This window comes from Peromyscus eremicus, chromosome 7 (genome assembly GCF_949786415.1).
Source record: "Peromyscus eremicus chromosome 7, PerEre_H2_v1, whole genome shotgun sequence".
Lineage (NCBI taxonomy): Eukaryota > Metazoa > Chordata > Mammalia > Rodentia > Cricetidae > Peromyscus > Peromyscus eremicus.
In genome coordinates, this window is record NC_081422.1 from 109,449,095 (window position 1) to 109,690,161 (window position 241,067).

Consider the following 241,067-nt stretch of genomic DNA (forward strand, 5'->3'; position numbering starts at 1 on the left):
TATGTCAGTCTGTTAACTTAGGCCATCAGCAACTGAGCTCAATAAAGTTTTGCAGATGTTGGATGAGTTCTTAGACATGTTTTATGAGATTCACTCTGTCCCCATGGTTGTGTTTTTTATAAGGAGCACATAGCAAGATTTCACTTGTTTATGCAGTCCAAAAATCCAAACAATTATCCAGAATATTTAGCCTACTTACATTTAATGTAGTTATTGATAACTTGGAATCCAAATCTACCTTCTTTAGTTATTATTTACTCTGTTCCAGCATTTTCTGTTCTTTCTTTCCCTTTCTTATATTAAAGAAGAAATTAAATTATTTGGTAGTTTGTTGCTTGTTGTGAGATTAATTGATTAAATTGATCCACTGAGGATTTCAAGTATCCACTAGGAAATATGGTGTTAGTCTTTAGCATTGATGAATCTCAATAAAAACAGTAGATTTTATTGCTGTGTCACTGAACTTAACCTTAAAAGTGTTTTCTCACACTTTTTTTTAATAAGCATGTTTGTGTGTGTCCACCAAAATGCATGCATGGAAGTTGGAAGACAATTTGTAGAAATAAGTTCTCTCTTTCTACCACGTGGGTCCTGTGGATCGAACCCAGATCATAAGGCATGGCAGCGAGCACCTTTATCCTCTGAGCCATCGGGCTGGCCCTGAATGCTTTCTTGTGTTAGCTACATTCAGAGGAGTTAGGAGACTCAACACGGGTTTGAAGGAGCAGCTCAGGGCTCAACATTGTTTGTTACGGCTTTAGGGTGAGTTGTCACATGTTAAGCAGAGTGTTCTCATCTATTCACAGCCTCGTTGAGACTTTAATCAAGATACAAACATTGTAATTTTAGGTTTTTGAATTGGATTCATCTTTGTTTTGTGGCGACTGTTGGGGTGGATTGTGAAGTAAATCAGTTCCATCACATTTGGGGATTTGCTCAGGGCATGAATGCCAGTCAGGGTTCATCCAGAAAACAGAATCTATTCAGAGTAATTTAATAGAAATTGAGGAGGCACACCTGATAAAGTACCCAAAGAACTGGAGAAACAGCCGGAGGGGGAGCCAACAATGTCAGCCTTTGGAGAGGTGGGAGGAGAGAGGAGGCGGTGTGGAGGAGCCAGGGAGCCTGATCGGGAGCAGAACCATGATTGGATCTGGTGAACAAAGGCTGAACCGCTCAGCTATCATGGAGATATGACCTAAGGCAGGCAGAGAGGTGGCAAATGCTTTGCCTTTCACCCACACTGCTCTGCTGCCAGGGCCTCCCACCAAGCGAACCTGGGCAAGGAGAACAATGTGAAAGACCCCAGGGAGTGCAGTTTGCAGGAGTCATTCTTCTGTGGTTCAAAACAAAACAGGAGATGATGGACAAGGAGTCTGGGAGTAAACAGGAGGATGACATATGGTTCAAGTCATCCTAACACATGTGATGGATCACTGTCAGGCTGGGAGATGATGTTTGCATAGCTTCAGTTGTCCTGTGGGTAACCTGTGATTTCTGTCTCTGATAATACTTTATTTTTGTTTTTTTATTAGCATATATAATTTTTATAAAATCATAGGTTTCATTCTGATATTCTCACAGCATGTATATAATACATTTTGATAATTTGATCACATTCATTCCCTATTTCCCTTTACTGTTTTCCCACTTCTGTTGATTCCCTTCCTTTCTCAAGCAATCTGTGTTCCACTTTTATGTGTTTTTCATTTGTGTGTGTGTGTGTGTGTGTGTGTGTGTGTGTGTGTGTGTTGACCCAAGGAATTTAATTAGGGATTGCTTACATGAACTTGAGTGAGGGGCACCTGACAGAAACATGGATAACTTATTAATGGCTATAACCACTAAAGAAAATCTCCCTTTCTCTCCTCATTCAATCATTAACTGCTAATAGCTACTCAAGATAGGTTGGGCCTTTGTGATCCCCTCCCTCATCCATGACAGAATGTTGGCAGAGCCAATCTTAGAAGACCTTGTGCAGGTAATCACTGCTGGTATAAACTCATAAGTGCAATGGCCGTGCCACCCTGTTTCCCAATGCTCCTTCTTTTCCCAACTCTTAGATTCTTTCGACACCCTCTTCCTGGCTGGTCCCTGAGCCTGGAGAGAGTCATACAGATGTCTCATTTAGGGCTGAGCATTCATTAGTTGATTATTCTCAGCAGTTTAACCAGTTATGAGTCTTTGTAGTAGTCACCTTACAGTGCAAAAAGAACCACCCATGAAAACCTTGCAGGTAGAGATGGATTTCTGTTGTGTGATATTTTGTTTGTGTTCTAACAATAAAGCTGAATGATCAGAGAAGCAAAGGAGCAACCATAGTCACTTCTTACCTCTCTGAATCCTCAGACCAAAAGGGGGCTGAGATCCTGTCTCCATCCCCCTTATATTCCTGTTTCCATCTCCCAAGCATGCTGGATTAAAAACATGAACCTCTCAATTGTTAGAATCAAAGGTGTGAGCCTCCCAAGTGCTGGAATCAAAGGTGTGAGCCTCCCAAGAGCTGGGATTGAAGGTGTGAGCCACCACCACTTGGCCTCTATGGTTAACTAGTGGCTAGCTCCGCCCTCTGATCTCCAGGCAAGCTTTATTTGTCAGAACACAAACAAAGTATCGTACAACAGATTTTGAAGAGACCAAAACATCTTTTCTTATATGACTCTGGTTCCAGACAATAATGTAAATTCCTCACGAACTACTGCCTGAGAACAGACAGGCTCTCTATGGAATTCCCCTGATGTGGAAGGTTTAACTCGGCTTAGCCTCCCTTCATATATGTCCTTACCCTTAACACCAGCCTCTGACTGTTTTTCCCCTTCTTGCTGCTTATGACAGTCAGCCATCTTGGGTGGAGTTTGGGAATGACAGCTTAACATTACTCAGGAGCTGAACTAGGAAGACGCTATGGGTTTGTCTGCCTGTGACTCATTTTGCTCCCACTATCACATCACTTACTAACTTAGCTACATATTCATTGCTTCCTTGCTAGAACGTAAGCTTTGTGAGATCACTAGGTGTCTCATTTACTCCTCTGTCCTCAGCACCTAATATAATTGCATGGTATGTATTAGATAATAGATCAATGATTGTTAAATAACAACCTAAGATAGAGACTATGGTAGAATCAAACATGTAGGGAGAGAATACGAGAATGTGCTATCTTTCAGAGTAAAGGAAGTGACTTTTAGTAAGTGGATAATAATCAGCACTGTTATAGGCACTGATAGATAAGGTCAGAGCCTGGACACCGGCAGGCCTCACAAGCCTGGCTTCTCATCCTCAAGACTAATCAGACAAAAGTAACAGTGAAAAGAAAGAGTGATTTATTCATCCAGTCACATGCAGAAGAGGAACAAAGAGGTCCAGTGACAACTCCCATCACGAGTCCATCCTCAGCATCCAGACGTGAAGTTTAGGTGTAAATGGAGGGGAAGAGCACATGAGCAACCCTGGTTTGCCGAGATTTGGCCCCAGCCACCATCATCACCTGCACCCCAGTCTCTGGCAAGGTGATCTGATAAGTTGAACTCTTCCCAAAAGATGAGCTCCCACTCTGGCCAGCACTGATACCATTGTATCAGGAAGCTGGTAGCCAACTGGAGGGAAGCAGTGTCTCTTTAGAATCCCTTCACTGCTGCCAGGTTGGTTACATGTACACTTTCAAATATCATTGAAAGATGAAGTAGGTTAAATACTTAAGAGTAGCCCTTGGGTTTGAAGACACTTCGTGTCTTGTTGCTGCCAGGTCTTGTGAGTAGGAGTGAGCAGACAGACACCAGCATGGACCTGGGCTGTGAGAAACTTAGAGCCTTAAGGGGAGCCAGGCTATGGTGGTATTTTATTTGCACTGAAATGTGATTTTAATTGTATGTTAAATAAAGTTGCCCGGGGGTCAGAGCTATTAGAGCCATAGCAAGAGTGTGGTGGTGGTGGTGGCGCACACCTTTAATCCCAGCACTTGGTAGACAGAGCTAGGTAGATCTCTGTGTGTTGAAGGATACAGCCAGCATTGGAGACACACGCCTTTAATCTCAATCCCAACCATAGAAGACCTGGAAGTCTCTACAGACAGGCAGTGACGAGGCAGTCATGTGTTTGGGTTTACAACCAATGAGAAGGCAGAACAGAAAGACTATATAAAGACTTTAACACAGGAAGTAGCTCTCTTTTGGAGAGGTAGGACCACCGCAGGAGGAAGGGTAAGGTTTTAGCTCTTAGCTTTGACCTCTTGGCTTTCTTCTCTGAATCGGCTCTGTATTTCTTATTTAATAAGACGATTGGTTACATCTACACCAGGCCTCATCCAATAACACTATCCATGAAAACACACCAGCATTGCCATTGAAAACCCACCACTGGATCTTCTTGCTTCTGTGACTCTTCCCTAGAAAGGCTTGGTAGCCCCTGAGAAGCACAGTGTCAAGTATAAGGCTAATGCAAAAGACACCGCTGGGAACCTGGGCTGGGAGGAAAATGTTTCTCAGAGATCATGAGAGAATCCTCCTGGCATCAGTGTTCACAAGGCTGGAGCCACATCTGGACAGTCACTGTTACTCAAGACTGGGAGGTGAGACGTGTCTTACCCACTAGGTGATGATCCAGGTTGCTGTCTTTCCCATGTGCCCTAGAGAACCTGCCCTCATCTCCTCATTTATAATGATTGTAGAGACAGCTTGTTACCCCATAACGATCTGATTCTAGGAATCCAATTTACATTTATAAAGTTCTCCTAGATACCATCAAAAATTCACATGGAATACCAAACCAGCTAAGAGCTAAAGCCAGCTAGCTTTCCACAACTATGAAGATTCTGCAGGTGCTTCTTCTCCAGACTCTCAGCCTTTCTTTGATAAGAAATAAAGTATGTGTGAGTGTGGAGGAGGCTAGCGATCATCAGTCAGAGGTCAGCATCCACATTTGTGCCCTTATTATTATTATATGTGCCTGTGGGACTTTGTCACTCTGTCTTCCGTGACCTCAGCCTCCCCTTCACTGGATGGGATGAACTTTCTGCTCTGTTGACCATACCTACTAGCCTACTAATGATTTAATTTTATCTATTTGTTTCTTTGTTCTTTTTTTTTCCTTATAAGTGTTTTGCCTGTGTGTGTGTCTGTGCACCATATGTGTGCCTGTCACCTGAGGCAGCCAGAGGGTGTCAGATCTCCTGGAGCTGGAGCTCTAGATGGTAGTAAGGCTCCATGTAGGTGCAGGGAACTGATTGCAGGCCTCTAGGAGAGCAGCCAGGCCTCTTAACCATCGGGTCACATCTCCAGCCCCCACCCATTAACTTTTAGACCCATGTATGAAGCCCACCCCTTGATTGTTTGCTGAGTTCTGAGTTTCTGGGTCCCTTCCATATGTCTCTGTAATTAAGAATGTAGACTAAGTGTTGACTCAACTACTGAGTATTTCTCAGCCTTAATTTTCAGGAAATTCGTCACCCTCCTTTAGGTTTCTCTACTCTTGATATATTAACTTCCTTAGCTCATTGTTCTCACCTGCCTTTGGTTTGTTCACTTCATACAGCAGCAATTCTTGTCCTTAAAAAAGTTTTCGTGTGTGTGTGTGTGTGTGTGTGTGTGTGTGTGTGTGTGTGTGTGTACAAGGACTTGCTTGCAGATGTTGGGAAAAGAAGGAAGAGTAACTATCATAGTTCTTAGAGAAAAATGCTGTCATAAAAAAGAAAATGATGTCAGCTGTTGTATTGGTTTCCTGAAGTCTTTTATACACTGCAGTGCCACACTGCACCTGCTGTCACTCAAGGTCTGCATTCTAGTTGAGAAAACTGCACAAATACTCCTCTTCTCTGATGTCCTCACTGTGTGTGTATTCCCTGTGGGAAGCGAAAAGCAGGTAGCCATCTGTCAGAGAGCTTGTCCATCCTGGCCAGATGTGTTTCCCAACCTTGGCCTTCCATGAGAGCAAAGCAGACAGGACAGAAGTAGTCGGTGCCTCTAGAGAAGAGCTCAGTGGAGCACAAAATGCCATGGCCAAACCACTTCTGCTTGCAGATGCCACCTAGATGCAGTATTCCTTGCCCACTTAGGAGAAAGCAAGGCTTTATTTAGGACAACCCGAGGACAACCTACAGAGCTTGATCCATTCAAAACCACCATAGAAAAATATCTTACACTGGTCAATTTACATTCAATAAAAATGGATTATCCCTATTGAAAGGATTGGGAAATCCAAGACCAACATTCCGGAAGACTTGGTGTCTGAGAGAACTTGCTCTCTGCTGTAGACGTGATACTGTTTTGTTGTACCCTCACGTGGAGGAGGGAAAAGGCTCTGCCAGTCCTCTTCCACAGGAGCTTCTCATTCACAGAGGATTGTGTCTGTGACTCAGTCACCTCCCTATGGCACCACCTTTTAATATCACCTTGAGACTTGGGTTTCAGTGTAGAAGCTTTAAGAGGACTCATATGCGCTGGCCATAGCAAAGTCTCATGACAGGATCTCAGTCTCCCCTATGTACCCATGACACAGATAGTTGTCACTTTGAGTATGTGTATTCCATCTGTCTACCTTTCATTTTTGTACTGTTTTAGGGCAAATTTCATAGACTATTCATAACACAGTTACTCTTTATTGTCCACTTGATTGGCTTTGGAATCACCATGGAAACATATCTCTGGGTGTGTCTTTGAGGGTGGTTGCAGAGAGTTTTAGCTGAGAATGGAAGACCCATCTTGAATGCAGATGGAGCAATCTCATGGATGGGGTGCTGGAACTAAAATGAAAAGAAAGGAAGACTCCACTGAGCACAAGCATCCATCTCTCTGCATCCTACAGCAGATGGACTGTGAGCAGCTGCTTCACAATCCTGCTACCTTGCCATGGTTTCTCTCAGTGGTGATGGATTTTACCCTCAAACCATTAGCCAAAATTAATCCTTGCTTCCTTAACATGCTTTCTGCCAGGTATTGGTCACAACAATAAGTAACAATTCATGTATTACAAAATGTAAAAACCATTTTAAAAAGTAACTTAAAAAAAAAGCCAAGCATAGTGGCACATGCCTTTAATCCCAGCACTGTAGAGGCAGAGGCAGAGGCAGAGGCAGAGGCAGAGGCAGAGGCAGAGGCAGAGGCAGAGCCAAGTGGATCTCTGTAAGTTTCAGGCCCCTGGGGCTATATAGTGAGACTGTCTCAAAATGAGTAAGATGTTATTATACATAAATAATTGATGTTTTATTAATGTTATCTAATGCTCTGTCTATATTCAATTTTCTGAAAACATCTCAAATATTTCTTTTCCAGCTATTTTTTAAAACCAGGATCCAAAGAAGATTCTTTTAAGTAATACGTTATACCCTTTAACCAAATACAGACTGTTAGCATATCTTAACTTATTATTTAGTGTAACTAAGTTCCTTTGAGCCTACTTTCCATTGTCCAGAGCAGTAGCTACTGTCCACAATGACTTAAATATAAAAACATATATACTTATCCAGGTTATTCATTGAAGAAAAAACAGGAAGGAAGCTAAATATGGATGCCTGAAAGTTCTGTCTACGCAATCCAGGGTAGTTATGAATGTGGCCCAACATAAAACTGGAAGCTTATTTGAAATATAGTATTTCTTTTCTTTTTTTTAAATTCAGCATGAATTTTGTAGCTAACAATGTCATGTCTCAATATCTAAAAGTTGGACTCTATATTAAAGACTGTGCCAGTTAGCCCATCTATCATCAAGCCATCCAATCCAAGTTAATTCATCAGCCGATTGATAGACTCATAGCGAGACTTGAACAGGCCAGAAGAAACAGTCAGCTGATCCAACCTGAAATGCCAACTTACAGAACTATGAAACATTCATTTATTATTTGAAGGCCTCCCCAGCCCCCTGGTTTGGTCCCTTCCTTTCCTTCTCCACCACACCCCCTAGTTTGGTTCCTTCCTTCACCTCACCTGTGCCTTCTCTTTTGAGACAGGGTCCTTTGTAGCTCAAGATGAACTCCAATTCATCATGTAGTCTAATGATCTTGAATTTCCAATCCTTCTGCTTCCACTTCCATAGTGCTGAGATGATAGGCATGGACCACTGCATCCTGTTTATGGGGTGCTGGAGAGAGAACCCAGTGCTTCGTTTATCCCAATGAGCACTCTACCAACTGAGCTAGATCCCTAGTCAAAAATAACTAATATATGTATGCATTTCTTTAAAAACTTTAAACACTGCCTTCAGATTTCAGGCACCTCAACTCTGTCCAAAGCTGCTAAACTTTGCCTCTGTACAGTAGTAGCAAACATACTTACCTTTCCCCCAAGGTTCCATTCCCAAGGGGACACTTCTAATTGCTTAGAACTTCTAGATCTGAAAAGTACTACATTCTGATTTTCTCTTAAAGTTTGGGAAGGAAACCACAGCATTTATTTATAACAAATTAAAGAATAATAACACCACCACTCCCACATACACTTGGGTTACATTTAATTATAAGTCATGGCATGACTTCTCGAAAATCTAGATTCATCAAGAATTTGACACAAACATAAATCATCTGTAATTTAATTAGAGGAAAAAAATCATTATGAAACAAGGTCCCCACCTCCTTCAAGGTCCTTATGGCACAAAGATGCTGCACTAGTATCTTTTTGGCTTGAGTCTACATCTGAAATCTGGTAGAAACATCACTTAGATAACCTAGCATGTCTTTGCTTGCAAACAGGTTGTCCAAGGCCATGAAGAATTTTCATTGTCATCAAAAGACACAAAATATCAGTGTTTTTAGAGTGGACTATGGAATCAGGAAGACTAGGGTTTGGAATCTACATGTGTCTAACCATCTATGGATCTTGAGCATGGTTTTAAGTTTTACTAAGTTTTATTTGTCTTGGTGACATCACAAATAAAGGAAAAGCTACAATCTTACTTTGTGGCATTGTTTATGGAATAGATGAACCAGAAAACACGGTGTTTAGAACTCCAAGTAGGATTTAAAAATGTTTCACGAATGATGATTTGTCAGTGGTTGCTGGGTATTGTAGGCAGAACTTTCTCTCCTATCTGCGTGTTCCCAAATACCCAGCAGCTGCTTTCCAGATAATTGACCTGGAGACAATATTATTTATAAATGCTCACTAGTAGCTCAGGCTTATTACTAACTAGCTCTTACATTTAAATTAACACAATTCTTATCTATGTTTAGCTATGTGACTTGGTAACTTTTCTTAGTGTGGCATTCTCATTTTGCTTCCTCTGCATCTGGCTGGCAACTCCTGACTCTGTCCTTCCTCTTCCCAGAATTCTCCTAGTCTGGTTGCCCTACCTATACTTCCTGCCTGGCTACTGGCAAATCAACATTTTATTAAACCAATTTGAGTGTCAAATCTTTACAGTGTACAAGAGCATTATCCTACAGCATCTCCCCCCCTTTTTTTTGTCTAATTAAAAAGGAAGGTTTTAACCTTAATATAGTAAAACAAAAAGTTATTAAGTAAGAATTATAGTAACAATATCCAATCCATTTGCATTTGACAAAATTAGAGAAAATACTTAATTATCTATCTTATCTTGGTGAGTGTAAAGTTTTATATTTAATTCACTTTCTATAATAACTAAAGAAAACTAGAATTATAACTATTTAGTCTTCAGCTCCAACAAAGACCCCGGAAGGATGTAATGTTACCTAATGACAGGGACATCAGGCTTCCTGGACAGTCACCCCAAGTTCCTCTGCAATGTTGGGGCATCCATCCTACAGGCCTAGCATATCTGACAGACTTAGTGTGAAGCAGGATGTTTGAAGGATTGTACCACTTTGTCTTGGCAAAATTCTGCAGTCACTTTCTTTTGTGTCCTGCTTGTCTAATTTGTATAGCATACTGTCAGCAGCTGAGGCAAGGACACTTTTTTTGTCCACATGGCTAGCTTTTGCCATAAAGAAAACAAACTCCATATTGAGTTTCTTCATTGCCCATCATCCTCTTTTGAAGTAACTGGTGCTGCCAGGAGCAGACATGTTTCACTGTTGAGAAAAGTCTAAGTTTTTAAAACATTTTCAGTGTCATATTCTGTAGGTCTTTGAAGTGTTTGAAGATTGCTTATCTACCTGAAATACATATTTGTATGACTTTGAAAACATACCTAACATGACTGTAAGTTTGATATTATAGATGACTATTAATCCATATTTCTTAATTATATACTACATTTTTAAATGAGCTGCATAAACCTGATACCCTAAACAGGAGTAGAAATATACATACAGTATAACAAAATTAACTTTAAATTTGTATCAATAATATAAAATCCATACTGATGTAAAATATGTAAGATTAACAGTTGTTTTTTAGATTAAAGAAGATTTAATAATCTACCTTTATTTCCCCCATCATTTCTATATCATATCCCCTTTTCTTCTTTTAGAAAGAGATTGACTATGACCAATAAAAATTTGGTTTTTTTTTGGTTTTTCGAGACAGAGTTTCTCTGTGTAGTTTTGCACCTTTACTGGAACTCACTTTGGAGACCAGACTGGCCTCGAACTCACAGAGATGTGTGCCACCACCGCCTGGCTCAATAAAAATTTGTAACCAGACTTCCTAAACAAAGACAAACATCCATAATCCATTTTTTGAGGGAATATGGGCACAGCTTTCTAGGCTACTTCTTGTTGACTGGGGATGCTGTTAATCTTATGGGGATCCTAAGAAAATTTAGGATAATGGTTAAGTCTTGACTAGAGTAGTGTGTGAGGCTGGATCATCTCAGTCAGCAGCCTTAAAGCCTTTCTAGATGCAGAACTCAGAAGAAACTGCAACAGAGGTGCTCTGAAACATTGGATCATCTGGATCATTTGTTCCTTTTGAAGATTTTTTCAGGGGCTCTTCCTTGATCAAATCTGATTTTTCTTAACACAGAATGAATCCACAGCCTCTCATTTCCTGTGGAAATAAAAGCATAACCTCTTCTCCAAAGTAACATATCTTTTGACTTAAATTTTGAAGTCAAGGCATTTTCAAAATAAATAGGTTGGATGAATCCAGCAACATTTATAATCAAATGTCTCTTAGCAGCTGTTGCTCCTTCCTCAACTGTCAAATAATTCAAAGACAACACAATAACATACAGTTGTCCCGGCCAGCAGGATCTTCAGCAGAGACCCTAGAAGGGGGAATGGCGAATGAAGGGACAAGAGACACAAAGAATTGACAGCAAGACAGTATTCTGATCAAGCTGCAAACTTTTATTTTTCTCAGGTGGGTTTTATAGAAGCAGACCAGGAAACTTTCTTTGGGAAAAGATCAGGGGACTGTTGAGTTGCCAAGCAACCCAACCAAGCAACCTAACCACAAAACATTGTTACTAGTGGTCACTGTAGCAGAAAGATAAGGAAATGTTAAGTTATTTTCTAATAACTCAGGACTTGTCCAGGCATGTCAAAAGTTTCTGGTTAGTGGCTCAATACTGGACAACAGAAACTTAACTCAGGCAGGCAATACAGCATGGCTCTTGAAATTGTCCTCGGCAAGTATCCAGGCTCTCTGTGTATTTTCCATCTTTACATGGCTTTTTAAAAATATTACTTTACTCCCTTTTTAAGGACTTTGCTATTATTTTAAAACTATATATTTCTTTTTTATGACTGTCTATATATTCTCTTTACTCTCCCAAGCCCATGTATATTTTTAAACACATTATAACCCGCTTAGAGGTTTTGTTTTGTTTTTTTTTTTATCTGTCTTTACTGCATCTCTCTATCTTTTTCTGATCACATGAGCATTTAAGCTGCTAAGCAGGTGTGGCTAGAACTAAAGCTGTGGCTTTGGCAGCTGGCTCTGCCCCAATCTTTGGTTCCTTGAGAAGCTAGTCTCATGTTAGAGGCACGTTTACTACCAGCTCTGAAAAACATGTTTATCACTCCAACTCTGAGAAGTTTTTGGGTCCATGCTGCCACCGAGCAGTGTGCCAGCTGCTGTTCATAAACTCCATTTGAGTGTTGGTAGCAGGGCCTCTTAAAAGAGCCATGTGGTTTTTGCCACTAATGCTGAGTCAGGAAGCCATCTCTTAAAGGAGTTGAGCCTCTGCTTGCTGCCAGCAAACAGAGCCTCTCTCAGCACACATTCTCATCTTTCTTCCTCTGCATCTGGCTGGCGACTCTTGACTCTGCCTTCCTCCTCCCAGAATTCTCCTGGTCTGGTTGCCCCACCTATACTTCCTGCCTGGCTGCTGGCCAATCAGTGTTTTATTAAACCAATTCTGCTACAAGCCACAAAGATATACAAAGTAGGATTTCAGTTGATTATGACAAAGCTAATACCTGGAAGAAGCCAAGGGCCTTCCAGAGGTCAAGCTGAGGCTCAAGGAGCCTTGTTGATATTTGGCTTTTGATTATCACCCATTTTCTGCTATGAGTTTCTTGTGTGCTATTGTAGATTTTCCATCATTTATTGGGCACCATATCCCCTCTACTAAAGGAATATTTACATAACCTGCACTGACAGCTATGCACAGCCAGAACCCCAGTTCAAACCTTCCTGTAATTATCGTCATTGGCAGCATCTGGCCAGGACCATCCCCAGATGGAGGAAAGTACCTTATCAGAGATACCTTTGTACTCTCTAAGAGTAGACTTAAACATCCAGACTACCCATTTGAGAATGCTTGGTGGATGTGCCAATTAAGTGTAACTATCTCCTTTCCCAAATCTTACCTCTAGTTCCAGATCTCCCTTTAACTATCACCAGAGGCATCTAGCTGTACACAGGTTGCTTAGTGACCAAACACATCTTCCCCCACCCTGCAGAAAAAAACAGCAGATAGCTTGAACAGATAGGAGCCACAGGAAAATAGAAGGCAGTTTTATTTTCTCCCATTGACCTGGCAACTTATAGATTCTTAACATTTTTTACCAATCACGTTTAAGATTATAGTTGAACACATAAGATCCCTCTTCTTGGATATTACCCAAATTTAGCCTTTAGTTAGTTCATTTCCCCATTAGTCACTTCCCTTTTGGGTTGCAAATGATAATTAACAATTACTGCCCCTCTATGTGATTCTTATCACCCCTCCATTTGACCCTGGAAGCCTGGCTTTGCACTGCCAAGGGATTACTGCTTGTAAGTGTATAGATACCGGAACTCCCAGGGCATGGGGGGATGGAGAAGAGAAAAGAGAATGGAAGAACTAGATGGGTAAGAACTGGAGAGGAACAAACTGAGATGGGGAAGAACTAGATTGAAGGGCTAGAAGAGAGTACTAGAGGAACAAGATGGTAGATGAGGAAGAGCCAGATTTTGATAAATAATGTAGTGAGACAGTGAGATAGTATCACCAAAACATTAAGGCTTTTTTATATGTGTCCCCATGTCATAAGAAAGCAAAGCTACAGGATCCTTGGACATCAGCAAAAAGACTTCTTGTATGGCATTGAATCTTCTAATTTATCACTCATGGTTTCTTTTCTATAATTCTCCTGGATCCAGTTGCTGCTCAGAGTTTCTGCAGGTGTCTCTAAAAATCCCATTGACAGTTTTTTTAAATTTATTTAACTTTATTTTATGTGCATTGGTGTGAGAGTGTCAGATTCCCTAGAACTGGAGCTACAGACAGTTGTGAGCTGCCGGGTGAGTGCTGGGAATTGAACCCAGGTCCTCTGGAAGAGCAGCCAGTGCTCTTAACTACTGAGCCATTTCTCCAGCTCCACCATTGACAGTTTTGAATGCAATCTATTTTGTCCCTTTGTTGACTGCATCCCTCACTTCCAAAGGGAGTAGATTCTTATTGTTTAATTTCCCCACAGGAGTAATATGTCCCAGTATCATCTTGGGTTTCTCAATTTCATGTTACGATAAGAGCTAATATTTTTATAAACTCAAAACATCTAAAATGCCAATTAGTTATTGCTTCTTACCTAGGGAAAATTCTAGACTCACTTGTATATATGAAATTATATATATATATATATATATATATATATATATATATATATATATACACATACATATATATATTTCCTTTTTCTTTTCTCTTCTTCCTACCTTCCTTTTGTTCATTCTTTCTCTTTCATTCTTTATTTCTGTTTCCTTTTTTTTTGAGGCAGGTCTCACTATGTAGCCCAGGCTAGCTTCAGACTCATGGCACTACCTTTCAGCCTTGGCTTCCCCACTAGTGGGATTACAGGCATAAACCACTATATTCAGCTAATGTATGTAGTTCTTTTGTTTTGATTTGCTTTACAGACAGGGTCTCATGTAGCCCTGGCTGGCCTTGAACTCACTATGAAACTGAGAATGAAGCTGAATTTCTGATCCTCTTCTACCTCCAGACCAACCAAACATCAGCAGCAAAAGTAGGAAATCCTTCACCAGATTTCCTCTCATTTTTATCAGAGTTTCTAAGTTCTAGGGCAACCTAGTGATTGCCCATAAATATTGAGATTACAAGGATGGTTTAGAGCAATTGGAATTAGCCACTTGTACTGGTTCCTCCCCGTGTGGGATGGTGGTGATCCTTTTGCAATCTTCTCCTTTGAGAACCAGAAAGCAAACAGACAGAGCATTTAAATGAGGACAATTTAAGGATTTACAAAGGGACTCATTATAGAAATATAGTCAGGGGACCTAAGCAGCCACAAGAGATAGTCACAAAAGTATAGGCTGCCAATGTTCCTGGACCAATGGCATCAGGTGAAGGACAGACTACAAGGTCAAAAGATCACAGGAGAGTCTCCCATGTTTTTAGGAGCCTCCACTTCTTGTCATGGAGCCAAGAAAGTTCATGGTGACCCCAAGGAGAACCTCTGGAGACCATCGATTCTCCATCCCAGACAGACCCTCACTCAAATGTTAACAGAGATAAACTGAGAACTGGAGACAGCATCCACATTCAGTAGTGTCTGGAGCATTGAGCAAAATAGAGAAAGATGGAGAAGGGCTCTTAGGGAGCAAGCAGAGTAGATGAGGCATGCCTCTGACATAAAATCCTGTTTCCAGAGAGGAAGATGACATGTACGCATGACAAGAAGTCTAGCTTCTCATTCAAAAAGCCTAGAGGGCACAGCACAGTCTTTTATAATTTACTATTGATTTTCAAAAAAATACCAGTCACATTGCACTTAATCCAGTATGTTAAAAAAGCCTATTACTTCAACAAGTGTATTTAAAACATTAGTGAGATATTTTGCATATTCTCATAGTACCTTGCTGGCACCTAGTATTGCAGGCACATCTCAAGTGTGTAGTGGTTACATGAAGCTGAGCAGTGGATGAATAGCTTCACTGCCTTACTGGCCAGTTAAGACTATCTCACCCATCTCCATCATTTAGATAGACACTTCCTTCACTTTTAACGTACAGAAACTGCTCTTTTGATGGAACACCAAATATGTGAGCTCCAAGATTGGGGTGAAGAGGAGGACACAGGGTGCTTTCCTATCTGCCATAGTGTAGGGGGCCTTGCTTTCCTATTACCTCAAGGTATGACTTCAAGGTAATGTCAAATAAAAGTTCTTATCAATTAATAATATTACTTTTCAGATTTTCACCACTCAGCAACATTACATGTCTTGATGAGTACATCACTCAATCTGCCAGTTACAACTGACTAGGCTTTGCTTAGCACACAACTATAAGATGAAATCACCAATAAAGATATGGCTGGGAGAGCTTTGATGGGCCTATTCTTAAGTACATATATGGTTATGGAGGCTATAAAATTGACAAGCTGACCACTCAGGGTCCTGACAGGAAGGCCACTTGTGTGAGCATGTGTGAGCATTGTGTGTGTGTGTGTGTGTGTGTAGACTAGAGATTGATGTTGGAGAACTCCTTCAATCACTTGTTCCCTTATTTCCTGAGAAAGGGTGTTCCACGTGGCCTGAAGCTCACTGACTCATCTAACTGGGCTGGTCAGCAAGCTCCAGCGGGCATTTGTCTCTACCTTCACAGCCTTATATTCCAAGTGTGTGCTGTCACACCTGGCTTTTGACCAGGGTGACAGGAATTCAAACTCATTCCTCATGACCACATAGCAAGCACTTTACTAATTGAGTCATCTCTTCAGTCCAAGATTAAAAATTTCATTTTAGCCCTTAAATTGAGTTTTATGGCCTGCCTTCTATCATTTCCCTGACATTTCTCAATAATGAACTCTAACCTCTAAGCTGAAATAAACCCTTTTCTCCCCTTAATTGATTCTGGTCATGGGGTTGGCACCATAATGCTTTGGAAACATAATGAAACAAAAATACAAATACAATTGGATGCCAATGCTCATTGCAAGTTAATAAAAAATTGCACAGAAAAATCACAGATCAGTACATGAGACTCATATATGTGATACCCAATACAGATGCTTAGGACTGTCTAATTTTACCAATTAATTTTTAACCATCCTCTGTGCTATGTGCTGCAAGTGAAACTGTAAAACCACTGCACCATTGGAAGAAAATATTTAGTCTGCTGACCCCATCTAAGGTTTTATTTCTTTCATTTAAAAACTATACTTAAAAATTTGTGTGTGTGTGTGTGTGTGTGTGTGTGTGTGTGTGTGTGTGTGTGTGTTTGGGTTTGTGTGTGTGAGTATAGGTATTCATGGAGGCAAGAGATGGGTTCCCTGGAGCTGGAGCTGCAGATGGTTTGAGGTACCCGATGTGGGCGCTGGGAACTTTGGAAGAGCAATATGCACTCCTAACTGCTGAGCCATTTTCACAGCCCTGTTTTCAGTTTTCGTAATGTTAGTTTTGAAGCTAATAAAGGAAGTACCAGCAATGCCATAAATATACCCCAGATGATGGAGCAGTGTCTCAAAAGTTATCTCTCACCAATATACCATGGAGGCATATACTTTCTTCTCCATTTTTTTTTTTCAGAAAAAAACTGGGGCAGAAAGACAGTGAATGGATTTCCTAAGCATTTTGTGCCCTAGCCACCTTGTTAGTGGCAGATATGGAAGGTAAGCCCAGGGCATTTGGCCCAGAAGTCAGTTTTTTTTTTTCATGTTACCTCACATCTCTGTCACATGGTAGCCCCAGAGTGCTGGATTACAATGCTTCTCAAAGATTCTGGCTTGACTGGTTTTAGGGAGGCTTCTGGATTCCGCTGGGAAATAATGAGTATGGGGATGCATGCATCTTGCTCGGAATGACCAATCCAGAGAAATACAAGACTTCTCTGAGCTATCCTTTAAAGCTAATATCCCTCTCATAGCTCCAACGAGATTGAACTACTTTACTTGGGCAGGACACAGAGAATTCTCTCTTCTGAATTTTCAACCTCTCTTTTCAGTAGGCTCTTCCTTTTTCTTACATATGTGCTTAAGATGCTTTGAGTTCCAAAGTTGTGATGAAAATGAAACACTCTAGTTCCCTTACATAAGGTCCTCACCTGACTCTTGCCTTAACTCTTGCAGCCAGTTCTGAATGGACAGACCACCCTTGCCACCTCCACTTTCCCAGTTGCTAAGTTCCCTTCGTATCCCCCATATTCTGCCTTCTAGCTAGCACCATCGCTGTGTGTGCCATTTCTATTAGTCTATATTTTGCCACAAGGTCATGGCATTACTGGTCTGCTAGCATCTTGTTTCTTGGGCACCTGGATAGTATCTGCCATGACTTCTCCCTCTTCTCCCTGTATCTCTCTTGGATTTCTTGCCTGGCTCTTATCCTGCCTTACCATAGGTCAAAACAGCTTCTTTATTAACCAATAGCAGCAACACATATTGACAGCATACAGAAAGACCATCCCACAGCACTTCCCCTATTCTGTCTAATAAAAAAGGAAGGTTTTAACTCTAACAGTAAAATTACATATAACAAAACAGTTATCAAGAAAGAATTATAGTTATAATATCTATTCTATTTGTATTTGGCAAAATTAAAGAAAATACATTTATCATTTATCCTATTTTTGTGAATCTAAAGTTTTATATCTAATTTACCTTTTATTATAACTAAGGAAACCCATAATTATAACCATCTAGACTTCAACTCCATCAAAGACCCCAGAAGGATATAATTACCTAAGTAAACAAGAAGTGTATTGTAAGCAACTTCCAAAATTCTAGAAATGACAGAGACATCTGGCTGCCTGGACAGTCTTCCAAAATTCTTTTGTAACAGTGGAGCATCCGTCTTCAACCTACAGGCCTAGAGTATCTGGCAGACTTTTCAGTGAAGCAGGAAATTTTAAGGACTCTTGTAACATGAATTGCTAAATGGTCTTATTAATAAAAAAAAAAAAACCCGGAGCCAGATATTGGGGTAAAAACCTGAGAGATCAGAGGAATAGGAAGAAACACAGCCAACTTCACCTCACAGATGCCTCATTCTCCAAATAGACCTACTTCCTGTATACTCATACCTATATACCTTTCCGTTCTGCCATCTCATTTCCTCTCTCCTCCCAGTTACATCAGTCCCTCTTCCTGCACAGCCCTGTCATTTCCTGTCTGTCTGTGCAGACCTCCAGAGCTTTATGGATGGTTAACTAGTGTTGGAATTAAAGGCATGTGTCACCATGCCTGGCTCTGTTCCCCAGTGTGGCCTTGAAATCACAGAGATCTGAATGGATCTCTGCCTCCGAAATGCTCAGGGTTAGGTTTAGGGTAGGATTAAAGACGTGTGCTACCATTGCCTGACTTCTATGTTTAATTTAGTGGCTGGCTTTTTCCTTTGATCCTCAGATAAGCTATATTGGGGTACACAGATAAAATATCACCACAGACTGTTCTGTCTATTTTGGCAAAATTCATCAGTGCTTTTCTGTGTCTTGTAGAGTGTCTGGCAGTTAATAGCAACATATATTCACAGCATACAGAAAGACTTTCCCACAGCAGGGTTGCCCATCTAGAGGGTTGTGGTTGTCAACAAGGCTACTTCTGACTCCTAATGGGTAGAAGGCAGTGGTACTGTTTAGATTCTGTGGTGTGCAGGGTATCCCTAGCAATAGTTAGGACTAAGGCCTCAATAGCGTTAAGGTACTCCCAGCACGGTTCTAAAATGATGTTTCCAATCTTTTCAGTTAGCTTTACTGGATTACTTGTGATCACAGAACTATTCTGTAAACCACATTCTGAAAATCAAGATATGAAACTCTGCCACTGTAGCCCTAGGAGGTAGACACTATTTTCTCTGTCCATGGAGGCTTCACTAAATTTGATAATTTTCCAATAAGTTTCAAAGACAGCATTTATTTCCAGGATAAACCATGGCTTGACTTTCACTGAACCTTCTTGTGATTGTTAATCTTCATCAACTGGATTTCAACCATGTAGGAGACATGCTTCTGGATGGGTCTATGAGGCTTTCCAGAGAGATTTAACTAGTTAGAGAAGGACCACTCTGAATTTCAGCAACATCATCTCATGGGCTGGAGTCATGGACTGAGTGACAAGGATGAGTGAGCTGAGCACCCACATTCATCTCTGTCTGCTTCCTGCCTGCAGATGCAATGTGACTTCCTCCTCACACTCTTACTACCATGTCTTCCTCACTGTTACAGGCTGTGCCACCTCAAACTGTGAGCCAAATAAACTCCTTCTTCTTAAAAGTGCTCTGTGTTGGGTATTTTGTCTCAGCAGGCAGAACTATAATGAACATACTCTTCTCATGTCTTCCTTCAGAGTTTTCCCATTCTTTCCTCTCCCAAATGGCCTGGAGGGTAGACTAAATTCTTATTCACAAACATGTACATTCAGGCCGGGTGGTGGTGGTGCACGCCTTTAATCCCAGCACTCGGGAGGCAGAGCCAGGTGGATCTCTGTGAGTTCAAGGCCAGCCTGGACTACCAAGTGAGTTCCAGGAAAGGCGCAAAGCTACACAGAGAAACCCTGTCTCAAAAAAACCAAAAAAAAAAAAAAAAAAACAACAACAACAAACAAACAAAAAAACCCATGTACATTCAGGGTAGGTTGTCTCTCTGGAAACTCCTTCAGAAAACTCTAAGAGATGTGTTTCCTAGGTGATTATAAAATCTTCTCTAAGGGAAAAATATCATTATCTTCCTATTGTGCCTGTCATGTTTGACTGCATGTCCTGCTTTACTCAGTAAACTAGAAACAGACATATCTGAACTTGTCCAGGACAGTGTGTGGCCACAGCCTGGTCTGGTGGGATATTTTCCCTCTCTTTAGTGATCACTTTTTGTTTCAGAGAGCCTCTTGGCTGAGCAATGGCATTATTAGATGTGGATAATGATACTTAGCAAAGAACTCTTGGTTAGTTTGAGAGTTTATTCCTAAATCATTCTGATGACTGGCACCTGCCAGCTCAGTCAGTCTGACTTTACTGAACTGCACATGATTCTACCATAGTATCTAAGATGCCATCTTGTCATTTAACTCATGGACTTCCCTGCTGAAAGATCCACTCTTACAGGTCATGGCCAATGGTGGTACTGTGTTGTTATTTGCTCTAAATTGAAACATTCTGTTAAGGCTCATGGAATAAGCTGACTTACAAAGACTCAGGAAGATCCTGAAACTTACACAGTTCACAAGGCCCCCTCCTCAAGCTTAAAGAGGCAGTACATCTGCTGGGGAGTGGAGACCCTCCCATGACACCTGTGCTACCTGCAAGTCTGCAGGAAGTCCCAGGGATGCAGCTTTTGTGAGTTATCTGTGCTGGGGTGAAATTTTCAGTGATTTTTTTTGAACCCCCCAGCCTCCTGAAAGTAACCCCACATTCATATTCCTGTAAAACACAATAAATTAATTGGTTACTAATCTAAACTTGTTGGGAATCATTTCTTTACCTGTCGCCAGTGACATTCCTGGGGTGAATGAACATTTGCTCACATCCCAGGAAGAGACACTCAACGGGTAGGGATGAGAGGTCTTATTCTGGAGCTCCATACATATCATAATAAAAGTGGATTTTGTTTTGTTTTTAGGGACTGGAAACATGGCTCGGGGGTTAAAAGCATGCACTTCTCTTCAAGAGAAGCTCAGGTATAGTCTCAGCACCCTTGTCAAGTGGTTTACAACTACCTGTAACTCCATCTCCGAAAGATCTGACACCCCATCCTCCACAGGCACCTAAACTCACATGCTCATAACCCCTCCCACACATGCACACACATAATTAAGAAAAATAAATATTAAACAGTTTTTACATATTTTTATTTTGTTGTTTTTTTAAGCAAATGAATACCTAAACATCATTTGAATAAATAATTGTCTGTATTGCCTGCTGGTTCCAAGAATCATGTTTAGTGCCAATCCTTTTTAATATATCAATATCTTCTCTCAAATGCCCTGACTAATGAGTGGCATTTGTTTTTTCCATGTGATGTCAGATGCAGACAGGGTCTCATGTTGTCCAGACTGGTCCCCAACTCTCTGTATAATCTAGGACAACCTTGAACTTCTGATTCACCTGCCTCTCATCCCCAAGTTTAAGCTATGTTGGCTGCTGGATCACACCCAAGGTTTCTTGCACATTAGCTAATAACCTAGCAACTGAGTAGTAGTTTTTTCCAATGGAGTTACCAAGTTTAACTCCAGAAATTCTTACGTATACTTCTATTAGCAAACTGAGTCCTTTCTTTATAGTGAAACTCATTACAACCATAGAGGGGCGACCATCCGAGAAACACACAGGATCTCCCTAAAACCTTACTTTAACATTGCTCATAGCAAGTGGACTTGGTGTATTAGATGCAGTCAGCCTTTCTGGGTGTACAAGATTGCACTCCACTACAATCAGAGTAGCAGCACTTGCTGGAGGATGGAGGATGTGACATTTCATAGGGAACGACACTGGGCTCCCCGTCGAAGCAGGCTTTTTGTCTTTGCCCGTTTGAGACTGAATTACCAGTGTAGCTCCACATGTAGCTGTCACAGCAGGCCTTGAAGTGACATTAGCTGATGCTTCCTATCACACCCACAGTCTGAGTTAAAAAGCTTCAAGGAGAATTCAACTTTAAACAAAACGCTTGTTGGAGGAATGACAAAGAAATGAAAATAAAAGTAACCACTGATTAAAATTAAATCCACAGATGGAACAAGGCAAGGATGAAACCCCAAGAGCTTGGAGGCAGACACTGTAGAGCAAAATTTCATCTAAAGACCAGGTGAATATTACATCTTTCTAATCTGTCTAGTGGTTTGAAAGAAAATGGCCCCCAAAGGGAGTGGCACTATTAGGAGGTGTGGCCTTGTGGGAGGAAGTGTGTCACTGTGGGGTGGGCTTTGAGGTCTCCTATGTGCTCAAGCCACACCAGTGTGACAGTCCACTTCTTGTTGCTTGTGAGTCAAGATGTAAGAACTCTCAGCTCCTTCTCTAGTACCATGTCTGCCTGCATGCTGCCTTGCTTCCCGCCATGATGATAATGGACTAAACCTCTGAACTATAAGCCACCCCAATTAAATGTTTTCCTTTATCAGAGTTGCTGTGGTCACGGTCTCTTCACAGCAATAGGAACCCTAAGGAAGACACTGTCACTTTGTCCCTTCACTTCTGTGATGGCTCATCTCCATGTCTGCCTGACTAGATGTAGTATCAACTAGGAGACATATTTCCAGGTGTGTCTGAGGGTGTTTCCAGAGATGTTTAACCCAGGAGGAAAGACCCACCCTGAATGTGGGCAGTGCCATCCCGGGCGCTGTGGTCTTGGAATGAATAAAAAGGAGAAAGCTAGTTGAGCAGTAGCCTTCGTTCCTTTTCACTTCCTGACTCTGCACACAGTGTGACCAGCTGCCTCACGCTCCTGCTGTCCTCTCCCTCCCCCTCCAGGATAGACCTGTACCCTCCTGGAACTGTGAGCCTAAGTAAACCCTGCCTCCCCTCTGTTGCTTCTGTCAGTATGTTGTCCCAGCAAGGAGACAGACAGCTAAGACAGTCCCCATCTGGAACACACTGCTGGCCACTTTGCCTGTCCCAAACTCGGGACATTGTAGCAGCAAAAGGTTGAAGTCAGGGAAGAAAAAACGGTTCACTTGTACAACTCTTAAATGTCAGGACAGTCCCGAATGAATGGGCTCTGCAGCTGTCTTAAAATAGGTTCCCAGAATGCACCAGGAACAAGCAGTATCATATTTACCTTGGGACTTGTGTCTGATTTACCAGATCAGACGCTGCAAGGCAGTTACACCAGAGAGCTGTTGCTATTATACTCCTGTCAGTGGGAGGCTGCGGCAGGAGGATTGCTGAGAGTTTAGGGCCCTCCTGAGCTGCATAGTTCCAGGGCCAGGCATAGTTAGACTCTGAATCAAAGCAAGCAAGCAAACAAATGAACAAACAAAAACAGGGGAATGGGGTGGGAGGAAGGAAAAGAAGAGGGGGTGGACATTGGGAGGGCCACCAGGACCTGGCCCACTGCCTTGCTGCCCCTACCTTCCCCTGAGGCTGATGGGCTTCTCTCCCTGTCCCAGTGACAGGTCCCTGGCACCTAGTCCCCACCTTCCAGAAAGGGTGGAGGGATGCTGGCCCTGGCTCAAGCTATGTCTTCTTAGAGAGCCTCAGGCTGCCCCAGGAGGCGGGCACTGCAGCCTGGGTGGCCCGGGAAGAGCAGTGGCAGGCTTGTCCTGGTCCCTAGCTGTCTCTGTCTCCACCTGCGCGATCCAGAGCAAGTCCCCACTGCAGCCCCAGCAGAAAAGCCAGGGGCAGCGATGAGCCATGCCTGCGACTGCCAGGGCGCCAGCCAAGGTAACTACGGCATCTCTCTGGGCTTCAGGGTCCCCGCTGCTGCTGGCTGGTTGACCCAGGGCGATTTCCTCCTCCTTAAGCAGCCTGTGTTAGAAGTCCAGACCTTCGTCGATTTTTGTTTTTGTTTTTGTTTTTTTGCGTTTTTCTAGATCTTTCCTGTTGATTCCGGAGTTAACTTTTTAAAGTTCAGGAAACTCCACGGGACACTTTCGGGGGTGGGGGGATGGAATACTGAGCTGTTACTGAAGGCATCTGCTGGGCACTCACTAAGCTGCATGAGCTCCGACAGGGTGCCAGCACTTTCCCAGAAAGTCTGACAGTGCGGCTTCTGCTTTGGGACAAGGACTGCACAGCCCCAGTGTGCTACCTCCATCCTCCAGTCTAAAAACAGACCATCAGCCCACACACAACCCCATGTGCTTGGGACCGTAAAACTGGAATCTTAGTTGTTTAATGATGAGGCGGCAGAGAAGTCTGTAACTCAGTATCACCTGGTTCTATAACTTTACAATAGTATTTCCTAACTTTTTCCAGGGGAGGATCTGGGACTACTTAGCACATGTGATAAAATGTCCCTAGCTTGTCAACACTGACCTACAGAGATATAAGCATGTTCTAATTCACGAAAGACTTCAGGCTAGACCCCCTAATGTTGTGCCTCCCCCGGCATGTGTCTCCCCTTTGAAAGGTCAATGTTGTTCAGATTCTCACTCACTGGTTAGTTGTTGACCTTTCTGGAGTCCTCCTGCAGGAGTAACTCCTCTTTGTATGAGACCCTTTGGGAAGGCACTGAGCAGGGCTTAATGAGGCCTCTTTGGAGTTGAAAAACTCCCCTTGGGCTTCTGTTCTTCGGGTAGTCAGGTAACCGTGCCAGGGGACTCGGAGGATGAGCCACTTTCAGAGTTGGGTATTTTGTTCAGTGGCTAGCCAGGCAAGGACTCTTATGCAGAGAGAAACCTTGTTTAATTCATCCATCCGCTGCCATTTGCTGCTCCAAGGTAAGTGCCTAACCCAACTACCTCCATATACTTTACAAATGATTTGGTGTGTGTGTGTGTGTGTGTGTGTGTGTGTGTGTGTATGCATGTGCACATGTGCAATCTCTTGAGTACTCAAACATATTAACAGGTGTGTGCACATGCAGGCGCACTTATATCCAGATGTACATATACATGAGTGTGGATGGGGAGGCCAGAAATTGGTCTTGAGGGTGTTGTTTGTTCCTATGGAGCTATCCACGTTGTTTTTTGAGACAACCTCTCTTACATTATCTTAGAATACTCCAAATAGACTCAGCTGGCCAGCAAGCCCAAGAGACTCTCTAGTCTCCAGCTCTCCAGCTCTGGGATCACAGCATGTGCCATCACACCCATGTATATAGTGTTTTAGATATGTCTATCTATATACTATATTTTATATAGGTTCTGGGGAGTGAACGCGGGTCCTCATTCTTGCAAGGCAAGCATTTTGCCAACTAAGAGGTAACTCTCCATCTTCATCTTTTGGGTAGTTCAGGCTGACCACAAATTCTTAGGTAGCTAAGGATGACCTTGAAATTCTTATTCTCCATCTTCTACCTCCTGAATCCTCGGATTATGAATCTGCAGCACCACCATAGTTTTATGTGATGTCGGGGATCAAACTCGGGGCTTTGTGCATGCTAGGCAAGCACTCTACCACCACATCCTTAGCCCCTTTAATTTTAAATCTGAATTCCTGAGAGACCAGCAGGCTTAACTCTCAGTCTGTCTGACTGTCCCAGAGCAGCTGATAAAATGATAAAACGTGGTTAATGGCCCCGAGTTGCACAATAAGCTTGTTATGGCATCTTTAACAGGTATAGGATCTGCCTGTCAGACTTCTCACATCCTTAAGTATTTATGAGGCAAGAGTGCACACTGACATTTGATAAATACACTGAATGGTGTTTTTGTCTTCAACTCTCTTGTTCACGGTATGTTACAGATCTGTCCGTCATGGCAAAAGGCCGTAAGGAATCCTAGTGCAGATAAAGATTTCTTACCTCTTCTTCACATTTTGATAGATATTATGGTCTAGATGTCTCACATCCAGGAAAAGTTGGGGTATTAATTATATTCAACTCCATTGCATTTTTATTAGCAATAAAAGATGGTTTTTACTCAAATTATAGTTCTCACTATTGAAATAGTAACACCATCACCCATAGAGTGCTGTGTAATTACATTTGATTATTGTTGAAAATACGTTTACAATGGAAATCTGACTCCTGTCTGAAAGTGATGGGTGGCAATGTTTTCTATTTTGCAAAATGTCACTTGCCTGTGCTGGGCTAAGACCTGTAGACAGAGATATTGGAATGAAATTGAAACCTTGATAACAAGACTTCAGTATAGTTTTCTCTCCCCCCCCCCCCCGCCGTGTGTGTGTGTGTGTGTGTGTGTGTGTGTGTGTGTGTGTGTGTGTGTGAGAGAGAGAGAGAGAGAGAGAGAGAGAGAGAGAGAGAGAGAGAGAGAGAGAGATTCCTTCACTTTTTGTGTCTTCCCCTTTAAATTTTAGTTTAATTGCTGTGTTTGAGTGTTTTGCTTACATGTATGCCTGGTGCCTCCAGAGGCCAGAAGAGAGTCAGATCCCTTGGCTTGAGATTGCAGGTGGTTGGTTTTAAAGCGCCATGTGGGTCCTGGGAATCATCCCATGTTTCTGGAGGAGCAGCCAGTGCTCTTAATTCCTGAACCACCTCTCCAGCTTTGATTCAGGAGTAGTCCACATTTTGGTGATGCTGGGCCACATTCATAGCAACGTTGCTGGGAGCACTGTTAAGTCCAGTTTCTAATTTTTGCCAAAAGCACTATCAATATTTTAAGTAAATTTGCAATCCATTTTGTTTTGGGGTGCATTCATAGCTATCCTGGTGTGCATGTGTCCTGTGGGGTGTGGGTTAGACCTCCTTTGAATGAAACCCAACCTGGGCAAAAGCCACCGTGTGGCAAATGATTCTGCCCTTGCTCTGCCAAGCTGCCAGGATCATCTTCTCTAAGTCCGTTAGCAAGTTGGTAGGAAGGAAGCCATTATGAGTGCACATGGTTACTCTGGGTGTCCACCCCAGGGTTCTAGTTCAACATTCATATCCTAGCAGCTAACTTCTGGCTCTGCAGGGCACTAAAGTGAGCAGATCACCTGGAGAGGCATCCCTTGCCTGCCTCTCAAGGACCACAGGAAGGGTACCAGCGAGGACCCTGGGATGAGACTCTCATTTCATGGGAGTGGCAGTTTTGGAGCGAGAGACAATGTGTGGAGACAGGGTAGGCAGTGGGTGTTGCTCCTGTGGGAGAAACTTCTGGCTGCTGAGCAAGGTAGACAAGGGGTGCTGAGGGGCAGGACGTGCTCTGGAATAGTCCTCTCAGGGTGGTTCACAGGTGTTACTTCTCTTGATCATGGTAGATGAGTTCAAGTTTAGGGAAGTGCTCTGGGAGCAGGCAGGCTCCGGAGGGCCATAACTCTTCTCCTGGGTAACTGAAGGAATAGAGGGAAGAGAAGAAGACATGGAGAATTCTCTGGCCCACAGTCTGTTCTGATTCCATGTCTCTGGATATATGGCTTAAGACCTGTGAGCCTCTGTTTCTCTGTGCATGTGTGTGCCTGTGTGGATGCAGGCATGTGGAGGTCAGAGGTCTACTCTGGATGCCTTTCCTCTTTACTGCTCTCTACCTTATTTTGACACAGAGTTGGTTATTGGCCTGGAACTCGCCAATTGGCTAGACTGGCCAGAATGTCCCAGGGATTTTCCTGCCTCCACCTCCCATTTCTATATTGTTTTATGTAGGTTCTGGGGATCCAATTCCCACTTGCACTGCAAGCACCTTACTGACTCAGCATCTCCTAGCTTACACTCAATTTCATAATTGGCAAAGAGGAATAAAATTAGCTACTCCTGAAGATTATTGTAACAATCGGGAAAAACACGGAGAGGATGTGGCAGTAGTAGGCTTTGCACATGTAGATATCTAATGTTCAGAAGTTGCAGGTGAAGTCAAGGAAGTAACTGTTGAGAGTTAGGAAAACCAACTCATGTTGCTAATTGCTCAGTCAACCCCCCACCCAGCCCTGCTCCAGGGCACTCTGTAGTGCTTCCCCATGTTTCTGGACACTCTGTAGTGCTCCCCCTGTGCTCCTGGGCACTCTGTAGTGCTTCCCCATGTTTCTGGACACTCTGTAGTGCTCCCCCATGCTCCTGGGCACTCTGTAGTGCTTCCCCATGCTCCTGGACACTCTGCAGTGCTCCCCCATGCTCCCGGGCACTCTGCAGTGCCCCCTATGCTCTTGGACACTCTGTAGTGTCCCCCTGTGCTCCTGGGCACTCTTCAGTGCTCCCTCATGCTCCTGGGCACTCTGCAGTGCTCCCCCGTGCTCCTGGACACTCTGGTGAGTGCTGTCAATGTCAGTACACACTTGGAAACCACTAGTGGTCTTTGTTGTCTGGGTTTTCAGTGGGGCTGAGAAGTTTCTTCATACATTGGAGTACAGCAGAAGAATGAACTCAAAGACAGACTGTCAGGAAGGTGATTTTCCAGGAACAACTTGATCTGTGTAACTCCAGCATAGGGGAGTTACTGCTGAAGCTAGCTTCCAGAGTTTTACCACTGCTCTGAGTGGATATGAGTAATTAAGTAAGTGCTGCATCACCCTGGTCATATATAGATCTCTTCAAAGTGTTTGTAACTGTTTCTCCCCATTTCTTTCCTCTGTGATCCTTCCTGAAGCCCGAGGATATGGATCAGTTATATGGATTGCATTCCCAGCACCTAGCAAAATGCAGGTGCATAGAAGGAATGTACATTCAAAGAACACTGGCTTGGTGAAATGAATGAGTAGGATAGCGATGGGGTCTGTGGCTGCAGCTCAGCTGGTAGAGCACTTTCCCCGCACATGTGAAGTCCTGGGTTTGATCCCTAGCACCACATAAAACAAGGTGTGGTGGCTCATAACTCTAATTCTAGCTAGAGTGGGGAGGATCAGAAGTTCAAGCTTATCTTAAGCTGCAGTGTGAGTTTAAGGCTGGCCTGAGTTATGTGAGACCCTGTTTCATGAGGAAAAGGAGAGGCAGCACTAGATGGCTTCAGGTAATATGCATAGTTCCTTGGGCATTATTTATCCCTATTTGTTGTTGCATTTAAAATTTGAACATGTATTTCCTTTTTTTCTGCTGGAAGTTATTCACAATAGGAAAAACGTCTAAGTCTTTACACATCAAACAATAGACGTGATTTTGAAAACCCAAGTTCACATACAGTTCAGTGACTTAACCAAGCTATGGTAGAGTATAAACTATTGGAATGCATTCTAATTTGGGGGGAATGATTACAAATCATGAAGACTTAGGAAGATCTGTGGCAAAGGACCAAGAGAGTTAATCTTCTGGTGGGAATGCCTCAAGATCCTTTGTCTTGCTGAGTCTTAGGAGCTGGCTGTGCTCTTGTAAGGAAGCAGCTGGGTGCAATATGCACACACTGTGACGAGTGAGTCACAGCACCAGCCGCTGAGCACTCAGGCCATCCTCTCAGCTGACTTTGCTGAACTTGACCCTCTAATTATTTTTGAACATTTCATTTCCGACTTCCCAGTGATACAAAATAGCACAGCAGGCTGGTGTGTTGGCTCCAGCCCGTAATCCCAGCACATAAGAGATAGAAGCAAGAGAATCCAGAATTCAAGGTCATTTTCAGCCATATAAGGAGTTCAAGGCCAACATGGGCTATATAAGACCCTGTGTCAAACAAACACAAAGTTAAAAGAAAAAAACACACAAAACAAACAAACATACAAACTAGGATACCTGATTTTAAGAGATGAGTAATTGAAAAAGAAGTAAATAAGACAAACAGTCAAAGCCAGTGACTAAGAACATTAATTTTCCAACCTCTTGTTGTCTTGAACACATGGCTTTGCTGGCATCACAGTTAAGGGGGCCTTTGTCCTCCTACTGCCCTACACATTCCCTCCTTTGTGATGTGGACATTTCATGACAGTTCAGGAATGCATGGATTTGTAACTGTTTCCTGTCTGTTTGGGGCATGCGCCTGAGAGTTTCAAGGCAGCCACAGCTGAGGACCAGTTCTCCTTGGGCAGAGCAGCTAGACCCTGGGGTCCAGCATGCTGGATTGTAACGGAGTCTGGCCTCAGATTTCTGGGGAAGATTAAGAGAAATATAGACACCTACTAGTGGCCTGTTCTCCGCACACACTCACTCTCTCTAACTGCTTTTGCTATGATTCTCATTATTAGATGCAGAGGCTTGGTGGGCTCTGTTTATCATGGGAGCTGCAATGGACCATAGCAATGCTACCATTCATGATAACCGGTACCTGACTTCTACTGCCTGCTGGGAGCTCTTGGCTTTGACCTTGGATCAGAAATACTACAGAAATCTATCACTCTCCCCCTTATTCCCTTGAGATAGGGTTTCTTACTAAATCTAGAGCTAGATCCACAGCCACTAATCTGCAGTGACCCTGTCTCTACCCATCCACACCTCTTCACCCTGTCCCTAATGCTTGGTGAAATGCTGGGCAGCATTTCATATGATGCTGGAGATTTGAATTCCTGTCTTTATGCTTGCACAGTGAGCATGTTTCCCCACTGAACCATCTCCCCAGCTTCTTTCCCCTCATCTCTTCTCTATAGAGCATAGCTACAAGGGCGGGGGGCTCCAGGGTGGTTGCTTCTTGAATTATAGCAAGTAGGCAGTTCTCATGGCAGAAGTCTGCAGCAGGCTACATCAGCAACTTCAGCTGGCTCTCTGAACAGCTGCATCTGGGGGCTTCAGTGTTCTGTCTCTGTCTGTCTGTCTCCCTCTCCCTTTCCCCTCACCTCTCTGAGAAGCCCTTCTTAGACGTTGTTATCCTAACGCTATCTTTTCCAGGCCCTGCCTCCATTCTATCATAGAATTTTAACTCCTGTACCCCTTGTAGCTGTTCATGGGAGATGTCCTTTCTGCCTTCTGCAGACCCCTGGATCCTGAGATTCACAGTAAGAAAACATCAGCCATCAGCTCACCTTTCCGCATATAGAAATGTGTTCACTGCCCTGATTCCTCTGCACGTGGATCCTCTTCCCCTTTCCCTGACCTTCCTGCCCCCTGTAATACACTCCTAAAACTTATCCTGAAGTTCTAGAAACTGGCACAAAAATCATCCCCTCCATCAGGCTTATTATGAGACAATCAAGCATCTTATTAAATGTCTCATATTCAGCTCCTCATTTCTTCCATTAATTTCATTAAGCTTTAGAACAAGATAGTTAAAATGCATGCTTCCATTTGCTGATTATTTTAAATAGTACTAATGGGATATATTATGGGGTAATTTTGCAGAGTTTTGATATTTTAGGCTTTTGTGCATCTTGCTCAAAAGTTCTCAAATATTTCTTGTAGTTTGTTTTTGAACTTTTTCATTAAAATTTAAAGTGATTATCTTTTTCTCCCACTCAATAGTAATAGTAAAATGTTGGCAGGCATTAAATATTTAGCACTAGGGACTCTGTTGAAAAATGCAAATGTTGAGATATTTAAATTATAGTAGATTGCAAAATAGTAGGTTTGATAAGTGCAGTCTGTTGAGAAGGAATAACCCACTTACAGATGTGCAACTGCAGCTGAAAAGGAGGTCTGCCTAGAGACTCAGAATCATGGCTAAGATTAGGTGGAACATGGGTGTCTCAGTTTCTTCTACTAATTTGTATTTCCCGAAGTGAGTTCCTACCATTGGTGCCAAAAAAAAAAATTAAAAATGTTTGGAGGGGAAGGGTTGGGGCTGAGGGTTTTATTCTATGTGGGATGTTTTTCTCATTCATTTTAAGCCAGCCTCACCAGCTGTATTCATCTGCCCTGGTTAGGCCTTCTCTCATAGGCATGAATGTCATTTCTATTGTTCAAAACAATGGCCTTCCATTGGATTCTGAAATGTGTTCTAATTAATTCTCAGGACTAAACATTGATGCCCTTTCAGCATCCTTTATCATAAACAAGACAGAGGGAAACAACTGGGTGAAAATTAATTAAAAACTTAGACAGCAATCTGGGAAAGGAGCCCTGCCATTCTGGAGAAAGATTAACAATGTTTTAAGTTATAAGATAGAGTTGAAAGGCTGCCTAGAGTGACCAATTCCTAGAAATCCAGTGACTGCAAGTATTTAGCTTTTTGACAAGTGGTCACCTTGGCCACTTTTCATTCTTTCTTTCCACACATTTATTTATTTATTTGTTGTGTGTATGCATGCATCCATAAGCATGTGAGTATGTGCACATAAAATGTGGGGGCACAGATGGAGGTCAGAGAATGACTTTTAGGGGTCAATTCTCTCCTTCCACCATGTGCATCCTGGATATAAAAATCAGACCATCAGACTTGGTTGCAAGTGCCATTATCTGCTGAACCATCTCACTGACTGGCCCCTGGTCACTTTTCACTGGTCGTATTGCTATTGGGAAAACAGTAAGGGGCTGTTAGGGCAATACTGGTGCTATGAGCAGAGAATGAGGTGAGGTTTCTGGCTGAACTTCACCAGTACAGTGGGAGGCTCCAGGGACAACATGCCTACCTCATGGATGTGGAGGGTGGATAAGGAAACCATATAGAGAATGGTCTTTTCCACACAGTGTAGCTCCAGGGAGCTGAGAGGCTGTAGATTGAATGAATGCATGAAGGTTTCTCCATGGTCACAGTGTCTTTTCACAGCAACAGTAAACCCTAACTAAGACAGAAGTTGACTCCAGGGACTAAGGTATTGCTGTGATAGGATTGACCATGTTTTTGTTTGGAGGAATATGGACTTTGGTACTTTGGGTTAAGAAAGCAGTAGAATGCTTTAAGCACTGTTTAATGGGGCATACTAGTAGGAGCATGGAAGACAACAGTGCTAATAATGTTTTGAAATGTCAGGAGCTGGCTTAAGAGGTTTTAGAGAAGAATTTTAGTATGTTGCCTAGAAATCATTCCTGTGATATTTTTTGATAAAGAAAGTGGCTGCCTTTTGCCCTTGTCCAAAGAATCTGCCTGAGGCTAAAGTGAAGAGTTTTGGATTAATTCCATTGGCATAAGAAATTTCAAAAAAGCCTAGTATAGACTCTGTCATGTGGATATTAGTGGTAACTCTAATGAAGATTTATCATGAAGAGGAGCAAGCTGAGCAGGGTAAATTACAAAATGTAAATTTTGAGGAGAATAAGAGGATGAGGTAGTGAAATGGAACTAAATTTTGTGTTCAAGCAGATAAAAAGATTAAGAAATGGAATAGAGTGGTGGCCTCAGGAAAAGATCCCACCCAGCTAAGTTTCCAACTTGTGAAAGGGAACTAAAGAAAAGCTTAGAGCTGTGTGTGGTGGGGCACATCTTTAATCCCAGCACTGGGAAAGCAGAGGCTGGCAGATCTCTGAGTTTGAGGCCAGCCTGGTCTAAAGAGCAAGTTTCAGGAAAACTAAGTTTAGTCAGTGAAAGAAAGAAAATTGGTGGAGGTGTAACTGAATAAGGGGACCATGTTCCAGCCTCAGCAAGCAGCAGAACTTGACAGCCTTGGCCATGTGGTTCTGGCTTTAGAGTTAAGGACAGAAGAAAGGGGTTATAGAACCTTCCTCCATGACTAAGCATGGCTGCTGAGGCCAGGCATATGTCAGGGTGTCCCTTAATGGAGGCCTAGAGAGGTCATTTTTTTAAATCTTTGAAGCTGAAGCCTGAATTGCTTTGGAGAATCCAAAATATTGGAGACGCTAGAGTTGTGGGATACCTGCCAAGGAGAGATGCAAACAGTGATTAGAACCAGCCCAAGAGAAAGAAGTGTGTTGCAGTCGACAAAAATGAAAGTAGTTGGAGATTTGAAGAGTGTTTTGATATCAGACATGCAGGTGCAGAGTTTAGAGTTTGCCTGGCTGGTTTTTGGTCTTGTTTTGGTCTAGTATTTCTTTACTATGCTCATTTCCCTGAGTTTAGGAATGGTAATGTATATCCTATGCCATAATATTTTGGAAGTATGTAATCTGCTTTTTGATTTTGATTTTTACAAGTGGTTACAGTTCAGAGATTGCCATGCATCTCAGAAGAGTCTTGGGATTTTGAAATAAGTTTGAGACTGTAATAAACTACGGGGACTTTTGAAGTTGGACTGAATGTATTTTTGCATTATGATATGGCTATAAGCCTTTGGGGCCAGGGAATAGAAGGTGATGGTTTAAAAGAAAATGGCCCCCAAAGGGAGTGACACTATTAGGAGGAGTGGCCTTGTTAGAGGAAGTATGACACTGTGGGGTCGGGCTTTGAAGACTCTTTTGCTCAAGCTTTCCTCAGTGTGATGTCATTCAACTTCCTGTTGCCTCTGAGTCAAGATGTAGTACTCTCAGCTCCAGCACCACATCTTCCTTCACATCACCATGCTCTCCACCATGATGATAATAGACTGAACCTTTGAAACTGTAAGTGGGCCCCCTCAATTAAATGTTTTCATTAATAAGAATTGCCATGGTCATGGTGTCTCTTCACAGCAATAAAAACCTAACTAAGACACTTAGAAACTCTTGGAGCAGCTGTGTCTACGTCTTTGGGGCTTACTCCAAAATTCCTAGCTACCCATGCCCAAGTCTTCACCACCTCAGACAAGTGCTTCCTCCCCTGTTCATTGTGCAAATGTTTACGGTATTGAGTTGGATGAATAAATAAGTATGCATCTCTTTGGGGAGCAGGTTTTAAACATGGCTTCATTTGACTAAATCCTCTCAATCAAGTGAATAACAGATGCACTCTATGACGTAGGAGACTTTTGAGTTTTGTCATTCTTTTTTTTTTCCCCCTGAGGCAGGGTTTCTCTACTGTAGCAGCCCTGGCTGTCCTGGAACTTTCTCTGTTGACCAGGCTGGCCTCGAACTCACAGAGATCCGCTTGCCTCTACCTCCCAAGTGGAGTACTGGGATTAAGGGCATGTGCCTTACCTTGACAGACAAAAGGGGCTAACTTGAAGGATTCTTCCTGCTCAGAACTGAGGCCATACCCAGAAAGAACACAGCAGAAAAACAAACAAACAAACAAACAAACAAACAAAAACCAAGGAGAATTTTTTTTCTGACAGTTAGGATGGCGGAGGTGGCACCTCTCCAGGAGTAGCTGGGACAGTCTTTTACCTCTGGTGGCTTGAAGGAACCCAGGATCATCCTGCCTCCGATGCCCCCTGTTTTCAGGCCACGCCTCCCACAGTTGTTAAAGCAGATTTCCCTGGGAAAGGAATCAAGGAGCCCTCTCCTAGGAGTTCAGCATGATGCTCTTTTTTATGACAAGATGACACTACTTGGCACACTTCTTGGCTGTGTGTTTTTCAAATGTGAATTACCACCTCTTGTTCTGGTGGTTCAGCCCCCGGAAGGCTGGGATTGGACACAGCACCAGGCTGTTGCTCACAAGTCGAACTGAGGCAGAATTAATGGTGATACACATCTGCTGCGCTGACATCGCTCTGCCATTTTCTTGTGTCCTTCTCCATTCTGTTCTATATTCTAGATAGTTGATTTATTTTTTATCAGATAAGAGAGGTCCATAGAAAGCACATTAAAATGAAGCAACATTTTATGTAAATGCTTGCATATATAATTACAGCTCTTGATTTGAAGTAACTGATAACATTTTATGACCAGGTTGAGGGGAAATGCCAGCATTCTGCCTGTAACATGGCACTGGACATGCACCCAATTTCTGCCTTGGGGGAAGGATGGTACCAATATTTTCTATCATGCAGCCTTCTCACTTTTAAGGATTTGTTTTTATGTATGTATGTGTCTGTGTGTAGGTGTGTGCACATGAGTGTAGGTGTCCATATTTGTCTGTGTGTAGGTGTGTACACAGGAGTGCATGTGTCCATATGTGTCTGTGTGTAGATGTGTGCACATGAGTGTAGGTGTCCATATGTGTCTGTGTGGAGGTGTGTGCACATGAGTGTAGGTGTCCATATTTGTCTGTGTGTAGGTGTGTGCACAGGAGTGCATGTGTCCATATGTGTCTGTGTGTAGGTGTGTGCACATGAGTTTAGGTGTCCATATTTGTCTGTCTGTAGGTGTGTGCACAGGAGTGCATGTATCCATATGTGTCTGTGTGTAGGTGTGTGCACATGAGTGTAGGTGTCCATATTTGTCTGTGTGGAGGTGTGTGCACAGGAGTGCATGTGTCCATATGTGTCTGTGTGTAGGTGTGTGCACATGAGTGTAGAGGTCTAGTCCTCTGAAGCTGAGATAACAGGCAGTTGTGAGCAGCCCTATGAGGTTTTAGGAGCCAGACTGGGGTCTTCTAGAACAGTAAGTGTTCTCAACCTCTGAGCCATCTCTCCAGCCTCTCCTTGGGAGTCTTCACTTTCCCTCTATCCATCAGCAGTACCACCGAGAGGCAGGAACGGGGTGGCTCACTATGATGCATATCCTTTGCCCACTATGAGTGAGTTGAAAGGCTCTATGGAGACACAGCTTACACCTATGAACTTCACTTACTGGAGACTATAATTCAGTTCTTAGTTTATTTGCAGAGTGGTTGAATCTCACTATGATCCAATTTGATAGAATTTCCATGCATAGGACACGTTCAGACTTATGACATGCTTCTTCTGCACCCTCTCTGGGCCCCTGCAGCTCTCTGCATGCAACTCACCTCTCTGCCTCTGAGAGATTATGATCTTTTGTAGGTAGAAAACAAAGAGAAAGGGGAGTACTGTAGACTGCAGCAGTCAAAATGGGCCCTTTCAAGCAAGATGATAGCTTCATAAGGCAGGCGGCTGCCTTGAGGCAGAGCTTTCTAAATAATTCTATTTTCTCTTCACCACAACACACTAGGCCTAAAGGGCAAAACCACAATTGGTCGAGAGTGCAAAGAGTCTACTGTGTCTTGAAAGGTTATCTGTGAGGCCAAGGACAAGACGGGGGAAAGTGTCAATAAGTCAACAGAACATCTTCACTTGTAGAATAAAGTGACAAAGTGGGAAAAGAGGGGGGGGAGAGAGAGAGAGAGAGAGAGAGAGAGAGAGAGAGAGAGAGAGAGAAAGAGAGAGAAATCCTCCGTTCTATATCCCATTACCTGAGATCAAGTCACGCTCGGGACAGCATTTGGTTTCTATGGTGTCCTATGGACACACAGCATTCAGCGTCACTGTCAAATTGATGAGATTTAGAATCAGCATGGAAATCTGGGTGTATTTGTGAAGAAGTTTCTAGACTGGGTTAATTGAGTTGGGAAGACCCACCTTGGATGTAGTGGCACCATTCCCTGGGCTATACAGTTTGGGACTGTACAAGAAGAAGAAAAAGCTGAGCATTGTCATTCATTTCTGTTTTTTGCCTGGATGCAGTGTGACCAGCTGCTCCACACTTCTGATGCCATGCCTTCTCCACCATGGGGGATGACCTCAAACTGTGTGCCCAAATATGCCCTTCTTTCCTCCCTCCCTCCCTCCCTCCCTCCCTCCCTTCCTTCCTTCCTTCCTTCCTTCCTTCCTTCCTTCCTTCCTTCCTTCCTTCAAGTTGCTGTGGTTAGCTTTTTTGTCACAGTAATAAGAAAAGTAGCTAATACAGAGTTGTGGACCACTTCCTCATGGAGGAGGTCACCTGATAGCCCTGTCAATGCTGAGGTGATGGCCTCTGAGGCTGGATGGAGAGGGAGGGTCACCTTGAAGTTCTCAAAATGACTCAGATGAGTCATGTACCCTTGAACCTTCCAAGGTTCGTCTCTGAGGAGGATGGAGGCAAGGATAAATGGTGGTCCACTCTACTGGGGAGTCAGGGGGTTGTCACATAAGCCCACCAAGGTTTTTAAAGATCAGGCCGGTGGACCTTCCCCCATTGAAGATGGGAGGGTAAATTGTCATTAGAGAGAAACCTGAGATTCTTGCTACTTCACCTCTCCTTCTCTTCCCCCTCAGCTCTGTGCAGTTTTGTCCAAGCTACATGTGGTGTCATCAGAATGACAGTCCCAAGAGGTGACAGAGAATCAGAAAATTAAAACTGAAGGGGAGAGCTCTACCTATGCAGCTGTGGGGAAGTCATCATCTATGCCTGATGGGCTTTTTCAGTGACACAGCACTTTGGGGTTCATTAATGTTCTTATCAGTGACCCCTCATTCACATTCCTAGAAGCAACCCCTCACTTTTGTTTTACATATAAATTAAGCCAGGAAGCCCACTGAATCAATAGACTTGAACGGGATGGTTGTGCTGGTCTGTTATTGATGTTTGCCCAGGTGTCCCAGGAAGGTTAACCCAACACAGGGCATCTTTCAGCATTTGTAGAGTTGTCCCCATCAGCGCTCTGGTTAAGGTGGGAACAGCTGTTATGCTCTGAGGGCTCACACAAGCTGACACAGTAGAACCCCCTCTGGTTAACCTTCCACCGTCTAAACACTCTGGCACCTCTGACCTTGCATCTAGGGCAGAGTTACATCTGACTGAATTTCATCTGAGGTTCCAATGACCCTCCCTGGCCCCACCTTCTATGAGGGAAGGCCAACGGACTCAACTTTGTTGAAGGTCTCTTCTTAGTGGTCACAGTTGCTATGATTGAGATGGCAATGAACGTGTAGCTTGGATGACGGTGTTCTTCACAGCCACATGTGGTGGCTCACACCTGTAAACCCGGCACTCAGGAGGCTGGGGCAGAAAGACTGTCCTGAGTATGTAACCAGTGTGGTCTACATTGTAAGACTCCATCTTTGTTATTTGTCTTTTTTTTTTTTTTTCTAGAGCTGAGGACTGAATCCAGGGCCTTGTGCTTGCTAGGCAAGCGCTCTACCACTGAGCTAAATCCCCAACCCCAAGACCCCATCTTAAAACACAAAACCCTAACATGCTATAATTTTGTTACACAACTAAAATTTTACTTGAGCTTTACCCATAAGGCCATTGTTTGACCAGTGATATATAACGCAGAGAAGTGTTTAGTTAGAAATACCTTTACCAGGGAAATTCAAGCATTCTCAACACCCTCATCCCAGAATATTCTTTATGTGCATATTGTTAGGACACGTGATTAAACAAACATAAGAAACATGCCTAAAAATGCTGATAAGATCACATGTATTTTCTTTCTTCTTTCTTTCATGTGCACATGCCGTGGCACATGTGTAGAGGGCCAAAAGACAAGTTAGGAGAGTCAGTTCTCTGCTGCCATTCTCTGGGTCCTCGGGATGGAGCTCAGTCTTCAGCGTTGGCAGCAAGCACCTGTGCATGCTGGGTTATCTTGCTGGCTCCAAACCTTTATATTTGCATCCGTTGGTGCTTCACATTTCTAGGGGCAAGGCTAAGCAGTTCAGCATTTGGAAGCTTCTCAATGCTAAGTATGGCAACTCTCTAAGTCACCTGGTGTTAGCAAAGCCATTGTTAGATATTAAAATGCATTCTGTGGACTGGGATGTAGCTCAGTTAGTGGGATGCTTACCTAGCACTAGACTCAATCCCAGCACCCCCAGAAATCATGCTTGTGGTCCCAAGCACTCAGGAAGTAGAGGCAGAACCATCAGAAGAGTTCAAAGGTCAACCTCAGTTTCAGCCTGAGCTACATGAGACCCTGTCTCCAAAAGAAAACTAGAACATATTGGTGACTTAACCATAGTATTGGGAAATCTTGGATTTCCACATTGTTATTTTTGCCTGTGAACTGTAACTTGAAGGACTCTGTTCATAGTTCTCAACAAGCGAGGTCTTTCCAGCTCAGCACTGCGGGTGTTGTGCTTTGTTATCACCGCATATTGTGTATTGACTTTTAGAATCAGCTCAGACTTAATTGGTTTTTTATGCTATAGCTGTTCTTTCAGATGTGACTTGAACCAAAACCAAAAAAAAAAAAACCCATGCAGGCAGCATACCTCCTTTGTGTGCATTTTCACCATGGAACGTTCTATTCCACCATTACCCAGTTTTATTTCAGTGCCTAATTTGTATGAAGTAGTGATAGAGGAGAAAGAAAATCTATGAAAAATTGAGTTTTGTAATGCTAGCTGGTGTCCTTATTTTTCAAGTTGATGGCACAACAAAAGAGAATTTCAGAAAGTAATTGTCCAATGGAAAGATGGTGACAGCTTTGCCCAGAAGTGTTCGATACAGCACGTCAGTTCACATCTAATTGTTCTTCTGTTGTTCTGTGGGTGAGTCTCCCCTCCCTGTGGGGAGAGGCCACTGGGCTTAGTGGGAAGGGAAGCTGCATTGCAATGAGTCATAGTCTGAACAGTGGTTCTGAATCGGTTAGCTGAGCTATGCGCTCTCTAGGCAGGTTAATCAACCTCTCTGATCCTCGTTTCTGGATTTGCAGAATTGATATGATACCCAGCTTCCTAAGGTGTCCAAAACTGTGTAACAGTGTCTGTGTGGTTCATGGTGTGACGATGAGTTTTAACTGTCCACTTTCATAATCTAGAATAACCTGGGAAGAAAGTCAAAGTGAGAAATCACCTACAGCAGACTGGCCTGTGATACTGTTGGTGGGGAATTGTCTTTTTATCTATCTATCTATCTATCTATCTATCTATCTATCTATCTATCTATCTATCTATCTTACATCCTGACTGCAGTTTTTCTCCCTCCTCTCCTCCCAGTCCCTCTCCCATCTTTCCTCTGCCTCCTCATCCCCATCCACTCCTCCTCTGTTTCTATTCACAAAAGGGCAGGCTTCCCATGGACACCCAAGCATATCATGTTATAGTAAGACTAAGCACCTCCCTTGTATTAAGGCTGGCAAGGCAACCCAGTATGAGGAGTAGGGTCCCAGAAGCTGGCAAAAGAATTGGAGATAGCCCCTGCTCCCACTGTTAGGAACCCCACAAATAGACTAAGCTACACAACTGTCCAATACGCAGAGGGCCTAGGTCAGTCCCATGCAGGCTCCCTGGTTGTTGTCTCAGTCTCTGTGAGCTCCTATGAGCCCAGAATAGTTGATTCTGTGGGTTTTCTTGTGATGACATTGACCTCTCTGGCTCCTACAATCCTTCCTCCCTCTCTTCAGCAGGATTCCCCGAGCTCAGCCTAATGTTTGCCTGTGGGTCTCTGCATCTGTTTCCATCAGTTTCTGGATGAAGCCTCTCCTATGACTATTGGGCTAGGTACCAATCAAAGAATATAGTAGAATATAGTTGGGCATCATTACATTGACTTTTTTCCCCCTCCAATGGTGTTTGGCTCTATCCTAGGTCTCTGGCCCTCTAGGCCTTGGTTCTCCAGGCAGTGTCAGGGGTGAGCTCACTCTTGTGACATGAGACTCAGGGTATCGTCTTAACTGCCTTCATTGATGTGGGAAAACCAGGCTTGAAAATAGGCCTTATCCTTCCCTGCTTAGGGCTGGACTGTATAAGAGCAGAGAAAGCTGGGTACCAGGTATGCGTGCATCCATTTCTCTCTGCTCTCCACGGTGCCTGCCTTGACTTCCCCACAACCAAAGGCCACCACCTGAAATTGTGAACTTAAACCAACTCTCTCTTCCCTACCCAGTAACAGAAATCAAACTAAAACAATTGGCATTCAAAACACAGGAACTCTTGGCCAGAAGTGGCTTTTCCGGAAGCAAGCCGTGCAGCAAGGGTGTAAGTGTGAATGAGTGCACAGCAAACACACTGTGAAGCTGGGTTTTGTTGTGAACACAGGGAACTAAATCCCGCTAACCCAGCCCTTTTGGTATCAGCCCGAATTAGCCTATCTGGAGCTGGCATTAGTTACTCTTCCCATTGCCATGGTCAAACTTCTGAAAAGAAGCGCTTTCAGGAATGAAGGGCTTATTTTGTATCACAATTTTTGGGGTGGGGGGCAAGTTTGCCTCACTCATCAAGGGAAGTCTGGGGGTCACAGCCAACCATCTATACAGAAGGGAGAGAGGCCAGGGCCACTTGCTGGTTTTCCTGTGCCTACCCATCTCTGCATCTGGGCTCTAAGGTGCTGAGAGAAGCCAGGGTACTGCCTTGATTTCTGCCAGAGCACTGGAGAGCAATGGGCCAGGAAACCACCTAGGATAGGCAAGTGAGATTGTACTCAATGTGAGTAACACACACACAAGCCCTGCTAGATCTCAGAACTGCCATAGGCCTTCAATTGTCCTGGGCCTCCTGTTTTTACCTGCGAGCGGGTCCTATGTCTTTCTGTCTCAGATCACTAATGAATGCTGCCTATAGCATCTGACAGTTTATGTTTTTAGTCTATGGGAACTTGGGCCAAGATCAGCCTCGATGGAGTAGGCTTATCTACCTGCAGACCAGATTTAGGTCACAAAGTTCTTGACTTCAGGCCTGAATGTGGCATGGACTAGGATTTGGGAGATGCTGATGTGGGAATGAGCAGGTAGGTATGAGAATGTTGATAGACTGCAAACGTGACTTTCTCCCTTCCTTGAATACATACCACCTTGAGATATAACATTGCTCTCTGTGGAGAGGTGAGCTTTTCCCTCCAATCTGGTTGAGCTTGTGGCTTGTTCTCAGAGCAGAATAGAACAAAGTGATACTGTGTGACATCTAATCTGAAGCTGTGAGTGGCTGGGTGGCTTTTCCCTTTTCTGTCTTTAACCCTGACATCAATCTGTGAGCAAGCCTGGTCAACCTCTTGAATAATGATAAGAGCCATAGCAAGCTCAGTCACCTCTGCTGAACTTGGCTCTGAGACAGTGTGTCGGTTGGATATGGTGTGCCAGTGAGCTCAGAAGATGCCATCTGAGCCTGCTAAACCTCAAGGAAAAACACTCTTGTTGATTTAAGCTACTGCAATTGGGATCATTATTCATGAAACTATAGGTGACTAAGGTATACTGTATAGGTATAATATATATATTATATATATATATAATATACAATATATATGTAATTAAGGCTGTTCTCTACTTAGCTTGCCCAACATGAATTTTGTTTGTTTTTCATAGTATTGTGCTGTGGAAATGGATGGCTTTATACAGGATGTGCCACAGTCCTGACATAGCTCTACCTGAGTGATGCAATATATTCAGTGCGATACATACAATGATGTGATACATTCAAAATAGTTAGGATATCCCAGTTGTGGTGGCTCATGCTTACCATCCCAGCACCAGGGAGGCTAAGGTGGGTATGCTGCTGTGAGTTTGAGACTAGCCTGAGCTAAACAGTGTATTTTAGAACAGCCTGGGCTACAGAGTAAGATTCTGTGTTTAAGGGAAAGATACTTAGGAAAAGTGGAGCATGGATAGTCTTCAATGGATTCATTTAACAATCTGTGCTGTTAAACTTTTAGTATCAAATAAAAAATGGGGACATTCACTTAATGATTGACTAGTGCCTGTAAATTTCAAAGGTCCCAGGTTCCCACACATAACCAAAGAAATCGTTGAGGTATATTCTAGAAGGATTCAAACTTATGTAGAAGTGGGTCTGTATTGATGGATATAACCCAGGACAGTGTCATGGTGACCTGCTATGGAGTATTTTAGGAATACTTAACTTCTCAACACCAGGGAACTCAAAGGCATGTGGGTACCATATGCCACACAGGAGTACCATCATTAGCATAATCTACACCAGTGTGGTGACACCTAAACATTTTTTCAGTGCTTGAAATTTGTGCAGAGGTGAGGCAGACCTTGAGCAAACTCTCCTCAGTTCTCAGCAATTCATCTTCAGTCTCACATCAGAATCTCTTGTTCAGGAATGTCTTAGCAGAGTCCCCCTCGGTAAAAGGCAGTTTTGATGATGTAGGCTGTTAAAGGAGAGGTCACATCGCCATTCCAAACAGCTTTTCGATGTGTTTTTTAAAAAGCCATACTCAAGAATGCCATAAAAGCGTTTTAGTAAGTCCCACTTCCCACATGAGAGGGTGGCCACGTGTGACTACTCCAACATGTGTACTGAGGTGTGGAAAAGCTAAGAGTAAATCTCACCTCCAAGATGACACATCAGAGCCGTCAACAGGAAGCATAGTCCTGGGCACAGATGATATCACATCAGAGTTAATCAACAGATCATGCAAATGAGGCACCCATTTATAGCATTTATTTAAATTTTCATTTAAATTGCTGGTTAAATGGAATACATTTTAAATCCTGAAGTCAACACTTGAGCAAATTGGTTTCAAAACTAGATATTAAATTGCAGCATGTTGCAATTTAATACATACTTCCAAGGTAATTGCTTATGGCTTTAAGAGTACAAAATACGTGTCCAAATAGTTTAGTGTGGTTGATGAGACACAGGAAGCAGTATCTTTTTGAGTACCTTTTGTGAGCAGGGCAGTAGAATGTGGTCCTTCTAAATGCGTTTATTTAGTTTGTATGTGTGCACGCCTGTGTGTAAGGCCATGTAATGTACACAGCCAACATGTGACAGTTAGAGGACAGCTTTCAGGAGTCCCTTCTTTCCTTCTACATTGCTGAGGCTGGATCTCTCTCCTTTCTGCTCCAGCACGGCTTAGCTTGCTGGCTCACGAACCTCCAGCTAATTCCTGTTTCCTTCTCCCATCTCACTGTAGGAGTGCTGCTGTTACAGATGCCCACCATTGCATCTGGATTTTTATATGGTTCTGGGAATGAACTCAGCTCATCAGGTCTGGGTAGCAAGGGCTTTTACCTGGTGAGCCATCCTCGCAGTCCCCAGAATCAAGGTACATGGTCTTAGGCTGCCTGACTTGCCATTCTGGCCTCACCACTTACTAGCTACGTGATTTGGTCAGTTCCTTTCATTTCTCTGGCTGCAGTTTTCTTGTCTGGGAAATGGAGGTAACAAGGAGTCCCCATAATAAAGATTCAATGCCAGCCATGTGAACATTGCTTCATATCCAGCTTATTGTAAGTAATCACTCAGTATTAACTGCTTTTGTTTTTAAATGCAGGAACATTTTATCTGTTTTATGTGTAACTAGAACTATCAAACATACTCAATAGATAAAGTTACCTAGATGGCTTGAGACCATGGCTTGCATTACATTTCTGTCTGGCCATGTTTTTCTGGGCTTTTTACTATGATTTTACGGTTCTCACTGATATCCAGTATATGGAATTGTATGTAAGTGGGATGTTAAAAAAAGAAACAAGCAAACCCAAACTGATCCAAACAAAACAAAGAACAACAACAAAAACAAATCAAAATCGTAGTGCAGAGACTTTCTGGCAGTAGCTGGGCGGCCTCTCATTTCAGGGAACAATAAAAATAGAGAGAAATGCTGATTATCCCAAGAGTCCACTGGGTAGGGTATAACGATTTGACTTTAACTTTCCTTAGTTGGAACTGGCCGAAGATCCCGTTTCTCAGGATATTAGTCACAGCTCTCTATTTCCACAGAACACGAACTTGGCTCTTGCTTGCTCAAAGAGGGAGTTGTGGAGACTAGACTCAGGAAAGCTCACAGACATGGAGAGATGTAAATAATGTGGTTATAGAGGAGCCAAGGGGAGCATGACTGTTGGGACTTAGATTTCCCAGTCGGAGGAGCCTTGGTTTATCAGATTGCTGCCAAAGCCAGGTGAGGCAGAAGTTCTGGGCGGCCAAGACGGCTTCAGGAGTAACCTGGTGACCTGAGCTGGAGCCTAGGAATCCATGGGAAGGTGGAAGGAAAGACCCAACTCTACAAAGTCGTCCTGTGATCTCCACATACACACCATGGCTCATGCACACGTATCATACGTGCCCACCCCACAGTTATAAATAGAACCTTTCTAAAATGCTGCCAAGAAATGTGGTGGTTTGAATGAGAATGGCTCCACAGGCTCGTATATGTGAATGCTCGGTCTCTAGTTGATGGAACTGTTCGGGAAAGATTATGAGGTGTGTCCTTGTTGGAGGAGGTGTGCCACCGGGGGCTTTTTGGTTTCAAAAGCCCATGCTATTCCCAATTCTCTCTCTCTCTCTCTCTCTCTCTCTCTCTCTCTCTCTCTCTCTCTCTCTCTCTCTCTCCCTTGTGAGCTCTCAATAATGGTCCAGCATCATGTCTGCCTTTCTGGGACCATGCTCCACAGCCCCATAATGGTCATGGACTCTGAAACTGTAATTTCCAAATAAACTCTTTCCTCTATAAGTTTCCTTGGTCATGGTGTCTTATCACAGTGATAGAAAAAGTAAGTCAGAAACCAAATAAGCACTTATCCTAGTGTCTTAGTGTCTTAGTTGAGGTTTCTATTTCTGCAATGAAACACCATGACACAAGAGCAGTCTTGGGAGAAAAGGGTTTATTAGGCTTACGCTTCAGCATTGCTGTTCATCGCTGAAGGAAGTCAGGACAGGAACTCAAAAAAGGGTAGGATCCCAGAGGCAGAAGCTGATGCAGAGGCCATGGAGGGGAGCTACTTACTGGCTTGCTTCCCCTGGCTTGCTCAGCCCACCTTCTTATAGAACCCAGGACCAGCAGCCCAGGGATGGCACAACCAACCATGGATTGGTCCCTCCCCCATGGATCACTAAGTGAGAAAACGCCTTGCAATTGGATTTCAAGGAAGCAGTTCCTCAGCTGAGGGTCCTTCCTCTGATGACTCTAGCTTGTTCAAGTTGTCACATAAAACCACCCAGTACTAGGTGGCTAGTTGCAGGTCTACTTGACACAAGCTAGAATTTTCTAAAAGGAGGAAACCTCAATTGAGAGAACACCTCTATAATGTCCAGCTATAGGGTTTGTTCTTAATTAGTGATTAATGGGGGAGGGCCCAGCCCATTGTGGGTGGAGCCATCCCCAGGCAGGTGATCCTGGGTTCTATAAGAAACCAGGCTGAACAAGCCATGGGAACAAACCAGTAAGCAGCACTCTTCCATGGCCTCTGCACCAACTCCTGCCTCCAGGATTCTGCTCTCACTGCTGTTGATGAACAGTTACATGGAACGGTGAGTGAAATAAACCCTTCCCTCCCCAAGTAGGTTCTGGTCATAGTGTTTTATCACAGCAACCATAACTCTAACTAAAATAGCATTCATTCCACTCAGGCTTAAATCTCAGAAAATTATATGGAAAAAGGAAATATAGAGGCCCACAAATATATGTGGATGGGAAGGCAAAGAGTCAGAGCATTATACAGCCAAGGGAAGAGGGAAGGACAGAGCCAGAAAGCTCTGCACTGCTGGGGAGACAGTGCTAATGAACATCAGAGGAAAGTCAGAGTGAGCTCCCAGAAATGTACCAAGTTAGAGCACGGAACCATCCTGATAGATGAGGAAGAGGTGGATGTAATGGGATGTGGAGACTAGTCTTCTTGTGGAGCTCACTATATAATAGCAAGTTTGGGAGCAGCCTTAGGCACACAAGGCCTGTGTTAAAAAAAAAAGAAAAAAAGAAAAAAAGAAACATGTGATGGAAAGCATGCATCCTTGACCATTGGCAAGGGACTGCTAGCTATTTTCATGGCTCTCTTACATAGAGTTTGTCCTCTTGAAGCTGGGGCCTAGCTTAGTTGTTGAAGGAGATGACTTGATATTTGAGTGTTATTTGAGTCTGAGTCATTGAACTTGTATCTCGGATGCTAACAATGGGATTCCATTAAATAAAACCGTGGGTGATGGGAGCATGTCACCACCCAGATATATTTTCTAGCGACCAGTCCTCTGCTATAAGGCGAAGCACTCATGTGTGCATGGATCTTTGTTCTGACTTACTCTGTCAGCATTTCACCTAAAGTTCACTGTAAGAGCTTATGTTCAGTTGGAGATAGGAAAACAGTCCTCTCTAAGAACCCGTGGGGCTCATTCCACTAACATGACTGCAGGGAAAAGTGCACGTGAGCACAGACTGGCCAGCCAGTCTGCTCTTTGGTTGTGATCCCATCTTCCTGGCTGGGATCAGCGCTAGCTTGGATCCTTACATTAGGCCTTTATTCCCTTATCTGAACCCTCCCTCGCACCCACATCTTTCTATAGCACTCCTCTGAACCTGCCGGAAGTTCTAAGTGGCTTCCTGCTTGACTTTAGAACACAAGGCAGCCTCTCTACTCTGACTCCAGGCTGCCTAGCCAAGTCTCACTTTCTTCCCTCTTCTGCTGGTCGTTACACTGGGGCCCTGACCCTCTCTTTCTGTTTCTTACAGAGGCCAATATGTCGATGGTTTGTGTTTTTTCTCTTTCTGTGGCCTTTCATGTCTGGAGCCTTTTTCTCTTTCTTATCTTAATTCAGGTAACTCTTCAGGAATGTCTTTCCCTAACTGTATCTAAAATACCTCCTCATCCTTGTTTTGACAAGTCCAGGAATTTCCTCTAACACATCTCTAAGAGTCAGTGATGGTTTTAATTGTTTCTCTGTTGGCTTTTTTGTCACCTCAAGGAAATGCAAATTTGTCAGTCTTTTTTTTAATGTGTGTGTGTGTGTGTGTGTGTGTGTGTGTGTGTGTTCATGCATGTGTATGTGTACAATTCATTAGGTACCATCCATCTTGTGTTTTTTTTTTTTTTTTTTTTTTTTTTTTTTTTTTTTTTTATTTATTTATTATATATACAGTATTCTGCCTACATGTGTCCCTGCAGGCCAGAAGAGGGCACCAGATCTCATTATAGGTGGTTGTGAGCCACCATGTGGTTGCTGGGAATTGAACTCAGGACCTTTGGAAAAGCAGTCAGTGCTCTTAACCTCTGAGCCATCTCTCCAGCCCCCATCTTGTGTTTTTGAGATCTGGTCTTTCACTGGCCTAGAGCTCACCTAGTAGGTTAGGGAGTCTGGCCAGCTAATTCCAGGGCTCCACTTGTCTCCACCCACTCCACACCCCAACCCCCATTGCTGGGATTACAAACATGCAGTGTGCTCCTGGCATTTTCATTCTGTGAGTCCTGGGCACTGAACTCAGGTCTTCACCTGTTGATCCACCCACATTGCCTCCTCTGTCCTCTTGTTCATCACACAGCTTTGACTATGACATACGGTGCTGAATACCTAACATTCATGACGAGTCCTTGGGACACATGAGATCCTGTCTTAACCAAAAGATGGGGCAGTGTACCTCCCTGACCATTATCAATCAACAGCTGGCTATTTCCATGGCTGACCCAGGCCTTGTCCTCCTGACGTCGGGTGGTCTTGATGAAGCTGGCTTGTTCATGAAGGAGGCAACTAGATATCTGAATAGTCCCCAACCACCTTACCTAGAACCTTCTACTTTTCAAAGGTGGTCACAGTGCTCTTTTCTAGATTGACTGACCTCAGACACCACACTAGTTTTTCTGGGTGAGATTTCAAGTATTCATAAACACACCTTCCCTGGGTTTTCAGATCTCTGCCAGTGTGTCTCACTGATACCCAAGCTTCCCATGCTGCCTGCCCCAAGATAGTGCATGTCATAGAAGGTCGGGGAACATTCCATAACCACTTTATCATATTTGAAAAGTATCTATTCATTATGGATTTCAGCTAAGGGAAATTTAACCATACCTATAACTATCACTGTAATTAACCAATCAGTGCAATTTGACTCAAGTTGTCTTGGTTTTTTCTTCTCCCTTGCTCGGCCCATTTCGGGCTGATTAAAGTGGGGCACATAGTTTTGTCATTTATGAATCTATTTGTATTGGCAATGACACTGTAAACGCATTCCCCCTCCACTCCAGCCCTCTCCAGACATTGCACCTGACACGGGTCCGCAAGGCTCAAAGGTTATGGGGCAGCAGCCTCGTTGTACAGTTATCTTTCAGGCTTCTTCCTACAGGCTGTCCACAGTCACCCTCTCATTGACAGCAGAAATAGTGAAAACAGGCATGGAATTTAAAAGGTGTGCAAACAGCAACAAGAACATTGGTGAAATTAGGCATCCAGTCATGATTAGCAGAGGTTCCTGATAGAAAACATTCTAGAAGTACATGTTCATTTTTTTTATCTCAATTTTCCTTTGCCTTGCTACCCAAATGTTCTCTTTTGAGGCTTAGCAGTACTGAGGAGAGAGACCATGTATGGCTTGCTTCTATGTCCCTAGGCACTGGGTTGAGTTCTTGGTGCACAGTAGGCTCTCCTTAATTTATTAATTATTACTACCTCAACTCCTACCTTGGTCCTCAGCCTTCTTTGGATGGGCTTATTATAGTCTGGAGACCCTGACCCCTCTGGATCTTCTCAGTCCCCAGTGTCTTTGCATGAGTTTTCTAGAGAGCGTTTTAGTCCTGAACCAAGGGACATGAATTCACTTCATCCATTGTTCCTCTGTCTTTCTGATCTTTGGATGTAAACAGTAACTTAACAAATAAGATGCTTAGATGGGAGACTTTCCCATTGACAGCTTTTACACACACACACACACACACAGAGCCAAAAACAAAAAAACAACCGATGGCTGATAATAACAACCTCCATCTGAGCCAATGGTGAATGCAGAGAGATGGGGGTGGGGTGGGGGGAGGGAGACAAAGACAAAGAGACACATACTGAAGAGACAGAGAATCTAGACTTTGCTATGTTGGCGCTTACTGTTTACTGAGCTCCTTACTGTTTCCTGACTCTCCCTCAACACCTTGCCTGCATTCCTGTCCTTTAGATACTCCAGGCGCTTGGCCAGCTGCCTCCCCCATTTCCCAGTAAGAAATATGAGTCCCCTGGAGGTTAGATATGCCCAGGAACAGCATTAGAACTTGGGCTAGGGTCTACCTACATTCAAAGCTCTAGCTTTGGCACACATTGGATATGAATGGAAACCTTTTTAACAAGTTCATGCAGCAAAGGATGAAAATGGGCATCCACTGATTGGCAGTGGGGGCACCACCACACTTCAAGTGTTGCACCATGGCTTATTGTACAAAGTCAAACCAAACTGGTCCCATCTAAGATAATAGGCTGTCAGGAACTAGAGGGAAAGTGAGTGTTTTAACTGGCACAATAAGAACTCTCCTTGAGAACTGACAGATTAATATCCAGTGGAAGGGGATTCAGACCTGCTTCATCTAGGTATTTGCTGTACAGTCCTACAGAAACAACACAAGCCTGCATCTGAAGCTACTTTTAAATGCCTCTGTTACTGTAATTGTCTTCAGAGTCAATAACTTAAGATGTACTGAGGCTTTAAAAGTATTATTTATTACTGCAGGTATTTAAAAACAAGACAAATATTCTCATTTAAAATTCTTCCCACATACAACAACCTCTGTAACTCTGACCCTGACTCCCAAATGTCTATGCTGTTTCCATGCAGAATATTGTATTGGAATCTTTCTCTTGGCATGTGGCACTGGGCACTGTCTACAGTAATCGTTCAGCCCTCAGAGGCTCTCAATAACTGGGAACTCTGGGGACAAGTCTTAAGTCTAATCCCTCTTGTTGTCTTTCTTAACTCCTTCACACTGCCTTGCAGACTGAGGGCAGAACAGAATCATACTGCTCTTTAATTGAACTCCAGGGTAGCATTTATCTCAGTTTCCCTGTTACAAGTTCTATGACATTGAGTAAATCAATTAAGCCCTGTGAAACCTTCTGTGTCTTAGTTCCCTCATCTGTAACTGATCCGAGTTTCTGACTAAGTAACTGACCAGAGTTTCTATTGTGGTTATGTCTGTATAACCTATGAGACCCTCAGATGAAGACCCAGCATGTAAGATTCACTATACCCATTGCATATTAGAGTTTTTCTGCACTCCCCTCCCTGCTGAGACATCGGAGTGTTTAAGAGGAAGGTCCAGCTGATGCCTTTGTAGACTAACCTGGCAAGTGTCATGGACAGAAGACTGATATTGATACACATCTGCTGGAATAGTGCATAACCGCGAAAAGATGATAGAAACTGGACAACCAAGGATTTGAAAGGAGTTCAAGGTCACCCAGAATTGTGTTTTCCAAAGCAATGTGTATATTCTTAAAATTAGATACAAGTTTGGAGTGCTTGCTAAAAGCCCCAATTTTCTGTGCTTCCCCCCCACACAGGCAGGAATTCAGGTACCCAAGTGAGCCTTCACCAATGTTTCCAGATGGTTTCTATTGGCAGTGCTATCCCTTTTATCAGAGGCTTCCCCATTTTATAAATGGGGAAACTGAGGCACAGAGAGGTTGTATTATAATTGTACCAGGATCAGAGAGCTTGGAATGACTGGGTGAAATGGGGACTCAGCTCTCTCACTATCTAGACTATTGGGTTGTGGAGGGGATTTGGGGCTTGTCTGAAATAGATAAGATGGCCTCCAAGAGAATGTAGTCAGCCCAAGCTGATGATTCAGTTCAACAGTTATCTCGAAGATAATTTAGTCCCTGAGCATTGTTGGAAGCCAGTGTCTGAACTCTGTTCCTGGAATACTCAGAAGAATCACACATGGCTCTTTCCCCGTGGGAGTTTGTGATCTAGAACAGGAAGTAAAGCCTCTCCACTGACAACCACATGAAGTGACAAGATGACGCTCTTGCACAGATGTCTACCCTAAGTGGGTGGAAAAACTCCTCTGCCATCTTGGATCCTGAGCCTTGTGCAGAAATTCTGCCTCCTTCACATGGGCATCCTCTGCCTTTGGGCACCTCACCAACCACTTTCTTACCCTTTGAGAGAACCTTCCTGCCCCTGTCACAACCTAATAACACAGGCAAATTTCTCTTGTGTGTTTGTACATTTAAATACCCACTGTGACATCCTTCTTTGGGCTCATATTTATTGTGACAGCTGGTATCCACCAATGTTTGTAGAGTGCCCGATGTGTACCTGTGGCTGTTTTAAGGCTTTGGATGTGTTGGTGCATTTGATCCTCTGTGAAAGGACAGGCCATCTCTATCTGAAGCAGGACTTAAGTTGGATTTATCATTTTTTTTTGAGCAAGGAGAGCTCTGACCAAAGTAAATGCTGAGCTTTTGTGGGGCACTGGAAGACACGCAGTTGAGGGGTTGGTAGACATGCAGATGTGAGAGGGATGTGGATGTCAGTCCTTGATTGAGAATGGTTTGGAGTAGTTCAAGCACTGAAGGGGAAAGAGCTCGAAGAGAAGAGTGCCACTCAATAGCCTTGATACCCAGCTTTGGTAAGTAACACAGCCATCACTACTTTTGAGTCAAGGAAGAAAAGGGCAGCCAGGGACAGGTGGTTGCTATGGCATCTGGGGTCAAGGAACACCTCCCTGAGAAACTGACATTCAAGGGAAGACACTAAGGACACTGAAGGGTTGGATAATGGAACAGTGTGAGCTTGGAATAGTGAGATGTGAAGTCTGAAGCCAATGAGGTAACAGGGACAAGGGTCATGTGGGGCCAGGACATACTGAGCAGTCTCGCTGGCTTTGGTCCAGTGAGGAGTCATGAACCACTTAGGTCATGGTGTCACCTGTCTCCTCACAGGGATGCTGGTGCTGCAGTGTGGTGAACAGCCATAGAACTGGGCAAGGCTGGGGGGCACCTGCGTTGATCCAAGCCCTTGATGATAGTCAGGACTCAGGTGGAAGGACTGGGGTGCTGAGCACCCTCTGTTCCTGGGTGTGCTCTTTGTGAGTTATCTCTCTGACTTGAAGTTCTTTATTAATCTGATTAACCATGACAGAGAGGAAGAAGGTCCCGAATGGACATTTGCTGCAGATCCAGCTTAGCCTATCAGAGATGCCAGGGGTGTTTCTGTCCCGGACCCACGCAGGAGAAGCACGTTGTCCCAACCATCAGCAGAGTAAGATGCAGTCACACAGCATCCATGTTCTCCAGCCTGTTCTTGATAAGGTTCCTAATCAATTCTGTGAAGGACAAGGATTTCTGAACAGATCGGTGTGAAGGCAGCCATGATTTGAACTGTACTGTTATTCTGCTTGTGAGTGGGTGTTTGACATTTTTTTTATGAGAGAGAGAGAGAGAGAGAGAGAGAGAGAGAGAACCTAGGAGAGCCGAAGAACTACTCTTTATCCCTGGGCAATAAAGGCCAGAAATCCCACTAATGAGGCTGACAAAAGCTCACTTTTCTATGTGTTTAATAATAGCACTACCTCTGACACAGCCACAGTTCCCGGAATAATTGCCCTCTTTCCCACTTTATTTTTAAAACCTAGAAAACTTTTTTTTTCCCCTGAGGGGAAAGTTCCTTCCCTTGAAAGGCATTTCCATGTAAAACATTTCCCCACTGGGGTTTCCTCAGTGTTCCCTCACCAGTATTCACCACACACTTTCAAGTGGAGGGTAAATGGAGGGCTTGGAAGGATCAGGCACCAGCCACTTCCGTGGGTAATGGAGGTGGAGTCGGCAACTGCAGACCACCTCCTCCCCACACTCCAGATATCTGCCCAAGACCAAGTCATCTGTTCTCTCTGTCAATAATGACAGAGGTTTATCTGGCCACAGAATTTTACCAGGACATTGAATTTTTGGGAGAAAATTGTCTGAGGCAAACTAAATAAATAAATGAGGATATTGTTTGAGCATCCAGGAAGGAAGCATAGAAAATATTCAAAAACACATACATTCTAGGGAATTTTGAAAATAGACCGTGTTAGCATATTTAGGTGGATTTAGAGTGTGAGCTACTCAGAGAGGCCCAGGGCTGAAATTGCCTTTTAGAAATTGTTTCTGTAAATTTCCACAGCTAACTGAACCCAGGGATTATCAACAGGAGAGAGGGTGTATGTCTAGGGAAAGAGAATGCGATCAAATCCAAGCTTGTGGTAAATATGCTTTGATATCTGGGTTGGGTGCACAGAGTGATTTCTCTGGAAGGCTATATTGGGTAAGCAGCCAGCCCCCCGAGATACGGATTTCCAGGCTGACTGAAGCACCAGTTACGAGTCCAGCTATATGGTCTGAGGCAGTTCAGGTCCTGCCTTCAGGCTGGGCTTGACCAGCACTTGTGAAAGGTTGAAGGCGCAGTAGACAGGGTGGTGCAAGCCTTTCCGCCGGGCACTTTATCAACATCTTTCCTGGGAGGTGGGCTGTAAGGGTAGAAAGGGGCTCTTGGGGACAGCACGATGCTTCTGATATAAAGTTGTTTAAATTAAGTCTTCAGATGTAAAATGAAGATGAATGAAGACATGTTTGTGTTATTCTTTCTTCCTTAAGAATGATGGGGGCTGGAGGCTGGAGAGATGGCTCTGTGCTTCAGAGCAATTGTTGCTCTTGCAGAGGACCTGGGTTTACTTAGTACCACAAGGTGACTCACACCCGTTTGTAACTCCAGTTCTAGGGGACCTGACACCCTCTTCTGGCTTCTTGGACACTGCATGCACAGGCACACATGCAAATAAGATACCCATATGCATAAAATAAAAACAAATAAATCTTAAGTGGCAGTGCACATCTTTAATCTTTAATCCCAGCACTTGGGAGGCAGAGGTAGGCAGACCTCTGTGACAAGGCCAGCCTGGTCTAAAGAGTGAGTTCTAGGACAGCCAGGGCTACACAGAGAAACCCTGTCTTAAACAAACAAACAAACAAAACAAAACAGAAGAATAATTGGCAGGGGAAATATGGTTACATTTAACAAACTGTATGATGAGGAGTACTCATGCAATGGACCATAAAGCACTCTCTCTCTCTCTCTCTCTCTCTCTCTCTCTCTCTCTCTCTCTCTCACACACACACACACACACACCTTCTTTTCTCTTTTTCTCCTCTGTTCTTTCCTTCTATGGTGGCTAGTTTTATGTAAACTTGACACAGGCTAGAGTCATTGAAGAGGAGGGAACCTAATTGAGAAAATGCCTCCATAAGATCAGGCTGTAGGCAAGCCTGTAAGGCATTTTCTTAATTAGTGATCGATGGGGGAGGGCCCAGTCCATTGTGGGTGGTGCCATACCTGGGTTAGTGGTCCTGGGTTCTGTAAGAAAGCAGGCTGAGTAGGCCTTGAGGAGCAAGCCAGTAAGCAGCTCCCCTCCATGGCCTCTGCACTAGCTCCTGCCTCCAGGTTCCTGTCCTGACTTCCTTCAGTGATGAACAGTAATGTGGAAGAGTAAGCCAAATAAACCCTTTCCTCCCCGAGTTACTTTTGTTATGGTGTTTCATCATGGCAATGGTAACCCTAAAACTCCTTCCTTTCTTCCTTCCCTTCTTCTCCTTTTACACATAGTCTCATTCTGTAGCCCTGGCTGGTTGGGAACTCATGAATTAGCCTAGGCTGGCTTCAAATTCCTGGAAATCCCTTTGTCTCAGTTTCCCAAGTGCATGAACCACCATGCCTGGCTTACACGGGCCTTTTTGCATATATGTTTGATAATGTGTTTTGGGTCGGGGTGGGGAGGGGGGGTGAGTCAGATAAGTAACAGGACATTCCCCAGGCCCCATGGCACTCTGGTGAAACACTCTTGGAAAGCAAAGGAAGTTTCTTCCCCAAAGACTTTGAAATTCAGCTCCTGGGAAAACAGCCCAGGAACCGCATGCCCTGGAAAGATGCAGGCACTTCCATTTAGAGAGGTGTGCTGATGGAGCCTGCCTTGATGGAGGTGGTGGCTAGCTCAGCCAGCCTGGTTGGCTCTCTGCCTTTGAAGATTTCAGTGTTTACTTTCTTGAAGATGCCTGGATGACCCTTCAGGCCTCTTCTCTTGTTCAGAGACATCAAATATGAGATGGGCTTTTATAAAATTCTATTTGGTATTCCAATTTCACAGTACATTTTTGCTTTCTTGGGAAAACAATGCATGTGGCTTAGTGCCTTTTTCTGTAAAGCCCCTGCATGGCATTGCTGCCCAGGGCCAAGGGGTGCTGAGCTCACATGAGGAAGGGAGGCGGAGGCTTGTGCCGTTACATGGTTCCCTGCTTGGTGAAGCAGATTCTGACAGGTTGAACAAATACATGCTTTACATGTTAAGGGATGGGGGCTGGGTACACAGCTCAGTTGGCTGAGTGGTTGTCATAGCATGCACAGAGCCCTGGGTTCCAGCTCCCACCAGCATCAACCAGTTGTGGTGGTGTGCAACTCCACTCTCAGTCCTGGAAGGTGGAGGCAGGAAGATCAACAGTTCCCTTCAGCTACATAGCAAGTTTGAGGCCAACCTGGACTACATGAGATCTGTCTCAAGACAAGCAAGCAAGCAAAACAAAACAAAACAAAACAAAATGAAGATGCTTATAGCACAGAGTTAATTATAGGTGAGGTCTGAAGTACCGTTTCCCCTTCTCCAAATACCCAACTCCTTTTCTTTCTTATTCTGCTGTGGTGGGAGCAGGGGCGTGTCTAAGGAAAGGATCTTGTGCCAATCATTTGTACCCCACGGGGATGTTACTAAGTGTCTCACTGTCTTTGAGAGGTAGTGTTCTGTGAGATGTCCATCTGCTACAAACAGCCTTGTATTTGAACTTATTCGTTCAGCATAGGCACTGTACACAGTGACAACCTTTTGGAGCCAGACTTGACATAGTACTGATGGACCAGCTCTCGACTCCATGGACCAACACAGCCCAATATGAAGGAGCACACACTGTAAGATGGCTCCACCTATCCTGTAAATCATGAACTTTGGGTAACTTCCTTGTGTGAGCAACTGTGAGCATCAATACCCCATATGGTACCCTCATCTGTGAAAAGAAGACATACCGTGACAAGGAAGACTGACAGGAGTGGCAAGGGGCAAGCGAGGAAGGGCAGGGGTCTGAGGGGAAATAAGCTCCACATATACAACATAGGCATATGGGAGAACTTAAACACACACACACAAACACACAAATGAAAGTATGCCATTTGTGGAGTCTGTTTCCTGTGTTTCTTTGTCTGTGTTTTGTGGTGTGAGCTCTCAAGCCCATTCTGTTTATGCCCTCCTAGGAGACACTGTCCAGAAGGAGATGACCCCTAGTAAGAAGAGCCCTGTCCTTGTGGATGGGGTTGTACTTAATGGACCTCAAACTGATGTGAAAGCCGGAGAAAAATTTGTTGAAGAAGCCTGTAGGCTGGTAATGGAAGAGGTGGTTTTGAAAGCTACGGACGTCAATGAAAAGGTAAAAAGAAAACACACAGGAAGTCCCAGGAACAGGGCCTGGGAGATGGCTCAGTAGGGAAGGAGTTGGCTGTGCAGAGGTGAGGAGCTGAGTTCGGAAGCCCAGAGCCCATGTGAAGCTGGGCACTGTGCATACATCTGAAGTCCTAGTGTTCCTAAGGAAGGTGAGGTAGAGACAAGATACATGGAAGCCACAGGCCATCTAGCCTGGGGTATGCTGAGATGCCCCCATCTTAAGCAAGGAGGAAGATGAGGGCAGACATTTGAAGTTCTTCTTTGACCTCCCCATATGACATACACATGTCCTCATTCACACACACACACACACACACACACACACACACACACACGGGGGGGGGGTGTGTTAATATCCCAGGTATGTTTCCCATATCTGTATGACTGAATATAAGGGGGTGTCCACACTTTCATCTCTCTAAAGGGGCAGCCAGATGCCACAGATGTCACCACTTCCCTCCCTGGTCTCCATGTCCCATCAGCTTGTGGACAGATTGTCTCTCCTTGTGGAGTCTTGTCGGGAAGCTGTCCCAGGGCTTGCCTAGCGAGGTCAGGAAACACAGGGAGGAAGTCCCGCCCTGTTAGATTGCCTGGATTATATGGACTCTGCCCTCACAGAATGTGCTTCCTCTATCTTGTATGTCGTCTTTGTTTCACTGGTGGAAATCAACCGGGATGCCAAACACTACCTAACAATAGTATTTACCTAACAATCTCTTAGACGCTTTCCCAAGCTGTCTCACACTAGAAATCATGGCTTGTTAAATCCAACTGCTGGGGGTGCCCGTTGTGGTCTAGGATTAAAACACAGGCTCAGGTTCAGTCTCAAGTAAAGCTTAGACTTGCCACCAGTGTCACCCAGGCCACGTGCTCTAGGGAGTGGGTGCTGTGTGCTAAGTCTCACCCTCAGGCCCAGGCCATGTGCTCTAGGGAGTTGGTGCTATGTGCTAAGTCTCACGCTCAGGCCCAGGCCATGTGGACAGCATGTTTGATCCCTTCATGATAGGATTGGGAGTTAACTCATTTCACAAAGCTCTTCCCATGTATCAGGATCTGAATTTGATCCACATACAAAAGCTGGGTGTGGTGCATGATCTTGAACTATCAGCCAGTGGGGGCTGACACAGTTAAATCCCTGGGACTCACTGGCCAGCCACCCAAGCTTACTTGGGAAAGCTCTAGGCCAATGATAAACTGTCTCAAAAAATAAATGACAAAAAAATTAAAAATGCATGAGGTCTTCTAGGGAATGACAGAACATTGTCCTCTGACCTTCACTCACACAAGCAAACATGTGAATGCAGCTACACACATATGTTGTCACAAGAAACACACATAGACACATAGACATACATAGATATATAGACATACACAGACACATAGACACACAGACACACACAGACATATACACACACAGATATACACAGACACGCAAATGTACACACACACACACAAATGCACACACAGATATGGCTCAGACCCACACAGACACAGAGACACACAGACATATACAGACACACAAATGCACACACACAGACATACACAGACACGTAGACACACACAGAGAGACACACAGACAGACATACACAGGCACACAGAGACACACAGACACAGACACACACACAGACATACATAGACACACAGACACAAACAAACATAGTTACATAGACACACACACACACAATCATGACATGAGCTCTCAGCAGCAGACATGTTATTGTTCCTAGTTTGGAAAGGAGGGAGAAAGAGAGGCCCATGGGGTCATGTATCTCAACTACATCACATGCTAGTACATGTCAGCTGGGGTTAAATCCAAGTGTATGGCTTCACTGTCCATGTTCCTAACTTCTCCACACGCCCCAGGAACCTCTAACAACTGCTAAATTGCCATTTATCATCCCAATCACTTCTCCTGTTGGAACTGAATTACCAACAAGTGAACACATAGGCGAGACTTCCCCAATTATATTAGTAGCAAACAAATGCCACTTATAACTGAGTTTGGAGGTGATGGTATTTATTCTGAAATGTTGGTCACTAATTAGAAAGCTAATAGACTACATTGTCATGATCTCTGAACATGGTCAGAATAGTCATGCTCAGGACAAATTTGATTGTGGCAGCTTTTATCTATTCATGTATTTATAGTTTAACATCAGACTTCTCTGCATTTCTCTGAAACACTTTGAATCTTGTTTGCTTAGGAACATACTTCTCTGCCAGAAAGTTTGGATTTATATTATTCTTTGTGAATTTCATACATGTATACAATGTTTTTTAAAAATTTAATCTTTTTTTAGTGTATGTGCATGTGTGTAAGTGTTTGCCTACATATACAAATGTGTACCATGCTCATGTAATACCTACAGAGGCCAGAAGAGTGTGTTAGACCCCCTGGAACTGAAGTTACAGACTGCTGTGAACTGCCGTGTGGGTGCTAGAAATCAAATCCAGGTCCTCTGGAAGAGTAGCTAGTGCTCCTAAGCATGAGTCATTTATCCAGACCCTCAGCAACATATTCTGATCATATCCACTCTCAGGGTTCCCTCCAGTTCCTCCCAGATTGCCCCACCAAACCGCCTCTCAATATCATGTCATTATCATCCTCCTCTTCCTCCCTCTTCATTTCTTTTCAGAACCTAATTACTCTAATTTTTGCTCCCCCTGTGTTTCTGTGTGTGGAGCTGGCCATGCTCTGGAGCACAGGCAGCCTAGCAGGATCCACACCCCTGAAGAGAACTGGCCGTCCCTCATATCTATCAGCTGCCAATATTTCCTCAGCTAGGTGAGAGTCTCATGAGCCTCTCCCCAACCCATACTGGAATGCTGACTGATTTGATTTGTTTTTTGAGATAAGATCTATGTAGCCCAGGCTGGCCTCAATTTGATCTCCTTTCCCTCAGCCTCTTGAGTGCTGGAATCATAGGTGTGAGGCACCAACCATGTCTGGCTAAGTTTATATTTTTTTAAAGCTAGGCTTTTTTCAGTAATTAAATATTAACTGAATGCTAGCTACTTGAAAGGCATTAAATTGAGCCCTTGAGGAAATAAAGAAACAGAAGATAAAGGCCCAGTTTCAAACTGAATTTATAATCCAACTAGACGGGTACATTTTCATTTGTAAAGAGAATAGGGGTTCCCGGTGAGGGGGCAGTGAGTGCTGGGAGTTTGGGGCAGACCTTTCCAGAGTTCACAGAGGAGCTGACACACTGGGGCAGGGGTAATGGTTAAATTAGTTTCAGGAAGGCAGAGAGAAGTTACAGGGATGTTCTCATTGCTAAGGACAGTAAAGAAAGCTGGAAAACACACCACAGAAGGACAAGATGTGCTCAGAGCAAGGGGACTCCTCTTGTGGAAGAGATTGGAAAGGAGCGCTGACAGAAGAGACCCATGGGGGATTAGATGAGAAAGGAACATAGGACCCCCAATGAAGGGACTCTGGGGTCCAGCTAAAGAGTCCCAAGGTGACCGATGTTGTACATAATGAAAGCTGTTTGTCCATTTGGAGTGAGGGCGCAAACCAACTGGAGTTGGAGCCAGCACGTGAAGCTTTTCTGACACTAACTTGTCTATACTCCCTGAGAACCATCAGAACACCATTCTAAGATGACTTGCAGTGGCATGCCACACTCTTGGTGACCTCACAGGTAGATGTTCATCCTCAGCCACTTTTTATAAGTGGGTATCGAAGCTTATATTCAATAAGGCTTACTCCTTTGGCTTTGCTTCCACGGAGTCTGGTGTCCATCATGACAATACAGAATAGATCATCTCAGTACTTGGGAGCTGGAGCATCAGGGGTTCAAGGTCATCCTCATCCATATAGCAAGTTCAAGGACAGACTGAACTATAAGAGATTCTATCTCTAACAGGTGACAAGGTGGCAGGGAGAGGGTTGGCGAGGAGATCCCAGGAGACAGTGATGTCAGTAAAGTACTTGCTGTGGAAGCATGAGGAACTGGAGTTCCATCCCAGGATCCATAATTTAAGATACGACATGGAGGTGCATGCTGTAATCACAGCGCTGGGGAGGCCGAGATGAGAAGCTTTCTGGAGCGCTTTCCTAGACAATCTAGCCTAACCAGTAAGCTCCTAAGGAACGGCCCAAGGTTGTCCTCTATACTCTCCCCAACACACCACACACACACACACACACACACACACACACACACACAAAGGTCCAGCTCAATCCCACACTCCCCCAGATTCCCTTGTGTTTCCTATAGTCCGCCCAGCCCAGCCCCTCTATCCCCTGCCATCTACAGCTCTTGCTGACTCTCTAGCTCCTGGGCCCAGGAGATCATGCAGATGGATTCCTGTCCTAAGCAGCCTCTGAGACAGTTTTCCCTCATCAAAGTTCCCTTGAGATTCATGTGTGTAGCTGTGTATGCCCATGGCCATTCCTGTGGGTGGTCTCTGGCATGCTGGACTCACCTCTGTCTGTCAGGGAGCCACCATGGGAGTTGAATTTCACACCTCTCACACAACTTGTTAGTTCCTCCTGCTTCCTCTGCTTTCCCACCTCCATGGCTTCCCACCCACTTCTATTCCCTGGTCTCTCACCTCAGCCTCTCCTCCCCTCTACCACCAAGCTTTTAAAAGATGTCTTCAGTCCGTCCCTCTGCTTCTTCACCTCCTACCTCTCCACTCCTCCAGGATCTCTCCTCCAGCCCACCTCTCTAGTCACATCTCTAGTGCCAAGAGCACCTCTGTGGTGATGAATTCCATGGGGGCTGGTTGGTCGTTAATTTGGCTTCTCAGCATCATTTGGCACCAGACCCGTCTTTTAATGTATGGCCCCACTACACCATCCTAGAAGGAAGGTCTGCATTCTTCTCTTATCAGCATTCTCCCTGTCAGAGGTCATCCGTGTGGTTCCTTAAGTGCCAGTGTTCTCTATGGATCCCTGTAGCTTCTTTCTGAGCTGGGAACACCTGTCCCCCAGGTATATCATCACAGGAAGCCTAGGATTTTGTCTCTGATTCTTCCCAGAGTTTTATAAAGCCCACCTTGATTTAGCTCTCTCTCTCCATTTACTTATTCAGTTGCTCCACACATCTCCATTGAGTACCTTAAAGTAAATCCCCATCTTCTCCCGAACACCCCTGTAACCCCAGCACCATCATTAACCTTGCATTCTGATCCACCTTTACTGAGGAGCTGTGAAACTGTGTTGAATAAGCTTCATGGATGAACAATCCAACAGCTCCACCCCTGTGGAGATTATGTAGGACATAACAGATGAGGGAATATATTAGTGATACCTGCTGTGGAAAATGGAAGAAGTTGGAGAGAGTGATTGTGACTGGGTCATGGGCAGATGGGAACATTAAGATACAAAATTATCACTGAGAAATAATTGAAACATTTCAGCAATGACATACAAAAACTGAGGGAGTTCACCATGAAAAGAAGGAGGTGAGAGAGACCCATCCTAGGCAGAGGAGGAAGCATGTGAAGACCCCAGCAGTGTGTGCACACTTGGAATGTCCAAGGAAGAAGGAGGCGAGAAAACCAGGAGATAGGAGTACCAGAGAAGAAATGCAGGCTGAGAAGCTGCCCAAGCAGGGTGGTTTTGAGTCTTCATAATTACTTCTACTAAGAGGGGGCAGAGCTCATTGGTAGAACATAGACTGCATAATTACTTCTGCTTTGACCTTGTGAAAATGGTAAGTAGTGAGGGTATTTGCACAGGAATATATGGTAATGGCTTGAGGGAGAGGGGCCCACGCTGGCAGCTGGGCTGACAGACTGTGGAAAGGAAGAGAGTCATCTCAGGGAACAGTCAGTGTCTAGCTTAACGCATGGCTGCCTTTCCTCTTCCTTCTGATCTATGCTGCAGTCAAACATGCTTCCATGACATCTTAGAGACACTGTAGGCTGCCTGACCTTCCATCCCGTGTCATTTCCACCTAGAGCACTCTGGGACTCATCCCTAACCTCAGCTGACTCACGCTGTTCTTACATATGTCACCAGTCTGATGTCGGTTCTCCTAGGAGATCTGAATGGACTTGTCTGGTCCCAGCTGGATCCATACTGTTCTCACAGCTCCTGCAGCTTCAGCAGGTTGAAATCCCCATGTCTTCTGCTCCTTTGGAGCTACCTGGGGCCAGAGTTCTGGCTCATCCAATACCCCCATCCTGGGCTCTTCTGGGAACTTAGTTAACCATGAGCTGTCACTCAATCTCCAGGTGTGTGAGTGGCAGCCCCCTGAGCAGCTGAGGCAACTCCTTGATCTAGAGATGAGGGACACAGGAGAGCCACAGGACAAGCTGCTGAAACTCTGCCAAGATGTCATCCACTTCAGCGTCAAAACCAGTAAGTCCTTGTCATGTCCTTGACTTATCCCTGATGTTCGCCTCGTAGTGAAAATAATGAAGCCAGTGTCTAAGGAACAAGAAACCTGGGTCAGACCAATCAGGGCTCTGATGTAGACTACTGCGTGGGTCCCTTTAATCTCTAATGCAGATTTGCTTTCAAGGCCAAAGAATTGATGGGGATCTGTTAATGTCAGAGACCTGTAAACACGGACTCTTCCTTGTCAATCTCCATCCACCATTTGTAACCAAGTTATGTACAGAAATTTCTATGAATTAGTTAGTAAACTGGCAAGTTATTGTGATGATATGACTATGTTATGGACCTTAAATTTTTTTTCTGTGGCCCAGAGTGTGCAAAATGGAAGAGGAGAAGGAAGAGGAGAAAAGAAAGAAAGAAAAGGAAAAGTTCAAAACTAGGTTTATTTAGATGCTGGTACTCTTGGCAACTGCTAATTACCAACTCATTAGATCAAATCTGGCAGAATGAAAATAAAAATAAAGACCTTTAGGTAAATATAAGAGAAATACGACGGTTGTGAGTATAGCTCCTAGCACAGTGCTTACCCAGCATGCAGGCATGCACAAAGCCTTGGATTCTTCCCAGTGTTGCATGAATCAGGCATGGTTGTGCACATCTGTAATCCTAGCACTCAGATCAAGACAGGACCAAGGCCATCCTCAGCTACATAGTGAGTTCAAGGCTAGCCTGGGCTACTCGAGACTCAGTCTTAAAAACTAAAAACAGTAATAGTAAAAGAGAACCCAGTAAATGTTAGGTTTGATTGTGACTTTCACATGAATGCCATCACTCTTGTGGCTTTCAGTAAGCAGCGGCACTGTGTCACTGGCTTGATTGTTACCATGAGACAAATAACCGATGAAGACGTGTCAAAGCTGCTGCTGGTGGTGGTGGGGTGTGTGTGTGTGTGTGTGTCTGATTTTCTAAAATATGCACATCTTCCTGTGCTGAGAAGGTAATCCGGAGTCTTAATCTACACAGCCATTATGCTCTGTGAATTCTGACACTGGACTAAATTTAGTGGAAAGAACGCCATAAAATCCTGGCTAAAAATAATTGGATTAAGTTCCCTTGGGAAAGCCTGGTGCATATAGCTAAAACTCAGTTAGAATTTCCTAATAGGGATGCCTACTTCATTATTATCATGCCTGTCAGAAGTCTGGAGTGACATTTAATGCAGTAGATTGTTTTCAGTTTACTGTGTATTTTCCATAATGTTACCATGGAAATCAATCATAAATTAACACAGAACTTTAAAAAATCCTATTAAAATTACTTGTAGCGATGGCTGGTTGTCTCTGCCAGATCAGAGGGAGTTTTCCATGCTTTAATTGAAAAGGCATTTGCTTCGATTTGGGTTTTCTTTATTGAACCCATGGTTGAAAGAGAGAGGGGAAAAAACCCATATTTAATTCTCCATCCAAACCAGTTTCCCACACATTCCGAATCAGAAAGGCCTCTGTCTTTGTGCTCTTTGTCACACTGTCTTTCTTATGCCTAAGAATGTCAAGCCAGTTAGCCTGGTGTTCGGTGTGAATATTCACACTTGGAAGGCTGGGGACTTTTATGAGACTTTAAAAAAAAAAAAAAAAAAAAAGAGACCTTTTAAATGAGGAGAAAGTTGGGGAGAGAGGGAGGGAGGGAGGGAGAGAAAGACCAGACAGGAAGTTCATACTCCATGACAGAGTTATATAGGAGATGGCGATGGCGTTTGAAGTAGGTTGAATCCCGAAGTGTCTGAACTGAGTGATGAGTCACAGCTGGTGCCCATCTGCTTCATGCCAGACAAGCTGTGCAGCAGGAGGAACAGAAAGGCCACTCCTGGACTGTCACTGCACGCAGACACTTGGGGGCTGTGACACTTGCAGGGATGTTGCTAAGACCCGTTTCTCAAGGGCTTGGGTGGAGGTAGACGGCAGAAGAGACCAGAAATTAAAGCGAAGCTTTCAGTCTCTCCAGTTTTACTGAGAAAGCTTGTCGTGGAGAAAAGTTATGCCAAAGCACTTCACAGGTGGGGATACGGTGCCTCTAATAACCTGCTCGCTGCGGAAGCATAGGGACGAGAGTTCAGCCCTCCTGGATGCCATGTTAAAAAGACAGATGAGGCTTCACACACCGGCAATCCGAGCTCTGGGGAGACAGACGGGTGGATCGCATGGCCCCACTGGCCAGCCAGTCTAGCTGAGTAGGCAAGCTTGAGGCTGAATGAGAGACTCCCTCTTAAGACTAAGGTGGAGAAAAACTAAGAAAGACAGATGCTGCCAACCTCTGACCTATGCGAACACACACATACATATATGCACACACACATGCATGAATATATGTACAAATGCACACACAGAAAAGGAGCTTCAACACTTTTCCTTGTATATATGCTGAGGATTTTTAAAATACTTGAAATGTAATTATGTATAATAAGGTACACAAATATGACTCTCTCAGCTTATGGATCAGAAGAGGCTCAAACCATTTCTAGAACCCAGAGGCCCCTTGTGCCCTTGCCCAGCTGAATAGTTTCTTGATGCAGCAAATCCTTCCCTCTATTCTACAGGTGTCTATGCTGATTCTGAAGGTCCTGTAAGTGGAATCACACTGTGCTGACCTTTGTGGCCAGCTGCTCTCCTAATCTGAAAGAGCCATTGGTGCTCCATTGCTGTGTAAGTGAGTACTTTGTTTTCCATTTACAGACCATCCGAGATTTTTCAACCAGTTGTATGCTGGCCTTGATTACTACTCCTTGGCAGCCCGGATTATAACAGAGGCACTTAATCCAAGCATGTAAGTACCATGTGACTGGAGATTAGAGATGGATGTTAACTCTGTGAAGGTTTGTTTTGTGAATTTCACTGTAATGATTTGTTTTGCAAAATCTAACCATTAGAAATGTTATAGTCCTAAGACTCCAAGCCATATTGGAGGAGGTGCTTTTGACAGGTAGAGCTGTGAGATAATGCCAGGCATACAAATCAATCAGAGGAGAAAACTAGTTAAGCAATTCTCCACTAACTCCTGCACAAGAAGCCATGTCTATGCTACATATTAGAGGCAGAATGCAAACAAGCCTTGGGCCAAGGAGATGGCTCAATTGGGAGAGTGCTTGCCTGGCAAGCATGAAGACCTCAGAACCCAAGTCTGATGCTATACACTCTTGTAATCCTAGCTCTGGGAGGCAGGCACAGGAGGATCCCTGAGGCTCACAGCTAGCCAGACTAGCCTTCTTGGTGAACTCTAGGCCAGTGAGAGATCCTGCCTGGAACAACAAGTGGATGGCTCCTAAGGAACCATGCCCAAGGTTGTCCTTTGATCTATGCACACACACACACACACACACACACACACACACACACACACACACCCCTACCTTAGAAAGGATAAAGTCTGGTAAAAGAAAGACATGTACTAAATGGCTTTAATGTGAATGAATATAAAATCCAAATTCATACTTGAGAGACAGGTGTGTTATACTATAAACATGAATGGAGGAATGTTTCCCAGTTAGTCCCAGGGAAGTCTCTGGGAAAAGGTGACAGCTACAAGAAAGATGGGTACGAGTTAAGCTTGTGAAATTGAGAGGGACACATTCCAAGTGGTGGGAGCAGCATGCATGAAGGCCCTGTGGTAAGAGGCAGCATGCCACAGCGAGAACAGCATATACAAAGGTCCTGTGGTGGGAGGCAGCGGCATACCACTCTATGTTGAAAGGTCAGTGTGGGTGTAGCTGACAGAGTGACAGGGATTATAGTGGAAAACAAGACCAAAGAGACTGAGAGAAGAACCATGTTGAGCCTATGAAACATGCTTTTAAATCATTCCACATACATTGGAAAGAAGTCCTTGAAAGTCAATGTTATTTGGTGACATTTGTTGTCAAAAAATTTTTGCTGAAGGGAGAGGGCTCAGTGGATAAGCTTGACTACCTGAGTTCAGAATCTATGAACTCACATAAAAGCAGATGCAGTAACACAAATGTCTAGAACCCAGCACATACATGGGAAATGGAAGGCAGACAAGAAAATCCCCAGAAACTCCTGGGCCAATGAGCCTGGCTTAAGCTGCATTGTCTCAAAGTGGAAGGAGGGGATGAATACGGAAAGATTATCCTCTGATCTCCATGTGCCCATTATAGTACACACACACACACACACACACACACACACACACACACACACGAACACACTGAAATATCGGAGTAGACTAGATGGGATAAATGTAGAGTATATTTCCTTTGCCAAATGAGAGATGGTAGCAGTTTGGATTCTGAATGAAGAGGAAGTGGAAAGACTAGGGAAAAAAGCATGTTTAGAAGACAAAGCGTGGAAGCCGGGCTCCATCATTATAGTGCTTCGTAGACAAGCATGAGGACCTGAGTTGAGCCTCAGTACCCACTTGTAATCCCAGCAATGAGAAGGTGGAGGGAGCTGAATCCCTGGCACTTGGTGAGCAGGCAGTATAGTCATATTCCAAGCCCAGGTCCTGTGAGAGACCCTGTCCCCCAAAGCACCTTTGGCCTCCCTGAGCATGTGCACATGTGTGTATGTGTATCTCTGCACACACAGCAACATTCATATACATCTGTACACACACTTAGAAGCTAATGTGCAAAGGGGTGGTTAAGTGTTGGATCTTGGAAGTGAGGCTCAGACAGAGATTTCTTAGCTGCTGCCTAAGCTTCCCTCCTTTGTGGCTGGGTTCACGGCTGTCCTGTAGGGCAGTACAGAACACTGGAAGAGAACACCAGCTTTCAACTGTAGTAGATGAGGCAATGTCAAAATCTCCACTTCAGTTGTGGGCCTTAAAAGTTGCAATGACTTCGAGACAGTCAACCACACTGAGAGATCTCTGGGCCTGGAATTCTGATATGAATTTAAAAATGTGTAAATGTGAAAGAGAGTAGGGGAAGAATGGTTAAATAGTGGAAATGGATGAGCTTCCCCAAGCTAGTGATTCCCACTTGAAATTAACCCGAGGACCCCTGGGGTTCAAGCACACTAATGGCATGCACATGCTGTGCAGGCTTAATAGCTTCAGTGAGCAGCCAGTGTGGAAAACCACATCTTAAGGACAAAAGACAGAGTGAAGAGAGAACAGGACTCAGGACCTTGGGAGCAAGACTTGAAGATACCTAACCTTTAATTGTTAGGAGGGTGAGAATCAGCCAAGATGGAGGGAGGGAGGAGGGGATAGTCAAGAGTATAGGTATGGAAGCCATGGAAGAGGATGTGTCCAGGACAGTGCATTATTGAGTAGATAACCAAGGTGAAGACTGGCAGTTCCTGGATTACTGATATAGATGTCAGGGTGAAGTCATGGACATGACAGTGCCTCCACGCAGGGCAGACACAGGAACTGGATTCTGGGGGGTGGAAGAATCAGTAGTAGATCGTCAGAAAGGACAGCCAAGTTTCACTCTTCAGATCTCTCCTCGCAGAGTTTTACAACTCCTTACTTGAGTTATTTAACTTGGCACATTTAGAGGTCTATGATGTGTTAAATTGCTGCCCTACTGGACCATCCACTCATACTGTGCCTACCCCTTGTGCATTCTATACCTCCCTCCTCCATCTGCACGGCCATTACCAGTGTAGAGTTGATCTAACTTTTAGTAATAGGTTTACAACAAATTGAGTGATTATTTTATCTTTATTTCAGCTCCCCATAAACATACAGCCTTTAACATTTTCTGTGTGTGTAAACTGGTTTCACACCATGGTTGGAAATTTAGCCTGTCTTATGTTTAAGAGAATCCAACACCTGTAGAGTGCTTGGCACACAGGTAGACACTACATAGTGGGTGTTTGGTTCTTTTGCCTTTATTGCAAAGCTGTCCCTTCCAGATGTTAAAATCCTCATATCAAAAAAAAAAAAAAATTCCACAACTAGAAATTTAAACACATCTGCTTAGCCTACATATTGGAGTACACATTTATTCAGATCCTATTTATTGTAATCACCTAATTATAAAGGAGGTTGGGGGCCACTCAGTTATCTAGAGAGAGAAGATACTTACATGTTACATAACCAGGCATTATAGCTGATGGAGTTTGAGGTACTGGAATTGGGATCAACATGAGGGACTGGAGAGTGAGGGAAAAGCATGCAGGGAGGGGCAAGACTTCAAGTCAGACTGTCATACAGGCTCAGTGACAATCTTCAGTGACCCCAGAGAAATCTCTACAAGGACCAGATATAAAGAGTAGATACCACAGGAAGTGTGGCTATAAGGTAGTGCCTTCAGCTAAGATCGCCATAGCAAGGCTCTCTGATGATGGCACCGCAACTTAGAGCAGGAAATCAGGACAGTAAAACCATCACACAATGAGAGATACTCATAGAACACTTCCTACATGTGCAGATATAGCTAATGTGGCGCAAGAAGCCATGTTCAAGACACAGAGCCCCCATGTAGAGAAAGTGTGCTTGTGGTAATGACCTAGAAAAACACGGCTACCAAGACAATAGCTTCTCTTTAGTTAGTATCAGCAGCCAACTTACTAAGCATCCAAGCAAAGAAATGGCCAATTCCCACGGCTGACACACAGATGATAATCTTCCCTCTTCTGCCCTCATGGAATTGAAGGTTCCTGAAGGTTCCTTGGCAACCATTGGGTTTCATGGAACTCTCTCTGTGCATTTCTCTCGGGACCTCAAAGGGATGTTTTGACTCTAGTCATAGAAGTGAAGTGTTTTTTATATCTGTCTAGTTATACGTATGAGGTGTCCCCAGTGTTTCTGTTAGTGGAAGAGGCGGTTCTGAAGAAAATGATTGAATTTGTTGGCTGGAAAGAAGGGGATGGAATATTTAACCCAGGTGAGTACCACTGGTGACCTCCATCACCCTTCCACTTGGAGCACCTAAACATCTGTTCAGTTGAGGAACCTCTCCTTGCAGACATGCACATGACCCAAAAGTTGGCTTCCCATGGAGCCAACACTTTTTCATAATGTGATTGAAATTTGCATAAATGCTAGGTCATGATATGCATACTTAACAAATGAGATGTCTACAATTTAGGATTTGCATATCTACACTTAAGATTTTTAACTAGCACAAAGGAATTCCTCAGCTGCCGGGAGCTTGCAAAGATACTTCTAAGTCCTCTATGTTTTTCAGGCAATGTTTCTTCAGAAGATTTCCAAACCATCTTGGCTTATTCTACACTGTTTTTCTAGGACTGGAGATGAGCATGCATTTCCATTTCAGTTTCACAAAGAGGTGACAGACAGGGTGACAGACAGGGTGTTATAAACAACACAACTTTGGATGCTCCTCCTAAATTCAGGCTCAAAGGCTGAAAGTTTTAGTTTGAAAAAAAAAAAAAAGTCCTAAGCCAAAAGGATAGGCCTAAATTTCCTTATTTTCTGAGAAAAAAAGTTTAGAAATTGTAGACATCCAGGAGAGTATAAATGGGACATTTGGGGTGTTTGGGTGACTCTCACAGTGAGCTTTTGTTAGACAGGGTAGTCCTAACTGTCCAATGCTTCCCAGTTTATTTGTTTCTTTGGGTGTTAAAACTTCATGCTGTAAGTTTGACATTTAAATTTTGTCTTTGCAGGTGGCTCAGTGTCCAATATGTGTGCAATGAATTTAGCTAGATATAGATATTACCCTGATGTTAAGGAGAAGGGCCTGTCTGGTTTGCCCCGATTAATCCTTTTCACATCGGCAGAGGTAAAGCATCATTTTTAATGTTAGATACATTTTTCCTCTTGAGAATGTATTAGTTAAGAGGGTTCATTTGCCTAAGGATTCCTGTTGTGATTTTTATCCTATCTATGTGTGATCGATATACTTACATATGATGTATCATTTTATTTCAAAGGGAAGTCAGATTTTATTCTGGTTTTATGACCCCTGGCCACTCAGTTTTGGTATAGCAACTTCATTTAACTTTGTAGTCTGACCACAGGGTGCCATATCCAATGAATGCACTTCTACCTACCATAACCCTTATACCTGAGGCTCAGGGAGCATCACGGAAGAGGGGTGGAAAGACTGCAACAGCCAGAGGATCAGGATGTCTGCCATAGATCGTTATCTCCTACACATAATAGGGAGCTGCACCCTTGAAATCTTAACAAGATCTTCACCATGACAACATCATGACATGTCAATATGGATGGGAGAAATCTGCCAACACCCCACCCCTGGATGAAGAGCTGTAGGTAGTTAATAGCTTCTGAGAGAGGAGGAATCAGTCCTCTTTAGGGACAAAGCCCCTAATGGGTTAGCTGGTTCTCAGTGGTCATCACTAAACATACGTACATATGCACAACAATATATGAACTCAGCAAGGGGTGTGTGTGTGTGTGTGTGTGTGTGTGTGTGTGCAGTAGATTTCATTTCAAGTGCTAGCTCTCTCTGTGAATCTTTCCTTATGTCTTGCTTTATCAGAACTCAGATCAGAACTGGTATCAGATGTATTCTCTATACCCAATTCCTTGCAAAATTAGTAGTGTAAGGGATTTTTATCTTTCTTTAAAAGATATAGAGGAAGGCAGGGGGATTCAGTAGCCACTGATGTCACACACACACACACACACACACACACACACACACACACACACACACCACACACAGAGGCAAACATAAAGTGATACACACACATATAACCCAGTGACACCCAAGTTCTTGCATCTTATTTCTCTGTCCCCTGAAGTATAAGGTGAGGGTGAGGATGAGTGCATGGACATTGAACTAGGCCAGATTTGAGTCCAGTTTTCAGCACATATTATCCGAGTGACCTTAGCAAAGGTGATCACCACCTCTGTGCTTTGCTTTCCTAGTTTGTAAAATAGTCTATCAGTTGGCATTTGTCTCAAATTACCCCCAAAATCCAGCAGCCTAGACCTACAGCTGTGTCACCAATTTTAAGCCTCCCAGCACTTGGAAAGTTGTGACATTCATGGCTGGGCTCTTTCCCATGGCCGGTACAGGAGTGGCCTAGCTGAGTGGTCCTAGGGACCTCTTTCCACCCTGTGTGTCCTGTGCACAGTGCACTCCAACAGGCAGTGCGAGCACTCCCTGAGAAAACTGGGGACATACCACCCACTGAGTTCTAGAGTCAGACTGGTACACTGTCATTCCAGGCTCATTTTTGTAGAAAAGCAAGACAACGCTCAGACCCAGATCCAAATGTCAAGAAAGTGGAATCTGAGCTGAGTGAACTTATGCAAGGTCTCCTTACAAAGGGTCTGGAGTCAAGGATTCCTGAGCAAATGGACCCACAAAAGCAATCCAACAGCCACACAGTGCTCACCAAAGAGTAGATGATTGCAAAGACTGAATGGGTTATTGCCTGTAAAGTGGAATCTGGCCCATATTAGAAAAGGAAGTAGCCATTGTCAATGGGAAGAGAAAGAGCCAGCCCCAGTGAGATAGGTATAAATTAAGAGCAGTCTTATCAGAAAGAGTCCTACACACTGTGTTCTACTTTTGTGTATTTCCAGTGGAAACCTCTGTTCATTCCCAGGTCAGGAGCTCTAGCTATCCCATCAAAAACTTGCAGTGGCCTCCTATCCAAGTACTAACCAGGCCTGGTTTTATTTAGTTTCCAAGGTCAGACAAGACAGGGCACACACACATGTGACTTGAAAGTGGAAAGTGTATCACTAGGCCTGGAAAGGTAAGCGTGGGATGGAGGTTATACGTGTGAGGAGGAGCTGGGTTGAGGAATAAGACCTGCCAAAAGAGAGCATGTATGAAAATGTCAAGAGGAGACTTGTTACTTTTTATCCTACTTAAAATAGAAAAACAAACAAACAAACAAACAAAAACAAAAACAAGACAAAACCACCACCACCAACAACAACAACAAAAATGAAGTAAAATTTGAACATTGTCTGTGACTTCCACTTGGGCTTTCCATTCATTTTTTTTTTCTAAGAGAAAAACGTTAGTTTATTTTAGCAAGAGTTTGTGCCTTGAGGGGTCCTCTGCAGAAAGGACCCTAGCCAAGTGCTGTGTTTTCCTCCTGCCTTTGGCTCTGGCTAGCTCTGCATTGACAGGAGAGCAGGAGGGAGGGTGGCAGGCCCCTTTGAAGACTCTCACCTGAGGGGTACCTCGCTGTCAGCATCTTACCTCTTCATAAGCTGTGTCTTCTGTAGGCAGAGAAGGATGTCTGGAACTGTGAAAATACTTACTCATAGGATTATTATGGGATACAGTTCCCCTCTCTCTGAGGCAGCTCCAACTATTTCAGACTTAGGGACTCAAGTCTTTGGAGTTACGGTCCTGCTTCATCCCCTGGGCAGGCTGATGAAATCCTGTTTCTGTCTTCTATCCCATGTCTTTTTGCACTTTCCATCTTCACTTGGTTTAATACTTCTTTACTAGAGTCTTTTTCTGGAAGAGATGCCCCAGAAAAGGGAAGAAGTTCGATGGAGGTTGAGAAGGAAGATAGTGATGGGGTTGACCAGTAGTCCAGGTGAAGGGGGTGAGAAGACACTGGATTCTCATGTTATTATGAAGCCAGAACTAAGTGATCTTTCCAGTCTCCCAGGAGCATGGATGGCTGACATGCCAGCAGAAATTGGGTCCAGAAAACCGAACAAGTGTGAATCCCATCTCTGCAAGCTCACTTTGGCTTGAGAATACATTCATAGAGTCAACCTTTTCATCCCCATGCTACCCACAGTTTCTTCCTTTTCCTGCTGGAGTCAGAGCATATGCATTTCTTTCATTTCTATTTTAATGACCACCCCTTCATTGCTTATTATAACAAATCGACCCACTATTTAGTTAGAAAAAAGAATTACTCAATGTTGTGTTTAGTGAAGTTCTCAAGGCCTAGGGTAGTCGTTAGTTGTACATCATTGTTTGCTTTTAGGAGTTTAGTTAGTAGGTATTCAGCAGCCCACATCCTTCCATGGCTCCATCAGTCTCTTTTCTGTTTTCACCTTGTCCCACCTCCCTGCATCCCTGTCTTGCACCTTGGGTTACAGAATGCATATGTCTAGCACAGAAGGTATTTTTGCATACTCTCCTCTTTGTCTGTAATTTGCCTCTTGCTATCTACCAGCAAGATCATCACAGTAGACTCCTGAGCTGTCACTAAATCCACAGTATCCTTTCCAGTACTGAAAGGAGATCAAAGAAAAGGAGACATTTGGAGAGAAGTAGTAAAGTTTTATTTTTGAGACTGGATGAGTACTTTGCTATGAGTGTCTTCAGTACATAGTGATCATGGGTTGTTGAGGTTTATGAGCAGAGCAGATTATTTTTAGAACCAACACAAAACAGAGATCATTGTCTGGCACTACAAGACGAGGAGGGTAAAAAAGAAACTGTTACCTTCCAGGCAGTGACCCAACTAGTTCCTCCTAAGCATGGCTGGCACTGGGGAAGAAAGTGAGAGATGTAGGATGCTTGACTCAGAGCTGGTCCTCCTTCAGCCCTGTGCCTTAGTGCTTCCCCAGTGAGCTACTGCCCCTGAGGAACAGTGACCAAACATCTACCCACCCCAGATAGGGCATGTATGACACAGCAAAGAAACAACGCCACATAGTCTCTCCAGTGAACCAGTGAACTTACTGGGGTTACTTAAAGGAGTGTGGGTGATGGATAGGGTGTTGCATCCAGGAGCATGGGTACCCCAAAGTCAACAGCATTTGAAAAGCCAGTCCAGCATGGGACTCATGGTGGGACTCATGAAAGCAGAAACCCTGGGGTTGACTGTCAAGTGATTCAGCTGCCTGAAGAATTTCTTCTCCTGGCAACAGTTGATGAAGAGGGGCCTCACGAGTCTCCTAAGTTTCAGGAGCTCCCTGAGTCTTGTTGGTCTTCCTTACTTCCTGAGCCTTCCAGGAATGTTTTCATTCAGAGGAAATAGCTGCTGAGCAGGCCCTGACCTGGAACGGGATGGATCCCAGGCCTTCCCAACAGGAAAACAAGTGCCCTTTAAGATGTAGTATAGATCATGAAGGTGAAGGCCGTCCATCATGGTGGACCCATCATTAGGAATGGGACTAATTTTATGATCTTGGAGAAATCACCAGAGTGCTTCTGCTCTCCCTCCCTGAAAGGATAATACTGATAAATTCTGCTCTCCCTACTTGAAAATTTGAGCATCAAATTAGTTAGCCCTAGACCCACTGTATTCTGGACACAACAAACACCAAGGTGAAATCAGCAATTCGTCCTGAGAGCCAAGATCACAGGGAAAATATCCCAGGTCACAGAAAAGCATCCTCACAAGATCCAGAAAGTGAAACTTCAGCTCGGGGCTGACTTTCATGTTGGAGCTTGTTTATTGTTTCATCTTCGTGGAAACTGGTACCCACTGGGGTGGGTATGCCGTCTGTAGATTTACAAAGCCTATGGGGAGTCTGGGTTTTAGAATGTCCAATTTATCTTTGGTCAGTCATGGAAACAACCGCCGTTTACTTCAGAATGCAGTTATTACTTCTCAGGTCAAGCCATCTAGGTTTTCTCTTCCCATTAACTAGTCAATTTATGTGAAGTGTCACTGTTCTCTTTCCACTTCCAGGGCCCTTCTCCAAAACTCTTAGATTTCTGGCTTTTAGTTGGCAGACATTAAAAAAAAATTGTTGCTCTGCATTTGAGGGTGATACCGGGTTGTTTCTGGCCCTGACGTCCTGGACGCTAACTCCATGACCTTTCTTCTGATTCTGAGTCTAGATTTTTGCCAGCAGAGCATTGGTTGGAGGAGTGTGCTGTTGCTTGTGGGGAAAGGGCTGTGCTTTTCCTTACAGTCAGACGTCACTGGAGGCAGGCTAGCATTTATCATTAGGAAATCAATAGCTGTTCGGCTGGCAGAGCCCACATCTCTGGTGAGAAATAATTCACCTTGGCTATGTCACCTTCGTTGTGGCAGGCATGCTACCTCCAGCCAGCACAGGCAGCTGCAGCCAGTAGACATTAATTACATTTTTTGTGTACAATTATTGCCGTCCGATATGCATATGTTCTGTGACACCCTGAAATAAATGCATCCTGTGGGCACATGGGATGTGTCCTGCTTGATATTTGGAAATTAATTATTTAGGATGGTCTCATTTTTCCTGATGGTATGACTCCTTCTGCATTTTATTTTTATAGAGTTTTAGAAAAAGAACTTCCCATTTGACAAAAGGAGAAAAAAAATGACCACATTTGAGGGAATATATCAAGTTAAGTGTGAAGGCACAACTATTCTTCTAATGCATTCATCCCTACAAATTAAAGCTATTTTTTTTACAATAATGTTCCTTATCACCTTTGTTTTTCTGGCATGAAAAAGAAATGAATTGGCCACCTGTCCCCCTTCACACAAAGAACAGCATCTTCAATGTCTGAATGTAATTATGTTGTAGGCTTTGAGTGGTAAGGGTGGAAGCTCACTGTCTCCATCTTGCCAGTGTTTGTCAACAAGAGATAGGCTACATCTGCAGAACCAACTATTGACCTCATTCACATCGTGCTGGAGTACAGTTATTACCTAGGGGGTCACTTTGGTTCATGGGATGTTAGCCATATTCCCACAGGTCTAATTTCAGCCTTGTTCTCCATGTCATAAAATTGGTCAATAGTCTGACCAATGTTAAAATCCATCATTTTTCCCCAGGAAATAATTAAACCTTCTCTTATCACTTTTGAGGTAGCATCTTGTCTCTCCTCAGAGGGTTTCTAGTTGGAGTAGACTAGATTTTAAGCTTCCATGAGCTCCCCCATAATAGCAGTGTCAATAGCAACTTTTTAAATTCTTACAGATGCCAAGAGCCTCCAGTAACCACGTTTGTGCCATGAATTAAGCTGGGTTCACATGTTAACCCATGTCTTTCTCCGACCCTAAAGTCAACGGTCTCTGCCACTCATTAAACAGCTCAGTTCAATTATGATTTTCTTTTTCTTCTATGCAATCATGTTCCAAAGATTGTGCTGCACTATAAAGACACACTGTGGTTTAGATAATAAATAATACATGTTCCATACTCTGTATTCATCTCTGTCTCCCCCTCACCCTCTAATTCAGTGTCATTACTCCATGAAGAAAGCGGCCTCCTTCCTTGGGATTGGCACCCAGAATGTGTACTTTGTGGAAACAGATGGAAGGTAACGGGACAGGGGCAGGGGCAGGGGCAGAAGCCTCATGGGTAGAGGTCGCGGGTGGAAGGAAGAAACTTGGCCATCTAAAAGCACTTCTGTTGCCTGTTAAAGACCGGGCATAACTCAATGTCTTAACTCTATCCCTCAGAGGTAAAATGATACCTGAGGAGCTGGAGAAACGAATCTGGCAAGCGAGAAAAGAGGTGAGAATGAGAGAGAGATGAGAAGGGGGTGGGGAGGGCATCTGCCTACCAGGCAGAGTAGTGGAGAGAATGCAGACCACCAGCAGCACTCTATGAGGAGGTGAGAGAAGAGTGTGCTGTGGTTAAAATAGGAAACCTCGGTAGCTGTTTCACATCCGTCCTACTTCCTGGTGCCTGGCTCTCCACATTCTCAGTCATTCTCATTCCTGGGTGGCTGGAGTCTGTCAACACTGGTGTCATGATATTTGGGATTCTTGGCTCGATTGTCCCTAAAGTTTTATCGAGTCTTCCTGAAGAATTCCAGTATCCAGTTTCCTATATAGCTCTTCCTCCTGGACGCTCAAACACACATATCTGCAAAGCTTTTAGGGTGGGTCTCCATCTCTCCCTGTCCTCGTTTGGGGGATTGCTTGCAGTAACGCTTCTGTGCCAGAATGTTTTGCCTTTCTGAGCTGCTTGAATAGAGGAAGTCTGACCATGCTTTTCTGCTGTGACCCAGCAAGGCTGGCCTTGACACAGGATTCTGAAAGTGCTCCTGGCTGCTCTGTTCACTGATTACTTCTTGGGCCCAAACGCTTTGTTGCACCTATGCTGTCTTTCCACTGTTTCCTCCCATTCTACCCTCCCCCTCCTCAACTGCTATGGAGCTACAGCTATGCTTTAAACAGGTAGTTTAGGCAAATGGTCTATTCTCACAGGCGTTTGCACTTGAAGATGGATGCGTTCATTACTTTAAGCCTTAATATTGTATTTCTGCTGTTATATTCATCTTTTCAGATTTCATAACATTACTTCACCTTGGGATATTCTAAATTACTGTAGTTGGTCCACAGTCTATGCTAAACTTTTTAAATATTACATTTTATTTATTTGGAGGGGAGGGGGTGCATGTCATGGCTCACACAGGGAGGTTAGAGGACAGCTTTTGAGAGCTGGATCTCTCCTTCCACCATGTGGGTTCTGAGGAATGAACTTAGATTTTTCAGGCTTGGAAGCAGGTGTCTTTGTTCTCTGAGCCATCTTGCTGGCTTTAGAGTCTATACTTAAAGTCTGTGATTATTGTAGGTGCATTGCCTTCAGATGTGCGCCCTCAAACCTACATGTATCTTTTTAATTAACATCTTAATACTGTGTAGACATGATCATTGTCTGTGGGGTTCACATGTCACACTCTCACTTTAGGTAAAATTCTCCAAAATACTGTCAGGTGTTTTGTTTAGTTTTGTCTTTTTTTTACAGTGAACCTCAGATGCTTCCTTCTAGGTTTACTTTCATCTTTTCCTGCCCAATTTCCTGTTGAAAAGAACTTGTATGATGCTAGGCATGCTCAATGGTTGTGGATGCCGAGTATCCTGCTTGCATGGGTCATGTTCTTTCTTCCTTCCCTCCATTTCTCAAGCCACCCAGTGCTCTTCCCTTCCCTTTCCTTCCCCTGCCATCCCTTCCATTCCCTCTTCCTTTCTTCTCCCTCTCTTTCTGTCTGTCTGTCATCTATCTGTCTATCTATCTGTCTGTCTATCATCTATGTATGTATGTATGTATGTATGTATGTATCATCTATCTATGTATCTATCTATGTATGTATCTATGTATCTATGTATCTATGTATCTATGTATCTATCTATCTATCTATCTATCTATCTATCTATCTATCTATCTACCATATATCTATCCATCCATCGGTTTATCTCTCTTCTTTTACATTTTTCATTGTAAATGGCCTCGGACATTTACAGAGCAGATGTAGCACGCCTCTTAGTACTCATCGTGCACACTCAGCACTCACTGAGACTGCTTTCTCTTCCACCTTCACCCCAGCCCCTTCTGCCACTCCAAGATCTGTCTGACACAAACCCCTGGCATCATTCCATTGATCCATAAATATCTGTGTATATCTGTAAAGTAGATGCAATCTTATTTACTAGTATTATGATTATATTTAAAGGCAATCACTTAATATAATCAAATATTCAGTCTATCTTAAAAATGTCCCTTTACTTTTAAAAAAAACAACAGCTGGCTTACTTAAGGAAGACTCCACATAAGGTTGCTATGTTATGTATGGTTGGTAGGTCAGATAGATTTTTGCTAATCCACAGCTTCTTTCCCCTCTACGTTGATGCCCTGAGTTGATGTGGAGAAGCATGCACGTCCCTGGGTTTATAGCTCACACTGAGGCTGAGAGACTCTGATGTCTCCTCCACACTGTCTGTCCTCGAGTCTCCTGTACTGTGGTGCTTACCTTCGTGGGATTCAAGCAAGATTTCTTTCCACGTTTTACATTTTGTCCTTCCTTGTGGAGACACCCCTGCCTCCCTCTGTGATGACATTGGTCAATGGGATCCACCCACCCACTGTCAAGCCCTGCTTACCCCCACCTCTCAGATCTGGCTACCCTAGTGATCATTGGCTGGAGCATTCCTTCTTTAGGTGACTTTGAACTCCCTCTCCTCTCCTCCCTCACTCATTGGCAGGCTTTCCACTACACACAAAACTGCTTCCTCATCACTACTTAATTTCCCCAAGGAGATGATTTCCCCAGGCTAGAAGGATACACACTTCCTTGTTTTGCCTGATTTACCAATTCTCAATGTTCTGAGATCATTTTCTACCCTCCCTTAAACACAGCCTCCTGTGTTGGTGTCATTAACAATTCATATTTCTAACATAGTTGCTTTGATTCTACTGTACTCATTACTTCTCTTCTTCAATTGGTGGTTTGTCTTGACACCCCAGGTATAGGAAACTGACATAATTCTCAAGTTGAGAACCTGAGAACAGAAGTTCGTGAAAAGTGAAAATTGCTTCAGGCACATTGAAAAGGAGGGCAGCAGGGACACACTGGTGTTTCTGCCCAGTTTCCTTTGAAGTCAGTGCCTACGTTGCATGGATTCACCAGCAACCAGCCTCACATCCATTTGGAGACAATGCCCCATGGTGGGAGGTTTTGTGGACCTCAGTGGTTCAGACCTGCTTGTCTGTGTTTTAGTGTTTCCTTCTTATTACTTCAGACACAGGGAGCTGAGCATCAGCATCGGTTTTTGTGCTGGGGATGAACTCTCTGAGCCACGACAACCCATTAAAACATCTTTTAGGGGTGACCTTTGCTTGATACCATTATGAAGACGGTGCAAACTGCAGGGCACCAACAAAGTAGTTATTGACCAGCCCAGCGAGCAGGACCACTGAATATTTCCAGGTAGTTTTGAGCACGAGTGTTTGAAGTGACAAATTTTCTTATGGAATACAGCTCTCAGGTAGTGTGCGATCAATACTGTTTCCTGAACTTTGTAGTTCATGGCAAGAAGTGAGGAAAGAAAAACACAGGGAAGGTTAAATCCACACATAAACATGTGATTTCTGAGCCTATTAAAAGCACGTGATTTGATAGGTAAACATAACCCATTAGACTCTTCTGCTGGCTTCTACAGGCATTTTTGCAAATTTGTCAGAGCATCATACAGTTTATGAGGAAGAGCCCACCATTCAAGCTGCTGAAAACAGTCTTTAGCAAATAACATTTGTATGTTGCCTTGCATGATTGATGTGACTCTGTTCTCATTCTATTTAGGTCACTGACATGATAAAGACTTAATCAATTGTGGTTGAGTACAGGGAAGAATTCCCCAAGCTCATGGTTCCCCAGTGGAGGCTCTGTCACCTCCTGGCCTGGCTCTGAAAGGGTTGGGGTAGACCCAGCCCTGTGTGTCACAGCTGTCTCCCCAGATGGCAACTGGATTCATTCTGTGCTGTCACTCTGACTCCTGGGAATCTCAGTTGGGGGATGTGGGACCCAGTGGCCTTGCTCTGCCCCACTTTCCATTGAGAAATAACATCTTTCTGTCAAAAGGTCAGTTAAATTGTAATAAGTTTGGTTCAAACACAAGTGCCTACAGCATGCGAGGAGATAAGATTCTATTGTGATAACAATGAACTTCACCATAAAACTGAGGGAAATCAGCTCTAAGCTAAATGAGAGTAAAACAATTTTCAGAGGAAATAAAATGTTAGGAGTGTCTTATTCCTCAAATGTTTTGAAACCCTAGAGTCATAGCTACCCACAATCCCACAGTTGTCTGTAAGCTGTCTCTGTCACAGTAAGTAATACACCTCTGCCACCATGCTGGCATTAATAAGTTTGGAAACATCCCTTTCTCCCTTTCCTTACCTGATTGGCATGAAGCCTGCTGGTGTGTTCACCGGCTAACTTGCTTGTAATTGTTTTTCATCTCTGTGTTACACCTATGATCTCCTTTTCTTGCCCATGGTCCACTGAGATCTGCTCAGTTTACAAGATGCAGGCATCAGCTGTATGAGGAGAGTACAGAGACAAGGATGAGGCAGGTCCTCTCCCCATCACATGCCGTGAATTTATCCAGGGCTGTCCCCATATGGACAACCCTCCCCTGTGACATTGCCTCCTTCTCTCTGTTCTCAGCTTGTTCTGTGTCTACACTTGATTTTTTTTCTTTGGCTGCCAGCTGTATTTACTTAGATAAGCAGACAGGCCTGTGTGGTTCACCCCTGGGGCCAGAATTTTGCCCACCAGTCCTGCCTCTATTTATTTAGGTGAGAGGGGGCAATACAGGCTTGATAGAAGCCCAAGCTCTTTGCTCAAGAGCAAGCAGGAAGCCCCCAGATTGACATTTTGTCATTACCGGTGGGGTTATCAACTTTGGACCTGGGCCATCACCAGACAGAATGCAACCGACAGAAACTGACAGCAATAATCTTGACTCTAACCATTGATCTGGATCAATGGAGGACCACATTATAGCATTTTCTCACTGTGCTCAACCTCTTTATAATGACCCAAGGCCACATAGTATGAAAGTATCCAAACACTCACTGAATCAACCATTACCTCCAAAGAGGCCCTTTTTGGCTCCAGATCCATAACCCCTGTGTTCACCAGCTTCCAACAGGGTGGATTTCACAAAGATGGTGAAGATTCTCTCTGTGATTGGCTTCTTTCTGCAGGGGGCAGTGCCATTTCTTGTCTGTGCCACATCTGGCACCACCGTGCTGGGTGCCTTCGACCCCCTGGATGAGATTGCTGAGGTCTGTGAGAGGCATGCCCTCTGGCTCCACGTGGATGTAAGTTCATCTGTGTGTCCATATCTGTCTAACTTCCAAGTCCTTCTCCTGCCTTCCCAGCTTCTCCTGCCTTCCCAGCTTCTCCTGCCTTCTCAGCTTCTCCTGGCTTCCCAGCTTCTCCTACATTCCCAGCTTCTCCTCCTTCTCAGCTTCTCCTACATTCCCAGCTTCTCCTGCCTTCCCAGCTTCTCCTACCTTCTCAGCTGCTCCTGCCTTCCCAGCTTCTCCTACTCTCAGGATCTAGAAGCTTCCTACTTTCAGTTGTGCTTCTCACTTGGGAAATGAGTATGTCATTCCTTTAAGGCTTCCCAAAGATCCTAAGACCTCAGATCTGTTTTGTTTTGATTTTGTTCTGCGGATTCCATGGGACTTTCCCATGAGCCGTCTTTTTGGTCCCTGAATCAACAAGGCAATGCAGTGTTTAGGAACAGTGACAGTGGAAGCAGGAGGTCGTGAGTTGAGTTCTAATCCGCATCATCTTCCTGTGCTCAGCTCTGTGTCCGCAGTTGCTTTGGTTGCAGGGAGTGGGGGGGGGGGGGAAGAAGGCTGATAAAATCTGGAGAAAGTATCTTCCAGCTATAAAATCATATGATTCCAATCAGTAAGAAAATGCAAAAAAAGCCTATCCTGCATTATATAATTGCATGTCTTAATTAAAGCAGGTTTTAGCTGGATCCATAATAGATAATTGTTTGAGGGAAATTGATATAATTTATATTCTTCATAATTTTCCAACTTCAAGGGTTGGATTTTTTTCTAATTCATTTCATAAGTCCTGGGGTTGTTCAGAACACATTTTCCTCTAAGCTAAAGGTAATTTTTATTAAAGGTCTACTTATTCAGGGTTAAAAAGTTGAATCCAGCCAGCTAAGTGTGCTTAACATGGCTTTTCCATTCCCTCCCTTCCCTCCCATTCCTTGTGTCTCTCCCTCCTTTTCCTTTCTTCTCCCTCTCCCCATTCCCCTTTCTTCCATCTCCCTTCTCTTTCTGCTCCTTCATTCCCTGTCCACCCTCCCCTCATCCTTCCCTTCTTCTCTCCCCTTGTTTTCCTCTTCCTCCCCTCCCTTCCCTTCTCTTCTTTTTTCTTGTACTCTCCTCCCCCTCCCCTTCTTCTTCCTTCCTTTTATTCCTTCTCTCTCTTCTCTCCCTTCTTTTTATCTCCCTGCCTCCCCTCCCCCTTCTCCCTCTTCTCTTCTTTCATTTTATATGAAGTCAGACATTCAAGGATTTGGATGTAGCCTAGAAAAGGGATGGTTGAACATGCTCATGAGGCTTCAGTGCATCTTCCCGGGCAGGAGAGTAGTCAAGATGCTCCAGATCAGAAGAAATATGTAATAATTTGCTGAGCAGAAGATGACCAATCATTAAGGAGACATCCCTGCATATAATTTTATAGTTCACAGCATTTTATTCTTTGGAAGTCAATTGAGTATAGAATGATCAAGAGAGAGCACTTGAGTCCTTAAGGTTTTCACTAAGTTGATGGTAATGTTGGGTGAACCAGACACAGGAGTCACAGGCATGATTAACACACCAATGGCTATGCTTCAGGTGAATTATTTTTTTTACTTCGCTTAATGGAGCTTGAGTATTCATAGCTGTTCATTTTTTAACTTATATTTTATTGATTTTTATCACCGTAGAGATGTGGTAATATTTAATGTCCTAAAAAATAGTGTGAAGTGAGCACTTTTGTTAACCATGTGAATAAGGAGAAACAATTGAATACATCAACATTCTCCTTAAATACTTCACTCTCTTAAGAGAAACGTCAATGAGGTTATAAGTTTATGCAGAACATAGCAGCTATGGTAGTTTTGAAATTAGAAATGACCTAGAGAGATTTATGTGGCTTAGTCAGAATTTCAATTTATAAATATGAACAAAAAGATCTATTTTTTAATTAAGGGTTAAATTTTGAAGACAATAATTAAGAATACATTTAAGGTGCAGCAGCTTATTCTGTTTGCACATGGTAGACATCTAGCAGTGCATGTCACATTAGGTTAAACTTGACCACAGCTTCTCTGAGTAGATGAAAGATATCTGAATAAAGGAAACAAACGCATCCTAACATCAAGACAGTGTTTATTCATCTTTTATGTGGCAGGTGTCTAATCCGTTGGACAGTTTGATTACAATAGAAAGTAACTTATCTTCAGGGAACTTCATACACATACACAGTCCATTAATGCTAAAAGTTACAATCGTTGTTTTGACTTCTTATGCCTTTTTAAGGGAATTTAATTCATTCCAGTTCTGTTGATGTCTCTTTTCGTTTTTCCTCTGTAAGAATGAATGTGAGACTCCTTAAGGCTTGGTCACTTCTGAAGTAGGGGCTGGTGACATCCGCTAGCCCACAGGTTCCCGGCAGAGTTTCCCATTCCCTCCCACCAGTTGCCACAATTCACACGGAGCATATGAGCATTCTATCTTTCTCTATTTCTTGAATAAGGTCTCATGAACTTGCTAGATAGGCAAAGATGACTTTAAGAATCCTTCGTCCTCCTGTCCCCATCCGCCAGCTGCTGGGATCACAGGCAGATGCTATACTCCCTATTTGTATAGTGCAGAGGATTGTACTCAGAGCCCTGTGAACGACAGACAAGCATTCTACCAACTAAGCTATGTCTCCAGCCCATATTGTCTTTAAATTCATGGGCTTTGGAGGCTGTGAAATCTTGGTTCTACTCCTGCCTCCACCCGTATTTCAAGGTTAGCTTTATTTATTTATCAGCCAGTCAATAAGAAAGAAATATCTTGTGATGCTTAGTATGTACTAAGCACTCAGTAACAGTCTTTACTAGGGTAGAAAGTCAAGGTCCTTCACCGTAAAAGTGGTTTGATGTTGCAGATACTAGAGTTAAGAGCTGAGAAAGGGAACGAAGGAGAAGTAGAGCCCTGCCATCAGCAGTGGATTCTTCTTTTTCTCCTTTTAAATCTATTGAGAAATAAAATTGTTCATGGAGGCTCCCTATCCTGCCCAGTGACTTTGTGAACCAATAGAAGACTTCTCAATTCTCATTATTGTAAATGTAAATGTGGCTCCGTAGGGTTGGGAGGTATGTATTTGGGGGTGAAGAAGAGTCAGGGATTGTATGAGGGGCAGGGTATGAGGCTGGTTAACTGCGTGGGACCAGAAAGGGCTGTGACCAACATGTCCTGCTTGCTTCCAGCCTTAGTCAAATCTGGTCTTTGTGGAGCCTGTGGGATGTGGCAGCATGGAGAAGGTGGTAGGAAGGACACTAAGTGACAACCCCAGTTTATTAACCCTTTACCTGGGAATTGGGCATTCACAAAAATTCAGGAAACACAAGAGATTATGGAGTCTTTGGGGATTTCTTTGAATCAGGAGTCCACTGGGTCCAGGGTCTGAACCTTGGTGATACATTCACTCTTAGCAGAAGCCTGATGCTGGAGTAAGTTCATCCTCAAGCTTATACTGCATCACCCAATAGCCTCAGCCTTGCCTCTCCCTGAATGGAAGAGTTATGCTTGCAGGAATTTAAGGCCATGGGGTAGCTGGTGCTGTACTATCTTGGCTACCAACGGGCAGCGTTAGCAATACTCTGAGAGCTGTAGAGTGTCTCATTTACTTCTTCTATCTCCAGGTTGCACACATCCTGCTGCTTTTTAACCATGGTATCTGTCCTCCTTTAAACTTATTATTGAAAGAAAATGGTGTTTGCCTGCTAGGCAGCTCTTGAGCTCAACTGTTGCCTGAAGCATTCTCATTCCCCTCAACCTCCCATGATATATTCTCTAATTTGGCCAAATGATCACTTCAACTAAACCATGATGCTATTAGGTAAAGAGAACAGGTTTGGGATCCTCAATCTGATTTTGATTGCCCATGATACCCCAGACAATCTACCTAGCACATCTGAAAGTTAGTTTTCCTGCAGAAATAGGGATGGTCATATCTCCATCCTTCACAGGATGCTGTGGGATTTTATGGGGGAATCTCAGAGCATTCAGCAGGGCTCAGGGTCCAGTGCTCCCAGAGTCTCCCGTGCAGCCACCCATCATTTTTCTGAACAATTTTCAAGATCCAGATGAACTCTTGAGTGCCCCTATTTGGATTCCTCCTCCCTTCCTTCCTGACCCCTTCCCACAAGCCTTCCCATTCCTGTTCTTTTTCTCTGCCCCATCCTCTGGTGCTCAGGAAGTCATCTTTCCAATAAGCAACTTCCTTAAGGTCTGAGCCCCCTCTCTCTTATCCTCCTACTATATTACATTGGCAAATATTTCTGAGAACCAGTAGGCCAAAAAGATCTCATCTTCCTTAGAGAATATCTCCTCCTACCTTACCCCTGTTGACCTTCTAGCTACCTTGCCAACAATGTTCTCATTCATCAGATGGAATTCTAGCCTTTTGTTCATGACTCACAGTACAGTATGTGTAGTGACACTGTGAAGATGTCATCTGTTCTAGATCCAAGGCATCAATAGGGCATGGGCTGTAGCTTTTTAACCTTTTTTGGTCTACACAAAGCTCAATTGGCTATTAATATACCCATTTCTTTTGTGTGGCTTCACATCTGAGTCATTGGGGACCCATCTACTACACTGGGGTTCTGATTGCCTAGTTAGAATGCCTGATTAAACTCCCCAGAGTGCAAGTCAGTGAACATGATATCAAACGAAGTACCAAATGACACACACATGTGTAGGGTTGCCATGGACGTTCACGGGTAGGCAAATGACAATGAAGTAACTTTGGGTATCTAAATATCTCAACAGGCCTCCTGGGGTGGCTCAGCTTTGGTGTCAAGAAAGCACCGTCAACTCCTTCATGGAATCCACAGGTAAATTGAGCTTCCTGTTTTGCAGTGGACTTTTATTTAGGAAAAATAAACAATTGTTGGCACGTCTCCATCTGAGTGGCCTTTAGAAAACAGACCATGAGGGCTGGAGAGATAACTCAGTGATGCACTTACAAAAGGACCAAGTTCATCCCCCGGGACCCACAGGAAAAATTGCCATGTGTGGTAGCATACACATATACTCCCAGTGCTGGAGAAGCAGGCATAGGCCAGCCCAAGGACTCCCTGCTGTGCATCCTAGGCTAATCAGCAAGCTCCACCCCAATAAGACTGTTTCAAAAATCCAAAAGGCTGGCTGGCATCCTGAGGAATGATGCCCAAGTTCAACCTCTAGCCTCTCTCTCTCTTTCTCTAAACACACACACACACACACACACACACACACACACACACACACTACAAAAATTACTTTTCTGAAACAAAACAGCACCCAAATTGTTCCCATCCCTCAAATGAGGAACCGGTGGATTGGTAACTCGTACATGAGGCCTCATTAGTATCTTCCTTCTCCCTACAGTAGCTAGCCAAGCCCCTCTCCAAGTTCTCTCTCTCTCTCTCTCTCTCTCTCTCTCTCTCTCTCTCTCTCTCTCTCTCTCTCTCTCTATTTGACATGACAGGGCTGACTCCGTGGCCTGGAACCCGCACAAGATGCTGATGGCTGGAATCCAGTGCTCTGCTCTACTCATCAAGGACAAATCTGTAAGTTTTTCTCTGTGTTCTCCAGCAATCCAGTGCATTCAAACCCAAGATTTTGGAAGCTACATTGTTGCTCATTCCTTGCTGTCTTGGGCTAAGATGACCCCCAGGAAATGGCCGTGACCTTGAAATGAAAAATAGAGTCAGATAAAGAGCTTGTATTTCTTCCCTAGTAGCTTCGTGGATTTGAATGAGGCAGTATACAATCTTATTAGTCAGAGCAAAATGGTCTCTTACACCCTCATTTGGATTATATTTTAAAGCTTAGTTTTAAATGTTGCTTTCCCCCACTCTCTCATTGATTGAGTCTGGGATTTAAGTCATCTCAAAGTTTCTGCTCACTGGGAAAGTGGAACAGATGTGTGTCACACATTAACTCAAATGCTTAATATGCTCAGCTGGGGCTTAGCAGACCGTTTCTATGGGAGGATATTAGTTAAGGACTGATCGCAAACACTGGCTTATTGGAAATGGCTTGCTCAAGCTCTTTTTGGAGCATGAGGGAAGAGTTGGATGCTAGTCAGGATGACTGTTAGGCAAGTGGGACAGGGGCTGCTGAGCTCCTCTTGGCCAGAGGCATAAGTGACATGCTTTTTGTGGGTTAAATAAGGATCCTGTGGGAAGTGGCCCAGGCTGAGAAGTGCTACTTCATTCTTAGAAATGCCTCTTCAAGATCTGTGTTCAGCATGTGGGTGATCTTTCTCAGCCATCTGTTTACATCAAAGGGGACTCCCTTTGCCAATCTGAAAATCATTTCTGTTTTTTTAAAGGAGTTTTATTGCAAATGAAAACATATTTAAAACTCGAAGTTTTCCCCTTGCCTGTGGAGATATTTAAATGGTTTAAAAAAAAAAAACAAATAAATGTGATATTTGTATGCTAGCACCCTGTGTGTTTCGACATGGCCAAGCAGAATGTCCATCCAAAACTAAGAAAAGATTTTGTATCTACAGGAGTAGCTACTTTCAGAGATCTGATCTGTCTCCAAATGTTTTGTTAGGTTGGTTGTAGCTGACTATTCATAGGTTGACTGTTGATTGTATTCACAGGTTGATTGTAGTTGACTGTATTCACAGGTTGGTTATGGTTGGCTGTCTTCATAGGTTGATTGTGGTTGATTATATTCACAGGTTGGTTATAGTTGACTGTATTCACAAGTTGGTTAGAGGTGACTGTATTCAATACTACTCAACCTTTGGTTTAAAACTGCGCATTGACTGTATTTATAACTGGAGGTAGTTTAAGACTATTGTGCCATTTTGAGTCAAAGAACACTCAAGTTACTCACAGATGCATATTTAGGACATGATAGAAATAGGTGTAAACTCAACTTCCTCTTGGACTCGATTCAGGGACAGAACAGCCCAGATGCACACTGTGTGCCAGACATTTGGCATTTTCTTTCTCCCTCCTCATCCGACCTGAATGACAAACTATCTGTTGGAGTGACGCGCTCAGCAATGGAAAATTTAGACAGAAAGTTCCGAGTACTCTTTATATAACTTCCTAGCTATTCTCTCCTGTCTTTTTTCTCCAATCATATTTGAATGACCTCCCAAAGAACTGGCTCACATTTATGTAAGTAGACAATACACTTCTGAATCATGCACCTCATTAACAAGGGTTGCATCTTTATGTTTTTAAAAATGAATTCTTTCCTAAATTTCAATAACAACAACATGCCTGCTCACCCAGAGTGACTGAGAGTTAATATAGTTACATGTACCATGCAAGGAATTGAGCACTCAAAGCAACTGTCCAAGTTTTCTTGAGGAAAAACTCATTTTTCATTCACATGAAATAGAAAGCTCAGCCTGGAAATGAGAGAAATGGTGATCACTCCCAGGAGTTTTGTTTCTAAGGGTTTCTGTCACATTTATACCCGCTTTCTCTTCATTCTGCTTCATATTCGTTCAGTCAGTCTCTCAGCCAGTTGACTTGACTGACCTAGATAGGCTCTTCACTGTGCTTGTTCTAGGAGTTGAGCAGTGAAACATTTCCCACAGCCAGAGAGTTTATAAATGTACAGACAAGACAACCACAGAATAGATATATTTACCTCTGCGTGTGATGTGTGCTCATGTACACACATGTGTGCATGTGTACTCACCATGCAATAGCAAGAATAGGACAGAGACTGGCAATGGGATGTCCTCTTTAATTGCTTCTACACTTCATTGTTTGAGATAGTGTCTGTCATTGAACCCGGAGTTCACTGTTTCTGCTACACTAGCTGGCCAGTGAGCCTCTGAGCTCCACCAGCCCCCTGTCCCCACCCTTCACCCCCTGTAATGCTGGAATTATGGGTATTCACCACTGTACCTGGATTTTATGTGAATGCTGGAGATTTGAACTTAGGTCCTCATACTTATGTGGCGAGCGCTTTAACCACTGAGCCATCTTTCCAGCCTTACCTATTTGACTCTGTGATTACTGTTATACTGAGTACACAGAAGAACATCAAGATGCTTTGGTTATAAGAGCAGGAGCTATTACATTCTTATTCTATTCCTATCATCCCTAGTACCCACCACATAGCTTCCTTTTTAGTCTCTATGTCAGATATCTGGCCAATTCTATGTAGGGCAATTCAATGAAGGCTTTGAGTCTCTGATAAAGATGATAAACATGAGATGAAATTTCTCCCTTCCTTTCTCATTTGAGTGCAGTGCTAATAGAACCAGAGACACAGATCTCTGGCAGCCACCTTGTGAACATAAGGCAATGACCTTAGATTGAAACACCAACATGTCCGTAGTGTCAAAAAAGAAAGGAGAAAGTCTTGCGCTTGGGTAATAACTTTGAAATGTTGTGACAATTCTGAAAATACCCGTTTTCAGACTCTGTGACAGGATGCAAGTGACATGAAGTGTCCTTGGAACCATCTCTGTTGGGCAAGCTGTGTGCACAGCCGAATGCACTTCCATCTGATGCAGAAAAGGATGTAAGACTTTGAGAATTCACAGCAGAGACACACACGCTTCTCCCAGGTGCAAAGAACAATATGTGCAGATTTTCTAAGAAAAGAAAGTCCTTGTTCAATTTCGAAAGCTGAAAGGAGTTCACTGAGGCTGACTGAGCAGGATGAAAACGTGAAGATGAACAGGAAATGAGATGAAAAGTTGAAGCTGTGGGCAGACCACACCATGACTTAGAGATCATTCTAATGGTTTCAGAATTGATCTTTAGAAAGGGAGAGAACTTTAAAATTAGACAGTATTGGGACTGAGAGACGTCTCAGTGGTTAAGAGCACTTCTGCAAAGGACCTGGGTATAGTTTCCCGCAACCACATGGTGGCTCCTAACTGTAACTCCAGTTCCAGGGGATCCTACATCCTTTTCTCGCCTCTCTGGGTACCAGGCATGCATGTGGTGCACATACATATATGCAAGCAAAACACTTATAAAAAATCTTTAAAAAAATTGAAAACATTCTGAATAATTTTTATTTAGGGCAATGAATTAAAAGGGAGCAAGAATGGATGTAAGAAGGAAGGAAGGAATGCCACATCTAAGCACAAGTTGACGGCAAATGCACCAGTTACTTGTTTCATACTGTGAAAAATACCCTGGCGAAACCAACATTAAGGGAGGAAAGATTTCCTGGACTCACAATTGAGTCTACAGTCCGTCATGGTAGAGGAGTCATGGTGGCGGGCATACGCAGCAGCTGGTCTAATTGTGTTCATAGCGGAGAAGTCAAGGGCAATGGAGGCTGTTACTCAGCTCACTTTCCCCTTTATGTTCAGTCAAGAAGCCCAGCCCATGATATGGTGTCCCTCACAGTCAAGGTGGGGCTTGCTATTTCAGTTAACCTAATCTAGGTAGTCCCTCAGAGCATGCCCAGAATCTGCTTGTCCTCCGGATGATTCTAGATCCTGTCAAGTTGACAACCAATGTCAACCACCACAGTAAGGAAGCTAGATAAAATGTTATGATATCCTGATCTATATTACGTCAACTCTACAGAGCTGAAGGATCACTTGCCTATGAGAGGTGAAGGAGAAGCCAGTGTCATGGTTGACTCTCTTAGTGTTGACATGGCAATTGAGTGACTTATGCTCCTTATTGAGGTGAAGTAAGGGAAAATTTGAGCATGAAATCTCTTTAGTGTTGGATATAAGTATATAAATATGTAATATATAACATATTAATAATATATGTAATATAACAATATGTAACAAAATATATAAATATATGAATCTCATAGTGTTGGCTATCTAAAATGTGAGAATACCATCCATTTAAGTAAGGCAGCTGATATATAAGAGGTTTTGGCTAGAAAAGTCAACATAGATGACACCTGCTGTCTTAGGGGTGATTGAAAGCCTTCAGGGGACCTTTGGAATTAGAAAAAAGAGACTTAAACCTTTGTCTTTGTTTTAGGTAGGATCACTATTGATGTGATGAAACACCGTGACCAAAAACAGCTTGAGGAGGAAAAGATTTATTTGGCTTATATATCCTGAATCAACAGTCCACTGAGGAAAGCCAGAGCTGGAATTCAAACAGAGCAGGAACCTGGAGGCAGGAGATGGCACAGAGGTCATGGAAGGGAGTTGCTTACTGGCTTGCTCCCCATGGGTTCGCTTACCTTGCTTTCTTATAGAACCCAGGACCACCAATCCAGGGTGGTACTACCCACAATGGGCTAGGCCCTCCCACCTCAGTCACTAATTAAGAAAATGTGCTATTGGTTTGCCTATACAATATTTTATGAAGCCATTTTTCTCAGTTGAGGCTCCCTCCTATTTGATGACTCTAGCCTGTGAAGTTGACATAAAACTTCCTTCACAATTTTTAAGAATGTTGGGGATTGAATAGAAGAGTCAGAACTCCCAGTGAAGGCTGCGTCAGAATGGCCAGGAAGATAGTTAGAACAGGGGTGATGTAATGAACTTGAAGAATGAACATGTATGGAAATACATATATATATGTATATGTATCTATCTATCTATCTATCTATCTATCTATCTATCTATCTAATCTATCTATCTATATTTGTTTTTGTCATTGAAGTCTCTACAGCAGTGGTTCTCAATCTGTGGGTCACAACCCCTGGAGGAGTCAAATGACCCTTTCACAGGGGTTGCATATCAGACATCCCACATATCAGATATTTACATTACTATTCATGACAGCAGCAAAATTAGTTATGAAGTAACAACCACAGCATGAGGAACTGTATTAAAGGGTCGTAACATTAGGAAGATTGAGAACCACAGCTCTATAGCAAAAGACAGACTAACAAGAAACGAGCCAACCAAATCTATTTAGGTAAAGTTGTATGTGACACAGGAGCCCTTCAAAATGAGGAATTTGGGGCTGAGGAATATCCCACAGTGGTAGAGGGCTTACCTAACATTGCGAATTCTTGAGTTCAACTTGGCATTGGGATAAAAGACTTGGTCTTAGTTAGGGTTTCAATTGTGAAGAGACACCATGACCACAGCAACTCTTATAAAGGAAAACATTTAACTGGGGCTGACTTACAGTTCAGAGGTTTAGTCCATTATCATCATGGTGGATGTTATGCAGGCGGACATGGTGCTGGAGAAGGAGCTGAGAGTTCTACATCTTGATCCACAGGCAGCAGGAAGTGAACTTTGTACCACTTTGGGCATGTGAGACCTCCAAGCCCACCCCCACATTGACACACTTCTTCCAACAAGGCAACTTCTACTCCAACAAGGCCATACCTCCTAATAGTGCCACTCCCGATGGGCCAAGCATTCAAACCCATGAGTCTATGGTGGCCATTCCTATTCAAACCATCACAGACTTCAGGATGAAAGGAAAACAGGATATTTCTGTGGCTGGCCATACAGAAGTATGACCAGAGGATAAAGGTAATAGATGAAGGTGACTCAGCATGGCCTATTTGCTCAGCTTCCTCTTGGTACCGGGTAGAACCCCTGGGAAAGGAAGATCTGCCATATGGGAAGAAAGTCAAGGAGTTCTTTTATGACTGCTTGAGGGAGAAGAGTGTCTGAGAGACCTTGAAGCTGTCCCACCATGGGATCTTATTCTTAGGATGGTGAGTGACTTTCATCTATCATCGCTGTATCAGTTCCTGCCTTTGACACTGTGGCAAAACCCCAGACAGAAGCAACTGAAGGGAGAAGAGCTCATTTTCATTCCTGATTTCAGTCCATCCTAGCGGAGAAGGGATGGAGGCATGCATGGCTGTGGAAGGGCGTAGCTCCACTTGTCCACAACTTAGCATGCTAGGAAGAAGAAAGAATGTCACAAAAAGCAGTGAGAGAAAGGACACCCAAAAGGACCTGTATCTGTGACCTAATTCCTCCTGCTTGGTCCCCACTCCTAAAGTTTCCACAACCTACCCAAATAGTGCTACAAGCTAGGGACAAAATACTCGAACACGTAAGCCTATGGGCCACTTTACAGACTCAAACCACATTCCCAAAGGTTCATGGTATTCTCATGATGTAAAATGCATTAAGTTCAATTTGAAGAGGCTCAGATTCTAAACACTTCCAACATTGCTTAAAAGTCTGAATTCAAATCTCTTCTGAGATTCAGAGCCTACTCTCAGCTATAAGTTGCTGCAAAATTAGCAATTAAGTTACATACTTCCATTCTACAATGGTACAGAGTAAGCACCCTCACTTGAAAGGCAAGGAATGGTAGACTAGGAAGCCAAGACTGGACCACAGCAGTATGGAAACTCAGCAGGGTTCACACCAAACCCTGCAGCTCAGCTCAGTCCGTGTCTTATCTCTAGGATATCCAGAGGCATCATCTGAGCACCAATGAGCTTGGACAACCTTGATTCTATGTCCCTGCCATTTGCAACATCCATGGCCCCTCTCTTGGGGAAGCTTCATTTGGTACCTTCACCTGTCTTGGGCCTTCCATCATCCCAAGGTCTCCATTACAACTTGGGCTCCACCCTCACAGCCTCACACAGTGGGGAGGCTCCTCAGTGGGGAGAACCAGGCATCTCAGTTTCTTCCACCCTAAATTCTCCTTTTGGGAATTTGGAAATACAAACATTCACATTACATAGATACTGAGCGTATTGCTAAGCCCTACTCAGGCCTGAGTGTACCTCAAGCGGTGCCCCATGAATAGCAATTTAATTCAGACTCCCTTCTGCAGCTGGTGTTAGGGATAGCTCTAGTTGAAAGACAGCAAATTGGTGAATATAGCGGTAAGAAAATGAGCTCCCTAATTTTATACTCCATAGAGTGTTCATGGGGCTGTTCTTAGGGGTTCATTGTGGGCACACTGACTAATTTCCTGCATTGGTCAGGGGCCTCTGCAGGAACAAAGCACTTTGCCACTCTTAAAACAGTACTCTCAGGAACCCCCTTTGTTCCACAAGGATGAAAAGAAGGTGACCTGTCCCCAGAGACCTGTGATTATAAATAGGTTGACTGCAAATGTAAAAGGTGTATGCCCGTGTGGCTGCTGAGGAACAAAGAGCATGTTCTCGCCCTTTGATGGCAAATAAAAGGCATGAATTCTATGGGTGGCAAAGACGAGGGAAATCTCAACATCCACTTTCTAATTTCTGAGTGTTTATTGGAAGGACTTTAGTTTGTTAAAGACTCACAAGTGAATGCTAACAGGAAATGGCTTATCAGAAGTCCTTTGCAGCACTAACTCCTTTTCATTTCTGCCCACTTCATCATCTGACTTCGCCCGCAAAGCCCTTTGTTAGACTCAGCAACCACAGGGAATTCAGGTCATGGCTTCCTTTCTTTTTATTTTTGAAGATAATGCTGGCACTATGGGTTGCTCTTTTGCTGTTGTTGTTCTGTGTGTAGTGTATGTGAGCATGTGTATTGGTAAATTTATGTGCAAATGTGTGTAGGGGGGCATAAGTTGATGTTGGGTGTGAATGTCTTCCTTGATCACTGTTCATATTAAACCCTGAGGTAGGGTCTCTCATGTGAAGCTAGAAATTGCTGATTTGGCTAATCTAGACAGCCACATTGCTCAATGAGTCTCTGTCTCCAACTCCTGAGCATTGGGACTCTAGGAGAGCTCCTACATTTGTGGTGGCTCTGGGCATTCAAATTCTGGCCCTTCTATTTACCCAGCGAGGTGTTTTACTCAAGCTAGCCCTTCAGCCATAAACACAGTGGATTTTAAAAACTCATGCCCATCTTAATATTTCTATTTCCAAAGTGCTAAAGGAAGGAAAGATGAAGAAAAGAACATTGCTTACCTGAAGATGCCCTTTGCCTGTTTCCTACAGCACCCACACCTTTAAGAGGATGCATACTCCCCTAATTGTCAATCCATAAAATATGCAGCACATTTTGTTTTTGGCAAACACCCTTCAAATGCAATTATGAATGTTGTTCTGTACCTTTCTGTGAATTTTTGAATAGTTGAAAAGCATCCTATCATTTGATAATTCTGTAATTTGCATGAGCAACCCCTTAAGACTGACTTATTGGATGATTTTAATTTTTAATCTTCTACTTTAAAAAATTATATGCACATGTATATGTCTGCATGTGAGTGCAGGTGCTAAGGAGGCCAGGGGCATTGGAAACCACTGGAGCTAGAGCTACAGGAGGTTGTGAGCTGTCTGTGGGTGCTGGGAACTATGGTGATATTTTATTTGTACTGAAATGTGATTTTATTTGTATGTTAATAAATAAAATTGCCTGGGGGTCAGAGCTAATAGCAAGCCATAGCAGAGCTTAGCATTAATGGTGCACGCCTTTAATCCCAGCACTTGGTAGGCAGAGCTAGGTAGATCTCTGTGTGGTCAAGGATATAGCCAGCATTGGAGACACATGCCTTTAATCTCAATACCAACCATAGAAGACCTGGAGGTCTGTACAGACAGGCAGTGATGAGGCGGTCATGTGGTTGGGTTTACAACCAATGAGAAGGCAGAACAGAAAGTCTATATAAAGACAAACACACAGGAAGTAGGTTTCTTGGCTGAAGAGGATCGCTGAAGCAGGAAGGGTAAGGCTCTTAGCTCTGACCTCTTGGGCTTTTATCTTTACATTGGCTCTGTGTTTCTTCTTCTTTTTTTTTTTTTTTTTTTTTGAGACAGGGTGTAGCTTTGCGCCTTTCCTGGAACTCACTTGGTAGCCCAGGCTGGCCTCGAACTCATAGAGATCCGCCTGCCTCTGCCTCCCGAGTGCTTGGATTAAAGGCGTGCACCCCCACCGCCCGGCGTGTTTCTTATTTAATAAGACGGTTACTTCTACAGGGAACTGCACTCAGGCCCTCTGCAAAAGAGGTACACACTCTTAACAACTGAGCCATTTCTCCTGTGTTAACTTTTTGTAATCACAAATTTAGTTGCCATCTTCAAGACTCACTCTGTATAAAATCCCTAGAAAGCTGAATAATCATGATCAGTGTTCATGACAATTTTCTGTACTTGTTTTGTTACAGTCTTACTAGGAGAATATGAGAATATATGTGTGTAACCTTTGACATCAAGGGGTATTTAGGGATGACACTGTGCTAGGCAAGATGTCTGTTCACTTATAGACATGGATGCAAACATCTTCCTTCAAATTTTATCTAGTGACATTTTATACTGACTTCTTAGGCATCATCCTTGGTTCAAGACATCCACACACAATCCTCAGCTCCCAAGGTTTCAAATGTGTGGCCTGAGAGACCAGGGATCAATTCCATTCCATTTGTATTCCTTCTGGAGGAGGCTCAGCTGTAGATCTAGTTTTCTTTAAGGGAAGATGTGGAGGAAGAAGGAAGGAAATTTACCCAACACATATCCATTGAGGATGTGCTGTGAGTCATGCAGGGCAACGCTAAAAAGAAAAAAAGAAGGGTGGGGGAGGAAAGACAGGGGAAGGGAGAGGAACAGGAAAGAAAGAGAGAGAGAAGGAGGGAACAAAAAAAGAAAGGGAAGGAGGAAGAAAAGGAGGAAGGAGAAGAGGGGAGGGGAGGGGAGGTGACTGGTCATATTCTTTTCATATAACTGTCAACTGATGTGTATACATGCATCACAGTAAAAAGTACAAGGCTGTCAGTCAGCAATAAGTGACCACCATGTTTTACTTTTATTTAAGAAAAGGGTTGTATAACATCGGTCTTGCTTCAAAATCCACTATAGTCATCTCCAACCACCAAACCAGTATAATTGGGGTTTGGTACTACTTAGTTGTTGGTATTGCTTCTGTCATCAATTTTATTTTATTTATTTATTTATTTATTTATTTATTTATTTATTTATTTATTTATTTATTTATTTATTTTTTGGTTTTTCGAGACAGGGTTTCTCTGTGTAGCTTTGCGCCTTTCCTGGAACTCACTTGGTAGCCCAGGCTGGCCTCGAACTCACAGAGATCCGCCTGGCTCTGCCTCCCAAGTGCTGGGATTAAAGGCGTGCGCCACCACCGCCCGGCTATGTATCAATTTTAATAAGGGAGTCTGTAATTACTTTCAGATCCAGGATCATTGAGGGTGGCACATTAACTCTGTTGCTCAGTGTCTCTAGGGTATGTTATTATACACCCAAGATCACAAACTCCAATATCAACCACTACTTACTATATAGGTGTCTTTGTTAGGATTTCTATTGCTATGAAGAGACTCCATTGCCACACAACTCTTATAAAGGAAAGTATTTAATTGGGGCTGGTTCAGAGGTTTAGTCCATTAGCATCATGGTGAGACATGGTGGCATGCAGGCAGACATGGTGCTGGAGAAAAAGCTGAGGATACTACATCTTGATCCATAGGCAATAGGAAGAGAACTGTGTTCCATACTGGGAGTAGTTTGAGCAGAGCCCTCAAAGCCCACCTCCACAGTGACACACTTCCTCCAACAAAGCCACACCTCCTAATAGTGCTACTCCCTGTGGGGGCCATTTTGTTTCAAACCACCACATTTCACACCCAGGCCTCCACAGGCTTGTAGCCATACTACAGTGCAAAAATGCATTCAGTCCAACTTCAAAAGTTCCCATAATCTATTACAGTCTCAAACTTATTTAAAAGTCTTAAGTTCAAAGTCTTATCTGAGATTCATGCAATCTCTTAACTATAACCCCCTGCAAAATCAAAATAAAAAAGCAGATCACATACTTCCAATATATAATGGCAAAGGACATACATTACCATTCCAAAATGTAGGGAAGGGAGCATAGTGGGGAAATACTGGACCAAAACAGACCAACACCCAGCTAGACAAACTCCAAACTTTGCATCTCTATGTCTGATGTCAAAACACTCTTCAGCTCTCCAATGCCTCTCAGCTTTGTTGACTGCAGCACACTTCTTTCTCCTGGTTTTGTTCCACTCCCTGTTAGCAGCTCTCTATGGCAGATATCCCATGACTCTGGCATCTCCAACATCTTGGTGTCCAAGGCAATCCAGGCTTCTCCTTCACAGCTTCACTAAATGGCCTCTCTAGGCCTCCATTCAGGGACACCCCTGACATGAACTTACATCAGTGGCTTTTCTTAGTTGTGGAGGAAAATTCCATAACCCCTTTCTTGTATCCCTGACTCTAAAGCCAGAATCACATGACAGAAACTGCCAAGTTCTGTTGCTTACTGGGACTGGAAAATCCACCCCCCCTCTTCGTTCAATTATGTCTTATCCAGCGTTCTGTTTTTGATGTTTCCTTCACTGCCTAAACTTGGTTGTTCTGGATCTTGATCTGTAGACAGACTGCCCTCAAACTCAGAGATCCACCAGCCTTTGACTCTGAAGTGCAGGGATTAAAGGTGTGTTCTACCACACCTGGCTCTAAGCTTTTCTTTAATTCCTTTTCACAAATTGGAAACTTAGCTGGGTGGGATCTTGTCCTGAGGTCATTACTCCCTTTATTCTATTTCTTAATCTGTTTATCTCCTTGAACACAGAACTTAGCTCCATTCTACTTCCTGATGCTCCTCTTCTCCTCAAATTGTACATTTTGTAATTTCTCAATTTGCTCTTTTTTTATTATAATTCTTCATTAGACTTAACACTAATAACCATACAACAGAGTCAATAGTAAGTTGTTTTGGGATTTTCTTTGCCAGTGGAATTAATCCAAATCTCTCCACTTTAGCCTCAGGCAGACTTTTTGGACAAGGACACAAATTAGTCACATTCTTCACCAAAATATCACAAGAATGATTTCTAGGCAATATAGTAAAATTCTTCTCTTCTGAAACCTCTTGAGTGAGTCCCTACAGTTCAAATAACCCTAAGCACCACTGTGCTTTATGTTTCTAATAGTATGGCCCATTAAGCAGTTCTTAAAGCATTCCACTGCTTTCCTAACCCAACTCCCAAAGTTTATATTCCTACAAACAAATGCATGGTCAAAAGCAAGGTCAGGTCTATCCCAGGAATACCCCAGTCCCTGGTACTAACTTCTGTCTTAGTTAGGGTTTCTATTGCTGTGAATAGATACCATGACCACAGCAACTCTTATAAAGGAAAACATTTAATTCAGGATAGCTTACAGTTTCAGAGGTTTAGTGCATTATCATCATGGCAGGACATGGTGCCATGCTGGCAGACATGATGTTGGAAATGGAACTGAAGGTTTTACATCTTGATCCACAGGCAACAGGAAGTAAACTGTGTTCCACACTGGGTGTAGCTTAAGCATAGGAGACCTCAAAGCCCACTCCCACAGTGACACATTTCTTCCAACAGAGCTACACCTACTTCAACAAAGCTACATCTCCTAATAGTGTCACTTCCTATGGGGGCCATTTTCTTTCAAACCATCATGCTAGACATAGATGAACTCAGGTCCTAATGCAAACCATGAATGAGCCACTATCAGAGCCTGTCAGTGATCCCTGGAGTCAGGTCATGTAGACTGTAACATGTGCTCATTATGAACAGAATTGGTCTTATTCACCTTGTAGTCCCTCTCCATTGTACAACCATTGTCACTCAATTAAAATTCAGTAAAGATACTTCTTAGGCTGAGGAGATGGCTCAGTTGGATAAATACATGCTTTGCAGGCATGAGGACATGGATTCAACCCCATAACTTTAGCTGAGTCAGTGAGTTCCAGGACTCAGTAAACAAGGCAGCCAGAATGCTGGGGAATGACAGATGAGGCTATCCTCTAACCTCCATGTACCCACAGGCTCATGAACACACATACATATGCATGCAAAATGCATGAAGGAATTAATTAACTAATAGAACAAGCTTCCAGAAGTGTCTGAATTTGAATATCTCTCCAACATTACCTACTACTAACGCATGCCAGGCTTGTTACCCTCAGTGTAAACCACTGACTTTTCTCAGGCAGCCTGATACTTTATAGCTTATGAACAGCTTCTTCTTTTGAGGGCAAGATGAGGAATATCAAAAACATTTTAACATAGGATCTAAGCACAGGAGTTAAGAGAAAAAGAGGTGACTTGAGAGAAAACAAGGCATACCCCAAAATATGCATGTGGGCTCCTCAAAGATGACTTGCAACAGCCATCCCTTCTCCTGATGGTGTATGCTAACTGATGTCTGTCTCATCTACATGGTGGTATCTACAGCACTTCCCCACATCCCAGCTCAGGTTAGCACTTACAGTCTTGGCTCTATCCCAGCACCGGGCGTTTGATTCAGATGCTCCATAGCCCAATAATAAACCCATGATTCATGCTCTCCCTCCCAGACACCAGAGTGTGTTTCCCCCAGGAAGTTATTTTTGCTTTAGAGTCTAATGAGGCTGGACAGGCAGAAGAGAGGCTTGCTCTTCTAAAGTTTGCTTGATCCCTTTTGACCCCTTCAAATGAGCAGAGTGACATCCACCATCTGCCCATTTGCTGGCTGTGGCTGTTAGGAATGTTGCATCTAGCATCTTGGCCTAGAGCTTCCTAATTTCACCCTTGAATTCCCATGAGCTCTTGGGTGAGTGCCACCTGGTCCTAGGGATTAGAGTTACATGTATTTCATGAGCTTGGCATAGATGAGCTGGGGCATTCAGTGTCCTTTATTGAATTCTAGCTCTTCTGCCTGTCTATTTCTGGAGAGCCTCAAGGGTGTGGGAATCTCTCTGATGCCCTTCCAGGTGAAGAATTCACTCAACTTGGAAGCCAGTTCCAGTCAGTATGAAACTCTAACCTTCATTTCAATGATAATCATCACAAGTGACTTTCTTTTTACTAAGAAGTAACCACGAAATAAATCACCTTTGTGCCCTTTTTGTATTGCTGATCTGACAAAAAACAGCAGATGAAAACTGTCCCAGAAAGAAAGAGGGTGACGATCCTGTAACAGGGAAGATTATGTAAGTTAAAATCCAAGCAAAAGAGAAACATAAGGGGGGCACGAGAGAAAGGCTGGGATGTAGGTAACGAAAAGATGCAGTCCATAATTAGCATGGCACACCTGTCTCCGTGGGTAGGCTAAAACTCAGTTTTAGCATGTTTCAAGGATGCCAAATGCCTGCCTGTAGCTGGCTCTTAGGTCCCTGTTGCCACATGACAACAAAGTCTTAATCTTATTTTCACCCTCTGGCACGACTCCTTGGAATAAATCACTCCACTTGTTTCTCCTTTGTGTGCGTCTAGTTGTCAGGTTTGTTACTTTCCAAAGCAGATATCTGAAAAAGTACCAGAAGCTGGAATGGGGTCTTTATAGCTTTGTGATGCCAAAGATTGACTAGTTCAAGAAGTCAATCAATTATTTTCTGTATATTTTATTCTATGGTTACTCAAAGTGTTACTCACATGATCTTCAAATAGGAAGTTGGTGAATGTCTCTATGACCATCAGTATAGTGTCCTTATAAAGACATTTAGTAATTGTACTTAAGCTGTGGTTTATATAGAAAATGCTAATGGCATATAACAAAGATGAATTCATAACTCATTTGTGACCTGTGTAGAAAGACAGAAACTGTAAGACAGACTCTTATCTTTTATGGAGGGATCCTAATACCAACAGAAGGAATGCCCACAGATGTGGTACCCTGGTCATGAAGCTCCTGCTTCCAAGCTGTGAGGATGCAAATGGCCCATGTATTCAAAACCACAAGTACTACACACAGCAAGCATGCCTGCCTGTGAGGCAGTTGATAGAGTGAGTGTTGATGGAAACTGGGTGTGGTGGTGCACACCCTTAACACTGACACCTGCAAGTCAGGAGGATTGTTGTGAATTTGAAGTCATTCTGGGCTACATAGTGAGTTCATGGATAGCCTAGGGTGCAGTGTGAAGTTCTGTCTTGAAAAGTGAGAGACACAGAATAAAATCACAATTTAGGGAGACTTGCAAAGTGTGAAAGGAGCTCACTGTGTTGTTTGGTAGTTCATTCAAATAGAAAGCTGTTGCTTGAGAATTTCTCTCCAGCTCCCGCCACCAAGTCCCGCCAGTCCCAGAGCCCATTTATAAAATAAACATACAGACTCTTATATTATTTAAACTGCTTGGCCATTAGCTCAGGCCTGTTATTGTCTAGCTCTTACTCTTATATTTAGCCCATTTCTATTAATCTTTATTTTGCCACATGGCTCATGGCTTACTGGTACCTTACATCTTCCTTGTCCTGATGGCGGCTGGCAGTGTCTCTCTCCCCCAGCTTCCTGTTCTCTCAATTCTCCTTTCTGTTAGTCCCGCCTATACTTCCTGCCTGGCCACTGACCAATCAGTGATTTATTTATTGACCAATCAACAACATATTTGACATACAGACCATCCCACAGCAGAAAGCTGTTTGGAGGATCAGAAGAGGATAGTGTGTGTGTGTGTGTGTGTGTGTGTGTGTGTGTGTGTGTGTGTGTAAGTACCACGGTGCACCTGTGAAAGTCAAAAGACAACTTGTAAGCATCAGTTCTCTCCTCCCACTGTGTGGGTTGTAGGATGGAACTCAGATCATCAGGCCTGGCTGCTAGAATATTTATTGGCTGATCTCTGGTTTGAGTGTTTGCCATAAGGATCACCCATTTTATATATGGATCTTAAGGATCTGCAGATTTGAGTATGGAGTGTTCTTAGAACAACTGTCCATGAAGAGTGAGAGACAATGGGATGCCTCAAATGTAAATGTACAACATTGTAAAGTGAGTACATACACTAAAGCGAAGAGCATGGTCAGAAACCCAGACACCCTCCCGCCTTCCTTCCCTCCACTGACTGATTCTCTTTTCAGTTTCCCTCTGTAGTTAGATGTCCCTGAAGAGCATCATTTCCTTTCGATCCTTTGGTTTTTCTTTAAGTAGAAGTTGTAACATGTATTTCTTGAGTTTCAGTTTTTGTTTTCAGTCCAATTTATTCCAGCCATTTGTTTATGCGTTCAGAACTAAGTCCAAATCTTACTACCTTGCCCAGGCTGGCTTCAAACTGGTAAACTTCAAATGATTCTTTTCTGCCACAGCCTCTGGAGCTGTTGAGAATTTGAGCACAAGTTATCATTCCAGCGATGTCCTTAAAAGGCCCCATATCATGGAATAACCTGCTGCATATTTTCACTTGAGAGCATACAAACACACACTCAATTTGTTTGTCCATTCTATTGTTTGTGAGCATTTGGGTTATTCCAATTTGGGGTTTTTACATAAATTTGCTGTCAACATTTTTGTGTACATATCTTTATTGCTCACTGAATCTTGGAAAATCCATCTGGAATCATTTTCCTTCTTGAAGACTGTACTTAGGAACGTCTTATTGGCTCACTTGATAGCATATTGTGACTTTTAAAAAATATTTATTTTCCCCACATCCAGAACTCCAGTGAGTGATTTCCTTTCAGTACTTTGATGATGCATCGCCTTCCACAGACTTTCCCCCCAGCTTTTTGGTATATGTTTAAATGTTACCAATTTAAGTGTCATTTTTTCATGATGAAATGACTTTTCCCTTTGGTTTCTGTTAACATTTTCAAGCTTTTTAAAAAAAATGTCTGCTACTTAACTACAGTGTTCTAAATATGAGTTTTGTTGAATGTACCATAACTTGGCCTTTTGAGTTTATGGAGTGATATTTTGTATAAGTTCAGAAAGCATGTGCTTAGCTATGTATGGCCTCTGTCTCCTTGTCTCTTTCTCTGGCACCCCAATTAAATGCCTATTGGATTCTTCATGTATTGTTTTCTCCTATGATCTACTGTCTATGTTTAATAATTTTGTCCTTTTTATATTTATGTCTTTACTTAGCATGTGAGTTGGTACGCATGTGCCACAGTGCATATGTAGAAGTCAGAGGACGATTTGCAGGCATCAATTCTCTCCTTCTAGCACGTGGGTTCTAAATCGAGCTGGTGTCTTCAGGCAAGTGATGACAAGTGCCTTTATCAGACAAGCTGCCCAGCCAGCCCCAAGTGTGACTTTTAAAAAGATTTTTGTGTATCCATATATATACATATTTGTGTGGGGAGTGTGTGTGTGTGTGTGTGTGTGTGTGTGTGTGTGTGTGTGTGCATGTGTGTGTGGGTACACATGCAAATGTGGGATCATGGATGTGGGGGTCAGAGGACAACCTCAAATATATCCGCTCAGATGTTGTCCACATTGTTTATTGAGACACAGTTTCTCACTGCCTTGGAACTCACCTGTTAGGTTAGGCTCATTGTCCAGGAGATCACGGGATCTGCCAGTCTCCACCTACCCAGAGCTGGTACAAAATGTACCACCATGTCCAACATTTTTTGTCTGGGGGAGCGCTTTGCTGACTGAGTGATTTCCACAGCTTGATTTTGTCCTTCCATGCTTCGCTGTGGGGGCATTTCTTCTAACCTCTCTTGAAGTTCACCCATATGCTCTTCTAGCCAATTAATTCTGTCAAAGTTTTCTTGGCATCCTTATTTTATGTCCCTCATGTTTTTGGATTTCTTATTGATACTTTTTACCTATATGATGTCTCTAGGTCCTTGTTGACATTTTAAAGGTGAGCTTTGACCTCCCTGAACACTGTAGACTATTGGTTCTCAACCTGTGGGTCACAACCCCGTTGAGGGTTGAATGGCCCTTTCACAGGGGTCATGTAGGACTATTGGAAAACACAGATATTAACATTACAATTCATAGCATGGCAAAATTACAGTTATGAAGTTGCAATGAAATAATTTTATGGTTGGAGTCACTACAATAAAAGGAAGTGTATTAAAGGGTCTCAGCATTAGGAGGGTTGAAGACCACTGCTATAGCCAGACTTCTAGCCTGCCTTTGCTAAATTCAATCTCTGGGCTCTTTCCGTTGCTTCTTCTCTGTGTGTGTCTCTGTGTGTGCCCTGGTTACCACATCACTTGAAGAGTACCTCATTCTTCACAGTGGTCACAGGATATTGTATTTGAAATTTTACCTTATGGAATAATTTGAGACCTGAGATAAAACAATTTACATCATGGAGGATTTTATTTTCTTTCTTCTTGGCCTCAGGGGAAATCAGCACTCAAAGGTAGGAGCTCAAAGACTTTCTAGGACATGGCCTGTTCCTCCATCTTAGGGTAGGGACCTTGGGAAACTGCTTAAGAAAGGGAACTTCCAAGCCGGGCGGTGGTGGCGCACGCCTTTAATCCCAGCACTCGGGAGGCAGAGCCAGGCGGATCTCTGTGAGTTCGAGGCCAGCCTGGGCTACCAAGTGAGTTCCAGGAAAGGCGCAAAGCTACACAGAGAAACCCTGTCTCGAAAAACCAAAAAAAAAAAAAAAAAGAAAGAAAGGGAACTTCCTTTCTGGCCATGGTGACCTTGAACCCCCTGAACTATTTCCTTCAGCCTACTAGCATCTACTAGTGAGAAGTGATAGTCATAACAGGCTGTCCTCATAGTGGCCACGGAGTTCCTCATCCCCTGACTCTCTCCTTAGAAAACCTCTCCTAGTCTGACCAGGTCTAAGGAGAGAAATATCCCAAGACCTCCGCCTCACACTCCACCTCTTCTTTTTACCTTCCATCCACGGATCCCTGCTCCAGACAGGTCTGAGATGCCTCTCAGGAGATGCAGATTTCATGCTTTGCTCTAACTTTCCTGCTTGTGTTCTGTGGGAGGACCTCTGATGAACTGGTTGATGTACAGCAAACTTTGATTTGTGATATTCAGCCTTGGCTCAATATGGCCATTGGAGGTGATCAAGTGCAGTGCTCCAATCACCTTTTGTTCAACCTGCGTAACTATGGTGCCTACTATGTGTTCAAATGAGGCTGGATCTAGTCCCTAAGTAAACTCAAATGCTAACAGGAGAGACTTTAAGTGAACAGCTGAGCTATGATTGCTTTTAGTAATGTAATGGGGGTAGGTGCTAGGGAAGTGTGGATCAGGAAAGCAAGTGTCACTAGGGGTTGATCAGAAAACTTAGTTGCATCAAAGATGGTCTCTGTGTGTGTGTGTGTGTGTGTGTGTGTGTGTGTGTGTGTGTGTGCATGTGAGTGTATAGACAGATATAACCATGTGGAGTCCAGAGCAGGGAACTGAGTGTTTGTCTTCTATAATTCTCCACCTTAATGCTTTGTAACAGAGTATCTCATGAACCAAAAGCTTGCCATTTGGACTAGACTGGCCAGCCTCCGGGCTCTCTGGATCCATCTCTCTCTGTACCCCAGGGTTGGAGTTGCAGGCATGTATAGCTATGGGAGACTTTTGACATGGGCACTGAACATTCAAACTCCGGACCCCAAGCTTGCAGAGAGCAGGTGCTCTTACCCACTGATCCATTCCTCCCACCAAAAACTGACCTTGAGATGGCCAATTCTTGATATTTTCTTTCTGTAGGTCAAAAGCATCACACAGTCATGATAGTACAGAGAGCCAAGCACAACGAAGACCATAAAATTCACGTGTGGCCACTGGCCAATGTTAAATCAGCCAAGTCTGAGAGTCCAGGTTTGCCGTCCTAGCTCTCTGGAGCCAGAGAGTTAGGGTTAGGAGTTCAAGGCCAGTTTGTGTTATATGAGCTTTTACCTCAAAAAGCAAAACATAGTTTTCCTAATGGATGTGTGTTACTGTATTAGTATACATGTGTTAGTGCACATGTTAGTCCATGTGTGTTAGTACATGCTTGCTGGTACACATGTTGTATATATGAGTTAGTACACATATCTTAGTACATGCATGTTATTTATTTATCTTAGTACATATGTGTTAGTACATGTCTATTGGTACACACATGATAGTGCATGCATATTAGTACACATATTAAATATATACATGTTAGTATAGTACACATGTGTGGATTGCTGTACTTTTCTTCTATAACCAGTGTCTTGTTTTCTACACTACTTAAACAGAGTCTAACTACACTTATGAAAATTTCCTTTTTAAAACAGATGTGTGTGTGTGTGTGTGTGTGTGTGTGTGTGTGTGTGTGTTGTGTGTGTACTGTGCTCCTGTAGAAGCCAGAGGTTAACTGAAGGTACTTTCCTCTATTACTCTGCCTCATTTTCTGAGTTATTTCTCATTGTACCTGAAGCTCACCATTTCAACTAGACTTGCTGGCCTGTGATCCCCTGAGATCCACCCATCTCCACCTCCAGCCAGCCCTGGGTTACAGATACACCCCACCATGGGTGCTGGGGATCTGAACTCGGGTTCTCACATTTGCACGGGAAGCACTTTACCCAGAGCCGTCTCTCCAGCTCCAGAATATCTCCCCCCACTCTCCCCAGTTTGCATCACTATCATAGAAGCAGCTAGTTCAACAAGTCCCAGAATGCACCTCTGTAACTATGTCCTGTATGGAAATCCACATATGTTTTCAGAAGTCTGTGTACAGTTGTAAGGTGACCACATCCCCCTTCTGTTTCCATCTTCATCCATGCACTTCTCAAGCTATGACTGCTAGAGCTACCAGTGGCTACATTGGAAAGAACAGAGAGCTAAGTCTGCTGACAGTGGGTAAAGTCTTTGGAAAATCTCATCCCATCTTCCTGTCTTATTATTTATTACTGTGTGTTTTTGACACCTTTCCTGGCATCTGAACTTTACATCAGTAGAGGAAATTTTCAAGTGTAACCAGGCTTATATAGTACAAGCTTCCCCTTAGAGATGCCAGCTGAGAGCTGGTATAGTGTACCACCCTCATCCCAGCTCAAGGATCTGAGACCCAGCCCACAATGAAAACTGACTTTTGCTCACATCAAGAACTTCAGAATGTAACCATGCATAAATCAGAGGATAAAAGTAGAAAAATATTGATTAAGGGTCTGGGAACAAAAGCCAGGGTGAGACAAGGACCTAACCTGATACACTGAGTCCAGTGGTCTTTCCAAGGGATTAAATGCTATTGATTATTTCCCAAAGTCCATGTTGCTGTGACTAGTATGGCCCCAGAATTTATTCTGGTAAATATTGGTGCCATTTACTACTAAGTTATTGTCCCCATCTGTTGTCTGTATATGTTTCTGATTAGTTTTGCAGAAATATTTAAGTTCACAAACTTTGTATTAAAAGTTTTAAATGTACATGTTTGTGCGTGTGTGTGTGTGTGTGTGTGTGTGTGTGTGTGTGTTTGCGTGCATGGGAAAAAGCAAGAGAGAGAGTGTGCTCATGAGGTGGAGAAGACATGCATGTGCCATAGCATGTGCAGACATCAGAGGACAACTTTTTGGGAGTTGGTTCTCACCTTCCACCTTGTTGGGGCACAGTCTTACTGTTGATTCTGCTACATTGCATATTCTAGGCTAGATGGTCTGGGAGCTTCCAGAAGATTCTCTTGTCTCCATCTCCCATTTCTCTATCCCCTTGTAGGTGTCCTGACATTGAAGATGTTCACTCCATGGTGAGCATCTATAATCACTACAGCTTTCTACACGAGTTCTGGGATAGAATACCAGTCTTGAATGACAAGTGGCTTTTTTTTTCTTTAACCACTATGAAAATTTACCTGAATTTATGGAAATTTTCAAGTATAAACAAAATAGAAATGAAGTCCCTGGAGCCTATCACATCCCTTCAATGAGTAATAAGTGTGTCCAACCCACTAATATCTGCCCCTTCCTCCACATTTTTGTATTATTAAAATAAGATGAAGATCAGGCTGGAGAAATGGCTCAGCAGCTAAGAGTGCTTCCTGCTCTTGTAGAAGACCAGAATTCTGTTTCCAGCACCTACATGTGATGCCGGTTTCAGGGTATCTGGCACCCTCTTCTGGCCTCAATGGGAAACTGAATTCACATACTCATACCCCGACAGACACGTATAATTAAAGATCAAAGTAAAAAAGAAATTTAAAAGTAAAGTGGTTATAGATGCTATATGATTTTATTCATAAGCATTTCAATGCTGAGGAGTTTCCATATTTTCTTTTCTGGAAATTGTAATGCATCTGCTAAGCTGACTTATAGATTGCTGAATTGGTATAGCATCTTGGTGTTTTGTTAAACCTTCTGATTGTGGTGCTGATATACAAGAAACTTCTGATGGATTTGTTTGTGTTTAAATACTTGACCAGATCTCTTAATAGTTCCTGGAGGTATAAAGTCAATGCCCTGTCCTTCCTGAGAAGTAAGTCACATCAGTGTAACTTACAATTTTGTTCTGATTCTAACCTCCAAAGATGGCATCGGTTACAGCCATAAGGCACTACAGGAGACCGTTTTCAGCCATCCTAAGTGGAAAGCATGCTCTTCTGTATAACTTGAGTTGCCCTGGGATATATATTTTTCATCAACCCTCTTGAGAAACAATCTGGGCATAAATATTGGATTTTACCACATTCCTTTTTATGATAGCTTATAAGCAGATTCCATCATTTTATTTCTTAAGCAGTTAAACACGTGCTCATAGATTTTCCTTGTTACAGATTAACCCCATTTTGTTGCAATGAGCTATTATTTTAGCATTTGTGCTGCCGAAGCGAGCAGAAGCTATTATTTTAATGTATCAATGGATTTATGTATTTAGAACTTTGCCTCTGTCTATTTTGATTGATCCCTTCCACCCCAGTGTGTGTGTGTGTTTCCTTAGTTGGATTATGTTTTTCATTAATTTTTTGAGAATTTCATACAGTGTATGTTGATCATATTTACTTCCCTCAGTTCTTCCTGATCCATCTTTCTTCTCTATCCACCCAACTTTGTATCCTCATTTTTTAAGTCTAGTTTATGTTGTCCATATCCTCTAGGTACATGGGCTTCTACTGGGGCATGGTTGACCTATGGGAGGCCACACCCTTAGAGAAAATTGATTCTCCTTTTCCCAGCAGCTTTGAATTGCCAATAACTCATCAGTTTGGGTGGGACTTCATGTTTATCTCTCTGCTCCATGCTGGAATTCTGTCTAGTTCAAACTTGCATAGGTCCTTTGTGCACTGTCACAATCTGTCTTCGTTTGGGATTCTACTGCTGTGAAGAGACACCAGGACCATGACAACTCTTATAAGGAAAACACTTAATTGGGGTGGCTCGCTTACAGTTTCAGAGGTTCAGCCCATTATCATCACGATGGGGAGCATGGCAGCATGTGGGCAGCCATGGTGCTGGAGAAGTAGCTGAGAGTCCTACATCTTGTAGGCAACAGGAAAATGGTCTGTGACACTGAGTGAAGTTTAAGCAAAAGAGACCTCAAAGCCCAAGCCCCACAGTGACACATTTCCTCCAACAAGGCCACACCTACTCCAACAAAGCCACATCTCCTAATAGTGCTGCTCCTTATGAGCTTATGGGGGCCAGTGATGTTCAAACTACCTCACAACCACTGTGAGTTCAGTATGTGCAACTGCTCTGTTGTGTCCAGAAGACACTGCCACCTGGAGTGCCACCTCTGGCTCTTAGTCTTTCTCCCTTCTCTTCACAGGGATCCCTGAGCCTTGGGGGAACGGGTTGTAGTGCAGATACCCCAGTCTGAGCTGAGCATTCTGCAATCTCTTGTTCTTTCCATTTTGACCATTTGTGGCTCTCTGTGGGAGTTTCTGCCCACTGCAACGAGAAGTGTCTCTGAGGAGAGTTGACAGACAGGCTAATCTGGGTGTCCAGCCCATGTGGGTTGGATGGAAAAGTCCATGGTGGGGAGTGGAATGGGATCTGTTGAGTCCCAAGGGAAGCTGGATTGTGTTTTGATTTTCAGTCTTAAAATACTTACTTATTCTGAGGTAATCACTATGGTAAAGGAATGACCACCCTTTAGAAATGCCCAGAAAAATGAATCCTGAAACTCTCTTGTTGAGAAATTTTCAGAGAGAAATGTGTTTATCACCTGCATTTGAACTGACATATTGACAACTTCTGACTCACATGAAGTCCTAGAGTGGAGGAGGATGGAGTCATGAAGTCCTACCTCTAGCTGCTGGGGGAGGGAGAGTCAGCCATCTTTAAGGGTGTGGCCCCTAGAAGATCAGCCACACTCTAGTGGAAGGCCTCACACCCAGGAAAACGTAAACAGCACAAATTGGACTTAATGGTTTTAAAAAATATCAGTAAGAAGATATGAAGTTTGGGGGTGTGGGGTTGGGGGTACATCCGGAAGGAGATTAGGGGAAGAGCATGAGAGTGAATATGATCAAAACACATCATATGACATTCTCAGAGAATTAGTTTTTCAAAAACATTCAATGAAGAATTTCTGGTTCTACCTAAGTCACTTTCAGTAATATCTTCTAAAATATTTAATCTACTTTGTTAATATCTTTGAGCATGTAGGCAAAATAATTGTTTTCGTATGTTTTCTGTCATTCTTGTGTTCTCACCTTGCAGCTTAATTTTAAAAATATTTTTACATTTCCTTCCTGAAGTAATTGGCTTATCTTACCATCTTCTAGTGGCTAATTCCCTACATCTTCTTTTTTACAGATATCCTTATTAAACTTACTCAATTATCATCACTTCCTTACATGCTTTTGTTCTGTAAGAATGCTAATTCACCATTTTCCCTCCTCATACTGTTGTTCTGTAAGAATGCTAATTCATATTTGAGGGTATTTGGGGTTCTCTTAGGTTTTGGTGTGAAGTGTTTCATGTCAATTCTTTTCCAATTAATCTATAATAACAGTGTTGGCTTGGTCTTCTACCCAAGACTGATTTATACAAGTGACTTTCTCAAGAGCTTACAAGCCATGCCATGAGATGCTACCTTGTGTTGCTATGGTAAAACTATGAGCAGCATGAAACTAGAGATTGAGGGACAGATCTCTTTTTTTCAACTCCACAGTCGCTCCTGGAAAAGATCTCATCATGGAGAACACACTTGTATCTCTTCCCTCTTTCCCAAGTAGATGCCTGGACCTGAGGCGTGGGAGCGGGGTGGGCAGAGGAAACAGCTGTCGAACTGAACTGTGTCAGCTCAGAGGCAGGGATGGAGGTAGCGCCTTCCAGTGTGTGTCAGTACACAGTAAATCCAGTTCGCTGTGACGTTCAGAGCGGAGGGGAGTCTCTGTTTCCATTTGTCATGTCCGTCTGCATGTGGCAGTGATGGCAGCCAGACGTTGGTGCACAAGAGTGCCTGGGGTAGCCTGCTTTTCCAGCAGACTCCAGAGTACTGGGAGGTGGGCCACGCAAAGTGCCTGGGGACTAAGAGGCCCACACAAAGGAGTCTGGAAATAGAGGTGGGGATCAACAACTGGGGATCTGACGGGCAGAGGCAGGAGAAGCAGAAAGAGCAAATTGGCTGGAGCTGTGGATGGAGCAGGTGTCAGCCCAGGGCACCCGTGACCACAGTGCAGAAGTCAGTTTCATGCCTCACTGTAGCTCTGCAGCATATAACAAGTAAAAATAAAAATGTAATATGCTCAGTTAAGTTTGAATTCAAGGGGCTTAGGAGATGGCTCAGTGATTAAGAGAACCAGCTGCTCTTGCAGAGGACCCATGTTCGGTTCCCAGCACACATAAGGCAGCTCAAAACCACCTGTAACTCCAGTTCCAGGGTGTCTAATGCCCTCTTTTGGCCTCAGAGGATACTGCACTCATGGGCTCATATACCCCAAAATATACGTATAAACTTTTTATTTAAAACTTTGAATTCAACTAAATAATATGTAAAATTTTACTCTAAGTGGATCCCAAATATTACATAAGTGCAATTATATAACTATGTACATTTATATGAACTTTAAATTTAGTGAAAATATTGTATTTAACTGGTGCTTCTCAGTGGCATTTATAAAATTCTCAGCAGTACTAAATAGACAAAAGAAAGAAAGAAAGAAAGAAAGAAAGAAAGAAAGAAAGAAAGAAAGAAAGAAAGAAAAACACTAAAGAAAAGTCTTTGTCAACCATGTATTTTAGCCTGGGGAATCACTAATTTGAATTTTTCTGGAAATGATAGGAATGGATATTATGAGTCAGAAGTCTTGTGGCTTCATCATGCTGATAGTTCACTTAAAGAAAAAGAAAATCTCATTTTGTGCATTTCCACCATGACATAACTGAAATCTGTGACAAAGATATTTGCTATTAAGCTATACGTTAGATACGGTGTGAACACACAGTGAGTTACATCTCCTTAAACCTTTCCCACCGCGGGCCCCTTACCACCTGAGGAGTTGCACTCGGCCCCTGCACACAGGTACACAGATGGTAGAAAAACCAAATATTTTCAGCTGATGAGGTGGCCCAGCAGGTGACAGCACCTGCTGCCAAGTCTGATGACCTAACAAGTTCAACCTTTCCGCGTGGTGGAAGGGGAGAGTACTGACTCCCACAAGTAATGACCTCCACACGAATGCTGTGGCTTGTGTGCACATGTGCGCATGCACACACATACACACACACACACACACACACACACACACACACACGGGGGGGCAGTGGTGGAGGGGGGAGACGGGAGGGAGAGTGAACGAGAAAACCCAAGGTTGAAGTAATGTCCTGAGATACAGCATGGATGAGCACCACCTGTTTACCTTGAATCCATAATGCATTTGATTTTTAGCTAATTTTTGGTCATTGGATATTCAGAGATCTCTCACAGCTTCCCATTTTCCAGCTGGGCTTGAGAACTGCACTTTAAGAAGCTATGATCTATGACCTGAAGCTAAATTAGAGAGTCTCAGGGTTAGTTCCAAATTCCCAATCTCTCTGGCCTCTTGAGCCAGGGGAGAAGCTCACTTGTCTGTTTCTATGGATGAGAAGGGACATGATGGGTCAATGGGGCCTGGAAAGAGAGCCTTGGTTGTAGAAACGTCGCGACGGCTCCCTGATGGATTGGGGTTTTAAACCTGGCCCAGAAGCAGGACAGAAAGGAGGAAGATGGGATGTGCCTTCCCCACTGCTCTTTCCACAGCAGTTGTCAGCTCAGGGCATCTCTCTGCAGGCTGCTACTTCCCAGAACATTTCATTACACCACATCGGAGGCAGCACATGTCACTGTCCTGTGTGGATGGTATCTTGACATGTTATTTCTCTGCTTTATTACCAGTTTTGGACAGCTCCATGTGCATATTGTGTGTCAACATCCTGTTACAGCAATTCGGATGCTTTCATTTAAAATGCTGTCAGCACCTCCATGTCACTGTAGCCAGCTTCCCAGATGTGCTGTAAGATCCCATGAAGTCAGTTGCTGCCTTCAGAGCCAGGGGAAACAGGAATCTATGTGTAATAAGGAAAAGACTGCTTCTGTCAGTAAGATAGCAGCTTCTAGGGGGTTAAAGCTCTAATGGGCTTGGTTTCCAAATTATGGAATCCACGGGGCTCCCCTCACTTAAGGGTTCAATTGAAATCCAAGATGAAAACCTCAGGGGTGGGATTCTTTAAATGTCTCTTTTGGGTAAAAATGATGGCGCTTGAGGGAATGAGACAGCTGTGGTTTGTGGTGAGATTGAGTTCACAGAGTATCTTAGCAGCATACTCATTTGGTGTTGGCTGCGCACTACAGTACTGAATTCGTGTAAAGTCCCGGAAGTTGAGTTTTCATATATGGGCATGCTTCTTTATCTCAGTACTGCCATAGGTTTAGGTACTCAGCAGAAACATTTTCACTTAATTTTTCAAAACATTTGTCATAATTATTTAGAGTGAAAATTGCCAGAAATGGGTGACAGGGCCCATGAGGTCATAAGACATGTTCTCCATCAGCAAGCTAACAAGCTGGCGGGGGGAGTTGTCTCTGATTCATTTGGGGTCCCTGAGTCTGGTTACTGTGTTATCTGTCAGTTCACAGTGTCTTCCCAGAGGAGGTTTGGGACATCAACAGATTTGAGAACTGTGTTGTATCAGAAATGAGATGGGGCGGGAATGTACTAGGTGTCACCCTGTGGTGCTACGAGATAGTTATTCCTTGATTTCAGAGTGTAAGACTCAGAAATTGACAGCATTTTTGGAGAGTCTTGGAGAGTGGCGCCATCAGTGACTCAGGCCCAGGGTCTAGCACTAGGGAGTGAGTCTGCTCTGCTGGAAGATGGGGCTGACAGTCAGCTCAGTGTGGGTCTCATGTGGAGGGCTCTGAACACACTGTTCAAAGTTCACTTCCTTTCTCATGGGCAAGTTGAAAACAGATGGTCTCCTTTGCCTGAGTCTTATGTTTTCTCTCACAAAGGGCAGCTTGAGAGAACAATGAAATTGGGATTCCAAACCTGTCAAGTGAGGCTGAGAGGTAATTCAGTTGGTAGAATGTTTGCCTAACAGAGATGAAGCCCTGGGTTTGATCCCCCAAACCCCATAAACTGGGTATGATTGTGCCCCCTGTGATCCCAGGACTCAGGAGGCTGGGGCAGAAGGATCAGATGTTTAGAGTCATCCTTGATTCTGTAGAGTTCAAAGGCAATTGGGGCTACACAGACCCTGTCTAAGACAAGCAAGCAATTGTGTAAGCAAAGCAGAATACTCAGGCTCCCACCTCAGCCCACCATCGAGGCCCCAAGGCTTATGTGTTCCGAAATCGACATGGCGGACAGATACCAAGTAATAGATTAACCTCATTTCTCCTGAGACTGTGGATTTGAGAGCAACAGTGTGCAGAAATAGAGAATGTTGGTTTACAAGATGGAGCCTGCTCCGTCTCCTCAGTGAAATCGTAGTGCTAATAGCTTTACTAATTCTGCCATTTCCAGTCTCGCAGCCTGTACAAGGTCACTTTCAGGCTCCTCTGAATGCAGCCAGCTCCTCAGGCCTTTGCCTGTAGGCTTATCTCTGTAGTCTTATCCTAGCCCAAGCTGTGCAGGAAGTCTATAGGCAGCCACTGTCTCCCAGGACTGGTGTTATGGTTGTTCTAGACCCACTCTGTCCCTGTCCCCTTTAGGATATTTGCAGTTTGTATTATTTGGTTAGAAACTGTGAATCTGATAACTAGAGACCAATTGGGCCAGAGGGTGCTGGAAGGCACGTGGTCCCCTCATGGCATCCAGGAGAAGCCTTCTGTGTACCTCTCCCTTTTCTTCTTTCTCCTGCTTCTTCTCCCCTCTCTCTCCTTCCTCCCCATCTCCCCCCACCCCTGCTGTTGGCCAGTAATGAGCTTCCAGTCTCAGATTCATAGTCCTTCCAACCACACTCTTTCTTCACAGAACCATTACAAATGGCACAATACAACTTCAGCATAAAGCAGAAAGCGAACCCAGACTCAGCCAGTTTCACTACAGAATAATTGTGTTTCTTCTCAGAGTGCAGACAGGTCAACAGAAATTAGAAAAGATAGTCCCGTGTGGTTCTACATCATCAAATTCATTCCCTAAGGAAATTCCATGGTATTCCTCAAACCAAAGAAGAAGCCAAACCATGGCAATTTTTATCTTCCAAATTCAAGTACCTTTCTTAGAAGCCATGTAGTTACTGTATGAAAAAGATCAAAAACTTGCCTTAATGAAAATGAAGGACAATTTCTTTTAAAAACATTCTTATTACATTTATTTGCATGGGGGTGGTGTGTGTGTGTGTGTGTGTGTGTATGTGTGTGTGTGTGTATCTGTGTCTGTGTGTCTGTGTGCGCACACATGAGCATGCATGTGTTTGTAGAGGTCAAAGAACAGCTTCAAGAAGTCGATTCTCTCCTTCTACCATGAGAGTTCCAAGGATTGAACTCAGGTTATCAGGCTTGGAGGGAAGGGACTTAAACCACTGAGTCACCTGTCTGAGTCCTCCCCTCCCCTCCCCTCCCCTCCCCTCCCTCTCCTTTCCCCTTCCTCTCCCCTCCCCTTCCCTTCCCCCATCTCCTTTTTTACAGTACTGCACTGCAATCCAGGGCTTCAAACAGGCTCATCCAGTGCTCTACAAGTGAGCCACAGCCCTACCTTCTTTTTATTAATTAAAGACAGTGACTCTCATTCCATGTAAGTGTTTAGCTTTTTTGAACAGAGCTCTAAAAATTGTGGCCATTAAGTTAAATTTGGCCTTCGGGTAGCCGTGAACACTCATCTGAAATGGTACATGGTGGCCTGCCTCATGCAGTTGCAGACTGTAGTCTTTGTGACAGAAGCCAGAGGCCTTTGAGTGTCTGTGCTGAGAGCATATGTTCGTCCCACTCTTTGGAGGAGAAAGCTTTGCCTGCTCACTTGGATTTCAGTTTGAACCAGGAAGTTCTGGGCTGAAAAAAATCTCAGTGTGTCAGTGAGCCTGGAAGCCCAGAAAAGTCTCTGTTCAAATTCTGCCTCTGCTTGGGACAGCCCTGTCCTGCAAAACCTGAACAAGTCATTGTAGATTTCTGAACCAACCACAGGATGTTTCCACTGTGAATGGAGACACTGTTTTGAAAAGCAACTCTCTTATCAAATGAGATAATAACTGAGTATGCCGCACATTGCTGGGTATGTAGGGAGTGTGAATGCCATTTGCTCTATGCAGACTTGGGAGTAAGTCATACATGAACACATGGATTTTTCTGTCTGAACAAATGTCTCCTCATAGGGTAGAAAATTCTTGGTCACTTCAGTAAACGACTGCATTTTATCCTAAGTCTATGGGAAAGAAACACTTTTATTTTCAACTTGATGGTTTTGGTTCTAGCCAAAGGTTTTACCATGAACTGTCTGGTTCATTTTATTTGTTTGTTTGATTATTTATTTATTTATTTACTTACTTACTTACTTATTTTGAGACAGGGTCTGGTATAGCCCAGGCTGGCCTGGAATGTCTCACACTGTTGACGAAGATCCTGAACTTGAGATCTTCCTGCTCCCACCTCACAAGTGCTGGATTTATAGGCGAGCACCACTATGCCTGGTGGTTAATGTGGTCCAGGGGGGTTCAAACCCACATCTCCAGCCTCCGTCATTCATTTTCAACTGATCTCCCAGGCTAGTTTTAAGTAAGAATTCTCATGGCTATACTAACATCAACAATTTCCAATGAAGAACAAGAAAATCACATTCCAGAAATTGCCTTCCTGCCTTGCATTTTTTCACTTCTATAAAAATCAATCTCCTGCCTCTACTCTGGGCCTCAGAGGCCAGACCTCCAGAGGATGCTTGGCCTCCAAGAAATATAGGCCAGAGGCCTTGCTGGGGAAGATGTAAAATTCTCTGTGAGAAAGAGCCATGCCCTTGTTAGCGGCATTCGAGTAAGCTGGAGACACGGACTGATTTCATTTCATACTGTGCTCTCCGTGTGGAATCTTCTAGCATCAATGCCAAGTAGCATACTTGTTTCCTGTCAGTTGTGTCCAATTTGAATGAAAGTATTTCCCCACACGCCTGTCCACCTATTTCAGGCAGACGCAATTAATCCATCCGGACTGAAGAAAGATGTCTGGTATTAATAAATTTTTGTTTCCAGGCATTCATTTAAACATGCCACAAATAATCAAAATATTCCCAGGAGGTGGGCTGCAGTTTGGTGTCATTATCCTCAATTACAGATGAGTAGAAATGTGATATGATGAAGCAAAAGGATATAGTTGACAGTTACGCCATAAATACTCAAGGTCCAAAGCACCAGATGAGTGCTGGGCGCGTTTGCTGTGCCTGGGTAGCTGGGGTTACCACATGCAGGAAGAAACTGTCACGTCATCTCCACTTTCAGCCCCATGCTAAGTGCCTGTCACATGCAGCCACCAATCCGAGCTCTGCCACGCTTTCCCATCTCGTTTTTCCATCTCCTCTTTGCCTTCCTCCTCCTTCAGCTCACCCGCCATCTTGCCTTCCTCCCCCTTTTCCTTCTTTGCCCTCCTAATTCTACCATGTTGAAAGCTGGCTGCTTTGTGTCTTTTGTAATAAAGTAGGGCGAACTATAATGGTTAAACATCATTCTCAACTTGACTGAATTTGGAACCTCCAAGGAGATAAACCTCTACCTGCATCTGTGAGGACATTTCCCGAGAGGTTTAACTGAGGAGGAAGGCCCCTCCCAGCCCATGCTGTAATTTGAGTGACACCACGGGTTCAGTCCCAGACTATATAAAAATGGAAAAAAAAAAAAAAGGCAGAAGCTAGCTGAGCCCAATAGTTCTCTCTCTCTTCTTCCTGGCAATGGTGCAATGTCCTTCCCAATGCTCCCACTGTCAGGCTTTCCCAGTTAGGATGGACTGGATCTCTTGAAATCAAGAGTCTGAATACCTCTTCCTTCCTTCAGCTGCCTGTGTTGGGTTATTTGGTTACAGCAGTGAGATAAGTAACTAATACAGTAAGCCAGCATGGGCCAGGAGGAATCACAGAAAGTCAGGGTTAGAAGCCATGCATGACCAAGATCACAGTTCCCGACTGCAGAGTTGAGTGTGCAAAACCACTCCCATCTGTGCTGATGTGCTTCTAGCTGCTCAACACAAGTGATTGTCATGCATATCACAAGCACAGCAAATCTGAATGCTGAATGAGTGTGTGTTGCTGGATTTGTCTGTGTGTCATCTCTGAACTACAGCCTTCCAACCTGCATTTTTCATAGCACGGAGCTTATCTTCCTTCTGAGGAAGATAGCAGAGAGATCCATCTTCTGTTGTCTGAGTACAGGGAAGAGTGTCGAGCACACACAAAAAAACCAAAGTGTAGGCACTGATAGCACAGAAATGATCCATGCAATAACCCCAGTTTCATGTTCTTGTGAAAACTCGGCATGCCAGCTGAGTCTAGACCCAGCACAAACCTGACATCATGCTGATTGAAAGTTTTAGGACGAAACTTTTCATTTTCTTTTTCCATTTTTTCCACATGCGTGTGTGTGTGTGTGTGTGTGTGTGTGTGTGTGTGTTTGTGTGTGTGTGCACATTTGTATGGGTTCACAAGCATGCATATGCACATAGAAACCCAAGAATCGTATTAGGAATCCTCCTCAACCACTCTCACACCTTATTCATTGAGGCAGGTTCTCAGAATCAAACCCAGAGCTCACTGATAAGGTTGGTTTCACTAGTCACCTTGATCTAGGGATCCCTTCCTGAGGTCAGAATTACAGAGAGGTTACTGTGTCCACCTGGTGTTTATGCAGGTTCTGGGGATTTGAACTCTGGTCCTCACACTTGCAGAGCAAGAGCTCTAGCCACTGAGCTATCTCCTTTCTAGATCAGGACTTTTCACTGTAAAGCTAAGATCCATCAGAAGAGTGACTTGTCCTCAGCACTATCTGGAAGCTGTAATAATAATAATAGCAACAGCAATAATAATAATAATAATAATAATAATTATAATTATAATTATCACAATCACATTACCCTTAATACATATGGAAAATTTGAAAATTTTTGGTATGGAATAAGATCTTTGTATTAGTATTTGTAAAAACAGATGAGTAACTTAAATGTGACTTGAGGTTAAGTCCCATTGTCCCAATTGGTCTTGAGTTATAGAGTCAATTATCAGAGGCACCAGCTTGTCTGATTTTTTCTTTCATGAATGGAACAAAACCAAATGGAACAGAAAATCCCAGGGTGTATTCACTGCAGTGGTAAAGTGCACCATTCCGTGAAACTGTGTCTCAGCTTGTGTCTATGAGGGCGGGCACTGTGTCTGTCTGTAATAATTTCTTATGGTGGGTTGTCATCAGAATTTGAAAGCCACCATTTTAGATTCCATTAGCAGAGAAGGTGTGCTGATAGACACCCAGGGGAAATGGAAAGGCCCCTCTGCTCTGAGAGAAGCACAACTGGGCTATTTTTAAGTGCCAGTAGGGCAGAAGCAGGGTTGCCAAGTGATCCTGCCCTGTCAAGTGTCTCCCTATTTATAGAAGCGCTTACAGCCTCCAAGAAACAGAGCCTAACTTCCCTGTCTCCTGTAGGCAGTGTCATGGTTTCCAATTATTAAATTACGTTTCTTAAAAATATCTTTTTAGTTCAGCCTCTTCATTCTCAAGTCTGCTCATGCCAACCCTCAGATAGAGGGGTTTAAGGGAGAATTGTGGACACTTCAGGAGAAAATGTGTTCCAGCCTGTGTTCTAGCAACTCTCTGAAAATCCCTGTGGAATCAAAGGCTGAAAACGTAGCAGCCTTCTGTAAGGAGAAGGGGTGGGGTGGGCTTCCTATGACAATAAGACCCCACGGTCTGTGATGCTTGACAGTTCCCACAGACATCAGACTGACTCAGCACCTGTGATGTTCACTCGTTGCTGGCAGCACATAAATGCCTATCATGAAAGCCAGGAAGCTGTGTCTTCCCTTCAACCCCATGGCCTTTCTTCACTCTCTCTTCTCCTCCCCAACCCTCACAGTTCCTCCTCCCCTCTCTCCTCTCTCTTCCTCTTCCCTCCCTCCCTCACTCTCTGCTTTCCCTCATTTCTTCCTCACTTTTTCCTCCCCTTCTCACTTTCCTCTCTCTCTCTTCTCCATTCTCCTCCTCTCCCCCTTTCTTAGCTAAAAAACCCCTGTCCTAAGGGCTGGTGTTTCTGGAGGCCCTCTGTGAACTGCTGGAGAGAGCCGAGAGGAAAGGATCCAGGGAATCAAAGAGGGAAGAGTCAGCCCATGGAGGCTCCATCCAGCAGAGAACTGGACCCAGCCAGGGGACCATCAGAAGGACCTGCAGAGCTGTGCCCACCACCTTCACAAAACATACAGTCACCTTCCTTGTGCTGAGTTTTCCAAATCATGTTCAGAGCATCCTGGAAAAGAGAAACAAACCAGATTGAGTTGCAAAAAGCAGCTCCAGTTCTCAAGAGGTTAGCAAGGGGCTGAAAGTGGAAGACAAAGCGAGTGGGTTAAATCTTCCTTCCATAGCATCATGAGTTAAACTCCCATACAGCATTCCTTCTCTGACCACTGTGGAATTAATGGCATTTTAACTGACGTGGGAGGAAGTCCTACACTGCCGGTCACCACACACATGGACACTGGCAGATGTTGAGCCAGGCCACGGGAGGCTGACAGGCCATGGAGGGCTGACAGGTCACGGAAGGCTGACAGCACAGGTACATCTTGAGTGGCTGTGGCTGACTGGAAGATATGAAATGAGAGGTTGGAAAGGCAAGGTGGCAAGTTCACCCACTTGTGCAGGGGAGTGGCACACTGTTCACCAGCTCCTCCAAAATATGTGTACAAGCTCCCTAGACATCACCAATCTTCTTCACCTAGCCTGGTGTCTGTCTGCCCATATCCATCTGACCTGACGCCTCCAAGCGACCTGTGATTTAGCACTGAAACTGTGCCTCGATTCCCACGTCATTCCTTTTTCTCCCACTTTTTTCCTTTCTCTCTCATGTCTTTGCTCCCTTCTCCCCCCCCCCTTCCTTCTTTCTCTGGTCCACTGTCATTTCACAAGATGCCTTCCTTGACTTTTCTTCAAATCATGCTGAGGCTTCTTTCTTTTTTTTTTTTTTTTTCCTCGGTTTTTCGAGGCAGGGTTTCTCTGTGTAGTTTTGCGCCTTTCCTGGAACTCACTTGGTAGCCCAGGCTGGCCTCGAACTCACAGAGATCCGCCTGGCTCTGCCTCCCGAGTGCTGGGATTAAAGACGTGCGCCACCACCGCCCGTGAGGCTTCTTTCTTAACAGCAACAATAATGATGATAATTATAAGCCTTTTGTTTTGAGACTTTCAGACATGAGTATTGTATTTAGGTCTTTTTCTCCTTCCCTCTACCCTCTTCAGTTCCTTCAGTGTTTCTTAACTCCCTTTCAAATTTGAGACCTCTTTTTCAATTATTATTGCACACACACATACACAGATACAACCTTCTGAGGGTCCACTTAGTGTCGCTTGTATCTGTATATATTTAGGATTGACTGCTTGAAACTAGATAACCTGTTAGGGGGTTCATCCCCAGAGAAGGCTGAATTTGCCTCTGTCTGAGCTGAGACATTTAAAGGGCTGTGTGTTAAAGGCAGGTATAGATAGTAGTCAGGTTCAGCTACCTTTGTTGGCGAAGATCATGGGTGACTCCATCTACTGGGCTTAGATCCCCTGTAAGACCTTTGTTATATTCTGTCAGCTCCCTCTGCTGTTTTGTGTTATGTTGACTCGACCGTGGGCAAATACGCCACTCCACAGGAGAGGTGAGTGTGGACTGTAGTGTTCATTGGATAAACAGTGAGAGGCAGAGTGCCCACAGCCTTCTCTGTGGCTTTCTTCATGAACAAGAGAGCCCGAGAGAGAGCGAGTGGTCACTCCTGGGAGGAGTCAAGTGTAGAGGCATGCACCAGACTGAAGTGGGACAGGGCTTGGCTCAGAGAGTGAGGGGTGTTCCTAGTGGGCATCAGATCACACAGCTGATGTGTTCCCTCTGAAGAGCCCTGTGTGACATCTCTAAGTGATGGACCTTGCTACCGAACTCTGTACCCCTTGTTCTTCTTCCTGGAGAGTACCTGTTGTGTGGTTTGTGTATCTGTCTCCTGTTCCCACCAGAAACTTCTTAATGACAGTGACTTTCTGATTCACCAAGTCATCACCAGAGCCTGGCATGGCTTTCTGTGTATAATATTAATTACTTTTATTCTTTACAATTTTATACATGTATACAATGGAACATGATCATGTCTACGCCACTCAAATTTTCCCTTCCAACTCCTCCAAAATCCTTCATCATGGCCCCTCCCAACTTCATCTCTTTTTAATTTTTTATTTGTCTGTGTGTGTGTGTGTGTGTGTGTGTGTGTGTGTGTGTATAGCACATATATGCAGGTGCCCACAGAGGCCAGAAGAGGGTGTTGGATTTCCTCAAGGTGAAATTATGTACAGTTGTGAACTACATAACATGTGTGCTGGCAACTGAACCTGGGTCCTCTGAAAGAGCAGGAAGTGCTCTTAACCACTGAGCCATCTCTCCACTATGCCCCACTTTTTCTGGTAACCCACTAAGTCCAACTAGTGCTGCTCTGATGTGTATGAGGATGAGACTGTCCACTGGGGAATGTGGAGAAACTTACCAATGGCTACAGAGGAAGAAGAATTATTATTGTCACTACACCAATACTTTTTAGTGGCCAGCAACTCAGCATGTGACAGCTTGGAGAACTCCTCCATCCATGCCAGAATTTTGGTTGGATTGATCTTGTGGAGGTAACTACAGCTGGAGTGAGTTCATGGTGTGATGCCCATGTCAAGTCCAGAGGTTTCACACTCTTCTCCACATCTGGCTTTTACTGGATAATGTTCTAGGTTAAAGCCAAGCCCTTATTTTACTGCAGGCTTAATTTTGTTTCATATATTAGATGATCAAATATTGGCTTAAGTACCTAGTACCACCCTGGGGGTTGTATGCCCAGGATCTTAGCATCATAGTATAATTTCTATAAAAAGATACACAATTTTGGAGTGAATTAATTACTATAAAGATGATTAATATGCCCATTTGCTAAATAAAGAAAAAATTTTGCACGTCAATAAGGATGGCCTGGGACAGAATATGGAAATATTAGGAAATATAGGAAAGAATTGTTGGTAGCTTTTGTTTGGTAAGCTGAAAATGATGATTGCTGAAGAAGTAGGAAGGTGTGTGTGTGCAATGCAGAATGTTGACTCACAGTAGTCTGTATGGTCGCTGACTGCTGGAATAGAGACAGCTAAGTTGGATGTGTCCCCTGGAAGTCAAAGGCGGCTTGCGTGATCTGCACAAGAAGATGCAATCTGCTGGCTGAGCTGTGCTTTGGATGACATCCTAAAATCTCACCAGATCCAAGCACTCTTTCCACATTTGTGTAAGCATCCATTGCTTAAGCAGCAGAAGGTAATAAACTAAGAGGTCAAGCCCCCAAACTAAGCAGCCTTGGTTTGAACTCCAACTTCACCATCTCAGAGACAGACACATGGTCTAGGGTATTTAAATTTAAATGCCATCATCATAGAGTGTCTGGATAGAGTCTGACTTCGGGAAGTGTCATCTCTGGTCATGGTTTTCAAATGTGCTAGTTAGGCGTTGTGACACAGAGTGAAAATGAAAGTTGAACTCCATTCTCCTGCTTATCTTTGCTGGGTAATATATTCTGAGCCTTTGGCAGACAAAAGGGCTGGATCCTTCCACCCAGTGTTTACCAGGCATCCTTGCAGATTGGCTTTTGGCTAGATTTGGTCAGCAGAAGGTTCAGATGAGAAGCTGGAGGTGAGAGGCCATGTCCTTCTCTCTGTGTGGTATCAAAGAGAACAGAAGCCAGGCAACAGGATATTAAAAACAAAACGCACTAACTGGGGAGATGGCTCACTGGGTAAAAGCACTTGCTGTACGAACATAAGGACGTGAGTTCAGATCCTTACCAACCCAGGAGAGTACAGACAGCAGGACTGCCTTAGTTTAGCAGTCCCCAGCATAGCTCTAGGTTCAGCGAGAGATCCGGTACCAAGAGAACAAGGTGGAGAGTGATAGGGAAGGACATTCAGCCTTGTCATGTAGGCTCTATATACATGTGCATAGACACACACTGTCTTATTTAAGGTTTTTGTTGCTGTGATGAAACACCATGACCAAAAGCAACTTGTGGATGACAGTGTTCATTTTGCTTACACTTCCAATAACAGTTTATCATCAAAAGCAGGAGCTGATGCAGAGGCCATGGAGAGGTGCTGCTTACTGGCTTGCTCCTCATGGCTTGCTCAGCTTACTTTTTTATAGAACCCTGGACCACCTGCATAGGGGAGGCCCTGCCAACAATGGACTGGGCCCTCTCACATCAATCGCTAATTAAGAAAATGCCTTACATTATTATTAGGCATTTTCTCAATTGAGGCTACCTTCCCTCAGGTGACTCCAGCTTATAACAAGTTTTCATAAAAACTAGACCCCACACACATAAATAAATAATAAATAAAGTAGAAACAGAATGCTTTCAGGAACCAGTTCCATAGGGAAAGAAGATCTCATTAGAGAAATGGGATTAACTCAAACACAGAATTACTCAGTGAGGGATTTGTGGTTACACAGCACGGGAAAGGGGTAGGAAAGAAAGCATTAGTAACCAAAGACAAACAAGTTAAATTGACTTAACAGGGTTCTTGGAGAAAGCTAGAGCCAAGAGAAAGGGGTGAAGAATGTGTTTGATAATGTCGGTGGTCAGAGATCAGGGGCAGGACCTCCTGTCTAGGCTGACTCAGGCCGGGTTCTTATGGCAATAGACAATACAGCCCCAGCAAGATGGAGGCTGATGGGGGCTCTGGGGCCTGGAAAAGCTGACTGTGTGGTTGAGGTGAGGAGCTCTGTCAGCAGTGCCAGGAGCAGACAGGTCTCTCCTGCAGCCTATTCTCTGCCAACAGCTTCTTCTCAGGATCACAGGTCTCCCTCAGCCATCCCAATCCTGAGGCTGGCGGCTGACCTTCTTGTTAAAAATGGAACCAACACAGACAATAGGAGAGTAAGGGACACAGTCCTGAGGATCGGTACCATTCCATCCTGATCCAGTTGGGCTTGAAGATATAGATGTCATAATCAAATCTATACAAATTCCTGTTTAGTTGGGCTTTTTTTTTTTTTTTTGCTTGCTACAGTGTAGGTTCTAATACCTTGTCTGGTAATCCCTAAGGACCATTTGAGTTAATATCCCATTATATAGCACCTGACATTCTCTCTGGATTCTTGCAGCTAGATTCATATTACCAGTATATACCACCTTGCTAGGACCGAGAGTGTGAATGTGAACATTCAAACATAGCTCTTCTGACCATTAGCACAATAGGAAGCAAGGGGATTTTTTTAAATATTGAATTTTACTATATATATTACAAAATGTCATTTCCCCTGGATCTGTGAGTCAAATCTCCTCTTCTAGTTGATGTGTGTCTTGAAACTAATAGAGATCACATTCACTTATTAGTGAAATAAATTATTTCATTTATTTTTGATAACTAAATCTTAAGCCTTCAGTGTTTTTTTTTTTTTTTAATGAAACCTTCCCAGGCCAGAGGATTTCTCTGAGCAGTGACATTAACTGCACCCCTGCTGAAGAACCATCACATTTTGTACTCTGTTTCCTCATCTTCTTTTGGTTCATTTACCTGTGACCCTGGGGTTTGTCTTAGTCACTCATAAGAGCCCCCAAAGTTTGCATGAGACATGGCTAATAGTCATCATTTTTTTGCTTTGTTTTGTGTGCATGTGTATGTGTGTATTGTGTATAGAAATGTGTTCTTGTGTGCAGGAATTTGTGCATGTGTGCACATACATGAGAGAGAAAGAGACAGAGATACAGAGATAGAGGGAGATGACAGAGAGATGAGAGAGGGACAGAGACAGAGAGATAGAGACAGACAGAGACAGAAAAATCAAGCACACATGCTGTGGAAGCCATGGGTTAATCTTGAGTACCATGCCTTAGGCACTGTTCACCTTAATTGTTTCCAAAGGATATTTCATTTTTATTTGGAACTCAGTGATTAGGCAAGATTGGCTGGCCGGTCACCCAAGAATTTATTGTCTTTACCTCCCTGGTGCTAATATTACATACACATGCCTGTTTGTTTTTAAAGGTTTATTTCTTTACTTACTTTGCTTATGTGTGTAATGTGCATGCCTATGAGGGTTTATGTGTAACATGTACATGAAAGAACCAATGGATGGGCTGGAGAGATGGCTCAGCAATTAAGAGCACTGGCTGCTTTTCTAGAGGTCCTGAGTTCAGTTCCCAGCACCCACATGGTGGCTCACAAGCATCTGTAATGAGATCTGGTTCCCTTTTCTGGTGTGCAGGCAGAACACTGTATACATAAAAAAATAAACAAATCTTTAAAAAAAAAAAAAAAAGACCCAGTGGAGGCCAGAAGAAAGCACTGGGTCCCCTGGCACTGGAGTTAGAGTCGGTTATGCATCACCATGTGGGTGCTGGGAACTAAACACAGGTCCTCTGCAAGGTCACTAAATACTGAGAATCCCAGCCCCAGCCCCAACTTTGCTGCTTTTGATGTGGGTTCTAGAAACTGAACTCAGATCCTTGTGACAATGTGACAAGCACTTTATTTTAACTGAGTATTTCCCCAGCAGCCGAAGCTCACTGGTTTTGAGATGCTTTTCCAATCTTTCATGGCTGATAAAAGTGACCTCACAGTTACTATGGGAGGAGAAATATGTGTCCCTGTGTTGTGGAGGCTCCTGCATACTTTGTCATGAAAACATACGCAGTGGCCTTTTGATGTCACACCACCAGACTACAGGTGCTGTGGAAACTATAACTGTATTCTCTGACCATCGCAGTGAGGAGACTCTGTGGCCATCGCTGTGAGGAGACTAGAGATTGTGGGGAAAACCCAAGTAGCCTTAAGTTAGGAACTTTTGCTACCTTGATGTTCAGGCTAAAGTAACCTATTCTGTGCAGTGACCACCAAGAATGGCCATCCGCGCCAGGATGAAGGCTGCCCAGTGTGCCTTCAATTGTTGTTTTATAGAGATTTGAGATTTCCTCCTCACATTTCTTATATAATGTTTTACATTGTATAAAGCCATGTTTTTATAATAAAACATGTTTAGACCCATATTAATATTCACAGAAGACAATACTGCTATTAAAATTGGAAACTCATTTTTTTTCCTTTTTTTCATTTTTATTAGTTCTTTGAGAATTTTGTATGATGTGTTTTGATCTTATTTACTCTCCTCTCCCAACTCCTTCTTCTTTTTGTTTTTAAACTCATCAGTCCAGTTTGGGCTACCCAAATACTTGGGTGAGTGGCTGTCACTGAAACGTGATCAAATTGCCAGGAAGGACACCCTTAAAGAAAACTGATTCTTCACTATTAGTTGTCAATAGCTTCTCAACTAGAAATAGGACCACATGCCCACCTTCCCCTATCTATGCTGGGATTTGTCTGGCTCAAACTTGCACAGGGCTAGTATGTGCTGCTATAACCCCTGTGAATTCACAAGCATATCCACTGGGTCTGAAAAGCAGTTTCCTTGTGGTCATCCAGGGCTTCATACAAGCATTCTGACTCTACTTCCAAAATGGTTTGTGAGCCTTGGGAGGAGGGTGTGACATAGACATATTATTTGCTGTTTAACCATTGTGAGTCTGTGTCAATCATCATCTACTGAAGAAGGAAGCTTCTCTGGTGAGCATTAAGAGATGCACTGATCTCTAGGTATAGCAGTAAAGGAGCCTATCTCCATGCCATGTGGGCAGGTAGGTGAGTTCCTGGTGGGACAACCTCATCTTCATTTGGAAGGTGTTACCATCAAGTGGTGTGTGCTTCTGGCACCAGTAGCAGAATGTCAAGCAGGGTTTGTTTCTGTGTGTAGTTGACATGGAGCTTACTCTAAAGTTAAGGGGCTCAGACTCTCCTTTACTTTCTTTTTCAAAGGATCTTCTTAAGAAGTGCTACTCTGCCAAAGCGACCTACCTATTCCAGCAGGATAAATTCTATGACATCAGCTACGACACAGGAGACAAATCCATCCAGTGTAGCAGGAGACCTGATGCATTCAAGTTCTGGATGACCTGGAAGGCCCTGGGCACATTAGGATTGGAGGAAAGGGTTAATCGTGCCTTTGCTCTATCTAGGTATGTGCGTGCGTGCATGCATGCATGTGTGCATGCGTGCGTGTGTGTGTGTGTGTGTGTGTGTGTGTGTGTGTTAGAAAGACCAAACGAAAATAACATTGCTAGATTCTATACATACTCTTTACTTCTGAGTTTCTTTTTGCACACAGTAAGCATTTCTTTAGTACCTACTATGTCTTAGAAGTGTGTGCAGAGAAGTCCACTACCCTCCCTTCAAGCCACTGAGGGACACATTCAGGTGAGAGAGCAGGATACATGAAACATAATAAAAATTCTTGAAAAGCCTGAATGGTGGCATATACCTGTAACCATAGCATTCAGAAGACTGAGTCAGCAGATTTCTGGGAGTTCAAAACCAGCCATGCCTGTATAGAAATATTCTGTCTCAAAAATGATTAAATAAATTTAATTATATACTTTCAAAATTGGCCTTCCTGAATCTGGATTTTTTTTTTCTCAAAGAAATAAAAACTTCTTCACCCTATGTTTTATCAGCCTTGGGAACCTAATGATGCTGAGTGTTTGGAGAACCACGGTTCCCACCTCCTCCTGCTATGCTTTAAAATCTGGCCTATCGCTAAGCACAGAAGGACAAACCAATTCAATTTTAATACTTCATTTTTATTCGAAACATGGTTTCACTATGTAGCTCTGGCTGTCCTGGAACTCAATAAGTAGACCAGGCTGGCCTTGAACTTAGAGATCTACCTGCCTTGGCCTCCTGAGTGCTGGGATTAAGGGCTTGTACCACCATGTCAGGTGGGACAAACCAATTCAAAACTAGTGGTACAGGGCTTGTACCACCATGTCAGGTGGGACAAACCAATTCAAAACTAGTGGTACGATTTACCCTGTGTAGCTTGGAAAAGTGTGTGGACTCCCTGCACCTCAGTTCTAATCCAGCAAAGTAAAAATAATGAAAATTATTTCAAATAATTTTTTAAAGATTTTATTTATTTTCATTTTATGTGTATGAGTGTTTGCCTACATTATGCATACACACCATGTGAGCTCAGTGCCCACAGAGTCTACCTCAATGGGGCAGGAAGTACCCTAACAGGATAGGTAAAGAGTTGGCCTTGGCACTTGGAGAAGACAGGAGTCAGTAATTCAGGCTATTGTTCTTTAAGAAGGATTTTAGGGGGCTGGAGAGGTGCCTCAGTGGTTAAGAGCACTGACTGTTCTTCTGAAGGACCCACGTCTATTACCAGAACCCTCATGGCAGCTCACAAGGTCAGCACCTCCAGTTCTAGGGATCTGAAACCTTCTGGCCTTTGAAGGAATCAGACACTGATGTGATAAACAGACATACATGCAGGCAAAACACCATGCACATTAAGTAATCAAAGAACAAAATGAATTAGTTTAGTGCCTGTAAATATTATAGTGGATTACTATGGATGTGTTCAATGCAAAACACAATTCTTAGCACAAAAAGAATAAGAAGCAGTTGATTTTGAGCTGAACAGTAGTGGCCATCACTCTGGAGCACAGATTCAGCTTGCCCCTCAGACTTACTCGTCATAGAAGCAGTCCACAAGACCTTTAGTTACAGAACAAGTGCAATCAAACAGAAAACCATGAGCCAAGACATTTACCAAAAGCATGGGTGGGAATCACAGGGAGGCAGATGATAGCAGCGCAGTGAGAACCTCCTCCTAGGTTTCAGAGGCCATGTGGTGAGAGTCGAGCTTTGGGATTGGTGAAAATTAAAGTCTGCTAAAAATAGATTTTAAAGACTTTATCTAATAGCCAAAGTGGTGTTAGGTCAGAGGTGAACAATTATCATGGCCAGCACAGCTGTGGTCAACATGGGGACCTGGAAAGGAGGGTAGTGGTAAACAGAGACACAGGACTCTGGGTTCATTTCAGGAATGAACAATTTTTATGTTGCTATTTATACATAGTTTAACTAGCTACTAAATGTAGCTCTGCAAGCAGAATTCGAGCAAATTGTCTCTTGAACCCCTTTGTCTGAATTCCTTCTTCCATACTTCCCTGCCCTTTGGTCTTGTTTGCTGGTGAGGACATTCCTCATCAGAAGTTAGCACATGCCTACAGCTTTCTGCAGTCATATGGCCACATCTCTGCAGGATTTGTGTCTCAGAAAGGAACTGCCGGCCATTTGCACACCACGGGCAATAAAGGCTATTAAGATTAGAGATAGCCCAAGGAGACTGAAGAAACAGCTCAGTGGGTAAGCAGTTCGTGTGCAAGCATGAAGACTCGGGGTTTGGGTACCCCCAAACCTAAGTAAAACCAAGGGTGGTGGTTAGTGAACATCTATAGTCCCAGTGCTCCTCAGGAGAGACGGGGCAGAGACAGGAGAGTTATTGACGTGCAGCCCTGGCACATATAGTAGAGAACAATAAAGACGCCCTGCCTCAAACTATGTGGAAGGCAAGGACTGACACCTACGTGGTCCTCTGACCTTGACATGCGAGTGGCTGCATTCATACATGTACGCACACACACATACACACATGCACATACATGTGTGCATGCACACATACAGGCACACACATAGAGGGGGAGAGACAGAGAGAATGAGAGGAGAGAGAGAGAGAGAGAGAGAGAGAGAGAGAGAGAGAGAGAGAGAGAGAGAGAGAGAGAGTTTTTTTTTTAAAACCTAGCCCAAGATCGTTTGATTCTAGATCTGCAGCATTTGAATCCTCCACTGTCACCAAGTTCCATGGATCATTTAACCTCATAGAATCTTTGACTTAGGTCTGCCTCCAAACCCCGGAACTGAAATAGACAGTTGTAAATAACAGAAACTCCATGCTATGATAAATGAAGAAAAGTAATATACTGCACATCACTTATAAAGCTGACTGGTGACTCCTGATACAGCTTGACCAAAAGCTCCCGGAATGTCCCCAGTTACTAGGTTCACGACCAAGTTCAATACAACAGTCTCAAAGACAGTTTAGTTATTCTTGAGTGAGGGAAATGACTATCTGTTGCTGTTCCCAGGCCAACATGTAACATGGTATGGTCATACTGAGACATGTGTCCTTGACTCGAATAGAGTGTCAGCTATCTAGTTTTATAAGAAGTGGCCTAAAGAAGTGCTCAGTGGTTAAGAATGCTTACTGCTTTTGCAAAGGACCCAACTTCTGTTCCCAGCACCTACACAGTAGCTCACAACCATCTATAATTCTAGTTCCAGGGGCTCTGATACCTTCTTCTGACCTCTGTGAGTTCCTGCACATATATGGTGCACATACATACACTCAGGCACACACACACACACACACACACACACACACATAAAATTAATAAATAAAAATGCTTTTAAAAAATTGATTGGGTCTTGGAGGAATGTGCCTTAACTAGAGATGGGGTTAATGTGCCCCTGCTAGATGTACACAGACAATCACCCAGCAATGAGAATGGGGGACTGTTTACAATAAATATTCATACCTGCCCATTAAATTAAAATAAAAGTCAGGAAGCTGTGCCCCTGGTTCCTATTTTCTTGTACTATTTAAATGTGGCAGGATGCAGTGTTATTTTGCCAAAGCCTCCCAGTGACTCAATGACAGGTATCTTGAAATAAGGCAAGATATAAATATTTGATGATGGTATTTATTCTGAAGTTAATATTCATCTCAGGGTGGATTGGAGTTTAGAGTCGAAGGATACTTTCTAATTCTTTCAGACGCAGTATCACAGGAGGATAAATGTTAACATTTCAATTCAATTCAACAAATCCTTATTGTTTGTAAATGTTTGTCAAGTTGAATTGAGTGGAATTAACATTTCAGTGAATAGCGCTGCAGGCTTTGTGACCTATATTTAAATATTTGAGAAAAACATCCCCCTGCTTTCATGCTGTTATTCAGAATGGGTTTTTGTACCTCTCATCTTTCCATGCTCCTGATGACAATATATTCCTGGGGTCAGCAAAAGTCATATTATCCTCCTGTGCCCAATGCCAAGAGAAGGGACAGAGTCCTTTTCCCACCTTCCTCCAAATGACTGTGAAGTGACAAGCTTGGAGACTCTTTGAGATTAAAAATCTTAGAATCCTGGTCTAATTTCTTTCTGAACTTGCTGATTGGATTGTAGCCCTGCTTTGTTTCATTTTCCTTTTTTTTTTTTTAAGTCAACTATTATCTCAATTCCGGTGTGTGCTCTTTTGGTGTGAACCATGAGGTTAAAGGCAGATAGACTGGCTATCGGGAGAAACACCCCAATTAACACTATCTGCCTTTGTCCTAGGTTTACTATTGCTGTGAAGAGACACCATGACCAAGGCAGCGTGTAACAGAAAGCATTTAATTGGGGCTTGCTTACTGTTTCTGAGAGTTAGTTCATGATTGTCATGACTAGGAACACAGCGACAGACAGGCAGGCAGGCATGGTGCTCAAGCAGTAGCTGAAAACACAAATCTGATCCAAAAGTTGGAGGCAGAGAGAGCACATGACGAGGCCTAGCATGGGCTTTTGAAACCTCTAAGCCCGCCCCCAGTGACGTACCTTCTACAACAAGGCCACACCTCCTAATCCTTCTGAAATAGTTCCACCAACTGGAAACCAGACATTCAATTACATGAGTCTATGTGGGCCATAGTTCTTACTCAAACCACCACAGCCTTTTAAAGTGGTGTAAATATCGTTACTGTGGGAACTGAACACTACCATGAGTCGGGGTTGCAGAATCCCTTACACTCAGCAGTGGGTTCTCATCAGCCTCCCCAAACTGGTCCCAGAAATCATTGATGTCAAGAGTCAGATTATCTGCTTTAATCACATGACTAAAATTCTGATATTGTTTGTCTGTAAGCCCATGGGAATTCAATCCAGAGTTTACCTGATACCATGCATGATCAGAAAGCTCCATTTCTCACTGTTTCTACGCTGAGTAAAGTTAGCTATTTTACCACCAAGAGGAATTAACTTCCCCCAGTAGATTACAGCAAGGTGGGCCTGAGGAAGGGACCAAACTGAGGATGCACATACATGTGGTGATATTTTATTAGTGCTCTAACAAATAAAGCTTGCCTGGGGATCAGAGGAAAAAGCCAGACACTGTAGTAAACATAAAGGTCAGGCAGCAGCAGTAGCACACACCTTTAATCCTAGCATTCAGGAGACAGAGATTCATCTGCATCTCTGAGAGTTCAAGGCCACACTGGGAACAGAGCCAGGCATGGTGGCACATGCCTTTAATCCCAGCACTAGTTAACCATAGAGGTCTGGAGGTCTGTACAGACAGACAGGAAGTAATAGAGCTGAGCAGAAAGAGGAAGTGATGTATCTGGGTGGAGAGGAAATAAGATGGCAGGGCACAGAAAGGTATATAAGACGTGAGTATACAGGAAGTAGGTCTCTCTTGGGCTAAGAATTTCCTAGTGGTAAGGACTTGTGGCTGGCTTGTTCTATTCTTCTGATCATTCAGCTTTCACCCCAATATCTGGCTCCAAGTTTTTATTAATAAGACCATTTAGCAATTTGTGTTACACATACATCATTAACATTCTGGTGTAGCTAAGATATTATTCCTCAGGCCATCGATCAGGTGTCTTAGATACTGAAGACCTGTACAGTATTTTACTTGCCCAGCCCAGCCAGAATCACCCTTCCACATTCCTGAATCTAAACAGGGCCTCATTCTGAAATTGGTATGTTTGCCTTAAGATGAAAGGACAAGATTTGGATAGACCAGTGTCCAAATAATTACCTCTCCTTCCCTGGCAAAGCAAGGATGATATATTTTAAAACAAGATTTTTATTTATCTTTGATAATTTCATACATATGTACAATGTAGTATTTGTTTCTATTCATCTCATACTCCCTCCCTCCAACTCCTCTTGCATCTCTGCCATATCCCCCTCCCCACTTCATAACCTCCTGTTTTGTTTCATTTTCTTTTTCTAATAACCCACTGAGTCTAATTAGTGCTGCCCATATAGGCACAGGTATAGAACTATTCACTGGAGTGTGGTCTACCAACCAGGGGCCACACCCCTAAGGAAAACTGACTACCCTCCCCTAGCAGCCCTCACCTCTCAGGAGCTCCTCAGTTAGGAGTGGTCATGAAGCCTTCCCTTGTCCATGCTGGAATGGTGACTGGCTTGATTTGTGCAGGCAGCCACAGCTGCTGCCAGTTCATGGGGGCAAGGGTCATGTAGTGCTTAGAAACACACTGTTTCATCCCAGTCCTCTCCAACACTTGAAGAGCGAATATGTTTAAAAGGTGAAGGACTCTGGTCACGTGGGCTGTCAGAAATCTAGAAAGAAGGGAAGAGGACCACTGCTAGGGATTCTTCTCCTCTCCATGTGACCCTCCCCTTCCAACTGGGAACATGACATTTCTCTCCAGAAATAGCAGTGATTCCAAATTCCTTCTCTTTGGGTTGTTGAGGAATCAGTGGCCTTATGAGCCCAAAGCCAGGTGTGAGCATTACTGAAACCCTGAGTGGGGGTGGGTGGGTGGGGGTGGGGCTTAACATCACCTCTTCTAGGGCTGGGAGATGGCTAAGTAGGAAAAGGGTTGTCTACAAAAGCATGAGGACCCACTACCCACATCAAATGTCAACATAAGGCTGGAGAACTGGGTCAATATTAAGAGTGCTTGCTGATCCTGCAGAGGACCAGAAGTCTGTTCCTAACACTCTTGTGGGGCAGTTCACAACTGCCTATAACTCCAGCTCTGGGGGATCTGGTGCCCTCTTATGGCCTTCAGGCACATGCACACAAACAAACACATGCACATATCACAAATGCACACATAGACGTGCACATATCACCCCCCTCACACACACACACAATATTTTTTTAAAGAACAGAAAAAGAAGCCAGGTGCACTGTTTATACTGTAATCAGGGCTAAGGACTCTGGGACAGGAGGGTCCTATAATTGCTGCTGGCCGGGTAGTCTAGGTGAATCAATGACTCCAGGTTCAGTAAGATGCTGTGGGATGTTCTGTATGGCAAATGTGTTGCTAATTAGTCAATAAATAAAACACTGATTGGCCATTGGCTAGGCAGGAAGTGTAGGCGGGACAAGGAGGAGAATAAAGCTGGGAAGTGGAAGGCTGAGTCAGAGAGACACTGCCAGCCACCACGATGAGAAACAGCATGTGAAGATGCCGGTAAGCCACAAGCCATGTGGCAAGATATAGATTAATGGAAATGGATTAATTTAAGCTATAAGAACAGTTAGCAAGAAGCCTGCCACAGCCATACAGTTTGTAACCAATATAAGTCTCTGTGTTTACTTGGTCGGGTTTGAGCGGCTGTGGGACTGGCAGGTGAGAGAGATTTGTCCTGACTGTGGGCCAGGCAGGAAAACTCTAGCTACACTAAGAGATCCTGTCTCAAAAAAAAAGGTCGAGTATTGGTGAAATTATTAAGGCCACTCCATGTAGTTAAAAGGAGATTTACTTAATGGTGTAACTTACAAATTAAGGGATAGGTAGGTCGCGGGGTCTGGGGAAGGTGTATCGCAGTCCAGCGGTGTTCTCTGGAGCTCTGCTTGGCCCAACTCCACCATCCAGGGTCCCGGAACAGAGCGAGCACCCCCGATCCAGATCTCGGGTCCCCAGGCACCTCCCTTGGCCCTGCCTTGTAGGCGTGACAGTTGCCGAAGTATCAATGGGGGTTGGAACTTCCAGATCAAAGCTGGAATGGCTACCCACTACATCTCCCCCTTTTTGTCTAAATAAAAAAGTTCTAACCTAATACAAGACTATATACAAAGGAATGGTTATCAAATATTGTCCAGGAATAATGAGGGATAATGACCTAGATAAAATGGAACTACAACCAATGTGAACAATATCAAGCATACTAAAATCCAGAGAAGTCTAGAGCAAAGGTAAATGGCATGTTACAAAGATCACTCCAAAAGGTGTCCTATCCTAAAGAACCTGAATCTAATACTTAATATGTTCTATCTAAGATTATATATATATATATATATATATATATATATATATATATATACTAAGTTGTAACTATAACTGCTAGTCTTCAATCCCATCAAAGACCTGAGAAGGAATATAATGGTACCTGAGAAATGGTAGATGGATGCAAGCAACTTTCAGGAATCTTGCAAGAGTAGACCGAGACAGCTGGCAGCCTGGACAGTCACCTAATGTTTCTCAGCATTGTTGGTGCATTCAAATTGGCTACAGGCCTAAAGTATCTGACAGACCATTTTCAGAAGCAAGAATTCTGAAAGACCATCTTACCCTGTCTTGGCAGAGTACAGTGGTCACTTTCCTTGTGTTCTGCTTGTCCAGAAAGGACAGCATTGCATTTGTACTGTCAGCCATTGAAGCAAGGGCAATTCTTTGCCCAGTAGGCTATTTTGTGCCAAGAAGACAAACTTCCAAATGGAAATGTCTTAGAAGCCCAACATTCTCTCGGGATCAAATTGGTGCAGCCAGGAGCAATTGTGTCTCACATCAACAGAATTCTAAGTTATTTAAATGCCATATTCTCTAGGTCTATGAAGTGTTTGAAGATTACCTGTCCATCTGACCTATGTATCCATAAATCTGGATAACCTAACTAACATAACTATAGAGATGACAAGCATAGGTGACTATAAATCTATAAGTCTTATCTACCAAAATAACCTAAGGACTAAGGCTTCACATAAACAAGGTAAACAGTCTATAAGCAAATGTATGGTAAAGAACAATGACTTCAAAATTGTGACAATACACAAGATATTTATAATAGAGGTAGGAATATATAGTGCGATATGCAATATGACAATAATCTTAAATATATATCAATATACCGAATATCCTAAACAGAAGTAGAACATACATAAAGTACGACAGATATAAATTTACATTTGTATCAATATACAAATATTTCAAATAAGAGTAGAAATATATGTATATTATTAACAAATATAGTTCTGTATTTGTATCAATATACAAATTATCTTAAACAGGAATATAAAAATAGTTTACATTTGTATCAACATATAAGAATCCATAACAGTGCAAATTACAGTGCAAATTATCTAAGGCTGCTATTTTACTAAATTTGTATACTAGTATATACAATAATCTACCATAATATCTTATACCTATCCATTCCATTTCTTCTTTTCCCTTCTCTCTCTCTCTCTCTCTCTCTCTCTCTTAGAATACTGAGTCTAATATTTTCTTCCATCCCCAACCCTATAACCATCATCCATAACCCTGAGAATTATGAAACCTAAGGGAGAAGGGGCGTCGTTTTCTTAGAATTGCTTCCTCCTGTTTAGGGGGTGATGTTATCTCTGTTGGGTACTGTGAGAAAGCTCAGATAGTTAAATCTCAGTTAGACTAACTGTAGTTTCTGCAGCAAGTCTTAGAGTAATGGGTAAGATTGTCTGAAATTCTGGCAAGAAGTGTAGTATGATGATGATTACCATGGCATCATTCTGGATTGTGTAGAGTTGCTGTTGTTGGGGCCCCCCATCTTCCTTCTGGAGACTTCCGAGATTGCTATTGGAAAAACTTATTTGTTATCAAAATGGAAGGTCTGGATTTAAAGAGGACATAGCATTTAAGAAAGGATTCTGAGAAACCAAGAGTAAGCATGGAGAGAATTAGAATCTAGAAGACAATGGTCCCTTTTTATTGGTTTCCTTCTGTCCCACACCAGAGGGCTCTTCTGATATGGGACTGAAGAATCTCTCAAACTTTTCTTTTAGTAATATGCTTGGGTTTAGAGAAGGAGTGAGCCAATTCCATCTCCAAAGCCAGCTTGGCTTATAATTGAATTGGAACCACAACTTTTCTAGATTGATAGAGAGACAGATGCTAGACAGTGAGATTTTACCGTGTGTAGATTGGTACCAGTAGATTCTTTCTTTCTGCTGTAAACATCTGGATATCCAAGGCCTTATGATTTTTGGAAGATGGGTATTTCCATTATCCTGGAAAGACAAAAACAGAACCCTACCCCAACCTTTGATTGTTAAATTTTTCTTACAACTTGTAGAGATGTCACATTGGTGTATGAGCTTTTACTTCTCCTCATCAAGGGATTTTTCCTGTTCAAATCGAATTTTTATTAATTTTGTTGGTATCCATAGCTTTTCTCCTCCTGCAGAAACAAAGGCAAAACCCCTTCCCCAACGTAGAACATATCCAGGTTTCCATTCTGAGGTCAGCACATCCTTGAAATAAACCAGTTGGTTTAGCTCAGGAGTTTTGTCTGTCATCCAATGTCTCTCTGCAGCTGTTGTTCCTTTCTCATCAGCATTGAGAAAATTCAAGGTTAATAAAGCACTATGCAATCTATTTCTAGGAGTCATTGTTACCTGTTGCTGTTTATTTAGCATATCCTTTAAAGTTCAATTGGATCTTTCTATGACTGCTTGGCCTGTGGGATTGTGTGGTATACCTGTAACATGCTTTATATTGTAATAAGCAAAGAATTATCTCATTTTATTGGAGACATATGCTGGGGCATTGTCTGTCTTAATTTGTACAGGTATTCCCATGATGGCCATAACTTCTAATAGGTGTGTAATCACAGAATCAGCCTTTTCAGAACTCATAGGTATTACCCATTGAAATCCGGAATAGGTGTTAATGGTATGATGTACATACTTTAATCTTCCAAATTCTGCAAAATGAAACACATCCATCTGCCAAATTTCATTTCTTTGTATATCTTTTGGATTGCTCTCTGCAGGAAATGGAATTTGGTTATAGATGGAACAAGTGGGACATTTTTTCACAATATCCTTAGCCTGTTGCCAAGTGATGGAGAAATCCTTCTTCAAACCTTTGCTATTTACATGGTATTTCTTATGAAATTCTGAGGCTTCTAGCACATTACCTATTAGTAACTGATCAATCTCATCATTACCTTGTGCTAGAAGTCCTGGCAAACCTGTATGGGATCTGATATGTGATATATATATATATATATATATATATATATATATATATATATATATATATGATGTTCCCTTTTTCTGATGATTTCCTGCAATTGTATGAATAATGAAGTTAATTCTGTATTATCAGGAATAAATTCAGCAGTTTCAATATGTAAAACAACTCTCTCTGCATATTGAGAGTCAGTGACTATATTGAGGGGTTCTGTGAAGTCCATCAGTACCATAAGAATGGCATACAGTTCTGCCTTTTGTACAGAGCTGTATGGACTTTGTACCACTTTACTTAAGTCTCCTGATTTATATCCTGCTTTCCCTTATTTATTTGCATCAGTATAGAATGTGAGTACTCTAGAAATTGGCTTTTGTCATACAATGTGAGGAAGGACCCATTCAGTCTTCTTTATCAATTATATTCTCTTGCTTTTGGGATAGTGGTTGTTAACCTCTCCCAAAAAGTTACTGCAGGCTCTCTGCCAATATTCATTATCTTTCCATAGTGATGAAATTTCCTCATTAGTTAAAGGTACTACAATTTCTGCTGGGTCCATTCCTGTCAACTGGCGAAGTCTTAGTTTACCTTTTTGAATCAAATCAGAGATCTTTTCTATATAAGTCTTTAATTTCTTATTTGGTTTACGTAGTAGGAATATCCATTCCAATATAATATCTTCCCTCTGCATCAAAATACCTGTTGGGGAATGTCTGGAGGGAAATATGACAAGAATGCATTTAAGTTCTGGATCCACACGATCCACATGTGCTTCTCGAATTGTCTTTTCTACTAGAGCCAATTCCTTCTCAGCTTCGGCTGATAATTCACTTGGACTATTTAATTGTTTGTCCCCTTCTAGAGTATTAGCCAAATTTTGTAGTCCATCTTTGGGTATTCCCATGATACCCAGTAAGTTGGAAATGCTTCCTAATAACTTTTGAAAATCATTAAGAATCTTCAATCGATCTCTCCTTAGTTGTACCTTTTGGGGTCTAATTTTTTGTAGCTCTATCTTATATCCTAAGTAGTTAATAGAATCTCCTCTTTGTATTTTTTCAGGAGCAATTTGAAATCCCCAGCAAGGCAAAACTTTTTTTACTTCTTCAAACATGCTTTCTAATGTATCTAACTTTGGATCAGCTAATAGGATATCATCCATATAGTGATAAATTATGGAGTGTGGAAACTTTACACGAATTATCTCCAATGGTTCTGCACAAAGTATTGGCACAAAGTAGGGCTGTTTAACATTCCCTGTGGGAGGACCTTCCATTGATATCTCTTGACTGGCTGAGTATTGTTATAATTAGGTACTGTGAAGGCAAATTTTTCTCTGTCATTTTCTTGTAAGGGTATGGTAAAGAAACAGTCTTTTATGTCAATAACTATTATAGGCCATTCTTTAGGTAGCAGAGAGGGCAAGGGCATCCCAGTCTGTAGGGAGCCCATTGGCTGAATTACTTTATTAATAGCTCTCAGATCTGTCAGCATTCTCCAATTACCAGACTTTTTTTAAATAATAAATACAGGAGAATTCCAAGGGCTGGTAGATTCTTCAATGTGTTGAGCATTTAACTGCTCTTGAACCAGCTGTTCTAAAGCTTGAAGCTTCTCTTTTGTCAAAGGCCATTGTCCAACCCAGACAGGTTTATTAGTTAGCCATTTTAAAGGTCAGGCAGTTGGTACTTCTGAGAATTCAACAGCAGTTGTGCTCTGTTTGTGAACAGCCTTAATGGTTGGTGCCTGATTTTTATAGCATGTGATGATATTATTCCTAGAAACATGCATTGGTCTGTATTCTTTTTCTGAAAGTGTAGGAATTTTAATCTGGGTATTCCACTGTTGTAACAGATCTCGGCCCCAAAGATTTACTGCTACATTTGCTACATATGGCTTCTGCCTTTCTCTCTGTCCTTCTGGCCCTATGCATTCAACCCATCTCGAACTCTGTTTTATCTGAGATAGGGTGCCAATCCCTAAAAGTTGGACATTGACCTCTTGAAGAGACCAATTCGGATGCCATGATTTTGGTGTAATTATAGTCACATCTGCACCTGTGTCTACCAGGCCCTCCATAACCAGGCCATTAATTCGAATTCTAAGCTTTGGTCTTTGATCATTTATGGAAGTCTGCCAAAATATTTGTTTTATAGTGTTCTTTGTAAACTGTGATCCACCCATCAGAGCTGTTTTATCATCCATTGCAGTATCGGTTTTTACATTAGGCATTGTGTCCTGGAGAGGAATTTCTTCCACAGTGGCTGGGAATGTTTGTACTACATTTAATTTTGGGGGCCTGCAAGAGGCCCCCTGAGGCGTTTCCCGCCAGTAAAGGGTTGCCTCATATATCTATTTTTGATCTGCACTCACTGGTCCAATGTCGGCCTCTGCCACACCTTCTACATAATCCGGGAGGTGGTTGGGGTCTCCTGTTTAGGCTATTCCTAAAAGGAGTATTACTTCTAGGAGTACCCCATGTACAGTTTTTACTTATATGACCTGGTGTACCACATTTAAAACATTTGGTAGCATGGGGCCTTCTTTCACCTCTGGGGATTTGTCTCTCCTATCCAAGCCTCATTACTGTAGTTACGAGACTCAACACCATTAGTATACTGAATCCATTCTTCCAAAGGAGCTGATCTGATCTTTAATGGTTTAAGTATTCTTCTGCATTCTGCATTAGCATTGTTGAACGCCAAGGACTCAATTAATATTTTTCTTAATTCTTTATCTGATACAGCTCTTGTTATAGCTGTGTTCAGTCTTTGTAAAAAATTAGTGAAGAGTTTGTGCGGTCCCTGAAATATCTTTGTGTATACCTCAGTTGGTTTTCCAGGTTCTGGAAGTTTTTCCCAAGCATTTAGAGCTGCTGTACGGCATAGGGATATTGTATGCTCATCATAAATGGCTTGTACATTCCTGTCAGCGAAACATCCCTCACCAAGTATATCCCTCACCAAGTATTTGATCTTGGGAGATCACAAAACCTCTGAGTTTACCTTGTTGTTCTAAATTTTTTGCCTCTTCTCTCAACCAGCTTTTCCAACTGTAGCTGCTGACTATATTCTAGAACAGCTGAAATTAACTGATGCCTCATCTGGGATGATTCTATGTGAGGTAGACCACGAATTTAACAATTGTTTTACGTATGTGGAGTGTATCCCATACATAACTACTGCTTCCTTTATACTTTTAAAGTCCCTTGTTGAAATTGGTTGTAATGTATATGTATTATATGGCTTGGGGTGTGTGTCATCTGCTGGCTTCTCATGGATGATAACAGGATAAGCCATTGTGTGAGAGCCATTTGGAGATGTTACAACCTCTATGGTCTTGCCTTTCTGCTTATTAGGTCCCTTGTCATGTTTACTGAGAGTTTCTTCTAAGGCCTGCAAACGAGCACCTAGGGTCTGTTCTATGGAGTGAACCTCCTCTCTGGCAAGGGACTCCAGATTTCTCATGGAATCATAGAAGTTTTTAAGTTCCTCAGAAACACATGATTCCATGGACCTTATCTTATCAATTAATGATAATCTTTCTTCCTTATATAGTGTCTGGAGAGTTAGTGTTCTGTCCATTAAATATTCACATTTATTATCAATAAGATCAATTTTTGGTACAAGCCTGTTTTGTAAATCCTGATCAGCAGATTCCAGAGAAAGAATCTTTTTCTGTAAGGTCTCATTGCTATCCTTTAAAGCAGATTCCAGAGATAGAATCTTTTTCTGTAAGCTTTCATTGTTATTTTTGAAAGCCTATAAATCCTGGTTAGCAGATTCCAGAGAGAGAATCTTTTTCTGTAAGCCTTCATTGCTCTCGCTTAAAGCCTGTACCAGTTCAAATAATGACTCATCTTTGTTCTTGTTATTAAACCAGTGTTTGAACACTGTGTGGATTATTACAATGAATGCCAAAATGGTACAGGCCAGATATGCCTTAGTAAGGTCGTATATTTCCAGGAGGATGTCATTCATCATACAGGCAAAAAGGTTTTCAAATTCTTTTGAGGTAATGTTGTCAGTCATATTGCAAGAATTACTCAAAATTTGTTAGTCAATTTTAAGGTGTAAAATTATCAAGTACTTTTACTTACCTTTTGTAGTTTTTGGGAGGGTGTAGTATCACTTTTCAGCCAGCAGGTGGCGTTGGTACAGCTCCAAAGCAGGGCCTGCTGGTGATCTTGGCTGACTGCAGCTTGCTGGAGTCAAGATGGCAGGAGCTGGAGCCGGCACCGGCACTCAGGAAGCAGGGGAGTGCCTCTTTTGCTGGTCTGGGGCTAAGCTAGGGAACTGAGACCGAACTAGCTGCTCCCTTTTTCGGGAATGGAACCGTGTAGGCGTTCCCTGGTTATATGGAACTTTGCAGGCGGGTTTAGGTACCCGCTAGCCGGGGAGGAGGCTGAGGGCAGGAGCCACCCAGGCCTTTGGAATTTGCCCCATGTGAGCGCCAGATATTGGTGAAATTATTAAGGTCACTCTACGTAGTTAAAAGGAGATTTATTTAATGGCGTAACTTACAAATTAAGGGATAGGTAGGTTTCGGGGTCTGGGGAAGGTGTATCGCAGACCAGCGGTGTTCTCTGGAGCTCTGCTTGGCCCACCTCCACCATCCAGGGTCCCAGAACGGAGCGAACACCCCCCCCCCATCCAGATCTCGGGTCCCCAGGCGCCTCCCTTGGCCCCACCTTGTAGGCGTGACAGTTGCCGAAGTCTCAATGGGGGTTGGAACTTCCAAATCAAAGCTGGAATGGCTACCCACTACAGTGGAGAACAACTGAAGAAAACATACAATGTTAACCTATTACCTCCACATGCACACAATGCACCCACACACTTACATACACATGCATACACATGCATACACACATGCACACACACATACACTCATGTGGAGGGAGGTAGAGGTAGAGAGTGTGAGGAGTGGATGACTTTGTATTTCTGATGCCTGCCTAGAGAAGCCAGCCCTCCTTTACACCCAGGGCTACCTGTTGCTTGGAGCTCCTCCTAGGCCTTTGCTGTGGCATTCTGGTTAAATGGATGTTCACTGGGGGGCAATTTTTAAGGCATGCTAGAAGAAGCATTTATGTGAGTCTCAACAACAACAACAAGCATCAGAGGCTTCCATTCTGCTGCTTTATGGGGTCTCCAGTGTGCTGTTCATTAATCCCCTTGACACACAATCTGTAGTCTCTCAGGCACAATCCATTTCATAGACTTGTGTGGATGCTGGGGGATTAACCATTTCCTGTCTGGAGAAAGCTAGCAGTGCTACCTAGTGCTTTGGGGCTCTTATCAGAAGGAAGGGCAGAACTGGAGGGGCCAACATTTTCATATTTATTTTTCTAAACTGATCATTTAAGGGGCTGGAGCGACGGCTCAGTGGCTGAGAGCACTTGCTCTTTCAGAGGACCTGAGTTCTAATCTTTTTTTTTTTGTTTTGTTTTTTTTTTTTTTCGAGACAGGGTTTCTCTGTGTAGCTTTGCACCTTTCCTGGGACTCACTTGGTAGTCCAGGCTGGCCTCAAACTCACAGAGATCCGCCTGGCTCTACCTCCCAAGTGCTGGGATTAAAGGCGTGCGCCACCACCGCCCGGCCTGAGTTCTAATCTTATCACTCATTTTAGATGGCTCATTCTAGCACTGGTACTCTGACATTCTTTTCTTGCCTCTGTAGGAACCCACATGTATGTGGCATACACACACACACACACACACACACACACACGAGTGTGGATGTGCACACAAACAGATACACATACAAATAAAAAATCTTGATAATTTGGAAGAAAACACAGCAGCAATACAATCAAGCATGAGGCTGCTATGCCCCACAGAAGCCTGTGTATACATTCTGTTCGAGCCAGAGCATACAGAGAACAGATGGAGAAATCCCCAGAGCTCTGGGAACCTCCATGTATCCATCAGAAGAAATTCTGAGGAGACACCCAGAGATAAACTCAGCCTGGAGTGTTTCAGGGAAACTCTTAAGTGGCTGGTGAATTGAGAACAAGGCTGGAATTGTTTCCAGGAAAAAAAATGGCTTGCCAGAAGGACAAATGAAATCCTATCATGTAAAATTTATTCCTTCTTACATTATATGTCTCAGTGTTTTGCCTACATGTACATATGTGCATTGTTTCTATGCCTGATATCTACAGAGGCCAGAGGAAGGTGTTGGGTCCCTTGGAACTGGAGTTATGGATAGTTATGAATCCTCAGAGGCCAGAAGAGGTTGGTAGATTCCCTGGAGCTTCAGTTACAGGTAGCTGTGAGGTACTGTGTGGGTACTGGGAACTGAACCTGGGTCCTCTGAAGAACAGTGAGTGTTCTAAACTGCTGAGCTATCTCTACAGCCCCTAAAGCCAAACATTTCAATGTAACAGCTTGGAGAGTGGAAGGTCTGTAGCATTAGGAAGGCATGCCTCCATACAATGAGCAATATTTTGAATATGATGCTGGTTATTGTACATTGCAGCATCCAGCCAGAGTACCACAGTAAGCTTTGCCCCATAATGTTGATGTAGACATCTTTTCTCCTCTGTCTTCTATGACAAACTTACTGTAAGGCACAAGAAGGAAGTTAGTGAAATTGGGTTCCTTCTGAAGTAGGGTTGCTTGTATGGTCCTGGTAGAAAGGCATCTGCCCCAAGCTGAATGTGTATCTCTTATCTGGCTTCTTCCATATAATAATAGGCTTTCTAAAAAATAAAAACATGTTTTAATTTTTAGGTTGATTTCATATATTTAAGAATTATAAATAACAAATCACCTTCGTAGATGCAGACAGACATGACCCAGAACTTACTGGGATTCCCTTCTGACACCCCATTTCATGTATGAAGAAGATCCAGGTTCCTCATAGAAGTGCTTCTAAATCAGTGTCTCTGAGACATGCTCCGTGAGATAGTTGGCATCTAGGAGCTATGATTGGTTGATTTGTCAGAAGAAAATGTCATCAACACAGTCTAACTTGCTTGGGCAATATGTACTTCTCTACTCTTCCCCTGGAGAGTCATATGCCTATGAGGATGTGGAAGGCTCTAGAATGTCTGTAACTAAAGACCTTCCTCACTCAGCTTCCACCAGTCAGGGACACTGATGACAGGAGCTTGATGTCATTGAGGGAGCAATGTTCTGGCTGAGAACATTATTTTGCTAACAATTAGTGCAGAGCTGGGTCTGTGACTCAGCCAATAAGACACAGGAAGACTTCCATAAGGCCTTGAGGGAAGGTAGTCTTGCTACACAGAGAGGGGTCGGCGCATGAAGAGAATGTCTGCTCTAGTCCTGGTTGTCCCTTTTGGGGGACATAGATGTGTAAGCATGGGACGCATGGTGCCACAGTGGCTGCCCTGTGAGCACAGGAGGACTCATTTCTTACACGTTGAGTACGACCAGTGAACGTTAGCCAGTGCCGGGTTTTCAGTTAACATTCTGCAGCCATCCCGCCTCCTCAATAACTGAAGTAACAGAGTAAGTTAACGCTGGTAAAGGCCTTCTCGCTATGGACCAATGCATCAGCATGTTACCCCCAGCAGTGCTCGAAGCAGTCTGACAATGGAAGCCTTTCTTATGGAAACCTCGTTAGCCAGGTATACCAGGATTCATATGAGAGTACTGCTGTTAGACTTCTGTTGGCTCAATGGTACCTTAGTCCCCAGGCTCTGCTAAACCATGACACTCTACAGGCTCTGACAGGGACTCGGGGTGATCATAGTCCAGCATTCTGAGTGTAGCAGGTTGCCTATGCATTTATGTTTGGGAGATTGAGATAAGGAATGATTCTCAAATCTTCTGTGGTATAGGTAGAGGTTGTAGCTGTTCTCTGGTGTGCTTACAGCTTTCTTTCAAGTTCCCTTTCAGAAGTAGGCATTAAACTACACTCATGAAACTTTTCCCAAAGACATAAAATGAACAGAATAACTCCCAAACCTACTGTGTCCTTTCTCCCACATTCAAGTATACAATCTTGAACAGCATACAATACCTCCCTTATTTTACTCCATGCTCATATCATACAGACCATGTGGATAGAGCTTGCTTTTATCTTACTTTTAAAAGATTTGTTTATTTATTTATAAGTGTATATATGTAGTGTGTGAGCACATGCGCTGGGGGAGTGTACATTCCTGAGTGCTCAGGTATATCAGAAGCACCCATTGACCCTCCTCTACCACCTTCCACTCAAAACTTTGAGCTAAAGTTTTCCCTGAACACTGAGCTCTCAGTTTCTCAGCTAGCAGGCCACAGTAGTCCTCCTGACTCAGGCTTTGTTGGAGATGGGGTGGCAGGCATGTGCAGGATGATACCTGCCTTTTTACATGGGTGCTGTGATCTGAATTCTGGTCTTCATGATTACTCAGCCAATGCTCCTAACTGCTGAGCCATCTCTCCAGCCCTTATTTAGGCTTGCTTTCTTATAAAACAGTGATGAGAATGGAATCAAGCCATCTATGTTTCTCAGCGCTTTGCTTCTTACGCTTCACATGTATGTTATTTACAGCACAGGGGCTGACTGACAAAGCTAGAGCCCCCTTATTGGAACAGGTACATCATACAAATCCGGGTCATTCAGAGCACTCTAATCCTTTAGCCTCTGATTTCTTTACTATAACTTTGTTTGTAATAATTGTGTAGAGAAGACACACAGAGAGCTGTAGTTATAACATGTGTGCACATATACATCTGTACATATATATTTCCAAATGTAATATGTATCTCTGTGTGTGTGTCCATAGGATTAACTTTTTCCTAGCTGACTCACAAATGTGGTTTCTTCAGTCAGAAAGTGTGGCCATCTGGCAGCTTCCACCATTCTGCCATGTGCTCACTACTCCTGAGGCCACTGTTCTTGTGTCCAGCACCATGTGGGAAACCCAGTTCAGTGTCGGATGTTTTCATTAGCATTTCTTTGATGGCCACTGATCTCAAGCACTTTTTCTGGTATTTAGTGATGACTGGAATTGCTTTTTGCTGTGTGTTAAAGGTTCCAAGACTTTACGGCTACTTTACACCATGTCCTGAAAACAATATTCAGGGATAGGAATATGCATGTAGAATGTCAATCCTACTGTGACTCTCTCTGTGTGTACATGCAGCACAATTGTCCAAAATAAGAGATTTATATGACTAGTTAATAATGGAATTTTGTAAGATTTTATACATTTAAAAATAATATCTATGTGCAAAGATCAATATTTTATCTTCAGTAAAAAATCTATGTAAATAAAATTGAGAGGAACTAAAAGACCAAACTTTATAAACTAATACTTAGTATCCACATTCTAGAATACTCTATAGCAAGTAATGTAATGATAAAAAAAACAAACACATACACACACAAACAAACAAATAAGACTCCACCTCTTCACATGGATTCTAGGCTTTTCTGACTTGATGTGACAATTCCATACTAGAAAAAAAAATTGCATTTGTTTGTGAAGTGATCAAATGAGACTTGAGTGTAAAATTCTTGTGGGGAAGAGGTTCCCAAGAGTTAATTAAATATATATAATTTAATATTGTGCTCAGGTTGCCATGGCTACATGGTGAGTTCATAAGTTGTGAAGTCAGTTCTTGCTGATGTGTGTGTTACTTCCTTCTCTCTTTCTATCTTTCTTTTTCCCCCCTCATTTTTTGTTTAGAGTAGAGTACAATAATTCTCTGGCAAACACTATTCTTTCCAAAGTTTTGTATATTTTCTTAAATGCATTTGAACCCTAAATTTGAAATGCTGGGTCAAACATAGTGAGATTTTTAAGTATATGACCAAATCAGTTGTTTCCAGGATCAAATATTTTAAGATTTTATATTTATAATTTTTATTCTTTCAGAGAGTTTCATACATGAGTATGGTATTTGTATTATTTCTACCCCCAACTCCTCTTGTGTCTCCCCTCTCAAACATGACCTCCCTTTCTTCAGTTAATATTATACACAAATGTGTGTGCGCGCGCGCGCGCACACACACACACACACACACACACACACACACACACCCTACCAAATCCATTTAGTGTTGCTTATATATACATGTGTTTAGGGCTGACCACTTGGACTTAGATAGCATATCAGGGGATTCTCCCTGTAGAAAACAGCTTTTCCCTCTCTGAGTAGACATTTTTTTTTGCCTATAGCTCTTTACCTAGGAGTGAACCTTATGAAATGTCCCTGTTTAAATGTAGATAAAAACCAAGCCACAGGAGAAGAGTCGGGCATTAGTATTCTTTTTGATCAGTATCATTGTACTACTGCTCTGATCATATCCCAAGTCTTTGCTTATCATAAAATGATGTTCTCTATATTCAATGGGCCATCACAGACAACGCAGCTCTATCCACACCTCCTTGCTTGTGACTCAATGCTGATCACTGCACTTCTTGCCCTCTGTTCTAGCCATAGAAATAATCAGTTTAGAGTCTTTGACCTTAAATTTAAAGTCCAAGCAAATGTGACACACCAGAACTGCTCCCTGTGATCTAGCAAAGTTGTTCAGATATCTATGTTGAATCCCATCAAGGAGATGGCTATAATTAAGGCTAGTGATGACTCAGTGGCTAAGAGCACTTGCAGACAACCCAGGTTCAGTTCTCAACACCCACATGGCTGCTCACAACCATTCATAACTTCAGTTCTATGAGGTCTGATACCCTCTTCAGGACTCCACAGGAACTGCATGGTACACATACATGCATGTGGGCAAAGCACTCATACACGTAAAATAAAATAAATACACCCAATAAATTTTTTTTAAAGAAATGAGATATGATGTAGCTCACTCTGTTTGACTTTCATGCCAGAGTTAAAGCTCATGTTAGAATGTGAGATTGACCACATCTCTGTAGCTGGAGCCTGCCATGGCCATACAGTTTGTAAGCAATATAAGAGTTGGTGTGTTTATTTTATAAGTGGGCTCCAGGACTGGTGGGGCTTGGAGGGAGCTGGAGAGAAACTCTCCAGCTACACATCTCCTTAACAAGATGTGTCCTCCCAGGGAGACCCGGAGTGTGGTTCTACAGATGTCCTCAGAGAGAACTGTCTGAGCCTTCTGGACCCAAGCCCTAGTTCTGTAGCAGAAACCATGCTTCAGATTATGGAAGTCAATTCACGTTATTTGGGGATTTCTGAGTATCAATATTGCTATTTTAAAATAACATTGTTTTAATTTTAGGTACCTGGTAGATGAAATAAAGAAAAGAGAAGGATTCAAGTTACTGATGGAAGTAAGTGCTTGTGGGATTGTGCTCCTGGCCCTGTCAGTCAGCAGTGATGAAGGCAGTCATTGTCTAATTTGTTGTATTGTGTTGGTTTTGTGTTGCAGGCTAAGAAACAAGACATTAGCTTAATTCATACAGTCCATTATGTTAATTTACTGTATTAGTGAACATTTTTTTCCTTGGTTGGATTCACAGAGAATGCACTTGCCTTTAAGTGTTGAAAATTAAAATGCTCAATAATAATTAGCAGGGATAATACTGAATAAATTATGACCTCTTTCTTGATACAGAAATGGTGCAGTAATTGTGTTGCAAATACTGTGCTTGTGTATGCAAGACCAACTGAGGGAGTATAAAGCATGCACACATGCTCTCTTTTGATGAAATAATGAGCATGCATGAGCTTCAGAGCAATGGGAAATGGGATGTTCCATTGTAGATGTTGGATCTCTTGCTGTGTATAAGAAGTCAGGTAATTCTGAAGATGAATGTTTTTGCTAAAATATCAAGTAAGGAAATATAAAAACGACTGTGTGTGTGTGTGTGTGTGTGTGTGTGAGAGAGAGAGAGAGAGAGAGAGAGAGAGAGAGAGAGAGAGAGAGAGAGAGAAAGGAAGGAAGGAGGAAAGAAAGAAAGAAAGAAAGAAAGAAAGAAAGAAAGAAAGAAAGAAAGAAAGAAAGAAAGAAAGAAAGAAAGAGGGGGGATTCATACACATGAGTGTGTACACATGCATGTAGAAGGCCAGAGCAAGACATTAGGTGTCCTCTTCTGTATCGTGCCACCTTATTGCAGTAGGGTCTCTCACTGGACAAGTAGCTTGTCTTTTCAACCAGAATGACTGTTCTTAGATCTCATGGAATCTGCCTGTTCCTGTCACCCAATGCTGAGATACAGGATTGTTCAGCCATGCCTGACTTTTTACCTGAGTGATGGAATCCTAACTCATATCTTCATATTTCCTGAGCAAGTACTTTTACCCATTGACACATCTCCCCAGCCCAAGAACCCTGTTTTATTTGGACTGTATTTTTTTAAACTATGTGTATGTTTGTGACTTCATTCTTATTCAACTCATGACCATCTACCTAGGGTTTGGACTGCTCACAGTGAAATGGGCCCTCCTACATCAATCATCAATAAAACAGTGCCCCACAGACATGCCAATAGGCATGTGGGAAGGTTTGTGAACATAAGTGCAGTTAGTTGCCTCTGGAGGCCAGAAGATGGTATCCCCATGGAGCTGGAGTTACAGGCTGTCAAGTGGACAATAAAATACAAAGCACCTCATTTGCCTAACATACTGATCTCTAGTCCCACCCATTCTTCTCTGCAAATATCATTTTATTCATTACAGGTGAACAGATACATCCTGTCTTCCTTAGCTATTCTCATGTTGGTGGATCTCTTGGCTGGCTCTATATCTTATGAATATCCACACACACACAGAGGAGAACCAGTGGTCACATTGTTGGTTTAAGTTAGAGTCACATTTTATATTTTTCCTGACTTTGAGTTTCCCCTTTATTTTCCCAAATTTGGGTTAATTTATTTCCACAGTACTCAGGAAAAACACTGTGCACTTTGGAATTGCATGGTGGGTTTTTGTTTGTCTGTTTTTGTTGAGAGTAAAAGTGCTGAGGGAAAAAGATGACATGTTCAATGCCACAGATAACATCTTCCTAAAGGTCCTGGAAAGGGAGGGGGGCACTTAGCACCATCTTTGGAGAATTAAATTCATATTGTTGTAAGGTGAGCTTTAATTGTTAGGTAGGCTTTGGCTCTGGGTGTTTTTTTAATATTTACTATTTTTTATTTTTAATTATGTCTGTGTGTGTGTGTGTGTGTGTGTGTGTGTGTGTGTGTGTGTGTGTCCGTCTATGTGTGGGTATGTGCACATGAGTGTAGTATCTACAGAGGCCAGGAAAGGGTGTTAGACCCCATGGAGCTGGTGTTATAGGTGTTTGTGAGCTGCCCAAAAAAGACTCTGGAACTCAGACACTCCACAAGAGCAGTACATGCTCTTAACAGCTGAGCCATCTCTTTAAACCCATGACTATTACTTTCTCTGTAGAAACTAGCTGGCTCCTATAGGATAGGAAGCTTCCTGTATGACCCTTCTAGAATTTCTGCTACAGGGTTTCAGGTTTTCTTCCTTACTGGATCTGAGCATTGAAACTGAGTCCACAGGCATAGCACATGCCTGACCACTGGGTTGCAGCCAAGCCCTACTGTAAGGACTTTTGCATTTGATTTTCATTTGTCTCCCTTGAATTTTATTTCAAGAAATCAAGTAGAATTAGGCCTTGTGTGGTGGTATTGTGTTCCCCAAAATATTGTGTACCCTAATAAATTTATCTGGGGTCAGAGAACAGACAGCCACTAGATACAGAGGCTAGAAAATGGTGGCACTCACGCCTTTAATCCTAGCATTCCAGAGATAGAAATCCCTCTGGATCTCTGTGAGTTCAAGGCCACATTGGAAACGGCCAGGCATGGTGACACACGCCTTTAATCCCAGAAAGCGAGCCTTTAATCCCAGTGGTGGTAGAAAGCAGAAAGGAATATAAGGCGTGAGGACCAGAAACTAGAAACATTTGGCTAGTTAAGCATTTGACCTGGTTAAGCATTCAGGCTTTTGAGCAGCAATTCAGCTGAGACCCATTCTGAATGAGGACTCAGAGGCCTCCAGTCTGAGGAAACAAGACCAGCAGAGGAATTAGCGAGGTGAGATAGCTGTGGCTTGTTCTGTCTCTCTGATCTACCAGCATTGACCCCAATAACTGGCCTCAGGTTTGAATTTATTAATAAGAACTGTTAAGATTCCTGCTACAGGCTTGAATTTCACATGTAATTTTAAATGGAGAGGAAGTTAATTTTAAAATGGAGAGGAAGAGAGAGATGTAGAGGAGGAAAGAGGAGAGGGAGAAAGACAGAGACAGAGACAGAGAGCGAGAAAGACACTAAGTACATTAGAAATTGTAAATGAGCATAGGAAAATAGAGCATCCAGCACTTAAATGTCTTTTCCTGAAAAGAGCTAAAGTAATGTCTATCTTCTTGAAGATGATTGAAAGTTATCATTTCAAATGAATTCTGCATTATTCATAGTCCCCTGAAAACCATAACTCTGTCTTTTTTTCTGTGTTGGATCTAAGATCTGATAGTTATTTTCCTGGAGATATACTCCTTCTTAGACTCCTGTTCACATTTTCATTTCAATCTCATGAGGGAGTCTGTATTATTCACCTTTTTGTTTTTGTCTTCTTGAATTCTACATTAGGAAGTCTTATTGGGATTCATAGACTTTTAGAGGCATGAAGGACATCTTGTCAACCTCCTGTGCATGACAGGAAGTCTCATCCTAGAGCCTTTATGACAGGCATCAAACTGTGCTCGAACAGCTTCCTACTATGGAGAGCTCACTGGTTCTTCCTCTTTCAGATAGCTCTGAATGCTCATGTTCTAGCTATGGATGCTTACCACCCCCATGTGTACCCAGCGCCTTGTGAATTACCTCAGATCACTTATCTCACACAGCTTGATGTGATCATGGTGACCTCTTTACTTGCTGAAGTCTAACACATCTCATTTAGACTTCTTGGACTTCTGCTATATTTTACACGGTTTCCCACTCCATCCTGATGTTCTCAACTGCCATGGTTTCTTTGACCTTCCCCTATGACTTTCTCTTCTCAGCCTTGGTGTGAGGTCCTCTTTGTCCAATACCATTTGAATATCCTCTCCTACTCTTTTGTCCTTCATCCTTTATTCTATCAGCAGAGTCTCATGAAAGATTCTGTCCTCTGTGTTTGGCATCCATTATCATTGTATTTGGCTCCACCCTTGACTTTTGTATATGCTTATCTTGTAGTTTTCCCTAGAGTCCACAGAAACTTCACCTCCAACTCACCTTTCCGGAAGCTGGTGTGTAACCATTTTTCTTACCAAACGCTCACATTTTCTTTGGGTTATTAGAAGCATGATCTGCCCAGGCAAAAATCTCAACAGCACCTTTCAACACACCCCTTTTCTTCTGCTTATCTACTTGGTCTTCTCCTCTCTGTCTTGCTTCAGAGCCAATCACTTCTCAGGTGGGCAGTGTCTTCCCCTTTCACCTAGCCCATCTCCAGACACCACAGCTTGAATGCTTTTCCAAAATGTAAGTTATAGCTAGACTGCCACTCTATTGTGACTCCACACTGCCTCTAGAATCAAGCTGAGCACCCCCAAGCATGGCATATGGAGAAGCCCATTGCAAAGCAAATCTTGTCTCTATTTCTAGCTTAATTTCTTGCCATTAAACTCTGCCCTCTGTTCACTCTTACTATTTTTCAGTCCTCTGAAGACTCTGGTGTTCACTGATGCACTATCCATTTCTTACAATGTGAGAAATCTCTTTTGATAACACTAATTCATTGCAGATTAGCCATTCTACCCCACTTCCTTAGGAGTCTCTGAGTTTCTGGGCACAGACATATGACAGAAGTCATCTTCTCATTCTAATTTCTCCTCCAGTTTCTACAACATAGAAATCCTGCTTCCAATGCTGAGCAATTTGGTTAGCCTTCTTTAGATACTCTATACATCTTAGGATTTCCTTTCAAATATGGTGTTCAGAAATGTTCATAGTGATTTGTCTCAGCTAGTGCAGATTTTAATGAGGCTGTACATCCACTTGAAAAGGACATCTCCTTCTACTGGGATGGCCCTAAGGAATAGTCATTAACCTTACATAGTGCCTGCTGTGTGGCAGATATGCTACCAACCACTGGAAATAAATTCTCTTTCTGCTCATCCAGCTGAGCCCATGGTGCAGACAGTGTTACCCCCACATTACAGTGCAGGAAGCAGAGGCCCAGAACATGTGGTGTTTGTCTAAGACAAGACCTGGTTAGGGACTGGGGAAATGGCTGTCAGTAACATGCTTACTGTGTAAGCCAAAGGACCCAAGTCTGATTTCCAGTACCCATGTAAAATGTTTGATGTGTGGTGCATGCTGGTAATGTCAGCACTAGGGAGGTATAGGCAGATGGATCTCTGGAGCTTATTGACCAGACAGCCTGGCCTACTTGGAAAATTCCAAACCAGCGAGAGACCCTGTCTCAAATAAGAAGTGGAAGGTACCTATGAAATGATGCTTAAGTCTACACACACATACACACACACACACACACACACACACACACACACACACACACACACACGAGAATGTGACCTGGTGAGTTTGGAATTCCAATCTTGTGACTCTGAAACCTGGGCTTTATCCCTGGTGCCATCTTTAAAACAGTTTTCAGTACTACAATCTTGTTTTTAAAGCAGGAATATGAAGTCTTTTGAAATCTGCTTGTCAGCTTCTCCTTCATTCTATATTTGCGTAATTGATTATTTTAATCTGGGTGCTAGAGTCTGCATTTATACTTAACAAAATACATCATGTTACTGTTATTCTGATTGAAAGATAGTGTAGATATAACTTTGTTTTACAGAAATTGAATTTAATAACTATTGGTGACCATTAATTCATCAATAACCCTTCCTAGTATTGATAACAAAACCCATATTTGTTTTTCTCTTTGAAAACTAGACTATAATGGAAGTGGCCCTTAAGAGATTTTGATAATGTCCTTGTTGCTACCATTTGTTATGATTTATTATGCGGGCCCCCTCCCCCCGGGGGTATCCCATGTGTGCAGGGAAACATGCTGGGCAGATGCGCGCCATGTGAGACCATTTTTTCTACAGTTGTGGTAATATATTGTGTACCCTAATAAACTTGCATGAGGATCAGAGGACAGACCCAGTCACTAGATTAGACATAGAGGTCAAGCAGTGGTGACACACACCCTTAATCGTATCACTGGGGAGGCAGAGATCCATGTGGATCTCTATGAGCTCAAGGCCACACTGCAAAAAGAGCCAGGCAGTAGTGGCACACACCTTTAATCCAAGTACTGGGAAGCACACATATCTTTCATCTCAGGAAGTGACGGCAGGATGGAGAAAGGCATATAAGGCATGAGGAGACAGGAACTAAAGTAGTTCAGTTGAGATCCATTTGGGTAAGGACTCAGAGGCTTTCAGTCTGAGGAAACAGGATCAGCTGAGGAATTGGCGAGGTGAGGTTGGCTGTGGCTTGTTCTGCTTCTCTGATCTTTTGGCTTTCAACTCAATATCTAGCTCCAGATTATTATTATTATTATTATTATTATTATTATTATTATTATTATAAGACCATCTAAGATTCAGACAACACACTCTTCACCTTTACGTGCCTTCAAAATGTTGTGGTTTATAGACATTCTAGACTGAGGGTGCTCCTGTGGTATCAGAGGTCAGAGGTCATGCTTTCATATATGAAGGAAATGAAAAGAAAGTGGCATCTGTATGATTCTGCTCTGAAAACAGCCATTAGTGCTTTGACACCCTTGCAGGAAGTCACTGCATGTGACAGAAGCTGCAGAAGGGACAAACAGGAGAAAACTCAAGGTTGTTCTTTGTGAACATGCAAAGACTTTTTTCCTACTCACTCATTTTGGAAATGACTAAAGTGAGTTTATGCCACCAAACAGAGGACCAAATGTCCTCCAGTGAAGTGTCAGAGGGCTTGACACTTTGTCAATGGTCACTTGAGGGAGCCATGCCATTCAAAGAGAATGTTGAGCAGAGGGGGCCACAGGAAATGTGACTATCACAATAGCTGAAAGAAAGTTGCACAAGGAAATGGACTTGAACAGCCTAGGGCCTGACTGGAGACATAGATAGTATGCCACACAGATAAGCTGCTGTGGCATGTTTTATAGTGTTTTCACATAAATAACAATGAATAAAAATTGATGGCATAGTAGGGTCCATTCAAAAGGAAAAACCATTGCCAGCATTCTATTGTGGGGGTATCTTTGTGGATTTCTGTGGTCCTCTCTAGCACTTTGCTTCTTCCTATTCTCATGTGGTCTTCATTTACCATGGTCTCCTATTCTTTGTTCTCCCTCTCTGTTCTTGATCCAGCTGGGATCTCCCACTCCCCCAAGCTCTTTCCCTCAACCCTCGCCCTTCATTACCCCCACTCATGTCCAGGCTGTTCATGTAGATCTCATCCATTTCTCCGTCATTGGGCGATCCCCATGTCTTTCTTGGGGTCCTGTTTTCCAGGTAGCCTCCCTGGTGATGTGAGTAGCAGTACAGTCATCCTTGTTCCACATCTGGTATCCTCCTATGAGTGAGTACATACCATGTTTGTCTTTCTGAGTCTGGGCTACCTCACTCAGAATGATTTTTTCTAGATCCATCCATTTGCCTGCAAACCTCATGATGTCATTGTTTTTCTCTGCTGAGTAGTATTCCATTGTGTATATGTACCACATTTTATTTATCCATTCTTCAGTTGAAGGGCATCTAGGTTGTTTCCAGGTTCTGGCTAATGGTCAAGAGACAGCCCGAACTGACCTACTCTGGTGATTGGATGGCCAAACACCCTAATTGTCATGCTAGAAACCCCATCTAACGACTGAGGGAAATGGATGCAGAGATCCACGGCTAGGCCCCGAGTGGAGCTCCGGGAGTCCAATTAGCAATAAAGAGGAGGGTTTATATGAGCGAGAATTGTTGAGACTAAGGTTGGATAAAGCACAGGGACAAATAGCCAAATGAATGGAAACACATGAACTATGAACAAATGGCTGAGGGGCCCCCAACTGGATCAGGCCCTCTGAATAGGTGAGACAGTTGATTGGCTTGATCTGTTTGGGAGGCACCCAGGCAGTGGGACCAGGCAGGTCCTGTGCTCATTGCATGAGGTGGCTGTTTGAAACCTGGGGCCTATGCAATACCGCTTGGCTCGGCCTGGGAGGAGGGGACTGGACCTGCCTGGACTGAGTCTACCAGGTTGATCTCAATCCTTGGGGAGGCTTTGCCCTGGAGGAAGTGGGAAAGGGGGTGGGTTGGGGGAAAGGGGAGGGGGGTGGGAGGGAGGAGAACAAAGAAATCCATGGCTGATATGTAGAACTAAATTATATTGTAAAATAAAATTAAATTAAATTAAAAAAAAAAGGAAAAACCAAAGTGGCCCAGTAACTCGAAGTGAGAAGAATACAGGTTGATAAATGTATGAACAGATGGGATGGTAGATAACTAGATGATGGGTAGACAGATATGATACATAGATATAGCAGTGCATACACACCTATACATACACACATACATTTATATTTGTACACACATGGGGCATACATACATACATACACACATACATACAATGATTAGCAGTGACCTGGGGCATGAGAGGTGATCTTGTAGGAATGAAATAGTTCCCTAAAACTGTACAGATAAAGCTGACCTCAGCCCTTCTGGAACTGAGATGGAACAAGGAAAAAAGAGGCCACTCCCTCACAGGGCTGAGAAGCAGATTGAGTGTGGCTAAGTTCCCTGAAATGTTGCCTTGGCAAGACTCACCAGAAATCTATGTTATGCTTTCGGAAGGAAGCCATCTTCCTGCAGGGGTGATAGCTTAGAAGTAGCTGCAGACTACTCATGAGATGCATCATTCAAGTCACTGGGGCAAAGTGTCTGGCTGGTGACAACTCCCACCCTCCAAACGTGCCTGGGCAGTATGCCAGGAAGCAGAACTGCCATTTTGCTGTGATGTCTCTAAAGCAATAACTACTTGCTTCTGGACTCTCAGGGCTGCTGAAATCAATCCAGATTCTTCATGGGACTCATGAAGTATACATAGTGAACTGAGAAGAGCCACCTCTTCCTTTAGCATTCCTCCAGCACCCACTGATGACAACATATAATATTAGATCTGGCAACATTTACAATACTTACAGGGCCCACCACCATTACTGTAGAGTACCAAAATGGGTGGGCTTGGAGGTGAAGGCTAATACATTTCTAATAGACGCCAGTGGTACTGGGGTTGGGTGCCTGCGATTTATACATTAATTCCTAGAAGCAAATGACAGCAAACTACTATTTTCTTCCTCTTTCTAATTAGTGTTTGAAAAAAATGTATTCTTTTTAAATGATGAAAGAATTTAGAAGCTCAGCACAGTCTATCTAGAGGAACTAAATCTATTATAAATCAGGTGCCCAAATGTAAATTTTGCAGATTTGTGATAAAGGGGCGTGGAAATTGAGCTGAACTGCACAGCAGTTCTTTTGTAAAAACTACTCTATAGTTCAGAGATTTGTAACTCTTTCTTTTTGTCAAATCCAATGAGAATGTTAGAAATTTCAAAGATGAAAGGGTGAGCGGATCAAGAAGTTATCGTGGTGAGCTGGAAACATCCCTCGGTTCTCAGTGATGATTTAAAAAATCCACCGACAGCAGAACTCCATGTGGTACTAGTCTTGATCTTAAGATAGAAGAAGCTGGCTGTTTATTCTTTCTGAAGTACCGCAGACTTCATAGTGGAGTGCTGACAACCCAGGAACTATTAAGAACTGCGAGCATTGGTTACTGGCTACAAACTACATTTGTAGTGAGAAAGTATCAAAGATGTCTCAATAACTGTTAGTGCTGAGTGTCCAGGGAAGAAAGTGGCTATCATCTGCAGTGACTTCTGAGTAAAAGGAGTTGTGTCTCACTTGAGAATCCACCCCATAATATACTCAGTGCTGGTCGAGTACATGTCTTTTGATGGTCTTTGGCATGCTTTGTCTTACACTGTGCTCCAATGAAGATAGAGACAATGGCTATGTTACAGTGTGTGTGTATGTGTGAGTGTGTGTGCGTGTGTGTGTGTGTGTGTGTGTGTGTGTGTGTGTGTGTGCATATGTGCGTGCTGGGTTTTGAGCCCACCCTTATGTAGAGGAAAGAGAACCTTCTAGATCCAAACTCTGGTAAAGTATTGTCAGAAGTCATGAAGAGCTACTATGCAAGAGCTTGGCTGTCTTGTAAGTTATACACACTTGATGATTCTTAAGAGACTAGCATAGAGTTTATAAGTCTTTGTTTAATTGCATTTTAAGATGAATCTTAAGGTAACAAAACAGCATTCTTCTCATTCTACTTTTTTATAATCAGCCTGAATACACCAATGTTTGCTTTTGGTACATTCCACCGAGTCTCAGAGAGATGGAAGAGGGACCAGAGTTCTGGAAAAAGCTTAGCTTGGTAAGTAATGAGTGGGTTGTGTTTTTCCTTTTGAGGAGATGGATTCGGTACACATGCCTATTGGTCTGTGGATAACTATGTATGTGACTGCCTCTTGAAGACCCAGAGAAGTACCTCAATTTCTGACACTTCTCTCAGGAGAACCGAATGATGTGCCAACAGTTGTAAACTGTGTTTTACATCCAGCACATTGACTCACCTGATCCATACACACACATGCAGAAACAGCTATGCTGTGCACAATGTACCTGTGGACTCTCATAGAAGCCCTGCCTCCCTATGAGCTTCAGAAACTGTGAGCTGGTTGCAGTGTTCATCCACAGCTGTGTGATAAATGGCTGATGCCATTACCAGCTCAGTATTCTATCACCTCACTTGAAAACATGCAAAAACCTAAATCAGGTACTGTTACTTTGGGGAGGGTGTCTCTGGCTTCTTGTGATTTTGAAAGAAAGAACTTGAGGAGGAGAGGAGAATATGAGAAGAAATTTATTTAGCTAAGCAAACACTCCAAAGAGAAATTAGACTGGGCTACCCCAAAGTAGTCAGGGGGAGTCCAGTCGATTCTGTGTTGCATATTCTAAAGACATTTTTAATGAATATTTATGAGATTGGTGGTATATTCATGGGATGAGGGAACTCTTTGCCCTCCCTCATTGTGATGGACTGGATATCCCCTGTAGACTATCTAGAAAAGTCTACAAAATCAGGTCATATCAGAACCACAAAGCACATTATGATGTGTGGGAGAACGCCAGGGGCCTTAGGTTCTGATGAAGAGTGGACAAGCTAACTGCAGTTTCAAGGGTTTTTAACCACAAAGGAGCGTGCTGACCATCCAGAGACACCATTGCTAATATCTAACTGCTGTGTTCCTTTGTTACTTCAGATCTCATTCTTCACCTACCCTGGCTCAATACCCAGTGAGCAATATTCTGTTCTCCTTACCAGAAAAACCTATACCACATACCCAAGGGACTTTCAGGAAAAAAAAAAAAAAAAAAAAAAAAAAAAAAAAAAAAAAAAAAAAAAAGGATTCTGAGTCAGGTTTTTCAACTGAATAAAACATGCTTGAATGTGTCTTCATGGGACTTGGGGGATAGCTCAGCGGTAAAGCATGTGCCTATTATTTCCTCATGGGTTCAAAGCCCTGAGTCACAGACTTAGCACTGGAAAAAAATAGATGCCTCCTGTAGCTGCAGAGAGCTGCTGATGTAGAGAAGCCTCTAGCCCCAGGGGCTGCTTCTATTTCATCCATGTTTCTCTTCACCTGGCCCTGCACATAAAATCCTGCCTCTTATCCTGCTTTCCAAGGACCATGAAGTCTCATTAGCTAACATCCTCATCCCTACTCGCAGCTGCATATTGAAAATTAACTTGGGTGTTTCGAACATATGGCAGGCATGTGAGAATTCATGATGTATTGGTACCTTTAAAACTAGGCCATCCCTTCTTCCCTCTGTATCTTTCCTCCCAAGGCAATTGGAGAAGACTCCATCCCAAGTTCATAAAAGCTCTGGCTTGCAATCCCTTTCCTCCTCTCACTAAAGGAGATACTAATTATTTAAACAGCTCTTGACAGTTGATAGCCCTTCAACTTGCCCTTTGAAAGAAAGGAAAAAGACTTGCCAAGCAGGCAGCAGTAAACATTTACTGAGGGCTGGATGTATTAAGCACTAGGGAGACAAATATCAAAAGAACTTGGTCTATGCCCTTGACAAGTTCATGTTCAGGGAGATAGCGAGGAAAGAGACAGACGGGAGTGATGAGGATAAGCTCTGCTTGCAGCAAAAGCAGAGGGACACACCTCTGCTTCAGTGTGTGACACTGGAGTGCAGTCTTGAACAGCAGAGAGATGCCCGGGAGGAGACATCTAGAAAGAAATAGATCTTAAGAAAGTTCAGAGTGTGAAGATCCTAAGAGTCAAGAGAAGGGGGCGTGTCCCAGGTTAGGAAGGGGCAGTGATGGATGTGAGGATGGGGAGCAGAGCTGGAGCTTAATTTTCCATAAGCAAATTAAGAGGAAGAAAGCACTTCATTGCCTATGAACTATGACCCTCTGTGGCCTTACCTGATGGCATGACCTCTCAGCTCAGATCATTTCTCTTATTTAGTACACATTGATGCCTCATGTCCTGTGGCACACTGGTTAGCCAATATATACATACGGTATCTCCTGTCAAGCCTGAGCTCAGGAAGAGTGGTGATTAGTTTTAATTTTTAACTTGAATGGAGTGATGGTTAATTTTATTTTTTAACTCAATGAATTAAAGGACACCTCGGCACTGGCAAGGTACACCTTTGGATATCTGTAAGGGCATTTCCAGAAAGATCTACCTGAGCAGGGAAGACCCATTCTAAATATGAACAGCACCGTTCCCTGGGCAAGGGGTCCAGACTGAAGGAAAGGTGAGCTGAGCCCCAGCATTCATCTCTCTCCAACTCCTGACTGTGGGTACAATGTGAGCAGCTGCCTCAAGAGCCCGCTGCCATGACTTCCTCACCACGGTAGACTGTCCCCTCAAACCGGGAGCCAACAGAAACCCTCCCTTTCTTAAGTTGCTGATTGTCCTTGATTTAGTCACAAGAAGAGTGATTCAGGAGTGCAGATGGATAGAAGTCAGGGCGGCACCCATGTCCTGGCTTCGCCACACTCTCGCCTCTCATTTCAGTAAGTTACCCGGGCCTTGAGGTCTGTCTATATTCTGTCACAGAGCGTAAATAGAAAAGTGCTGTGACAACACATTGCAGATGTAAAGAAGCTGAAGGGAAATAGGACCATACAGGGTGGAATCTGAGTGAGGATTAGAAGGGGATTTTTACTTGGATGGATGGAGACTGAGCTTGTTGGGCACAGCCTGAAGAGAAAATGCTTCAAGTTGAGAAAGATGGTCACAGAACTGAAGATCACTTTTTAGTTGCTAAGAGAATTTACATGGAATGTGACATTTGTGTCTCTGACTTGGTGCCACAGCACAGACAGAGATGAAGATAGCCAGATGGTTTCCTGGAATGTAGCATTGGTTTTTGCCATGCTTCCCCTTTGCTTCTACTCTGAGAAAACCCAAAATCAATCATGGATCTTGTCCTGATTACTGTTTGTTGCTATGAAAAAATACCATGCAGGGAGCCCCACAGAGGATGAGAGAGACACATGCACCATGCACATGCATGGCGCTCACCTGGAGGATTTTATTGGGAGAAGGGAAGAAGGGACACCGAGTGTGCCTCTGGAGACAAGGGAGAAGAGAGGGGAAAGGGAGGAGGAGGAGAGGATGAAGACGCAGCCTTGTGGGAAGAGAGGGGGGTTGCTTTTATAGAGTGTATAGAGACTATGCAGCCAGGCAGTGGATGTGCATAGATTTTGTAGTGACTTACAGCCTTAGGACCCTGGGCTGTTTAGGCATCTGCCGGATACTGAGAACACATGTGTGGCCGTAGGACCCTGGGCTGACTAGTATAGATGCCTGAATGCTAACATTATGACCAACTGCATCTTACAGACAAAAGTCCATCAAGGTGAAGAGGTGCAGTAACAAGGTACCAGAGCAGGAAGCCGACAGATCACATCTCCATCCACACACAGGAAGCAGAGAGATCACGTCTCCGTCCACACACAGGAAGATGAGAGATCACATCTCCATCCACACACAGGAAGCTGACAGATCACATCTCCATCCACACACAGGAAGCAGAGAGATCACGTCTCCGTCCACACACAGGAAGATGAGAGATCACATCTCCATCCACACACTGGAGGCTGAAAGATCACATCTCCATCCACACACTGGAGGCTGAAAGATCACATCTCCATCCACACACTGGAGACTGAGAGATCACATGTCCATCCACACACAGGAAGCAGAGAGAGAGAGAGAGAGAGAGAGAGAGAGAGAGAGAGAGAGAGAGAGAGAGAGAGAGACAGAGAGACAGAGAGAGAGAGAGAGAGACAGAGAGAGAGAGAGAGACCATGTCTCCATCCACACAGAGAAAGCTGAGAGAGCAGACTAGACGTGGAGTAAGGGTATAGAGTCTCAAAGCCCCGCCCCTAGCAGGCTTCCTCCAGCAAGGCTCTACCTCCTGAAAGTTCAGTAACTTCTCCAACTAGGGGCCAGGTGTTCAAATGCACAAACCTAAAAGGGATATTTCTCATTTCAAACTTCACAGATACATAAGTTAAAATCAGAGATTCATATAGTCTGTGCTTCTCACCTTCACAGGAAATCAAACACACATTAAGACATTCTCTTTTATCCCCAACAGTGGCCAACATTTGTTCTGGGGTAGTTAATATCCATGACTGCCTGTCCTCTGCTGCTGGAGCTGGACAGATGGCTCAGTGGATAAGAGCACTGGCTTTTCTTCCACAGGACCTGAGTTCATCTCTATCAGGCAACTCACAACTGTAACTCCAGCTCCAGTTCTTATGTCGTCATCTAGTCTCTGCAAGGATTCACATACACATGGCATATACTGACAGAAACACACACACACACACACACACACACACACACACACACACACACACACACAAATAGAAATAGAAATGAATTTTTACCAAAGAACAAATGCTTTTTTGCCTTTGAAGTCACCCTTGCCTCTGCCTGGTTTAATATCATGCCTTTTGTCGTGATTGTTTCTGGCTAGTGAAGCATATGCTGCAGGCAGTTGTCATAGGGCCTTGGGTTCTTAGCTATCCTGTTCTCTCTCTGCATGGGTGTTTGCAGATAAATTTGGAAAGGGAGAGGTGAGGCATATGTATCTGTTGTTGATCCCTCTGATTTTGTGCTTACTGTAGTGTGAGAGTGTAAGTGCGTGATTTATAATCTGGAGCTCACTTAGAGCACACTTGAATTTATTTCCTCATTTATCTTGGATGGAGAACCACAAACAAACAAATAAGGCCAAAGGAGCTTTTGTTTTTGTTTTTGCTCCTCTGGTCACACTAGCTGGGTGAGCCGCCAAGTCACAGAACTACCGGTGTGATGGGCTCATTCGGCAGCTGGAGGGAGAGGGGCGATTGAGAAATGAATCTGGTTCATGGATAGGCAGGACTAACATAGTAAAAATGGCAATCTTACCAAAAGCAATCTACAGATTCAATGCAATCCCCATCAAAATGGAGAAATGAATCTGGCATATCACAGGGTGTGAGTGTGTGTGTGTGTGTGTGTGTGTGTGTGTGTGTGTGTGTATGTGTGTGTGTGTGTGTGTGTGTGTGTGTGTGTGTGTGAGAGAGAGAGAGAGAGAGAGAGAGAGAGAGAGAGAGAGAGAGAGACATGGGGTGGGGGGAAAAGGGAGGGAGAGAGACAGATACAGAGGAGGGAGAGAGAAGGAGGAGGAGGGAGGGGGAGAGAGAGATACAGACACAGAGAGAGGTGGGGAGAGAGGGAGGGAGGGAGGCTATTTCTGAGAACACAGGGCTATGACAGCCATTCAGTGTCACTATGTTCAGTCAGCAGGCTAGTGTGACTTCCGTTCTCAAACGTCCTCTACAGATGTGTCTCCTTCTGACCCCTTCAGGCAGGACTGTATCTCAGGTCTTCACTACTTTCCTGCCTAGACTGCATCTATCTTTTTGCCTTCTGGCATCTCTCTCTCTCTCTCTCTCTCTCTCTCTCTCTCTCTCTCTCTCTGTCTGTCTCTATCTCTGTCTCTCTTTGTTTTTTGTTTTTTTTTTCAAGACAGGGTTTCTCAGTGTAGTTTTGGTGCCTGCCCTGGATCTTGCTCTGTAGACCAGGCTGGATTTGAACTCACAGAGATCCGCCTGGCTCTGCCTCCTGAGTGCCAGGATTAAAGGTGTGAGCCACCGCCACCGCCCGGGCACCTTTCTCCTTTTTCTGTTCCTCCCAGCACATTCTCAACTCTCGTCCTGCTGCATTAGCGCTGGCCTACTGCAAGACGGGGAGCTACTCCCCATCCTCTGCAGCAGCGGCCGTCCCCTCCATCAGATCCAATGACCACTGTCCACAACAAGTACTGTTAGTATTCCCTTTGCTTTCCCAAGTGGTACACCAATGCACGTGATTCTGTAAGGGCTAAACAGAGTCTTATATGCCATGAAAAGAACAAAATTGTTAATAATTAGATAGAAGTTTCATTATATCACACCAGTACTTGTGCATGGCAGCTTCTGAAGACACCTGGACTCGATAAAATTCCTGTCTATGCTCTGAGAAGTACAGTGAGTGTGATCCATACACAAAGGCAGAACACTACAAATAGGTAATATCTGTCTTGAAAATAATAAGGATGATATAGTATTAGTGGCAACATTCTCAAAAAACAGCACACAAGTTTGTTTAGAAGAAAATACTTCTCTTGATTTACACCAAGTCAAAAATGCCATCTATTAAAAATGGATGCAGGAATTGGTGAGATGGCACAGTGGGTGAGGGTTATTGGCCAAAACCGATGACATCTGTTCTGTCCGTGGAACCCACAGGGTAGAAAAGTAGAACTGATGCCTGCAAGTTGTCCTATGACCTCCACACATACACATAGCACACACACACACACACACACACACACACACACACAAATGAATGTAATACAAAATTTTTAATGGTCATGGAGGGGCTAAGGAGAAAGCTCAGTCAGTAAACTGATTGTGTGCAAGCATGAGCACCTGAACTGGACTTCCCAAATTCATGTTAGAAGAAAGCCAAAGGTGGTGGCATGCATGTGGCATCCCAGCACTGGAGGAGCAAAGACAGGGGAATCCCTGGGGCTTACAAGCCAGGCAGTCTAGTGAGTTCCAGGAGAGCAGGAGACCTTGCCAATGACCTTTTCCTTTTTTAAAGAAAATAAAATAAAAAGGTGGGAATTGACACCTGGGGTTGCCCTCTGCCCTCCACACATATTCTGACATACATCTGCACACATATGTGATACAAAAATTATTATATAGAAATGATAGGATAAAAAAGTAGATTATTGAATCTACTCTAAAAATACAGAAATTATAGGATGCAAGGATAGATTATTGAATATACTCTGAAAAGAAAATAAGAGGCTATAGATATGATAAGATAAAAGATAGATTATTGAATCCACTCTGAAAAGAAGATATAAAAATGATAAGATAAAGGGTAGATTATTGAATCTGAAAAGGTAAAAAGGAGGACTTGGATATGATAAGATAAAAAGATAGATTACTGAATCTACTTTTAGAAAGCAACTGTTAATTTTAAGTATTTTACATTGGATTGGATTTTTGTATATTGCATATAAATTTTGTATATTGATACAAATTTGAGATTTTTTTTGAACACACTGTACATACATTTCTAATCTTGTTCAAGGTATTATACCTATACAACTCATTTAACAATGTAATGCAAATTGCTAGTCCTTGAAAGTTATTATTACCAACTAATTAGTATATAAAGAAATGAAAATTAGTAATTAGTATTCATAATCAAACTTGTAGTCATATTAGGTATATTTTCAAGGTCAAACAGATATATCTTAGATACTGACAGGTTATCTTTAAACACTTCAGAGATCCATAGAATATGGCATTTAAGATGTTTTAATAACAGATTCTTTTTTTTTTTAATGACAATGAGACACATCTGCTCCTGGTGGCACCAATTTACTTCAGAGAAAATGATGGGCATAGAAGAAACTCTATATAGAGTTTACTTTCTTTATGGCAAAAGTTAGCCACTGGGCAATAAAGTTCCCTTGCTTCAACTGCTGACAGTATGCTGTCCAAATGGACAAGCAGGACATAAAAGAAAGGGCTGCCAATCCTTGCCAAGACAAGGTAGGAAGGCCCTTTAGAAAATCCTGCTTCGGTTGGGGATTTAGCTCAGTGGTAGAGCACTTGCCTAGCAAGCACAAGGCCCTGGGTTCAGTCCTCAGCTCCAGAAAATAAAATAAAATTGTAGATATATATATATACAATATATATGGAAATTTTGCTTCACAGATGAATCTGTCAGATATGCTAGGCCTGTAGGCCAAAGATGGGTGCCCCAATATTGCAGGGGAACCTTGGGTGACTGTCCAGGCAGGCAGCTGTTTCTGTCATTTCTCACATTTTTTTGGGAAGTCGCTTGTTTGCACTTCCTGCTTACTCAGTAAATATTATTTCCTTCTCAGGTCTCTGAGGGAGTTGAAGATTAGATAGTTATAGTTTTCCTTGTTAACAAATTCAGAAAAGAAGCTCACTAAAGAGATATAAAGTGTATAAGTTTGAAAGACATCAAAAGACAGTTTTGGGTTGGTAATACAAGTTAGGATAGAATGTGAATTAGGTACAACATTTTGGACTCACCAAAATAGGATAAAAAAATGTAGTATTTTCTCTGAATTTGTCAAATATTAATGAACTAGACATTGTTAATGTAATTCTTGACTGTATATATTGTATATACTTGTTGTACTTATTGTATATAGTTTTTCTTATATTAGTTATAACCTTATTTTATTATTTTAGACAAAAAAGGAAAATGTGGTGGTATATTGTATACCCTAATAAAATTTGCCTGAAGAACAGAGAACAGAACAAGCCACTAGATTAAACACAGAGGCCAGGCAGTGGTGACACACACCTTTAATCCTAGCACTCAGGAGACAGAGATCAGTCTGGATCTCTGTAAGTTCAAAGCCAACCTGGACTACATGAGATTGACTCAGTCTAGGAGAGAAACAGAGCCAGGCAGTGGTGGCACACACCTTTAATCCCAATACTCAGGAGTCATATGCCTTCAATCCCAGCACTTGAGATCTCATGCTTTTGCTTGGGAAGTCACATGCCTTTAATCCCAGCACTAAAAAGGAAGTGATATGGTTGGTGGAGAAAGGTATATAAGGCATGAGGAAACAGGAACTAGAAGCCTTTTAGCTGAGGAAGCTCATTTAGCTAGAGACCTATTGACTGAGTCTTTTCAGGCTGAGGAGTCCTAGAGGTAAGAGGTGGCTTGTTTCTTTGTCTCTCTGATCTTTCAACATTTACCCCAATATTCTGGCTCTGGGTTTTTATTAAAAGACCATTTAGGAATTTGTGTTACATGTATGTGTACCCACATGCCATTTTGAATGTTGCTGCCTGAAATTAAGCATCAGCTGAGTCCTCTGGGTTTTTTGTTTGCTTGTTTGTTTTTATTCTGTGTGGGTGGGTGGGTGGGGTATGTGCATGTGCATGCCAGAACTTCTATATCAGATGTCTTCCTCTATCGCTCTCCATCTAATTTTTTGATACAGGACTCCTCATTAAACCCAGTTAGGATAGGCAGCCTATCCTGTGAGTCCGTATCATCCTACCTATACCTCCCCAGTGCTAGGATTCTAGGCACCTGTCATCACACCTGGATTTTTCATGTGGTTTCTGGCATACTAAACTCAGGTCCTCATGCTTGCAAGGCCAGTACGTTCATGGCTGGGCCATGTCCCCAGCCCATTCTCTAAGCTTCTTGTGGGCACAAGAATTTACTGTTTTACTGGAGTGACATAAAATACATGAAAACCTTAATTTTGCATACATTTTCTCTTATCAATTTCAACCTTTAAAATGTTCCCTTACACATAGTAACAGAATTGTGAGGAATGAAAATATACTCAAGGTTCACAGCTATTCAAAATAACAACATACTAAGAAGTAACTAAATAGCCAACTCTAAGGAACTAGTTAAATTTTAGTATATAACTTATGGGCAAATTTAATGTTCAGACAATTAAAATATATCATTAATTAGGAAAAACAATTTACAAATCAACTACTATAGCATACCAATTTTGAAAAATTATGTTCATATATAGTGATCTCTCTATATATATGTATATATACATATATGTACATGTGTATACATATATATGTATTTATGTGTGTATGTAGAGGGGGCAGAGATTTTACTGGTTTATTCTCCCCTTGCTATGAAAAAAAATACCTGACAGGAGGCAGTTTAAGGGAGGACGGTTTGATTTGGGCTTACAGTTCAAGAGAATATATTCTATTATGGTAAGGGGGGCAATGGCCTCAGGAATGGAGGGCAGATGGTCACATTTGTATCCACAGGACAAGGGGCAGCTGTTCACATTGTAGCCATAGGAACATGGGCAGCTAGTTACATTGTGTCCACAGAAAGAGGGACAGCTGGTCTCATTGTATCCACAGGACCAGGTAGGCAGCTGGTCACATTGTATTCACAGGAAGGAGGGCAGCTAGTTATACTGTATCCATAGTCAAGATGGTCACTTCCCTTCTCCTTTTTGAGTAGTCTAGAATCCTATCTAGCTCATGGGATGATACCACCTTTCCACCTCAATTAATCTAATCTAAAAAATTTTTCATAGAGGTGCCTAGAGATTTCTTTCCATGGTAATTCTAAACCCATCAAGTTGACAATGGAGACTGACCATCACAGATATTAAGTGTGTATAAAATCATGTGTGTGTGCTTGATTAAGGACTGATAGGAGAAGCCAAGTTCTGCCTACAGTAAGTTTATTAATTGTGTGTTCGTTAGGAGCTGCCCCAGAATGACCAGTTGAGGACAGGTAATTGGGAATAGGATATAAAGACAAAGGAGAAACAGGCCCCTTGCCTCATCCTTGACATTCTAATGAACATTTCTTTTTCTGTGGACATTTCATTTACAAAGTCTGTGTCCCATCAACAAAATCCTAATATCTTGCAAGGACTTAACACACCTTCCTTTGCACTCCTGTGTGGTCACAACAACCTGTTCTGATTTGCTGACCTGCAGATTCATGACTAATGCTGACCATGTCTGGCAATGTCCCTTCTTTTCAGTCATTGAAGAATTCATTTTTCTAGGCTCTCTTTGACACATTTGTTGTTTTATTGCTTAGTTGTAGATATAATTTGACAGATGACTCTGGATGTCCTTAGAAAGAATCCATGTTGCCTCAACAGACTTTCAATAAGCAGCCCTTCAAGAGGAGGGTGCATGAGCTGGGCAGCCCCACAGATGTCCAAACAGGCTACTTCTTAGTGCTGTAGGCAGGTTTTCAAGGGTCCTTGGCGTGCCCTGTTCACTGTGCCTTCACACTTCAAGCATTGAGACTCCCTTCTCCAATCTGCTAGTGGCATTTTACCGACCATCTTCTGGTTGCTTTAATGTATTCTTGTGTGCACACATGCGCACATGTGCAAGTGTATGTGTGTTCAAGAGAACTTGCACATCTCCTAGTTTTGGGAATTCTGGTTCTGATTTTCCTTCAGTCATACTCTGTGATAATGGGATACCCAGCTGCTGTGTTTTGGATTGTGAACTAAAGACAGAACAGGTGTGTTTGTTTGTTTGTTTGTTTGTTTTATGTGTATCGGTGCTTTGTTTGCATCCATTCCTGTGCATTACCAAGTGCCCACAGTGCATGGTGCCCAGTGGAAGCCAGGAGGGGGCATTGGATCCCCAGGAACTAGAATTACAGACAGTTGTGAGCCAATATATGGGTGCTGCAAACCAATCCTGGGTCCTCTGCAAGAACAGCCAGTGCTCTTAACTGCTAAGATATCTCTCCAGCCCCATGTTTTATTTATTTTTAATAATTTAAAAAACTAGATCCTTTTGAAAATTTTGTGGTACACAACTGATTATGTATTCTTGAAAAATTCCAGTTTAAGAGGTGCCAAGGTTAAACTTGCTTTATGTTTTTCATTTAAGGAGAATCCAATGTAGACATAGATTTTATTTACTATTTTATTTGAGTATATCTTTGTGCTTGTGTGTGTTCACAGAGGAGGGGCTACATGCACATGTACGTGTGTGTATGTGTGGAGACAAGAGATCAACCACTGTTATCTTTCTCAGTAGCGCCTCACGTTGGTTTTTTAAGACAGGGGCTCTTCACTGACCTGAGCCTTGCCAAGTAAACTAAGCTGATTGGCCAACAAGTCTCAGGAATCCACCTGTCTGACTCCATCTCCCTGGTACCAGGATAGGTTATAATCATGCACCACCACACTGTCTGACTCCATCTCCCTGGTACCAGGATGGGTTATAATCATGCACCACCCCACTGTCTGACTCCATCTCCCTGGTACCAGGATGGGTTATAATCATGCACCACCACACTGTCTGACTCTATCTCCCTGGTACCAGGATGGGTTATAATCATGAACCACCACACTGTCTGACTCCATCTCCCTGGTACCAGGATGGATTATAATCATGCACCACCACACTCAATATTTTTACTCAGGTACTAGGGGACCAAACGCAGGTCTTCATGTTTGCATAACAAACACTTTACACACTGAACTATCTTCCCAGTGTATATGTGTGTGTGTGTGTATGTGTGTGTGTGTGTATGTGTGTATTATGTATGAAGTGTGTAAATGTGTGTTTTGTGTGGTGTGTGTGTGGTGTGCAAGTGTGTGTGTGTTATATGTGCAGTCTGGGAGGGAGTGCATAAGTGTTTGCTGTGTGTGTTTTGTGTGTAGGATGTGTAAGTGTGTGTTACGTGTGTGGTGTGTGTATATGTGTGGTGTAAGTGTGTGTGTTGTGTGTGTGTGTGTGTGTGTGTGTCCACTTTATTATATGTAACACTGCACATCAAGTCCAGGATCCCTTGCATGCTAAGAAAATACCAATGAGCTACATCCCCAGTTCTTGAATCCTGGAATCCTCATATCCACTTTTACTTTACTATTCCCACAATGGTTCTCTGTTTTCTGTTCCTTCAAGGGGGCTCATGTGATGGTCAGTCCTAACCCACCATGCAGCTCTGGGGATGCCTATGAAATCCACAAAGAAGAAAAACGTCCCCATGTCCCTACTAGACGTACAAACCAGTTGTAGAGGTGGGCTGTGTCAGGGCTGCAGACTTGGGTCCAGACTGACCGTGCAGTTAGGATGCCTGGATGCATCTTGTCACTGATTTTCCTCATTTCTCCATCCCCTGGATGGCATGGGGCTCCAGGCTCCTCGCTGCTCCTAAGGCTTGCGTACCCTGAAGACTTTCTCTCTTCCTGGGTATTTCCAAGTTCAAGGTGAACTTGCGAAGATACTTAGAGCAGGGAGTCCGGAGGCACCCCAGAAGAAGTAGGGCTGCAGGGGGCAAGCACTACAGAGGGAGAAGTCATCTTAAGTCCTAAAATGGACTATAGCCTGTGAGGCCTCTGAAGGACCCCTAGGGCCCATGGGAACCATAGTCATTAGGGAGGATGGACTTTCTGCCTGGCCTTTTAGAACGGTGGCATGACTTGATTTAGAGGAAATAAAGTGTTGTGACATTTCTTGAGCACTTGAGTTTACAGGACAACATCCATATCCACAACACAGCCATTAAGGAAATTGCGCTGGACACGATGAGGAATTTATTGTTGCGGAATAAAGAATGAACCCTGGGCTAAAGAAAAAAAATGTTTCCCCAATTATCTTTGAAGCTCTTTTGCCAGTACCAAAGCTGCCCCCTGCTGGCGGCTCTGATCATTGCTTTGTTCCTGGATGGGAATGGACACTCAGCTGGCAAGCCCTGTGGAAAGAATGTACAGAGTTTGAGGCTAACAGCCACCAGGACCACCCAGCGAGACAGTGGATAGAATTCTTGAACGATCCACCTGCTCCTTCACTTCCCTTCGAATGCACATATGTGCCTCTGTGATCCTCTGGACTCAGAGAAAGCCATGCCCTTGCCTCCCTTGCTCATTTGCTTTTAGGGCTGCACCCCTACTCAGGACCCCTTCTCCAGCCTGCTCTCTGCTGCTGCTGTCCTGACCCGTTTTTACCTTCTCTTTCTTCTCCTCTTTCCCAAATGCTTCTCCTTTCCACATCTCATACATTGTTCACAAAACTAAGAGACATGCCCAGACTTGGACAAAGTGTAGACGGTGACATGATTTTCTTTTCCTGATGTGTCCCCCTCAAGTTCTTTCACTACCAATCCATCTGTCTGTCTGTCTGTCTATCATCTATCTATATCTCTCCATCCTATCAGATGAAACTCCAAAATGAAAAGGCACAAACACTGCATAACAGTGTGCTACAGTCTATAAAACCCACAGATAGAGCTGACAATTCCCCATAAGTGTGATAAGTGTGGTGTTTGGGTGCCTTGAGTATTTTGTCACTGTAAACAACAATTGATGGACATCTTCATGTTGCAATCCACTTTCCTTCCTTCCTTCCTTCCTTCCTTCCTTCCTTCCTTCCTTCCTTCCTTCCTTTCTTCCTTTCTTTCTTTCTTTTTTCTTTTTTGGGGTCAGGGTCTCATTATGTAGATGGGATCACATGGAGATCTCTATGTAGTCCATGCTAGCCCCAGACTCAGAGATCCACCTGCCTCTGCCTCCTGAGTGCTGGGTTGAAAGGCATGAATCACCATTTTTTTTTCCTTTGAGTCTGGGTCTCATGGGCCTCAGTTGCCTTCAGCCTTGGTATGTAGGCAAGGAAGACAATGGACTTCTGATCTTTCTGCTTCTCCACCTTCCAGGTACCAGAGTTATAGTTATGGCTATATCCAACCTATGCAGTACTGTGCATCAAACCCAAGGCCTTGTACATGTGAAGAGAGTACTCTATCAAATAAGCTGCATCCCAGCCTTGAGTTCTGGAATGCTCAATCCACTTTTGATTTTTTACTATGTCCACAGTGCAAACTACCTCCAATGCAGCTGCTGACTGGAATTTGTGTGGCCTTTTTTTTTTTTTTTTTTTTTTGGTTTTTCGAGACAAGGTTTCTCCATGTAGTTTTGGTGCCTGTCCTGGATCTCACTCTGTAGATCAAGCTGGCCTTGAACTCACAGAGATCCACCTGGCTCTATCTCCTGAGTTCTGGGATTAAAGGCATGTGCCACCAGCTTTTGAGCCTGGTTGTGCCTATGCATTATGAATTATTCCAAGATTTTTTTTATTTTTAAATTGTGTGTGTGAATATGCAATAGAGAGAATTGAGTCCTCTGGAGCTGAAGTTAAGGGAGTTGTGAGCTGCCAGACATAGACATAGGGAACCAAACTCAGGTTCTCTACAAGAGCAATGTGTGTTCTTAACCACTAAGCCTTATCTATAGCCCCTTGCAATTAATCTTTAATAAATTTGGACCCATTTGCAGTTCTGAAAGTCAGAAGAGAGTACACAGCCTTCCACATAGCTGTGTCCACACTGGGTATCACTGGTAGCCAGTGAGGGTATACTTAGAGAGGGGAGTGGTGCTGTCTTGGGTCTGCCCCACTGTATATTGTATTAATTCTTGGCAGCCAAATGGTTTTCTTGTTCCCCTCTTGATGGATTGTATCTCTCTATGTATTTAGCTTTCTCATATTTTACATATTTGTATTTTGAAATCAGATATTTTCTGATAAATTTGAATGAGGGTGTACACAGCTTGGGTTGGAGAACACTGCTTGTCACCTGGCATGCAAATATTGCCCTCATCACAATGCCTTTTTTATTTTAGTCTTGTTGGATTTTTTCCCCCTGTACAGAAGTTTTGAATTTTTTATGTATTCAAATCTGTCAGTCTTTTTCCTCATGATTTATTCCAAGGCTTCAAAGCTGAAGTTACTGTTGTTTCATGAACCTGATAAATATTCTAATCCATCTCCCGCTGACTTCCCATCAGTCAATATTCTGTGTTTAAGTCCTTCATCCATGTGGAGGGTATTTTTGTATACAGAGTAAAATATTAATTCAATCTAATTATTTCCTCCAAATTAGTGCACTGATATTCCAATTCAATTTATTAAATAATTCTTGCCACTGATATCATTAGCAAAGTTGGTGTTTTCTGTGTATTATGTTTTTAAGAAATACTTGATTCTATTTCTAGGTACCCCAATCCATTCTCGAGATTTGTGTTTCTGGTTTTGGGGTCAGGAACCACAGGTGTTTGAAGGATGTTGCTTTATAATATAATCTGTAATCAGTCCAAACTACCTTTTTGTTGTTGTTGTTGTAAAGTGGGTTATTGAAATATGATGTTTTAATATTTTAAAATTAGGTTTATTCATTTTATTTTGTGTCTATTTTACCCACAAGTGTCTATGTGCACTGTGTGTGCCTGGTGCAGGTCAGAAGAGGGCATTGAATCACCTAGAACTGGAGATGTGGATGTTTGTGAATCACCATGTGGCTGCTGGGTATCAAACCCGTCTCCACTGCAAGAACAACACTTGCTATTAACCACTGAGTCACCTCTCCAGCCCCATGAAAGGTGTTTTTAAATTTTTGCATATGTATTTTAGAACTTTAAAAGGTTTTCTTGTCTTTTTTTTTTTTTAAAGGAAACTTTGTTAAGAATTTTAACAGAGTTTAAGTTACAGGCTCCAGAGATGAATGGACGCCCCAGAACCTCTGCCCTTCACTGGCCGTGATCCTGCATGGCCTGGGCAGTTACTAAGCTTTTCTTTATCCACATGGTTTCATTGAGAATATGGCAAAAGTGGTGGTTGGAGAGATGCTCAGCAGTAACAGAGTTAGATGACCTTGCTGAGGATGAGAGTCCAGTTCCTTGCAACCATGTTAGGTGGCATAACCGCCTATAATTTCAGCTACAAAGGCTCCAGCTCCCTCTTTTGGCCTCTGCAGGCAACTGCACTGACATTCACAAACTCAAATCCACTCACACATACACATAAAAAAAAATAAAAAGTAAGTCGGGCGGTGGTGGTGCACGCCTTTAATTCCAGCACTCGGGAGGCAGAGCCAGGTGCATCTCTGTGAGTTCAAGGTCAGCCTGGTCTACGGAGTGGGATCCAGGAAAGGTGCAAAGTTACACAGTGAAACCCTGTCTTGGAAAAACCATAAATAAATAAATAAATAAATAAATAAATAAATAAATAAATAAATAAAAGTAATATCTTGTAAAAAAAGAACTTGAGGAAATTAAGCTGGTCATGATAATACATTCTTGGAATCCTGATACGCTAGATTTGGAGGACTATGAGACCAGCCTTGAATATATATGATGTTCAAGGTCAACCTAGGCTGAATGCAACTCCTGTATCAAAAATCAACCAAACAAGAGTGTGAAGGAAGGTCTTGGGGGATGGTTCAGTCAGTAAAGTACTTGGCATGCAGGCCTGGGAACTTTAGGTTGATTCCCAGAAGCCATATAAAGAAGGAGCCAGACATGACCATGACAGCATATGCTCACAACATGAGAAGTGAAGAGAGGCAGATCTTGGTGCTCAGTAACCAGACAGCCTCCCCCAACCGGTGACTTTCAGGCCAGTGAGAGACACTGTCTCAAAAAACATGCTGGAGTTGGAGATATGTATCAGTGGATAAAGTACTTGCTATGTAGACAGAGTTGGTATTCTCACCAACCAATAAAATCAGGCAAATGTGGCAGCTTGACCATAACCCCCCACTCAAGGGGCAAAAGTAGAGAATCCACTGGCTAGCTAAACCAGCCAAATTGGTAAGCTTTGGGTTTGAGAGACTCTGTCTCAGTAAATCTGGTAGGAGTGATCAGGAACGATGTCTGCCACCAGCCTCTGGCCACATCCTTGTGTACAGACATATGCATCTGTACACATATGAACATGCCTACACATGAACACTTTAAAAACAAAAATCAAGATGGACAGGGCTTGAGTAATGATGATGAAGGTATTCATCTGGGCTTTGTATGCATGCATAGACACATGCATACACACCCCCATACATAAACACAATAATAATAATAGCAAACACATTTATCTAAGTATGGTGATACATACCTTTAATCCCAGAACTTGGGAGGCAGAGGCAGGTGACCTCTGTGAGTTTGATGCCAGCCTGGTTTATATGGACAGTTTCAGGACAGCTGGGGCTACATATAAGACCCCTATCTCAAAAACCAAACATCAAATACTGTCCATGTACTTAGACCCTTATCCTAATCATGTAATTTCATTAACAAAATGCTCATCAGGAGGCTTAGGAAGACTATCATTATGGTCTGTGCTTTTATGAACAATGTAAAAGATGAAGACCACATTGAATGGCTCTTAATCAGACTTAGGAAAGAGCTGGCTGTGGTGGCCGTCCTGCAGTTTTCATTTGGTTTCACTGATATAGTATAAGTATAGTCTCACAGAAATGTTACAAAACTGGGCTCTGATTTGTTTTAGCCCAAACACTAGACTCCATCAAATCATGTCTTAGAAATGACTTCCTGTGGTTTATCCCCTTACATTCTGGGCAGAGAAAATGCCTTGGATTTGTAATCACATGCTGTAACTCTATTGAGAGGACTGTTTGCCTTCATATTCTTGGTCATCATTTGAGAGAGATAAACTCTGAACATTTCTCAGACAGGTCTTCTTTTCATGCTGGGAATTGAACTTAGAATCTTACCAGGTCAGCACTCTACTACATCCCTAGCCCCCAAGTAATTCATTTTTAATTCAAATTTTGGTACAAAGACTAATATCAAATTGCTTTAATGATTGATTAAAGATTAATATATTTCTAATATAAATGCAAACTAATTTACATTTAATATAAAACTTGTAAGATGTATCATATTTATAAAACATTTATTATAGTAAAATTTTCTACACTCTTTAGCATAAAATGTGTGATGAATATGCTTTAAATCCTGTAATCCATATTCAGAAGTTTAAAGTTTAGCTAGGAATAGCCTTTGAGATGTTTGTTCTTTTAGTTACAAAGATAAAAAATCAACAAGAAGGTGATTTCTCCTGCCCGCATTTTTATTATTTTTATATTTTCTTATTCCTTCAGATTTCTTAATATTATAATTGAAAACTGATAAAAAATAAATATTTATACATTTATAGAACATTTATACATATCTGTGTATATGTGTAAGCATATACAATTATACACAAATTTGAATATATGTACACATACTCATAGACATACAGATACCTTTTTATGAGGAGATAGAAAGTCTATTGAGTAAAATGTGTTTATAGGCTTGCAAAAGTCTTTTTAAATGTCCAGTGTCTAATTTCGGGGGAGGGAGTGTTAGCCTTTCACACTGTAGAATTCAGGTATGTTTCATCTGATTTTTTTTTATACAGTATAAAAGTTTCAGAAAAATCACATGAGAAGTTTGAACACATGTTGAAGGACCAGGTAGGAAAGGAATCTGTATTCAGAGTGTGTTCTCTTCTCTATGACTGTTCATCTTAATTTGACTGGGTCTGGAGTCGCCTGGGAGACACACCTCTGGGCAGATCTGTCTGTGTGGGTCTTTAATGAAGTGGGAAGGTGCATCCTAAATGCTGGCAGCACCACCTCGAGGCTGGGCCTGAACTGAGTAAAAGGGGGAAATGAGCCAAGTAGCAGCAAGCATCTTTCTCCATGTCAATGCAGTGTGACCACCCTCTTGTCCTGCCACCATGCTCCCCCCAACAATGGACAGCACCCTCTTTTCCTGCTGCCATGCTCCCCCAACAATGGACAGCACCCTCAAACTGTGAACCCAGATAAATCTTTCCATCATCAGCTGTTTGGTCACAGCTAGAAGGACAGTGACTGGCGGACACCTCCTTTACCTGCCTAGATTACTGCTACGGCCCATGTCACCCGGGTTGGCTGGTGTCCAAAGGTGCCTCTCTCTGCACAACCAGAAGGTCTTTAGAGACATGACTGGAGTCACTTTTCTAAAGACCCGCCATTCCTTTCTGTAGAGTGCAGGCCAGTAAGGAGGACAGTTGAGACATTTAGGGCCTTTACTACCTCTGGAAGCTATGCTTTTATGGTCTTTGCCTGTGAGATTCCCCTAGGGCACCCAGATGTGTGGACAAGATCTGAGTAGTTTCCTTAGGGCTCAGTGCTGGGAGCCGCCTTTTCTTAGACCCTCACTCCTCCTACAATCTTATTTTCCCTGTGTCTACATACGTAGAAAATAAAGTCACACATACATACACATATGTGAGCTTCATGTTGTGCAGTATGGAGCATATGACATGTTTATGAACGGTACCATTTCTGCATTGCTTTGCAAGACATTAACCATAGTTTCACCCTCATGAGTGGTGGTTCTGGGTGCCAGGCAGGGCTGTGAATGTGGAACAGTGTCTTGTGTAATCTTTTAGCTGAAATAAGTTATCTCTTAGTCCACTCCTCCACACAGACACCCCGTGTGAAGCTCCTCCCAGCCCCTTTGGATCTCTATGGTCTGCTCAATCTGGATATTTTCAGTGGGATAAAATTTGGTCTAGGATCGAAACTTATGGAGTAAGGAACAAGAATCTGGTACAGCATCAGGGAAGGATGTTTATCCAGGTTTCATTTGTACACATGTGCATACACACAGACTCAACTAGTACAAAACACACCACACCATGCTGTAAAATAAACACATAGCAGCCCATACTCTACAGTTTATTTCCTGGAATGGGAAAGTGTGTGTGTGTGTGTGTGTGTGTGTGTGTGTGTGTGTGTGTGTGTGTGTGCACTAGAGGGAGATTCCAGTCACTCATCTTGTTAATGAGACCCCATGTATCTATCATCTATATTTGGTAAACTTTTTCATACCTAAAATCCACCAAATGAATGTACGCAGAATCAGTGTGTGTGTGTGTGTGTGTGTGTGTGTGTGTGTGTGTGTGTGTGCTGATATGTGCACATGCTTGTGGTGGTATACACGTTTGTGCATTGTTCTTCAAGATGCCATCCTTCTTGTTAGCTGAGATAGGTTCTCTCTCTGAATCCCAGGGATTCACCTGTCTCTACATCCCCAGCTTTAGGGTTAGAAGCATGTGCCAGCACGTGGCTCCTGTTACCCGAGTTCTGGGGTGTCCAGCTCAGGTCTTCATGCTGTGTGACTACCCACTGAGCTACTGGCTGAGCTACCAACTCCACAACTCGATAAGGAGCTTGGGTGGACTATAGCTTCCTTCTCCCTGGAGTCTTTGCTCAGAATTCTAGTGGCAATCCATAATACAGCATCTTTCAGTGATGGACAAAGAGGTCAACATTCAGCCAGTTTAGAAAGCTGGGCCCTACAAAGTGAGTAAATAAAACACCCATACGATACCTGATTTACATCCTGGCTGCATTCAGAGGCTCTTCCTGCAATGCCTACAGGAAAAACGATGTTGTATCCTTGGTAATTGGAAGAAGAAATCTAGTTGCAAAATATTTTTATGGGCTGTGTTCCACATGGTAAAGTTTAATCCTTGTTTGGCCAGTTTGAATTAATAATGTTCAGATTTTTACTAGCCATTGATTTTTGAGTAGGGCAGCATGGGAAATCAGCCTCTAATCTTGCTAACCGAAGTGGGAGTGGCTGAAGCTTCCCTGTGTCTTCTCTGCACCATCAGATGACTGTCCTCCTTTCTATTAGTGGAGGTGAGGTTCTAGCATCTACCCACAGGCCCCTTGCCTCTCATTTTTTGACATAATGAGTATAGTAGAATTCTGAAAGCAGTGCGTGTATTCAGTGCACAGTCTAATTACCAAGGTTACTCTTTGCTTCTCAAAATTATGCGAGTTAGCATTCCTTAATATGAAACCTCCAGTAACTTGAATAATTCACAGAGTGATTGTCAAAGCCACAGCCATTGCAGCTGCAAAAAGTTCAGTAGTTATTAAGTGTGTGTGACTTGGTGAGGGACAAATATTGACCACTGAGCTTGTGTGTGTGTATGTTTGGCCTGGTACTTAGCCAGCAGAAGAAAGAGGCAGTGGAACAAATCTGGAGACATCATTGAGGGAGGTGGTTCTGGGCATTCCATCCATGTAAGGGATTCTAGGAAGAACTCAGGATTGGTACGGTCTGTTTGCTGCTGGAACACAATGGTTAGGGCTGAAGGAAATGTTTAGAGCTCGAGGGGGCTAAGAGTGGAGTTTTGCACACAGAGAGATTCAAGTCAAGTGGTCACTAAAGGATACAAGGCTGGAGGAAGAGGAGCACCTATGGATAAAGTCCGGAGTGCTGAAGGAGACATTGGAAAAGAGATAGAGCACTGGTAATGTCTGCTGCTGTGGAAACGCAAAAGGCATGTACTGCTGGGTGGAGGTGCTCACTTTTCAGGAGGATCAGGAGTTCTGGAGTCATTCTCACCTACATAATGAGTTCAAGGAACTACAGGTAGGATGGGGTGGGAGAGAAGGCTTTGACTTCTCAAAGAGGAAGCCAAGTGTGAAGGGAGGAGCTGGGGCAGTGTCTAACTTTTGATACAAGTTGTGCCTTCTGTTTCTAATACAGCAAACCTTTTTTTGGAGGAGAGAATTTCCTTTCTTGTCTTCTAGAAGCAAGATTTATTGTCATGGTAACATGTGGCACTGTCAATCACAAAGCAGCAAGCTTGCATCACTCCTTCTCTGCAGGGAAGGGGATGGTATTGGGTGGTTACCTTGTGTCGGCCTTTCCTTGCATGGCCCTGTGGGAATGTCTTACCCTCTTCCTTGAACCTATGGACATGAGAAGGGGGTTTTGATGGACATCACAGAGGGACAAGATCATTTCAAGTCTCTGTCATCTCATAGCTACTAATACTTAATTAACCAAAGCAAGTTGGCTAGCTGAGCCCAACACTGAAAGATTGTGGAGGGTACACCCTACCCTACGGGAGCCAGAGATAGCCTGTAAAGACCATGCCCTACCCCACCCTACGGGAGCCAGAGCCAGCCTGTAGAGACCATGCTCTACCCCACCCTATGGGAGCCAGAGCCAGCCTGTAGAGACCATGCTCTACCCCACCCTACAGGAGCCAGAGCTAGCCTATAGAGATCATGACCTACCCCTCAGGGGAGCCAGAACCAGCTATAGGGTGAAATCCAATGTCAGTGTTTCAGTGAAAAGCATTTCTGCCATGGAAGTGAAGAAATGATAGTTCTAAAAGGGAACCAAACCAAACACACACTAAGATGCTGTTGGGGTTAGGTTTTTACAACATGGAATTTAAAAAAAATCCCCTATAGACAGCTGTCTGTGGTGGTTTGAATGAGCTATGCCCCACCCCGAGGCTCACGTAGTTGAACACCTGGTCTCCAGTTTGTGGTGCTATCTGGAGAGGTTATGCACCCTTCAGAGGTGTGGCATTGTTGAGGAAATGTGTCACTGGGAGCAGACTTCCAGGGTTTGTAGTCTCATCCCAATTTCTGTTCTTTCTGGTTCCTGTATGAGATTGAGATGTGATCGCTCAGCTTCCTGCTCCTACCAGCTGCTACCATATCTGCCTGTTGCCAAGCTTTCCCAACAATTATGAATGCTAGCCCTCTGAATCATAAGTCAAAATCAATTTGTTTTCCTTAAATTGCTTTTGATCATGGTGTTTGATAGGAAAAGAACTAGCAAAATGCTATTAGTGGTAAGATTACATTTTCTGATCACAAATGTGGATCCTTATCTAGCAGGGATATCATGTATGTGTCAGTAAAAAGACTGAGCTTAAGCTGGAGAGATGGCTCAAAGGTTAAGAAATCTTGCTGTTCTGGCAGAAGACTCAGTTCAATCTCCAACACACACATGACAGCTCACAATCATCTGCAGCTCTAGTTCTAAGGGGCTGATGCTCTCTTCTGATTGCTATGGGCAGTGAACTCACATGCTGTATATACAGACCAGCTGGAATGCAAACATACACATAAAATAAAAATAAATCAATTTTTAAAAAATGACATAAACTCAGAAAGCTAACAGGGTCTTTAGCATACCCTATACTGGGCTGACCAGCAAGCTTCTCCTACTTAAGTCTGTAGTCGCCTCTGAACTCTGTGCCCCAAGACATGCCAGTCCTAGATTCCAACCTCTGCCATGATCTGCACTGGATAAAGTGTATTCCTCCCTGATGCGCTTCTCCCACAGATTTCTGAAATGGTGACATGTGGATTGCTAACAAGGCAGCTGTCAATCATGTCAGATCCCTTAGCTACAAAGAAATTTGTGGCAATGTCTATACTGGACTAAAAAATACTTTGGAGAGAAGCCAGAGAAATACTGAGCCAGACCCTAATGTCTTCCACTAGAGGCTCAAAAAAGGACTTCATTAAAGGGTTGGCATTGGTACCAGGTCTTAGGAAGGGCTGCCTTTGACAAGGATGGCAAGGTACTCTGTGAAAGTGATTTATGACCTCTAGAGCAGGGAGCAAATATGGAGAAGAATTAACTGATGGAAATTAAAGAGGATGGATCCTCTTGAACAGGGTCACCAGGAAGAAAAACCCAAGAAAAAGTCTGAGGAGGTGGCTCAGTTAGGAAACCTGAGTTCACCCACATTATAAAAAGCTGCTATGGAGGCACATATTTGTAATCCCAGGGCTGGGAAGTGGAGACACATGGGACCCTGGACCTAGGCTAATCCATAGCTCCAGACCAATGAGAGACCATGTCTCAAAGAAAAAAAGGGGGGCAGGTCCTGAGGGATGCCACCCAGGTTGTCTTCTCACCTACACACACACACACACACACACACACACACACACACACACACACACACACACACGACTGTACCTGCCTGCATGCACTCAGGAAAAGCAATCTCTCCTCCCATTGCATGTTCATGGAGGACTTGCCTTTGTTCTTTGTGACACTTTCTGCGCATTATCTTGCACTGTCCTTGCACAATGTTATTCACATACAGTTTCCATCTCCAACACACCACTGGGGTAGATTCTACTGTTATTCCCAGAAAGGGATGTTACATTCCCACATTTCCTGTTAGCTGGTGGGTAAGTGACAGAACCATTTTTATCCTCAACTTGTCACGTCCAGGGTCTATGGCTTTGGGTGAGATGAAGGGAATGAGAGGAGAAAAGGTAACAGACAACACGGAGTGTCATATGAGATACTAAGATCTGGAAGAAGGCAGAGCCAGGGCAAGAAAAGTGATCAGTAAGGATGGTGCCCATCAGGGGTCAGTGTCCCACTAACCTGCTAAGAAAGGGTTCACCATAGAGATGCCTGTGTAATCCAGACTACCTCATACATGCTGCCCTGGGAAAACTGTCAACAAGCACCAGGTAGAGAGGCAAAGTCTGCTGTGTGGGCAGAGGTCTAGAGCTCAAACAGTTGTAAAGAAAAAAGTTCTCTGCCGTTCTCCACATTTGATTTCGCTCTTGGCTCTGAAACAAACGACGAAAAACCACCTTATAAGACCTTCATGGTAAAATCACTTTATCTGTTTGAGCCTCCTCTGTAACTTGGCGTTAATAATACTGTTGGGGAACAAAGTTTAAATTATTGAACACCATGGATCTTAGTACACAGCAGAGCAGGCTGTAAAAGTCACCGGCATTTTCTGTGGCTTGATGCCAGCCCTGCCACCTCAAGCTCAGGTGTTTGTCTCAATTTTGATGATTTGTCTGAACAACTTTGCTGCTATCTGTGTGTGTGTGTGTGTGTGTGTGTGTGTGTGTGTATGTGTGTGTGTGTACGGTGTGTGTGTGTGGTGTGTATGTGTGTGGTATGTGTGCATGTGCGTGTGTTGTATGTATATATGTGTGTATGTGTATGGTGTGTGTGTATGGTATGTGTATGTTTGTGGTATGTGTGTATGTGCGTGTGGTGTATGTGTATATGTGTGTATGTGCGTGTGTTGTATGTATATATGTGTGTATGTGTATGGTGTGTGTGTATGGTATGTGTATGTTTGTGGTATGTGTGTATGTGCGTGTGGTGTATGTGTATATGTGTATATGTGTGTATGTATGTATGTGTGTGTAGAGATGTGTGTGTGTGTATGGTATGTGTGTATATGTGGTGTGTGTGTGTATGGTATGTGTATGTGTGTGTAGAGGTGTGTGTGTGTATGGTATGTGTATGTGTGTGGTATGTGTGTATGTGCGTGTGGTGTATGTGTATATGTGTATATGTGTGTGTGTATGTATGTATGTGTGTGTAGAGGTGTGTGTGTGTGTGTATGGTATGTGTGTATATGTGGTGTGTGTGTGATGTGTATGTGTGTTGTAGTTCTATGCATGTAGCATGTGTGTTCATACAGAATCAAGAGGTTGATGTGTCTTCCCTGGTCACCCCCACCTTATTTTCTTCCAAGACCATTATTAAACTTATTAAACACAAAGCTTGTTGATTGACTAGGCTAACTGGATAGCTAGCCCCAGGGGTCTCCCATTTCTCTGCCTTGCAGTGCTAGGATTGCTGGGATTACAGGTGCATGCTACCACACTCAGCCTTTCATGTGGGTGCTAGGGCTCTGCAATCAGGCCTAATGTTTGTGTGGCAAGCACTTTACTGACTCAGCCATCTACATACACCTTCTGCCCTTTCATCTCTTTTCAAATTCCCTTTCCACTTTCAATGCAAATTTCCCCGTGCATTTACGGTTTTATGGGCTTCTGATGAGCTAGCGTCTCATCTATCTCCTGTCCACTTTTGCTAACTAATACTTTCCTGACTTCTTGCATCAGCCGAGTTTTAAATGTCAGACAGGTTAGGTTGATTTCAGAAGCTATATTTGAAAGGAATGGCATACATAAAGAGAGATTTGATAGTGGCCAGGAAGTCATTTCTTACTTTCCTTTTAAACGTGTCTTGGAAGCAGAAATGCGCCATGCCCAGCGTTCTGTGAAGGAAGGCAGTTTTTCTGCTGAGGGGGGCGGCTTTCAGCCCTCATACTGAGGTCAGCCCGCAGCTGTGCCTCAGACAGCTCTGGGAAAGCTGCAGGATGCTGAAGGGGAGAGCAGAAACATACCCTTAATAATTCATATCACACACACACACATACACACATGCACACACACAAATACACACACACTCACACACACACACACACACACACACACACACACACACACACACAAACACCTTCTGCTTGTGTCACCCTGCCTTCCAGAACCAATTTCAAGGTACACTCATGGGGGAACCATAAATTAGCTATTATTTCACAGAACAAACAAGCCACCCCACTCAGCGTTTGCTAGAGGTTTTGTCATCTAGCTATCTTCTGGGTGGTCCTTCTGGTTTGGGCTGACCCAGTTTTTCGTGCCTGCAGTTGCCTGCGGGTCAGATGTGAAGCTTTGCTGTTATTGGACTGCTGGGGTCTGAGCTGGGACAGCTGGCTCTCAGCTGTGCAATCGCTCACCCTCTGACAGGTAATCCAGGCTGGTGGTCTCGGGACAGGAAGGGCCCCAAGCGAGCAAGGGGATATTTGTAAGAATTCCTGAAGTCTGCACTCAGAACCCACACAGCAGCGCTTCTGCTGTTTTTTATGGGTTGAAGAGTACTGCAAGATCAACCTGGGTTAGGTGGAGGAAGAGACTGTGATGTCTCTTCATGGAGGAATTTGAAAATCGTGTTGGGTTTGTGTTGTGGTTCTTACCCTCGCTCCAGGACTGCACAGGCAATGTGATCAGCTGCCTCACATCCCTCAGTGCCTTCCTCACCACGACGGGCTGCACCTCTCAAGCTGTGAGCCCAGATAATCCCTTCCTCCCCTAAGCTGCCTCTTAAAATAATGTTTGAAAATGATGTGTATGTGTGGCTATGTTCAGGTGAATACAGGCACCCATGGAGGCCAGAAGAGGATGTTAGACTCCCTGAAGTCACACGGTTGTGAGTTGCCCATCGTGGGTTCTGGAAAACAAACTTGGGTCCCCTGGAAGAGCAGTCTGTGCCTTTAGATGTTGAGCCATCCTCCCATCCCCTTAAGCTGCTCCTTGCCAGGCCTTTGGTCATAGGCATGATGAAAGCAGCTAAAATCTTTGAATAATCAATATGTGACTGCAATTATTGTTCTATGAAGACTTCACTTCATAACATTATATGGTGCATCTTATGGCTTGACAAATGTTTTCATGTCCGCCATCTCAGTGGCTACGTATACGAGGCCTATAAGGTCATACTTTTGTTTTTATTATTCACATTTTGCATGTGAGGAAATGGAGACCCAGAGGAGTCAAGCAACTCCAAATCTGAAGACAATCAGAACTCAAACTTAGTTCCATTGTTACCGGGAATAAGGAGCACCTTAAAAAACACCTAAACTTTTTCTGTTACAGTGTAACATTTCTGAACAGTATCTTCCATTTCATTCACTCACGCATGTATCGAATCTGTATTGAGATTATCCAGGCTGCCAGGCTGTGGATGAGTAGGGCTCTCTTCCTTCTGGTCAAGTGGAGAATGCCGACAGGCAAATACATCACTGTGTTACTGGCCTTCCCAGCCTTCAGTCTCTACCACTGCCATTTCTTAAAGAAAGAATGCATAGTATCCTGTCTCAGCGGCACTGTGGAGGAGGTATCTCTCAGGGTACAGGCCCAAGAAGTTGCCAAAGGGAAGGAGGTATCTTTATCTACCCACTAGCTTAATATATTTAATGATATTAATATACAATTATATATCTGAGTTATCTTTATATTTATCCTAATGCTGGCATAGAAAATAATTGGGCTTATTAACATTTTTCGTCTACATAGAAATTCTAAATTTGGGGGCCAGGGATACAGCTCAACAGTAAAGCATTTATCTAGCCCGTGGGAATTGGGTTCAGTCCTGAGCACCACAAAAATCAAGAGAGCTCAAGAAAACAAGCAAGCAACAAATCCTAAATGCATTCGTGTTTATTTTACATGTGTGTTTTATGTGTAGGTGTGTATGCAGGTGTATGTGGGTGTAGAGGACAGTGCTGACATCTGGTGTCTCCCCCGTCTCTCCTGACCTTATATATCAAGGCAGGGTCTCTCACTTGAACCCAGAACCGGCTGACTCAGCTCATCTAGCTAGCCAGTTTTGTCAAGGGTCCCCTGTCTCTGCTTTGCTGGTGCTGGGATTCCAGACAGGCTGCCATCGCCACCTGGCATTTACCTACATGCTGGAGATTCGAACTCTAGTCCTCTCATATGTACAAGAGGCATTTGTATACATGAACCCATCTCACCAGCCTCCCTGAATTTCTTATAATAGCATCTTCTTCCAAGACTCTCTTGTCATTTTAATAATAAGAATCTAACTTCTCTAATGAATCAGGCTGATGGTTTCTTGGGGCCAGCATCTCTGTATGGATCTTCCAGCCAATAAATAATTATCTCTTGGTGTTTACATGGCAAATATGGCTAGGGTATACTGTAGGAATAGACTGTGTCTTTTTGATGGTGTAGGCACTTCAAACTCCAACTGTGCGGTATTAGATAGTGCATTAGTGTGGTCACCCTACTGCAATGACACCTATCTTTTTCTACCCTGAGGTGAGGGTCCACTCTTGGTACAAATGATAACTCTCTAGACTCTTGCTAGAGCAGACAAATTTTCTAGTATCTTCTACAGTGATGTTAGAGTGGCTCTCCTCTGCCCTGCTTTCTCAAGGAAGCCTCTTGGATTGTCCATATTTGATGTTTCATCTGTTAGCAATTTTAAATGCTCTCAAAGCACATGTAAGACTATTTTTCAGAAAAGTATTTCAAAAGAAAGGAAAGAAGGAAGAAAGGAAGAAGGAAGGAAGGAAGAAGGAAGAAAGAAGGAAGGAAGGAAGAAGGAAGGAAGGGAGGAAGGAAGAAAGGAAGAAAAGAAGGAAGGAAGGAAGGAAGAAAGAAAGAAGGAAGGAAGGAAGAAGGAAGGAAGGAGGAAGAAAGGAAGAAGGAAGGAAGAAGGAAAAAAGAAGGAAGCAAACACAATACTACCCTACGGTTGTTGCCCCTCAGCAAGGTGAAGATTTGTTTTTGTTTTTGTTTTTTTTTTATTTCCTTTTTTTCCCCCCGGAGCTGAGGACCGAACCCAGGGCCTTGTGCTTGCTAGGTAAGCACTCTACCACTGAGATAAATCCCCAACCCCAAAGATTCGTTTTTAGTAAAAATACTTAATAATTGAACTTCTTTACTTGCTGGTGTCTGTCTGTTCACCACAGCAAACAAGCCGAAGCTTAATTTACTCCATAAGCCTTGACTTTGACAAAACCAGAGCTCTTGGGCAGTAAAATTTTATAGACACTTAGAATTTGGTGGGGGGTGGGGGTGGTATTCTTGGCTCATTTACATTCAAATATCTTCTACTCCATGAAGTTTAAGTATTTGTCCATGGAGGTGACACACTCCTTATCGTCCATCAGTTTAGCTTCGGAATCTGGACCCTATGCTCCTGATGCTCCAGGTGGTCCTCCATGGCCTTGGAATGGCACTGCCCTTTCCCACATCCATTTAGGATGGAGGCTTTGTGCTGCTTCTCATCATGGCTGCATCACTCTCAAAATGAAGCCACAGAATGCCCCCTTCTCTCCTGGAGAGATCTATTATTACATGAAAAGTCTTATTTTATCGTTTGGACATAATTACCATTTGCTTCCCACAACCCTTCCCTGTGGGGTTCTCTTTACATATCCATGAAAATAGAACAATAGACTCCCTACCCTGTATCACACTGGTCTTTGTAACTCAGGGAGAAAGTGTAAAAGGAGAACCTCACACTTGAAGGACAAACCAATACACTTCTTTCTCTGCCTCTTACTGGAAGGATCTTTATTGGGGCTGGAGAGATGGCTCAGCAGTTAGGGGAGCTTCCAGCTTGCCCATAGAGCTTCAGTTTGAATCCAAGTGCCTGGGGCTGATGAAACACAAGTGCCTGTAACTCCAGCTCCAGGCACTCTGACGCCCTCTTCTGGCCTCCACTCGCACCTTGCATACATGTGGCACACGTTTAGACAGACACATACTCATAAAACAAGTAAAATAAGAAAAGGCTCTTTATGCATCTGGAGGCCATATTTTCTAGCAGGAACTTTTCAGAAAACCCTGTGCATCACAAACTGGGTTTATCACTTGAGGGAGGAAGATACTGAATTAAAATTGGACATGCAAGTAGCTCTCAGTCCCTAGCTAGATATGACCTCCAGATGTCCTTTCAAGCCATTCTTCTTTATCTCAGAGCATCAAGTTTCCAGCCATTCTATCTGTAGCACCACTAAAGTGAGGGAACTGAGTGAAGTGCTTCACAGATGGGGTTACAGGATGAGAAAGCCTTGCGGGTCCCCTTGCAATTCATGACTTGGAGAAAACTTACATGAGAATGCTTGCCTGGTGGAGTCTGAGAGTTAAGAGGCAGGTGGAGTTGAAATAGCTTTTCAGCATGGTTTACATTTGGGCCACTGGTTGCATATTGGCCAACTGTCAGTGGGGACCCCCTGGAAATCTCACCAGCCAAATAAACACATGATTGAGAAGGTGATTTTTACTCTGAGGAGACCCGCTGGCTTTCCTTGTAAGGTCTGAGGATCTCTGGTGGTTTGGGTGGAAGAACTCAGCAATAATTGGTGGTGGAAGACTATTAGATACCTTGTTATGAGAAGGCACCCTCCGTGTGTGTGTGTGTGTGTGTGTGTGTGTGTGTGTGTGTGTGTGTGTGAACACATGTACATGAATGTGGAGTCCAGAAGACTACATCAGATTTGAAAGAGAAATGGTCCCCATAGGCTCTGGTATTGGAACACTTGATGCTCAGTTGGTGGTGCTGTTTGGGGAGGTTGTGGAACCTTCAGGAAGTGGAGCCTTGCTGGAGGAAGTATGTCACTGCTGGCTGGTTTGGAGGGTTTACAGTCTCACCTCTTATGGTTGAGGATGTGATTGCTCAGCTTCCCACTCTTGCTGCCATGCCTACTGACATTTTCCCCACACCAAGGGAGACTCTTATCCCTCTAGAGCTGTAAGCCAAAAGAAACCCTATCTTCCTTAAGTCTCTGGTTATCACTGTTTATTCCAGCAACAGAAAAGGAACTAATATAGAGCATTTTATTAGTTTATAAAAGTTAGATGTAGAAACTTTCTATACATTTAGAAATGTTAAATTATAAAAGTTAAAATGTAGAAAATTTCAAATAAACAGTCAGCAGAAACCGAATTAAGCAATGTAACAAGCTAAGTGCACATTGTACAGAAACTGATCTTTCAAAAGATGGAACCAGGGATCCAAACACATCTTTTGTGGAAGGAAGTTTGAATTGAAGGAATAAATGCCAGACAGAGGGAGAAAATGTTATTATATCCAGGGCATGTGATGTAAATTGGAATGGCCTTCACTCACTTGCTCAGTCCTCACGTGATTTCTGGCCACTTGCTTGCAGCCAGAGATGGGGTATTTGGAGTGTGCTTAACACTTCACAAGGTCACTCTGTGTACCCATGAGAGACACAGAAGAATGGTACTCAGTGAAGGTTGTTTGTGGAGAGCAGGCTCAGTCCAGAAGGGACTACCTACCTAGAGAGGCAGGCTATGCCTTATATGGCCTAACCCACAATGCATCACACTAGAGTCAGACCAAGGGGCCCAAAGGTTCTGTTTACAAAGGATTCAAAAGCTGCAATCAGTTGATGAAAATAATTTGCTTTATATTGTAAAACAATGGACCCCCCCAAAACTAAATGAGAATGATCTGCTCAGTAGGATGTGGTCAGCTGGTCAGCAGGCCTGAAGCAGTGGAGGGAAGCACAAGGTGGATTTTCCTAAAACTAGGACAAAACAGAGTGACTCTGGACAGTTCACCTGGGAAGACTGAAGTCAGAGGGGCCGTAAGTTACTTCCTCAGCCACGCAAGAAGACACTGTGACTGTTCATGGGTAGTGACAATCTTCTATTTTTTAAAAGGAAGTTGATTTGAGAAGGTGACTATTAAGATGTCTCCTTTATACATCTGAAACTACCTAACATTTAATAGTTCTATATGCATGATACTGGAGTGCTCAGAAGTGGTTAGGGCTGGTCACAGCAACAGTCCCAATTCCTAGCTGATTCCAAGGCCCTACCAGCACAGCTGTAGGACTTAGAATTTAGTAGTCATGTATTTGAGAATTTCAGAAATACTTGTCCGATTGACTTAAATGGAACAAGTACTGCTTTTGAAGACAGGGTCTCACTATGGGGCATGGAAATTGCTATCTTGACCAAGCTGGACTTGAACTCACAGAGATCCACTTGCCTCTATCTGCCAAGTGAGAGCTGAAACGAAAGGCGTGCTGCACACTACTGCAACCTGCCAGTGCAAGCACTTTCATTGTTTTAGATTGCTTTAGTGTGTCATGGATACCTCTCCATATTAGCAAACAACCCTTTGGACCTCAGCACTTTGCACTACACACAACTAAACTAAGAGATAGGAGATGTTTTTCTAGAACATTCTTTCTGCCATTTCCACTCTCGTCTCCAGGCCCTGTAGCATCTGAAACAAAAGCGAGGCTTTCTCTCAAGCTTTCCCAGGTTGGTATTTGGTTTCAGTTTTGTCACATTGGAAGGAAGGAAACCCTTGGGGACAGTCCTGAAATTGTCTGTGGAAATCTAATGAGCAGTTCTCTTGTTTCCTGTGAAGCCTGTGAGCAGGTGCTGTTCTGCTGTGAGAAAATGAGACAAAAGCAATGTAAGAAAACAGAGAGTATTTTGGCTCACGGTTTGAGGCTCCAGCCCCTCATGGCAGGGGAGAGATGGCGGGGGGCGGGGGGGAAGCTCGTGGTCCTGGTCACATTGCACCCCCAGTCAGGAAGCAGAGAGGGGTGCATGCTGGTGCTCAGCTGGTTTTCTCCTTTTCATGAAGTCTGGTGATCCAGGCCCTGGAATGGTGCTGCCCAAATGATCTTCCTCTCCCAGTTAACTCAGTCACAAAATGCCCTCCTGTGCACACCTAAAGGTCTGTTTCCATGGTGATTCTAAATGCCAAGTAGACAACCCAAGGCTTACCATTCCAGTGCCTCTTCATGCAGGCAGTGAGAAGCCTGGCCAGTATTATAATGCAATGGGCTTGGCTGCCTGGCAGCCTTTACAGGTGCCCTGTCCCCTCAGCATCCATGCCCTCCTTATGTAAACAACCATCATTGAATCTTTTACTTATCTACTTTTTAACACTACCCCTTTCCAGTCACTCTTTGGGGAACAGAGGGCACAAAATGAACTTGTGTGTGTGTGTGTGTGTGTGTGTGTGTGTGTATGTTTGGGAGGTGGAAGAAGGAAAAAAGACTTTGCTTTACTGATTTTTACATTTGTGTCAAAGCACAGATGAAAATCTGTGCCAAGGTTTTCACAGGCCTTTCCTCCAAAACTCAGGGAAATGGTGAGGCCATTAGGAGGCGCCAGTACAACAGAAATCTAATTGATTTTCCTCAGTGTCACTGGGACACAGTTTCAGTAGAGAGCATATAGGGGTGGGGGGCATAACCCAGTAAACATGTCAGACATTCTCTCAGATTGTCTCTCTTTAAATCTCTGTCTTAGACTGTCTTCTGCAAAGACCTCGTCGTCGGTTGGGGGCTTTGAGGATTCTGTCTGATGCCCTCAGTTGCTAATGGAGGGGTCCCTTGCTTCTTCGTCTCAATGAACACTTCTTTTTTAATTTGCTACAGCTAATTACTAATATCGGCACACCACACATGTCCAAGTTTGCCCTGTGGGTCAAATACTTTCCCATGATTCCCAGTCACGTATAAAATAATATGATGCCCCACTGATTACCAGCCCCATGAGCCATAATGTTCACTATAAAGGAAAAGAGAATGTGCTAAATTGGGCAAATGGATCAGTAATTTTTGAAGATTTATTTATCTATTTGTGTGTGTGTGCGCGTGTGTGCGCGCGCGTGTGCACGTGCATACACATATGTGCATAGGTGTCTTGGGAGGCTGGAAGGGTGTAAGATCCTCAGGAGCTAGAGTTAGAGAAGGTTGTAAGCAGCCTGACTGGGTGCTGGGGATTGAACTCAGATCCTCTGAAAGAGCAGTAGGTGCTCTTAAGCTGGTACCCATCTCTCCAGCCCAGAATTAATAACTTTTGAGTCAGATTAAAATAAACTGGTTCATGTGGATTTCATTCATCATGAAGCCACGGGATGATTCTGGCTTGTGTGTATGTATATGGTGTGCTGATATTTGTAATTAGTTTTAGCAGTTGTGTTTAAAGATTGGCTATGGGAGAAAGGAAAAGGAGGGAGGGATGGACACTCACATGAGACGTCTTTTCAGCAGCTGGACGCGTCAGTTGGTATTCACACGATGTCTCCGATGAAATTTCACACAGATTGATCTGTGGGTGATGTTGGTGCAACAGGTGGAACTGGAATTTAGGAGAGCTGAACAGAAGGAGGCCAACAGTGAGGTTGGGCTAGCAGAAGCCCACAGTGTAGCATGCCTACTCTTTCACTCTGTCCATCACTGAAGCATCCATAAGATGAGGGGTTGAGCCTGGAGACAGGGTTGAGCAGTTAAGAGTGAGTGCTGCTCTTGCAGAGGACCTGAGTTGTTTCCAGGGCTCATGTCAGGCAGCTCTGGGTGTATTCTTCTGACTGCAATTTTAAACCCTACTTCCTCACGCACTAAAGTATGTCAGATCAGGGTGAGGGGAGTATTATGGGATAATTTACACTGAAGGAAAAGAAAGATGGGGTAGGATTTACTTTCAAGTCCTAGATTTGAACCTCATATAGAGTAAGTTTCCTATAAGACAGAGTTGTGTCAAATCCTTTTCTAAAGCACAGCAGTCTCCCATGTGGAATGTTGATTGTTTTTCTCATTGCTGTGACCAAATGTGACAAACAGAAACTTATCATCAGGGGAAGGATTTGTGAATCTATCATGGAGGGAAAGGATTGACAGAGGCCATGACGACAGGAATGTGTAGCCAGGCCCAGTCTGGGGGAGGCGTGGAAGGAGAGCACCATGAATGAAGCTTACAGCTCTCTTCTCCTTTTGCCCTTTCACTCAGTCCAGGATCCCAGCCCAAGAGGTGCTGCCACCCACATTATGCTGAGTCTTCCCTCAGCAAATTGCTTTGGAAAATGCCCTCACAGAGGTGTGCCTCCCAGGTGACTCTAAATCCAGTCAGGTTGACAATGAAGATTAGGTATGTCATCAAATGGCCTAAGCACTGTCCCAATTCTCCTCTACTAAGCTGTGTTCTTCAGTGATGACGTTTAACCCATTTCCTTTTATATCATAGTGGCTGTCACATGGCTTCTTCCTTTCTCCTGGGCAGTGTCGTGATCCCATCACCCTTCACGGTGGTACTCTGCATCAGGTGATTAGGTGAAGCCAAGAGAGTGGATCATAGAGCTCAGAGCCACCGAACAAGCCATTCCACCAGCCCTAACATCACGCCAGGTGTTTCCCTCCATTGGCATGTCTGTACACTCTCCAACCACTGATTCAGAGTGTTTCCATTGGTCTGAAAGGTTGACTTCCAGAAGAAATGCCCCAAGATGTACTTATTGCTGGAAGTAAGAATGCAGTAGAAAATGTGTGACCAAATTAAAGACAATATCTAATTAGCCACTGGTGAAAGAAGGAAGTGTGAGAGACACCAGCTTTCTCTTAGCGTTCTGAATAAAGCAAGAAAGATTGAAGTATAGGAAGAAATCGGTGCTTCCTGGAAGCTCTGGTTGAGACTCTGAGACCCATGGACCCTTGCTTGCTTCACACAAAAAGTAGGACCTAGCAACATAAGAAGTCAACTTAAATAGCTCTAGCTGGGGATGGGAGAGCTGGAGAGAGGGTTCAGTCAGTAAGATGCTCAACTTGCAAGAATGAGAACCTGATTGATTCCCAACATCTACTTCAAAACGGCTAAGCACACTGTGCACTCTAGTAAGTTACCAGAAGATCCCTGGAGCTCCATGACCAGCCAGCCTGGCCCACTTGCCTAGCTCCAGTTGAGAGATCCTGTCACAAAAAAATATGACTCTTGAGGATTGACACCTTTGGATGGCCTTTGTGTGCTAAGTGGGATCAGATACTCAAAGAGATTGGGTGCCAGGCTACCAGTGACTTCAGAACAACAGAGGGAAGAAGCAAGCAAGCTTGAAACAGAAAGTCAGATGGGGTTGGTTGCTGTTGGAAGTTGTGTTTGTTTAAAAATCAGAATGATTGAAGGCAAATTAGGTAGGAAATATTGAGGGTTAGTTCTTTAAAAGTCACCACAGTATTGAGATTAGAGATTTATTCTTTTGCTTTTTCTTTCACTGTGAGAATCTGAGAGAAAACCACATAGCATTTATTCAGTTCAGAGAGAGCACAAACCCGGAGTCAGAGAGATGACATTGAAAGGTGAAGTGAGAGGTTCAAAAACGAAAGGAATGAGCAACTCGGCTTTATACAGAAAAAAAAAATCAAAATGTAATAGTTGAATTATATTCAGCTCTCTTCCCAGGTTAAAAATTTTAGCTGCCACCTCGAGTTATTGAACAGTGTTGTTTTTATTGAGTGCCCTTTGAGTACAGAATGCTGTAAAATAGTTGCTGTTGGTACTGATTTCCTTGTGATAAAAACTATTGAGGTCTAGACAGTTTTTAATTTTGTGATAGGTAGGACCTCTTACACACCAACCACTTAGCTAGAGAACACCATGGCTGGCAGATGCTTGCCTCCAAATCCCTGCACCCTGCTGTCTGGCTTCTCAGGCCCTTGGGTGTCATTCATGTCACAGGGGCTGACATTCCTGTGGGAGGAAATTATGGCCATGACATGTCCAATGTCTGTGAAGCCCATGCAAGAGCACTAAGCCAGGGAGCTTACTGGTCTTCCTGTCCCAAGAGGCAGGTAGGATAATGCGCTGGATCTGTGCTGGTCATTGTGCTTTGTGACTCATCTGTAACTTAAAAAACCTCCCAGGGCTGGGGAGGTGGAAATGGCTCCATCAGTGAAGCTCTTGTTGAACAAGCATGAGGATCTGTGTTTAGAACCAGGTAAAAAGCTGGGCAAGCTGCCTGTGCCTGGAATCCTAGTGCTGTGAAGTGGGAGGCATGTGGAGAACTCCGACCAATGAGAGACCCTGTCTCAAACAAAAGGTGTGCCTTCTGAACTGTACCTGTGCCATGTGCACCACACAGACTCGCACACAAGCACGCACGCACACATCCATGCCTCATACCATCATTTTTGCTGTGGATGGAACAGTACTAGGGATTGAAGCTGGTACCTTGTAAATACTACGAAAGTGCTCTCTGGCATCGAGCCACATCCCTACACATTTTGTTATTTGACTGCTTACTTAATTGTGTATTTGTTTATTTTAGACACGGTCTCCCAAAGTTGCCCACTCACTCGGGTCTTGAACTCATTCAGTAGCTCAGGCTAACCTTGACCTTGTGACCCTCCTGCCTCAGCCTTCTGAGTAGTTGTGACAATGGGTATATACCATCAAGTCAGACATGCCATTATTTTCAGAACTAGCTAAAATAGTCCCAAGGGAAGCATGAAACAATAGAATCAAGATTGAGTTTGGAATTTTTCTCTACATCTCTGCACTTCCCTTTATATCTCACTAGATGGCGTTCCAAAGCAATCCATAGCCTCTGTGCCATTGTTTTGGAACAGGGGAAGGTAGGAAGACACACAACCATCCCTCCCTTACTGATTTCCCTCCCACTATCTCTGTTTTCTGCCTGCACATGAGTAATGAGGTCTGCATGTTGCTGAGCATTTGGTAGGCCGTCCTTGTAAATATTTTTGAGGTGGCTCTTGACAGGAAGCATTCTTAAATCATAGAATGGTTCTGTGTGATTGGCAGGAAGTTTGGAGAGACCCATCATTAGTGACCCCGGCGACCTAGCTGGCACTATGAATCAGGAGCAGATTCACTCTGACTCTGTAATGGAGACAGTCAGTCCCAACTGCAGGCCACGATCGTGACAAGTGTGAAATTCAGATTTTAGATTGAAAGGACAAATAGGTGAAACAGGAAAATATAAAACAGAATAAATCTGAGACTGGACAGATGGCTCATTGTTGATCTTCCAGGGATCAGCACCTGTGTCAGGGGCTCACAACTGCCTGGAACTCCAGCTCCAGGGAGAGCTAACGCCCTCTATTGGCTCTGTGGTTACCTGCACTCATGTGGCATATATACATATACACACAGGGACACAAATGCACATAAATCTTTTTAAAAATAGATAAATTTGTGAAAATGATTAAACCCTGAACTTTATTTGAATATTTTGTCCACATTTCATGTCTAGAACCTTCCTTTTGAAGCAACTGATAATATAATGTGTTTTTTTTTAATACCCACACATTCATTTGATTCAGAAAATATAACAGAGGCTGTCTTTTCAGGAGAAATTGGATTTGAAGATTTTTGCAAAAAAAAAAATGTCCAAAAGATCTATGAATTGATATGACTTTATCACTTGCCAGTATGAATAAAAGTGTGTGCTTCCAATTCAATTTAATTCCACATTTCTCTCCTCTCTCCTCCCCTTCTTTTTTTTCTTATTCAGATAGTCGAACACATCATCATCTTGACAGGTCTATGCATAGTTGATTCATGGCTGTCAGTAGTCAAAGAGATGGTTCGTGTGTGTGTGTGTGTGTGTGTGTGTGTGTGTCTGTGTGTGTGTCTGTGTGTGTGTGTGTGACTATGTGCATCTGTGTGTGTCTCTGTGTATGTCTGTGTGAGTGTGTCTGTCCTGTTTGTGTGTGTGTGTGTGTGTGTGTGTGTGTGTGTGTGTGTGTGTGTGATGTGTTTGATGTCCAGAGGCTTGTCTATGGAAAGAAGTCTCACACCATCTGAGAGTTTGTATGCTAAAATCCTAGGAGTGAACATGGCTTGCTTATGGCTGTGGTCTGTCTGTCATCATAAACAGAACAGAGCTTGATTCTGATTGATTTGTCTCATAATCTGCTTGTCATGTGACTTAATTCAGTCCTGTGGTGATGAGGCCCATCTGAGGTGCAAGACAAACTCAGGAGGATCTGAAAGGCATCTGCTGTAGACACACACTTGTTCCAAAGCACAGGTCATGTGCATGCTACCAAAAATGCCTATGGGGATTGAGAGGGGAAACTTTTTAACCCAAGAAGCATTCTTTCCACACATAATGTCTCAGGAATCCTCTGTCCTTCTGTGTTCAAACTCATATTATTTCAGGGGTCTGGAGAGATGGCTCAGTGGTTAAGAGCAGTGCTTACTGCTCTTCTAGAGGACCCAGGTTCAGTTCCCAGCACCCACATTGGTTGGCTCACAAGTAACTGCAACTCCAGCTCTAGGGGACCCAACACCCTCTTCTGGCCTCTGCAGGTACTTGCATACACAGTGTATACACACAGAGACACATAAATAAATCTTTAAAAAAATCTCATACTATTACATTTCCACTCCCCTGCATTGAGGGCCACTAAGAACACTGAAAAACACAGCACCACATTTACAGAAAATGCTTTCCACAGTATGATAAATCTAGCTAGTCTTTTCCCAATCATTTCAATGCAGCCCCCCACCTGAGGTGCTGTTTCTATTTGTTGGCATTCCTGACCATAGGAAGTCTGATGGGCAGGGATTAGAATCCCTCTCAGATGAGGGAAGAGTGGGAAGTAGAATGAGATGCTGCTTCCCACACAATGTGTTTGCTCTCCTGTTTCTTCACTGTCCAAAGATGAGCCTCAGGCTATTTCCATCCTGCTCCACCCCCACGGAAGTGCCGATGGTGAAAACCTTGTGCCTACTTGCTGTTTACAGTCCTTTAAATGGAGGCTTCCAAACTTAGATCAATTTTCTGGAAAGAACTTCCAGGCCCAAGGGCTTAGTGATTGTAGGACTGGGCTTTCAATGACTAGATTCTGAAGTCAAGACTTCCATGCCACCTCCATGTAAGGCCAACACTACCTGTAAACATTCTAGAAATAGTTCACTGGATGATCTGAGGCCTGGCTCTGTGGTGGTATTGTGTTCCCCAAAATATTGTGCACCCTAATAAACTTATCTGGGGTTAGAGACAGAACAGCCACTAGATACAAAGGCTAGAAAATGGTGGCACTCACACTTTTAATCCTAGCATTCCAGAGGTAGAAATCCCTCTGGATCTCTGTGAGTTCAAGGCCACATTGGAAATAGCCAGGCATGGTGACACACGCCTTTTATCCCAAGAAGTGAGCCTTTAATCCCAGGGAATGATGGCAAAATCAGAAAGATATATAAAGCGTGAAGACCAGAAACTAGAAGCATTTGGCTGGTTAAGCTTTTAGGCTTTGAGCAACAGTTCAGCTGAGGTTTATTCAGATGAGGACACAGAGGCTTCCAACCTAAGGAAACAGGATCAGCTGAGGTGAGGAAGCTGTGGCCTGTTCTGTCTCTCTGATCTTCCAGCATTCACCCCAATACCTGGCTCAGGTTTGTTTTTATTAATATGAACTTTTAAGATTCATGTTACATGGCTCCAATCATGTTCTTCAAACCCCATTGTTAGTGGATTAAGATAATGAGTGTTGTCATTTCTTGGTTTCTTCCCTTTGTGTTTAAGTACATAAAAACCTCTATCAGCTGGGTGGTGGTAGTGCACACCTTTAATCCCAGCACTCAAGAGGCAGAGGTAGGCTGATCTCTGTGAGTTTGAGGCCAGCCTGGTCTACAGAGTAAGTCCAAGGACAGCTAGGGCTACACAGAGAAACCCTGTCTCAGAAAAAAAACAAAAAACAAAAAACAAAAAGCAAAAAGCAAAACTGTCAGCTCTGTGGAGCCTTACCTACCATCCAAATGATGCCTTCTGTCATAGTTACTGTTCTCTTGCTGTAATCAAACACCATGACCTGAAGCAACTTAGAGATGACAGAGTTGACTTTGGTCTATGCTTCCAAAGAGAGTCCACGACAGCTCTGAAGGAGGTGTGGTAGGAGGAGGGAACAAGAGATCGCATCTCCATCTACACACAGGAAGCCGAGACAGAGCAGGAAGTGGGGCCAAGCTGTAAAACCTCAAATCTTTCCTCCAGTGACATAGTTCCTCTAGCAGGCTCCACTTCCTAAATGGTTCATAACCTCCCCCAAATAGCACCACCAACTGGGGACAGCCTCAAACACACGAGCCAGTGGGGACATTTCCCATTCAAGCCACAGCACCTTCTCTGTGTGGTGGAGCTGGGTCTCTTCAGTCCTACCAGCATATGCTGCTGAAGACGATGTCCCCATTTCTGTTTATGTTGTTACTGGAGGAAGTGTTCACACCTATACTAAGATCATATGAGTGATTGATAACGGATCGTGTCATCTATGAAAAGAATACAGTTCTTAAAGACTTGGGTCATTATTTTGCCCGAGAGGGCAAGATGTAGGGAGGAGATCTCAGCATTTTGGAAAGAGAACCACCTCAAGTGCTTTGTCATGGTAATGGAAAGCTGACTGCCATTAGTCAAGAGATTAGACAAGAGAGAAGACATTCAAGAGAACACAGAGCAGCATATGAGTTCATGGCTTGGGAAAAGAAGGAGAAAACTCATATTAGTCAAATCAGTCACAAGACTGATCAGCATATGCTGTGGGATGGTCTGTATGTCAAGTGTGTTGCTGATTGGTCAGTAAATAAATCACTGATTGGCCATTGGCTAGGCAGGAAGTATAGGCGGGACAAGGAAAAGAATTCTGGGAAGTGGAAGGCGGAGAGGGGGACACTGCCAGCCGCCATCAGGACATGGAAGATGTAAGGTACCAATAAGCCATGAGCCATGTGGCAAAGTAAAGATTAATAGAAATGGGCTAAATATAAGAGTAAGAGCTAGACAATGACAGGCCTGAGCTAATGGCCAAGCAGTTTAAATAATGTAAGAGTCTGTGTGTTTATTTTATAAGTGGGCTCTGGGACTGGCGGGACTTGGTGGCGGGAGCTGGAGAGAAGTTCTCCAGCTACAAGCATATAACCCAAAAACCTCTTCATATGACAGGGAGCACTGGAGTTTTATTTGCTAATCATTGTCTACATGGGACAAAGCTGTCATGCACAGTTTTAGAGATTTCACAAACTGGTATAGAACTCACCAATTTTCTATCATTCAAAATATGAAGAGCATTTCCTTAATTATGCCTCCACACTATTTCCTGAAATAAAGTCTCTCACGGAGTCTGGAGATCTCCAATTTAGTAGGTTGGCTAGCCAGAAAACCTCAGGGATCCTCCTGTCTCTTCCTCTGCCTCCCCAACTCTGGGAGGGATCCTCCTGCCTCTGTCTCTTCAGCATGAGAGCATGAGAGGGATCCTCCTGCCTCTGCCTCCCCAATTCTGGGAGGGATCCTCCTGCCTCTGTCTCTCCAGCACTGGGATTGCAAGCATGCTCCCTCCATCCCATCTTTAGGTAGGTCCTTGGGGATTGAACTCAGAGCCTCCTTCTTGAGCAGCAAGCACTTTGCCCATAGCTGTCTCCCAAGGCCCACACTCGGAGTTCTCACTCCCTCTAAGGTCTCCTCTTTCCCACCCCGCTCTGCCTGGGCTGTCCCTGTGTGTTTCATTCCAGCAACCCAGTCTCACGCCATCTGCCATCTGCCATGCGTTTCTGTATGTCCTTCTAGAATGAGAACCTAGGGCTTGTGAATAATCCACGTAGAGGTAAACCCAGGTCGAGCGATGGTTTTTCCATTTTACTCCAATCAATGTGCTATTCCAAGACACGTCTGTTGTTTCATATCTCTGCTTTCAATTTGCTGTGGTTATAAAATAGAAAGCAAAATCTCCTGAAATGCTGCCTAGTAGTATAAGTTTCAATTTCCTTTTGAAGAAAAACTGCCCCCTTTGTGAGCCCAGAATGAAAGTGGCCTGTGAAATGCAGATATGCCTGACCAGTCGTCCTGGAGGGCAGTGAAGCAGGAGGACGCATTAAAGGTACTCTCCCGAACTAGGTCAGAGATGTGTTAAAAGATGAGAGGATTATTTGAGAAATCTTTACAATAATCCACTCACCCAGGTTGAAGCAATTTATGTAGTGTTTTGGGGCACTGGAGAGATGGATCGGCAGGCCTACAATGTCCCACTCAGGTTCCATTTTTAGAAATAGAAATTCATTCAATAGAATCCATTATTTTAGAAGCCAAGTCAAAAGCAGCCTTAAAATGCAATTTTCATCATTTTTCTACCTGTCTTTGAACATGTTAAAAAAATATAATCCGAAATTATGTTTCTCACTTCTGTAGATGAAGAAAGAATGAGATCCTTAGAAAATCTGACTTAAAACACATACATTCAGTAACCTTCAAACCTGACAGGAGGCAGAGGGGTCACCTGCAGTACGTGCTGAGGTTTGCTTGGGTGATGTGCTGGGTTAATATATGTGGAATATGAAAAGCTTCCCTCCACACTAAATCAATGGCAAATGAGGAGGGCCTGCAGTGTCTGCTGGAGTTAATGTAGCTCTGGCCTGCACAGCGATAGCAGGAGACATGGACCTTACAATACTTCAAAAGCAAAAATACTAAATATGTTTATTACAGACTGTGTGATTGTGTATGCGTAAAATGGAAGGGCAGTGAGTGAAAATGCCATTTAGAGTTCTGCCATCATCAACATACAAAGCTGATGGCTGAAAGTATTTCCTTACCTAAAGAGTAAGAACCAGAGGCAAGAAATTGGCAACCTGGAAGTCCAAATGACTTCATTACGATAACTTAAAAATGTATATATATAATATATATTACATATTATGATAAATACTGTATATTATTATATAACTAAGAGCTAAAGAAAAGATAGTACTTGAAGATGGAAATTGTAAAACTTTTATACCAAAAATAATACAAACCTGAACTTAATGTTCCTGGTGCAATTTCTGTTGCATAGGTTATCAATTGTAGCCATTATTTTTAATTTATTTTATCACATTTACTTACGTGTTTGTGTGCATGTACATAGGTGTGTCCACAGCTGCCACAGTGCATGAATGGAGGTCAGAGGACAACTTGCAGCAGTTTGTTCTCCCAATGTACCTTGTTGGTCCCTGGGGTGGAACTCAGGTCACCAGGCTTGGTGGCAGGCACCTTTTCCCAGGAGCCACTTTCCATGAGTGTTGTCATTTTTAAAGGTTGTTTTCTGGCCTGGGCTGTACGGGTCAGGAATTTGGAAACAAGCAACTTAAGGAAGGAAGAGTTTGTTTTGGCTCATGGTCTAAGGGTATCGTCTAAATGATCCCAGGTTTGTTCCTAAGTTACTAGGCAGAGAGATGTACTGCATTTAACCCTCCAAAGAGCCTCAGTTGCTGTCAGAAGCTTGTTGGCATGGACTATAAGTCAGTCACCAAAATCTCAGCACATGGATGCTTCATGCCAAGTGATGGGGGCAGGTATCATTCTCAGAGAAGGCTGCCCTGAGATAATCTGTGAGAAGACTCAGCATCTTCATCCTCCTTAGCACACTCCTCAAATGGTCCTTTTGTCCCTGAGGTCTGCTTGCTTCCCTGGGGGTTGAACCCAGGGTTGTATGCATCTTAGGCAAGCATCCAGCCACTGAACTACATCCCTAGCTCTGCAGGTTTGAATGCGGTCCTTGCAATGAGCCACTTATTGTATCAGGCATCAGTTCACGGAAGAAAGCCCTTGTCTCTGCTAAGAGAGCCAGGGGAAGGATGCAGGGATAGGGGCCATTTCCCATGGAATCCAGAGAGTAATGGGAGTGTGTTCTTGATTGCTCACTCTCCAGAGGGGTGATCTTTTCTGAGTGATCATTTAGGAATCCACAAGAAACATGAAAATCCTTTTCAACTCTCAGCTTCCCACTTCTTCAGCTGACCCTTACATTTAATTATTTTCTTGGGCCCACAACAAGGTTAGGGACTCATGTGAAAAACAAGGCCTCACAGGGGTCGGGGCATCACAGGACTACTGAGAAGTGGTGCTGAACAGGACCAGGATGCTTAATATTGAACAGTTAACACTTTAGCATGGAAACTCCTCCGTAGGCGGGGTTACTTCAAGCCTTCTGAGTTACTTAATGTCTGTGGTCTTGGGGACACTCAATGCAAGTAGCATTCCATGGTCACTGCAGCAATGTTAAATGACTTGATGTACTCTCTTGCTCTCTCTCTGTGTCTCTGTCTGTGTGTGTGTGTGTGTGTGTGTGTGTGTGTGTGTGTGTGTGTGTGTGTATCCAGAGGTCAACACTGGATGTCTTGCCGCACTTTATTTTTTGAGGCAGATTGTCTCACTAAGTGTGGAGCTCACCAAATTTACAATACCAGCCTGCTACCAAGCTGCAGGGATCCACTTGTCTCTGCCTCCCATTTTTTGAAATTGTAGGCATACCCACCACAGTTGGTTTTTACATGGGTGCTGGGATCTGAACTTGGGTCCTTGTGGTGTTTTGTGGGAAGCACTTCATCCTCTCCCTCAGCCCCATGACATGCTTTCACAAGCCCCTGTGCCACTGCTTCTGCTTCTGTTGGAATTTACTGAGGTATACCTCACTTCTTGGCACACAAAGGACATCTCTGAACATGGGCTGAAATGTGGGTGTTGACTCCAAATGGCTCTTTAGCTGCTGTTAGCTCAGCTGGCTGCTTGGGACACAACAGAGTGTTAAGCTTTGCTTTATAGAGGGTGTAAAGTGTTTATTGTGTCCATTCTTCAGCTAAAGCTTTCAGTTCAGTTTGGTTTGTTTTTATGACTGTTCATTTCAGCTGGCCTCAAATATATGGCTGGCATTAGGTTTATTGGAACGTCTGCCATAGTTGTCTCTATGGTGTAAACACCACCAGTGAAGCTAACTGCCTCCTTCACTCACCAAGACTCTAAACTCCTCATTTTGGTACTTGTTCACTTGTGTTAGAGAAAGCGTGAATGGGGCAGTTCTTCTAAATGGAGGCACACTTTATTCTGATTTTCAGATGTACTCTAGAGAGAAATTAGACTAAAAATATTCATAGTTGGAAAGGGCGTGTCTAGAGGAAATGTTGCCATTTGTTTGTGTTCTGCCAAGCTGAATCGATCTTTCAGATGCATATGATTTCATGGGCTACAGATCATCAATTTTATATCACTTAAGCTTGAGAGATTTACAGAGATATATTTCAACTCTAAATTATGGGGCAGGGGTATCAGGGCAAGTACACTGTGCCAAGCAGGAAGACAAGTAAAAAATTAAAGCAGGTGAGATTCTAAAATGTGGGCAGAAACCACACTGAAAGGAGAAAATTGACTCTTCAAGCATTCAGAATGAAAATGCTCATTGTTTTCTGGGGCATGTTTAGGTGTTTTGAATACTTTATCAAGTTTTACCATTGACAAACAACTTGCCTAACTTCTCCAAAGGTCATTGGTTTGGAAAGTTTTTCTTGTGGAAAATTGAGATAAGCAATCCAAGCCGAGGAGGGTTCATCCCCACCCCTGCTCTCCTAAGATTGCATTTCCTGCCCAGAATGCAACACCCCCCCACCATCTACTGCACTGCTGCCTCACCAGACACCAGCAGGAAGACCAGCAGGAAGACTTCTTTATTCAGTGCTTCTTAAACTGGTAAAGTGAATGTTTGAGCTCCTTTGTAAATCTCCAGACCACCAGGCATAACTACTCAAATCTAAACCCAGCTGTTCTGATGAGGGTCTGAAGCCAGGTGACCTGTAGCTTTAAAATACTTGTAGGACACACCAAAGTTGCTCCTCAAGCTTCATGTGACAGCAAGATAAGCAGCAGACTACAGCGTAACTTGGGAGACCTAGACACAGATGTTCTTCACTTGGGCTTCTTGAATTTCTTCAACCCACAAATAGCTGCTTTATCCACAAATCCATTTGTTCACCCACAACTGTTCTGGCAAATTGTGGAAACACAGACCTTTCTAGAAAACCAGAGAAAGTCATTCCTCTGCATAATAAATGTTGGTGTTAAGGTAACCAATGACAGTTCAACTTCCTGAAGGAATAAATAAGTTCACATTGTCCAAGCTGGAAGCAAAGTTGAAACCTGAATGGAAGGCTATACAGTCACTGCATGCATGAGGTGTGAGATTCCATGTCTAAAACCACTAAGGAGCAAAGGCTGTCTTAGGAACAGTGAGATGCAGCAGACACTTTGGGGAGAAGGAATCAGTCACAAGTTGTGGTTTTCACAGCACTTGCGAAGATTCAGATCTCAAGAGATACTCATAGAGGGGGATAAAAGATGAGGGGCAGGGGACCAGGTACAAATTATAATTGACTTAAAGCATGTTAATTTTAAGAAATTAATGATGTAGTTCCTAATGGGAGTGTTAACAGATTCTGAGCTCAATGACCTGTCTTTTGGATAGTCTGTCTCAAAAGTAACAGTTTTATCAGACATTGTAGGGAGGCTGTCATGGCAACACCCCATATCCAGATGTCTGACTTTTCCTGTGGAAAAGAAACATGCACACACACACACACACACACACACACACACACACACACACACCACATATATGTATATGTGTATATGCAGATGATATGTATATATATATATATCATCTGCACATATATGCAAATGATATGTAAAGTTTCATTAAAAATGCCCAGACAAAGCATTATGAGACAAAAAAAATCCAAAAATACCATTGAGTCCACTTTGTATTGGCCATCTACTGCTGGCCGTGGGGCCTGGCATTAAGTGTGGTTTGTGTAGCCAGTGAGACTCCATTGGAGAAAACAAGTATTTCCTTCATGAGAGGTTATAAATCAAAGGTTTAAGATCTATTTGTTTTTTAAATCTATGTGAATGTCTGCTATGAATTAATGTGCAGGGGTCCAAAGGGGTCAGAAGGGGACATCAGATCTTCCTGGAACTGGAGGTCCAGGTGGTTGTGAGCAGCCATATGGGAACCAAACCTGGGTCCTCTGTAAGGGCACTGAGTGCTCTTAACTGCTGAGCCACCTCTCCAGGCCTCTTATTTTGATTTTTTTTGGTGGGTGGAGGGGGGACAGAATTTCGTGTAGCCTAGGTAAGCTTTGAATTCTTGATCCTTCACCCTCTAACTCCTAAATGTTGAGATTACAGGTGTGCACTACTCCACCCAGGGAGATATATATATATATATATATATATATATATATATATATATATATATATATATATCCATTAGCATTCAGTATGGACACATTTTCAAAAGAAAGATATTTTCTGGACATGACCATTGTTCTTTCTCAAAGGTTTAGGTGCTGCTAGGCCAGCTGCTTATCAAACAGCGACACTTGGTCAGAGAGAGGCATTTTACTGTGTTCCCTTCTGTTTAAGCACCTTTTAAAGACTCTATGCTCCCATGTGTTGTAGCAGGATGACAACAGAATGCCGTTGAAATGACCAAGTCATTACTGGAATGTAATTTAAGGGGGGAAACAGAAGTCTTATGGAAACGTGGAGAGGAAGCTGTGCAATGAAATAGAAATGTCAGGATCTTCCTCCACTTAAGATTCAGGAACCCAGCGCACTGAGGCACAAGGAAAGAATTTGATTTACAATTTGAAGGAAACGCCGCGGTAAAATAATTGAGAGCCGGAAAGCAATCTCAGTCTTGCCAAATTGCTTTCCACCATGCATGCTCCATTTAGGCATGAGACTCGTGTACTTACATTTAGTTTGTGCATATTTTCTTTCCCCTGTGAATATTCCATCCTGCCAGATTAGGCCTGTTTCTCTGCTCTTGCCAGCAAAAAGAGAATGTCCGAATTGCCCAGTGACAGATCTTGCCTCGAAGCCTTATAAACAGAAAATGGTTGGTGTTTTTAAGTGCAAAGGTAATAACCTGACTGTTAGTGAAAACATCCCTGGTCTTTACACTATTAACATGGGCTCTTTCAAATTCGTCTGAAATGAGCTTGCAGAGCACAAAGAACTGGCAAAATATTCATTAGCAATAATAATTGCTACCGTTATGAGGATGGTTTGTGCTAGAGATTCAATAAGTTGTTGGCTTTGCAGATCCTCAGGACTTTCTTACCTACTTGATATTTTAGAGAGAGGAAGCTTTTTACTATGTGCATAGTAGTGACTTCTAGGAAATAATCTTCAAGTTCACGGAAAGGTTAATAAATTCCCTGCTGCACACTGTCAAACCCTCACTCGCTCATTCTCTGAGACCAGAGACATTTGATTACTTCTTTGTAATCTCAGAGAACCAGTAACAAACTTGAATTTAGAAAGTTTCTTTCTTACTTCAGGAGCTTTTGCCTGTGGAAGCTTGTTTATGTTTGTGCCAGACACAAGAGCAGGAATTTAAACTTCCCAAACATCTTTTTATTAGAACATAGCCTCTTATGTTTGCAGTTTGTGGCATTAGAAAATATTTCTGGGGCTGGCAAGCTGCCTCAGTTGGTGAAGGCACTTGCTGCCAAGCCTGGCAACCTAAGTTGATTATGGATGCGGAAAACTGACTCTTACAAATTGTCCTCTGACCTCCATACATGTGGTAGTGACATGCACCCTGTCCTCCCCCCAAATAAATAAATAAATTGTGAAAAAGATTAAAGCAAAATTATTTCTGGTTTGCTTACAAACCACGACAGCCTGGCAGATTCATTTTGATAATAGCTTCACTGAACCTTGGGAATGTCAGAAGCTGGTGTCAGGTCCCAAAGGCCTTCCACAAGTGGAGCAGGAAACACCCTTTTTGAGACAAAAAAAAAAAAAAAAAAAATAGGGGCGCTGAAAGTGAGCAGGCACAAACATGCAAATGAGCCTGGAGCCCGAGCATGCCTGCTTTACATTTAAAATGAGCAGAGCTGGAGCTGGTGCTGTGCTGTGGAACTGGAAGCTGATGGGAACGGGTATGGAAGTGATCCCAGAACTGTTCTCAGAACCACGAGCTGTAAGCTCTGAACTTGATGCTTTGTGGCTCTTCTTGACAGACATGTGAACAAGGCCTTGCTAATACTGATCACTGCAGGCACCATGGTGGGATTTCCCTCACAGCCCCAGTTTACATACAGGAGGCTGGGAACAATTTGTTCAAACAGGAAAAACATAAAACATGGCTTTGTCACAAGCCTAAGTTAGACCATGGTTTCATATTACCTGGTGACCAAATAGGGAGATCTGAAGAGCATGCAGTGATATATGACTGAGAAGAAGTTTATGTTACATGTGTGAGCACCTACATACATATATGATGCATGCACATCCATGTACATCCATCTAAGCAAAGAAGTCCCCTACTCAAGTTCATGAGGGCTAAAAAGCTAAAGCATAAGACCCTGACACATAATTATGTAACATTTTCATACACAATGTTTATATTTTACATTTAAATACTTTCCCATTATATTTGCACAGTTATATACAATTTATTTCCTCATCTTTCCCGGAAAGAGTTTTTTTTTTTGTTTTTTTTTCTTGTCCATAGATTGAGGATTTTCAAATGCTTAAAATCTTAAGGCTCCTCTTCAGTGGAGGAAAGATGACTCAAGGGCCCATTACCATTCTATAAACTATACTCACCAAGAATCATCTACAACATTCAAGCCAGGTACAGCCACGTGCACCTGTAATCCCATCGCTAGGGGGCAGAGACAGACAGATCCTGAGAGCTCACTGGCCAGCCAGTGTCATTGAAATGGCAAGCTTCAGATTCAGTAAGGGACCTCATGCCCTAGGTGGCTTTCACTGTCACCTTGACACAGCCCAGAGTCACTTGAGAAGGGAGTCTCAATTGAGAGAGTTCCAAGATCATGTTGAATATGTCTGTGGGAGAGTGTCCTGAGGTTAATTGATGTGGGAGGTCCCAGCCCACCGTGGGCAGCAACTGTAGCTAGAGTTTTTCTGGTCTTGCCTGGCCCACAGTCAGGACAAATCTCTCTAACCCACCAGTCCCGCAGCAGCTCAGACCCAACCAAGTAAACAAACAGAGACTTATATTGCTTACAGACTGTATGGCCGTGGCAGGCTTCTTGCTAACTGTTTTTATATCTTAAATTAATCCATTTCTATAAATCTATACCTTGCCACGTGGCTCGTGGCTTACCAGCGTCTTCACATGCTGCTTGTCATGGCGGTGGCTGGCAGTGTCTCCCTTTCCCTTTCTGTTCCCTTAATTCTCCTCTCTGTTAGTCCCACCTATACTTCCTGCCTGGCCACTGGCCAATCAGTGTTCTATTTATTCACCAATCAGAGCAACAGATTTGACATACAGACCATCCCACAGCAAGCAACACTCCCTGGGCAGATGGCCCTGAGCTGGATAAGAAAGGGACAGCAAGCAGCATCCCTCCATTGTTTCTGCCTGAAGTTCTTGTTTGAGTTCCTGCCCTGACATCCCTTGATGCTGGACTGTAATCTGTAAGCTGAAGTGAACGCCTTCCTACCCTAAATTGCTTTTGAGCAGCAACAGACAGAACTCGAAGACTCTTGTATGCCTGACTTCCTCATCTGTAAATAGACATGCTGCCAGCAGCTCCTTATGGTGTCATAAAGGTGAACAACACAGCTCAACCACTTGATTTGGTGGATATATGCTATACGTTCTCAATGAATTATTATTATGTCAGGCTTGAAGACAAAACTGAGATCCACACCAGTTGATGAAGGTCAGTCGAAGTGCTAAGACACTTGGTTTTATCTGTGTCCTCTCCCCCTTGCAGGTGGCCCCAGCCATTAAGGAGAAAATGATGAAGAAGGGCAGTGTCATGCTGGGCTACCAGCCCCACCGAGGGAAGGTCAACTTCTTCCGCCAAGTGGTCATCAGCCCTCAAGTGAGCCGGGAAGACATGGACTTCCTGCTAGACGAGATAGACAGCTTGGGGAGGGATATGTAGCCATGGCTTTTATTCCCCCAGAGGCACCAATCCTGTCCTGGGGAGGGACACAGATCCAGTGCATCTGGAGACACACTAGGTAGATGACAATCCTTCTGGTGAGGTTAGCAAACATTCCCACTCCCACCAGAAAGTCAAGAAAATAGTCCTAAGGGTTCTTTGGCTGCCAGCTGCTACTGGTTATAGAATGGAGGAAGTAGAAGTAATAAAAAATAATTCCCTCAAATGTTATCCTTGGGAACAACCCTGAGAAGACTTTAGTCAGTGCCGTGTGGAGGGACATTGGATTGTAAGGGCTCCCATTGTTCTTTAAAGAGCATAGAAACACATAGCTAGGAGCTTACAGCAATGAACCTCACAGTGCAGCCCCCGTGCCACCAGCAAGAGTGTCACCGAGGAACTCCCTAAAAATTCACACTCCCTAGCCTTACCCACACCATCGGAACCAGAAACTCTGCTTCTAGCATCCCAAGTTTTAGTGAACCCAGTCGGTGAGTCTTATGCACAGTAAAAATCTGAGAAACAATGGTCTAAGGAAAACCTTTACCCATGCTTTGCCAGAAAAAGGACATGTAATATTTCAGTTGTCCCTTAGCCAGGATTTGAAGAATACAACTGTGGTGTTTGTACTACAAATGTTCAGGGTGCCTGAAACATATCAAAGACACACATACACACACACACACACACACATACACACAAAGAGAGAGAGATTATACAAGATTCTTACTGCCTAAAGATGTATTTTTATTTGGGCTAAAGTTGGGCTGAAGTTTTATTTTTCCCCCACAAGGAGTTAAAATGAATTGTTATCTATCCTAATTTATCTGAGTTAGAGACTGGGGTGAAAAGCAAACACTTTGTAGTGTGCCCTTTTTATCAGTGATACATGAGCACTAATCCGTTTCTTCAATATGCCCCTGGGTGGGAACAAACACTGCACATTTGTGTGGGTCTCTGTCCCTCTTTTAGACTTTCGAATGCATTTCTTGTTTTCACTCTTGACTTTCTAGGGAAGAGAATATGTGACCAGAGGTGAAATCCGAGGCTGTATAGCATTCTCTTCCCCAGACTCTGAAATGCCACTTAGACTTGTTTGGTGCTTTCTCTTGGCATAGACTCTAGAATCAGAGACCTTTCCATGGCAGTCCTCCATTGTTAATGGAAGTAGATGATTGTAACTTTCTCTCCGAACCCCATCTTAGATTTATTTCCTTTGACTAAGAAATGGACAGGATTCAGAGATGAGGGTGTAGAAGAATGAAGGCTGTGTGCTGAGAGTTGTTCAGGTGTGGGACTTATGATCCCCACCTCGTACCATATCACTAACTCATGACATTTACATCTTGAGAAACAGATGTGCCCTGTATAGTGCTCACTGAACATTTTCATTGCAGAGTGCATAGTCTTTCACTCTCTCCACTCATCAAGGGTATTTTCACTTCATTTTCTGAATTGCTTCAACCTCCCTGGTGGTGGGAGCTATCTGGGCATGATTTGATTCTTGTTGCCTTTTAAAAATTGTCTACATAAAATGCTTCTAAAACCAATGCTTGAAATAAGTTGTATGTCCTGAAATAAAAGCCGTGTCAGCACTGTGTGTGATTGGCAGTTTTTTTCTGTTCGTTCTTCTTCTATAGATGATATCAATACAGTTTTAAGAAGTGAACAGGGTTCAACTGGAAATTTAGTTTAACAACGGAAGAAACTAGAAATAGTCTGGCTTATTCAATACCTAAAAAAATTGGAAAAGAATGTACAGCAAAGTATGGGTTGCTTGTTTAGTCATTTTTTTTTCTACTAGGCAATCACGGGAAACTCAATAGCCACAGCTCAGGTCCCACTGTGCCTTCGATGAGATGTGGTAGGTTTTTGATTGATGGGAAATACCACTGGGATCAGATAGTTTACAATCCCATTATTTTTGTTTGTTTCTTGAAATATTCTGCTAACACTATCAATCAGGCATTTGGCTCAATGGTTATAAGAATAATCATTTGAGAGGGTAGGGTAACAGCTCACTCAGTAAAACATTTGCCTTAGAAGCATGAAGACCTAAGTCAGATCCCTCAGAACTCACAAAGAAAAAAGGCTGGGTGTGGTGACCTGCCCTTGTAATTCAGCCCTGGGCAGACAGGGACAGTCAGATCCCTGATCCAGACAGTCCTATCTACTGGAGACTCTGTCTCAAACAACCTCAACAAACAAATAAACAGATAAATAAATAAATAAATAAATAAATAAATAAATAAATAAATAATAAATAGAATCAAACTAAACCAAAACATAGGCAATGGATAGAATAGATGAAATTGTCTTTTAAAGTCTTCATTCTGGAAAAGCCAGAGAATTGCCAAGGAGGTCAAGTGGTGCTGGGGCAAATGCAGTTACCCAAAAGTCAAACTGCTGAGAATGGAGTAAGAGGTTTTGTTTAAGCACCCTTTCAATGCTGGCATTAAATGAGCTAAGCTGCTGTGGCTTTTACTAGTTTGACTCATTGACAGTGGCCAGACCCTTCCTGTTGTCAAGTTGCCTCTGGAAAGAGAAAGGTCAACTGGGCAATCCCTTTTAGGACAGGCTGGACTGACATCATAGCAATTGGGCTGCTTTCACCAGGCAGCACACACACTACCTCCCAGGTGCAAGGGCCACTGTTACTGAAGCTACAGCACCCCCTCCCCCAGAGACTGTGCTCCAGCCACGATGGCTGCAGGAGACTTGTATGGATGACTTGCAATGACCCTGTTAACCCTGAAGCTTTTCAACTTTCTAACGTCAGACTAGGAGGTAGCATATTCCCCCAGTGACCCAACAGAAAGCTCAAGATTGGTGTCATTTGAGGACAGTGACAGGTCCTTCTGTGTAAGTGTTATGATTGGTGGAACTGGAAGCAGCTGTGATTGGTGCAAATTAGTCTTATATTTGCATGCCACACCCTCTCCTTGGCTGATTGGCTTATTTTTCCAGCCAGCTAGGAAACACCCCCTGTGTGCTTCCCCCTCTGCTTCTCACAGGATAGTTTGACTTGCCTGCTTATGATCTTTATCATGTCTTCATTAGGGTTACTTTTGCTGCAGTGAAGCCCCATGACCAAAAGCAAAGTGGAGAGAAAACTGTTTATTTGGCATATGCTTCCACATTGTAGTTCACCATCGAAGGAAGTCAGGACAGGAACTCAAACAGAGCAGGAACCTAGAAACAGGAGCTGATGCAGAGGCAATGGATGAGTGCTGCTTACTGGTTTGCTCATCATGACTTGATAAACTTGTTTTTTTGTTTTGTTGTTGTTTGTTTGTTTTTTTAACCTAGCACCACCAGCCAAAGTATGGCATCACCCACAATGGACTGGACCTTCTCCCATCAATCACTAATTGGAAATTATGAAGGCATTTTCTTAGCTGAGGTTCCCTACTTTCAGATAACTCAAGCTTGTGTCAAGTTGACAGAAAACTAGCCAGCACAGGTAGTGTAGGCTGGGTTGGTCATGCAAAGAGGAGAAGACCACAAGGCCAGAAGAGGTGGCAGTACCTGCCACTGTTGTGGTAGTGGCAGCAGCCACAGCAATAGGGAGAAGGCAGCTGAAGAGTTCCAGAGAGAGGAATGAGGACAGAAATAGTGAGGAAGAGAAATGGTGGGATGTGTAGGATGCCGGGCATACAGAGACATGAGGGAAGAGGGGATGTGTAGGATGGTGGTCATATAGAGACAGTGAGGGAAGGGGGGATGTGTAGGATGGCAGGCATATAGAGACAGTGAGGGAAGGGGTGATGTGTAGGATGGCAGGCATATAGAGACATGAGGGAAGGGGGGATGTGTAGGATGGTGGTCATATAGAGACAGTGAGGGAAGGGGAGATGTGTAGGATGGTGGTCATATAGAGACAGTGAGGGAAGGGGGGATGTGAAGGATGGCTGGCATATAGAGACAGTGAGGGAAGGGGGTTTGTGTAGGATGGCGGGCATATAGAGACAGTGAGGGAATGGGGGATGTGTACGATGGTGGGCATATAGAGACAGTGAGGGAATGCAAAAAACAAAGTTAGCAGAAAGCACCAAGCTCAATGAGACAAAGATGGGAGACTGTGGGCCCTGGCTACTTGAAGACGTCAGGGAATAGCTAAGTCCTAAGTGCTACACATCTAGATCTCCAAGACTTAAGAGCTGTAATTTAAGCTGTGTTGAGGGTCAAGGATCCTAATGCCCAAGGTTTTGGAGCTGTGCCATGAACTGGTGCCAAGCACTACTATTGCTAGTTTCTACTAAGAGGGGAGGGTTGTACTAAATGCTGAGGGCCAGGCCAAGAGTTGGTGTAGCCCAGAGAAAGAAGCCTCAGACATGAGCATCTAGAATTCAGTTTTTTAACTTCTAAAGCTGACAACCTCTACATCTCTGGGCTTGGATCTCTGAGCCTCTGTGTCTGCCAGCTCATTCCAAAAATGTTTGAACTTGAGGTTCTAAGACTGCCAGCATTGGAAAGGCAGGTACTCCTTTTCTACTTATGATTTCCATCTGTGTGGAACAAAATGACCCCAGCTAGTGGTCTGGTAACAGCAGTGAGCATTATGAAGAGAAACAGAGAATAAAGGAGAGAGTGTGGGGGGAGTAAGGTGTACAATCAATTGTAGAACAGTTGATCAGGCAAGCCTCTGATAGTTGAACTGTTGAGCAAAGGTTTTGAGCAAGTAAGGGAAAGAGTTTCTCGGGAAAGAATGAGCCACATAGAGGAGGTAGTAAGGTCAGAGTGTGATTGCATCCACAGTGTATCCAAGGACCAGCATGGAGCTAACTGACAGGAGCAAATGTTGGGAGTAGCTGGCATGTGATTAAGTCAAAGAAGTTCTTGGAAGGCAGTCAAGTAGACCTGAGTGGGTGGGATCTAGAGTGACATGGAAGCACACTAGAATACTTGACATGAGTATAAGAAGAAGCACACAACTTGATCTTTGGACACTGGGATGTAAACGAGGAGGAATAGACACAGGAAGAATAAATTTTAATAATGTTTGTTTTCTGAAAAAAAAAACCAAACATGGCTGATGAATTATTACTCCAACTCCACAAAACACACATGAAAATAAAACATAAAGTACAAAAGGAAGGGAAACAATAAAAAGAAAATGATCCTCAAAGAAAGTGGAACTAAAGGGAGGTGTGGCCTTATTGGAGTAGGTTTTTTTTTTTTTTTTTGGTTTTTCGAGACAGGGTTTCTCTATGTAGCTTTGTGCCTTTCCTGGAACTCACTTGGTAGCCCAGGCTGGCCTTGAACTCACAGAAATTCACCTGGCTCTGCCTCCCAAGTGCTGGGATTAAAGGCGTGTGCCACCACCGCCCGGCTTGGAGTAGGTTTTGTTGGAGCAAGTGTCACTGTGAAAGTGGGTTTTGAGGTCTCATATATGCTCAAGATACCACCCAGTGTCTCAGTCTACTTCCTGCTGCCTGCAAGGTATAGGAATCTCAGCTACTTCTCCAGCACCATGTCTGTCTGCACACCACCAGGTCCCACCATAATGATAATTGACTGAACCTCTGAACTATAAGCAAGCCATCCCAATTAAATGTTTTTTCTTTTTAAGAGTTGCCATGGTCATGCTGTCTCTTCACAATAGAAACCCTAACAAAGACAGAAGTTGGTACTAGGGACTGGGGTATTACTGTGGTAGGCCTGACCATGTTTTTGTTTGAAGGAATATGGACCTTAGGACTGTGGATTAGAAAAGCAGTTAGAACACTTCAAGTGCTGCTTAATGGGCCATACTAGTAGGAGCATGGAAGACACTGGTGCTGAATGTGATTTGATGAACTATGGAGGGCTGGTTCAAGAGGTTTCAAAGTAGAAGAATATTAGTTTGTTGCCTAGAGATAATTCTTGTGATATTTTGGTAGAATGTGGCTGCTTTTTGCCCTTGTCTGAAGAGTCTGCCTGAGGCTAAAGTGGAGAGTTTTTGGATTAATTCTGTTGGCAGAGGAAATTTCAAAACAGCCTAGTATAGACTGTTTATGGTTATTATCAGTAATTCTAATGAAGATTTATAATGAAAAAGAATAAGCTGAGTAAATAAAAATATAAAATATACAGATGCAGAAAGAGGGTACCAGGAAGTGGAATAGAGCTAAATCCTGTGTTCAAGGAGATAAACAGATTAAGAAATGGAATAAAGGGAGTGGTAACCTCATGGAAAGACCCCATCCAGCTAATTTTCCAACTTGTGAAAAAGAATTAAAGAAAATCTTAGAGCTGAGTATGGTCATGCATGTCTTTAATCCCAGTACTCCAGAGGCAAAGGCTGGTGGATCTCTGAGTTTGAGGCCAGCCTGATCTATAGAGCAAGTTCAAGGACAACCAAGCTTAGGCAGTGGAGGAAAAAAGAAACCGGTGAAGATGTAATTAAATGAGTGGGCTGTGTTCTAGCCCAAGCAGGCAATAGAACTTGGCAGCTTTGGACACATGGTTCTGGAGTTAAGGACAGAAAAAAAGGGGCTGTGGAATTTGCCTCCACATCTAAGGAAAACCACTGATGCCGGCATGTGTCAGGGATGTCCCTGACTGGAGGCCTAAATGGGCCATTTCACAGAAGCTGTGAAGTTGAAGCCTAGATTGCCTTGATGACCCCAAGAGGCTGGAGATGCCAGAGTCATGGGATACCTACCAAGGAGAGCTGCTAACAGGGAGTGGAACCAGCCTAAGAGAAAGAAGTGTGTTGCAATCAACAAAGCTGAAAAGAGTTGGAGATCTGAAGAGCATTTTGACATCAGACATGGAGATGCAGAGTTTGGAGTTTGTCCAGCTGGTTTTCAGTCAAGCTTTGGTCCAGTATTTCCTCACTATGCTCCCTTCCCTATGTTTTGGAATGGTAGTGTGTATCCTGTGCCATTATATGTTGTAAGTATGTGATCTGCTCTTTAATTTTAATTTTACAGGGGATTACAGTTAAAGAGATTGTATGAATCTCAGAAGAGACTTTGAACTTAAGAGTTTTGAACAAGTTGAGACTGTGATAGACTATGGGGATTTCTGAAGTTACACTGAATGCATTTTTGCATTATGATATGGCTACAAGTCTGTGGGGGCCAGGGAGTAGAATATGGTGATCTGAAAGAAAATGGCTCCCAGAGAGAATGGCACTAAAAGGAGGTATGGCCTTGTTGGAGTAGGTGTTGAGATAATTTGGCCCCCATAAGCTCATAGGGAGTGGCAGTATTGGGAGACTTGGCATTGAAGTAGGTGTGGCCTTGTTGAAGAAAGTGTGTTACTGTGGTGGCAGGCTTTGAGGTCTCTTTTGCTTGAGCTTCACTCAGTGTCACAGGTGCTTCTGATCAAGATGTAGCCAGCACCATGTCTGCCTGCATGACACCATGCTCCCTGCCATGATGATAATGAACTGAACCTCTGAACTGAGGGCATCCATCTCAATTAAATATTTTCCTTTATAAGAGTTGCTGTGGTCATGGTGTCTCTTCACAGCAATAGAAACCCTAACTAAGACATGTGTGGTCTTGTTGGAGGAAGTATATCACTGTAGAGGTGGGCTTTGAGGTCTCATATGTGCTGAAGATACAGCCCAGTGTCTCAGTCTACTTTCTGCTTCCTGAAAGATGTAGGACTCTCAGCTATTTCACCAGTCCATGTCTGCCTGCACACCACCATGTCCTGCCATGATGATAATGGACTGAACTTCTGAACTGTAAGTGAGCCACCCCAGTTAAATGTTTTCCTTTTTAAGAGTTGCCATAGTCACAGTGTCTCTTTACAGCAATAGAAACCCTAACTAAGACAGGTGTATTCCAGGATATCTAGAATTCTTAAGCCACACAGTTTTCTGATAAAATTTGATGTTTTTTTCTTATATTTGCTGATGGTCACTTGTGGTGGTATTTTACTTGTACTGAAATGTGATTTTAATTGTATGTTAATAAATAAAGTTGCCTGGGGGTCAGAGCTATTAGAGCCATAGCAAGTGCATGGCGGTGGTGGCACACGCCTTTAAGGACCTGGAGGGCGGTACATACAGGCAGTGACAAGGCAGTCACGTGTTTAGGTTTACAACCAATGAGAAGGCAGAACAGCTAGATTATATAAAGACATACACACAGGAAGTAGGTCCCTTTTGGAGAGCTCTCTTGGCTGAAGCAGGATCGCTGAAGCAGGAAGGGTAAGGCTCTTAGTTCTGACCTCTTGGCTTTCTTCTCTGAATCAGCTCTGTGTTTCTTATTTAATAAGACGGTTGATTACATCTACATTTGGCGCCCAACGTGGGGAAGAATCCATTAAAAACCGCTTAACTTGGCTTAGCGGCAGGTCCGATTTCCCGCCAGGGCGGCCGGCAGGTCCGGTTTCTCGCCAGGGCGGCCGGCTCCCTAGCCTGGGCCCAGGTCGGCTTGGCCTCAGGCCGGACTAACCTTGAGCTACTTGCTTAAAGCCAGTGCTACAAACAACTCAGGCCTGCCCTGCCGAACAGGGCCCCTGCCTGTAAAGCCAACGCACGTGGTTGGAGCTTAAGGTAGCCAGAGCCAAGGCTTGATTAAGCTCAAGCGGAAACACATGGCTGGATCCAAGCTCTTAGGCAGAACTTGTGGCTATGGTTCTTGCGTGCGCTCTCTCTCTCTCTCTGGACTCACACCTCGGACACTAGGTGGCTGTTTTGAAATTCCCTCGGATTGGTACTGTTCTATGAGGACTTGGTAAGTCACTTAACATATCAGATATTTTAAAGGAAACTATTTAAAAGAAAATTTTTTTCCACATTAAAAAAATGGGTTTTCTGTGTACACTGGAAGAAAATTGGGCTTTGTTTGTAATTTTAGACAGTCTGACAATGGAACAGCTATATGAGAAGATTAATGTTGATCGAATTATGCATTTTATTACTATGTTTATCCTCATTTTACTATTTAAAAAGATAGTCAATTTAAGTGCCAGGGTGACAGCTTTAGAAAAACCTGTTAAACCTGTAAAAACTCAGACAGAAGAAACTGACAGTGAAGTTTCTTCAAGATTGGATCATAGGGTTACAGAAAGAAAGCCTGTTTTCACACAGTCACCCTTAGTTTGTCCAGTAACCATACAGCAGTTGCCTGATCAAATGACTACACAAAATATTTGGGTTCCAATTGAAATGTTAGATTTACGAAGGTTTAAGGAGGCAATAGTATCTTATGGCATGCATTCCCCATATGTAAAGCAAATGTTAAACTCTTGGTCAACATATAATAGGATTGTACCACAGGACTGGCGGGAGCTGGCACAAGCTGTTCTTGAACCCAGTCAAAGGCTTCAGTGGCTAACTTGGTTCAAGGACGAAGCTAAAAACATAGAAAAACAGTGGAGGGATAAAGGAATACAAGTCTGCCAGGATCAGCTTATTGGAGAAGGTCAATATGCTTCAGCACAAACACAATGTTTATATGATGTCCAAACCCTAATTTTATGTCGAACAGCAGCCTTGAATGCATGGGACAGAGTTGAGGAACCAGGAAAAAAAACTGAGTCATTTACAAAGGTTGTACAAGGCCCAAAAGAATCTTTCACAGATTTTTTACGAAGACTGGCTTCAGCAGTAAAGAGAATGGTCCCAGATTCAGAAGCCAGTAAGATAATAATTGAATCTTTTTTTTTTTTGGTTTTTCGAGACAGGGTTTCTCTGTGTAGCTGTGCGCCTTTCCTGGGACTCACTTGGAAGCCCAGGCTGGCCTCGAACTCAACAGAGATCCGCCTGGCTCTGCCTCCCGAGTGCTGGGATTAAAGGCGTGCGCCACCACCGCCCGGCAATAATTGAATCTTTGGCCTTTGAGAATGCGAATGCAGCATGCAAAACAATAATCAGGCCATTAAAGGCAAGATCTGCACCTTTGGAAGATTGGATTAGAGATATGGTTAATGTTGAAGCTCATGAGCATGATGATATGTGGGTAGGAGAAGCAATTTCAAAAGGTTTGAGGAATGTTAGATGTTTTGGATGTGGAAAGCAAGGACATTTGAAAAGGGACTGTAAACAGGTCATTCCTAGAAACAATGTTTCTTCAAGGAACAATGGCAACAGAATGCCCCTTCCTTCTGGAGTATGCAGAAGGTGTGGTAAAGGAAAACACTGGACCAACGAATGTAGATCAACAAGGGACAGACAGGGTAATCCTTTGCCTCAGTCTTCGGGAAACTCCCAGAGGGGCCTCATGCAGGCCCCAATAGCAAATCCAGTTCAAACCTTTCCTGCAGTCGTAGAGGAAACCCCTACTCAGAGCAATTAAATAACCAAATACCTATTGGAATAAGTCATGCTGGTCAGGATGATGAAACAGAGAGAATAGAAAATTCAGGAGAAAACAAAGAAAATTTTTTGGCAAACTTCTATTAATGAACAAAGACCAAAATTAACAATAAAAATAAATGGTGTTTTGTTGTCTGGTCTGGTAGACACAGGTGCGGACGTTACCATAATTGCACCAGAATTTTGGCATCCAACTTGGCCTCTTCAGGAGGTAAACGTTCAACTGTTAGGAATTGGGACATTATCTCAGGTGAAACAGAGTGCAAGATGGCTCGAATGTACAGGTCCAGAAGGACAGAGAGGAAAACTGAAACCATATGTAGCTAACATAGCTATGAACCTGTGGGGTCGAGACTTGTTGCAACAATGGAATACTCAGATTAACATCCCTCCAATCTCAGAAACAAGTCATAAACTAGCACATGTTTCTGAGAGAAATATTAGAAGGCATTATTCTGAGTGGTCACCAGCCATCCATATTATACAAGAACAGGGCACAACAACTGATGATCTTCCAAAGACATCAACAGCTGTACCTTTAAAATGGTTAACAGACAAGCCTGTATGGGTCCAGCAATGGCCTTTAACAACAGAGAAACTCCAGGCTTTAGAAGAGCTGGTAGAAGAACAGTTAAATGCTCAGCATATTGAGGAATCAACCAGCCCTTGGAATTCTCCTGTATTTGTTATTAAAAAGAAATCTGGTAAATGGAGAATGGTAACAGACCTTAGAGCAATTAACAAAGTAATTCAGCCAATGGGCTCTCTACAATCTGGAATTCCTTTGCCTACACTGTTACCAAAAGGATGGCCTCTCATAGTTACTGATTTAAACGACTGTTTCTTTTCAATACCGTTACAAGAAAAAAGACAGAGAAAGATTTGCTTTCACACTGCCTACTTATAATAATTCTCAACCTGTTAAAAGATTTCAGTGGAGGGTCCTCCCACAGGGAATGTTGTATAGCCCAACTCTGTGCCAATATTTTGTACAACAGCCAGCCATTGGAAGTGATATGTAAAAAATTTCCTAAATCTATAATTTATCATTATATGGATGATATTTTACTAGCTGACTCAAATGCAGATATTTTAGAAAGAATGTTTGAAGAAGTAAAGAAAATTTTGCCTTGCTGGGGATTACAAATTGCTCCTGAAAAGATACAAAGAGGATATTTTATTAATTATTTAGGATATAAAATAGAGCTACAAAAAATTAGACCCCAAAAGGTGCAAATTAGGAGAGATAGACTACAGACTCTTAATGACTTTCAAAGATTATTTGGAGATATTTCTCATCTACGAACTATTGTTGGGGTAAAAAATGATGAACTGCTTAATTTGTTCAAAACCTTAGAAGGTGACAAGGACTTAAATAGTCCAAGAGAATTATCACCTGAAGCTGAGAAAGAATTAGCCTTGGTAGAAAAGAAAGTACATGAAGGGCACGTGGATCGTATTGATCCAAAGCTGGATTGCATTTTGGTTATTTTACCTTCTAGGCATTCTCCTACAGGAATATTAATGCAGAGGGAAGATATTATATTAGAATGGATATTTTTACCAAATAAACCAAACAAAAAATTAAAAACTTATGTGGAAAAAAATCTCTGACTTGATTTGGAAAGGAAAATTGAGACTTCGTCAATTAGCAGGAATAGACCCAGCAGAAATTGTCGTACCTTTAACTAAGAAGGACATTGAAAAATTATGGACAGAAAGTGAACCTTGGCAAAGAGCTTGCAGTAATTTTTTGGGAGAAATTAACAGCAAATATCCCAAAAGCAATAGAATTGATCTTATAAAGAGAGCTGATTGGATCTTGCCTCGAATTGTACAGGAAAAGCCCATATCTGGAGTTCGTACATTTTATACAGATGCCAACAAACAAGGAAAGGCAGGTTACAAATCAGAAAATTTAAGTAAAGTGGTTCAAAGTCCTTATAATTCAGTTCAAAAATCAGAATTGTATGCTATTCTGTTGGTATTAATGGATTTTTCAGAACCTCTCAACATTGTAACTGACTCTCAGTATGCTGAAAGAGTAGTATTACATATTGAGACTGCAGAATTTATCCCTGATGCTTCAGAATTAACTTCACTATTTATTCAATTACAAGATACAATCAGGAAAAGGAGTCATCCTTTATATATAACTCATATCCGATCCCATACTGGTCTGCCAGGCCCTCTAGCACAAGGCAATGATGAAATTGATAAATTATTGATAGGAAATGTGCTGGAGGCCTCAGAATTTCATAAAAAATATCATGTCAATAGTAAAGGTTTAAAAAAGGATTTTTCCATAACCTGGCAACAAGCCAAAGAAATAGTAAAGAATTGTCCTACTTGTTCCTTCTACAATCAAACGCCATTACCAGCAGGATGTAACCCAAAGGGTACTCAAAGGAATGAAATCTGGCAGATGGACGTGTTTCACTTTGCAGAATTTGGAAAACTGAAATTTGTACACCACACTATCGATACTTATTCAGGATTTCAGTGGGCAACTGCTTTGAGTTCTGAAAAAGCTGATTCTGTAATCACTCATTTGCTAGAAGTTATGGCCATCATGGGTATACCTGCACAAATCAAAACTGACAATGCTCCATCATATGTCTCTGTTAAAATGAAACAGTTTTTTGCTTATTACAATATAAAGCATATTACAGGCATACCACATAATCCTACAGGTCAAGCAGTTATAGAAAGATCAAACAGAACTCTAAAGGATATGCTAAATAAACAGAAAGGGGTAACAAAACCTCCCAGAAATAGACTGCATAATGCTCTATTAACTTTGAATTTTCTTAATGCCAATGAGAAAGGAACAACAGCTGCAGAGAGACATTGGATAATAGAAAAAACTACAGAATTAAATCAGCCTATATAATTTAAGGATGTGCTGACCTCAGAATGGAAACCAGGGTATGTGTTACGATGGGGACGAGGTTTTGCTTTTGTTTCTACAGGAGAAGATAAGCTGTGGGTACCATCAAAATTAATAAAGGTTCTATTTGAACAAGATAAACCTCTTAATTAGAGGAGGTGATAGTTCTTCAACCAGCATGAACATCCAATTTAAACTAACTTATACCAGTAACACATGTCTTTTCATTTAATCAGATAATAAATAACTTGCCAAAAGGGAACATCCCCAAAATTAGTCTTGGGGAAAGGTTTTTGTTTTTGTCTTTTAGGAGAATGAAGGTTAAGGAATCTGAAGAACACTGGACAAATGAGACAACTGAAGAAAAGGGACAAATCATCTATCCCAGGAAGCAGAGTGAAACGGCGTATGGGTATATATTATCTAAAAAATTTTATGTCTCCCTAAATGTTTGTTTCTGCTTTTCTCTAAAGATTTAACACTATTGGTCTTCTAATAGTCCCAGTCCAATTAAAATTTAAAGCTGACTTTGGAGTTGGAGAATGGCTCTCTCCTTCTTTAAACTCAAGCATGTTGTTAAAAGGAAAATGCAAACTCCCTGTATCATGCCAGAATAAAAGAGCCATCTTCTGCTATGGGACAGGAGAAAAGCCAAATTAATTAAGAGACTATTCTATTACTAATCTCAACTCTTTGATTCTATTCTGATTCTTCAAACTTTTCTTAAAGTATAAATTTTATATCAAAACTTACAAGATTAATATATATATATATATATATACATTTTAAACTTTGTTAAGATATAAATGGTCATATAGAGTACTAATTAATTCTAGAAAAAAGGCTTCAATTAGCTGCATATATATGTCTTTGTGTTCGAGTCTCTTATCAGTTTTCTGCAGGAAATCACGGCCAGGCCTAACATCAACTGAAGTCTCCAGGAAGAAGTTGGGGCCCCACAACAACAACAATTCCACGTGGACAATAATAACATCACTAAGCTGACAAACATCATCTACAGATCAGCTTTGAACTACAAGGTGCTCCGAGCAATTTTGAGATGACTAGCTGAGATGATCCAGTCTTAAAGACTACTTGAATAAGAACTTGAGATAAACCCTGAACTTTGGCATTATACACAGACTGGATAATGAAGGATATAGTTACCTTTCCTAGAATTTGACAATTAACCTAAAATTTTTCTTTCAGGATAAAGATAACTTCACCCATACCCAGCAGGAAGCAATTTTAAGGATACGACGCCCACATTCCCAAAGAGGTGGTGTGGGGCGGGTGGTTTTTTGGTCTTTTTATGGGTTTTGGGTCTGGGATAATTTTCATTGTTTAGGGGGGTTGGTTACAAGTTGTTGTCAAGGGTTAGGAAAAAGGCTAAACAGATTAGATTTAAGGTTCTTGTTTTTTAAAAAAAAAGAGAAAGAAAGAAGAAGAAAAAGACAATTACTAGTTTTAAATACTTTACATTGGATTGGATTGTTTTATATTGTATACAAATTATATATATTGAAATTGATATTGTTAGAAAATGCTATATGTATATTTCTAATTGTACTTATACCGTTCATTTAACAATGCAATTTTCTGATCCTTGAATGTTATTATTACCAACTATTAGGATATAAAGAAATGATAGTTAGCAGTTAGACATTACAATAGAACTTGTAGTCATATTAGATATGTTTTAAAAATTGAGCAGATATATTTTAAACAGGTCATCTTCAAACCCTTCAGAGATCTACAGAATATGGCATTTAAAATGTTTTAATAACTTAGAAAATTTTTCTTTTTTGTTATGACTATGAGACATGTCAGCTCCTGGCAGTACCAATCTACTTCAGAGAAAATATGGGCATTGAAGAAACTGCGTATGGAGTTAGCTTTCATTGTGGCAAAAGTTAGCCACTGGACAACAAAGTATCCTCGAATCAACTGCTGACAAAATGGACAGACAGGACATGAAACAAAGGACTACTGATTCTTGCCTAAACAAGCATGGTTATGGCTTTATTAAAAGGCATCTTCTGAGGCCAGGACAATATGGCACTATCCCTGACGTGGCCTTCGCAACTCGGAAAAGGTAAGTGCCCTTTTCTTCGAAGGCAGCTGAACAGGCAGTGGGCCGATGGCTTCTGATGTGCTATGGAACAGCAGCTGAAACAGTTATTCTTGAAGAGTAACTAAGCTCACGCCTCTCAATAGTAGACTGGCATTTGATAGAGGGATGTGGAGAAGAATGGGATGCTGAGATGAAGCCATACATACACAGCCAAGAAGAATGGACAGCTGAATTAAAAAACCATCAACAATTTCCAGAATTTAGAATCCTGAATCATGACATGACACTAGTGGAATTCAGGTGTTTCTGGTACATGCACTGCTCTCACCCAATATGAGGTTGAACTGTTGACCCTGTGTACATCCTACTTCACAAATGAGTCTGTCAGATATGCTAAGCCTATAGACTGAAGATGATGCCCCAGCATTGCGGAGAAACCTCAGGTGACTGTCCAGGCAGCTGGCTGTTTCTGTCAACTCACAAATCTTTTGGAAGTTGCTTGCATGCACTTTCTGTTTTTATTTTTGTTAGCTAATATTATTTCCTTCTTGGGTCTCTGAGGGAGTTGAAGATTAGTTAGTTATAGTTGAAGGTTAGTTAGTTATAGTTGAAGATTAATTAGGATAGAAAGTGAATTAGATACATTTTGGACTTATCAAAATAGGATAATGAAATTATTATCTCTGAATTTGTCAAATACAAATGAACTAGACATTGTTTAGACATTTATTATTTGTATATATTGTATATAGTTATTGTACTTTTGTATATAGTTTTTCTTTTGTCAGTTATAACCTTTTTCTTTTTTTTTCCTTTTTATTAAAATAGAAAAGGGGAAATGTGGTGGTCTTTTACTTGTACTGAAATGTGATTTTAATTGTATGTTAATAAATAAAGTTGCCTGGGGGTCAGAGCTATTAGAGCCATAGCAAGTGCATGGCGGTGGTGGCGCATGCCTTTAAGGACCTGGAGGGAGGTACATACAGGCAGTGACAAGGCAGTCACGTGTTTAGGTTTACAACCAATGAGAAGGCAGAACAGCTAGACTATATAAAGACATACACACAGGAAGTAGGTCCCTTTTGGAGAGCTCTCTTGGCTGAAGCAGGATCGCTGAAGCAGGAAGGGTAAGGCTCTTAGTTCTGACCTCTTGGCTTTCTTCTCTGAATCAGCTCTGTGTTTCTTATTTAATAAGACGGTTGATTACATTTACATTTTTTCCCTGTTATAAAGTGATTTTATTAAATTCAGTTAGACATACTGTAGTTCTTGGCAACAAAAACAGTTCAAGCAAGCAAATTTGGTCATTTATACTAGGGCTGTAACAGAGGAAGTGGTGATTTGGGGGGGGGTTGATTCTAGAAGCTTCTTTCTATAGGTGGATTGATAGGCATATTAGTGACTTTTCTCACTGTGTGGCAAAATGACTTACGGGAGGTACGATCCTAGAAGGATTCATGATGGAGAAGACAGCTCATCTCAAGGGACAGAGGAAAAGGAAAGAATACAGAAAGGTCGAGTTGTAGTTCTTAAGGGTACACTCACAGTTGGCAGGAGAGATGGCTCTGTGGTTAAGAGCACTGGTTACTCTTCCAGAGGACTGGGTTGAATTCCTAACATCTACATGCAGCTCACCACTATCCATAACTTAACCAGCAGATACCAGGCAAGGACATGGTAGACAGATACACATGCAGGCCAAACACTCATACACATAAAAATAAATAAGTAAACCTTTTCAAATGGTAACACCCACAGTAAGCCACTTGTCAGGTGCCTCCTCTCATTTTCCTCTACCCCCAGTAATCTCTTCATGTTGTGAATCCAGTGAGGGATTAATACAGCAATTAGGTTAGACTCTGTGTGTCCAATAAGCTCCAAAGCCTGTCATTGGAACCGGCCTCCCAGTGTAAGAGCCCGTAGAGAACAGCTCACATTCGAGGCACACTAGGATTGGCACATGGAAGAGAGTGTCCACAGAGCAAGGAGGAATTCAGGACACTTCCATATTCTCTAGGTTGGGCAACTGTTAGGAAGGTATTGTGGCTTCCTGAAATGAGAACATAGATTTATAATGTCACCTGATGTAGGCTGTACAAGATTTGAGCTGCCTATAAATCAGCCAAGTCCAGATGATTTATTGATAATTATGAATCTCAGCTTCAGGGAGGAAGTTGGGATGAAAGACTTAAATTGCAGATCCACCAATGTAGTCACAGGAGTGGGTGAGATTATGCAGACCATGTTTGAAGGTTAAGAAAGGGGGAACAAGCAAAAGGCGAAAACCTGGGATGCCAGATCACAAGGAGGAAAAATCTGCCAAGTTCCTACAGAGAAGTGTCTTTGTTACCTTCCCTATAACTGAGAAAGAATATTCTAACAATGGCAGCTTAGTGGGGAAAAGATTCTGTTACAATTTTGCACACTCACTGTTTAAACACAGCACTATCACGTTTAGTATGGATTAGTGATGATGGATGACGTCAATGATGATTTAACTCCTTCACACAGTGCTGGTTATATATATATATATATTTTTTTTTTTCGAGACAGGGTTTCTCTGTGTAGCTTTGCGCCTCTCCTGGAACTCACTTGGTAGCCCAGGCTGACCTCGAACTCACAGAGATCCGCCTGGCTCTGCCTCCCGAGTGCTGGGATTAAAGGCGTGTGCCACCACCGCCCGGCGCTGGTTATATTTTTTAAAACAATGCTTGTCTTGTGAAACCAAAGCACAAGGCAGAACTCAAATCAGCAGGTTTCCCTGGGGCGTTGGTGTCAAACTCAGACACATGTTGGTAGTGTCCATGACTCAGCATAGTCCACAGCTTTGAAGAGGCATTCCAATAAATGCAGTCCTGTCCCCAGGCTAGGGTCTGTTCCCCAACCAAGAAGAGCCAGGGTACAGCCATTGCTTCTTTGGTTTTAGAAGACATTATTCAAAGATTTCATTCAGCCCCAACTAAGTTTAAGTGTGGAGGATGGGAAGCTCGGGGATTTCATCTAGAAACCACCACCTCTGCATTCCAGGTGTTTATCAACTTGAAGTGTTCATGAGCAGGAATTTGAGAGGAAAAAAAAAGCATTTCTCACGAAGAGCCTCAGAACATGAATTATAGGTATTATGATCCATTATTTACTTTCAAATACTTTGACATATCTGTTTGTTATGTATAGGAAAGCTTTAACGTACATTCCTGGTAGGGAGCCTGCCCCAGTCTCAAACAGTACTTTGAAAATGATTAGCTACCATTTTACCAAAAGCTTCCCTTCAGGGGCTCGTGCTATGTTTCCCGCTTTTATTTTTATTTTGTGTATATGTGTATGTGCATATGTCTGTCGTAGCTTTGTGAACAGGAGTTCAGGTACCTGCAGAGGCCAGTAGAGAGCCTCAATCCCCTGTCACTAGCATTACAATGATTCCTAAAGGCCAACATGGGTGCTGGGAACCAAACTTGGGTCCTCTGAAAGAGTAGCAAGTGCTCTTCATTTTTGACATGCATCTCCAGTCCCATCACCTACTTTAAAAAAAAAAAAAAATCAACAACAGAACTTTGTTAGTTATCATAATGTACATTATCATAGTGTACAGTTGGGTGCTCACTAGTGTTCAAGACAGACATTGCCTCCTGTCTACTGACCCAGAGCCCCTCATAGACTGCCCGGGGACATTCAGAAGCACAGTGTGGAATTTCAAAGGACTTCTCTGGGTTTCTGTTTAACAGCCTTAGCCTAAAGTCATCCTGTCCTACTATGTAGCCTGAATAGTGTAGGTGACCAGAATGTCACCTGAAAAATGACTCTGGAAGTCCAGAATATGCTACACCACAAACATCTCTTTAGCATTTGGACTATTTTGAGATGATTATTTTGAAAATGTAGCAGTAATGATTAAAGAAGAGATTATGGAGTTGAGGAGGAGTGGGGGGCTGGAAGAAGAGGGTCGGGAGAGACAATGTAAACAGTACTCATGCATGAAATTTTCAAAAATTATGATAAAATAAAGGTGCGATTTCTGCTTCATTAGAATAGGAAGATGATTAACAAGTTATTTTTAAGTGCAGCACATATCAGGAGGGGTATTAGAATTAGATTATGCCATGTGCGACTGATTGGCAGGCCCTGCAATGTGGGAAGTTCACAATCTTGTCTTGATCAGCAGTGTTTGCAAAGCAGGCCTGAAAGGCATGGCCCCCAACCCATAAAGAATGAAGCAAGCAGAAACTAATTAGAAATGTGATAAGCAATGATTAGGCAGTTACTTCAGGGGGAAAATGAACAAGATGAGCAGATGCCAACTGGGATAGCCTCTGTGGAAAAGGATAGACAAGCTTGCTTAGATGAAAAGTTCCCTGCCTGTCACCTGGGGAAGCAAGTTCCCTCAAGATGGGGCCATTAGCATGTCATTTGCACACAGATTTTTTTTAAAAAAGGAAAAGGTCACCACAAAACAGGAACTCCTAGGAGCCAGCAAGCCCTGCATTTAAAAGACAGTGATTGGCAGGAGGGATGGGGTCCCTGCAGAGGGTGTTTGGAGGGCTATTGCCAACTGCTAATACTCCTGACCTCCAGTAGCCAGAACTGAAATGACTGGTGTGAACAGCCTGGAGGAGGGTCAAAAGACCTTGGCTCCTGTTTGGGCTGAGGCTCTTGAGTCTGAGCCCAGAGATGTTGTGCATTTGGAAAAAAAACAAACAAAAAACAAACAAATCAAGACTTTCTCTTCCTGTGCGCCTGTCTCTGTTGCTTGACTGGTGCTGTGCTTTGAGTGTGAGTTGAGGCCTAGCCTTGAGCCCTAACTGGTGGTGGTATTTCAGAAAGTTTTGGAACTTTGGGGGGGGGGGGCAGGCAGAGGGGGCCTCACTGGAGAAGTGGGTCATCGACGGTCCACTTGTAGCTTTGTAGCAAGGTTCCACGTCTGAGTTTTGCTTCATGATCATGGACACATGATCCTGTTTCTGCTGCTGTATCTGTTAATCCCACTGAACTTGAATAAGACCACTATCTCAAAACAATTTTGAGCCAAATTTGAAGCAAGCTTTAATTAAATACTGACAAGGATGATGGCCTCTGGCCAAGTCCATTCCTGAGTTCCCAGAAAATGGTGACGAGTCACATTTTGCAGAATCTTAAAAAGGCATACCCATTTCCCACCAGGTTCAATGTGTATATTCTGACATACTTCCTGCCTGTGTACCTCTTGCCTACATCCAATCAGGGGCAAGCATACATCCTGACATATTTCCTGCCCATGTACCTCCTGTCTCCATGTGATCAAACACATCCAGTGCAGTTAATCTCCCTGCTTGTTAGGGAGATCAAAAACAAATGCTTGTTATCTTCCATAAATAACAGCCTCCATCATTTCAGGAAGTATCTGTCCTTGGGCAAGGGGCTTACAGGTTAGAGTCATTCATGAAACCATGGATCTCTTAGGCATAGTAATTAATACTTAAAACATAACTTTGGCTCTCACATATTTTTCATTGCCAATCATAATGGACTGTGTCACCTTGAACTGAAAACCCAGACCCGTCCTCCCTGCTTGTCAGGTATTTGATCCCAGCAACCAGAAAAGTAATTCAACTCATGAGTCAGGCCATTGTGCCCTCCAGGCCTCTGTCTTGCTGCCTCTAACCTCACTGGCATTTGAGGAGGGCAGTTTGATTCTAGAACCTGGCTGCTGTCGTTAGAATACTCCTGTAACTGGAGTAGGAACTGAATGGAAACATCCAGATGAACATACAAAGGAAGCCAGCTTGCAAAGAAAGACTGGAAGCTCATCCTTACCTGGGCTTCATCCAAGGAACAGAGCATGCACATACAGGCATGTGCAGGGAGTAAGGTGGGGGTGGGGAGGGGCCCCTCAGGTAGGAGAGGCAAGGACCATGAGGGTCCTGTAAAGGACCAGAGAGCAGATGGTCAGAGTTCGGAGGGCTCCTTCCTCAGCCCACTAGGGCACTTCCATTCCTGATTTAAATAAGCTGTCTCTATTTTTAGACAAGAATTGACAGCCCTCTAAACTCATCCTCTATGGTTGCCATACATAAGTACTGCTATCTCCCAAGACTTTAAAAAACAAAGCCAGTTCTTTGTTCGTGTATCATCCAAGAAAGAACATTTGTGAAAGTCCAGGCTTCATGTTCTACTCTTTCTAATACCTGCTGAAATAAAGGCATATTTGCTAAAACAAACAAACAACAACAAAACAAACCATGCTCTTGATGGCTGGCAGACTGTAAAATCATCTCAGGCACCAGCACACAGCTTACACCTGAAGAAAAATGTGCACTCAGCCACTCATCCCCCCCATTCTTCTCTCATCAAGAATTTCCTCAGACCTTGTTAGGAGAATGCTAGGCAGATTAAGAAGAGAGGAGAGAATGTTCTGGTTCTCCTGGAGCAAACAGACACATGGGGAGGCAGATACAAAGACGGAAATGTAGACGACAACCATATCCCACGGTGTGACCTCCGTTCCACTGGGCTGGCCAGTTTGAATCAGGAGACAACATGAAACACAGAAAAGCAAGCATTTCAGTTACTCAAAATTCTGGTTCCTGGATAACTGGGCTTTGCCCCTGATTGTACATGGGTAATAAAATTCTTCCCCTGGGAGGTGGGCATGCTCCCTCCTCCTGGGCCTGATGGGGGACCAGGGCTAATGATCATTGAGAAAGTGTTTTGTTCATATTGCCAACACTCAGATAAGCAGATCCTTTCCAGCCCCTGGCCTGTACCACATGTCTCCTTCCCTCTGTTTTTAATGCTGTATCTAGACTTTTCCTGTTTTTATGCTAAGTAGCAATTTAATATCTGCCAAGGTGCAGGCAAGGTTCTCCAAGTTCAAAATACAAATGCAAAGCTCTGTGTGGACCACCACGTGCAGTCACCAGCATGCTAGTAAGAGGATGGAACACACAGGGCAGATGCACATTCTCTAGAGCAGCCCTCTGTGACAGTCCTGGAACTAATAGCCATATGGGCCAAAGCAGTTCCTGGGATAGGGAGAGAGGCCATGCTGGCACACCAAGAGCCACCACGCCTGGACACAGGGATGACAAGAGACAGCAAGGTGCCAACCCCTACTGCTTCATCTCTTATTAGTGAGCTTCTGTCAGGGATCGTTTTTCAGTTGTGTGTGTGCTTGTGTGTGTGTAACACAAGTGCACACAGGCAGATGTGGGCGGGGAGGCCAGAGGGAACCCTCCAGTGCTGTTCCTTAGACCTTGACATAGTTTCTTCATTGAGACCTGGGGCTCAGTTAGGCGAGCCTGGTTGACCAGAAAGCCCCAAGGAGCCTGTCTCTGCCTCCTCAGCTGGGATTATAAGCATGTGACATCACCTGTAGCTTTTTTGCCTGGGATCCGAGGGCCAAGCTCATTTCCTTATGCTTGTAAAACTTCCCTGTCTCTCCTGGATTGTTTTTAAAGGGACTGGAGGAGTCTGTTGTAGAATGCTCCCCCCACCCCCAATGTAAGAGCCAATGCCGTCTTCAACAGAGTGGCTGTGACTACCCTCAAGAGACCTTCAAGATCGGGCCTGCCGCCATCCCCTCACAGAGTGGGGGTGGGGAGGGTCATCAAATCCTTTCCTCAGAGTCTGTCCATTCCTTCCTTTACCTCCCTCCCAGATGTATGTAATTTTGGTCAAATTCCAAGTGATTTCACGGTCTCAGGATGTGCTGGAGTATATGGATGGAGGAAGGTTAACTGAAGGGGGGCTCAACCTATGCAGCTTTGGGGAAGCCATCTTTGGTGGGTCATTTACACCCCTCTAACTCACCCTGCACCACACTCCATAAGTAAGCATGCTAACTCACTTGCTCGCCAAGTGGGCCTTTGATGAGATCAGTACTTTGTCATTGGCACCATAATCTGAGGTGAGCAGACAGAACACGGTGTGTACCCGTGCACAGGAAAAGTGCACTCGCAACACTGTGAAAAGACAACCTATGTGAGAAAGTCAGGGAAGATTTCTCAATGACATTTTCTGCCATGCTACAGAATAATCCAGTGTGGGAAGTGGGTTTAGTTACTGGGAATAAAAACAAGGGCCAACCAAGATCGTCCATGAACTTTTGATTTATTTGATCTACTAGACATTTTTATTTATATAAAAGACAAATGGCATAGAATGAAAATAAGTGCTTTAGATTTTGATATAAAAAGAATATTGTGCATTCACATTCCTATTTTAATACATGAGTATGGCTGAAGTGTTCAATAAAAGAATAAAACCTTCCCTTTATGCAGAGTAGTGAACAAAAGTCAACATTTTTAGGAATGACAACAATGTTATTCCTTGGTCTTTTTCTTGAATAAGATTAAAAAAACGACATAAACAAAACAAGCCACAGTAACATGATACTGTGTTCCAGTTTCTGATGATGACCCGAAAGTGAGATCACTTTTGAACTCTAGAAATCCCACTAGTGGACCAGTATTCTACAAATTCACCGCTAGAGGGCGGTGAACAACAGCTATTGGGAGGGCATCAGCAAGCCCTAAGGTGCAAGTGGGTTTGGGGGATTTCCAAGGTGTTGCACAGCACACATCCATGGGGCAGAGTACATAGATTTTTGTCCCACCCACAACTTGACCATGTATCCTAAAACCCCTGTGATCTGAGGCTTCCCATGGTCCAGACAGAACAAAAGGCTCCTTGATGGTCCTTCAATCATGTTCCTATTTGGTTGAAAATAAGTAGCTTCAAAAACACACTTTTAAAAAGAAGCTGTTGCTTGCAACATCCACATTTGTTGGTGGATTATCAGGCTTCCTATTACAGCACATTCTTTGCTCTCATCCAAGTGGACACATATTCCCAGACTTTTCATGGGACTCTTGTACGTCCCCTATTCAAATCCTCATAGTTTCTGCAAAGGTTAGGACCATGCAGAGACCAAGAACCATAAAGAAAGATTCATAGAGCAGAGAGCTTTTCTTGCAGAGACAAATGGAACTTAGTATGCATACAAAAGAGACTTTGACCTAATGGGAATGATGCACAGGAGGTCCTCTGAGGTCCAATTCATGGTCAGCTTCAAATCATAACATCAGACAAGGTATGTGCAGTTTAACATGTTACCAAAGTGAGGTGGCATGAATGCACATTTCTAGTATGTGTATGCATGTGAGGATGCACATGTGGTATATGTATGTCTGGAGGTCAGAGGTCAAAGATAGATGTGATTTGTCAGGATAGATGTTATTTGTTCACCTTGCTTTGGAGACACAATCTTCTTAGCTGACCAATAAGCTCCCAGAGATGTTCACCTCCCCAGTGCTGAGATTACAAGTGTGTTCCAATGAACATGGCTGTTTTCATGGGTTCTGGGGGATTGAACTCATGTTCTCTTGCTTGTGAAGCACTCATTTTTATTTGCTGACCTATCTCTCCAGCTCCCGAATGCTCGTTTCTTAATGGCTCTTGACTGGGAGCAGCTTTCATTTCCACACTGAGGTGGGTGTGGGTAATGTGAAGACTGACTGCTTACCAGTGAGAAACGAAGCAGCTGTGTGTCACAGAGTCATACCTTCTTGCTGTAAATGATGCCCTCTGAGAGGGACCCAGGAATCCCTTCCCTCCTTATCTAGAATTAAGATTTTTTCTGTCACATCTCAAATACTTAAAATGAAGCTCAACTTTTTCAGACATTGTGCTGACCAAGCAAAATCTGGTCTCAAAGTGTCCCTGGACACAGTTGTACAGTATGGGCAGTGTTTGTCATTCAAATCCTGTCCGCCATGGGATTTGGGAACCTGGGAAGATAGAACCCATTGGTGCTACCATGGCAAGCTAGAAACGCCAACAGGAGAGTGACAAAAACTAAACACAATGAGCCAGCGGTGCTGGATGTAGGATATGACACAATAAACAAATGATAACAGCTGGGAATGAATAATAGTAGCTCAGGCACAGAAGAAAATCAAAGGACACAATCTATTAGTAGATGGTGGGACAATTTTATGGGTGAGGAAACTGTCTTCTTTGATTCTGGTAGTTTATGAAAGTGGAAAGATGGGGCCAAGTTTCTAGGCTAAGCCTGAAGATTCACAAGTCAGATATTAGGCTTGAATGTCCATGATAAAATGAAAAGCAAGGCACATGGGAGACCCTGGGACATAGTGGTGGACTGGAACTTAGCTCCCTGGCTAGGAAAGCACCCTTATGTAGAGGGTAATTATTGCAAAACAAAATGTTTTGTGGCCAAAGCAGTCTGTGAGGCATGGATCCTTCTCATGCAACTGTCCCCCCAACCCCACATTCAGGGGACCATTGCGTGTATGATTGTCAAGTGCTAATGCTGTCCCGAGTCCC

At 43.0% G+C, this 241,067-nt stretch overlaps 1 protein-coding gene and 1 long non-coding RNA gene across 2 annotated transcripts; one reads left to right on the top strand and one right to left on the bottom strand.

Annotated features, from left to right (window-relative positions):
* Positions 1-57,166: 57,166 nt before the first annotated feature.
* Gadl1 (glutamate decarboxylase like 1) lies at positions 57,167-216,201 on the top strand. Its single transcript, XM_059267166.1, has 14 exons — positions 57,167-57,334; positions 63,541-63,667; positions 66,376-66,466; positions 70,390-70,496; positions 71,242-71,357; positions 77,659-77,738; positions 77,881-77,935; positions 82,916-83,032; positions 87,776-87,840; positions 88,476-88,557; positions 130,897-131,096; positions 153,130-153,181; positions 163,199-163,288; positions 215,349-216,201. The coding sequence occupies exons 1-14, from the start codon at positions 57,182-57,184 to the stop codon at positions 215,520-215,522; spliced, it is 1,509 nt and encodes a 502-aa protein (XP_059123149.1). The 5' UTR covers positions 57,167-57,181; the 3' UTR covers positions 215,523-216,201.
* LOC131915501 (uncharacterized) lies at positions 85,104-87,392 on the bottom strand. Its single transcript, XR_009380346.1, has 2 exons — positions 86,311-87,392; positions 85,104-85,318 (listed from the first exon to the last, which is right to left on the bottom strand). It is a non-coding gene; the product is annotated as an uncharacterized LOC131915501 (long non-coding RNA).
* Positions 216,202-241,067: the final 24,866 nt, after the last annotated feature.

Bases quoted from the DNA above. Each gene is read 5' to 3' on its own strand.
- Gadl1 (XM_059267166.1), top strand. From the start codon at position 57,182: ATGACCCCTAGTAAGAAGAGCCCTGTCCTTGTGGATGGGGTTGTACTT. The intron at 71,358-77,658 runs GTAAAGCATCAT...CCTCTAATTCAG, and splicing joins TCCTTTTCACATCGGCAGAG to TGTCATTACTCCATGAAGAA. The intron at 83,033-87,775 runs GTAAGTTCATCT...ATATCTCAACAG, and splicing joins CCCTCTGGCTCCACGTGGAT to GCCTCCTGGGGTGGCTCAGC.